This window comes from Pristis pectinata, chromosome 35, assembly GCF_009764475.1.
Source record: "Pristis pectinata isolate sPriPec2 chromosome 35, sPriPec2.1.pri, whole genome shotgun sequence".
NCBI lineage: Eukaryota > Metazoa > Chordata > Chondrichthyes > Rhinopristiformes > Pristidae > Pristis > Pristis pectinata.
In genome coordinates, this window is record NC_067439.1 from 5,037,493 (window position 1) to 5,292,713 (window position 255,221).

General features: G+C 47.4%; 4 protein-coding genes and 1 long non-coding RNA gene across 7 annotated transcripts; 1 reads left to right on the forward strand and 4 right to left on the reverse strand.

Moving 5' to 3' along the window:
• Nucleotides 1-3,965: 3,965 nt before the first annotated feature.
• On the reverse strand, nucleotides 3,966-58,797 carry clasrp (CLK4-associating serine/arginine rich protein). Of its 3 annotated transcripts, XM_052044122.1 has the most exons (21): nucleotides 58,751-58,797; nucleotides 55,748-55,889; nucleotides 55,516-55,613; nucleotides 54,137-54,238; nucleotides 50,734-50,813; nucleotides 49,901-49,985; nucleotides 47,970-48,112; nucleotides 45,298-45,394; nucleotides 44,262-44,340; nucleotides 44,058-44,131; nucleotides 43,048-43,089; nucleotides 41,154-41,372; nucleotides 35,997-36,245; nucleotides 32,507-32,713; nucleotides 31,661-31,700; nucleotides 28,103-28,163; nucleotides 26,694-26,752; nucleotides 21,889-21,935; nucleotides 19,946-20,028; nucleotides 6,736-6,763; nucleotides 3,966-5,929 (listed from the first exon to the last, which is right to left on the reverse strand). In XM_052044122.1, the coding sequence occupies exons 2-21, from the start codon at nucleotides 55,844-55,846 to the stop codon at nucleotides 5,887-5,889; spliced, it is 1,935 nt and encodes a 644-aa protein (XP_051900082.1). In that variant the 5' UTR covers nucleotides 55,847-55,889; nucleotides 58,751-58,797; the 3' UTR covers nucleotides 3,966-5,886. The 3 variants fall into 3 exon arrangements, 2 of the variants coding, with proteins under 2 accessions (XP_051900082.1, XP_051900083.1); XR_007958671.1 differs by lacking the exons at nucleotides 3,966-5,929; nucleotides 6,736-6,763 and having other exon boundaries at nucleotides 19,989-20,028; nucleotides 31,657-31,700; XM_052044123.1 differs by lacking the exons at nucleotides 50,734-50,813; nucleotides 54,137-54,238; nucleotides 55,516-55,613; nucleotides 55,748-55,889; nucleotides 58,751-58,797 and having other exon boundaries at nucleotides 49,785-49,916.
• Nucleotides 47,986-64,624, forward strand: LOC127586318 (uncharacterized). Its single transcript, XR_007958674.1, has 3 exons — nucleotides 47,986-48,075; nucleotides 59,787-59,919; nucleotides 64,330-64,624. It is a non-coding gene; the product is annotated as an uncharacterized LOC127586318 (long non-coding RNA).
• A 1,764-nt stretch (nucleotides 64,625-66,388) lies between these two features.
• LOC127586293 (protein phosphatase 1 regulatory subunit 37-like) lies at nucleotides 66,389-119,590 on the reverse strand. The gene is made up of 13 exons (XM_052044110.1): nucleotides 117,676-119,590; nucleotides 105,400-105,497; nucleotides 99,173-99,218; nucleotides 97,035-97,135; nucleotides 95,488-95,607; nucleotides 93,126-93,276; nucleotides 91,426-91,581; nucleotides 89,712-89,824; nucleotides 86,926-87,067; nucleotides 84,078-84,244; nucleotides 79,930-80,938; nucleotides 75,677-75,769; nucleotides 66,389-73,658 (listed from the first exon to the last, which is right to left on the reverse strand). The coding sequence occupies exons 1-12, from the start codon at nucleotides 119,210-119,212 to the stop codon at nucleotides 75,687-75,689; spliced, it is 3,723 nt and encodes a 1,240-aa protein (XP_051900070.1). The 5' UTR covers nucleotides 119,213-119,590; the 3' UTR covers nucleotides 66,389-73,658; nucleotides 75,677-75,686.
• A 42,727-nt stretch (nucleotides 119,591-162,317) lies between these two features.
• On the reverse strand, nucleotides 162,318-175,588 carry LOC127586307 (bone morphogenetic protein 2-like). Its single transcript, XM_052044150.1, has 3 exons — nucleotides 175,364-175,588; nucleotides 164,987-165,348; nucleotides 162,318-163,129 (listed from the first exon to the last, which is right to left on the reverse strand). Exons 2-3 carry the CDS (start codon nucleotides 165,339-165,341, stop codon nucleotides 162,318-162,320), a joined length of 1,167 nt encoding a protein of 388 aa, XP_051900110.1. The 5' UTR covers nucleotides 165,342-165,348; nucleotides 175,364-175,588.
• A 12,646-nt stretch (nucleotides 175,589-188,234) lies between these two features.
• On the reverse strand, nucleotides 188,235-237,533 carry ppp1r13l (protein phosphatase 1, regulatory subunit 13 like). The gene is made up of 13 exons (XM_052044112.1): nucleotides 237,426-237,533; nucleotides 209,929-210,050; nucleotides 206,534-206,670; nucleotides 203,928-204,972; nucleotides 201,315-201,416; nucleotides 198,689-198,771; nucleotides 197,020-197,383; nucleotides 195,538-195,932; nucleotides 194,430-194,567; nucleotides 193,071-193,204; nucleotides 191,959-192,126; nucleotides 190,403-190,601; nucleotides 188,235-188,940 (listed from the first exon to the last, which is right to left on the reverse strand). The coding sequence occupies exons 2-13, from the start codon at nucleotides 209,990-209,992 to the stop codon at nucleotides 188,911-188,913; spliced, it is 2,859 nt and encodes a 952-aa protein (XP_051900072.1). The 5' UTR covers nucleotides 209,993-210,050; nucleotides 237,426-237,533; the 3' UTR covers nucleotides 188,235-188,910.
• Nucleotides 237,534-255,221: the final 17,688 nt, after the last annotated feature.

Genomic DNA, 255,221 nt, shown 5'->3' on the forward strand with positions numbered 1-255,221 from the left:
CATGGACACCACAGCCAGGAAAGCTCACCAGTGCCTCTACTTCCTCAGAAGGCTAAGGAAATTTGGCATGTCCCCTTTGACCCTCACCAATTTTTAGATGGACCATAGAAAGCATCCTATCCGGATGCATCACAACTTGGTACGGAACTGCTTTGCCCAAGACTGCAAGAAACTGCAGAGAGTTGTGGACACATCCCAGCACATCAGGGAAACCAGCCTCCCCTCCATGGACTCCATGTCTACACTTCTCACTGCCTTGGTAAAGCAGCCAGCATAATCAAAGACCACTCCCACCCTGGCCATTCTGTCTTCTTCTCACCACCCCCCCCCACCCCTCAACCACCAACCCCCTCCCTTCAGATAGAAGATACAAAAGCCTGAAAGTACATATCACCAGGCTATCCTGCTCTTATAAGACTATTAAACGGTTCCCCAGTACGATAAAATGGACTCTTGACCTCACAATCTACCTCGCTATGGCCCTTGCACCTTATTGTCTGCCTGCACTGCACTTTCTCTGTAACTGTAACACTTTATTCCGCATTCTGTATTGTTTTCCCTTGTCCTACCTCAATGCACTGATGTGATGAAATGATCTGTATGGATGGCATGCAACACAAAGTTTTTCACTGTACCTCGGTACACGTGACAACAATAAACCAATTACCAATTAAATTACTAGACTAGCAAACTAGAGATTCAAGTCCAAATCCCACCAAGGGAGGTGTAAACTTAAAATTTCATAAATAATCTAGATCTTGAAAAAAAAGTCCTTAGTGACAATGACCAGAGGGGAAAAAAATCATTTGGTTCACGAATGTTCTTTGGGGTGAGGAAGTTTGCTGCCCTTACCTGATTAGTCGTATATGTGACTCCAGACCCAGCAAATGAAAACCTGCAGATATTGGAAATTTGAACTAAAAAAGGGAAGTGCTGGAAACACTCAGCAGGTCGGGCAGCATCTGTGGAGGGAGAAACAGAGTTAAATGTTTCAAGTCAAAGATCCTTCATCTGAACTGGGAAAGAGTCACCACTGAGAAAGTTAGGCTATTCGGGTAATCACCACCACCCTTCATGGATGTCTGGGCCTCCAGGAATGAATAATAATCAAAATAAATGAGCCTGGTACCTTTTTCCCCCACAATCCAACTCCTCTTTAATCTACAAGAGCAGCTCTGGAAGTTTGTTACAAAACCAGGAAACACTGAGCATCAATGGAGAGAGAAACAGTTAACGTCTCAGGTTGAAGGTCAACTGGGACGGAGAAAACTTGTTGGAATCGTTGCTGAGAAGATGGGAAAGGGGTGGATAGGTCAAAGGGAATATCGGTGATAGGGTGAAACCTGTGTGATTCCAATCTTTATGGAGGTGTCCGGTTAGTAGATTCATGAGGGCAATTGGAGGAAGAGAGATGGCAATGAGACATGTGAAAATGGTCAAATGTGGGTCAGAGCCATTGCTGAAACCAGGAGGATATTGGAAATACCCAGCTGATCAGGCAGTGTCTGTGGAGAGAGAGAAAAACCACATTAATATGGATAACCCTGCAGCAGAACTGTTTGGTTACAGTACAACCAGTGAAAGGGACTTCCCTGAAACTGTTGAATTTGGTGTTGGAACAGTAAAGTCTGCAACATGCTCAGAGAGAAGGCGAGGTGATGTTTCTCAGGTTTACACCGGGCTTCACTGGAGCAGTGCAGGAGGGGACAGACAAGTAGGTCAGGAAGGGAGTGGGATGGCAAATTAAAGTGAGAGGCAGCTTAAGCTTGGGTCACCCAGTAACCTGCTTCATTCTCCAATGTAGAGGACACCCCACTGTGAATCCGAATGCAGTATACCAGGTGGGAAGAAGTGTGAGCGACTGGAAAACAAATAAAACTGCAGGTGCAGAACTCAGGCAGCCAAGCAACGTTTGCGGAGGGAGAAAGCAGTCAATGTTTCATGTGGAAGGCCCTTCGCTAGATCGCTGCTTCACTGGAAACACTGGTGAGGTGCCTGGTTGGTGGCAAGTGACAAAGTGAACAGGCAGTTACTGCGCCTCCTGCTGGGAATGTGCGGTGAGAAGAGGACATTGGTGGAGATGGAAGCGTGGACCAGGGGTTTGTCCGTGGAACAGTGCAATACTGGAAGAGGGTGTCCGGTGGAGGAAACTCACCGGCAGTGGCAGGAACTGTGAAGGGTGATTTGTTCAGTGTGGAGATTGCTGGGGTGGGAACTAAGGACAAGGGGGAATTCTATCCTTGCCCTGGCCGGTAAGAGATGAGAGCAGAGGAACAGGAAGCAAGAGTAGACGTAGTCGACCGTGGTATTGGTATTGGTTTATTATTGTCACTTGTACTGAGGTACAGTGAGAAACTTGTCTTGCATACCGTTTGTACAGGTCGATTCATTACACAGTGCATTGAGGTAGTACAGAGAGCATTGAGGTAGTACAGGGTAAAAACAATAACAGAATACAGAGTAAAGTGTCTACAGGGAAGTGCATTGCAGGTAGACAATAAGGTGCAAGGTCAAACAAGCCCATTTCATCATTCAATAGTCTTATCACCGTGGGGTAGAAGCTGTCCTTGAGCCTGGTGGTACGTGCCCTCAGGCTCCTGTATCTACTGCCTGATGGGAGAGGGGAGAGAATAACCTGAGTGGGTGGGGTCTTTGATTATGCTGGCTGCTTCACCAAGGCAGCGAGAGGTATAGACAGAGTCCATGGAGGGGAGGCTGGTTTCTGCGACGCGCTGGGCTGTGTCCACAACTTTCTGCAGTTCCTTATAGTGCTGGGCAGAGCAGTTGCCGTACCAAGCCGTGGTGCATCCAGATAGGATGCTTTCTATGGTGCATCGGTAAAAGTTGGTGAGTGTCAAAGAGGACGTGCCGAATTTCTTTAGCCTCCTGAGGAAGTAGAGGCACTGATGAGCTTTCTTGGTCGTGACATCTACGTGGTTGGGAAGCCCCAGTTCAGGAAAACGTCAGACAGCACGCTGCTCCCCTCACCCGCTGCACCTTCACCGACCATGCAGACCGATGTTTGGGGAGCAAGGCCAAGGTCGTGTGCCGTTCGAGCCCCACCCTGCAGCTTGGCCAGCAAGCGCAGACACTTCCGCAGATGCGTTGAGGTTCAGCTCCGACTATCCTGAGGCACCCACAGCACGAGACAGTGACTGGGAAAATGCTGGTGTCTCTCCTCCAAGTAACCCCACAATCGGAGTCATACAGCACAGCAACAGGCCCTTCAGCCCATCATGTCCATGCCAACCATCAACTTCCCACTTACTTATCCTATTTTTAAAAGATCCTTCCCACTTTCTCATCGACTCCTTCCCCACCCCCCAAAGATTCCAGCATGCACCCAGAGTGCTGTTGTGGGCAATTAACTCACCAACTTGCGTGCCATTGGGATGTGGGAGGGAACTGGAACACCCGGGGGAAACCCACGCGGTCATAGGGAGAAGGTAAAAACCCCACACATGGACAGCGCTCGAGGTCAGGATTGAACCTGGGTCTCTGGCAACGGATCCGGCAGCCCTGCCACTGTGCTGCCAGGTCAGAGCAGCCCCAATGCCATCTTATGGTGTGAAGAAACTTCCCCACTAACAATATTTTTTGCCTTTGTTTGTAAAATTATGCTTGAAGGGGAAGTGTAGAGGGAGTATCTAAATCATGCCGTCCCTGCCCCAGGTGTGTGTGACAGGACAGTGTGGAGGGGACTCTCCTCAGTACCTTACCTGTGCCGTCCCTGCCCTGGGATTGTGTGACAGGACAGTGTGGAGGGGACTCTCCTCAGTACCTTACCTGTGCCGTCCCTGCCCTGGGATTGTGTGACAGGACAGTGTGGAGGGGACTCTCCTCAGTACCTTACCTGTGCCGTCCCTGCCCTGGGATTGTGTGACAGGGCAGTGTGGAAGCAGATTTATTCTGTATTAAACTTACGGCATCAAACTAGGAATGCTTTTCAGAAATGAGTATAAAAATCAGGAGATAACAAAAACTTTTATTTTTGCTTAAAGTCGATAAATTTACAGAAACTGCCTCAAAAATTACAAACTGTACAAGACAAACTCCATAGAAAGTTTTCATGTTCGCCTCCAAAGAGTGGTCGAGGAGAAATTGGTCTCCCACGAAGGTGATAGGTACAGCGAGAGTAAATGACCACAGAATCGCACGTTCACAAGAGCTCTCCACCCCCCTCCCTGGACTGATTAGTTGCTGAACACAATGCAAACCTACTTGTTAATACACTTCGGCCAACAGAGGAGGACGGGAAATATGGGATCTATGTGGGTGGTGACAACCTTCTGGAGGGGCTGGAGTTTTATCCCAAGGCAGTGTTTGAGAGACCAAGTAAGGTGGCACTGTATGCATGTTCCAGAGAAGATGATGGGCAGGGTTGGCACCTCTTACGCTATTACAGAAGCATGGCATCAAAGATCCCTGCTTGGGATGGCTCTGACTGACAATGACAAACTTCTGCTCACAAATACAAGGCTTGTCTTTGAAAAGAAAACTTTTTTTTAAAATGCAGCTATCGTAGAATTGACAGGCATGACCTTTAAGCAAACCCAAACTGTCCTGAGACTAAACTAGACAGGTGCTTCCTCTGAGAGGGGCCGTCCATCTCTGGTGTTGAGCCAGCCAGTTGGTGTGCATCTTTATTTCCTGTTGCCATGTATGGTTCATGGCGCGTTGTACAGAGGTTTTGTTGTCTAGGTTATTCCGGGAGATGTGAGAGAGCTTTTGATGCTGGACTTGGGTGCTCGGGGGCACAGAGTGGTACATAAAACAGTGGCTGCTGGCACTGAAGGTGGCATACTTAGTGCCAAGCTGAGGCACAATCCACAGGCAGAATTCACTGCTAATTCAAAACGTCCGGTGCATTTCTCTGGATGGACGCAAGTCCCACTCAGATTCCTAGCACTGCCCAGGGAGAGAGGGCTGGATCAGTCCAGGAATTCCCAGGACATCCCCAGACACAGAATATGACTGGCTTTGGGAGGAGGAGCCCAACCCTTCCCAGAGTCCCAGGTGACCAAAGGGATCACCTTGTCTGCAGTCCTTCAACGGGAAAGGAAAACCAAATGTTACTCAGTGTGCCAACCAGTGCTGCCAAAAGCAGGTGCCGGTCACTTTGACTGGTCTGTGGCAAAGCTCAGGAGATGTGCGTTCATTCAAAGGCACAGGACCCAGCAGGCAGGGACATGTTCAACCACACAGCCGCGCACTTCCTTCTGACCATCGACGGTACATGGGGAGCATTGAAAGTGGGCTTCAACAGCAACACACACACACACACAAAGGCACGCGTACACGTGTGCACACACACATACGTATGTGTGCATGCACACACGCACACACACACCCACCACAAAGTGCCAACACTTTGACTGGAGAAGCAGGCCAGGTGGGGGAATAACACAGCACTGAACAGCGATGTTTGCAGGTAGTGACTGCCCAGCAAGGCTTTCTGTCAACACTGTGTTCAGAGATGGGAGGTAACTGCAGATCCTGTCCAGTTCCAGCTCGCACACATCAGGTGGACTCTGCCAACTTGATAAATATGTACACACACACACACCCTGTCACACGCCCAATCTCTCACAATGCTCGCATGTGCACACTCTCTCACACACGTTCACACTCGCACATGCACACACTCGCACACACACTCTCATACACGCACACACTGTCTCACTCCTGCATTCTCTCTCACACACGCATACACTCACACACGCATACACTCTCTGTCACACGCATACACTCTCTGTCACACGCATACACTCTCTGTCACACAAACACACACACAGTTACTACACGTCTGGCTCCTGTTGTTCTGGTAGATGGTGCTAGGTCATCACCTGGTTATGAAGGAACAGTAACTGGGGGCCTCCGTGGCCTCTAATGGCGGTGGTGAGGACTTCTTGAATGTGAGCGAGAACGTCTGGAAGACAAGACAATTCCACGGACTGAGCGCTGAGATCGTTCCCCTCCCCAACCTTCACTACAAAATGTTGAGCCGCTTGTGGGGGGGGGGTGGACTAACTGCAGAGCTCTTTCACTGAGCCAGCATGGGCAGTGTGGGCTGAATGGCCTTTAACATTATAACCAGTGGCCACCTGAAGTCAGGGCAGAGGTTGATGAGTTGGAGCGTGCAGGGGGTGAAAGGGCAGAACAGCGGGTAAGGAAGGGAGAGGGAGGAAGGTAGGGGTAGGATGGGGATAATAGCAGAGTGGGCAGGGCGAAGGGAAGGGGGGAGGTGGGCGAGGGGAGGGGAGGGAGGGGGAAGGGTGTGGGAGCAGTAGGGAGAGGAAGGGCGAGAGGGGAGGGGAGGGCGAGGGGAGGAGATTGGAAGGAAGGAGCAGGTAAGTGAGAGTGAGGGGAAGGGGAGGGAGAGGGCAGGGAGGGAGGGGGAGAGGGGAAGGTAGCAGAGGTTGGGAGAAGATCAAGAGTGTGGAATGTGGGTGGTGAGCGAGGGTTGGGTTGCGGACCAGACCCTGCTCTCTGACACTGACACACGCATGGCAGGGAGCAATGCCAGGATGGGAATGAGGTGTGGGAGCACGTGACGACCCACCCCTCCACCTCCTCCCCCTCGACCCGCGTGCTGGGACCACGTACCCACCCGCCTGGAGCAACACCCTCAGCACAGGCTGAGCGGGAGACCAGGTCACAGAGCACGGAGCCCTCAGACAGAGTGAGTGGACGTGGTCAGGGCTGAGAGACGTGGCCCACACTGGGTTCTCTTACCTCCGCGAGGAGCTGCTGTAATCACGACCTTTAGAGAGTGAAAGGAGAAGAGAGAGTCAGTGACATGGGAGACTGAATCCGCGCACCCTGACTCGTGAACATTCCCCACACACACAGCAGCTGATGCAGGGTTCTGTGAACAAAAGAATCTGAAACCCCCAGAGGAGAGGAACAGGGTCTTTGGAACAGCACGATAACCTTTGGAGCATTTGATGGCTCTGGGCCTGTACTCAATGGAGTTCAGGATGAGAGGGGGAATCTCATCAAAACCTACTGGATACTGAAAGGCCTGGAATAGAATGGACGTGGAGAGGATGTTTCCAACAGTAGGAGAGTCTAGGATCCGAGGGCACAGCCTCAGAATAAAGGGATGTCCCTTTGGATCTGAGATGAGGAGGAATTTCTTCAGCCAGAGGGTGGTGAATCTGTGGAATCCGTTGCCACAGAGGGCTGTGGAGGCCAAGTCATTGGGTGTATTTAAGGCAGAGACTGACAGGTTCTTGAGGGGGTTAAGGGGAAAAGGCAGGAGAATGAGATTGGAAACAAAAAAAATCAGCCACGATAGAATGGCAGAGCAGACTCGATGGGCTGAATGGCCCAAATTCTGCTCTTCTCTTATGGTCTTTCCACTGAACGGAAACTAAAAGATGCAGGAAATCTGAAATAGAACCTAGGACAATCTGGGAACACTCAGCAGGTCAGGCAGTGTCGGTGGAGAAGGAAACACAGTTGACACTCAGCGTCGGTGGCCTGAAACATTGCTGCTTCTCCCTCCACGGACACTGCCTGACCTGCCGAGTGTTCCCAGCAGTTTCTTTTGCGCTCCAGCGTTCCATCATGGGGGGGGGGGGCGGGGGGGAGAGAATGCTGAGCTCACTGACAGAGACACGGAGCTCAGAAGCAGGCCCTTCAGCCCAACAAGTCTACACTGACCACCGAGTACCCATTTTAATTTGGCAACAAGCTATCTGTCAGCAGAACTCAGTGGGTCGAGCAGCATCTGTCGGGTGGGGGGAATGAATTGTCGAGGATTTAGACCCAAGACATCGACAATTCCTTCCTCCTCCCACCCCGCCCCCCCCCCCCCCCCCCCCCCCAGATGCTGCTCGACCCGCTGAGTTCCTCCAGCAGATTGTGCGTAGCTCCAGATTCCAGCGTCTGCGGTCTCCTGCGTCCCCATCTATATTATCCAGCACTCGGTCAGAACCCTGCTATGGCTCGGCGATTCAGCTGTTGGCCCAGATGCTTCTTAAATGTGAGAGTCCCTGCCTCCTCCACTCCCTCAGGCAGTGTTGCAGATTCCAACCAAACCTCCCCATAGTCACCGAGTAGCGAGTGTATAAAGAGGGACAGGCTCGTTGCTAGAACAATGGGAGCAGAAACCACAGAAGCATTTGTAAAGGAATAACATCTGAAACAAGATCTTGGAAGGCCAGGGAGACTGGGTCAGTGGTTATTTGTTGAGGGGAGCCAACACAGAAGCAAAGGATTAAAACGCCTCCTCCTGCAGTGTAAGAAGCCATAACAGAACAAAATGTCCCAATGTGCTTCACAGGAGTCCTATTAAACAAAATTTGACACCCAAGGTTGTTCAAGGGAGATGACCAAAAACTTGGTTGAAGAGGCTGCCTTTGAGAAACGTTAAAAACAGAAAGGCAGAGAGGTTTTTCCCCTAAGGTCGGGTGAAACTAGAACGAGGGGACATAGGTTTAGGGTGAAATATTTGAGGGGGAACTTCTTCACTCAGAGGGTGGTGCAAGTGTAGAACGAGCTGCCAGCGGAAATGGTGGATGCGGGTTCAACTGTAACATTTAAGAGAGGTTTGGATGGGTACATGGATGGGAGGGGTTTGGAGGGATATGGCCTGGGTAGATGGGACTAGGCAGAAGATCAGGTCGGTACGGACTAGATGGGCCGAAGGGCCTGTTTCTGGGCTGTAGACTATTTAGTAAAGGAATTCCAAAGCTTAGGTCCCTCGATGGTTGAAGGCACGGTTGCCAGCGGCAGGGTGATTGAATTCAGGGATACAGCAACTGGAAAACCACTGGCCCATCTTAAAGCTCAGCTTAACTGCTGAGATAATTTTCAGCCAGCAGCTCGAGCTCAACATAGAAACGTGGTGAGCAGATTTGGGGGGGGGGGGGGGGGGGGGGGGCGTGCGCTTCGAAGAGCACAAGGAGACACATGTGCACCAAAAGAGCCAGTGGGTGGGGGCGGGATTCCACCTGTTGAGGCAGAGGGTGATCTGTAACAGGATGGGGGGAAAGGTGTGACACCTCTCTCCGTCACACACCAGTGGTGCAGCCAGGAGCTGTGCCCATGTCCCAGCTCCTGGGTCATCGGCGCAGGTCTGAAGCCAGTCTCAGCTGCTCGGACCCTACCCAAACACATGTTGCAAGTCTTATACCCTCCCCCCATGTCGTCACCAAACAAGGAGATCAAACGTGATACACAGGGATTGGGAGAATGTCTCTTTGGACCTGTTTCACCAGTCAATAGGATCACTGGAACCTCAACTCTGCATCCCTCCTACCCCTGGTAACCCCTCAGCCCTGGATTATCAAGAATCCATATCCCTCTGCCTTAAGAATATTTGCAGCCTCTGCTTTCACCACCCTTTTAAGGGAGAAAATTCCAAACACTTACAATCCTCAGAGGAACAATTTTGCCTGATCTCGTCTTAAATGCTAGAGCCATTATTTTTCAAACGGTGACCCCCATGTTCTATCCCGCTGTTATAAAACTATTAAACGGTTCCCTAGTACGATAAAGTGGACTCTTGACCTCACAATCTACCTCGTTATGGCCTTGCACCTTACTGTCTGCCTGCACTGCACTTTCTCTGTAACACTTTATTCTGCATTGTTCTTGCTTTTCCCTTGTACTACCTCGATGCACTGATGTGATGAAATGATCTGTAAAGTTTTTCACTATACCTCAGTAACCGTGACAATAATGGAACAATTTAGCTCCACTAGCGGAAACATCTTCCCTGCAACCTTGTCAAATCCCCTCAGGATGCTGTGTTCCTGAGAAATCTCATCACTGCTGCAGACTGGTTTACAGCGCCTCAGCCAGGTCGGTTCCAGCATCGCAGTGGGAATTCCTGGCATTTTTGGGATGCAGTGGAGCCTATTTTTTCAGGAGCTCGACAGGATGGCTGGGAGTAATTATGTGGTTCTTAAATGTACACGAGTCATGGTCAAAGCTTATGTCTAATAGAATTGGAATTGGTTTATTATTGTCACATGTACCGAGGTACAGGGAAAAACTTGTTCAATTCATTACACAGTGCATTGAGGTAGTACAAAGTAAACTAACAGAGTGCAGGAATAAAGTGTAACAGCTACAGAGAAAGTGCAGTGCAGGTAAACAGTAAGGTGCAAGGTCATAACGAGGTAGATTGTGAGGTCAAGAGTCCATAGTGGAGAGAACTATTTTATCCTCTGTGAGCCATTTGGGCCCAGCTTGAAGGAAGATGACTATTGGATCCAGTGACTCCCAGCTGAGCAACAGGGGTGAAGTTACTTGGTTTATTATTGTCACATGTACCGAGATACAGTGAAGGACTTTGTTTTGCATGCCGTGCATACATTTGAGTTCACAGTTAGAGCGAGTACTGGGAGGTTCCCAAGGGGGAGATCGGTCATCACGCACGGTTAGTGAAGCCTCACCAACTTGCTGAGGTTGAAAGGTGAACCACGTGCAGAGCTGAGAGACCGGACCACTCACACACCCAACGGCACAGTAGCCCACAGACCAAGTGGTGCAGAAAACGAGGAAGGGCATACATAGGGTGGATGGCCGGAATCTTCTTCCCAGGCTAGAAATGTCTAATACTAGAGGACATAGTAAGGTGAGAGGAGTAAGTATATAAGGCAAGCTGCCATAAATGGTATCAGGTCAAGAGTAGGTTGTAGGGAAAGAAATGCGATTCAGTCAACTTCAACAGCTTCAGACCTGATAGAAATTTATAAAATAGAAGTTTATAGATGGGGTAGAGAGGCATAGGTAGGGTAGACAGTCAGAATCTTTTATCCCCAGGGTAGAAGTGTCAAGTACTAGAGGACGTGCATTTAAGGTGAGGGAGGGAAAATTTAAAGGGAATGCCAGGGGCAAGTTTTTCTTAAAACAGAGAGTGGCAGTTGACTGAAGTGGGCTGCCGGGGAGAGTGGTGGAAGCAGGTACAACCGTGGCTGTTCGAGGTAAAGAAGCCGTTGGATAGACACATGGATATGCAGGGAATGGAGGGATGTGGACCATGTGCAGGCAGAAGGGATTTAGTTTAATACAGCATCGTGTACGGTGCAGATATGTGGGCTGAAGGGCCTGTCTCTGTGCTGCACTGTTCTGTGTTCTAAGTTTTGTTTTACACAGAGTGGCAGGTGCCTGGCACAGGCTGCCAGGGGTGGTGGTGCAAGCAGGTACAACAATGGCGTTTAAGAGGCATTCAGACGGGGATTGGAGGGGTGGAGGGCACTTACAGGCAGATGGGATTAGTTTAAACTGGCACCATGGTTGCCATGGAGATTGTGGGCCAAAGGGCCTGTTCCTGTGCTGCTCTATACAAGTCTGGTAAATGGGGATCGCACAAGGGTCAGCGTGAACAAAACGGGCCTAAAGGCCTGTTTCCACACTGTAGGCAACAAAGTCTTACTCGTGGTGAGTCACTTCTGACTCAGGAAGGCACAGAACCACCATCCCAAATGTTAAAGTAAGACTGTGAACCCAAAAGTTTGGGGGAATTCACACTGGCCACAGCAATATCCTCCGCCAGTGACCACACTTCAGACCATAGCCCACTCATTGTAAAACACAGCGAGGAGGGACAGGGTTGTGAAAGGTCCTATTGCGGTCTGTCCCTTCAGTGTTGGGTGACGCTGTGCAAAGTCTACAAAGGCATTCCACACCAGCTTGTGGCTGTTAATTCCTTTGGACTTGTGCAGTTCTGGTTAGACCAGAATGGTCAGATCCCACTGCTGGGTTGTAACAAGCTGGCACCAGGGGTGTTGTTTTCTGCTTGGGGAGGGAGCAGCAGGAATCGTACAACAGGACGCAAGTCTGGATGTGAAAATACAGTGCTCCCTCTGTACTGGTGCCAGGAGGGGTCAGCCTGGAATGGGAACCGAACTCAGCACTTTCTGACTCAAGAGGCAAGAGCTGCTGTAGTAGGGTATCAAGTCAAGGGTAGATTGCAGGGAGGGAAACCCGATTCGGTCAGCTTCAACAGCTTTGGGGCGGCTCTGGGAGATGTGATGAGATGACACATGATGCCAGCTCTTTATAAACTCTGCAGTGGGTAAGGATTAGTGGTGGGGAAACAGAAAACAGAACCAGCTGGTTCTCCTTCCCCTCCCGCACTCAGTAACGAGCATTTCCTTCTTGTGACAAGCAGAAACCTGAGCGTGGATCAGGAGGTTAACGCAGCGCTGCAGAGACCTCCCCTGACACCACAGGACCGGGTGGGGCACGAATCACCAGCAACGTGCATTTACATAGCAGCCTTTAAGACAGTAAAATATCCCCAGACACTTTGCAGGAGCATCGTTAGATAAACTGATAGTGAGATGCGAAAGGAAATGGGAGGTTGGTGACCCATACCTGACCCACGGGGGGAGGTTATAAGGAGCATCTTGAAGAAGGCGAGGGGGAAAGTTTTGGGAGCAAATTGCAGTCCTCAGCGGCTATACAGTGGAGGGCAATGGGCACTAATGGAGGACTGCTGGAAATTGGGCTGCACGTGCCAGAACGGAGACATTTACAGCAGTGGGAGGCTAATCGGCCCATCATGTCCCTGCCCACCAAAAATGGAGCTGATTAGGTTACTGCCGCTTCTGAGAGTCCATAGTCCTGCAGGTCCCAGCTTGTCCAGGCACATCTTGCACGTGGTGGGCCTTTTACCTTCACCGCAATGAGCGTTCTATATTATGGGTAACTCCCCCCCCCACCAATCTCCCCCTAACCCTTCCACCAAGTAACTTAAGTCTGCTGCTCGACTCACTGAGTTCCTCCAGCAGATTGCTTGTTGCTCCAGATCTGCAGTCTCTTGTGTCTCTAACTTAAGTCTGTACCCACACAGACCTGGAGACAGACAAGACTGCAGATGCTGGAATCTGGAGCAACACACAATCTGCTGGAGGAACTCTGCAGCTCGAGTAGCATCTGTGGGGGGGGGGGGGGGGGGGGGGGGTAAGGAATTGTTGATGTTTTGGGTTGAAACCCTGCATCAGTCCTGCAGATTGTTTGCTGCCCCATTATAGGAAATAAATCCATCCCGCTCACCTCTACAAGTCTCTCAGTTTTACCGATCACAGTTAAATCAGCGGTGCAGCGGGTCGAGCCGCTGCCTCACAGCTCCAGTGACCCAGGTTCAATCCTGACCTCTGGTGATATTTGTGTGGAGTTTGCACCTTCTGCGCGCGTGTGACTGCTCTCACACCTCCCAAAGTCATGCGGGTTGGTAGGTTAATCAGCCGCTGTAAATTGCCCCCAGTGTGTAGGGGAGTGGTGGAATGTGGGGGGGGGGGTGGAGTTAATGGGAATGTGGGGGGAATAGAATGGAATTAGCACAGAAGGGCATTGATCGCTGGTGTGGATTTCATGCCCGTAGGGCCAGTTTCCCCAGTGTCTGACTCTATGACTCAGTTTCTTTGTTCCAAAGAAAACAACCCTGGTCTCCCCAACCCAGCCAAGATCTTCATAAATCTCCTCTGCACCTTCCCCAGTGCTGTCACATCCTTCCTGTAAGTGCGGTGACCAGAACTGTACACAGAACTCCCACTGTGGCCGAACCAGTGTTTTATACAAAAGCAAAAACAACTGGAGATGTAAGAATCTGAAATGAGAGCTGAAGATGCTGGAAGTACCAACCTGAAATGTTACAACACTCTTGCCCTCTTCACAGATGCTGCCTGACCTGCCGTGTCTTTCTAGCACGGAGACACAAAAAGATGGCAGATGCTGGAAATCTGCAGCCACACACAAAGGCACTGGAGGAACTCAGCAGTCAGGCAGCAAGTGTAAAGGGAAACGGACAGTCGGTGGTTCAGGTCGAGACCCTTCATCTGGACTGAGAGAGAAATGGGAGAAGAGGTGGAGGGAAGGGGTGGGGTAAGAGTTGGCAGGTGAGGGAGGTGATAGATGGAAGTGACAGAAGGCTGAAGATGATGGAATCTGATAGGAGAGGAAGGTAGAGCTTGGAATAAAGGGGGCTTTCTGGCATTTTGTGTTCGATTAGCGTTTTATACAGTTTGAGCATAAACTCCCTGCTCCCGCATCCAATGACGATGTGGACAAAATCCAATATCCTGCAGACTTCATCATCTCTATGTTAGAACCTGGAACAGTACAGCACAGGAACAGGCCCTTCGGCCCACAATGTTGTGCTGAACTAAATAAGCTAATTACACCTAATCCGCTCTACCTGCACACGGTCCATATCCCTCCATTCTCTGCAGATTCATGTGCCCATCTGAGAGTCTCTTAAACGCCTCTGTCGTATCTGCCTCCACCACCACCCCTGGCAGCACATTCCAGGCACCCACCGCTCTCTGCGTAAAAGACCTGCCCCACACGTCTCCTTTGAACTTTCCTCCCTCACCTTAAACGCATGCCCTCTAGTATTAGACATTCCGACCCTGGGGAAAAGAAACTGGCTGTCTGCACTATGCCTCTCAATCTTATAAACTTCTGTCAGGTCTCCCCTCAGCCTCCGCTGCTCCAGAGAAAACAACCCAAGTTTGTCCAACCTCTCCTTACAGCTCATACCCTCTAATCCAGGCAGCATCCTGGTAAACCTCTTCTGCACCCTCCACATCCTTCCTGTAATAGGGCGACCAGAATCGAATGCGATACCCCAGGTTTGTGTTCTGCTGCCTTCAGGGATCTGTAGACATGCTTTCCAAGATCCCTCTGCTGCCCTACACTTCCTAGCACCCTGCTATTTATCATGTATTCCCTTGTTTTGTTTTCCCTTCTGGATTAAATTCATTTGCCACCTTTCTCCGTGTGACCTGTCCACTGACACCACAGGCAGCAGCAACATAGGTGACGCTGGTGAGCTGGGTGCAGAATGGTGAGTGGCAGTCTCAGATCAGAGTTGATGCTAAAACTGGACACAGAGTGGAGGACGGAACCCGTTCCTCTCTCTCTCTCTGCCTCCCCAGGACATTCCCAGCTTCTCCAGGGGTCCTAATAAAAGCAGAAACAGCTGGAAAAACAGGTCAGGCGGCATCTGTAGAGAGAGAGGAAGAGTTCGGAGTTCCTATTGCACGTGACCGATAACCGAGGGCCGGCACAGTCAGTGCAGGGACTGCAGCTCCTCGGAATACTGCTGCGTTGGACCTGAGGGGGGAGAGTGGATAGGGTGGGCTTGTTTTCCCTGGAGCAAAGATAGCTGAGATTAGGAAAGGCACAGATAGAGTAGAGAGCCAACATCTTTTTGCCATGGTAGGGGGATCAAAAACAAGAGGGCATAGGTTTAAGCTGAGAGGATGGAGTTTTAAAGGGGATCTGAGGGGTAAGTTTTATTTTTACACAGACAGTGGTTGATATCTGGAACTCGCTGCCAGAGGTGGTGGGGGAATCAGATACATTCACTACATTTATGAGATATTTAAACAAGCACATACATAGGCAAGGCATAGGATACAGTCCTAATGCAGGTGAATGAAACCTACCGAATACTGAAAGGCCTGGAGAGAGTGGATGTGGAGAGGATGTTCCCATCAGTAGGAGAGTCTAGGACCCGAGGGCACAGCCTCAGAATAAAGGGACGTCCCTTTGGAAATGAAGTGAGGAGGAATTTCTTCAGCCAGAGGGTGGTGAATCTGTGGAATTTGTTGCCACAGAGGGCAGTGGAGGCCAAGTCATTGGGTGTATTTAAGGCAGAGATTGACGGGTTCTTGATTGGTAAGAGGAGTTAAGGATTACAGGGAGAAGGCAGGAGAATTATTTTTTAAAAAATCAGCCATGATTGAATGGCAGAGCAGACTCGATGGGCTGAATGGCCTAACTGTGCTCCTAATATCTTATGGTCTAAATGGGATTAGCGTAGATGGGTCAGCATGGACGCGGTGGGCTGAAGGGCCTGTTTCTCTGCTGTACGACTGACTCTATGACCAGATAGGGCAGCGATGCCAAAAGTGCCCCGAGTGCTTGTGCCCAAATGATGGACCCACTTCCAGCTGGTGCTCGGGTCCTGAAGCCAGATGTGGAACCCTACAGCACGGATCAGTGTGCGATTCAGCCAGTCTGCTCTGGTGGCTCTTCCCAAGAACTCTGATAACCACGGTCTCCCTTCCATTTCCACACAAGCCTGCAAAAAACACTTCACATCAAGTGTACACCACCCTCCATTGACTCTGTTCCTCAGTCACCAGCTCCAACCTTCTCCCAGGTAAGTGAATGAACCAGAGTGATTGATCTGACCCAAAGGCAAGTCTTGTACCAAATACTGTACCACCACTGAGCACCCAGACCTGCCCCTGTCCCATCACCAGCTGTTCAAACCTCAAGCCTTTGTACTTGCTACTGCCCAGACTTCCAACACATGCCTGGCTCTCCTCTAATAAATGGAAGACAGAGAAAACTCTACTCCATGCGTCTCATCTTACATCATGTCTTACTTATGCAAGAAGGCAAAGGGGTGACCTGATAGAGACGTACAAAACTATGACATGTAATAGATAGGGTAGGTAGTAAGAAGGTTTTGCCCATGGTGGAGGAGTCTAAAACACAAAGGCAGAGGTTTAAGGTGAGAGGGAGGCTTGGAGGGGATTTCCCACACAGAGAGTGATTGATATCTGGAATGTGCTGCCAGAGGAAGTGATGGAGGCAGATACATTTATAAGACTACATTTAAGAGGCATTTAGACAGGCTCTTGAAAAGCCAAGGCATACAGACCTAATGCAGGCAAATGGGATTGGTTTACATAGGTTTAATGCGTCTGTGCTCTGTGACTCTACTGCTGACCGACATTGGCCCTCAGTTAAGCAATGTCCTTGTAAAATTCTCGCCCTCGTGTTCAAATCCCTCTGTGGTCTCGCCCCTCCCCATCTCTCCAATTCTAAGAAAGGTCCTGACCCAAAACGCTGACCATCTGCTTTTCTCCATGGATGTTGCCTGGCCTGCTGAGGTCCTCCAGCATCCTCGTGTTTTTCATCTAGATTCCAGCATCTGCAGTCCTTTGTTTCTCTGCAACGCTCAGCTTTGAGCTCTAACTCTTCCTGATTTTAATTGCCCCATCACTTGCCAAGAAAGCACACCAGTGCCTCTACTTTCTCAGGAGGCTAAAGAAATTTGGCATGTTCCCGATGACCTTCACCAACTTTCATAGATGCACCTTAGAAAGCATCCTATTCAGATGCATCACGGCCTGGTACGGCAACTGTCCTGTCCAGGACAGCAAGAAACTACGGAGAGTTTTGGATACAGCTCAGCACATCATGGAAATCAGCCTCCCCTCCACGGACCGTGTCTACAATTCTCACTGCCTTGGTAAAGCAGCCAACGTAATCAAAGCCCCCTCCCACCCCCGACATTCTCTCCCCTCACCCCCACCATCACCCCGCTCCCTTCAGGCAGAAGATACAAAAGCCTGAAAGCACATACCACCAGGCTTAAGGACAGCTTCTATCCCGCTGTTATAAGACTATTGAACGTCCCCTTGTACGATAAGATGGACTCTTGACCTCACAATCGACCTTGTTGTGGCCCTTGCACCTTATTGTCTGCCTGCACTGCACTTTCTCCGTAACACTTTATTCTGTTATTGCTTTTCCCGTGCCCTACCTCGATGTACTGATGTGATGAAATGATCTGTATGGATGGCAAGCAAAACACTGTCGGTAAACGTGACAATAATAAACGAATTTACCAATTTCTCTGTAACTTCAGCTGTCAAAGCCCCAAGTTCTGGGATTCTCTCTCTTAACCTCACTGACTCCCAACTTCTCCCTTTAAGCTGTTTGTTAGAATGTCTCTTTGACTGAGCTCTTGGTGGCCTGCCCTTGTATCTCGTGTGGCTTGCTGCCAGTTGTTGTTTATGACACCACTGTGAAGCACCTTGGGACACTACGCTACATTAAAGGTAGAACGTAAACAGGAGATGTTGACTGCCTTTGTGTGTGTTTCAGTCTGCAGCACCAGACCAACAAGCTTGGTACTGAAGCTGCAGGCAAACTGGTTTGAAGCCTATTGAGTGTTGACTTTAAAGGCTCAAGTTTAATTTTATCTGCAACTGGGTGAGAAGCCATTGTTGGAGGGGGCACAATGAAGTCAAGGCACCACCTGGTGGCAAGACTCATTACTGCAGTTCAATAAAGATCAAGAGAACTCCAATCATCTGGCACACTAGGAACTTCGGTGGTGCAGGACTGTCAGATTTTCTGGACTACTGGATGTTATAATAATATCCCAACATACTTTTAATTTACACTAATGTATTAAGCTTTCTGGTGAACCCAATAAGTTCAAAGAGAGCGCAGGAACACCCGAGACCCGGCATTGGCAGAGGGGGAATCCCGGGCTCCGGTGAGTTTCGTTCAGCAGGGGAATCACAGGTCCCGGTGAGTCTCTGTGTTGTGTGGGAAGCCTGGGCCTTGGTGAGTCTTAGGGGAGTGCAGGAAACATTACCCGTGAGTCAGTAGTCCAACCACTGGGATTTCCGAACAGTCGGATGGCGGATCATTGGCGTTTTACTGCAGTCCGCCGTAGAATTACTTAGTACCATTTACAATGTGAAAAGTGACAAATTCACCAACAGCAAACCATCCCACTCACAGCAATGAGTTGTGAAGATCATACTTCCGATGCTGGGTAAGGAATGAATATTCAGCAGAGAGAGCCGCGCTCATCTGCTCCAACAGAATTGGTGTGAGAGCTTTCCAATTTGTTAAATGGCTGTGTCCCCCAAATGACAGTCCCCTTCTTCACTCAAACCTGACAGAACATCGAACAGCACAGCACAGCACAGGAACAGGCCCTTTGGCCCACAAAACCTGACGCCAAATTAAACTAAATCCCTTCTGTCTGCACATGATCCATATCCCTCCATTCCCTGCACATTCACGTTAGATAAACACTATTATCATATCTGCCTCCACCACCACCCCTGGCAGCCCGTTCCAGACACCCCCCACTCTCTCCTCTAACTTTTCCCTCTCAACTTAAATGCATATCCTCCAGTATTTGACATTTCTACCCTGGGAGAAAGATTCTGACTGTCTACCCTATCTATGCCTCTTATAATCTTATAAACTTCCATCAGGTCTCCCCTCAGTCTCCGACACTCTATTAAAAACAACCCAAGTTTGTCCAATCTCTCCATATCTACCCTCTAATCCAGGCAGCATCCTGGTAAACCTCTTCTGTACCCCTGCCAAAGTCTCCATGTCCTTCCTGTAATGAGGCAACCAGAATTGCACACCATACCTGCAAATGCTGCCTTTAAAACATGGACAAAACTGACACAAAAAACTCTGCAGATGCTGGAATCTGGAGCAACACACTCACAGTGCTGGAGGAACTCAGCAGGTCAGGCAGCATCCACGGAGGGAAATAAACAGTCGATGTTTCGGGCCGAGACCCTTCATCAGGACTAGAAAGGAAGAGGGCAGAAGCCAGAATAAGAAGGTGGGGGGAGGGGGAGGAGCACACGCAGACAGGGGAGAGGTGAGTCCAGGTGATAGGTGATAACAGTAGTCAGTGGCATTTTAAGACAGAACTGACCCCAAGCTCTCATTCGCCCATCCTCCCCAAGGGCAGAAGTGAACTATTAAACACAAGGGACTGTCAATGCTGGAATCTGAAGGAAAAAACAAACTACTGGAGGAATTCAGTGGGTTGAACAGGTAGCCTGTGCAAAACTTTGAAGAGCTGTAAGGCTATTACAGCACAGCAGGCCAGCCGGGTGGGTGTTTAAGCTCATGCGTCTCCCTCTGCGCCTCCCCCCCCTGTAGTTCCTCCCATCTTCACTGTGTTATCTGAAGACTTTGCCTCTGACAGTGCTGCACGGCCTCGTCCGGTGTGTTCAGCTCCTAGAGTGAGACTGGACCCAACATTCTGCAGAGGGCAGCTCGTTCACTCACGCCTACCCAGCTCCCCCGGTGTGACGTGCACGGTGGGGCTGATGCTAAATGTCCTGCGGCAGCCAGAGCTGGGACACAACCTCCCGCAACCCTCTGCGCAGACGCCGCGGACGGTACGCACCGTGTCTCGGCGAGGAAGAGCGACTTCTCCTCGGGTACTCCTTCTCCCACTCATCCCGCTCCTTGTCTCTGCGTTCCCTCTCCCTGAGCAAAGGAACAAAGCACAACCTGCGTCACTCTCGCTCCCACCTCACCTGGCAGCTTTTCAGGCCTGTTTCAATTTAAGCTTGGCTACTTCTACTTCATCAACGTGCTCTGCCCTCCTGACCGCTGCCTTTCACTCGGTTATTTGTGAGAACTGGCTACCATCACATTTAGGCATGGAAGCTCTGATTTTAACCCAAGGGTTCAAGTGCGATCCAGTCAGGCACCCATTCCACATCCCGCTCACTTCTACTCTCTCGAATTTGATCGGGAGGGGGGTTACGTGCTGCCCAGAAACTGCAGGACTGGGGTGGTATTAATGGGGATTGTGTGCTGAGTGGCAGGAATCACTGAGTGGCCATCAGGAACAGGATCCTGGTCTGGAATCATCACCCTTCCATATCTGGGAACCCTGGGGCTGGTGTCAGCTTGTCAAAATTCTAGCCCCTGGTCAACAACTTAACCAGAAAGATGCCAATGATCACAATTTACTTCTGATTCACTGGAGAAGCTGCAGAACGTCGATAACCAAAGCACAGGAGACCCAAGAGCAGCAGAGTGTCGAGATATTGATGTGAACTACCCAGAATCTGGGCTGGTTATAACTGGGGCTCATGTGCTGTCATGCAGTCTTAACTGTTGGTAGTAACCACCCAGTGGCCATCGAGAACAAGATACAGTGCTGGGGAAATGTGCATGTATATAGACACACAAAACATTTCAACAAGGGAAATTATTCTTTAAGCTGTGATTGATGATGCTGCAAGCAGACTCTGAGGGAAACATAAAACACTGCAGTGTGAGTGATCAGACTAGTTTTAGCTACACTCTGAGGAACTAATGTGCCATTCATTATGAGCTCTACTGAGGTCAGGAGGCACCCTGTGGGAAGTCAGGAGTTTAAACAATAAGCAGTGCTCTCGTCCTTCCCGCTCTGCTTGAGAGCTGGAAAGTGTACAGACTTCCCCCTGTTCAGTAAACTGGCTTACAGTCACCAGTCACCTGCTATCCTGCACTGAACTTTGCAGTACAAAAAAAACGCACAGGCAGCAAGCCACACAGTAATATGCTCTGGGTCCTGGCCCAGGAAGGTCTAGAGTTAAACCACAGGCATTGCCTGTGGATGTCGATGGGAATAATGTGGCAGAGTTGTAGAAAGGTTAATTTGCTGGGCTAGTATCCAGAAGCCTGGAGGCTCGGGTTTAAATCCCACCAACACAGCTGGGGAATTTGAATCCAAGTAATTAAATAAATCTGGAGTTAAAGACAGGTTCCAGCAAAGCCGTGAAACCACTGGACTGCCATTAAGGATCTGTGGTTCACTTATGCTCACAGAGAGCAAAAGCCACCAGCCTGACCCTGCCTGTGGATCCAGAACCGATGGTCCGAACCGCCCTCTGAAACAGCCCGCACAGCACTCAGTTAAGGAGCAATTAGACAATGCTAATAAACGCTTGCTGGCGATGTCCATGGTGAATGAATGACGAGGGGGTTGGAGCTTGCACCTGGCACCTTTGACGAGTGATCACGGCCTGGGGTTAGACGTGAGGAACGGACGGTCCCCCGGCGGGAGGGTGGGTGGAGGAGCGAGGTTGGGGGGGTGGGGGGTGCGACTTGCTTCATTAATCAACAGGGCCGCTGCAGGTTAGAGAAGTCTCCAAACAGCTCAGAGACATGAGGGCGCATAAATTAATGGCGGTCCCCACTGCCAGGTTTCCAAACCACGCAAACCACCCCCCCCCCCACCCCCCGACCAGGTCACCCGCAGTGAAATCGGCTTTCTGATCAGAGACAGCTTTGCGGCAATTTGCCGGGGCAGAGGGAGACAGATGGTTCACAGAGGGAGGAGAAGAGTATTACTTCAGGCGAATTTTTCGAGCCATTGCTCGCAGCTCGTCTTCTCGTTCCTGAAAGGAAGAAGAGGATCTATTACTGTGTGCTGTCGGTAGGTAACCGAGACCTTCCTCACCCACTTGGCTGTGTGTTCCGGCAGAGGTCCCGTGCTCCCCCTCCCTGCATTACTGTTTTCCCTTGCTCCTTTACCCTGGCGCCAAAGTTGCGGTGTCATCCAGTGGTGTAGCGGGTAGTGCTGCCACTCAGTTTCGATCCTGACCTCGGGCACTGTCTGTGTACAGTCTGCACATTCTCCCTCTGACTGTGTGGGTTCCCTCCCACATCTCAAAGACGTGTGGGTCAGTGGGTTAATTGGCTGCTGTAAATTGCACCCCGCCCCCAAAAGTGAGTGTGGGATTAGGGGGTGGGAGTTATGGGCAACATCCATCATTAAGGACCCCCACCATCCGGGCCGTGCCCTCTTCCCGATGCTGCCATCAGGCAGGGGGTACAGGAGCCTGAAGACCCACACCTCAAGGCTCAACAACAGCTTCTTCCCCACTGTGCTCCCCGTGTCTGCGTGGGTTTCCTCTGGGTGCTCCGGTTTCCTCCCACATTCCAAAGACGTACAGGTTAGGAAGTCGTGGACGTGCTATGTTGGTGCCGGAAGTGTGGCGACACTTGCGGGCTGTCCCCAGAACACTCTACGCAAAAAGATGCATTTCACTGTGTGTTTCAATGTACATGTGACTAATGAATAAATCTTATCTTGAACCAATCTGAGAACCCTTAACACTACCTCGGACTCTATTTCATTTTTCTCTCAACTTGTTCTAGTGTCATTATGTTTGTTTTCATTTATTTTTGTCATGTAAGTTAGGTACAATTTATGTTAATTGTGGTTTATGTTAACGTATTTGTCCTGTCCGTAATGCACTGTGCTGCTGCTGCAAATAGCTAACTTTCATAGCATTTATACCCTGGTTATACGCACGACAATAACCTTGAACTGGGGAGAAGGGGTTACAGGGAAAACCAGTGGGGAATGAGATTGCTCTGTGAGTCAGCTTAGATTCGATGGGTCAAACTGGCTTCCTTCACAGGGCGATATGGAAACTCAGTTGACATCCCTCCCTGGTGACGTGCTTTGTGATGACTTTAACCTTCACAAATAACCTCTGCTTCCTTGCCCTCTCACCTCTGGAGTCCTCCGCAACAGGTTGTGCGCTCACCCCACCGCAGCCTCCCCAACTCCCAGTGTCTTCCCCTCCAGTCGTCACTACACCTGCACCATCACTGGTGCGGTGCTGAGCTGGACCCTTCTCTCTGCCTTCAGGGGCCTCAAGTCTCTCCCAATTTGTTGCATCTGGCTTCTCTTTCTTAACTCCACCTTGTAAAATGCGAGGGTAGGAGGCTGTCCCAATGACCCCAGAGCTGGGATATGGTCTCCCACTCAGTGTCATACAGCATGAGAACAGACCCTCTGGCTTAGAGAGCCCACACCGACCAGTAATCACACATTTACTACACCAATCTCATTTTATTCTCTCACATGCTCATTAACTTCCCCCAGATTCAACTGTGCACCTACACACTGGGGGCAATTTAGAGTGGCCAATTAACCCACCGACCCCGCACGTTGTTGGGATGTGGGAAGAAACCCACGCTGTCACGGGAAGAATGTGCAGACTTCACACAGACAGGATGGAACCCAGGTTACTAAGCTGTGAGGCAGCAGCTCTGTTCTCACCCCCACTGGGCCAAGTGGTCTGGTGCCTGTGTAATTCTCCAAGTGGTACAACGTCAGCCTGGGCTCTTCACAACAACAAAGTACTCTCACGCAGCCTGGCTGAGATCGGAGATACAGCTGCCGACGGCACCACATCTCAGGCAGGACGTATACTAAGGACTGCTGGAGGGCTTGTAACAAGTGTAAAAACTGGAACTAGAAGGGTGTTTCTGGGGGGTGCAGTCAGGTGGTCTGAACTGTGACCAGATGTGGTCCAGAACCCTCAGGGCAATCTCAGTCTGGGACTCTGAAGGAGCTCACTGCTTAGTCCACCCTACTCTCTCCCCACAGTCCTTCCTTCAACTCCCGTCGCCTCCATGCAAGAACTCAGCAAAAGAAAATTCTTATGCCCCTCCTGGCCTCTGCTTATCGACTTCCCTGTCCAGACATTGAAACTCTCCTCAATTTCTTAAATTCTCCATTAAATTTTTTCCTTCACCTTCTCTGGTCTGAGGAGGACTCCAGTTTTATTCTCTGGTATCAACCTGGTGAATCTCCTCTGGACCATCTCCAAGGGACACTTGGTATATAAATAACAGGACTGACAAGCAGATGAAATAATCATGGAGGCTGCTGAGATTCTAGTGCCTAGAGACACTGCAATTATGATGGGTTCAGTCCATGCAGTGAATGCAATCATACTGAGGGTGGTAACTCTATCCAGTTAGTACTTATACCCCTTCTCCAATAAAACATGCCTGGATTAGAGGGCATGTGCTATCAGGAGAGGCTGGACAAACTTGGGCTCTTTACTCTGGAGCAGCGGAGGCTGAGGGGTGATCTGTTGGAAGTGTATAAAATTACGAGGGGCATAGATAGGGTGGACAAGCAGTATCTTTTTCCCATTATTGAGCAATCCAATACCAGAGGGCATGCATTTAAGGTGAGAGGGGGTAGGTTCAGAAGAAACATGAAGGGTAAGTTTTTTTTAACTCAGAGAATGGTGGATACCTGGAATGTGTTGCCTGATAGGGTGGTGGAAGCAAATTCATTGGGGGCTTTTAAGAGGGGCTTGGATGGGCACATGAATGAGAGGAAAATGGAGGGATCTGGGCATTCTGTAGGTAGGATTAGCTATGTCGGCACAACATTGTGGGCCGAAGGACCTGTTCTGTGCTCTACTGTTCTATGTTCTTAATAAATTTAGTTGGAGCTACTTGTAGTACTCATTAGGAATTCCAAGAAGTGTATCTGTACCTTGAGGGATGTGGAAATTAATGGGAATAGGGATTTAACTTAATTTCCCCCCTCCTATCCCAGCCCACAATAGAGGCTCTGTGGTATGCAGCTGTGCATCAATGAGGGAAGATCCCTGGTCTAGACTGAACACTATCCACCTGGGATAATCAAGATACAGTTCCTTAAATACTCGATTCTCAAATAATTAAAAAGTCTAATAGAAAGTTGGCCTCAAGGGGATGGAATACATGAAGGAGTGGACGTTGTGCTCTAGCCTGGATACAGACCTGTGGACTCAGTTTGCTTTGCTCCTCTCTTTTCACCATTCACTCACCGAATGTGGAAGCCACTGGCACCGTCAGTGTTTATTGCTGCATTAACCACATGGTTTGCTCAACCATTAGAGAGGGCAGATCAGATCACTGATGTGCAAATGAAATCACATTCAGGCTGGATGGAAGATGATGATGAGAATGAACCAGTTTGCTTTCCTATTCATAGTTAATATCCCCGAGTCCCGTTTTCCAATTCTAGATTCATTTGAAGTTAAAATCTCCCTGCAATCATGACAGGATTTAAACTCGTGCTTCCTTTCTGTTGTTAGGGATTATTCTGGAGTTATGAAATTACGGATAGCAGGTATTAATTAAAATGAGAATCAGTCTTCAGGAAATAAAACCGGTTCATAATTTAACTTCAGTTGATACGTGAAGGGTATTGAAACCAATCATTGGGCGAGGGACATTCTGATTCTGTCTGATTGAAACTACTCAGGGGGAGACAACAGATGAATGTTCAGGTTAACTGGTGGTCATTGAAAACTCAGGACGAGATCAAAGAAGGCATTAAGTGGCCATCCCCTGTATTAACACATTGTTAAAGATGTATCCCTGCCGCTTAATGCACAGTTCAGGACAGGTCTGTTTTGTCACTTAACATTCTGGCTAGTTGTATATTAGGGAGCCCTCCCTTAACACTGTGACTAAAGAGGTACATTTTGGGTGTCTGGAGTTTGTGCTCAGAAGCTTTCGGACCAGCCACCAGCATTTGAATATTCAAAGAGGTCCTGCTAGTTTGGATCTGCTACCATTGTGAATATGTGATTCTGCAAAGTTACCCGTCTACATTCAAAATGTTAAAGTTAAGTTGGTGATTATAGCCATGGAAACTGCAGTTAACTGTTTATTGGTGTCTTTGTGTTCAAAAAGTACAAAACATTGCATGAGGGGAGGAGAACTAGTTTCTCTCCAGAAGGTCTGCTGTGTTGAATAAAGGCTTTTATATCACCAGCTTCAGGGTCTCTGGTGACTCAGTCAGTCACAACGTTTGGGGGCTTGTCCGGGATTTGAACACGGGACCTAAAGAATGGTTCTCATTTTAATTAATACCTGCTATCCATAATTTCATAACTCCAGTATAATCTCCGACACTGTGACCATTAGTCCGGTAACAGTGATTGTACTTTCACCACACCTCCTACTAGTCTTGGAAAGAGCACATTGCTGATTCATCACAATGATACCAGAACTTAGAAGTTTAAGTGATAAGTGTAGTGTGTACAAATTTGGGTTTAGATTGCTCCGGGATGATCACACGGTGGGTTTTGAAGGGGTTTATTCCATTTGAATCTCCAGTGGGAGATTCTAAATAACATCGGAGACTATTGACAAAATCAGGACACCCTTCCTCTCTTATCACACGAGGGAACAAAGGTTACCTGGAGCCGATAGCTAGATCTGCTCTGATGTAATGGAATTGAGGAACAGGCTCAAGGGGTGGAACTGCTTCCTCCCATTTCTGAACTTCCCTCAGCCACATCAACAAGGGGCGTAGTGGGAATGCCACTGCTGCTCTGGGAGCTTACCTGTCGCTCCTGTTCTTGCTGCAGCTGTTTCTCCTGCGCGGCCTTCTTGTCTGCTTTAACTGTGGCAAAAACAAATAACAGGTCACTTCTACTTCTGTGACAAGTTACTACTTCCAGATACAACAGTTGTAAGTAACGCCACTGCCACCCTGACCTGACTCAGTCCTGCAGAGCTGTAGTCATTTCACTAACACCCACTATGGATAAGAGATGACTTAATCCATTCCAAGTGGATTCCACTGCCCTTTATTGTCTGCCTGCACTGCACTTTCTCTGTAGCTGTTACACTTTTAGTTGCATTGTTATTGTTTTACCTTGTATTACCTCAATGCACTGTGTAATGAACTGACCTGCACGATCGGTTTGCAAGACAAGTTTTTCACTGTACCTCGGTACAAGTGACAATAATGAACCAATTCCAAATCTCTCTTTCGACCTTCTCTTCCACCATGACTGCCCCTGATTCCTGAGGACTTTGTGATCTAGTGGACACACTGCTGATTACTGGAAATGCAGGCCTGAATCATTAGACTACAATTGGTTACCCAGTCCAGGAACAGCGACAGGCAAGACTGCAATATATTCAGCACACCCCAATATGACACCTACAGCAGAACTTCAGGGACAGTTGAGGAACCCCTGCCTTCAGGTGGGTGCCTGGTGACTCCCCTCCCCACCCCACCCAGAAGATGCACATATATCTCAGACACTCGGCATGGACATGACCAGGTTTGGCTGTGATCCTCTCCAGTGACATGCCCTTGGGATTCTGGGTAGGGTTCTGGTCACCCTGCTATAGGAAAGATGTCATTAAACTGGAGAGGGTGCAAAAAAAAGGATTTATGAGGCTGTTACCAGGACTGGAGGGCTTGAGTTATAAGGAGAGGCTGGAGCCTGGGACCTTCTCCCCCTCAAGCATAGGAGGCTGATGGGTGACCTTAGAGGTTTATAAAGTCATGAGGGGCGTAGGTAAGGCGGATAACTGAAGTCTTTTTCCCAGACATAGGTTGAAAGTGAAGGTTAAAGGGATCGGAGGGACAATGTTTTTCCACACAGAGAGTGGTGCATAAATGGAATGAGCTGTCAGAGGAAGTGAGGCGGGTGCAGTTACGGCCATTAAAAGGCATTTGGACAGGTACATGGATAGGAAAGGTTTAGAGGGATATGGGCCAAACACAGGCAAATGGGACTAGCTCAGTTAGGCAACTTGGTCAGCACGGATGAGTTGGGCCAAAGGGCCTGCTTCCGTGCTGTTTAGGTCTATGACTCTAAATGGCTATTTGCCTTCTCTGTTCAAAGTCTAATGAATACCACCCCTTGGTGATATACTGCAGCACCCGTGCAGCTGTACAGAATGCACTGCAATGACACTGCAGGGGAGCTTTGCAACCCAGTACATGGATACTTACATTGCTTATTCAGTGCCTTCTGCATGCGAAGCTTCAGCTTTTCCTGCGGTGTCAGTTTTGGCTGGAAGAGAAACACAGTGACATTTGCATGGGGAAATATTGCATCAGATCAGACAGTATCAAATACTGTAGCATTGGCTCGAGAGGAACAGGATAGAATTGTGCTCATTTTTCATTCTGGAAACTGCAACTGCCTTATTGACAGTCAACCAGTTGGGGTGTGGGATAACAGGAGCACACCACAGACCATTAAAGTCCCGACATTTCAAGTTACATTTACGGGTCACTGTATGCTAGAAGAATGCAAACAAAGGATTTATTACACACACAAAACATTCAGCAATATTTCCATTCCAACAGCAATTTACTGCAATAACATGACATCTGTGCTGTAAATTATAGCTAGAGGGCAGTGCTGATTCACCCCGCAATTGCAACAGGCAGTGTAGAAAACTCCCACTGCATGGAAACAATGTACAGCGGTGATGTAAATACTAGCGACTGCAGCACCAAATCGGGTCCAACCTTCAGTTTAACACCCGGCCCTTCAGGAAGGTTAGAGCGGGACCAATCCCCTAGGAGCACAACCACAAGGGTATGACATATCACAGCCTTGAGCAGCCTATCGTAATCTTGCTGCTGAGCGCAACCAGCTCCCTGGGACGGTCACCTGAACATCAAAACAAAAATTCAATCTGCTTTGCATTCTAACCTCTTGGCAGCAAACTGTCATTGACAGAACTGGCTTTGGACACTGGATTACAGGTGTTACAGGGAGAGCGTTGTGTGCGGTGATGGAGTCAGTGAGCAGGAAACGAAGGCAGGCTCTTGTAAATGGTACTGCTCAAGTACAAAAAACTGACCAAAAGTTAAATTCACCCTTTTGAGACACAACAAAATTTCAGTAGAGATAGGGTTTTCAAGGTCAGATGTCCCTGGGGGTCAGTTTAACATTGTGCATCAAGAATTCCACATGCAGACAGCCTTGTACTTGCAGCTTGCAAAAAAGATTTACGAGGATGTTATTGGGACTGGAGGGCTCGGGTTTAGCAAGCAAAGTGGCAGCTTGCTTAGGTTAGCAAGACTGGAAAGCTGAGCATAAGCCCCGCTCTAGAATGTAAAAGGAAAGGGACTTGTACTTCTATCCTTTAGCTGTTACTGAAGTGCAATCACTGTTGCAATGTAGGACATGCAGCAGCTGATTTGCCAACAGCAAGCTCAACCAAACAACTTTGTGGATAAATATTAGCCCCGGTGGCAAGTGGGAAGTCCCCTGCTTTTCTTCAATATAGTGCCACACAATCTTTTACATCAACCCAAGAGAGCAGACAGGGTCTCATCTGTCACCCCCAGCACCGCAGCGCCTTCTGTTCTGTTCTGGACTTTCAGCCTAGTTGGGTGTTCAGTTCTTTGGAGGGGATCTTGAACTCAAGACCTTGTGACTTCCAGGTGAGAGGGTTGCACATTCAACCATGGCTGAAGCTCCGTCCAGCGCTTGAAATTAAACGCAGAGCCCATCTGCCATATCGGGTGGAGGTTAAACATTTTACAGTACTATTGCTAGAGCCTGTGAACTCTCCTACTCAATATTCATCAATAATCCAAACACTTGTGTCCAAACTGGCTGTCACTTTTAGCTTCATTGGAATAGTGAACATATTTCAAAGTAATTTAGCTTTTTTGCAATCTGAGGTATCGGATGAACAGGTTCTTCCCGCCCCAGAAAGTTTCGATAGGAGGGACTCATGGGCAGCGTGTGGGGGTCACTGAAGGATGCAGGCAGACCGCAGTGCTGCACCTACGATTGAAGGGGATGAAAAAAAAGTACTGATGCTGGGAATCTGTAATAAAACAAAAAAATCCTGAAAACACTCAGCAGGTCAGACGGCATCTATGGAGAGGGAAACACTTTAACATTTCACGTCAGACGAAGAATCTCAGACCTGAAACGTAAACTGCTTTTCTTTGCACAGATGCTGCCTGACCTATTGAGGCAGCTTCCGGCATTTTGTGCTTTTATTCTAATCTCAGGTGGGTTGGGCACTTCATACAGTCAACTGACGTAGCCTCTGGGATTCCAAGGTTATTTAAGCTCTTACTCATTAAGGAACCCAACCCTTATTCAACACTGCAGTCTCAAGCTTTATGCACCATTCTGCTTTTTCCTGCTTTAGCAATGAAGTCTCTAAGAGCATCCTAACCTTCTTCAAAAAAATCTGGGAATGCTTTACTTATTGAAATCATCTCAATACACAATTCTCTCTGAATGGCTTCTTGGGCACACAGTTGACCATTTGCTTAAACCTCGCTCAAGCATCTGTATGTGCGAAAGGCAAACCGTAGGGGCTGAGTGACTGCGGAAGCTGTGCCAGGAGTTGCCCGAGAGTGAGTGTCAATGATTAAGGCGTCAGATGTGGGCGGCGCAGCAGATACTGTTGCTGCTGCACAGCACCAGCGACCTGCGTTCAATCCTGATCTCAGGAGCTGTCCATGCAGAGTCTGCACATTCTCCCTGTGACCACATGGGTTTCCTGCCACATCTTAAAACTGTGCTGAGAAACTAATTGGTTACTGTAAATTGCCCCTAGTGTGGGTGGGTGGCAGGCAGAAGAATTGGACGGAGTTGATGGACACGAGAGAGAGAGAATTGGCCATAGGGAAATAAAGGAAGAATGGGACTGATGGGATAGCTATGAGAATCAGCACAGTCTTAATAGGCAAAATAACCTCCTTTTACGTCACAAGATAATGAGAGAACATGAATCAGGTTTTCCTCCTCTTAATACAGTGGGCACTTGGCAATGTGCAATAACAGCACTGACCACTGACGGAACACAAGGACTTCCTGGTTTATCCAACTCAGGAGATGGTTATATTCATTAAGCCAAATGCTTCATGCTGGGTAAATTTGTTCCCGCAAAATCCTTGCATTGATAACGTGAACACACTTAAAATAAATTGCACCCGGGAATTTTTCGTGTAAGACTGTAATATCTCTACTCTTGCACACATTCAGCTGATAATTACTATATCCTGGATATAAAGGATAGCTCAGATACACTTTATAAACCCTTTCCAAAGAGCCCCCTATTGATAATCACATGCAACTGTGCTGTGACAGTTGACATAGCAAAATGGGAGGCACTGTGTTCCTGCAAAATACAGACAGCAGACAACAGCCAGCAAATGAAAAACCTGTAGCAAATTGAAAACCCGTAACAAGTTATGAAATATATTTGGAGTAACATTATAGAAGTAAAAATAATCACAGGAAAGAGGAAATGTTAGCAGTAACAAGATCTGTCTCTTTCACTTTGAATTTTTGGCAGTTTGGAAACACAAAGGATCTTATTAAAGCAGAACATTTTCGGTGTGTGTTCAAGGTGCTGCCAAACTCATGTGCACTCTGCTGTGTTACCAGTAACACGGCCTCAAGGACAATTTCAGGTTAGAAAGCGACTAAAAGTTGCTGAAAGACTACTTGAGGCTGCATAAGTGTTTCTGTGAGGTTTTCAGAGGGGCTGTGTTTAACGGAGGTGAGATAAAATTCTTACTGACTTTGGCAGCTCCGGATTCTTTACCCACAGGAGTGTCAGACCTGGGAAAGAGAGAGACAGAGGGTCAATTTAACACAACACAGGGAACCGGACACTGAAACCAACAGCTCTGTGCGGCTCCACCTGTAAATGCACCCCTGCTTGTAAGAGGACTGCTCTGACCAAGACCGTAAGAAACTGCAGAGAGTTGTGGACACAGCCCAGCGCATCACGGACACCAGCCTCTCCTCCCTGGTCGCTGTCTTTACCTCTCGCTGTCTTGGTGAAGCAGCCGGCATAATCAAAGACCCCACCCACCCGGGTGATTCTCTCTTCTCTCCTCTTCCATCGGGTAGAAGATACAGGAGCCTGAAGGCACGTACCACCAGACCTAAGGACAGCTTCTACCCCACCGTGATAAGACTATTGAAACTGTTCCCTTATACGATGAGATGGACTCTGACCTCACGGTCTACCTTGTTGTGACCTTGTACCTTATTGCACTGCACTTCCTCTGTAGCTGTGACACTTTACTCTGTACTGTTATTGTTTTTACCTGTACTACCTCAATGCACTCTGTACTAACTCAATGTAACTGCACTGTGTAATGAATTGACCTGTACGATCGGTACGCAAGACACGTTTTTCACTGCACCTCGGTACAAGTGATAATAATAAACCAATACCAATACCTGCAGATTGATATCCCAGTGCAATGCATTAGGACAATTCAAATGTGAGAGCAGAAGAAGGTCTGCTTCATCCCTGTTCCACCCCCTCCACACACACACACACACACACACACACACACACACAGCAACATGCACCAGCACAAAAGGATAGAGGGAGGAAGGGTTTGCTGCCGTACTTTTTCAGTTTTTCGCCCATGGCGGGTGAAGCAGCCACCTTCCCCAGGCTCTCTTTGGCGGGGGACAGAGACTTGCTTTGGCTCTGCGAGCGGCTCAGGCTGTCGCTGCTGCTCCGACTGCTGCTGTTTCTCCGCCGCCGGCTCGAGCTGTAGCCTGCCCTGCCGCTCCTGCGGTAGCGGTCATCCGAGCGCGAGTGACTCCGGGACCTGAGATGGGAAGGAGAGAGGCGTTAACAGCTCCACAAGAGGGGTTCGTGGTGCCTGATGTCAGCGCAAACTACCCTGTAATTCTTTTCTCCCAAATGCAAGCTCGTATTGTATAGATTGTACATTGTAGAATAGATTTTAACGCATCCATTAAGCTAAACTATGCCAGTATTTATGCTCCACATTAACTACCCATCCAACCCTTCTCATCTCACCACAGTGTCATAAATTTATTCCTTGTTTTTTTTTTAGAATCTTGCACCATGGAAACAGGCCATTCGGCCCAACTTGTCCATGCTGGGCAGCCCTCTGTACCAGTCCCATCTCCCAGCACCTGGGCCAGAGTCCTCTCTGCCAAAGTGATTCAAGTGCTCATCTGAACACTTTTCAAAGTGCTGTCAGCAAGTCTGCTTCAACACTCTCTCAGGCAGTGCTTTCCACGTACTTACCACTCTCTGGGTGACAAAGGTCCCCCTCATGTCCCCTCTGAATCTCTTCCCCCTCATCCTAAATCGACGTCCTCTACTTTCTGAGGAAGTTTCCTGCCGTCTATCCTATCTATACCTCCCATCATTTTAGACACCTCAATCATATTCCCCTTTAACCTCCTCTGCCCCAGGGAGAACAGATCGAGCCTCTCCAGTCTCTCCTCATAACTGGACTGCTCCATCCCAATAGCAGTTAGCGTAATGCTTCACAGCACCAGCGACCTGGGTTCAAATCCAGCTACTGTCTGTAAGGAGTTTGTACGTTCTCCCTGTGTCTGTGTGGGTTTCCTCCGGGTGCTCCGGTCTCCTCCCACATTCCAAAGACGTATGGGTTAGGAAGTTGTGGGCATGCTATGTTGGCGCCGGAAGCGTGGCGACACTTGCGGGCTGCCCCCAGAACACTCTACGCAAAAGATGAATTTCACTGTGTGTTTCGATGTACATGTGACTAATAAAGATATCGTATCCTAAGCAACACCCTGGTGAATGGTCTCTGCACCCTCTCCAGCACCATCACATCCTTCCTATGGCGCGGTGACCAGATCTGCACACAGTACTCCAGCTGAGATGTTTAATCCAGTTTCTCCTCAAGTCATTTTATCCATATGCTATGAAGTTCCACATGCCTGAAAATCCAAATGAAACTCACGAGAGATCACAAGCAATGAAGGTTGGAATAGAGGGACCCTGGCTTTGATCTCCCATTCAGGTCATCAGGGAAAGTTTAAAGCGTGGACGGAGGCTGCTTGACCTCTTGAGTCTGTACCATCCTTATGCACGAACAATCCAACTAATCCCAAGCTCCTGCTCTCTCTCCCCACAGCCCTGTAAATTCGTGTCAGGTACTGATCAGCTCCCAGTTGAATCCATGGCCACTGGCAGTGCATACCAGGAGCTGGAGACAAAATGTTCTCTTATGTTCCTTTCGGTTTTTCTGCTGATCATTTTCATTCTAGGTCATGGTCAATTCTAACCCACATCCACATGGATGACTGGAACGGAGGTATAAATGGAAACCGAAAGCAACTCCAGTATATGATTCTGATAATCAGGAACAGACTATGAAACATGGAGGAGGTATGACAGTAATATACACTGTCACCCCAGATACAACCATCTGGCTTCAACATCTGACTGTAGACTTCCTGTTCTTGTCCTACAGTTACACCGGATAGCCTACAAAAGAGACACCATGCTCGGTGCAAAGGTGCTTTCTGCAAATTCAGTGCAGCAGTCTGCTTCAGAAATACATCATTGGTCCTTCATTGCTGCTGGAACTCCCTCCCCAATGACAGGAGGACTCCAGAGGTTCAAGACCACGTCCCACCAGCACTTCCTGGTAACTAATTAAGATTAGGTAGTAAATGCTATCCTTAACAAAAAAGAAAACAAACTGCTGGAGGAACTCAGCGGGTCAGGCAGCATGTGGAGGGAAATGGACAGTTGATGTTTCGGGGTCGAGACTCTTGATGTCAGCTCTCCATAGATGCTGTCTGACCTGCTACGTTCCTCCAGCAGTTTGTTTTTTGCTCAAGATTCCAGCATCTGCAGTCTCCTGTCTCTCCAAATGCTGTCCTTACCACTGACACCCAGATCTCAAACAAATGAATTAAAAAGAAAGATATACTGATGAATATTTTAAATGTAGGATGCCTAATTATGGCCTCTCCTATGAGTGGAAACATCTCAATATTTATTCTATCTAACCTCTTAATGACCTCACATCTCCCTTTCTGTTAAACTTCACTTTAATGTCTCAAACAAAAGCTGACACTTCTGATGGTGCAACCATCGACTCAGGTTCTGCACAGTTCAGTCTATAATGACACTTGTTTTTGTATAGCACCTTTAATGCAGAAAAGCATTCGAGGTACACCACAAGTTAACACAAGTTCCTGCTTACGGCTCAGAAAACAAGGTGATAGTTCCTGGTGAATGTTGGCCTTGAACTAATACATACACCTGAGGTAGCTTGTCTGTTTATCAAGTACCAAGAATTGTTTTAGACATCATCTGTCCTTAATTCTTACATAGAAAAGGATGCTAGTTCTTATACTAAACCCATTGCCTTGATTTAGGTGGTTACAAACTAGCAAGATCATAGTAACCAAACCACAATGTTAACTCTCCATCATCATCATCAGCCACTGCAGTGAAAACCATCTGCCAGCCACTTCTTCCAAAACTTCCCCTCTGAAAAACCCTCAGTCCCACTTCTAGCACGGAGTGCTGCTTGTTTAATCTTCCCCGTCATCGTTCTATCTGCACCCCTGCTGCAGGTCCATCACCACACGGTAGCAGGGCACATCAGGCACGGTAGTGTAGCAGTTAGCATAACGCTTTCCAGTGCCAGCGACCCGGGTTCAAATCCGGCCGCTGTCTGTAAGGAGTTTGTACGTTCTCCCAGTGTCTGCGTGGGTTTCCTCCGGGTGCTCCGGTTTCCTCCCACATTCCAAAGATGTACGGGTTAGGAAGTTGTGGGCGTGCTATGTTGGTGCCGGAAGCGTGGCGACACTTGCGGGCTGCCCCCAGAATACTCTACGCAAAAGATGTATTTCACTGTGTGTTTTGATGTACATGTGACGAATAAAGATATCTTATCCTTTCCTAGCACGACGGTGGGAGCTAACGTACTAAGTCCTGTCAGCAGTTTAGGTAGTTACACAGTCAAAACTAGCAAGGTCATAGCAACCAGACCACAATGTTAACCCTCCATCATCCTGGCCGAGTGCCACTTGTTTAACCTTCCTCAACATCGTTCCACCTGCACCCCTGCTGCAGATCCGTCACCACACCTGGATCTCCTGCCTCGACTACGGGAGCTGACGTAGTGCGTCCTGTCGGCCGAGCGGGACTGCGAGCGGGAGCAGCGGCGGCCATCTCGGGATCCTCCTCTGGTGTAGCGGCCGTACGATCTGGAGTAATGCCTGTTGCGCGAGCGGGACCGGGAGCGGGAGTACCGCCTCGTCCGCCGGTGCCCCTGTGATCGGTGGCTGCGAGAGCCTGAGCGAGATCGTGACGAGGAAGAGGAAGAGGAGCGGCGCCTGTGGAGCAGAGGGAAGCAGAATAAAATATAAATTATATTTCAGTCTGTCGGCATTGAAATCAAATGTGCTGTGACTTTCGTGCTTTGAAACCCACGAAAGCATGATATTACAAACACAAGGAGCTCTGGGGAAACAAGAACACCTAGCCTGGGTTCAAAATTAAACTCAGCTTGGGCCAAGGTGAGTCAGTGACTTTGACCCACTCTGAAACTACTTTAGGTTGACACTACCCCAGTTCTGAGGAACTGCTGCATTCTTGGAAGTGACATTCTTTAGGTCAGGCAAGGTAACATTAAATGGACACACATTCTGCCTCAAGATGGCAAAAGATTCATGGAACTTTTTAGGCATGTGAAGCCTTGTGCCACAGCCAATATTCATCCTTGTACGCCCTCCAAAGGCAGAGCTGATGAATGGTCATTAATTTGAAATGTTAATTATTCGTCTCTCCCTGGATGCTGCCCGAGCTGTGTTTTGCCGACATTTTCTGCTCTTGTACTGCAGATAACTCCCTTGCTCTATTTTGAAATGGTGCCCTGGAGTCTCATGTCCTTGCATGGGGCTCTCAGTTTAACATCACATCTGAAGGTTAACACCTCTGATGGTGCAATCATTGACTGTGTTTCTGCATGGTTCAGTTTACAGTCACGCTTGTCCGCCTCTATGTAGCACCTTTAATGCCTCTAATGTAGAAAAGCATTCAAGGTGCAGCACAAGTCAACACCTAACACAAGTGCCCATTAGCAACTCAGAAAACAAAGCGGTGGTCCCTGGGGAATGTTCTCATTAAATCTAATGAATGCATCCGAGGTGTTTTGTCTTATTATTAAATGCAAAGAAATGTTTCAGTCACCACCGAGTCCTTAAATCTCACAAAAAAATAACTATTGCAAATTTAAGTCCATTTGAACCATTGCCTTGTTTTAGACATTTTTCTTCAAAACTAGCAACATCACAGCAACTACCACACCCAAAGCTACAATGCTAACCGTTCCACACTCATCAATGCTAACCGTTCCACACTCATCAGTGTAAACCACTTCCTAGCCATCTCTCCCAAAACTTCCACTCGAAAATCCCTCATCCCAGCTTTGGCACAGTACCAAACCCACGAGCTGGCACTTGGAATACCCCTTGATGCACTTTGCAGCACAGTCAACCAATCTTTCAATTATGTGACATCATATTTCAGCACAGCTCCAGACAGGCTTTGTATTCGACCCACACCTGCAATTTATTTATGGGATCCAACCATTGCTCACAGCAATGTTACCTGTACATAGCTATCTTGCAATCACTTAGCTCTACCTCTATGAATCCATGCTGCGACTCTGCAGGCAAGGCCAGAGTTGCCGACCTGCTAATAAATTATGCAAGTCCTGGTGCTTGCATTTCCCCCATCCCGATCATTCTCTCTTCTTCCACCTTCCATCAGACAGAAGCTACGAAAGCTTGGAAACATGCATCAACAGGCTCAAGGACAGGTTCTATCCCTCTGTTACCAGGCTCTTGAACGGACCTCTTGTTCGATACAGATGATCATAATCTCTCAATCTACCTCACTGTGGCCCTTGCACTTTATTTGTCTACCTACTTACAACATAATCAAAGACCTCTCCCACCCCAGACATTCCCTCTTCTCCCTCCTTCCATCAGACAGAAGATACTAAAGCCTGAAAGCACGTACCACCAGGCTCAAGGACAGCTTCTATCCCGCTGTTAAGACTATTGAACGGTCCCTTAGCACGATATAATGAACTCTTGACTTCACAATCTACCTCGTTATGGCCTTGTACCTGTCTGTCTGCACTCTACTTTCTCTGTAATTGTAACACCATATTCTGCATTCTGTATTACTTTTCCCTTTGCACTACTCGATGTTTTGGAATGATCTATCTGGATGCATGCAAATCAAACTTTTTCACTGTATCATGGTAAATGTGACAATAATAAACCAATTACCTTCCCCATTCAGTTGACTGCACCACAGAAGGACCTCAGCTCAAGTCTTCAAGCCTCACAATTAACCCAACATCAGAGCTTCCCCTTCCCTCGTGTCCCAGATCACACCCACCTGACACCAAATCCCCAACCACACCTGGGATTGTCCAAATGTCCATTTAACTGGCCTTGAGTATTCCAAAATATTACTCATCCAGAGAACCGTCACCCACATCGGTTCCCCACCTTCTCCAGAACTATCCCTGAGCAGTGACCCTTTGCTCTGTGGAGTCTGGACAAACACCCCCCACCAGCAGCAGCAGAGCTTCAAGCCCTTTGGTTCCTCCCTGTCACCTGCAGATGCCCACCCCATTCCACAAACTCCAGCTTCCTGGCTGGTGCTCGCTGTTAAACCTTTGTGAAGCACCCTTGGGCTGCTTCACTGCACTGAGTGCAGATTCCTAGTCTTGTGCCCCTTGTTCTATTATTGCACCTAATGCAGTTGAAATGGATGCTGGATGTGGATTAAGAGCAAGAAACATCCTAGGAGCAGAAGCGCGGAATACAACAGAGTGTGCTCATTTTACTTTATACCCTTTATTGAAAAAAGCTTCAAATTATTTTTAATAGACGAAAGTCAAATAAAGCAAAATCTCTTAGCTTGCAAGAAAAATGGTTAGGACCCAGGACAGGTCTATTTAACTGCAAAAGCCTGTTCCCTTTTCCACAGATCAGCAGTGCACTACTCTTCTCAACAGATCTCCCTGTGAACTTATGCTTCAAAATGTTGGATGACTCGCCTGATCTTGTTAATTTTGATGTTTACTTTGCACCTTCTGCTATTAGGACACATTGATGTATTGAATAATAAGCCTCAATTCTGTCAATTCTAAGCCCAAAATTCTCAGCTGGGTCACCTGAAACTCTGCTTCCAGAGACAACAAACTCAACCTCCTTACACTTCCCTCAACTTAATTCCTTGAAACACATTTTAGCAATCACACACCGCATCGCCCTGGTTAAGTCACATGGCACACTATCCAATTTAAGTTACATTGTCCCATTTTAATCGTGGTATACATCAGCCTGTTCAAGTCAAACTGTGGGCTGCCCTGTTCAAGTCAAACTGTGGGCTGCCCTGTTCAAGTCAAACTGTGGGCTGCCCTGTTCAAGTCAAACTGTGGGCTGCCCTGTTGGGACAGATCGTGTGCTGCCTTGTTCAAGTCACACTATCCCAACTAAGTTTTCATGTTTTAAGTCACGCTGTAGGATATTAAGTTTAATTTACATTGTATGGTAGAAAGCTATCTTTTCCATTGACCTCTATTCCTGCGTAGTTTACCAAACAATCACAAGCACTGGGCAAAGAAACTAAAACGGTGAAGCAAGGGTTAATTAGACCTCAGGAACCTGAATTTGTCTCAGGACCTCAGGGATTCGTAATTTACTGCAATTCAATCTGCTGGCAACAGTTTATTTTTACAAACAGTCCGTCATGAAAAACTATAACCACCTCTGGAACAGGCTCTGGTTATCAACAGCTGAGTCACCAGCTGGCTCTCTCAGTGACGTGAGTGCTTTTCATGCTCTCAAGCAACACAACTGGGACATCTCCCCTCCCTGCCTCTTCATCAGGTTATTCTCCCTGTCCCTTTCACTGCCATTGCTTCTGCAGCTTTGTACTTGTGAATGCACCTGCTCACCTCTGCCTCTGCACTCAGTAGCTTGCTGCCACCTTAACCCCCACTCACCCACAAGGATTTGGGGCTTACTGCCTTGCCCCTGTCCCTTACTGGCAGAATGAAGCTTCACACTTGGTGATGGTGTGCGAGGTGGCTCTGTCACACACCAAGCAGACCTGTTAACCATGTATTAACTCTGCAAAGAGAAGGAATGATCCACGCCAGTGTAACACATTATGGAAAATACGGATTTAATCCCTGTGTGATCCATTAGCTTTCCTCTGTGTCTGTACATCAGTCACGTTCAAACTTTGCACCTCTCCTGGGTCATATAGGTGCACAGGACAGGCTCAGGTCACCAAAAATTTGAATCCGCATTTCTCTGAGACATAATAAAATGGGTCGGTGTTGGACTAGTGTAAAAATGGGTGCTTGATGGTCAATGTGGACAGTGGGCTGAGGGAGCTGTTTCGTGCTGTGTCATCCTATGATTATACTTCAAACTGTTGGTACCGATGCATGGTGCAATTTAGGACTTGTGTCCCAGCAGTGACATCCAGTCCCACATGATCAACAGAAGGATTACTGCGAATAGGGGATATGTGGGCACAAGGACCACAAAGTGGCTCATGGCTTGCAGATTGGTACCCTAAATGGTTCAAGTTAAAGTCCTGCCAACCAGATGCCTTCAACAACTCCCTTGGACATTACACATCTTCACAGAGTTACACAGCATTGAAACTGGCCCTTCAGCCACGGCACCGACCTTCGAGCACCAATTTACACTGATCCCGTTTTATTTTCCTGTGCTCCCCTTAATCCACACCCAACCCCCCCCCCCCAGATGCTACCATTCACTTGGCAATTTACGGTGGTCAATTAATCTACCAATCTGCACACCCCCGGGACATGGGAGGAAACTGGAGCACTGGGAGAAACCCACGTGGTCACACAGACAGCACCAGAGGTCAGGATTGAACCCAGGTCACTGGAACTGTGCGACTACAACTAGCTGTGCCACTGTGGTAACTCCATTCGTACTGAACTCTTGACTTTCTCTCAATAATCTGGATGCTTTTAAAAGCCATGCTTGCAGTCCAATTCCCCTAATCTTCTCAGCCAATCCCTACACTGCGCGAGGGGTTGGCGTTTCTCATAATTAGGTTAAGCACGAGAGGATTTAATGCAAAAGCTTCCTTCTTTGGAAGTTCTGACCTTTCCCTCTAGAAGCACAAGCAGTGGCTTTGGGAATGGAAAAGGAAAGATTTTGAAAATTACCGACCGGGAGGAGCTGGTATGACCTGTGCCAGAGCTCTGCTGCGGGATGGAGGTCCGGTGCCTGCCTATCGGGGCCTTGGCAGAGGCCACCCCAGTCTGTGCCGTCGATCCACCCTCGTCCTCACTGCCTCCGAAGCTTGTGATGTAGGTGATCTTTTCCTCGTGCGTAGGCGAGTTTGATCGTGACCGCGATCTCGTCCCCGAGCTGGACTCGGATTGTGACCTGGAACATCAGCAAATGTTACTGCACTTTATGCTGCGTGACGCTCATCACATTGGACTGCAACTGCTCAAGCACTGTGGATAGGTCTGCAGACTGGGAAATTAAAAATTACAGCAGACTGATTTCATTCAAAGAGTTAATCTTCCCAACACTAAATATCACAGGCAAGGTAGTGTAGCGGTTAGCGTAACACTATTACAGTGCCAGAGACCCTGGTTCAATTCCGGCCACTGTCTGTAAGGAGTTTGTATATCCTCCCTGTGTCTGCGTGGGTTTCCTCCGGGTGCTCCGGTTTCCTCCCACATTCCAAAGACGTACGGGTTAGGAAGTTGTGGGCATGCTATGTCGGCGCCAGAAGCGTGGCGACACTTGCGGGCTGCCCCCAGAACAAACTGCACAAAAGATGCATTTCACTGTGTGTTTCGATGTACATGTGACTAACAAAGATACCTTACAGTCAGAAATTGCCTGTTCTTCAGCATGAAGTCTGAATAATATTGAGAGATTGGCCGCTACTGTGAAATTGTATTTCAGCACAAAACAGTGCATTCCAGTATGGATTGAATAGGAGAGTCACCGAGTCACACAGTATGGAAAGAGGCAGTTTGGCCCATTGGGTTCATACTGACCATCAAGCACCCATTCGCACTAACCCCATTTTATTCCCTCAACGTTCCCTTTAACTTTCCCCAGATTCCACCACTCGTTTACACACAAGGGACAATTTGGTTCATGGGGAGAAACTGGTTCACCCACAGAGTCACGTGGAGAACGTGCAAACTCCACAGACAGCACCTGAGGTCAGGATTGAACCCACATCACTTGAGCTGTGAGGCAACAGCTCCATTTGCTGCATCACTGTGGTGTAGTGTGGTACAGTGGTTCAAGGGAGGTGGGATTAGTGCAGGAAAGTAGCACTGAGGTAAAAGATCAGCCCTGGTCTTATTGAATGACTTTCCTTCAAAAGACAGAGAAAATGAGCTCTAGATATTTGCTTGTATGAAAAGAATTTAGGGGCTAAAGTGTGTGAATGGAATTGACGCACAGGAACAATTTGATTGAATTGCGGAACAACCTCAAAATCTGAAAGGAAAACTGCTGCCCTCTCTCTAAGAAGCAAGTGGAAAGAAGTGCACTTTTCCCTAATGTAGGCCTTTAAGTTTCCTCAGTGGATCAGTTCCACAATAACAATAAGAAGCCAACCAAATATTACTGTGCAAATGTCAAAACTTCCCTCCAGGTAAAACCCAACTGACTTTGGTGGCCATGCGCTTGGGGTGCAAGGAAGGCATGTCTTAAAGTGTCCTGGAGCTTGAGCTACAACAGGGTTAATCACATCTGGTGCCCAGTAATGAACACCAGACAGTGACCTCTGCTGGATAATGCTTGTGCTTGTTGGCTGAGGACAGGATTAGGCTCGGTCTGAGTGGCTTGCATCATGGCAGTACCAACACAAGGTTAATCCCTAGCCATGGAACCAGACAAGGAACTGGTGCCTTTAGAAGGGAGATGCAAGCCGACACAGTCAACTCTTACTTTTCATTCTCTTCTTGCCACCAATACTCCCAGCCCATTTCTCCACAGTGTTAATTTTAAATCGTTGTAATAAGCAGTACCACACAGAACAGAGTTTGAATGTTTTGATCGGCACATCAGCTCAGTGTAATGAGATTACCTTTTATACGGGTCATACGTTGGGCTGTCTCTCCTTGCGTAACTGAAACAGAAAAGACAGCATATCCAATACTGACTCGGAGACACATCTACAATCTCTGCTCCCTCAAAGTCTCCGCTTAGGTATCAGACCCTGCCAATGGCAAGAGCTCGGGTGCCAGTGTGAAGCGGTAGAGCAGCACCGCATCAGGGAATGGTGAGACACAGCTTCAATCTCTGCTCACCCCCATGTCTTAGGCCCAACAATAGTAACACAGGTCAGAAAGAGCTTCTAGAAATGCAAGATGTGACACGGCAATAGTTGGAAACCCGAGGGTTCAAGATATAGCTCAGAGACTCGACTACAAATCTAGGCTGATGTGCTCACGGTGGAAGAGTTGCATAATCAGAGACGTTAAACTGAGGCCCCTACTCCCCTCTCAGCTGAAAGTAAAAGGTCCCATTGCAACATCACTAAAAACCTGTCAGTTCTCAGCTTGCTGTTTATGGGAACTTGAGATGCACAAATTGGACTGCCATATTCCCTGGAGTACAAAAGTACTTGATTGCCTTGGGGACGTTGAGCTCATCACAGTGGGTGCCATAGTAATTCAAGGTTTTTCTTTAATCTGTCATTGTGCCTATAGAGTTAGAGTCACTAGCTACGTTGTTGGTCTTAGTTGGGATGACACATGGTGACTAAAACTGCCCTCAATAACAACTGACAGGATCTACATTTGTTGGGCAAGGGTAGATGTTTATCAAATGCAACGTTCTCAGTGTCTGAATTGCGTGAAACTCGTCTCGCATAAGAAGGTAGCTACCAGGAGGAAGTAGTAGGGAATGCCCTGGGCACTATTGGTCTTCAGGACAGGATAGAAAACTAGGAAATCTAATAGTGAAGAAAATCAACAGGTGAGCATCACCCTGAAAAGGAGTGGCCATGAGTGGGAAAGTGTTTTAAAACAAAAAATGGGGGAGGGCTAAAGACGAGGAGCTGAAAGTTTGCGGCACTGAGCTGAAACACGGTACCTGGGTGGGCTGATTTTTCTCCCCTTTAAGCGCTTCTCTCTGAATTCTCTCCTCTGGCGACGAGACCTTCGTCCCTGCGAAGAGCACACAGCGTAATAATTAAACCGCTGTTCTCAGCCTGATACTGGCAGCCACAGTGGCGCCTGTTGTGGACAATCCCTCTCACATTAGGTACAACAGAACACAACGAATGGATGTCCCTACCGAGTACATCGCCTTCTCTTCCTCCAAGGCCTTGGCATGCTTTATTGCTTCCACTTCTTCTTTGTCTTTCCGAAGCATCCTTCCAACAGAAACCAGGATTGGTTATACAACCCATCGACAGACCCTCTCCCTACCTACTCCACAATGGAGATCGAGGGGATAAGTAGCTACCAGCGATTCCTTGTTGTGTGCTGGTTATCCAACAGAGTGCCTCAGGAGCTTGACAGCGGGCCACCCATCCAGCCCCTCCAATGCCCAATATCGGTAGAGGTGGGTGAGAAAATACCCCTCTCCAGAAGGCTCTGACTGTGGTAGAACAAGCTACCTTCTTCCAACCGATTAGTTCCCTTCCTCCACAATTACCCAAGTGACCCTACCAGAAAACACGATGGGAGATTGTGGAAGGTTCTATATAAATGTAAGCTCTTTCTTGCCCAAGTCTAAAGGCAAAGTGTACCCTTTACAAGCCCCTCCATCATCTGTCACTGGAGGACCAGCACAGCACATAACGACTGAACCAGAAACCTTTCTCCTCTGACCAACTTGGAACCACACAAGATGAGCAACAAAAGCATCTTAATAAATTCTACAACAAGATGCTGGAGGAACACTGCGGGTCAGGCAGCATCTGTGGAGGGAAATGGGGACAGACGGTGTTTTGGGTCAAAACCTTTCATCTGGACTGAAAGACAGAGAGGAGATAGCCGGTAGAAAAAGGTGAGGGGAAGGCGTGGAGCAAGAGCTGGCAAGCGATAGGTGGAGGAGGGGAGAGTGGCACCAGAGGCTGGGGAGCGATAGGTGGAGGTGACAGATGATGGAATTTGACAGGTAAAGAAGGTGGAGCATGGAACCAAATAAGGGAGGTGGTGAGGGTAGAGGGGGACGGTGGGGGTAGAGGGAACTCAGTGGGGGGAGTGTGTGGGCGATGGGCAGATGAAGCGGGTAGAGGAGGGGAAAGAAACAGGGTGATGGGGGCTGGGGTGGGTGTAGGAGGAACTGGGTAGGTCAGGAGGAGAGGGCAAGGGGCTAGCCTCACCTGACAAAGTCGCCTTCAGACATCCCGTAAGTGGTAGCGAGTTTGTTCAGCTCCAAGGTTTGTTCAGTGTTTAATTCATCAACGTCCACTTCAACATCTTAAGGGTAGGAAGTAAACATTCAGAAACCTTCAAGCACCAATGAATTAAGCTAGCACCAGACAGACGTGTTTATTCCCAGAAAAGTAAAGACCACTGTACATTCGGACACAAATTGAAGTCACTATTCTTCCCATTTCTAAATGAAAATAAAATTCATGTAGTGGGTCCTTTGAAAAAATCAGAAATTGGTCATCTCTGCAATGTATCTGTAAGAAGCTGACTGCAGAGTTGAGGAGGTGGTCCCCCTGAGAAAAGATTGGCCTGTTCTCTCTGGAGTTTAGAAGAATGAGAGGCGGTATCATTGAAAAGGACAAAACTCGGAGAAGAACTGACAGGGCAGATGTTGCACAGATGTTTCCTCAGCTCCAGAGACTAGAACTGAGGGCATACTCTCAGGGCGGGACTGGGCATTTTGGATTGTAATGAGGAGAAATTTCTTCACAGAGAGTCACAACTCTATGGAACTCACCATCCTCCAGCACCAGGCATCGAGCACGTTAGAGCTTTTTGGGCTCTAAATGAATCAATCAACCTGGAAGAAGATTGAACTTGACATACAGAATCATTCGCCTTCCTACTGAACAGCAGAGCAGCTACGTGGAGCCAAATAATTTACCCCTGCTCCTATTTCTTAGATTTAGTTGACGTGATAAATGCACTTAAGGGAGGGAGAAAGAAATGGGAGAGAACATTGACAGTGGTGCTGATATACATCTGTCGAACTGAAGAGTCTCTTTACGCTGTAAATTCTATACAATAAGACTTAAATCATATTTCCAAACAATCCAGGAGACTATTCAGCCCATCGAGTCCATGCTGGCTCACAGGGCAATCCCATTAACATATTCTCCTTGCATCCCATCAATTCCCCCAAGAGTCTACTGCTTACCTACCCACCAGGAGCAATTTACAGCAGTCAATTAACCTAACAACCCACGTTTGGGGATGTGGGACGAAACCGGAGCGCTGGAAGGAAACTTGCGGTGTCACAAGGACACGTCTCCACGAGCTGCGCCATTGTGTCGCCCTAATGATCTGAGGACATCACTGGTCTACACGCGAGCCACGTGACATTTCTGAGAATGGAATTACAGGCCCTCAGATATTTTAGTGCGGATGCAGGAGCTAATCTGGGCTTCAGGCTTCTGCCTCTGCATTCTCAAATCAGGTCGTGAGATTCACAAAGAAACATCATTCTCTCAAACACTAAGTTTAAGAGATATAAAACTTAACACCTATGTCCTTCAGAAACCCACTAGTTCATGCCAGGTCATGTACAGTGAAGCAAGTCCTAATTCTGTTGTTGCTTTCTTCCTGGGTCTTAGTAATTAACTCGAGCAGGCAAATGAGAAACCTCAGCAACGAACCTTGCGCCATGCCGAGCAAATGAGGGCCAAAATCTTCCAGCACTCCCACTTCTTTAGATAAGGACAGCTGTGTGATCTGCCTCCCCTCTTGCTGCCAAACACCCCATTCCCACTCAGATGTGCAGAACAGGCACTTGCATTAGGTCCCTCTAATTACCGAGCTGTTCCCCAGCAGGCAGTCACTGTATTCAGCAGCAATGGAGAGAACGGAGAAAAATGAAAGTCTAAGACAAAGTGAAGGTCATTCAACCTACTGATCCTACCTCTCAGGCAGTTCATGTTACTGAGCTTAACACCCAGCAGTCTAAACCAGAAGCACCTGATAAGTAAATGAAAATATTAGACTGGGTAAAGAATTTGCCTATATCGTTTAATTTAGTCACCTTGAAGTGGATCGTAACACTCTTGCCTAGAACACGGCAGCATAATTCAGGCTGACACTTGAATGGAACAGAGTGCTGTTGGAAACGGCATCTTGATGTGATGACACATTAAACCAAATCCCCTCTGCTGATACGGGTGTGCAAAAACAATCCCATGGCAGTATTTGGTGGTCTCTCTCAAACACCATCAAAAATGAACATTTTTAGTTGGTTCACTTATAAAAGTGCTTGGCTGGCTGTAAAGCACTTTGGGATGTCCCTAAAGGGATGTGAATGGTGCTACTTAAATGCAAGTCTATCTTTCAAATTGCCTGCTGTGTTTCCCTACACAAAAAAAAACTTCAAACGTCCTACCAATGTGACTTACCCTGAAGCAATATTCTTGTCTCAGTTTATCGACATCACATGATGCTTGATAAAACTAAATGGAACATCCACTTCACCTTGAAACCCATTGTAGGTTAATTAGCAACTCAACACTCACGTTTATGGGTACAGATGCTCTGTGAGAATTAAGTGTTTTGAGGTTTTCCATCTCAATGATTAACCAGCCCATTTTTCTTTTGCAAACAACTTGTGTTTCAGATTTCCCAGTTTATTTACCTTGCACTTTATTAACTTTCTCAATCTTAATCTTACTGGAAGCCAAATGCTTAATCCCAGGAAAACACTGGGGTTAGAAACGTGACCTTTTATTACGTATTAACCTGGCCCTGTGAATATTCTCTGCAGTTTCCTCACACCTTTCCTTTCCCTGTAAACATTCAATAGCACCCTCTGCTGTTCTGGAGGGCGAGTTTCCTGATGCGCAGTACAGCTCACCTATGTCTGGGATCTCTTCGTCTGAATCACTCTTCTCATCTGAGTCGTCCTCGTAGTCCTCATCCCTCTCCTCTGCCTTCTCATCTGTAGTTACCGAGCAGTCGTCGTAAGTGTACCCAATCGATGCCTTCTTTTCCGCTAGCCTGTTGGGGACAAGACGGATAAATGGCAAGCAGGTCATTCAGTGGGGAACTTTGCTACGCTGATTGATTTGTCTGTGTAATAACAGGGCAAACAAAAAAGCAAATGATTATTTTACAGGTGATTCTTTGCAGTACAAAGGGCTCTGGGGATCCTAGTGTGGAATGCCGGCTTTTCTTGCTAAGAGTTTGGAGGGAGGTTTTGATGCAACTTCAAAGAGCATGGGTGGGACCACACCTGATATACTGCATACAGTTTTGGTGCCCATTTTTCAGGAGGGATATATTTGCATTGGAGGCAGTACAGGAAAGGTTCATTAGACTGAATTCTGGGATGAAGAAGGTTGTCTTATAAGGAACATTTGATATGCTCACACTGGGCCAATACTCATTGGAAAATGGAAGGATGAGGGCTGATCTTATTGAAACGTGTAAGATTCTGAGAGGGATTGGCGGGGGATGCAGACAGCATGCTTCCCCCAGTGGAGGTATGGTTGCAGAAAAGGTGGCTGCACATTTCAGATGGAAACAAGGAGGAATTTCTTCTTTCAGAGGATTGCAAATCTTTGGCATTCTCTGCGCCAGGAATCTGTGAAGCAGAATCATTGAATATATTCAAGGCCAAAAGGTACATAAAGTAAAAAGGAGTCAAGGAGTATGGGAAGAAAGCAGGAAAGTGACACTGAGGCCAAGATTGGATTAGTCACGCTCTTACTGAATGGTGAAGCAGGCTCAGGGAATGGATGCGCCAACCTGCCCCTTGTTCTCAAGTTCTTAACAGTTACATTTCATTGCTATTCACTGTATACATGATCTGAAGTACAGTTCTAAGTTACCAAAGTGTGGAATTCGCCACCACGTGGAGTATTTTAAACAAAAAACCGAGAAGCATTGAGGGGATTACTTACTAGACAACTACCCAAGGGGGAAAGGGACAGGTGGTGAAGCAGACAGCGAGGTAAAGAGCACAAACACCAGCGTAAAGTAGTCAACCCAACGAACAGACCTGTGCGCTGTGAATTCGATGTAATGTAATCGTACAATGCCTGAGACGAAATAAATACAGGCATGGACATTTTCTTAAAATCTGATCCTTCAAAGCTCTCTTTAGAGAACTCAATGGATGGTTAAAGATTTGCAGATTTTATTTCAGCAGGAAGACATTATTACCCAAATGCTGCGGTTCAACATGAACCATGACGCAGAAGGTATTGCTCTGCTGCATCTCTGTAGGATTTTATGGCTTTAAGCCAACAGGGCAGCTGACCTTGTTACCGAGTCTCTCCCAGCAGGAGTGATATCAGTCTGGTGTCTGAAATGAAAAGCCAGGAGCTCAGAACAAGAGGGACCATCGCATTGGCAAAAAATATTGCCGATGTGAGGTACAGGCACAAATTACTTATCAACGTAGCGGAGTTTTTTCTCCCAATTTTTACACTTCCTCTCCTGAAGACTCAGCCTTACAGGGGCTGTCACTGCTCACAAGGAACGGCCACAAACTATTCATGTGTGGGGGGTGGAGGGGAGGTGGCACTGGGCACTCTGCCAACCCTCATCAGATAACAGGTAGAAACAATGCAAAATCTCCCTTCTCCATCCCACTCCCACCCTTCCTCCCCAATTCACAAGGACAACTGCAGTAGCTCTGGTTGACATCAACTCACTCAGCACAAACCTGGTCCACTTGGCCACTAAGGTACCAGAGAGCCTGGGCAACAACAAAAAAAGACAATGCATAGCTACTTCGTGTTCCATTCTTCTACCCTCCCTCCCCCTGGACTCTGCACATACTTCTTCTTCTCATCTTCATTAGGTTTCTGCATGCCCCCGTACAGCTCGTCGATGTATATCTGGTACAGACACTGCTCCTCGGCAACTGCAACACAAAGGAACAGATGGAATGAGTGCCGGGAAGCTGGCATTCCATACAAAAAATAAATCACAGGGTCCGTAAGTGAAGAGAGGTTGGTGCGCCGGCAGTAAAAAGGGTCAGCGCTCCGCCTCGCTGGGGATGATAAAGATCAGACGGGATCTCATCAAATGGCAGAACAGACTCAAGGAGCGGAATGACCTCTTTGTTGCTCTTTCCAAGTTACTGACACTTGAACTGCAGCAGTACAGCAACCACCAATGCACATCAAGCACAATTCTTTTCCGCTTTTAAAAAGCAGAAAAAGAAAACTTGCTCTCCCAAGGCACCAGCCAGGATTACTGACTTTGTTACTGAGTCTTCCCCAGTATAAGCAACATCAGGCTTGTGTCTGAAATGAAAAGCCAGGAACTCAAAGCAAGAGGGACCATCGCCCTGGCAAAAATGTTGCCGACCTGAGGCATAGGCACAAATTACTTATCAACATAGTGGCAGAATTTTTTTTTCTCCCAAGTTTCACATTTCCTCTCCTGAAGACTCGGCTGATAGCACTACGCAGGACAAAGTGGAGAAAGTGCAGTAAGAAAGATTTACAAAGATGATATAAAAACTAAAGGGTTAACAATGCAGAATGGACCAAGTCTCGTTAGATCAGATGCAAATCAAGTCAGGCATTGAACTATTGCAAAAAAAAATTTATAATTCCGCAATAAACCAGTGGGCTAGATCTCTGAATAAATGCTTCCATACTTACTGCCTGCAAAGTCGTTCTGAACCAGACCTCGATATCGCTCATAATTGCACTTCCTTTCATCGTTGTCGTGTTCTGGAGAGCTGGACACAGGAAAATAAAGGCTGCTCACATGTTCTAAACGCTGTCTTTTAAATAAGGAGACAGGAGAGGCAGATAGAAATTTTGAAAAGTGTTTACATGAGTTTTGAGGTACAGGAACCGACGGGGCTATGGACCAAGAGCTGGAAGGTAGAATTAGACTGGATTGCTTTTCTTCAGCTGGTATGGACACAATGGGCCGAATGTGCCAACAATTTCAACACGTGTGTTTGTTCATCAAACACTTACAATGGTTACATTAATAGAAGCTTTATTTGGGCTTGCAACTCTACAAATAAGCTTGTGCAAATTATTGACTGAGCCGCTGGATTCCATTTGCTTTCACACCTAGAGTTCATGTAAATGTTTACCTTGTTATGTTTGATGAATAATTTCTATTTAAAGATTAAAAACAGGTGCTTCAGATAGTTTCAAGTTTCTCCACCATTTATTCAGATAAAAGCCTCCATTTCTCCAGAAGAATTCTTTAAAATGCTATCTGCTAGCAATTTTAGAAACCACCTGGGATCATTATGCTTCCACCTTCAAACTCTGCATTACTAAGGCTTTCTTTATTTTCTATTACACACATTTAAGTTGTGAACACAGTACTTCTCAATGTGTTTCATATCTTGCAACTCCACAGAAGACAGTCTGCTGTACAAACCTGAACATTACCTATGGACACTGTAACTGAACCTCACTCCACTGAGTAAACAGTTTCTGACAAGGCCCTTTTTAGTGACCAGGATGCTCTTTAAGTGTGAAATAGAATGGGAATATACATAGTGCAAGGTATGTTTACTTATTATTTTGTCTTACAAGTAGCAAGCTTTGAGCTGGAAGATATTTGACAGGCTGAGTGAGACCAAGGCATAGGGAGGGAAGACTAGGGGCATGCACCCTTTGGTACAGTGGAACAGCTAGTAGAGCTGCTGCCTCACAGCTCCAACGACCCGGAATTCCTCCCTGCTCTCTGTGTGGTGTTTGCAAGTTCTCCCTGGGTTTTCCCTGGGTGCTCTGTTTTCTCCCCAGATCCCATCCCTCTGTGGGTCAGTAGGTTAATTGGCCGCTGTAAACTCTGCAAGGTCTGAAGGCGAGTGGTAGAATCTGGGGAGAGATGATGGGAGTGCAGGGAGAATAGGTTACAGAGAAAATTAGTGGGAGACTGGAAGTGTTCTACGAACTGGCATAGATGGGCTGAGATAGTCTTCGCGAACATAGACATATAAATCCCTCGATCCCACACCCTGCCCCTGCTACTCTTGAAGTCAATTCTCTTTGAACCGTTTCATTGCAGTCCAGAAGCCCTCTCGCCCAAGTTACCGATCTTCACTTCAACTATGTGTCAGCAGCCAAGTCAACTGTGTTTCATTGCAAACTGCACCCTTCCAACACTTGATGTTTGTGCGTACTGCCCTCCATTGCTCATTCACACTTTCCAGCTGGAGTCTCAGATAGCGAGTGAAAGTGACGGCATCTGGCTCATTACTTTCCAGCCCTCCACCCTCTGATGCTAATTTCAGCATCCCTTCTGCTCGCTGATAGAAACTAAATCAGCTGAGCTTGATTCACTTTTGGGACCTTTCCAGGCAGCGTGGTTGCAGAATGGGCCACTGCAGAGGGAGGGCGAACATGCGCTAGTCTATATTGGGGGACTGGCAGCGGTAGAGTCAGCAGCTTTAAATTCCTGGGTGTTAACATATCAGATGACCTGTCCTGGGCCCAGCACGTAGATGCAATCACAAGGAAGACACAACAGTGTCTTTACTTTCTTAGGAGGTTAAGGAAATTCAGCTTGTCACCGAACACTCTAACAAACTTCTACAGATGTACTGTTGGAAGTATCCTGACTGGTTGCATCATGGTCTGGTACAGCAATTCAAATGTGCAGGAACGTTAGAAGTTGCAGAGAGTAGTGGACTCTGCCCAATACATCACGGGCACATCCCTCCCCACCATCGGGAGTATCTACAGGAGGCACTGCCTCAGGAAGGCAACATCCATCATCAAAGATCCCCACCATCCAGGCCATGCCATCTTCTCACAGCTACCATCTGGCAGGAGGTACAGAAGCCTGAAGTCCCACACCACCAGGTTCAGGAACAGCTACTTCCCTTCAACCATTCTGTTCTTGAACCAACCGGCACAACCCTAATCACTACAGTTTAGCAACGCTATGACCACTTTGCATAAAATGGACTTTGTTCTTTTTTTGTTCTAATTGTGTTCTTTCTTGTAAATAAAAATGTATAATCTCTGTTTAATGTTTTTCTTGTGAATGCTGCTTATATGATGCTGTGTGCCTGTGATGCTGCTGCAAGTGTTTCATTGCACCTGTGCACATGTACTTGTGCAAAGTTCAATAAACTCGACTGACTCCGAGTGTACTGACTGCACAGTGTAACTGTTCCCTTTATGACGGAATTTTGTGAAACTTCCAGTAATGCACATCAAGTTCAGAAATCGTACAACTTTGTCATGAAGAAGGCGATTCTGCCCATCATGGCTGAAAACAGACTTTAGGTTAATCCTTCCTTGGAGCTCTTGGTCTGTAGCCTTTCAGGTTTTCTGTATTTTCTTACATAACAGAAGGAAGTAGTTTCGGCCCATCTGAGTCAATGCCAATTCCCCCCCTCCCCGAGATTCTATCACCCACCCACACTTGATAGAATTGTGGACAATTAACCTACCAAGCTGCATACCTTTGGGATGTGGGAGGAAACTGGAGCACCTGGGGGAAACCCACGCAGCCGCAGGGAGAACGTGCAAACTCCACACAGGCAGCACTGGAGGTCAGGATTGAACCTGGGTCACCGGAGCTGTGAGGCAGCAGCTCTATTAATCATAAGACAAAGCAGCAGAAGTAGGCCATTCGGCCCATCGAGTCTGCTCCGCTACCTCACAATGAGCTAAACTATTCTCCCATCTAGCCCCAATTCCCAGCCTTTTCCCCATATCCCTTGATACCCTGACTAATTAGATACCTATCAATCTCCTCCTTAAAGGCCCCCAATGATCGGGCCTCCACAGCTGTACGTGGCAACGAATTCCATAAATCCATGACCCTCTGGCTAAAGAAATTTCTCCTCATTTCTGTTCTAAATGGGTACCCTCTAGTCCTGGGTAAACAACTTAGCCAGATTAGGCTTGGTCACCGAGGGTGATATTAAGGTGAAATGCTTTGATCTCTCTGCATAGCCTCAGCTTCCTGCCAATTATAGGAGGCTGCCTACTTCATTCTCAATTCAATAAATGAAGAAGCTACAACCCCCACCCTGCCATCAGCCACCTCCCATTGCCATTGCTTATGGGGGATACTCACAGAGCACTTAGGAAAGGTGGCGTGTACTCTGGAATATAATCCAGATGTGCGCGGACATCGAATCGATCGATCATGTTATTTGTATCGCCCTGCCAAGGCATCCTAGGAAAATAAAGAAAGCAAATATTCAGCGAGACTGGATACCTGAACGGGATTCAGACAGTGCTGTGCACGGATTACACAGACAAGAATCAGTCCCCTCGGATTGCAAAATTCCTTTCAGTACAGTCAGATTGGCAGGAATCTTCAAAATCTTAAGCAAAATGAAAATAACTCTTCTCTTTTGCCCACGTGATTGTGTTATGCCACCTAACTCCAAAACAAACCCCTCTTCCCTTTTCATAAAGACTCCAACTCTCGCAGTTTCCCCATTTGGCAATTTCTCATAGGAGAGTTCTTTAAAAAATGGTCAGCGTGGAGGGTTGGGAGCCAACAGACAGTCCTCCTCCATGTGCTTCTAGGGTTTAGACCCACCAACAATAAAGGAACAGCAATGCACTTGCAAGACGATATGACTTGGTATCTGTAATGGTGATAAGCAAGTTATGGAATTGCTAGAAAAACCCACCTATCACTCTTTACGGAAGGAAATAAACACTTAAGGCAGAGAAGGCTGCCACTCGGTCCATTAAATTCATGCTGGCCATAAAAACCTGTCACCATCTCCAGGTTTGCGATTCCAGTTGCAATGTGTTTGACTCTTAACTGCACCACCCTGGTCATTCTCTCTTCTCCCCTCTTCCGCTGGGCGGGAGATACAAAAGCTCGAGAGCACATACCACCAGACTCAAGGACCGCTTCTATCGCGCTGCTATCAGACTCTGAACACAGATCTCTCATCTGCTAGAAGATGAACTCTTGATCTCCCAATCTATCTTGTCATGGCCCTTGCACTTTATCTGTCTACCTGCACTGCACTTTCTCTGTAACTGTAACACTATATTCTGCATTGTTTATCTTTTTACTATCTCGATGTATTTATGTAAGGCATGATCTGTCTGGATGGCAAAAGCTTTTCACTAAATCTCAGTACATGGGACAATAATACAATTATACACCGAAGAGGATGATCGAGCCACTTAGATACATCAAAAAAGCAGATGGAGCACAGCCTGTGAGCCCTTAATGTGTGACAAAACAATGTCTGAGCTGCACAACATGAAGGACCCAACTCAGAGCTCAAAATCAGAAGGATGCAACTTGTGCACCTTCCGTTCCTTGCTCTGCAGCTCTTCCTATTGTTACACTCAGCAGATTGCTTGTGCCACGCAGAGGGCAACACTGCCGCCAGCAGCACCAAAACACAGTCAGACTCAGACAGAAGACAAGGCGTATCCGGAAAGGGAATAGGTGCGGAACTCAGGCACAAGATCACTTACATATTGAGGGGGCTTTCTGCGGCAAGTGCCACGGCAGAATCCAGGTGGATTTTACACGCCCGGCCATGAACCTGTAGGAACTGCGCTGGATCTTTCTTCTGCAATCCAAAGTACCGTTTACAAGACAAAGTTAACCAAACGCTGAAAAATAATCGATCTGTAGAATATTTTTATTTTAACACATTAACCATAGAAAACCCAAACAGAACAGTGAACATTACAACAAGCTCACAATCTTTTCGTAGTACTCTCTGCGCCGCTCCGCTCGCTTCTTGTAATCCACCATCATCCCGCGCAGTTTGCGCTCATGTTTCCGTGCTTCGTGCCACATCCTGGATCCCTAGTGAGAGGCGAGGTATGCAAAAGCTGCAAGCCTATGAAGAGAGGTTGCGGTTATAGTCCTGCATTGCTACAGCATGCATTACTAGAGCACCTTTAATGTAGTATAACATCCTGATGCTTGGATGGCAGGGACTCGTTGGACTGAAGTGCCTGTTTCCAAGCCATATAACTCTACGCTTCATGTGAGCATTACAAATAAAATCTAACACCTAGGGAGACATCACAGCAGATGACTAGACATCTGGTCACTTTTGGGTGGAATTTTTCCACTTTATGTAAATTATTTAATCTTCATAAGGCTTCATATTCAACGGTCACTCATTTCCTGACTCACCACAGACCTTTCCACCATTTACAAGTCACTAGTTTGGGAAGCAATGGAATAATGGAGGTCAAGAGGAAAATATACAGTACATGGCAGGACCCTTGGGAGCACTGATACATAGAGGGATCCTGGGATGCAAGTCCATAGCTCCCTGAAAGTGGTAAATAAGTAGAAGGTGTATGGCACACTTGTCTTCATCATTTGGGATACTGAGTATAAACATCAGGAAGTCACGTTCCAGCAGTATAAAACTTAGGCCACATGTGCAGTTCTCGTCACCATGTTACAGGAAGGATGTGGAGGCTTTGGAGAAGGTCCAGAAGAGATTCACCAGGGTGCTGCCTGGATTCGAGAGCATTAGCTAAAAGGAGAGGTTGGACAAACTTGGGTTGTTTTCTCTGGAGCATCAGAGGCTGAGGGGAGACCTGACAGAAGTTTATAAAATTATTACAGGCATAGATAGGGTAGATAGTTTGAATCTTTTTCCCCTAAGGTAGAAATGTTAAATACTAGAGGACATAGCTTTAAAGAGCGAGGGAGAAAGTTTAAAGGAGATTTATGGGGCAACTTTTTATTTTACACAGAGAGTGGTGGGTGCCTGGAACATACTGCCAGGGGAAGTGGTGGAAGCAGATACAATGGCAAAGTTTAAGAGGCATTTAGACAGGCACATGAATGGGCAGGGAATCGAGGACATAGACCACGTGCAGACAGATGGGATTAGTTTATATTAGCATCATGATCAACAGAGACATCGTGGGGCCGAAGGGCCTGTTCCTGTGCTGTACTGTTCAATATTCTCTATTAATTTCCATTTGGCAGAATTAATTTAGCAATTTCAAAATGATCCAGTGTGAAGATATCTGCTTGGTTGGCACCCCAACCTTCACTAGCTCACCATAGCTGCAACGTGTACAGTAGTTGCTAAACTTGTGATCTCTGAAAATTGAAAGCTGAAGGAGACCTGGCACATGGGACAGCCACCATCTCCCCACCGAGTCACACATATAAATACATAACCATTCCTTCACTGTGGCTGGGTTAAAATCCTGCAGCTCCCTACCCAACAGCACCCAGGGAGCAACCCCCCTCATGTGGATAGCTGTAGTTCAAGATGCCAACTCATTATCACCTTCTCAAGGGGGCAATTAGGGAATGGGAAATAATTGTCAGCCTCCCTAGAAAGCCCCCCACCACCCCCCCCCCCACCCCCCGTCCCATGAGTGAATCACAGACAACACTGGACTTTTGCAATAGATTTCTATTTTTTCTGTTGCAAGAAGAACAACCCCAGTCTATCTGGAGCTCCTCATCCCCAGTGCCTCCATAAATGTTTTCTGCACCCAAAGCACCGACATCCAGAATTGTACACAGTAGATGACTGTTTTATACATAATACATTTTTTTAAATGATTATGTATTTAGGTGGCTGTAAAACATTCTGAGACTCCCTGAGATGGGAAAAGGTGTTAATGAAATACAAATCTTTCCTCTTTGTCGGCAGGCCTAGTCTTTCAGTCTCCACCCCCAGCCTTGGGTCCCAAACTCCAGCCCTATCTCACACCAGCAGGCCCACTATTCCTCATCATTCCTCTTTGCTTCCCTCCACTAACCCTCGCCTGCCATGTTTTACAGCAATCCCCTTCCACAACCAAAATGTTGCAGACCTCCTGCACGCCGCCCAAGTTCCACAGCTCACCCCTTCATCTTTCTATCATCTATCATTTCCCTGACGTGGCTTTTCCAAACAACCCCATTCCCTAACATCCCCCACTCCCCAGTGACCCCATTCCCCAGCCCTGACCCCACTCCCCGGTCCTGACCCCATCCCCACTCACCAGTGACCCCATTCCCCAGTGACCTCGTCCCAGTGACCCCACACCCCAGTGCCCCGTCCCAATGACCCCACACCCCAGCCCTGACCCCACCCTGACTCACCAGTGACCCTATTCTCTAGTGACCTCATCCCAGTGACCCCACTCCCCAGTGACCCCGTCCCAATGACCCCCTGACCCCCCCCTCCCATTCCCACCCCCCTCGGGCCCACTGACCGATCCCCCACCGACCCCTCTCGTCCGGCTTCATTTTCCCGCCGCTCTGCGTGTAGTTGAGGCGCCCCCACCCGCCCACTGTCCCCACCCCCTGCCCCCGCCCCTCCCCCCCCTCCCCAGCCTCTGCCCCCTCCCCCTTCTTCCTGCCTCCCCCGCCCCTCCCCTGTCCTCCCCGGCCCCTGCCTCCCTCCCCCCGCCCCTCCCCTGTCCTCCCCCCCCCGCCCCTCCCCTGTCCTCCCCGGCCCCTGCCTCCCTCCCCCCGCCCCTCCCCTGTCCTCCCCCCGCCCCTCCCCTGTCCTCCCCGGCCCCTGCCTCCCTCCCCCCGCCCCTCCCCTTCCCCCCTCCCCAGCCTCTGCCCCCTCCCCCTTCTTCCTGCCCCCCCGCCCCTCCCCTGTCCTCCCCGGCCCCTGCCCCCCTCCCCTCCCGTCCCCCCTCCCGACCCCCAGCCCGCTCCCTGCCCCCTCCCCACAGCCCCCTCCCCGCCCCCTCCCCACAGCCCCCTCCCCGCCCCCATTACCTTCAGCGATTCCACCTCGCTCTTCACTCCGCCATCTTAGACTCCCCTTTAGGTTGCGGCCACGAAAACCTTCCCCCAACCATTTCCGCCCCGCTTAAGCCACTTTGCCATCACTTCCGCCCCTCTCCAGCCCGGCAGGGAAAATGTTCCTCCTGCAACTTTCTCTCAAGCATAAGTTCCGTAGAGAAAAAGACCACTCGGAAAGGAAGTTTTACATTCCTATAGCACCTTTCACAGCTCATTCCAAAAACGCTTTGCAATCACTTTTGACGTGTAATTACTATTGTAATTTAGGAATTAAACAACCTACTTGTGCACAGAAAACTCCCATAAAGAAGCTTCTGATCATTTGTTGATTGTGATATTGGTTGAGGGTTGAACATTAACCGTGAACACAGGGGCTCTCCCGCCGCTCTTCACACTAACGTTATGTAATGTCTTCAAAATGCATTCCTATTAAACAAATATATATTGAAAGAAGTAGATGCTGATTTACAAGCAGCTTACTAACTATTTACAAGTTGCGTCTCTGGGCTAAAACAAAATGCTGAAAATAGCAGGTCAGGCAGCATTGTGGAAAGAGCAACTTAATGCTTTAGATATTTGGTCAGAACTTGGGAAAAAATGTTAGTTTTCAGTAGCTGAGGTGAGGTAGGAATAGATAGAACAAGGGGAATATCTCTGACAGGTGAGACCAAATGGGTTAATGCGGGCAGTTACAAGCACATTATGCTTCTTTGCATTGTGGAATTTGCTGTTTATCACAAGGCTGTGGGATATGCGCGGTAGATCAGACTGAATCAGGAAGGCGCGCCAGTGTCTTTACTTTCTTAGAGGGTTAAGGAAGTTTGGCGTGTCACCAAACACTCTAACAAACCCATGAAAACTACCGCATTTTTCCTTTTTTTGTACTACTTATTTATTTTTATAATTTATAGATTTTTATGTCTTGTACTGCACTGTTAGCGCAAAACAACAAATTTTACGTCATATGTCAGCGATGATAAATCTGATTCTGATCTGGAAATTTCTACAGATGTACTATCAAAAGTATCCTGACTGGTTGCATCATGATCTGGTACCGCAATTTGAATGTGCAGGAACGTAAGAAGCTGCAGAGAATTGTGGACTCAGCCCAATATATCACGGGCACATCCCTCCCTGCCACTGTAAGTATCTAACTGAGGCGCTGCCTCAAGAAGACAATGTCTATCATCAAAGATCCCCACCATCCAGGCCATGCCACCTTCTCACAGCTACCATCGGGCAAGAGGTACAGAAGCCTGAAATCCCACACCACCAGATTCAAGAACAGCTACTTCTCTTCAATCATTTGGTTCTTGAACCATCCTGAAGAACCCTAATCACTACTTCAGTAATAGCAACACTATGACCACTCGGCACTAAAATAGACCTTGTTTTTTTGTTCTAATTGTGTTCTTTCTTGTATAATTTATGCTTAATGTACGCTTTTCATGTGAATGTTGTGTCTCTAATGCTATGTGCCTGTGATGCTGCTGCAAGTAAGTTTTTCATTGCACCTGTGCATATGTGTACTCGCACATATGACAATAAACAGGACTTTGACTTTGACTATACAAACAGATTAAGCAAAACTAATCCAAAACGATGAAAGGCAGAAATGGCCTGCTCTGATAGTGACAGAAAGAAAGAGTGAGTGAGTGCAGGCAATCCCCACATTACGGTCGGTCAGGTTACGGAAATTTGCCCTTAGAGAATTCACAAAGCACTATCCAAAAATTTGAGATATGCAATAAAGTTCACATTTGGATTAAATAAATCAACACAATTTATTTTTTTCTCTACTCAATTTTCTAGATGCATGCACAGCTGACATAGCTTCACATTACAGAAAATCATGATACGGCCCGTTTTCCAGGAATGCAACCACTCCCTCATAAAGTGAAAATTCAATATTAAGTCCAGCAGGCGAAAATGTGCCCAGACAGAAGATGAGGTGCTATCCCTCCAACTTGCATTGGGCCTTGTAACAGTGCAGGGGGTCACAGACTGATAGGTCAGAGTGGGGGTGGGATGGTAAATTAAAGTGACAGGCAACCAGAAGCTCACAGTCACTCTTCCAGACTGAACACAGATGCTCCACAAAGCAACCACCCAGTCTCTGAGGAGACCATGTTGTGAGTACAAAATGTGGTACATTATATTGGAAGAATGATTCACTAGAATGATTCCAGGAATGAGAGGGTTAACGTATGAGGAATGTTTGACAGCTCTTGGGCTGTACTCCTTGGAGTTCAGAAGAATGAGGGGGGACCTCATAGAAACATTTCAAATGTCAAAAGCCCTGGACAGAGTAGATGTGGCAAAGTTGTTTCCCATGGTAGGGGAGTCCAGTACAAGAGGGCACGACTTCAGGATTGAAGGGCGCCCATTCAGAACAGAGATGCGGAGAAATTTCTTTAGCCAGAGAGTGGTGAATCTGTGGAATTTGTTGCCACGGGTGGCTGTGGAGGCAAAGTCATTGGGTGTATTTAAGGCAGAGATTGATATGTATCTGAGTAGCCAGGGCATCAAAGGTTATGGTGAGAAGGTAAGGGAGTGGGGCTAAATGGGAGAATGGATCAGCTCATGATAGAATGGCAGAGCAGACTCAATGGGCTGAATGGCCGACTTCTGCTCCTTTGTCTTATGGTTTAAGTGCAGATGAGCTGCTGCTTCACTGGAAAAACCATTAGTGTCCCTGGATGATAGGAAGGGAAGAGGCGAAGGAAAAGGCATTGCATCTCATGTGGCTGCAAGGGAAAGTACCAGAATTTGGGAAGTAGTTGGTGGGGATGGAAGGGTGGATCAGGGGGTCAGTCCCTTCCAAATGCTGAACGGGAATGGGGGGGGGGAATACAATCCTGTGGTGGAATCTTGTTGGACCTGGTGGAGATCCATTGAACGCAGAGGCTGGTGGGGTGTAAGTTGAGGACCAAGGGAACTCTTGTTCTTGGTCTCTCCAGGGGTTGATGAAGCAAGGGCAGAGGTGCGGTCCCTGAGGAAAAACCTGACCTTGTCCACTATGCTAGAAGAAATCCAAGGCTCAGGAACATGGAAGACGTTTCAGAGACACCTGTGGTAAATGGCTCATGCAAGGTGGGTGGGGGGACTTGGGAGAATGGAATGGTCCTTACAGAAGGGTGGGAGGAAGGATAGTCAAGATAGTTGCAGGAATCTGTGGGCAAGTAAAGGATGTTTGAAGCTAGCCTGTCCCCTGAGATGGAGAGGGAAAGAGAGAAGGGAAGAGTCATGTGAAAGAGGGCAGGGTGGTGACATTTTGGAGTTCTATATGACTGCAGGAAAGCAGCAACTACATAATCGTCAATGTCCTGGAAAAAGACTCGGGGAAAGTGGGCAAACAATGTTCCTTATGTCCCAGAGAAAGACAGGTGTAGCTTGGGCACCTGCAAATTCCGACAGCAACAACTTTGATCTGGAGAGCTGAGTCCTGGGCCCGGACCTGAAACGTTAACTGTTCCTCTCTCGACAGCTACTGCCCGACCTGCTGAGTGTTTCCCAGCATCTTGTTTTTATTTCAGATTTCCTGCATGTGTAATTTTTTTTTCATTTCCACGAGTCTCTAGGCTTTTGTTAAAAAACTGAATGCTTGTGAATGTAGTTTGAGAAGCAGGCATGCCACATGACTCTGCTGTCCAATAGGATCAGAATATAAACAGACACATGGATGCAGAGAAAATAGCCCATTCCATGCTTAAAGATGCATCATAAGTGTCATAGAATCTTCTATGTCCAAGCAGGTGGTAAGGACTTTGATTTAAATATATTCACCAAGATGCTGGACTTCGTCAGTCAGGGCATTGAGTATAGGAGTTGGTGTGTTATGTTGCAGTTATACAAGACATTGGTGAGGCCGCACCTGGAGTAATGTGGTCAGTTCTGGTCACCCTGATACAGGAAAGATGTCATTCAGTTGGAAAGAGTGCAAAGGAGATTTATGAAGATGTTGCCGGGAATCAAGGGCCTGGGTTACAGCGAGAGGTTGGGCAGGCTAGGACTTTACTCCTTGGAGCGTGGGAGACTAAGTGGTGTATAAAATCATGAGGGGCATAGGTAGGGTGAGCGTACACAGTCTTTTTCCCAGGGTTGGGGAATCAAAAACTAGACGGCGTAGGTTTAAGGTGAGGGGGAAAGATTTAAAAGGAACCTGAGGGACAAATTCTTCACACAGAGGGTGGTGGGTATATGGAACGAGCTGCCAGAGGAAGTGGGTGAGGCTGGTCCAATAACAACACTTAAAAGACACTTGGACAGGTACATGGATAGGAAAGGTTTAGAAGGATGTGGGCCAAATGCAGGCAAATGGGACTAGCTCAGATGGCATGGACCAGTTGGGCAGAAGGGCCTGTTTCGTGCTGTATGACTCTATGACTGTAAAACCACTGTACTTTGTCGAATTAGATATCATGCTCAAATTACTGCAATGAGGATCAAGCCCTGAATCTTTTGACAAGGCTGCGTGCATTAAGAAAGTTTATCCACCTACAAATGGGTGTAAATGTCTCTGTGCTTTCATTTTCAAAATCTGGGGAAATGCTGACGAGCCTTTGTACTTAACCACCAGCGTACTTGTAGTGAAGGTATTTACACAATACTGCTGATTTGTACGTTCCAAAATTTTGATCCAGTGATGTAGAAGAATGGGGGATGTGTCCAAGTTGCAATGACTCTCAGATTGGTTAGAGCATGGATTGAGGCCATTTGGCCCATCAAGTCCAAACCAGTTCGAGATAGCAGCGATCCAGTTAGTCCCAATCCTTCACCCAACCTCCCCATAATTCCACAAGTTCTTTCCTTCTAAATACAGCTCCTCCCCAGGTTAGGAATACTCAACTTATGGACAGTCCATACACACGAGCGAGTTTTTGGGAGATGGGTGGGGCTGCAGGTATCTCCTGCCATGTGGGAACTCGGATCGTAGCTGTGGTGCAAGGTTGGGATCACAGGACACGCTTTAGCTTCATAGAGCATGAGTGAAACAAAGCAGTCCTTCATTCCACACAGAGCACAGACATTACCGAGAATGGATAATAGTCTTCCTGCAACAACCATCATTGCATCCTGCAGAGAAGTCAGAATGGTTGAGTTAAACGCCCTGGTTTGACAACACGTTGCCCCATGTTTTTAGTTCAGTATATTGCTGGGCAGCCACATTTCGGACTTGCAAACAGTTCGGGTTACGAACAGATCTCAGGAATGGAACCCTGTCGTAACCTGAGGAGAACCTGTACTGATCCACTTCCTCTACCCGACCTGACTCTAACCACACTCTGATTAAAAAGTTTCTCATGTGAATTTTGCTGCTTTTGCCAATCTCCAATTCTTGAACCCTCCACTGATAGAAAACAGAACGGTGCAGAACTTGGAGAGCTCGTGCACACATCTCCACCAACCTGCTGTCCGTGTTCTGTTTGCCAGGGAAGTCTCTTCCAGTCATTACAGCACGTTTTGAAGATAGTTCACTATGAACTACCCGATGGTGCTGATCACATGGATATTGTGTCGCTTAACGTGAAGCATGTTTGTTGCTGTTGCAGCTGCCCCCATCAGACGAAGGTTTTCCGACGCACAGGAACGCAAGAAGCCGCAGAGAGTGGTGGACACAGCCTGGTCCATCACGGGCACAGCCCTCCCCACCATTGAAAGCATCTACACGAGGTGCTGCCTCAAGAAGGAAGCAGCTAACATCAAGGATCCCCACCATCCGGGCCACGCCATCTCGCTGCTACCATTGGGCAGGACATACAGAAGCCTGAAGTCCCACACCACCAGGTTCAGGAACAGCTACTTCCCTTCAACCATCAGGTTCTTGAACTGACCTGCACAACCCTAACCCAACCTCAGCAATGGAGCATCTCTTGCACTACCATGGACTTGTTTCTAATTGTGTTTGAGCACTCATGTCGTTTTGCAGTCTCTTTCTTCACTGTCTTGTATAATTTATATATAATTCATATTCTGTGTTTTCTCTGTACCTACGTGCCTTTGATACTGCTGCAAGTTTTTCATTGTACCTGTACCTCACTGTACTTGTGTACATGATAATAAACGAGTTGAAACTTGAGACTTGAAACAATTTTGGTCTCCCTTTTCCAAGAAAGGATCTGTTTGTCATAAAGGGACTGCAGTGGATTCACTGGACTGGTTACAGGGATGGCAATTTTGCTGTATGAGGAAAGATTGAGTAGATTGTGGCTGATTCTCTGGAGTTTGGAGGAATGAGACGTCTTATCAAAACATGAAATTCTTAAAGGGTTTCTCCTGGATGAGGAGTCTAGAACCAAAGTGCTCAGTCTTAGAATAAGGGTTAGGCTTTAGGGCTGAGATGTGAAATTGCTCCGGACAGCAGTGAAACTTTGAAGTTCTCTGTCCCATGGAAGCTCAGTCTTGTTTATTCAAAACACAGATTAATAGATTTCAGGACATTAAGGGAATCAAGGGACATGGAGATAGTACTGGAAAACGGAGCTGAGGTAGTAGATCAGTTGTGATTTTAATTAATGGCTGAGCAGGCTTGAAGGGCAGAATGATCTACTCCTGTCAGGTATGTTCTTAAAGCCATGATGTTGCTTAACCAGTAGCTGATGCAGGCAGTGGGTGCAGTTTGTATCATCTGCAGGAACTCACCAAGACTCCTTATAGACAATACCTTCCAAACCCATCACCCCTACCAGCTTGAAGGACATGGGCAGCAAAAGCCTGGAAGTCGCCCTCCCAAGCCACACACCATCCTAACTTGGAAATATCTCACTGTTCCTTCAGCGTCGCCGAATCAAAATCCTGGAACTCTCTCCCTAACAGCAGTGTGGGTCTATCCACACCTCATGCATCAGTTGCCGGGCAACCCCTCCCCCCAACCTTCCTCCTCTCAGCTGGACTCACCTATAACCTGCCAGCCCGTGCTCCTCCCCCCACCTTTTTATTCTGGTTTCTGCCCTCTTCCTTTCCAGTCCCGATGAAGGGTCTCGACCCGAAACGTCGACTGTTTATTTCCCTCCATAGATGCTGCCTGACCTGCTGAGTTCCTCCAGCGTTTTGGGTGTGTTGTGGGCAATTAAATGCTGGCTCAGTCTGCACAGCACACACCTTGAATGAATATATATATAAAATATAGTAAAAAGGTGGCAGATGAACAAGATGGTGTGACTTGGAGCAGAGATTTGGATAAGATCAGGCAGAGAGTAGGGTGAGGGAGAATGGACAGGAGAACAATGGAATTGTCAAGTGAGAGGTAAAAAAAGAGCTACTGCTGTGTTAGGCAATGTCACTGAGGTGGGAATGGTGTGTGTGTGTGCGTGCGTGCGTGCGTGCATGTGCACGTGTGTGGTTTGGGGTGGTCGTAGGGAGGGCCCAGATACATGAAAGTCTGGAAAAGGAGCACTGTGCGGATTTGTGCCCCAGACATCTCCGGGAGGGAAGAACATTGCCAGGAAGAGCAAAGATAAGTGGACTGGGATGAGGCACAGAAAGGAACATCCCACAAGTGGAGTCTATTATTACACCGGGACAGACTGAAGATCATCTTCTTGTGTAGTAGCCAAGTTCCCAGCTGGCAATGGACAAAGCAGAAGAACAGCAAAACAACTCAGTATAACTTAAGAAATTTTTTTATTTTAATTATTTAACCAAGATTCTGAATAAATCCAAAGATGCTTAAAAGTCACATAATTGCATTAGGTTCATCTCAGAGCCTAGAGGGGCCCAGTGGAGAGTACATCCACTTGAACAGAATCAACAGATTAAATTAAGTAGTTTGTACAAGTGCAGATACTTGAGGAGGCATCAACATAGACTGATTGTGGGTGAAGATGCATGCTCCATCACCCACAGGTACAAGGACAGAAAGCAACACCGACTCCAGGTGAACCTACACGTTTCCACTGCTACGGATGAAAGGAACAGGACACTTCTGGTAAAGGATACGGAACAGCACAGCAGACTGACAGATTCTAAGAGCTGATATAAAAAAAATAATGCAAGGCAGTAAAATTTCATTGGGAAATAACACCCATTGCATCAGTCAGTCGAGATCAGCAGGGGAATTTGGCAGTGGCTGGTCTGAGTTGCTGTCCTTCAGAGGAAGTGACAATCACAGCTCATGGGCTACTGTGGTGGCCTTAAATGCTGGTACTATGTCTGGGAGGAAGCAAAGGAAACAACATGCAAGTTGGACAAGCAAAGAAACAGAATGCATGTACGTACGTGAGGGAGAGAGAGAGCCACTGCATGAAAGAGCATCACATTTGCACAGTGGGGATGGAGAGAGAGCAACACAGTTTGTCCTGATGAGCTGGAAGCATGGGTAACTGATCATAATTTGGTAAAAACACGACATTATTTTGCAGATAATTTTCACCTAATTAGGCTCTAACACTGCTTGCAGAGAGCTGTCCTCTAGTGTTTGAAGTTAGAATGTAGTGCAAGAATAGTCTCCCTTACCCACATGGTCTGATCCTGCTCCCCTTCACTCTGGTTGTAAACCAAAGTGTGTAAATCTAGAAGAGTACTTCCCAAGTGGATGATAATTTGGAGGGTCATGGCTGCAATAAACTATTTGCAAACTCTTATTTCAAAACCTGCTTTGATATGACATTACCAAGGGAAATGTGGGTTGGTCAATATTCACACAAGACCCAGAGTTCCACGTCAGGAATGGTGCACTGTGCAACCGTGAAAATGACGTCAAATGGCAAATGACCTACTGATGCTGAGAGAAGAAATTGCTGGGGAGAAGGTAACTCGGCACTGGCTCACATTATGAACCAAGTCCCTGTGGCATGCTTGGTCATTCTGTTGCAGTTCATGGAGAAGCTTAGTGTCTACCATTGAAGAGGGGTTCCCATTCCCTCGATATCACAGAAGGGCCAAGAACCATGACGCTAGTGCAAGTAGCATCACCACAACATCGTCACGGACAGGGAATGTCGCTTGGCAGGGCAAGAGATCCACAGTAAGGAGTGCCTTTGACAGCAACTGCAAAGCTCCGTCAGTCAGGCCAGCGACTCCCGAGCGCGTGTGTGATGAGAGTTAGTGCGGTCCTAAACAGGGTGCGGAACGGGAGTGTCCCAGTCGGAACCTGTGAAACAACCCTGTGGCAGTGAGCGTCTGCATAAAAAAGTGGGAGGTGGTGGAGGTGGAAGAAGTACATCAGCCAGAGTGAGGAAGGATTTCAGCCTGCTTCCTTGTGCAGTGTTAGTATTGGTGTCAGCTAGTCCAAGCTCCTGATCCTCAGGTGAGAGAATAACTGGTCCAGGATCAGCAGGAATTTTGTGCCCTTTGTGAGAATTATTTTAAACTGTGAAATCAACGAATCCTACATTTACTTTGGTACTAAACAATAGTTGCAGGCAAATTGCACTTCCAATTCACCAATAATTTCCACAACATTGAAAATCTTCCACCCAAAAGCATTGTTGGAAGTAGGAAATCCCCAACATACAATAGAATACTTACACTGGATCAGGAGTGGAGTATTTTTTTAAGGTCCTGCCAGGGTTAGTATAAGGCAAAAAAAAACCAAAAACAACAGCCAAGGGGTCAGAATTCAGGGATGGAGTCGGTGTTGGCATTTGTCCAGAGTACTGTGCTGGGTCGGTGGAAAGGGGGTGTGGGGGTGGGGACCAAGCAGCTGTGTTCTGAACCCACCAGCAGTACTGTTGCAGCTGATGCACTCCCCAACTGGGAGGACCACCTCAAGCCATCAGTAATTCGTAAAACTATAACAGTCATTTATAAAAGCAGTATCAGAAGTCGCCAACTGCCCGTTGAGCACAATTGCTGGCTTCCCTCATGCCTCTGCACAACCAGCCTCTCCATCTCGCGCTTCAGCAGGGAAACTAGTACTCGTGCTCTCTTTTGTTCTGTTCACAAGTGTAGTGATTTCTGATCATCCAGCCACAGTGCGATTTACAAATCTCATCGTACCACGTCCCACCTCATCCTCACATCCCCTCCCTGTTCACGTCAGTCTCTCTCCTGCAGGAACAAACACCCATCTCACTGATCAGATTCCAAAACCTGTGTCTAACAATTTTGCCTCAGGTTTCTTCCCTCCTCTGATAAAGGCAGTGACTCCTGCTGGCTTTCAGCTATCTCACCAATAGCAACATTTTGGTATATGTAAGGGGAGGCATCCAATCCTGCCCTTACCCAGGACTCAGTACCAGTCCAAGGTCAGGAGGTGTGGCCGATCTATCTGCCCCTCAGAAGGGCACTGAAGTCCACTGTTGACCCAATTTAGTGCAAGTTACTTGGGGGTTGGTTTCCTGATCAAGCATGGTTCAGTGGCAAATAATATTACACCCCCCCCCCCCCCCCCCCCCCAACCTCGCTGAATCTAGGAGAGCCTCGGAATTAGTTCTCGATAGCACCATCGTCTTCTCAAGGGTAATAGAAGGTGGGCCATCATTAACTCTGGCTCCATCAGTGATTTGCCAATGAATAAAAAAAAATCAATATGGATCCAAACACATCCACTAATCTCACGATATAGTCAGAGTGTAAATTAGCTCATCTTTAAACTAACAGCCAGGGGCAACTAAATAGTTTCATAAACATCCACCTTTACACGTAGTGTAACGAACAGCTGCAATTAGAATGCCATTACCCATCTTTGGACAGTTGCAAATAAATGCACCCTTATAGTGAGAAAAATCCCAAGTCCATTGCGCTGACAATGTGTCTGGGATTGAGGCCACCGCGCTAGTTTTAATTGCCTTGACCAGAAATGTAAACCAAAAGCCAAATCTGTTACTGTAGTGTAATATTTCCCAGGTTTTCCCACTGTTGGGCCCATTGTTTCTGCCCATTCTATTTCAGGCATGGTTCCTAAACGCCTTCATAGCTGGAATAACAGCAGGGTCGTAAATGTTTATTCTTGATTGAACCATAGGACCTGGTACCCCAGCAACCCGTTTAACCTGCAAGGGAGGACATTCAATGCTGGCGCCAATTAAAGTGAAAAGCAAGACCCACTGAAATGAAAAAGAATCAGAGGCTGGATCCAGCATCCAATGAGAGTTGTGACGATGCAAACCCACTCCCTCCTTCCCCAACACATGGACAGTCTCAAGTAACATCTTTGGGTCAGACACGCCATTCCTCAGGTGTATGAGAGTTGTCACAACAAACAGAAACTGCAAAAAAAAAAGAAAACCCAACCCACAATTATTACCACAACAAACTCTCAAGAGGAGAAACACATCAGGGAACAAAAAAAATAGAATCAGACTTTAAGCAGCCCATTGACACTAGTTAACACGCATCTCTATACATAATGTTATACTATATTCAGATCCTCTGCATTTCAGGGCTAGAAAGTCACAGCATCAGTTTATACATGTCCTACTGTAACTTGCATGCAGTTATGCTCGATGCACGGCCCTGAAACATTTATTGCACTTTTAAAAAAAGAACCTCTGGAGTCTAGCAATTCGCCTAGCAGGGTTGATGCATCCGGTTTCATTTGGATCAGTCAGATGCAACTCTTAAAGCAACAACCCACCCCTCACGTAACAAGCAGACTTTGTACATAAACTATCAGAAAACGAGGATGTACTTGCATACGTTTAGCTCTCCTCTCTCCACTTCCATCCTCTCGGAGTCCTTCACCACCTCAATTGGTCATAAATGTGGATACCTCAAGTAGGAGATTGGGAGAGGGTTAGTAGACGTGGATCACGTGCCAATTCGTACCGATGACTGCACATCGTGACTTCTGCAGCCTCTTGGAAAGTCAGACTGTGTGGATCTTCCTGCAATTTTGAATTGTCCATCATGTGTTTCAACTTGGTATGTATCCACTTGCAACATCTGGTGATTGCAACAGCATATATTCCTGTTCACTGCGATTCTTTTGCAAGTCTTAGAGGAAATGCCAAGTTCTGGGGTACCTTGGCTGGTGCCTCAGAATGTTTGTTCACCATCCTTTGGCAGTCAAGAGGAACCAATCCTCACAGGAATTTGAAAAGCAACCTTCAGGAGGTGGAGAACACAGTTTGCAAAAGTACATCTGTAGCTGGGGTAAGGAGTCAGTGAACAACGGTCTGTGCCCACCTGAGCTGCAATGGAGATTGAGATGCACACTCAAACAACATACCTACTGCTCAGCACGCTAGGGTTGTCTTGCCTTCTCAAAGCCACAAGCCATCCCAGGAACAAGTGATTCAGGCAGACGCACACACACACCCCTAGATAAACTTTAGACTTGGGTGATAACACACAAAAGGAAAGCCTTAATGAATTAATGTTGAAATGACAGCCTGCACTGAAGCATCAATTGCATGTTCTTTTTCTACAAAAAAACACTCCAGTTTGTGTTCACCTAGAGTTTGCACCTATTATTATTAACCTTTCCTTATTGTCATTTTTATGACTATAAAGCTCTCCTGTGTAAGGAACAGAGTGTAACACAATGAATGTAAACACTACATCTTTACCGAGGTAGAATTGGGAGTAAATGTCCCACTCCTGACCCAGTCTAGTCCCTGTGGCACCTAATAGAGCCTGTCTTTAATTCTTTGCACAATATGCCCACCCCAGACAAGATGACAAATTTCCGCCCAAACCCCTACAGCTTTTCCACATGGAATTTTCTTTCAAAGGTAAATTTATAAAAAAAAATGCTGAAGTTGAAATTGACTCTAAATGCTGGTAAATTAATACTGAGGTAATGTGACACTGCAGCAAACACTGGGTAATATAACCTCGGTTTATATAAAAAAAACTGGTCTTTATTTTCCTCCGCTCAACCCATGCGACAGAGGGAATGAAATATCAAGATCACATATTGCTTTTGTTTCATTACCCTGTACCACAAAGCAATCCATCCAGGAATCAGAGAGGGAAGAGATGGATGTCGTTCTATAGTGTACCCAGAGCTGGAAACATCAAAGCTCACAGATCCTTTCTGATTTCTCTCTCAGTCAAGCTAAAACCAGACTATGCTGCTCATGAGACAGGCCAGTGCAAAGGGACATTGCATAAAAACATTATAATAAGCTTGAAGCCATGTGCTTTATTTCCCTTTTGACACATCAGGGAACAACACAATTTATAGTAAAAAGCAAAAATGTCTGGTGTCTGATATTGAAAGCAAAGAAATATTGGAAGCAAATGATTTGCACCACACTTATAATGACTGCACTATGAAGGAGTCAGTCCAGAGATTTGTTTACAGATGTTGCCTGATCTGCAGTGGTTTTCAGCACATTCTGTTTCTTATTACCAAGCAACAGTGGATTCAAGATAAATTTTCCACATAATTGGAAAGAAAGTGACACAAGGGTTGCATTGTCAGCTTCCAAGCGAAGGACTTGCAGCAGAAAGGGAACTACTCTGCAGTTTAGGCTTTGAGCAATCGGTTCGGTTGACGTAATGTTCAAAATGAACAGTGCTTGGGCCAGGAAAATAGCACAGAGCAAGGGTGATTCCCAAAGAAGATGGCCCATGGAATTGCAGATTAATCCACCACCAGGGTGCAATCTTAAACCTCAAATATCACCATCTGATGAAAAGGACAGAGAAAATAGCTTCTGTGTTAATTTACTTGGTTGCATATGTGGTAATTTACTGAAGTGGCTTTCATCACTTTCAGTCACCTGTTCCCTTAGAGATTCACAAACATAATGCAGAATCCCACATGGATTGACTGACTTTACAAAATGGTTGGAACAATGACCAGAAAGAAACACTTGCATGCATTTGGGACACCACCAAGTAGAGTGCAGTCGCTATTATAATGTAAGAAATGTAGCAGCTAATTTGTACACAATCAGCTCCCACATTCAGTATGACAATGATCCAGTGATCTGCTTTGTAGTGATTATGACTAGTGTCACTGACCAAACTCATTAACATTCAGCTAGTTAAAATAGTATAAATCTCTGGTTGCCTGTGGGTTGCTGAGATCATTAAAAGCCACACGCAGCTAAATGACCTGAAAGGGATTTTTTTTTGAGATCTCTTCCAGCAGGTACAAACCCCAGTGTGACCTCAATCCTACATAAAAAATTAGAGCATTCAAACTGCTAACCTCTCACACAAACTCCACACAGCCACTCCTTAAAACATTAAACCAACATCAATAAAGATCTAGACCAAAATAAATAGCTTGTAATCTAAAAGAAAAACTTTAGGGCTGAGATAGAACAGAAAGTGTACCTGGGCTGAAAATTCCCTTCACTAGTGTTATATTTTCACCCCCACCACCCACAAACACACACAGATAGTGCTAATAAAATCACCAAGAGGATAGTCACAGTGGAGACAACAGTCAGTATTGGGGAGGGGTTGGGGGGTGTGGTGGTGGGGGACTCGTCTCTAGAATACTGGTCCTACCCCTTACTAGTACTAAAATCTCTAGCGAAAACAGTGAAGGAAGGGAAATCTAGTTCACTAGTTATTCCAAGCCCTGTTACAACATATACAATATCACATAGAAAATCAACAGCTCGAGGGGTTGCCTCATTCAGATTCCAGACAGACTCAATGACCACGACCCCCTTCTTGCATTAGGAGAGCTTCATCCCAGTGAGGAGGAACCACCCCATTGGATGGGGTGCACAGCAATCCAACCTTTCCTGGGTGGCACTTCTTTGGTACCCACTCCAACCAAATTAAAACCGGGTCTCAGGAACCCATTCCCTGGAGGAGGGATGGAATGGAGCAGAGTTGCGGGGTGATCAATGACGCAGGTCTATGGTGGGAGTCTAACTCCCCTGCTCCAATACAAGAGGCAGTGAGAGGTCAGAGAGGAAATATTTTTCTTTTGTTGTTGAGGAGGGGGGGTGATGGGGGGGGGGGGGGGTAGAACCAGACAGGCATCTTCAAGGTCAGCTTCAGTACATCCAGCAGGACCCGAAAGACACTAGAAGAACACAAAACAAATATTTGTTAATTCTTTGTTAATAATAGATAAAAGTCAAAAGCTACTAGGGATGAGAAACAATGGGTTAGCAAAAGAAAACTTAAATACTGGGATGTTGGGATAGGATTCAGATTAGTTTATTGCCACAGACACCAGGGTGCAATGAAATTCCTTACTTACATGAAGCTCAGAGAGTACATGGTAATAATAAATACAACAATAGATACAATAGCAGAACGGTACAAAGATTGTAGTGCAATCTGAAGTAGTGCAAAAGGAAATGCTAGAGTGACAATAATGAGAGGTAGAATTAAGAGTCAGAGAATGTGGCAGCATCACCGGGAAGGGGATTGTGAAAGAGGTGATCGGTTTCAGGAGTCTGATAGCAGTGGGGAAGAAGCTGTTCCGGAGTATAATTGTCCAGTATAATTTCTAGTTTCTGTACCTTCTCCCAGAGAAAAGGGAATGTGCAGGGCAGTAGGCATCCTTGATGACACTGTTAGCCTTCCTGAAGCAATGCACAGATGGACTAGCTGGAAGGAAGTGTCAAGCCTATGATGGACTCAAACAAACTTCCACAAATGTACTGTTGAAAGTATCCTGACTGGTTGCATCACGGTCTGGTACGGCAATTCCAATGTGAAGGAACATGAAAAGCTGCAGAGAGTAGTGGACTCTGCCCAATACATCACTGACACATCCCTCCCCACCATCGGAAGTATCCACATGAAGTGCTACCTCGAGGCAGCAACATCTATCAAAGACCCTCACCACCTGGGCTATGCCATCTTCTCGCAGCTACCATTGGGGAGGAGGTACAGAAGCCTGAAGTCCCACACCACCGGGTTCAAGAACAGCTACTTCCCTTCAACCATTTGGTTCTTGAACCAACCAGCAAAACCTAATCACCACTACAGTTCAGCAACACTGTGACCACTCTGATCACTTTGCACTAAAATGGGCTTTGTTTCTTTTTGTTCTAATTGTGTTTTTTTTCTTGTAAAGATTGTGTATAATTTATGTTTATTACAGCGCCAGCGACTCTGGTTCAATTCTGGCCGCTGTCTGCAAGGAGTTTGTACTTTCTCCCCGTGTCCGAGTTTCCTCCGGGTGCTCCAGTTTCCTCCCACATTCCAAAGACGTATGGGTTAGGAAGTTGTGGGCATGCTATGTTGGTGCTGGAAGTGCGGCGACACTTGTGAGCTGCCCCAGAACACTCGATGCACAAAGATGCATTTCACTGTGTGTTTCAATGTACATGTGACTAATAAAGATATTTAATGTTTTTCTTGTGAATGCTGCTTATCTGATGCTACGTGCCTGTGATGCTGCTGCAAGTAAGTTTTTCATTGCACCTGTGCACACACGTACTTGTGCATGTGACAATAAACTCAACGTTGACTGGGCAGTGTTTACCGCTCTTATTACAGGGAAGGCTAAAAGGAAATCTAACAGAGGACTTAAGATAATAAATCACTTTGACAAGTGAACTGAGAAAGACCATTGCCTCATGTTAAAAAGTCAGTGACGAAGCTCCTTGTTTAGAAGATTCTCAGTAAGGAAAGAAGTTGTGTCTGTATGTAAAGGGCTGTAAGAACATTCCTTGCCATACAGAGCAGTTGAGGCAGAGATCTTTGGACCTTGTAAGGAAAGAGTAGATAGTTTTATTTCTTTGTTCATGGAATGTGGACGTCACTGGGAAGCCCAGAATTTGCTGTACATCCCTAATTGCCCTTGAACTGTGACTATGTCAGAAAGCTTGGGCCTAACAGTGCAGAGACAACCACATCAGTGAGGGCCTGGAGTCACACGTTGGTCAGAGCAAGCAAGAGTGACAGGTGTTCTCCAATGGAGAAATTAGCCTACTATTATTGGGAGAAGCTGCTGCAGTTTTTCTCCTCCTCTTTCCTGAGTAAATTGAGTTTGTTTGCTGCAAATCCAGTCACACACCCCATCCTCAACTCACGAGCTGATAGCGCTTTCAATGTCTTTTTATCAGAAATGAAAAATTTCCTTACCGGCTCGATTTCACGATGTTTCACGGCATGTTTCCTGACTTGCTTCCAGCAATAACTCCTCCAATTCCTTTTCGGTTTTAGGAGTTGTAAACTCTTCCAAAAAAAAAAATCAGATCCATTAACAGATAGGGAAAGAACAAGGGCTTCATCTCATCAAAAAAAGGAATGAAGAAGTTACTGCTATTTCTTGTTTTAGAGCATCAGGAAGCTCGCGATGGTTCAGCTAGTAAAGGTACTACATTCTATCCCTGCCCCGTTAACTGTCTTGGATGGTGGCGAGCTCACCAACCTAGCCTCAGCACGCCTGGTGTGGAGTGTCGAAAATCAACTACTGCCATTGATTGATTGAGGAGGGACATTTTTATTGCAGGGTTGGAGGGAACGGTGGGGAGGTGGGAGAATGTTTACAAGGAAGCATGCTGGAGTCTGGATTCCCATAGTACAATACGGCCAGGGACAGGCCACAAGGATCCTCATTATTACTATGCCATTTAATACCAAGCCTGAAAAATGTCAATTTCCCACATCATTTTCCTTGATTCCCTTTACGCTTTGTGTCCAGAAGCCTCGCAATCACATCCTTGAATATAATGAATGAGCATTCACAGTCCTCTGGGTACAGCAGTTCAAAAAAATACAATTCTCTTAGTGAGGAAAAGATTCTCAGTCTTAAATGACCAGCCCATTAGCTGGAGATCATCATTGGTAAATTGATTTACTATTGTCACATGTACCGAGGTACAGTGAAAAATTTTGTTTTGCATGCCATCCATACAGATCAATTCATTACACAGTGCATTGAGGTAGGACAAGGGAAAACAATAAAAGAATACAAAATTAAGTGTTACATTTACAGAGAAAGTGCAGAAAATAAGGTGCAAGGCCATAAATAGGTTGATTGTGAGGTCAAAAGTCCATCTTATCGTACTAGAGGACCGTTCAATATTCTTATACCAGCGGGATAGAAGCTGTCCTTGAGCCTGGTGGTACGTGCTTTCAGGCTTTTGTATCTTCTGCCCTATGGGAGGGGGAAGAGAGAATGTCCGGGGTGGGAAGAGACTTTAATTATGTTGGCTGCTTTACCGAGGCAGCACAGAAAAGACAGCCTCTCAGTATCTCATTACTTTAGAATGAATTTATCACTGATTAGATCAGGGAATCTGAATGATAGTGTTTGGATCTCATGTACTGTACAAAACCTAGCTCACAAAGCCCAAGAAACCCAGGTGTAGCTGTGCTACCATTCTTGCTGTTTGTTCTGCTTGAAGTTTGTCAGTCTGACGGGCTAGAAGAGCCCATCTCCTTATACTATTGCCTCACGGGTGAATGCACCGTGCACTGTCTGATGGAAAATAATGGGGTAACAAGCATTTCGATTTTATTTAGTTGTGAAGATTATATAATTCAGTTCTGTAGAAAGTTCAGAGCTGAAACACTAACATTGTTCTTCTCTTCACTGATGAATATTTCAAGCATTTTCTGTTTTATTCCATATTTCCACCAGCTGCAGTACATTGCTTTATTACACCTTATATAATTCCATATGACCGAGGAACTTCTACACTGTCTGTGCTAACAAAAAGATCCTCCAAGACATTGGCATTTATTGTCTGCAGGACTATACAAAATGACTGAATCCATGCAAGGAACTCCTTCAATAAGTTGTGGCACAGACATTCACGGAATGTTGCACATCGCTTGCACTATACAAAGAGGCATCACATGCTTCTCTTTTCAGTGTCTGGTGGGTAACTGAATGATCCAGCAAAGGTCAAACACATCCAAGTAGAGCAAGAAGTCAGGAGGTTCTCTATCTCCCCTGAGAACCTGTGGCAAAGCATTCAGTCTATTCTTTAAAGTTCATTTTTCTGATTAATTTTAATTGTTTCTGGTGCTTGTACCGAGTAAATATAAATTGTGGAAGTATTAATGCCATTTATGGGAGGAATCATGATCATAGAGAGATGGAGCACAAAAACAGGCCATTTGGTCTCCCAAGTCCATTCTGACCCTTAATGAACCATTAATGCTAATCTTACAATAATTCTATTTTTTTTATTCTCCCTCACATTCTCATCAACTCCCCCAGGATTACACACTGGGAGCAATTTACAGTGTCCCATTAATCCACCAACCCACACGTCTTTAGGATGTGGGAGGAAATCAGAGCACCCAGAGGAAACCCACGTGGTCACAAGGGAGCACCCGAGATCAGGACTGAACCCAGGGCTTTAGCACTGTGAGGCAGCAGCCTACTCGCTGTGCCACCATGCCGCCCTATTTAAGGTGTACCACCAGACTTAAGGACAGCTGCTACCCCACTGTGATAAGACTATTGAATGGTTTCCTTATACAATAAGATGGACTCTGACCTCACGATCTACCTTGTTGTGACCTTGCACCTTATTGCACTGCACTTTCTCTGTAGCTGTGACACTTTACTCTGTACTCTTATTGTTTTTACCTGTACTACCTCAATGCACTCTGTACTAACTCAATGTAACTGCACTGTGTAATGAATTGACCTGTACGATCAGTATGCAAGACAAGTTTTTCACTGTACCTTGGTACAAGTGACAATAATAAACCAATACCAATACCAAAGGAGATTCACCAGGGTAATTCTGGAGACGAGAGGGTTGTCTTATCAAAGGCTGGACAGTTTGGATCTGTATTCCTTGGAGTTTAGAAGAATGAGGGATGACCTTATTCAAACATAAAAGATCCTAAGGATGCTTGAGAGGGTAGATATTGAGATGTTTTCACTAGTGGTAGAGTCACAAGCAAGGAGATGTAGCTACAGAACAAGGGGCTGGTCACTTCAAACTGAGTGCGTAGAAATTTCTTCTCTCAGAGGTTGGTGAATCTCTGGAATTCTCTTCCCCCAAGGGTGGTGGAGGGTGGATCGTTAGATATATTCAAGTGGAGATAGATATGTACACGAAAGATCAAGGAATTGAGGGTTATGGGGAACTGGCACAGTTGAGGCTAGCATAGATCAGCCATGATAATATTGAATGGTGGGTAGAGTTGAGGGGCTGAGTGACCTACTCCTGCTCCTCTTTTCTTGTGCTGTTGAGGGACTATAAGTTACAATGTTAGATTGGAGACACTGGGACTGTTTTCTTTGGAAAAGGCAAAGAGGAGATCTGATAGAAGTCTATAAAATGATGAGAGGCCTGGACAGATTGTATGATGGAAGGTTATTCCCGTTGGTGGAGGGGTGAAGAGCTCGAGATCACAGGTGGAGGGGGAAAGGAATCCCCCTCGACAGAAAGGGAAAAGTGACATGGGGGACGAAGATTTTTATGCAGCTTGTGGCTAGAACCTGGAATGCATTGCTTGTAGATGTGGCAGAGGCAGATTCCATTGTGACCTTCAAGAGTCAGATAAAAGTACGGTGAGGAAAAATCTGTAAGACTATGTTGAAGGCACTGTGGAGGAGAGAGGAAGCCGGGGGCAGGGGGGTGGAGGTGGAGCTGGTGAGTTGCTCTAGCATGGACACTATGGGCCAAATGACCTCCTTCTATGCTGTACCCATTTTATGTTTCTATGAAATTATAGACTGGAGTCCTTTCAATTAAAAGTTGCTAAATTAATGGGACTGGTTACCAAACAGTTAACTTTGTTCAGACTTTTGATAAAACTATGTGTAAGGTCAAATTAAAGGCAGAAGCGGATATGGAGTTCTGTAGTTCCCAGGCAGATAAGGGCAGCACAGTGACGCAACGGATGGAGCCGCTGCCTCACAGCTCCAGCGACTCAGCTTTCACTCCTCACTTCGGCAGCTGCCTGTGTGGAGTTTGCACGTTCACCCATGACCACACAGGTTTCCCCCGGGCGCTCCTGCGTCCTCTCATGGCCGAAAGACGTGCAGGCTGGTAGGTTAATTGGCCGCTGTAAATTGCTCCAAGTGTGTAGGTGAGGGGTGGGATCTGGGGGAAGTTGATGGGAATGTGGGGAGAATTTTTTTTATTAAAAATGCGATTAGCGTTGGATTATTGCAAATTGGTGGTTGATGGTTGGTGTGGACTTTGAGGGCTTAATAGCATGTTTCTGTGCTGTATTTATCTATGAACCTGTGAATTAGAGCATACCATGATACTTGATTTTAATCTTGGGAGGTGGGATAGGGTCCAGGATGAGGGAGAAGAAACAAAATCCAGACACATGCAGACAACCATGCTACTGATAAAACGGAGGAGTATCAACTCCTGCTCTGTCTGAGCTGTCACATCAGAGCATAGCCTTACCTTGCTCGACATTGCAGCTCACTGCTTTGCCATCCCTCCCTGTTGCTAACACCACTGACTCAGGCAGTCTGTGCATGAGATCGGCTTTGAGTCCATTTGGTAAGGTGGTCCCGTGCATCACATGATCACAGTCGTTAGCGCAGACCGTCTCAAAGTCGTGTCCAGTGGTTTCTACTGACTTATCCTGATTCAGCGGGCTCCTGGACTGGAGACTCCCTTCAGAGGCAGGGGCTGGAACAGTCACAGCTGCTGTAGCATCTGGTACTGAGCCAGGAAAAGGCTCCGAGGAGGATTCAGTCTCTTTATCCATGGCCCTGTTCTTTTTGCTTTGCAATGCTTCTTTTACCCACTGCACATCCCGATTGTTGGGGTCCTCTGGTGGGCTTTCCACTCTGGTCACCACAAAGACTTTGTGTCCTCTGCCTGGGCTGGACACGAGTCTCTCATTGTTTCTTGATGGGATCTCCACTGGTGACCTGACAGCAACTGGGCTCTCAGACCCTGCTGATTGTAATTCAGGAGCAGCATGCTGGTTACCAACTGTGGCTGGGCCGATCCCACCATCCACCTCGGAGTCCGTGACTGACTTCTTCCCAGAAGGCATTTCCAAAGCACCTTGGTGTTGAAGGTGTTGTTCAGAGTTAAGTGGCTCAACCACACCAGGCTGTGGCACTGACTCATCTTGTGCAGCCAAATGTGTATTACATTCCACGGAGGGGGGAGTAACTCCTGATTCACCAACACTTTCCAGTACTTCTGTATCCCCAGTCACGATCGGAATACCCTCTTGGGCATCTCCATTTCCCGATCCCTCTTCCCTTGTGCAGGCTTGACTATTTTGGGGCTCCTCTGTCTTATCGCACAAAGTTACAGTGATCTCGGGCATCGAAGCCGACTGACGCATCTTCTGCTCCTTCTCTTCCTTTTCCTTTGCCAGAATGAAATTCCTCTTGCAACCGTTTTGGATCTCAGTGAGGAGGGCCTTCTGAGTTTCGATGAAGCTCTTTACCTGAGGAGAAAAATGCAGCTGTCACTTACAGCACCTCCTGTTGAATTACATTTCAAAATCACTCTGTACTGACAGGTTAAAGGGTGGCTCTCTCAAAGGGAGGCCACATGCACGGACAGATAAAAGAGTCCTGTGTGAGAAATGTTTCAGAGGCTTCAGGTTGAAGTTTATTTTGGAAATCCGGCGGTCACATTTTGTTTAATTGATTCAGTTGGTAAGAATGCAAAGAAGATTTACGAGAATATTGCCAGGTCAAGAGGGTCTGAGTTAAAGGGAGAGGTTGGGCAGACTAGGACTTTATTCCTTAAAATGTAGGAGAAAAGGAACCAAGAACTCGAGGGCATTGGCTTAAGGTGAGAGGGGAAAAGATTTAAAGGGACCCAAGGGGCAACTTCACGCAGAGGGTGCTGCATATATGGAACGAGCTGTCAGAGGATGTGGTCAAGGCAGGTACAGTAACAATATTTAAAGTACATTCGGACAGGTATATGGATAGGAAAGGTTTATAGAGATATGTGGGCAAATGGGACTAGCTTAATGGGCATCTTGGTCAGCATGGACGAGTTGGGCCGAAGGGCCTGTTTCATGGTGTAATTACTCTATAATTATGAAATGAATCAAATAATTTTAATTAAATGGCAAGGAGGCTCTTTAAGCATAATTTACATTACTGTTAAATGGACAGACAGCATGGAAATATATAATTAAACACACTAAATGCACTGTCCAGAACAAGGCGCGTCACTTGAGATGTGGCAATCTAAAGCCCGATAATCCAGCCAAGCCTGACAGGGCCTGACTACATGCATCTGGCTCAGATCAATTATATTCTGATAAAATATTCAGGTTGGGTCAGGTTGGCAAAGCTCATATCCAGGTGTGGATGATCTGTGTTCTCTGTTCTTGGTCATATGCAAAGAATGCACAGAAATAGCAATTCTTTTATACTCCTTTTCTGCAAAAGGTTCTGGGTTGAGTCAGGTATCAGAAATAAATAAGGATCTGGGCTTTTAATTTTATACCTCAGCAGACCCGTGGTGTGGTCTGTGACATGGGATACCATCATCAAACAGGCCACGCTCTGGCAGCAGCGATGATCTCTCACGGAACAGTTACGCCAAATTAGATAGAGTATACTGCCCATAATACAGCCAAAATTCATACCATGTACAAAACAGCTCGATCACTGGAGCAAATATGATTTTACATATTTTGCTTTACAATCTAAGTAGTTTGTATCTGAGAACTCACTTTCAGCAAAGTCCAGCTTCTAAATTTTAATGTGTGATCATTTTTGCAGTATCCTTTCAAGTCAGCTTACACCAATTTTCAACAAGTTCCACCACAACCCCAGTAGTCAGAATCCTTTGCTTCACTAAACAAATACTCTCCTTCAAGGGATGTTGGCTTTGCCAGCTGTGGGAATTTATTTTCCTAATTGTCTTTGAACCAATTAGCATGCAGGCACCTTTCTGAGGAAAGAGGCCACCGTACTGGTGTGTCTGGAGTCACAAGCCAGAGCAGTTAAAGGATGGCAGATTTCTTCCCTCAAAGGACATTAGTGAGCAAATCTGATTGCAACAATCTGATGGCTTCACCGTCACCATTCCTGACACTAACTTTTGATTCCAGATATCTAATGAACTGAATTTATCAGCTATATGAGATTTAAACTCATGTCTTTGGATCACTTGTTCTGGCCAATGAATTACTGGTCCGGCAAGGTAACCACTATGTTTCTATATCCATACCATGGCTGAGCCACACACCAATCACAAAATTTTCACCTCTGCTGTCCTTCCAACCCCCCATCCCCAGCCTGAAAGCAGAAGGGACAGTTTGAAGAATTGCATTAAAGACCCAAGCATTACTTCCAGATTTACACTATGGGGTGTTTTGAAATGTTTCTATGAAACATAGTCCAGATAAGGGGACTAAGCTATCCTGGTCATGATGTTTAGGGATGACGCCAGGAAGCGCAAAGATTAGTGAAAGTCTGGAACTCTCTACCTACACATGGTTGTGTCTGTGGGGAGGTCAACTGAAAATTTTAAAATTTATAGATTTTGTATGACAAGGGCAGGCACGGTAGTGTAGCGGTTAGCGTAACGCTTTACAGTGCCAGCGACCTGGGTTCAAATCTGGCCACTGTCTGTAAGGAGTTTGTACGTTCTCCCCATGTCTGCGTGACTTTCCTCTGGGTGCTCCGGTTTCCTCCCACATTCCAAAGACGTACGAGTTAGGAAGCTGTGGGCACGCTATGTTGCACTCTACACAACACTCTACGTAAAAGGTGCATTTCACTGTGTGTTTCGATGTACATGTGACTAATAAAGAAATCTTATCTTATTGAGGACTATAGAACCAGGGCAGATAAATGGAGCTAAGGTACTGAACAGACGGAGTCAAGGTACTGAACAGCTGTGAGCTAAATGAATGGCAGGGAAGGCTTGAGGCACCAAATGGCTTCTTGCTCCTGATTCACTTTGGTCATAGTGTCCTGTCTCAGCCCTTCACCAAAGTCTCTCAGCTACAAAACGAGTACTGAGCAGACCCTGTCCATTTGTGAATGCACTTCGGGAGGTAACACTCAATCCGCCCAAGTCCTCGTTTGCAGGCCCGCTCTCCTGTAATGCTCACTTGCACCTTCTACTCATGAATAGCTTCCTTATCAACTACAACCCAGCTCCTACTGGGATACCATCAGATATTCAGTCTGCGTTGCCCTATTTAGGATTCCTGCATCTGCACCTTATATATCAAACAGAGAAATCTAGGGAAAAGATAAAAAAAAAGTTACAGTCAAGCATGCAAAAGTGAGAACTGGCAAAGACCAACTGGATTTTCAAGACAGCCCCACTCCAAAGTGGTTCGGAAATCATGACTTCAGCCTTCCTTCCTTCCACCCATCACCATCCTCTCCCCAGCCCACAGCCACATAACCTCCTTGGAACTGAAATAAGTAGGAATGAAGACATGGTGAAGCAGGAAGTGACGGCTCAGTAACACATTTTAAGTTTACATTTTAGATCCCTATAAAATGTAGGAAGAGAAGGCAGAGCAGTAAATTCCAAATCTGAGATTCTGGAAAGGAATGCCAGATTTAAATATTGAGTCTTTCATTTCTGAAAACACTAACCGTTTCTTTCTTGGGTTCCCTGTCCAAGTCAAGCCGCAGCAGTGAATGGTTGACTTTGAGAGCCAGCGAGAGAGCCATAAGCCCACCGGTCTTGATCTCATTCTCACGCAGATCCAGCCGGAGGAGACGGGGGCTGTCAGCAATGAATTCCGCCACAGCCACAGCACCTGGGGAAAAGACCATGCAATTTTTTTGTTTGTTTCCCAGGGTCTGTGCATTAGTGGCAAGGCCTGCATTTATTGCCCATCCTCACTGCCCTTGAAAAAGATGGTGGTAAGTTGTAAAGTCATACAGCATGGAAACAAGGCCCTTCGGCCCAACACTTCACCTTCTTGAACCGCTGCAGTCAGTAGTCCCACAGTTCTGCTCGGTAAGGAGTTCCAAGAATTAGATCCAGTGACAATGAAGGTTAAGAACAGCTGGATCCCAGAAGAGCAAATACTAAACGGAGACTCAGTGGTGAGTTCCACAGGATGGAATTTTACCCGAACAACTAACAGGACAATGACAAAATTATCATTGTGTTGTAAAGGCTCCATCACATGCTGGATAAATTCCATGATATGCAGTTGGCCAATCAAACAAACCAGTGTATTTTCTAGCAATAATGTGCAGTTTAATTCCCCCTCTTCGAATTCTTACAAATATTGGCTGCACAGATGTCAGCCACCTTTACTTAAGTGGGTAGCCTTTCCTTTGTAGGCAAGTCTAGATTTGCCCAGGAAGAGTATCTTAAGGACACCATGGATGAGTCGATTTCACGTTACATAAACTAGTTGAAATCTTTGAGAACCCCATGAATGTTTTTCTTTTACGTTGCAAATGAATGACAATTGACAACGTGCTAACGTTAAGAAATGGGAATAACATGACGTTATTAAAATGTTGAGTTGAAGGTCATACAGCATGGATACAGGCCATTCAGCCCACCATGTCCATACCAACCAGCAGGCACCCATCCATGTTAATCCCATCTCCCAGCACTTGGCCTGTAGCCTTCTATGCCTGGGTAATTCAAGTGCTTGTCTGGACACTTCTTAAATGCTGTCAGCGACTCTGCTTCCACCACTCTCTAGGCAGTGTACTCCACTTCTCACCACTCTTTGGGCAAGAAGGGTGCTCCTCAGATCTCCTCTAAATCTCTTACCCCTTCCCCTAAATCTCTTACCCCTTCCCCTAAATCTACATCCTCCAATTTTATTCACCTCTGGTAAGAGGACAGACTGCAGGAAACATTTCCCATCTATATCCCTCATAATTTTATATTCTTCAATCATGTCTCCTCTTAACCTCCTCTGCCCCAGGGAAAGTAGACTCAGTCTTTCCACATCACAGGAATGCTCCATCCCAGGCAACATCCCGGTGAATCTTCGTTGTATCCTCTCCGGCACTACCACATCCTTCCTATAGCATGGTGACCAAACTCCAGCTGTGGTCTGACCGATGATTTATAAAGTTGGAGCATAACCTCCCTTCCCTTGTATTCCATCCCCCTTTACGTACAACATACTTTATTCATAAAAATAATTAAAGTATATTTTGAAATATAAAATTTAATCCTTGTTATACCCCCTTCCAAAAGGAAAGCAAAATAGGATTAGGAATCTTGACTATCTTTCACCCCCCCCCCCTCAACTCTTAGCCTAGAACTTTCACAGCCAAAGATAATACCCTGAACGATCATCCCATTTCACATCAGCAAGCTTGGCATTCAAACAATGGCCATGTATGCCTTGGCACTCACGTTGAGAATGCAATGTTTTCAGAACACAGGGAAATGGAAGCTGGAATGGGTGCTAAGGACTAAGATCAAGATTGTTACACTGTCTTGCACAATTTCCTTATCCCTCAATTCCTTTGGTGATCAAGAATCTACTGATCTCAGCCTTGAATAGACTCAACGATTGAGAGCACATAGCCCTCTGGTAAATAACATTCCAAAGATTCACAACCTTCTGAGTGGAATCTTTTCTTATCTCAGTCCTCAATGATCAACCCTATATCCTGATTCTCAATTCTCCTGCCTGCCAATTCCTCTTAGAATCTGGAGCAACACACAAGATGCTGGAGGAACTCAGCGGGTCAGGCAGCATCTATGGAGAGTCAACGTTTTGGGTTGAGACCCTTCATCTAGACTGATCCAGATGAAGGGTCTCGACCCAAAATGTTGACTGTTCATTTCCCTCCACAGATGCTGCCTGACCTGCTGAGATCCTCCAGCATCTTGCATGTTGGTCCAGTTTCCAGCATCTGCAGTCTCTCGTGTCTCCTCTCAGAATCGTGCATGGAAATGAGATATCTCCTCATCTTCTGAAGTCCAGCAAGCAGAGGCCAATCTTCAGCTGAAGGAGAAAACTGGCAAGATCTGAACACAAAATAATCACCTCTATAAGACAAAGATATCTTTTGACCTAGATTTTGCATTACATCCATTTTCGCCCCTGAAAATTTCGTCTGTTCCTGAATTACAGAAGCCTAGAGTAACTTACTCGAGCAACCAGTGTAATTTTTTGGCCCCTGACTGAGTGTCATTGGATTCGATGATCCTGGAGAGCATTAGACCTGAGCCCAAGGCTATCCTTACCAGGGCACATTTCATCTGCAATCTCATTCCCCCTTCCGTAATACAGGAGCTCCAGGAGAAACTGGAGATTCCCTTTGAATCTCTCTAACTAAGTTAACCTTGACAACGATTTAAAAAATCTTGAACATTCCTGCACATCAGGCACTGCCTTCAACAACTTGTCCGTCAAATATGATGGAAGTAATCAATGATCTAATTTTCCAGTCATGTGTACAATCAGGATTCAGCAAGACTCACATGTACAGATTGTCCTTTGGCACTTACCTTCACAGGTGAGCTTTGTAGACGCCAATCCTAGCCGCAGAACTGATCGGTTTGCAATCAGTCCATCTTTTAATTTATGCACACCTTCGTTCCCGATGGCATTGTGACCAAGGTTTAACGTCTCCAAACTCAACGTGTAGGGCTGAAGGAAAAAAAGGGGGAGGAATAGGAATCTGTTCAAATCCAACTTAAATCAGCTTGGCAACATTGCAAAGGAAACTTTCCCTGTTGGGAGTCCATTGGAAGTACAGGAAATAAATAGCTTGAAATGCAGTAATTCAATGAAAAGCTTATTGGTATTAGCTTATGTGCTCGGGCTACAGAAATTTCTCAGGAAGGAGGTGGTTAAGGTGATCCACGGAATACAAAATGTTATGAAGGGACTTACAAAGCAGGTCCAGTCAAACTGTTCATCGAATGATTCAAATACCAGGGAAACAGGATAAGAAAGAAATGGGGAATTAGGAATAAATCTTTCCCACCCATAGGGATAAATTACCAGAAAAAGCAATTTAATTTGTCAAAAAACAAATTGATAAGAAGATGATCTGTAAATTAGCAGAAGATTTGTTGGACCCAATTTTCTTTTTTATTTTTTATATTGCTATGCAGAAGCCCTCAGTTATGAAGAGAGTTCACCGTAAAATTTGTACAACTCCACTGGCCAAATTGGACTCTTAAAATATGCAAAAACTTGCAAAAATATGCAAATACAAAAAAAAGATTAGATTCATTTGAACGTACTCAAGAACTTTAGTCAATTGGTCTTAGATTGTCTCACACACAAATGTCGTTCACTCTACACTTCAAGGAGCACAATCATACATCGCTGAGGTTTGCACTTCACAGAGTCAGTGTTTGGATGCCAATGCTGGCTCACTCATCAGTTCTTTCTGTATTTATAACTCCCCATCTTTCTTAAAGGTGCTAATTCAGGATTGCACTTCCAATCACCCTTCTGTAACTTGGCTGCATTGCTGTCCTTCTAATGAGTTCCAGCTGTCAACAGGAGTGAATCATCAATGCTCAGCCATGTGTTCACTGGTCAGCTTGACTGGCTTACATTAGTCCTAAGCAGAGTGAAATCGGGAAAGGACAAGGGATTGGAGCTGGCTAGCTAAATTTTCTTTCCCCGAAGAGCGAGTCCAAGTATGGTGGCCTCCTTTCATGGCATCAGATTCTACAAGGACCTGGAGACTAAATTATGTGATCCAGCTGCTCTCTGGTTGAGATCAGTTAATTTATCAGAGTGAACTGCAGCTTTCCGCTCCTTCCTGAATCGTGGGAGGAGAGTATTGGGGAGCCGTTGCATGTGCTGTTTAATCCATGTGCTGTTTAATCCATGTGCAGTAGATTATTGACAGCAGAGGGCAGCAGTCTGGGGACCCAGGCAAGTTACCACCTGGGCTCTCTTGTGCTTTCACTTACACTAGCATTTTTTAGCTGAGAGGGGCAAGTTAAAAATAAAGCAGAGTTAAAATGAGAAGACCACAAAAAGAAACATACAATGCTTCAAGAATTCACAATGTCTGTTATGGTATTTCCCCTAATAATCAGAGGGTATAGTGTAGTACACCAACCTCTGGCTGCCAACACTGACTTGAACGCTCACCCTTGTTTTTAAATCTCTCTTTAGCCTTGACCGTCCCCATCTCTGTACCCTCCTTCAGCCCATAAACCTCTGAGATGTCCACACTCCTCTAATTCAGCCCCATTTGTCATCCCCAAATTTCATTTGTCCACCATTATCTGTCATTGAGGTCCTAACCTTAGGAACTCCCTTGCTAAACTTTGCCACCTGTCTTTTAAGGTGCTCCTTAACTTTACCTCTTTGACCAAGCTCTCTCCTTAAGTTACTCATGTGGCTCAGTGCCACATTTTTTGTTTAATAACATCTCTGTGCAATAGATGTTTTGATGATGTTATATCAATGAAGTTGTTTTATTCTTGCATGTCACCTGGACTTTTTTTTTATATACATGTGCATTCAAGGGATGTGGACTTCTCAGGCTGAGCCAGCATTTAATTGCCCATCCCTTAAAAGACACTTGGACAAGTAAAATGGATAGGAAAGGTTTAGAGGGATATGGGCCAAACACAGGCAAATTTGACTAGCTTAGATGGGCATCATGGTCAGCAAGGACAAATCGGACAACTCTATGACCTAGTTGCCCTTGAGAAGGTGGTGGTGAGCTGCCTTCTCAAACTGCTGCAGTCTTTGAGGTGTGGGTATACCCACACTGCTGTTAGGGAGGGAGTTCCAGGATCTTGACCCAGCGATGGTGAAGGAACGATGATATATTTCAAAGTCAGGATGGTGTGTGGCTTGGAAGGCAACTTCCAGGTGGTGGTGTTTCCACACTTTTGTTGCCCCTTGTCCTTCTAGGTTGTAGAGGGAGCAGATTTGGAAGGTGCTGTCTAAGGAGTCTTGGTGAGTTGCTGCAGTGCATCCTGTAGATGGTACAAACTGCTGCTACTGTGCGTAGGTGGTGGAGTGAGTGAATGGTTGTGGATGGGGAGCCTATCAAGTGGGCTGTTATGTCCTGTATGGTGCCAAGCTTCTTGAATATTGTTGAAGCTGCACTCACCCAGGCAAAGACAACTCCATTATAAACAACAAAGGTATTTTAAAGGTTCACGTTGATATTAAACAGAGCCAGCAAAGTCTAAGACCACAGGAAGCCAAGGTCGTGGCCATAAAATATCCACATTTATGTATAGTTTCACTCAATGTAAGGACAGATGTCAGTGAAGGGACAAGTACAACACTGACCATTTTCACTCACCAGGGCAGCTGCCATATAGGTCATTCCATTGTGGGTTAGCTGATTGTTCCACAGGACCAAAGTGACCAGACCCTGTCTCTGCTCCTTCAACCCGTCAGATATGTACGCCAAGCCTGTGAATAAAGCACAGTGCAACCTGTCAAATAATCCTGAAATCTACTCACAGCACAGTTTGTTATTCTGTCTGTTCCTGAAGCCACAGTTTGTTTTTGTGGGGGTGCTCTCCAGGCCAATCTTTGGGACCAAGTCCAAATGACCACATACTAGGCACCGGTAATAATTTCAATGATAAGATGCCTATGCAGCCAAACCTAATCTATGTACATGCACTTCGCATCAGAGGTAACAGAGGAACAAAGAAAAGCAGGAGCTGTAGACTCCTGCCTGCCCAGCCCAGAGACACTATGGCCTACATTGGCTTCTGCAGCTCTGACAGAGATCAATGAACTGAGCAGACTGGGAATTGAACCTTTTCCTTGCTAGTGCTACAGTGTGGTAGTGCCTTTAATGAGTAACGGATGAATTAAATTTTACCGTTCTTTTCAAGGAATCAGATCTAGGGGTTCCTTCAACTACACAAGGCAGAGATCGAAAAAGTTTTTGGATGCTGGGAGTCACCATTCCTTCATCACCATTCTGTCTAAACAGAGGAAATTCCTACCCAACAGCTCTGTGGGAGCACCTTTACTATAAGGGTTAGGTTGTGAGTTAGCGGGCAGTGGGAAAATTACTGATTTCATTTATCTCGTTACTGGAGATTCAGTCTCACTGGACCCTGCCACTTTGATCTGGCCCATGCCTTCATTATCCTGGTCCCGCTCCACCTGCCTTTATTGCAATCTGTGCCTTATTCTTTATTCCATATCTTGATAGGGTGGGATAGGGGTCCCAGGTATTGTAGTCGTGTATGTGAGGTGGGAGCGGGGGGGTTAAATTGGGTTTGTGGAGGGTTTTGGCTTGTGGAGGTGTTGGCAAGGGTTGTGGATGTTAGGGTTAGGTAAAGGGTTGGGGGGCGGTGGTGACATTTGGAAATTGTGTTTGTGGAGGGTTTTGGCTTGTGGGGATATTGGCAAGGGTTTGTCGGAGAGTTGGCAAGGGTTAGGGTTAGAGTTAGTTCAGGGCAGCAGCTTGCCACCACCTTCTCAGAGAAAACTAGGGTTAGACAATAAATTCTGGCCTTGTTGGCAGCACTCACATCCTGTAAACATCAAGAGGTCGTGCAGAAAGGTGGAGCCGAGGATAATAACTAGATGGTGAAGTGAGTTCGAAGGGATCAACTACCCCTCCTATTTCACAAGCACAGCAACAATGCAAAGTGCTTTTGCTTTAAGCAGATTGTATTGCAGTGTATTGGTAATTTAAATGTAGTCTAAAGCTGGAGTTAGAGTGAGGAATATCCCCAGATCCTGTCTTAACATTCAACCCAGAAAAAAAACTGGTCATCTTGCAGAGGCCACTTCCCAAGAATTAACTTATACAAGTGCTACAAATGTTCCCATGCTATTCCATGGGGGCCCTTCCATTCAATCCAATAAACAACTGGGAAAAGGACTTTGCCCTACCTTTGGACAGGCAGAGTACCCCCTGTGCAACTATCTTTTGGTACCCCATCGACTACAGCAGAAACCTACATTACAACATTGATTATTTGTGTTATTAAAAGATTCCATGCTGTCCGGAGATTAAAGTGCGACACACGATACATGCTGCATACCCGAGTCTAGAATGTGATTGTTGCGCAGATCCATCAGTTGGATGGTGCAGTTGAACTTCAGCAGGTTCCCCAACTGTGCCGAGTCCTGGAGTCCATTCAGTTTGTTATCCGCCAGAAACAACTCTCGCAGCGTCATGTTCATCTTCAAGGCAGTTGCTGCCAGGAGGAAGAGCAGACACACATGTAAGATGTGGTATTCATACACCAATGGCACTCTGCCCTATGACAGGCTCATGAGGTTTCACTGATTTGCCCAAAATATTCAGACTTAACTTTCCAGGCGCCTGCTTTCTGAGAGCTAGCGGTGACCCAACTTCTGAAGCTGATTTGTACAAATCGTTCACTATGGATCAGTGAAGGGTTAAAATTAACAGTAAAAAGAGCAAGTCAAGAAAAATTAAACTATTTTGGGGACTCCTATCCAGTAACCTATGTAAAAGTCAGCTGAAGACAGCACAAAGAACTCCATAGTGCAAGAGCATGATTTTTAGTTCCTTTAAAGAGTCTCAATACATATTCAACCCGTGAAGCACCTTTCAAATCCAATTACGGACAAAATGACAATGTGCACATCAGCAAGTTCTGACTTACAGCAATGTGATATAAGAAAATAGGAGTAGGCCACTCAGCTGCTCAAGCCTGCCTTCCCGTTCAATACGATCATGGTTGATCTGCCCCAGGCCTAATCTCCTCCTCTGTGCCAGTTCCCCACGGCTCTCTGTTCTCCAACCTTTCAAAAATATACCTACATTCTCTTTAAATACCCCCAATGCTCTAGAAACCTTCAGGGACAGAGAATTCCAGGGGTTCACCTCCCGCCATGAGAAGCTCCTGTGCATCAGTTTTAAATGACTGCCCTCTAATCTTGAATGGCTGTGATCATCTGTTTGTAGTGATGTTGGTTGAGGGGTGAATATTGGCTTAGGGCAGTGGGGAGAACCGGCCTGATCTGCTTTGAAAGAGAATCTGAGGACCTTTTAAGTCTTTCTGAAAGGGAAGACGAGGTCTCAGATTAACAGTGCATTCAGAAGCCAGCACCAACTGAGTGCAGCACTCCTTCAGCACTGTGCTCAAGCTTCTGGAGTGTGTCCAGGCCAATGCGTGGAGAGAAGCCAGGAAGAATCCAGTTTGAATCCTACCTGTGTTTGTTTACTGGCAACAAGGGCAGTGGTCCCAATGGCCATGCCTGGGACTCAGAACATAAATGGCTGCCTGGGAGTCCCATGTCTGACCAGCATCCAGTGACTGGGGCTCCCTATGTAAACCCAAGACAGACAGATGAGGTGCCTCAGCAATATTCAACCACCCTGCCTCAGAGAGACTGCTCACACTTACATTCAGTGGATACCGAAGGATCATTGGATCTACCTCCTGCAAAAAGCCCAGATCATGTTAAACTAAGACTCTATCCACTTGTTTCAGTGTGTAAAGATCCATGACATTTTTGATTTAAAAACCTTCTTCTGTTTCTAACATTTTTCCCCACTTATTAACCAAAAACTGTTCTTTCATCTTGTAACTGTTGGAGGGATCTCTCGTGCACAAAATGGTTGTTGCATTCACTAACTGAGCAGCGCACAGGAGCTTTAACTAATTATTTGCATGTACAGTTTATTCAGCTGTTACACAAGCCACATCTTTCCTCCTTTACAACAGAGCCCCACCTCTGCTACAATGCACGGGCAGATCCTACACCTTACCCAGGAGCATGAGCGGTCGCCCGGATAAGCTGGCGTTTTCCAGATGTAGCACCACCAGGCTGCTGCTGATCCGCAAAGCACGAGCGACAAAAGGTGCAGAGTGATCGAGTAGCGGTGTGTTCCTCGCGTCCAGGTACTGCAGGCAGTTGGTCTGCGACGAGGAAGAGCAGGAGATTAACAAAAAGGAGTTCTTTGACGGCAGGGCAGGCTGGAATGTAGCTATGCAATGCAAAGCTGCTATTGATCAGTCACAAGTAGTTGGTTTCAGGCACCTGCTGATAAATCTAAACTCAAAACTCAAGAGGAACAGACCCATTTTTCCACCCACTTCCAGCATTTTGGGCTACACAATGAGAACCACAGTGGACAATAAACTTAGCAACCAAGGCACGGAGAGAGAATTCAAGGGTTTAAGGTTGAACACTTTTTTCCAAAGAAGATTTCTTATTCACGGAATGAGGCTGTCACTAGCCTGGATTTACTGACCAGCCCAGGTTACCCATGAAATGAGTGGGCAGCACCCTGCCTCAGCAGGTTGTGCTGCTGACTCACACCTCCAGTGACTTGGCTCAATCCTGACCTCTAGTCCTGTCTGTGTGTGGAGTTTGCACGTTCTCCCTGTGACTGCATGGGTTTCCTGGGGATACTCTGGTTTCTTACCACATCCCAAAGGAATGTTGCTTTGAAGGTTAATCGGTTGCTGTAAATCACCCATTGTGTAGGTGTGTGGCAGGAAAATCAGCAATAGTGTTGATGGGCATGTGAGAGAGGATGGGTCACAGGGAAATACGTGGGGAGGTGGGATTGCTCTGAGAGACATCACAGACTCCACGGGCTGAATAGCCTCCTATGTCACAAGAAATATGAGGATTGCTGAGACATTTCAGGTGGCATTCAAGAGGCAGGTACATGGGCAGGGATCACAAATGCACCCATTGTCAACCAGGTTTTGTTTTTACAAGAATCCAGTAATTTCATGTATCTACCTTTTATTCCAGAATTATTTTTAATTACTTAAATCTAAATTCCATAGTTGAGGTGGTGGGAATTGAACTCTCAACTCTAGGTCAACAGTTCTGGCTTCTGATACAGATCCAGTCACCCAACCACAATGCTCCCATACGCTATGCTTGGGTACTCCCACCATCCCAGACACAGTTCTGTTGCCTAACACAAGCGTGAGACATCAATCACCCTTTGTGCCATCTACAGGTAGCATCCTATTTTATACGTTTCTCGATGAATGGCTAATTCTATTCTATATTCTACATTCTGTTTTCTTTTTATCACCTCAATGTACTTATGTATGGCATGATCTGTCTGGATGGCATGCAAAACAACACATTTTCACTGTACCTTGGGTACACATGACAATAATAAACCAATAAAGGGGAAAATTGGTTCACTGAGCTCATGCAGAAACTTGATCAGCCACACAGATCACCTGGTCTTAGTTGGAGACACAAGAGACTGCAGATGCTGGAATCTGAAGTAAAAGACGAACTGCTGAAGGAACTCATCAGGACAGGCAGCACTTGTGGAGGGAAATGGATAGTTGACATTTCAGGTTGAGACCCTTCATCTGGACTGAAAGAGGGGAGGGGAAGATAGCCAGTATAAAGAGACGAGGGGGAGGGGTGGGTGGCGGTGGCGGTGGCAAGCAAAAGGTGGATCCATGCAAGGAGGGTATCTCCTCTCCACTCTTTCAGTCCAGATGAAGGGTCTCAACTCGAAATGTTAATTGTCCATTTCCCTCCACAGATGCTGCCTGATCCATTGAGCTCCACCAGCAGCTCTTTTTTTTGCTCCTGGTCTTAGTTACCAAGTTAGTCGGCACTGGCTGAGCCACTACCTCAACTAATCTCAGCATCGTAAGTTTGGGAGGGAAGGGCTGTGTGGAAATATGAGCCATAGATGGATGCGGACTGGACATGTGATGCCCCCACATTCAAATAACATGTTCATAAGTCATAAATCATGAGGCTAGGCATTGGCCTGTGACCCTAATAGAGAATGTAGTAAAAACAGCGAACGATAGAAATAGTCAGCACATCACCAAGCAGCACCTGCAGAGTAGAGTTAACGTTTCAGTTCTACGGAAGGTTATTTCAGATTTCCAACATTTACAGGTTTTTTTTGCTTTCTGAGAATGCAATAAACCTCCAAGGCCATGGGTGTTCAATCAATTCCTACTTATTGGTCTGGATAAAATCAACATTAGGCATTTTGGTCTTGTGCTCCTTCAGGTGAAGCCACATCTGGGGTCGGGAGCAGGGAGCACTGGGGCCTGCAGGTAAAGGGAAAGGAACCAAGCAAATTAGCAAACAGTCCACAGACCCGAAGAATGAGGAGTTGTCCCTACCTTCCTCATCATGTGAGCTGCAGCCTGCCAGCCTCGCGTCCCGATGTGCTTATTGAAGGAGATATTCAACTGGGTGGCCGACTCATAATATTCTATCATGTCAAACAATGCTGACGCACCCTGAAGAAATGCACAGTAAAAGTTATTTGGAAACTCCAAAATATATAAACAAAAACATTGGTAAAATAAAAGCTGGCAAGGCTATGCTGATGTCGAGATCCTCATTCTGTATTTTAGAATTACACATACATTGTCTTGTGTGCATACATGAGAATAGACACAGGCATATTCCTGTGATTATAGGTAACAAAGTACTGAGGAAGAGTCCCATTAGAAACATTTTTTCTCATACTTCTCTCATTCTCTGTGCTGTTGTTTTTTTTTCCAGTCAGTCCAGTCTAACTCCTGCAGGTTTGCTCACTGGCAGCCTGGAATTGAGATTTAAATTCTCATTTTAAAGTTCTTATTCTTGTTTTCAAATCCTTTCATGGCTCATCCCTCCATGATTCTAATCTCCTCTAGCTCTGTGACCCTTTGAGAAATCTGGGCTTCTGACTTCATTAGCCCCAGTTTTCATTGCTTCACTACTGGCAGCTGTACGTTCAGCTGTCATGAAGCTAAGCTCTAGAATTCGCTCTCTGAACTGGCTCTTTCCTCCTGTAAGACACTGGGAGGCACAGTAGCTCAGCTGGTGGAGACATGGATTCAATCCTGAGCTCGGGTGCCGTCTGCGTGGAGTTTGCACGTTCTCCCACTGACTGCATGGGATTCCCCCGGGTGCTCTGATTTCCTCCCCAATCCGATAGATGTGCAGGTTGGTAGGTTAATTGGCTGCTGTAAATTGCCCCTAGTGTGTAGGTGAGTGGTAGAATCTAGAGGCAGTTGATGAGAAGGTGAAGAGAATAAAAAAAATGGGATTAATGTAGGATTAGTGTAAATGCGTTGGCATGGACTTGGTGAGCCAAAGGGCTTGTTCCCCTGCTGTATCTCTCTGTGACTTCTGTCTCTTCGTCCAAGCTTGTTATCGTCTGCCCTGATATCTGTTTATGTATGACAGTGTTAATTTTGGTTTGATTATTCTTCTGTGGAGGCCATTGGGACATTTAGTTACTTCAATAGTATGATGTAAATGCAAGTTGTTATCGAGACTGTCGTAAGAGTTAGTGGATAGGTTGACAATGAGCTTTTGTGGGCTACTCAGCACATAGGCCAACACTTTCAAGAACCAATAACTCCCACTATGTATCTGTCCAGCTGGAGTCAGAGCACAGAGCACAAGGGAGCTGCAGTATTCATGAAGAGAAGGGCTTTATCCACGTGCCAGCTAACCAAGCAGGAACACATCAAAAAGGACACTAACACAAAGAACAATAATGAGATACATGTTGTTTAAATTGGCATTAATACAAATGTGTACATTGGTTGAAACCTGGCCATAAACCCACAATGTACAGTGGTATTAAAGTATAACACAGCAGGAAAAACAGGAACTAAAAATCCACAATAGCAGGGGTTTATATATTCATGAAAATATTTAAATAGCTCACATCCTCGTCCAGGTTGGTTGCCTCCAAATCCACTAGCTTGAACTGAACCCGTTTGAAAACCTCTTCCAAGGCCTCAGAACCTTTGTAGTCCAGTTTCTCACCTGAAAAGAAGAAACTACTTTTGAATGAACCCAAGGGTTTAAATAAACTGATGGATTCTCTAGCCCTCTGTTTCAATGATAGTCTGGTGAAGCATGACATAATGGACTCAATAAAAAATTCGCTGGCAGACTTCTTTGCTGCCTTTTTGAATCCAACTTTCCGACTTGCTTTCATGGTGATACATTAAGAGAAGATCACAGACCCAAATTGCCCCTTGCAACTTTACTATGGGGCAAATACTTCTTGTCTCGAGTGTGTACAGTGAGTATCAACAGATCATTTGAATGAGCAGCACAGCACACAATGCTGCTGCTGTCACCTGCATTTCTATGTTGCTGCCACTCAATAACAATTAGGCAAGGAGTCCTTGTTAAATATCTCTCTCTGTTAACCCCTGGGCACCAAGGGCAAACTTGTCTTCTCAACAGCTGCCTTCCTGGAAGATCTGCCAATTCCAGGCAGTGCTCCTTTCTATTGATTTTGGCAGTAACATGGCATTCCTTATATGTGGTGTATCATAAACAAACTGCCAGTGTTACACTGAAGATCAAAAGCCTGACAGGACCATAATTACACCACAGTTATGCTAAGCATACCAAACTGAAGTCAAAAGCTCATCTTCCAATACAGTGCCTTTTATTCTCTTGTTAAACATCTTTGTCATATATTCCCACAACCCAGTTTTAAGGCAAACACCTTTACCATAAGGATGCTTTATTGTAGTTTAATCAGTAATGACAACAATTTTTCCAATGTTTGAGACAGCACCCCAAAGTGTGATCTAATTGAAATAGTCCAGAGGTTTCTACCCAATTGCAGTCATTCCTTTTGTTCAATTTTCCATTTCTGATGAAGTGTTATTGACCCGAAATGTTTACATTGTTTCTCTCTCCATTGATGCCGACTGACCTGTTGGGTATATCCAGCATTTTCTGTTTTTAGTCTTAAGATGAATTCCCATCTGTGCTGAGTTTACACTGTGGCTGTGGCTGTAACTCAGCAGGGAGGGAAAAGGTGAAAAGTCAAGGTCCCTGCTCCTGATCTCTATCCAACAAGTCCTCCTAGAAAACTAATCCAGTTTCAGGCGAGGGTAGTATTGGGATCAGTTCGCACAGCTCCTAACACCCAAGACTCATCCACAAATAACAGACAGTTAGTTAAGCTTCCGAAGGTTGCCTGTGTCAAATGCAGTGCACGTTTCTGCCACACAAAACATGCTGTAAGTTTAGATCCCACTCCAAAACACAAATATAGAAGTCGAGCTGACACTCTAACCCAGTACTGAGAGAACGCTGTACTGTCAGTGGTTCTGTCTATCAATGAGATTTTAAATCAGGGCACTGTCTGTTCTCTGAAATGGATACTAAAGATCCTATGGTACTAAGAACTGGGAATTTCTTTCTGGTATCCCAGGCAATGTTCATCCCTCATGACTAAAATTGATTGTTTGGTCATTACTAGATTGCTTTTCCTGGAGGCTTCTGTGCACAAGGCAGCCACCACGTTTTCCATATTATAACACTTTCAAAATACTTCATTGCCCACTGAACCACTTTTGGAATTTAACACACAAGACATTAAATTCCAAAAGTTCGGACTATATTTCTTTTTCTCTCTCAACTTACACTACATATTAAGCATAACAACATTCGTGCAAGTCATGTATAATCTATGTGAATTTAAGTTTTTGTTAACTTATGTTTGTAATGTCCTGTGCTGCTGCTGCAAGAAGCTAATTTTCATGGCATATATACCCTGTGTATGTATGCCAATGACAATAAACTTGAACTTGAGATAGAGATGCAAATCTATGTTCTATTATTCACTGAAAAGGATCCTATTTAACACAACCATCTAAGAGCAGCTTGCAAGCAGTTTCAAAATATTTCTTATCTAGATCTACATCAGAATTTTACTGCAATATCTCAAATCTCCGTGACTTTCAGCTCAGGGACATCTTCCATATTATCAAATGGAAGAATATGATAATGGAAGAGTTTCAGAGTTTGCAATCATTATTTTAGTATCTGCCTTACCTTTTAGATCCAAGCAGTCCAACCTCTGCGACAGGTGCTTAAACTCCTACAAAACAGGAAACATTACTATTATGGGTATGCAAACACAAAACAATATGCATTTATGTAGTGCCTTTGGGGGGTGGGGGGGTGGAAACAAATCCCAAAACCATTCACGGGTTACAGCCAAAGAAAATTTAGCACCAGACACATAAGGTATGACAGGAGTAGAACAAAAGCTTGGTCAGAGGGAGATTTTAAGGAGTGCAGTAAAGGCAGATTGGCAGAGGAGTCCAGGGAGAGGATATTGACCAGGACAGCAGCATTCATTTCAAACTGTTCCTCCTCACTTTGAATAAGTCATTCACCACTCAAAGTCATGCAAACAAAGACAATGGTGGACCCCTGCACCAGACAAAGAAATGCATTGAAAGACTATTTTTGTCCTTTGCTAACATCAAGTCATCTGAAGAGGTCTCACAGTAAATAATGTACTTGTTAGATATAGTCACTGCTGTAATACAGGGAAATGTGACAATCAGTCCACAGCCAAGTTCTGATAACAGTTGCGAAATTTCAGGTTTTGGTGATGTTGTCTGAATAATGACACAGTGCCTTTAAGTCTCGGGGAAAAAGGGCTTCAGTTTAATACCACATTCAAATGATGACAACCATAACAGCGTACTGTCAATTCAGCCTAGATTATCTGCTTGTGTCTCAAGAGTGGGGCTTGACCCTGCAATCTGCTGACTCAGGAGAGTAAGGCACTATTTAACTGATATTAACACCTGGCTCTTTAAGTTTGAAAGATGAAATTGAGGTCAACTAGAATCTAAATGCTATCGAAATTTACCTCAAAACTGATAACATTTTCAAAGCATAGACCGTGTCATAATGTGAAAGTACGTAAAGCTGTAGCTCCTCCTCTTGGGGAGAAGGTAAAGTACTGCCAACAGTGCTGACTGAAAAGCATTCCCTTGTGATTTTGTAGCCATTGTATGGATATACATGATTAGTAAGTAATTTTTCCTCCACTCCATCATTGTCAGTTTCTGGCCAAATTTTATTGTAGTAGCATCAGAGACAGTCCAAAAGAGATTCACCAGGCTCATTCCTAGAATGAGAGAATTGTCCTGTCAAAAGAGGCTAAACATTATAGGAAGGATGTGGAAGCGTTGGAAAGGGTGCCGAGATTTACCAGGATGCTGCCTGGTTTAGAGAGTATGCATTATGAGCAGAGACTAAGGGAGCTAGGGCTTTACTCTTTGGAGAGAACGAGGATGAGGAGACATGATAGAGGTGTACAAAATATTAAGAGGAATAGATAGAGTAGACAGCCAGCGCCTCTTTCCCAGGGCACCAATGCTCAAGGGAAATATCAGAGGAAGGTTTTTTACCCAGGGAGTGGTTGGGGCATGGAATGTGCTGCCTGGGGTGGTGGTGGAGGCAGGTACATTGGTCAAATTCAAGAGATTGCTAGATAAGCATATGGAGGAATTTAAAATAGGGGAATATGTGGGAGGAAAGGGGTTAGATAGTCTTAGGTGAGGTTTAAAGGTTGGTACAACATTGTGGGCCAAAGGGCCTGTATTTTGCTGTACCGTTCTACGATTCTATGATAAACAGGTTAGGTCTGTATTCTTTGGAGTTTTGGACTTTGGGGGACGACCTTATTGAGAGGTGCAAGATCCTGAGGGGACACAACAGGGTAGATGGTGTGATGTTTTGCACTCATGGGAGAGTCTCGAATGGAGGGACAGAGATCCTTCAAATTTCTTTTTGTAGAGGGTGGTGACTCTCTGGAATTCCTACGCCATGGGGTTGTGGCGGCTGGATTAGTGGAATTATTTAAGGTGGAAGTCGACAAATTTTTTGAAAGATGGGGGAATTGAGGACTGGGGGGGGGGGGGGGGGGTGACACAGAAGAAGAGTTGAGCCTGGGGCAGATCAGCCATAGCAGGGCAGGCTTGAGGGGCTGAGTGGCCTACTCCTTTTTACCTTGTGATTCCCCACCCATGTCATGTGGTGTCAGCAGCAACTTGGGAGGCGTCATTCTCATTTCTGGTCATGAGTTCAAGTTCCTCTCTGGCGATATTGAGCTCCTATTACAGCAGACACACCAGTGCCAACACAGAGGGAGTGCTTCATTACTCCTTTGGGATTCCCTTGGCACTGTTTGGAAGAGGTGCAGAGGAATTCTCTCCAATGTCCTGGTCATTTTTTATCCTTCAGTCTCTAAAACAGATTATCTGTTCATTACCACATTGTTATTTGTGGGACCTCAATTTGTGCAAAGTGACTGTGGCATTTCTTATAGTGACTACGAGTCCTTCATTGGCTGTGAGGTGCTTTGTAATGTCCTGGGGTTGTGAAAGTTTGCAGAAATACCTTCCTTTTTTAAAAAAGATAACTGTCTAGGGCTCCCAACACTCTTTCCAGTTGGAACATTAATTTCCTTAGTTCAGGTCAGTGCACTGTATCCAGAGCTCACGATGCAGTCTCCTTTACAATGGGAGCACTGAACCCACACTGGAAGATCCCCTCATTGTCCACCTCTGCTCAAGTATAGCCCGGAGCTTCCAGCTGCCAGCCCTAGTGTACCCTCAAACTCTTACACTGTTGAACCTAAATACTGAGTCCAAAAGGCTACAAGCTGCCTGTCAGAAAGCAGAGTTCCTGTTTCCTGAGTTTTGATCAAACCTCACTGGAATACTGTAAGAATACGAGGGCATAGGTGTTACAATGGCAAGCAGCTAGAAGCTTGGGCATCAAGCGCGAGGATTGAAGAGAGATGTGCCATTAGGAGATCATCCAGTGTGGGTTTATTCCCCTCTCCCCCCCCATATTGGGGAGAATTCAAGACTATAAAAGAAATCCCTACCTAACAAAGGAGCATTCAATGTGATGTGATGGAAAGTCTCTCTGAGAGTCTAAACATTCATGTCAGAGCACAGGAATTTGGCAGATTGGTATCATCGGTGTGCTCAAGTGAGAAGGAGAATGTCACACAATACTGTCATACACCCTACAACAAGGGGAAGGGACACAAATTCCACAGGATAAGGAAGGAAAGAGGAAAGTAAAATATTCTACTCAGCAGCAAGTAGCCACAAGAAGTTTGATGCATTGTGGCTCTCAGAGTTTGTTACCATTCAGAACTTTTAACATGCCTTCCCCCAACTTCAGCTTCTGATTTTTTTTTACAATAATCAGGAAATTACAAAAAAAATACATTCTACCCCCTGTCCATCCCAATATACTGATCTTGGCAGCTTTTGGTGGATTTACATGTGTGGCACAGTGAATAAGGCCCCACAGCTCCAGCAACGTGGATTCAATCCTGACCTCAGGTGCTGTCTGTGCGGAGTTTGCACATTTTCCCTTTTTCTTCTGGGTGTTCTGATTTCTTCCCACATCCCAAAGACAAGAGGGTTAGTAGGTTAATTGGCCAATATAAATTGCCCCTGGCGTGTAGGTGAGTGGTAGAATCTGAAGGGTGTTGATGGGAGAACAAAATGGGATTAGTATAAGTGGCTGCATGATAGTCAGTGTGGACTTGGGGCAAGGGGCTGTTTCTGTGCTGTATGGCTTTCTGCCAGCAGTTGACACAACAGCAGAAGGCATCATGGTCAAGCCTGATTCTGTACTTCTCAGTAGATACATGCACACTTCCCATCACAAAGGGGGAACAGGAACTTTGATGTGTACTGATTCTTTTCTCCCCTTTGCTGACTCAGTGTCTCAAGCTAGCAGGAGAGCCCACATGTTTAGATAGCCAACTCAACCCAGCCAAGGAACCAAATCCGGGATATTGCTCACTAAAAACAGAAAGTGCTGGAGATACTCAGGCAGGTCAGAATAGATGAAAGTATGGATTAAAGGTCACATATTCGACATGTTAACTCTCTCTCTCTCTCTCTCCCTCTTCCCCAGAGTTGCTGTCTGAATAGCTTTAGTATTTTCTGTTTTATTTTCAGATTTCCAGCATCTGTTTTTTTTCGTTTGCTTTTCAATTACTATGAAATTGCTAGTCTGTAGCAGTGCAAGGAGCAATGGAATCACTGATAGGCCATTGAGGTTTCCAGCAGAAAAGTGGGTATGCAAATCATCATGTTTGCAAAATTAATCGAAACTAATCGCAGTACCTTGCTGATTGCTCTTAGATTAGTACATGCCTCTGCTGTAAATGTTTATTCATTGCTTTATAAAAGACTTCACAGTTCCTTTCTCAACCCCTACTCCTTCTGGTGATACCATACTCCATATTTCCTCACAACATAGGAAGCTATTCAGCCCATCGAGTCTGTACCAGCTCACCTTCATTCCCCTACTACTCACCTACACTTAGGGGAATTTACAGCAGCCGATTCACCTACCAACTTGCACATCTCTGGGACATGGAAGGAAACTGGAGCACCCAGGGGAAAGCTGAGTGTCACAGTGAGAACGTGCAAACTCCACACAGACAGCACCCGAGGTCAGGATTGAGCCCAGGTCGCTGATGCTGTGAGGCAGCAGTTGTTAGGTGCACCACTCTACCACCTATGCATTCATGCTCCAGTAACCCTCTGCACTTTTCATTGTGATGAGAAGTTACAGGGCTATTGTCGACGCTGATGCCCCTATCAGGGGTTAACAAGACTGGTAAGATCTATAGATTACGTGAAAAATAGGTACTGGGGCAAAGTTGGCATCTGTTGGGTCCTCATACGGCAAGGGAGAGAGGAAAAAAAGAAAGAGTAAACAAAGAAAGTTTAATCAAGTTGGACACAGCCCTTGGAATTTACATTGTAGACTTTTAACTGGGAGCAAAATACAGTCACGTTGAATGCAGGCCTGACAAGCCCAGTACTTCACTGGAGCTGAGACAAACCCATATTTATAGCTACTGTGTTAATTCAGCACTACAGAAACTTGTGACCATGTGTAAATAGCACTCCAGGCAGTCACACAATAATCAACTATGTGCTCTGTTGACAAGCGATAAGGGAGGGAATTGCACACATATTTATTGCCTGAAGACTTGGAGGGCTATATCCAATCAACTGCTGCACCCAGATATTGGCATGCAGGTGTTTTGGTTGGGTACTGGAATGCTGGCATAATTATTAAAATTGGCTCACTAAATGCACCTATAAGAACACAAGAAATAGAGGAGAAGGCTACTCAGCATCCCCTGCCTCATCAACATTCAATAAGATCATGGCTTTTATCTGTGTCACTTTCCTGTACTAACACCGTGTCTCCTGATTCCCTTGAAATCTAAAAATTCTTGTCAATCTCGAAAACCTTAACAAGATTTTAGAATTTCACTGGTTACTAATAGGAGTCATAAACTAGTGGTGTGGTAGAGGGAGGAGAGTGGTGGGGTTAGCTCTCTGTTCCACATGGAAACGCACTCAACTTGCTTTCCAGCACACTGCTGCAGAAGGACAGGCTTCAAGCTTTATGCACATCCTCCTGTCTTACTACATTGTAATTAATGACAATAAACTTTGATCTAGTCTTCACTTAATGGCCATACAGATCACTTTCCACCATTGATCACTGGATAATGAGCAGCAGAAGAAACAGTGGATGACTTTTGCTTTACCAAAGCGGGGGCCAACTGTTGTTCCTTTAATGTCACCCCCACTGAGTTCAGCTATTGCAGAACCTTCTTGTCCACAAAACTGCCTGTATTGAACACGAGAACACAAGGAGATTATTTAGCATGCCCTGCCATTTAATGAGATTATTGTTGATCTGTGACCGGTCTCCATACACTTTTTCTTTTCCCCTTATCCCTTAATACCTTAGGTTAACAAAAAGCTATTAATCTCAGATTTAAAACTGATAACCAACCCTGCAATAGCAGCTGAAAGAAAGTGCTCCATTTCTATCACCAACTGTGCGTAGCCGTGTTGCCTACCTCATAACCATCACTGAATCAGCTTGCTGCAATTAAGTGACCTTCATCGGACCAGTTCAATAAATTAAGAAGCAAGTGGAAAGAAGATCAGTAAAACTGACCAAAGAAATAAAAGATGCCAATGACCCAAGATAAACCCAGCCAAATCGTGAACTGATGAAATACAGCAAAGGCTTAACGCCCACAAAAGAGTTTGCTGCCTTTAGGTACCATCTTAAATTGATCTTTCTCATCTTCACAAAATTTGATCTAATCCTGATTTTTATGCAATTGCATGTGGCATCTTACTATACCGGCCCCTCCCCCTGCCAGGAGTGCTCTGAATGTTCAGGCTTACTTGGATCTGTTTGAGCAGCTTGTTAATCGGCTTGCAGTTCAGTTTCTGACAGGCCTTCCTGTAGGCAGCAATAATCTCCTCCACAGTCACATTCTGAGCTGTAGGGTAGGAAACAAACAGACGCTCATCAACTCGCTCCACATATAACAGACACCATTTTCATGAATGCTTACAGAGAGTGTGAAATAAGCATTGCTTAAAAGCACAGGAAATGCTGGAACACACTCAGCAGGTCAGGCAGCATCTGTTGAAAGAGAAACAGTTATCTTTCAGGCCTAACAATCGATCTTGAACCAGAAATGTTAGCTGTTTCTCTTTCCACAGATGCTGCGTGACCCAGAGTATTTCCAGCATTTCTGATTTTATTTCAACTTTCCATTTAAAAAAAAATTCATCCTTTGTTTAAAAGCATAATGTCTTCATATCAGACATTGGTGCACAGTACCTAACAATATCTATTGTTTTTCTTTAGAACAACCTTCCTTCTGGGAAAAGCCCTCCACTTCTCTCATCTCACAGAGATTGATGTCTTCTTGGGCAGTGCTTTGGGAGCCCAGCATACTTTGTTACTTCACCTAAGACTTAATATTCCTGCTCCGTTGATGGCACTCTTACCCGAGTCCAAATGTTGTGGGTTCAAGTGCACTCCAGGGATGCAAACATAAATATGCCATCACACAGTTCAATATTGAAGGAGTGCTGAACTGTCAGAGGTGTCACCCTTCAAATGAAATGTTAAGCCCTTTTATGTTTGCTTGCTCTCTCAATCATGAGTAACTCAGAACATCTCATCAGTAATCCATTTGTTTGAGAGAGCAAATTGGCTACTATGTCTAACCAGCCACAGAACTTGGACCTGTTAAGACTTGCGAGCTCTTGTGGGTGACTGAATCTTTGAATGAGACTCAGGGAAATGCACAGAGAACGTCAAATTGGCAGAGCCAGTGACTCAACATGTTGCTTGAAAGAGAGTTTATATGAGCTTTAAACTCAGATCGTAGGAAGGGAGGATGAAAAATGAAACCACTATACTAAAGTGCACTAAATCTAGTGGTGCCATTTTGTGGGAAGGATAACCTTGGTGTAAAGCAACACGATGATCCATTCTGTTGGCAATGGCTGAGATGTGACACACATGACACTTTTAGGAGCCGAACCTTTCTGTTTTGATATGAATGGATATACCGGCAGGCATGGTAGTGTAGCAGTTAGCATAACACTATTACAGCGCCAGCGACCCGGATTCAATTCTGGCCACTGTCTGTAAGGAGTTTGTATGTTCTCCCTGTGTCTGCGTGGGTTTCCTCCGGGTGCTCCGGTTTCCTCCCACATTCTAAAGACGTACGGGTTAGGAAGTTGTGGGCATGCTATATTGGCGCTGGAAGTGTGGCGACACTTGCGGGCTGCCCCCAGAACACTATGTAAAAGATGCATTTCACTGTGTGTTTCGATGTACATGTGACTAATAAAGAAATCTTATCAATAAACTCTGTGAATTCAGCTCCTTTTCTTTGCATCCCATCCTATCTGGCCAGAGTAACTCATGGAGCTTCCAAAAGAGGCTGAATGGTCTGCAATTTTTATTTGGTTGAAATCATTTGTTTCCACTTAGAATCCTCGGTCTAAAGTTTGCAAGAGGTTGAGATTTCATTCAAAAGCTATTAGAACAGGTTCCAAATGGAATTGTGATCAAGTTGAAGTAATTTTCCTTCAATACATGCAAACAAAATGGGTTAAAGAGACACTTCCAATCAGTTTTTCTGAATTGCCAAGATTGTTAGAAGGTTAAACAAAGAAAGATATTTCCCATGTAGCAGGATCCCTTACACAAAACGATAATCAGGGCAGTTATTCTGTAATTAGTTGTTTAAGGACAAAGAACACAGAAAACCCTGATCTTCAGTTCAAGACCATTATTCCTCTGAAACACAAGTGGATGGACAGTTCAAGGTCCTGTTCAACCAGTTAATTCACTTGATACTGCACCAAAAATGTCAGCCAAGAGGGCTGTGTCCTAGAGTATGCCTTGGAAAAAGGAAGACTGATCGATCAGTAAGTTTGCAGATAACACAAAATTAGGAGGGGTTGTTGATAGTGAAGGAGGTTACAGGAGGATCTTGATCAGTTAGGGAAGAGGGCTGAGCAGTGGCAAATGGATTTCAATACAGAAAAGTGTGAGGTGATGCATTTTGGAAAGTCAAACCAGCGTAGAACTTGTACTATGAATGGTAGGGCACTAGGGAGTGTAATGGAACAGAGAGACCTAGGAGTACAAGTGCATAGTTCATTGAAAGCTGCGTCACAGATAAAGAAGGTAGTGAAAACGGCATTTAGCACGCTGGCCTTCATCAGTCAGGGCATTGAGGATAGGAGTTGGGACATTATGCTGCAGGTGTACAAGTTATTGGTGAGGCCGCACTTGGAGTACGGTTTTGGTCACCCTGGTGTAGGAAAGACGTGGTTAAACTGGAAAGAGTGCAGAAAAGATTTACGAGGATGATGCCAGGACTTGAGGGCCTGAGGTACAGGGAGAGGTTGGCCAGGCTAGGTCTTTGTTCCTTGGAGCGTGGGAGAATGAGGGGTGACCTTCTAAAGATTTATAAAATCATGAGGGGCATAGATAAGGTAGATGGTAAGAGTCTTTTCCCCAGGGTAGGGGGGAGTCCAAAACTAGGGGGCATAGATTCAGAGTGAGAGGGGAAAGATTTAAAAGGGACTTGAGAGGCAACTTTTTCCTTGCAGAGGGTGATGAGTATATGGAATGATCTGCCAGAGGATGTGGTTGAAAGGTACAATAGTATCATTTAAGAAGCACTTGAATAGGTACATAACAGGGGCAGGGCTTAGAGTGATATAGGGTGAATGCAAGAAATTGGGACGAGATGGGTGGGCACCATGGTTGGCATGGACTCATTGGGCCGAAGGGCCTGTATCGATGCTGTATTGCTCTATGACTCCCCTCTGTTGATTGAGTAGAAATTTAATGAAAAATTTACAAAAGAAATAATAACCCGTTTGGTGAAATAACTTATCTCAGCAACTCGTATCATACAGAAGAATAATTTTCAAGGACGCAGCACTACCTCTGTTGCAGAAGGCCATTCAGCCCACTGAGACAATTCAAGTTGAAGGTGTTTCTTCCATCCAGGGGATAGTGAGGAGCTCCTCGTCAGCCTCTGGCTGGAAAAAACACCTTCTACTGCTCTCCAATCCTCCTGCATTAAAATCTACTCTTCCTCATTGTTAGATTCTCTGCTAGAGGAAATAAGGCCTTCCTACACTCTCTGTTAAGATCTCTTTGTTTTATACACGTCAATTAAACATAGAATACAGAACTGTACAGCACAGGAACAGGCCCTTCAGCCCACAATGTTGTGCTGAACTAATTAAACTAATAATTAAACGCCCAACTAAACTAGTCCCTTCACAATGTCGATATCCCTCCATTCTCTGAATATTCATGTGCACATCTAAGAGCCTATTGAATGCCTCCAGCTTATTTCCCTCCACTATCACCCCTGGCAGCACATTCCCGGCACCCACCAATTTCTGTAAAAAAAACTTGCCCCTCACATCTCCTTTGAACTTACCCCCTCTCACCTTAAGTGTATGCCCTCTAGTATGAGGCATTTCGACCCTGGGAAAAGATACTGACTGTCTATTCTGTCTACGCCTCTCATAATTTTATAAACTTCTATCAGGTCTCCCCTCAGCCTCCAACACTCCAGAGAAAACATCCCAAGTCTGTCCAACTCTCCTCAAAGTTCATACCCTATAATCTGAGCAGCATCCTGGTAAACCTCTTTTGCACCCTCTCGACAGTCTTCACATCCTCCATGCCATGAGGCAACCAGAACTGAATGCAATACTCCAGATGAGGCCTCACTAGAGTTTTGAAAAACTGCAACACAACTTCCTGACTCTTGAACTCAGTGCCTCGACTAATAAAGGCAAGCATGCCGTACGCCTGCTTTACTACCCTACCAACTTGCGGAGCCACCCCATCAACCTTGGTCAGCCTGCTCTTTTCCAAGCAAAATGACCCCAGCCCAATCAATCTTGGCTCATAAACGAAATTCTCCAACTTCTCGCAAAATATTTTCCTTTGGATACTTCCTCCTTTACTTGGTAAAATTCTTGTGTTCTCTGTTCTGCTACGTCAACCCCTAAAACCCTACGGAGAAGTTCCAGAAAGATTGCAGGTTCAGCGAGTGTAGTCTGTCAATCCTTTCTCTGAATGTGGCTAATAACCTGAGGTTAGTGGACTGAAATTTTCTCTGTCTGTATTGGGTCTGGTTTCAATGACCTCACTGGGGCAATTCAGTTCAAACAGTTTTAACACAAGGCAGAGCTCACAGGTGAGTGAGTGCAACAGTGACACAAGATATCTGTGGAGTGTACATATCCATATCTGTCTGCATATCAGGTATCTGTTCCATCAGTGTTGCACAAGCAGATCCTTTGGAGTTTACAAGAATGAGCAGTGACATTAAAAATTAACTGTGGATGCTGCAAGGCTGTTTCCTCTGGCTGAAGAGTCTAAAAATAGAGCCACGTTCTCAGGATAAAGGGAAGGTCATTAGGACCAAGATGAGGAGACATTTCTTTACAAGGAGGGTTGTGCATCCTTGGTATTCTCTAATCCAGGAGGCTGTGGACGATCAGTCATTGAGTGTTTTCAAGGACATGACCGATAAGTACTTGGACACCAAGCAAAGCCAGAGTTATGAAGATCTGGCATAAAAATTAATACAATTCAGCCACAATCTTATTTAATGACTAAGCAGGTTCAAAGGGTCAAACAGGTTCCTCCTGTTTCTATTTAAGATCTTTCTATGGAACATATTTTCTTTTCAAACTCGTCTCCTTCCTGAAACCCTAGTTAGTTGACATTAAAACTCATTATCTTCTCCTTTAACCCACTCCTTCCCAGAGCCCATCCGGGCTTTTCATCCTCCCAGAATCTGTCAGCTGAACAGTCCTCCCTAATTCATTCAATTTTGCTCAATGCAACGTTGGAGGTGCACTAAAGGGCAAATGATAGGTCTAAGCTTAACATGCTCAATGCTTCTAAAGCAGCAGCATTTGCAAAGACGCTGCTCCTTTGGCCTCTGAATATGCAGTTCCAAGGGGTGGGTTACAAAGAGATGAAATGGAGGAAAGCAAATCAATAAAAGGAAAATATGGCAACATAGCAGTGATGCCATTGAATGAGTAATCCACAGTAATCCTGGATTAATTAAACCTCCATAGAAACTGGGGAGTTAATTAAATAAATCTGGAATAAGAAGGCAGCTGTCGATAATGGTGACAATGAAACCATTGAACAATCATTAAAACGCATCCGGTTTATCAATCTCAATTAGAGGAGGAAATGTATTGTTTATACCCAGGTCTGACCTACAAGTAAGCTCAGATCCATACAGGTCCTCCACAGCTTATGAACACCCGATTTATGTACAGCCCGTACATACGGACGAGCGTTCGGGAGACCGGCGAGATGGATTTGCCAGCTGCTGATCCATGTGGGAACTCAGTTCACGGCTGCATTTCTGACTTGCGAACTGTCCGGATTACCAACAGTTCACAGGAATGGAACCCTGCCATAATGTGGCGAGGACCTGCAGTAATGTGGATGACTCCTAACTCCTCTCTGAAACAACTCAGCAGTCCACTTGGGTGTACCAAATTACTATAATAATTTACTGGCATATTCTTGCTGGTTTGGGATGGATGCGAAATGCTGGCCTTGTTTGCAATGCATAATGTTCTGTGAAAACCTCAGAAAACAAAAAAATAATTGAAGAAAATCCACTTCTTAAATGCAATGCTCAGTTTAGTGGCAAATAATCACACCAGGCATTCTATGCCTGGGACAATTTCCTCGATCAACCGAGGTGGCAAACGTTATTCAGGCACATGGACTACAGTGACCTCTCGAACAAATGAAATCAAGCAGGTTTTCTTGCAGCACACCCATTGACTGGTAGCAGGCACAAATGTCAAATGGATGTCACATGAAGGCAGGATCAGGCTTGGCTGTGGCATCCCCCCACAATCCAAAAGGCCTGAGAAAAGCCACCTAGCTGGGGACACATGGCGAAGCAACCATCCTCAGAGCAGCTCCACCCTCACCAGTCAGCACCTCCAGGGTAAAATGGGAGAGTAGGATTACTCCATTTTAAAAATTTATTTCACAGTTTCCAGTGTACGCAGAGAGCTGTGGACACAGCTCAGCACATCACAGAAACCAAAGTCTCCTTCATGGACTCTGTCTTGAAGAGACCTGCCTTGGTAAAGCAGCCAACATAATCAAAGATCCCATCAACCCTGGACATCCTCTCTTCTCCCCCTCCCAATGGGCAGAAGATACAAAAGCCTGAAAGCACATACCACCAGGCTCAAGGACAGCTTCTATCCCGCTGTTATAAAACTACTGAACAGTCCCCTTGTACGATAAGATGGACTCTTGACCTCACAACCTACCTCGTTATAGCCTTACACCTTATTGTCTGCCTGCACTGCATTTTCTCTGTAACTGTAACACTTTATTCTGCATTCTGTTATTGCTTTCCCTTGTCCTACTTCCATGTACTGATGCGATGAAATGATCTGTACGGATGGCATGCAAAACAAAGTTTTTCACTGTACCTTGGTACATGTGGCAATAATAAACCAACTTACATTAGTATGTACTGTCCTACAGAATCATGGAGTGGCAACAGCACAGAAGGCAGCCATTTGGCCTTTCCAGTGTGCCACACCTCTTTGCTGGACTAGTGTAGCTGATCCCACACTCCCTCTCTATCCCATAATTTTGTGATTTTTTTTCCATTCAAATACTTGATCCAATGTGGTTTGAAATCTACAACTGGATCTACCTCCATCATTATGTCAGGCAATGGGTTCCAGAGGCTAACTCCATTCTGCAAATAAAACAAAACAAATGCTCCTCTCATTGCTTTTGGCACTGTTGTCAATCACGGATGTATTCTTCCTCACTTATCCACCAATGGAAATAGCTTCTATCAAGACTCATATTGTACACCTCCATTACATTTCTCTGCTCTCAAGAGGAAAATTCCAGCTTCTCCAGCCCTTCCCTGCTCCATAAGTCCCTCACCCCAGGAATCATTCGCACCATGAAATTTATTTTTCAATCTCTCCCAGTGAAGTCCACATCAAATCCCCCCACCCCGCAAGCAATCTTGTCTAGGTAGAAAAAATGTTTTGTTTACACCTAGGGCACTTTGGAACTGCTCCATCTATCTCGTGGGCACAATTGTGACATAAAACTAATTTAATGTTAGCTTGTTACTCTGCACCGTGCAGTACCAGCAAGCACTGTCAGTATAATCAAGAATTTGTTTAGTGCTGAAGTGCACGATCAGACTAGAAGTTTGCACATGACTCATACAAAATAGAACAAAGACAGCTGGAAATACTCAACCAGTCAAGTGGCATCTGTGGTGAGAGAAACAGAGTTAATACTTCAGGGTCTGATCTGTTGAGTATTTTCAGTTTTTATTTTAGATTTCCAGCATTTGCATATCCTTTGCTTTACAAGTGTAATATAGTTGGCTACCTGCATACAAGATCGTGAAATGTGCCTTGAGGAGACAACAGGAAAAACGTCGATAAATCTACTGTGTGTTTACAGACTGAGCAGAGTGCACACATTCCCCTTGAGCTTTCCCCTCAAGTCACCAGGCAATGAATCAGTTTATGGAAAGTGAGGAGACCAGCAAAAGACAGACAGACTGGCATTTCTGAAGCATCTTTCATGATGACCCATGAAAGTAGGCACAGTGGAAAATCTGAAGAAGTCCTTTAGAGGCATTGTAATCTGGAAAAGGACGCAGGCAATTTGTGCAGAGCAAGCTCCATCTAACATCAACATGATAATTGCCAGATAATCTATTTTAGGAAACTTTGATTGAGGGATAAATATTACCCAAGGCACAAGGTCGACTCCCCTGCTTTCCATCAAAATAATGTCGTGGATTTTTAAAAAAAAATATCAGCTGGGAAAGCAGATAAAGTCACCAGAAGTCTCATCTGGAGGACCATAAACACTGCAGCACTCCGTCTGCCCTACACCCAAGTGTTGGTCTAAACCTTTGTGCTCAAGTCCCTGGAATAGGTCTTCAAAACACAGTCTTCTGATTGGGAAGCAAATGCATGAGCCACTGAGCCACAGATTGTGAATTTGTTGACTAACATGTTAGGCAACTACGAAATCCGGCATGCTATTGAATCACACAGTTTGGATATCTGGTCTGTGAGGAGTTACCTCATTTCAGTGCGATGCAATCCCATACCTAACCAAACAAGAGTCAGCACTTCAGGGGAGAAACAACATGGTAAAAGTACTTTCACTTGCATTGCTTTGGCTTTTTAACACTGCAGTTAAGGTGCAAAAGCAGTGAAGGTTTACAGCATTATAAAACCAGTCTTTCACTATGATTGGGAAACAGCAGCTTGCCTTCTGATCAAAAGCCATTTCTCTAGAGGGAGAGGAGTTTACTGTGTAAAAAACACAGTAAGCGTGACTCAATGAAATCCACATGCAGCACAAGATTACATTGCAACTGCCGCGGTAACTGGTCTTGTACTGCAAGGTAGGGCTGTTCGTGGCACAGCTGGTGGGGCCGCTGCTTCACAGTGCCAGAGACCTGGGTTCAATCCTGACTTCAGGTGCTGTGTGTGTGCGGAAATTGCACGCTCTCCCTGTGACCATGTGGGTTTCCTCTGGGTGCTCCAGCTTCCTTCCACATCCCAAGGACATGTGGGTAGGGAGGTTAATTGGCCACTGAATTTAGTGTGACCAAGTGAAGGGTAAAATCCGAGGAGGGATTGATGGGAATGTGGGAGGAATAAAAGAAAGGGAATTATGTAGGATTAGTGCAAATGGGTAGTTAATGGTTGGCACAGACTTGATGGGGCAAAGGGCCAGTTTCTGTGCTGTTACACTACATCACTCTACGTACTTCTGCACAAAACACATGGATCAATATACAGCTGCAAGTATAATGACTTCTTAGAAAAATTAAAACATATTTTGTTTAAAGAATCAGCTGGGCAGGACTTGGATAAAGCGAGGATAGAATTGGGCTGGGCCGAGTTAAGTAAACACCTGCAATTGAGTACCCAATTAATATTTACAAGATAAGTATGCGATCATCTAAATCTGAGATGTGTAGGAATCTCTTCTCACAAACAGTGGCATATCTATGGAATTCTCCACCCTGGAGGGTGCAGAGACCAGATGATTGGAGTACTTAAGTAGACACATTTTTGAAGACTGGGGAATTGAAGTGGAACTGGCACAGGAGACAAGGCCTGGGGCAGATCATCTATGATCATATTGAATGACAGGGCAGGCTTGAGGGGCCGAGTGGCCCACTCCTGCTTCCATTTTGTTATGGTCTTCCCTGTCCAGGTGATGCAGCAGAGGGGCTGTTCTTCCACACACTGCCATAAGTACAGCAAGAACAATCGCCATTTTACGAAAGGTCAGGGAGAAATGGAGATGTAGTCCCAAAACATTGGTTCAGGTCTTCCACCTAACTACACTGTTGCCATGGTTGCTGTCACTAAAACACTTAACACTGAAGTGATGTAACAAATTACTGATAACAGCAGAACAAATAGGATGCTCCTGCAGTAAAGGAACTTATAACAAACAGAATTTATATAGCACCTTTAACAGAGCTTAATAAAGCTACTTCACAGGATCAGACAAAATTTAGCACTGTGCCACACCAGGAGAATAAGCTCAGGTGATCCAAAGCTTATTCAATGTAGGTTTTAAGGAGTCTTAAATGGAGAGAGTTAGAGAGAGGTTTAGGGTGGAAATTCTGGAACTTAGGTCCCAGGCACAGCAGCCAATGGAGAGGAAATATTTTTTTAAAAATTGGGATGAACTTGAGGCAGGAATTGGAAGAGTGCAGAGCTCTCAGAGAATGATCAAGCTGGAGTTGGTGACAGATATAGGGAGTGAAAGGATTAAGGAGGGAATTGAAAGAAAGGATGAACAGTTTAAAATTGAGGTGCTGCTATACCAGGGAGTCGATGCAGGTCAGCAAGCAGAGAGAGATGATGAGATGAGATGAGATATCTTCATTAGTCACATGTACATCAAAACACACAGTGAAATGCATCTTTTTGTGTAGTGTACTGGGGGCAACCCGCAAGTGTCGCCACGCTTCTGATGCCAACATAGCATGCCCACAACTTCCTAACCTGTACGTCTTTGGAATGTGGGAGGAAACCGGAGCACCCGGAGGAAACCCACGCAGACATGGGGAGAACATACAAACTCCTTACAGACAGCAGCCGGAATTGAACCCGGGTCACTGGCGCTGTAAAGCGTTACGCTAACTGCTACACTACCGTGGCTGGAAGGGATTTGTTTACAGTTAAGACAAAAGCAAGAGAGATCTTTATTTTATATAAAGAGGGAGGCAAGCCAGGGGATTGTTAGAATAACCAAACCTGGAGGCTTGACCAATGGAGAGAACACAGAGTTAAAAACTTGGCTCAGAGTGAGTCAGAACAATTAGTTGCAAACAGTCTGGTTTACCCTCAAAGACGGAAGAAAAAACTTAACATCATTACACTTTCCAGACAGTGACTTACTGTGCAATTTCTGTTTCTGTCCACTTGGCCATATTTCAATATGTGTGGGCAGATATTAGAAAAGACTTGGATTTAAATTTCACCTTTTGCATCCCTTTCAGGAGACCCCAATGCACTTTACAGGTAATGAAGCCATTCTAAAGTGAAGTTGCTGTTGTAACATAGGCAATGTGGCACATGATCTATGCACAGCAAGCTTCCACAAACAGAAAAGTGATAGTGATCAGATAGTCTGAGCACTGCTCAGCAAGTTTTATGTACCATCCAGGGAAAAAGCACTTCAGAATCATAATTATTATACGTGGCATATGTTGTGAAATGCATTGTTTTGCGGCAGCAGTAGCGCAAGACATAAAAATGACTATAAGTTACAAAAATAAAAAATGCAAAAGAGGAACAATAAAGTAGTGTTCACGGGTTCGTGGACCATTCAGAAATCTGGTGGCGGAGGGGAAGAAGCTGTTCCTGACACATTGATTGTGGGTCTTCAGGCTCTTTGAAACATCCATGCAAGAGGACAGACAGGGCCGCTGTTTAATGCCTTTTGGATTCAGTTCACTGCTCTGGGGCTTGAAGTCAGAACCTTCTAATTCCGAGAAAAGAGCGTGACTATGTCCAACTTAAAGGGTGGATTTGGGCTCAGTTATGATGCTTGCCCTCTTCCTGCCCTTCCACCCACAACACTCACTGTTGTGCCTCACACAGCCAAATAGCTGAACATGCCCAAGGCCCGTGGAACTGCATCCTGCGCCTCTGTGAAGGCAGGTGTTCTGATCTCCTCAAACAACTTTGAGAAGCATTGGCTAGTCACACAAAGTCTTTCACAAACACAACCATCTACCTCCCCATAGGAAAGCCATCTGTGTCCTTATCTATATTAAGTTATGTGTGAGATTGGAAAGGTAGCAGAGGTGATGGCGGTAGAGTCACACTGCTTTGTCCCTCTTGGAATCTCCTGCCTGCACAGTATCTATTCATTTCTCACTGTTGACTTTAAGGATAATTTGTGCTTAAATAGTGACTGCTGAACACATCATGGTGACATTGATTAAACCCAACAGAGCAAGTGTAAACAGAATGTCAATGATAGCTCTCCAGCATCTTTTTTCAAATAAATGACATAAGATGGGAGATAACGAGTATCCAGTACCTCAGTAAAACTGTCTGCTGACTGTGAAATAAAACAAGCAGCGCCACTTTTACCCTAAAGGCATGTTACCCTGGAGCACATTAAGTCTCAACAGCACAGGAGGAGACTATACCTGGTAGCCCTGACAAAATTCACCTGCTATTTGACCATAGTGGACATCGCATACATCCATTCTTGGTCTCACCTGCCACATGGGTACTTAGAAGGCCTTGGGATTATACAAATGAAGTGAACAATAAACAATGTTATAATTTCTGGGATAGCCACATACTTCCCAGCAAGTTTAGTGAGATGGACTGAGAACTCAGGGTGACTGCTTCCTTTGACCTGGGATACTGAGGGCTGTCACTCCATTATGAAGCACAGGATGACCATACACAGCGACTCGCAGGAAAGTGTGTTAACATATTATCCCTGAGGTGAGTAAAGAAGGAAAAGAGCCATCAGAAAAATAAAAGACAGAAATAAAGTATTCCGGGTTTTACCGTGTCTCCAAGGGTCTTTAGGTTCCACTGCACCAGAGACGATTGCCTCATCCGATGGAAAGGTTACTCTCTTCACAGCTTGCTTCCCCCGGCCGTCTGCTGTTGGCAAGAGTGACGTGGGATCATCGGCCTGGTCCGGGCTGGGGGGAATCAAGGCAAGCGGATGGGGTATGTCGTTTCCAAGGGGGGAGAGCATATCCAAAGGTACTCGAGGGGGGGCAGAATGCCCAGGGCAATCGGCGCAGGGTGATGTTGACATCTTGTCAGTGCTTACTGCTGTTTGCAATGACTCTTCATTGCCCAATTCCGCTTCCCCACACTCCTTCTCCTGGAGCTTCACACTGCTCTCCGCTTCCAAAATCAATTTAAAATCATCCTTGACATCCTGCTCTGCAACAGCCTGTCCTGATGTGCTCTTAACCTCCTGCTGCACCACACTCAGTTCCAAGGTTTGGCTGCTTCCCTCCCTGCCACTTTCCCCAGTTCTCGTCAGTTGCATACTCTTCTCAACAGCTTCATTTTCTAAATCCTCTGCCACTGCCTCCATTGAAACACTCTGTGTGAATTTCTCTCTCATGCAAACTTCTGAGGTTTCCTGCCTTCTCCCTTGTTCTTCCAGTGTCACTTCCGTCGTGCATTCCTTCTCCAAATTGTTCATCTCAGGCAGAGCAAGCTCCGGGCTCATTCCCTCCAGTTTCTCGATCGCTGGTCTCTTCCCCATCGATATATCTTCGTCCCCATTCTCCCCCACTTCTTGTGATGCTCCCTCGGGCTCCTGAGTAGGCACTCTGTTTTTTGCCATGCACTCTGATGCTGCCTCAATTCTACCAGTCTCTGTGCTGCTTTCACTTACAGTTGCCAACACAATCCCTCCATCCTGCGCCTGCTCTTTCTTCAGACCTTTCGAGTCCTCTCTTTCTAGCAGGCAATCACCTGTTCCATCTCTTGCATTTTTTCCATTTTGCAAGTGAACAACACCTTGCTCACCTTCTGTAACTTCCGATCGGCTGTTAAGCATCATCCTGGTCTGGATCTCATTTACCTCCACTTCTCCTTGGCATTGGTGGTCTCCACTTCCAGGGCTACACCCTTCGTCCTCTCGTAGAGCATTATAACTCTGACTGTGACACCTACCCTTCTCAACGTTAGCATTATTCCCTCGCTGATGGAACAGCCCCTTCAAATGGCAGTTACTAATCTCCATCCCTTCCTGATCTGCCTCCTCCAGATTGTTATTACTCTGACTGTGATAAATGCCCCCTCCCAAGTTAGTATTATTTTGCTGGTGGGATTGACCCTTGAGAGGACTGTTACTGACCCTCATCTCCTCCTGATCGGCCTCTCCCAGGTTATTATTAACCTGACTGTGGCAATTAGGCACTCTCAGGTTAGCATTGCTCTCTGGCTGATGTAGGGCGGCGATCCTTACCTCTCCTGCAGTACTGAGACACTGAGTGTGACACTTGCCTGCTGCCAGGTTAGCAGGATCCCTCTGCTCGATGGTCCCTCCCGCTTCAGGAGTATCACAGGCCTCCATGCCCCCCTGGGCCCTGGACAAGGGTGTCCTGGACCCTGGGGTTCCCCCAACCGTGCGGCCTCGTACCCCCAAGCCCGGTCCCCCTGACTCCCTCTGAAGATGGGACCCTGTCCCTGGTGTCGCAGCCGGGCCCTGGCTCCCTCTCCCTCAGGGACGGTCCTCCTGCCCGGAGCCTGGGCCTCTCTCCCCCGCTGATGCCCGGCTCCCGCCGCCTTAGGCCCCGCCGCCCAGCCTCGGAGCTTCTGTCACTAGAGCCCGCGCTCCATCGGCATCGACGCCGCTGCCGCCCGGACACTAATCGATTCGATTGTTGTCGGGAGGGGGGAGGCAACCCCCGAACTCTGCCTCTCTCCTCCTGCCCGCACATTCGCCACCACCGCTGAGGGAACTAATTGGAATAAACCTCAATCAAAGGCACTTTAGCCCAGTCCGTGTGGCGGATTTAAATCAGTAGTGAATATAATCAAAGGGATTTCATCGCGCTTTTAATTATTTATCGAACGTCCGTGAAAGCTGTTGACGAATCTGCCGATTGGTTTCTGCAGCTCGGGCTCGGCAACCATTTTGGAAAGGTAGGTAAACACAACCGGCTTGTCCCGGTCAACGCCAAGGGTCGGGGGTTCGATTCCCAGCGCTGCTCCATAACCCAACTCTGGGGGAAAATATACTAGGGTCTATTTAAAACTGTGTTTAATCATTACTTAAAAACTATATCTTTCAACACATACATTTTTGAAAAAATGTTAGGCTACTGTTTATTGATTACAGCTCAGCATTCAACACCATCAATCCCTCAGTGCTGATAACCAAGCTTCAAAATCTGGGCCTCCACTTCCCTCCGCAACTGGGTCCTCAGCTTCCTTATCAGGAGACCACAGTCAATGTGGTTTGGTGATAACAGCTCCTCCTCACTGACAATCAACACAGGTGCACCGCAAGGATGCATGCTTAGCCCCTGCTCTGTTATCTCTACACTCATGACTGTGTGGCTAAGCACAGTTCAAACACTATTAATACCACAAATTCACCAATGACACCACTGTTGTTGGTAGAATCTCAGATGGCAATGAGCTAGATCGGCTGGTTGAGTGGTGTTACAACAACAGCCTCGTACTCAACATCAGCAAGAACAAGGAACGGATTGTGGATTTCAGGAAGGGGAAGTCATGAGAACACACACAAGTCCTCATTGAGGGGTCCACGGTGGAAAGGGTGAGCAGCTTCAAGTTCCTGGGTGTCAACATCTCAGAGGCTCTATTCTGGGCACAGCACATTGACGCAATCATGAACAATGCACGCCAGTGGCTCTACTTTGTTGGGAGTTTGAGGAGATTTGGTACGTCACCAAAGACTCTTACAAATTTCTACAAATGTACGGTGGACAGAATTTCGACTGGTTGCAACGCAATCTGGTATGGAGCCTCCAATGCACAGAATCGCAAGAGGCTGTAAAGGGTTGTAGACTCAGCCAGCTCCATCATGGGCACAACCCTCCCCACCATCGAGGACATCTTAAAGAGGCGGTGCCTCAAGAAGGTGGCATCCATCATTAGGGACCCTCAATATCCGGGACATGCTCTCTTCTTGTTACTACCAAAAGGGAGGAGGTACAGGAGCCTGAAAACCCACACTCAGCGATTCAGAAACTGCTTCTTCCCCTCTGCCATCAGATTTCTCAACTATCCATGAACCCATGAACACTACCTCATGATTCCTTTTTTTTTGCACTAATTATTTATTTTTGTAATTTATAGATTTTTATGTCTTTGCACTGTACTGCTGCCGCAAAACAACAAATTTCACATCTTATAAGAGAGTGATAATAAATCTGATTTTGATTATGTTTAATATAATATTATGATATAGGACATATAATGTAGAATATGGAGTCAGAAGAATATTGAGCCTTTCTACTAAGATGAGATGACTTAAGGCAGAATGCCATAAGTATGACTCAATGATGAACAATAATACTGTCTATGACTAAAAAGTCTTTCCTCACACAGAGCTGGCTATTCAGTAATTATGGTTCACAGAAAGTATCCTTACACATGGGTTCCTTTCTCAAACCCCTGCCAGCCTTAAGGATTCTCCTTTATCCCTATATCAACTCAATCTACCTCATCATGGCCCTTGCACTTCATTTGTCTACCTGTACTGTAGTTTCTCTGTAACTATATTCTGCGTTCTTTTTTTCCCTTTTGTACTACCTCGATGTACTTATGTATGGAATGATCTGTCTGGAATGCATGCAGGCAAAAGCTTTTCAATGCATCTCGGTACATGTGACAATAATAAACCAATTACAAATTGACTCTTTAATCTTTTAATCAAAATCTCCCAAGAAGGAGGTGAAAGGCCTTATGCAGTCTTACCTTCAAAATATGGCTTTTAAGGAGAGCCATAAAGGAAAAGAGAGATGGAGAGATATATACGGATGAAATTGAACATGGAACACAGTACCTAAAAGCCAAGCCCCTACGTGGCATGTCAGTTAAATTACTGGACTAATAATACTGATGCCTGGACAAGTGATTAGTTACACAATTTCCAATTCCACTATAGCAGTTATGGAATTAAAATTCAATTAATTACGAAATCTGGAATAATAAAGCTATTATACATAATAGTGATCACGAGATCTGTGAAAGATCGCTGGGAACGCAAGGGTTAACGACTGGCAATGTAAGGGTTAATTGTATGCTTCTCATTGTCAGTGGGTTCCCAGAGTAAAGAATGATCTCAGGCATGGTGTGATATTAGTTTTGTCTAGTTTTAATGCCAAGTGTAAATGGGAAAGAAGTAGTTTTTTAGACATCTTGTTATGCTAAAAACTTCATGTAACAATTGCCTATGCACGTGTAACTTCCCACCAAGCTTTCCCACGAAAGTGAGTATAAAGATACGCTGTAACTGAGTCTTCTTTGAGTGGGTATCAGTACAGAGCTAGGATACACTGTTTACTCTTTCTCTGTATCCCTCACTCCCGCTAGCGAAAACTAATAAAGCATTAATCGTAAGTTCTTTGGTTCTGCTGTTGTTTGATTCATTGCAGAGCACGGGTCAGCTTCAACAGATCACTGCATTGTTGTTTGGAAATCATAGAACATCAAATAGCACAGCACAGGAACAGGCCCTTCAGCCCACAATGTCTGTGCTGAACGTGATGCCAAATTAAACTGAATCTCTTCTGCCTTCACATGATCCACATCCCTCCATTCCCTGCAAATTCATGTGTCTATCTAACAGCCTCTTAAACGTCTCTGTCGTATCTGCTTCCAGCAATACCCCTGCCAGCCTGTTCCAGGCACCCACCACTCTGTGTGAAAAAACGTACCCCCACATCTCCCTTAAACTTTCCCCCTCTCACCTTAAGTGCACGTCCTCTAGTATTTAACATTTCTATCCTGGGGAAAAAGATTCTGACTGTCTATCTGTGCCTCTCATAATTTTATAAACTTCTATCAGGTCTCCCCTTAAGCCCTGACGCTCCAGAGAAAACGACCCGAGTTTGTCCAACTTCTCCTTGTACCTCATTCCCTCTAATCCAGGCAGCATTGTGGTGAATCTCTTCTGTACCCTCTCTAAAGCCTCCACATCCGTCCTGTAATGGGGCGACCAGAACTGCACGCAATACTCCAAGTTTGAAGTAACTGTTACATGACTTCCTTACCTTTATGCAACACACAAAAGTGCTGGAGCAAGTCAGCAGGTCAGGCAGTATCTATGGAGGGAAATGGACAAAGTTTCGGGCTGAGACCCTTCCTTACTCTTATACTCAACACCCCGACCAATGAAGGTAAGCGTGCCATATACCTTCTTTACCACCCTATCTATTTGCATTGCACTTTCAGTGAGCTATGGACTTGGGCCCCAAGATCCCTTTGTACATTGATGCTGTTAAGGGTCCTGCCAATAACTGTATACTTCCCTTCTGCACTTTGCTCCTAAGTATCTGCTACCTTGGTGTATATGTGACCCCAGACCCACAGCAATAAAGTTGAATGAAAATATTAAGTACCATCCCTCTTTCTTTGCCTTTACATGCATCTTAGTTAACTTTGCCTCTGTGAGGAAGTTTGGGCTGTTTCTCAGTATTAGTCAGGACTGTCAGCTCTGGTTGGTCAGATTCCTGGGACTTTCATCACATGACCTGCTACATCTATTGAAGTCTATCATGGCCTCACAGCTCAGTGACTGGATGTTGTCTGTGTGGAGTTTGCACGTTCTCCCTGTGACCACGTGGGTTTCCCCTGGCTGCTCCATTTTCCTCCCACGTCCCAAAGACGTGTGGGTTGGTAGGTTAGTCGGCCATTGTAAATTGCCCCTTGTGTGCAGGTGAGGGGTAGAATCTCGGGGGAGTTGATGGGAATGTGGGGAGATTAAAATGGGATTAGTGTATATGGATGCTTGATGGTTGGGATGGACTTGGTGGGCTGAAGGGTCTGTTTCCACGCTGGATAACTCTATGACACACTTCCCATGTCCTAACTCTCCCACTCAAAAAACTTACTGGTTCCCCTATGTATTTTCATGGAGTTATTCATCTGGAAGATTTCTCTTTAATTCTTGAGAGTCCAGAGCTGTCCTGGAGAGTTGGCACCCAGTACCACTTAAATTATCTTCTCCGTGTACTGTGTTCACCACTTGGAACCTGACGCCCATTACAGTTGTTTAAGGTAATGCTGCAGCTCCATAAGACTCTGGTTATACCACACTTGGAGTACTGAGTCCAGTTCTGGTCGCCTCATTATAGGAAGGATGTGGAAGCATTGGAAAGGGTGCAGAGGAGATTTACCAGGATGCTGCCTGGTTTGGAGAGTATGGATTATGAAGAAAGACTAGGGGAGCTAGGGCTTTACTCTTTGGAGAGAAGGAGGATGAGAGGAGACATGATAGAGGTGTACAAAATATTAAGAGGAATAGATAGAGTGGACAGCCAGCACCTCTTTCCCAGGGCACCAAAGCTCAATACAAGAGGGCATGGCTTTAAAGTAATGGGTGGGAAGTTCAAGGGAGATATCAAAGGAAGGTTTTTTACCCAGAGTTTGGTTGGGGCATGGAATGCACTGCCTGAGGTGGTGGTGGAGGCAGGTACATTGGTCAAATTCAAGAGATTACTAGATAAGCATATGGAGGAATTTAAAATAGAGGGATATGTGGGAGGGAGGGGTTAGATAGTCTTAGGCTAGGTTTAAAGGTTGGCACAACATTGTGGGCCGAAGGGCCTGTATTGTGCTGTACTGTTCTATGTTCTATGTTAATGAACCATGATAGACTTCATTAGGGCCAGAGCCATTTCCCATTCAGGTAACTCGATGAAAGATCAGAGGGCTGTCTAAAAGACGGTCCAAAAATATGGCACGGAGATGCTGGAATCTGAAATCAAACAGAGAATGTTGGAAATATCCAACAGGTCAGTCAGCATCTGTGGAGAGGGAAACAGACTTGATGTTTCAGTTGATAATCTTTCGTTAGAATCAGGCTAGATCATGCCCATACCTCTGGAGCAGAGGTTACCAGTACTGGTTAGGTGTGTTGTCACATGATCCGTAATCTCCAGCCCGATTCCGATGAAGGATATCCTCCTAAAACATTAATTCTTAACTCTGTTTCTCTCTCCTCAGATGCTGCCTGATCTGCTGTGTTTTTCCAGCATTCTGTTTTATTTCAGATTTCTGGCATCTGCAGTTTTTTATTACTTTTGGATCTTTCTTTTATCTGATGTTTCTCCTGGATTCTTAGCAATGGAGTGGGACGCTGAGGGGGTAATGTGGTGTAGGCAGGTCAAATTATTAATCCTTCGGTTCCCAGAGATTCTGGTATATCCGAGGGTTTAGTGCAGCTCTAAAGCCGGTCTCCTGCTCACCCCTCTCCACAGAATGTGCAGCCAAACTCAGAAAAGTGTTAGATTATAAAGTCGAACTATTAAAGAAAAATGCCATAGATTCATTAGAACTCAGCAGGTCAGGCAGCATCTTTGGAAGGAAATGGACAGTTGACGTTTTGGATTGAGACCCTTCATCTGGACCGGAATTCCCTCCACAGATGCTGCCTGACCTGCTGATTCCTTCCAGCAGTTTGTGTCTTTTTCCAAACTCCAATATCTGCAGTCTCTTGTGTCCCCAGATTCATAACTTGATGTTATGAAAGAGATACTGGGAGACAGGGGGGTGACCTTACAGAGGTGTATAAAATCATGAGGGGCATAGATGAGGTAAATGTACGCAGTCTTTTTCCCTGGGAAATGGAACCAAAAACAAGAGGGCATAGGTTTAAGGTGAGAGGGGAAAGATTTAAAAGGGACTTGAGGGGCAACTTCTTCACGCAGAGGGTGGTAGATATATGCAACGAGCTGCCAGAGGAAGTGGTTGAGGCAGGTACAATAACGACATTTAAAACACATTGGAAAGGTTCAGGGGGATATAGGCCAAATAGGACTAACTTAGATGGCCATCTTGGGCGGCATGGGAAAGTTGGGCCGAAGGGCCTGTTTCCATGCTCTATGATGTTAAATTATGAGGTATTGATTTAAGAGGGGCTCAGATCTCAAGTGGAGCTACAAAATCTGCTTATCGTTTATTAATAAAAGGCTGTTCTACCACAGGTAGCTTGAAGGGGCGCCTCTCTTGGAATTAGAAATGAGTTACAGTGGATGAGATGTTGAGTCCTGAGACAAAGATACTTCAGAGGCTGTAGTTCAGCGAAATGCTTCTAATGTGAGGGCAGCTGATAGTCCATCTACAGGGTTTCATTGATCGCTGGGCAGGCTGCCTACAGGAGAAACAGAAGCGCAACTTCAGAGGGCGTGAAAAGGAAGATAATTCAAATAAAAGGCCTGGATTTAGAATTAATACAGGGGAGTGCACTGAGTCACAGAAGCTGCAAAGCCAAGGAGAAGTGGTGTCCCATCTACATTCCGAACTGGACATCACAGATCCTGTGGCCACTATTTTGAAGAAAGGCAGGTTTATTTTCAATAATAAAAACAAGATGCTGGAAAAGAGTTGGGAAATGTGGTGCAGACATTCCCTTTGTTCTATCTATTGCTGTCCTCACCTTTTCTTATACTAAGGCTGCATCTCTTTCAAAGTTCTGCAAAGTACTTCCCAGCGTTTTCTGTTTTTATTTCAGATTTCCAGCATCTGCAGTTTATTTTAATTTTCATTGAGGTTTATTCCCACATTATTGCATATTTTCCTCTGACATAGAAGACCATTCAGCCCATTGAGTCTGTGCTAGCTCTCAGAGCAATGCTACTGCCCCACTCATTTACCGTAACCTATTCTCTCTCACATCCCGTTCAACTCCCCCCTGACTCAACCATCGTCCCCTACACTGGAGGTAATTTACAGTAACCAAATAAACTACCAACCAATTTCCTCCAATAACCTCTGGTACCTCTCTTTCGCTTCCTCAGTGCAACAACAGTTATCCCAACCAATCAATGTCTCCACAACAGATGATCTGCCCATTATCACGTGAATTTATGTGGGAGCTTGCTGTGCGTCAGATATTCAGCAACCACACTTCGTAAAATACTTTGTAGGCTGTGAAGTGCTCTGAACATTCAAAATAGCAGCAAGGGTTGAACATTCGGCCCCTCAATCCCATTCTAAAGGTCCTTCAGGGTACTGACAGAATGGAAATGAAGAAAATGTTACCTCTTGTGGGGAAAATCCAGAGGCAGTGGTCACTGTTTTAAACAAAAGTTACATATTTATCACAAAGATGAGATTAATTTTATTTTCTCCCAGAGTGTCTTGAATCTTTGGAACTCTCTTCCTCAAAAGGATGGTGGAAACAATGTCTTTGATAATTTTTTAAGGTAGAGGCAGATAGGTTCATGATAGGCAGGGGTTGAAAAGTTACCGCAGGTCAATGGGAAAGCAGAATTAAGGTTACAATCAAATCAGTGGGTGGATGAACCAAGAGGTTGACTCCTGCTACTAATTCATACGTTTGTATAGAATCATGGAATGGTATAGCATGGAAACAGGCCATTCAGCCCAACTCGTCCACATTGACCAGTGGGCACCCATCCATATTAATCCCATTTGCCAGCACTTGGCCCATAGCCTTCTATGCCCAGGCAACTCAAGTGCTTGTCGAGACACTTCTAGACAAGCTTCTATACAGCTTCAAGTTCCTTGGCATCAACATCTCAGAGGATCTATCCTGGGCCCAACACATTGATGCAATCACGAAGAAGGCACGCCAGCAGCTCTACTTCATTAGGAGTTTGAGGAGATTTGGTGTGTCACTAAAGACTCTTGCAAATTTCTACAGATGTACAGTGGAGAGCATTCTGACTGGTTGCATCACAGCCTGGTATAGAGTCTCCAGTGCATAGGAGCGAAAGAGGCTGCAGAGGGTTGTAGACTAAGCCAGCTCCATCATGGACACATCCCTCCCCAACGTCAAGGACATCTTCAAGAGGGAAGGTACGGTAGTGTAGCAGTTAGCGTAATGCTTTACTGCGCCAGCAACCCGGGTTCAATTCCGGCCACTGCCTGTAAGGAGTTTCTGCATTCTCCCCGTGTCTGCGTGGGTTTCCTCCGGGTGCTCCGGTTTCCTCCCACATTCCAAAGATGTACAGGTTAGGAAGTTGTGGGCATGCTATATTGGCGCCGGAAGCGTGGCAACACTTGCGGGCTGCCCCCAGAACACTCTACGCAAAAGATGCATTTCCACTGTGTGTTTCGATGTACATGTGACTAATAAAGATATCTTATCTTTATCTAAGAGGCGGTGCCTCAAGAAGGCAGCATCCATCATTAAGGACCCTCACCACCCGGGACATGCCCTCTTCTCATTACTACCATCGGGGAGGAGGTACAGGAGCCCGAAGACCCACACTCAACAATTCAGGAGCAGCTTCTTCCCCTCCACCATCAGATTTCTGAACGGTCCATGAACCCATGAACACTGCCTCGTTATTCCCCTTTTTGCATTAGTTATTTATTTTGTAACTTACGGTAGTTTTTGTGTCTCGCACTGTACTGCTGCCGCAAAACAACACATTTCACAATATATGCCAGTGACAATAAACCTAATTCTGATTCTGAGCTGCTGTCAGTGACTCTGCTCCCGCCACTCCCTCTGGCAGTGTATTCCAGTACTCACCACTCACTGGGTGAAAAACCTCCTCAGATCCCCTCTAAATCTCTGGAGACACAAGAGACTGCAGATGCTGGAATCTGGAGCAACAAACAATCTGCTGGAGGAACTCAGCAGGTCAAGCAGCATCTGTGGAAAGTGAGGAATTGTTTCGGGTTGAAACCCTGCATCAGGGCCTCTAAATCTCTTCCCCCTTAACCTCAATCTGTGTCCTCTAGTTTTACCTATCTTTGATATGGGGATCGGTTTCCTGCAGTCTACCCCTCATCGTTTTATATACCTCACTTCTGTACCCTCTTAACCTCTGCCTCAGGGAGAACAGACCCAGCCTCTGCTGTCTCTCCTCATAACTGAAACGGTCCATCCCAGGCAACACCCTGGTGAATGTCCTCTGCTCCCACTCCATTGCTGTCACATCTTTCCTACAGTGAACCTGGACAAGCCTGTCACTTTCGGGTCCAGTCTTTTGCACTGCCTTCACCTCTGGTGTGAGGTCCATTGAGAACCTCACAAAACCCAACCAGGGAGCTTCCTGCTCTGCTAGGTCCAATTACTCAATATGAGTTACGGACACCCACTGAACCATTAACTGGACTTGGAAAACTGTGCGTCTCAGAGAGGCTCTGCCTGCGTGATTTTATTCAGTACAGACCGTAGATACTTCCAAACCCCAGTGGAAAGAGAAACTGCAAAATTGGTCAATTGTACCCAGAACAAAATGAGGATGGTTTGTATGGTCGAAAGAAAGGTCAGCCATTTAGGGTAAAGTAAGGAAGAACTTTCTTACTTGGGTCATAAGCTTTGGTATTCTCTCCCCCTCCCCTTCCCAACCCACTGAGGGCTGAGGAGGTTCATTTGGGTGAGATTGAAATCAAGATTGAAATCAATGGACGGGAACAGAAAATGAGAAGAGAGGGGAGATCAGCCATGATCTCATTGGAAGGTAGGGCAGGCTTGAGGGGCAGAATGGCCTCCTCCTGCTCCATTGTCATGTTCTTGGCTACAACCAATAACTTTGACTCTTCTTTTGGATCCTGGGACCATGTTGAACATTGTTCCACTTCTCCACCTCTTTTGCAGCATTGCCATTTGGGGAGGGTCTATCCTTGGCCGGTTGGCTAGTCCTTGTGTACGCACTCATCCTCCGCTGCCTCCGTCACCCTCCAGGCTGATATCCCATCATCCATGGACACCTTCAGCGGCCTCTCGGTTTTGCCCACCTTCCTCTTCAAGCCTTCAACAGAGATAAAGACAGTCACTAGGATCCAGAGGCATGTTAAGACTATAGCTAATCTCGGGGGTGGAAGTTGCTTTGCAAGGTTGGCTTTTGTAGCCCATGTCTGGTTGCCCCAGAGTTGATGGGGGTAAAGCTTCTCATTGAACCTCCACAGCCCATGATGCAAAGCTACTCTCACGGTTCAGAGGAAGCTTTAATAGATGTTGGTGGAGGGATGGCCAGTATTGGTTCATTGGAATGAGGTGTCACTCAAAGGATGGCCTCCTGGAGTCTCCGCTGCCTTATCCTGCTCAGTGGTAAGGAGGGAGGTCATGGTGGGGTTGTACAGGACACCGGTGAGGCCGCATTGTGTTCAGTTTTGTTGCCCTGCTATAGGTAAAATGTTATTAAACTGGAGAGAGGACATAAAAGATTTACAAGGATGTTGCTAGGACTGGAGGGACTGAGTTATAGGGAGAGGTTGGACAGGCTAGGACCTTATTCCTTGGAGTGTAAGAGACTGAGAGGTGGTCTTATAGAGGTGTATAAAATCATGAGGGGCAGAGTTAGGGTGAGTGCACACAGTCTTTTACCCAGGGTTGGGGAATCAAGAACTAGAAGGCATTGGTTTAAGGTGAGAGGAGAGAGATTTAATGGGAACTTGAGGGGCAACGTTTTTACACAAAGGGTGGTATGTATGTGGAATGAGCGGCCAGAGGAAGTGGTTGAGGCAGGTACAATCACAACAAGGCAGTTGGACAGGTACATGGATTAGAAGGTTAAAGGTTTCGAAGGTTATGGGCCAGACATTGGAAAATGGGACTACCTTGGATGGAGCATCTTGGTCGGCATGGACCAGTTGGGCCGAAGGGCCTGTTTCTGTGCTATGGTCCAAGCTGCGGCTTTGGGAGGTGCTGTGATAACCATGGCAAGTAACTGCAGCATATGAGGAGTTTTACTGTACAAGGAGCGTTTGGTGTCTCTGGTCCCGTACTTGATGGAGTTCAGAAGAATGAGGGGAGATCTCATTGAAACCTCCCAGTTACTGAAAGGCCTGGATAGAGTGGATGTGGAGAGGATGTCTCCATTAGTAGGAGAATCTATGATCCGAGGGGACAGCCTCAGAATAAAGGGACGTCCCTTTAGAACTGAGATGCGGAGGAATTTCTTCAGCCAGAGGGTGGTGAATCTGTGGAATTCGTTGCCATAGAGGGCTGTGGAGGCCAAGTCATTGGGTGTATTGAAGGCAGAGATCGATAGGTTCTTGATTGGGAAAGGAGTTAAGGGTCACGGGGAGAAGGTGGGAGAATGGGGTTGAAAAAAAATCAGCCATGATTGAATGGCGGAGCAGACTCAATGGATCGATTGGCCTAATTCTGCGCCTGTATCTTATGGTCGTATGGTCTTACGGTATCTTGTAGATGATGCTCACTGCATCCGAGGGGTGCCATTGGAGGAGAGAATGAGTTAATTAACAAAAGCTGTCTACCTAACAAGTTGCTTCTTTCTGTTTGGCCTCAACCCCACTGTCTCACCAAAACCTTCACTTAATCCAAAACCCTGTTAAAACCTCCAAGACACTTAATCCTATATAATCTACATCCTTCTGATGTAGAACATAGAACAGTAAAGCACAGGAACAGGCCCTTCGCCCATGATGCTGTGCCAAACGAACAAAACTAGTAATTAAATGCCTAATTAAACCAATCCCTTCTGCTTACACAATGTCTACATCCCTCCATTCCCTGCACATCCATGTGTCTATCTGAGAGCCTCTGTAGTCGCTAAGACCCTTCAATGATAGAAATCTGGCATCCTTATCCAATCTTGCCTTTCAGATTTGAGAGTGACACAACACAGAAACAGACAACCAAGAAACTACCCATTTACGCTCATCCCATCTTTATTTTCCCCAATTCCAATCAACAAAGGTTTATAAAATCAAGAGGAGCATAGATAACGTGAAAAGCCAAAGTCTTTTCCCCAGGGTAGAGGGGTAGGGGAATCCAAAACTGGAGGGCATAGGTTTAAAATGAGAGGGGAAAGATTTAAATGGGACCCAAGAGGCAACTTTTTCACACAGAGGATGGTGAGTATACGGAACGAGCTGCCACAGAGGAAGTGGTAGAGGCAGGTACAATAACAAATTTAAATGGCATTTGGACAGGTACATGGATAGGAAAGGTTTATGGAGGGATATGGGCCAAATGCAGGCAAATGGGACTGGCTCAATTAGGCAACATGGTCAGCACGGATGAGTTGGGCCGAAGGGCCTGTTCCTGTGTTATATGACTCTATGACACCCCTCACCTACACACCAGGGGCAAATTACAGCCACCAATTGACCTACCAAACCACATGACTCCAGGATGTGGGAGGAAACTGGAGCACCCAGGGGGAATGCCACGCGTTCACGAGGAGAACGTGCAAACTCCACACAGACAGCACCCGAGGCCAGGACTGAGGTAGATTAGGATAGATCGATAAGGGTAGATAGATTAGGATAGATTGATAGATTAGGATATAGATTAGGATAGACAGATATTAGTCAGATGTACATTGAAACACACAGTGAAATGCGTCTTTTTGCATTACTGAGAATGTGCTGGGGGCAGCCTGCAAGTGTCACCACTCTTCCAACGCCAACATAGCATGCCCACAGCTCGTAACCTGTACGCCCTTGGAATATGGGAGGAAACCGGAGCACCGAGAGGAAACCAGTGCAGACACGGGGAGAATGTACAAACAGCCTTTCGACCAGTTGTGTCACTATGCTGGTCTCAGTGATTCCAGCTCTGCCTGTTGAGTACAGTTCCTCAAAAACATCAGTACCATAAACGCCACCAAATAAGGCTCAAACCACTTCAAAATAATATTTGCATTGAGATTAAGAATTACAAAATATCTGTCACTAAAAGCCTTCCATCCATCACCAGCATCCATCTATACCATCTCTGTACATGATGAGTGTAATTATTCACCAAGACTCTTCAGCAACACTTTCCAACCCTTCCGATCTACTGTTAAGAAGGGCAGGACAAGAGCAGGGAAGCACTGCCTTCTAATGGCTGCCTTGAGAGTTGCACACCATTCTGACTTGGAAGTATGTCGCTGGTTCTTTGTATTAGCTGGGTCTATATCCTAGAACCCCAACAGCACTGCAGAGCTCCTTCACCAGGTGGACTGTTCAAAATGGCAGCTCACCGCCACCTACGCAAGGACAATAAATGCTGGTCTTGCCAACATCCTGAGAACTTTTTAATAAGAACAAAGTGCTTGACAGTGATTACAGGGTTCGGAGAGCACATGAAATAAGACAGGGATGGTTGCAAACAAACTTGGATGGGAATCTTGGGCTGTGAGATGGGAAAAGTAAAGGGGGTGGTGGGAGACAAGATAGAGAGGACAGAGATTAGGGTGGATGCACATAGAGGGCTCATCCAAAAGTGACAAGGATGTAAGAAATTTTCAGTGGCTGTGGAGCCAAGGTCCAGAGTTCAAACTGGAAATCGTTCCCGAAGGTGACAACAGGGGTTAAAGTTCAGCCGTGGGTTCAAGCTGGTCAGCACAGGCCTGGGTGGTCTGGTGCAGCCTGTGAGAGTGGCTGAGGGAAGCGGGAGAAAGGGAGAGGCAGTGGCTGCTGTATGATGCTCCGTCACGTGAATCAACAGGCAATTCAACTGCAGGAGGGACAACGTTTCAACCAAAGTAAATCCCACTGGCATCCACACACAAGTGTTTCCCAAGATGCCATCAGAAATTGGAATCCTGGCTAATTTCCCTCTCAAGCCATCTGTCTGAGTGGAGGTGGGACCTGTTCTTTAAGGCTGAAGATGATGGAGGTGTTCAGGGTGACATAGTAACAGGAGGAGAGGCCTTGAGCCAGTTCCACCATTCAATGGCTGATCTGTGACCCAATATTTTCACTATATCCCTTGATGTTAATCTATCAATCCCTAAATTTAACACAAATACTTTGCCTCTGCATCAACTGCAGTTTGGGAAAGAGAGTTCCAGATTTTCCTCACCCTCTACGTATAGACCTCACTCCTGAATTAATGATGTTCTCGACTTATTCTCTCTTTCTGGTCCATCAGTTGAGCCAGCAGACAATTCCCTGACTAATCAGAGTCAACTCTTTCCATCTGCTCCACCAGTTCCACTTTAGAGGTTGAAATCTTTGGTTAGGTTTCTCCTTGATCCTCTAAATTCCTGGTAATAGATACCAGATTTCTGGAATCCCTCCTTGTGAAATCCTTGGAGTCTGGTTATCATTCTGGTAAACCCATCTGCCCTCTCTATATTCTCCCTAAAGTGTCCTACCCAGAACTGTTTTCAGCATTCCAGCTGTGGTCTAACCGGGATTTTGTACAGCTGTGGCCCAGCTACAAAGGACAGTTTCCATTAACTACCTTAAATATTTTCTGTATCCATGAGTATTAAGCACATGGACTTCTTATTCCCTTTGCATTGCTTAGTTGGCTCATCAAAGATGTCAATGGATTATCCACCACAGAAGTCGTAGAAGGCTTAAGAAAAGACTATTTGGCCACTAGAATGCATGTTTACTCCTTGAAAGTTCTCCAATAAGTTGCGCTCCTGTTAATGAACTGCTTTCTCCCATAACCCTGGAAATTTTTCCCTTCATGCATTTATCTAATTGCCTTTTACTAGTTTGTTTCTTCTGCCTTTCAGGCGGTGTTCTGGATTGCAACGGTTGGTGGGACAGTAGTAGAGCCACTGCCTCACAGTTCCAGAGACCCAGGTTCAATCCTGACCTCCGGCAAGTCTATGTGTGGAGTTTTTACATTCTCCCTGTGACAAGAAGGTTCTCCTCCTGGTGCTCCGGTTCCTCCCACATCCCAAAGATGGACAGGTTGGTAGGTTAATTGGCCACTGTAAATTGCCCCAAGTGGGGTGACGGAGAGCGGGGAGAGCTGATGGGAATGTGGGAGAATTATATAGGATTAATGTAAACAGGTGGTTGATGGTTAGCACAGATGCAGGGGGCCGAAGGGCCTGATTCTGTGCTGTATGACTCTATGAATCAAACTTTGTTCATCTCTGCTCTCTTCGTTCCTTTCACAACCTGGTCCACAACCATGTTGACACTCACCTCTTGTGGTCTCCAAGACATATTTTTTATCCCTGTTCGGTCTATCAATATTACTTAACTCCAGTTTCCGGTTGGGACAATTCATGGGATAAGTTCCTGATTTCCTCTTTTCCAACCTCAGGTGACCAATTGATAAGCCAGTGGCCAACTCATTGGGAGACTTGTAAACGGAGATGACTCCCAACATCTGGCATCCTGGCACACCCTTGAACCCTGTCCACTTCCAGTTGCCTTGTAGCTCCTTTGGAACTCTCCTGTCCTTCCTCTCACAGTGTAACCAGGATACGTCCTTGTCGTGAGGGTTGGTGTGGCTGCCGGGATCAGTGCTCAGCTTCTCAAGGTTTGGAATGTTGATCATGGTTGCCTGGGGAATCTTCCTGATCGTATGCCTAAGTGGGGAAAGAAAACTGCGTCAATGTCGAAAGTCGAGTTTATTGTCACATGCACAAGTACATGGATGCAAAGGTGCAATGAAAAACTTGCAGCAGAATCGCAGGCACATAGCATCATAGAAGCAGCATTAACAAGAAAAACATAAATTAAACATAAATTATACACAATTTTTACAAGAAAGAACACAATTAAATTTTTTAAAAGTCCATTTTAGTGCAAAATGATCATATTGTTGCTAAACTGTAGTGATTAGGGTTGTTTGGGTTGGTTCAAGAACCGAATGGTTGAAGGGAAGTTGCTGTTCCTGAACCTGGTGGTGTGGGACTTCAGGCTTCTGTACCTCCTGCCCGATGGTAGCTGCGAGAAGATGGCATGGCCTGGATGGTGGGGATCTTTGATGATGGATGTTGCCTTCTTGAGGCAGCACCTCCTGTAGATACTACCGATAGCGGGGAGGGATGTGCCCGTGATGTATTGGGCAGAGTCCACTACACTCTGCAGCTTCTTACGTTCCTGCCCATTTGAATTGCCGTACCAGACCGTGATACAACTAGTCAGGATACTTTCAACAGTATCCTACTGAGACAGCAATGACAAGCAAAATACTGTAGATACTGGAAATCCAAAATAAAAATCAGAAAACTCTGGGAATACTTTGCAGGTCAGGCAGCATCTATGAACAGAGGAACAGAGTGAACGTTTCAGGTTGATGATCTTTCATCAGAAGCAGAGAAAGGCTGGAAACAAAGCAAGCCTAAAGGTAGAGGTCATGGGAAGTCTGTAATACAGAGAGAGACCGGTGGTGTTATGTGAATGAGGCTGGTGATTAGCAACAGGAGGAAATAAAATGAACTCTGGACAACAGAAGAGGAGAAAGAGAGAAAAATATAATTTCTAGGGCAGCACAGTGGCACAGCTAATAGCGTCGCTGCCTCACAGCACCAGAGAGCCGAGTTTAATCCTGAACTCAGGTCTTGTCTGTGTGGAGTTTGCACATTCTCCCTGTGACCATGTGAGCTTCCTCTGGGTGCTCCGGTTTCCTCCCACGTCCTAAAGACGTGCGGGTTGGTGGTATTAATTGGCCGCTATAAATGCCCCTAGTGTGTAGGTGAGTAGTAGAATCTGGAGAAATGGGAACATTGGAAGAATAAAAATTGGGATTAATGTAGGATTGGTGTAAATTGGTGGTTGATGGTTGACATGGACTTGATGGGCTGAAGGGCCTGTTTCCGTGCTATATGACTCTACATTCATTTCTGAGCCCATTCTCCTTCTCCAAGGACTTTCCCACATCACCACCTGTCCGTTCCCTTCCCCTCCCCTCACACAGGAACACACTTGGAAAAATAGAGGGCTATGGGTAAGCCTAGTAACTTCTAAAGTAGGGACATGTTCGGCACAGCTTTTTGGGCCGAAGGGCCTGAATTGTGCTGTAGGTTTTCTATGTTTCTATGTTTCTACTTCCAGGTGAAGCACCAATTCACCTGTACCTCTTCCAATGCAGACGATGGGAAACCCCTGCATCACAGCCATTGGGCTGATGGAAACTCCTCCATCACAAATCACTACCCAGAAATTTGAGATACGGGATAAAATTCGCTCTCACGGAATTTGTGAAAAAAAGTAAATAAATAACATAAAATTTATTTTTTCTGACTTCCTTTTCTTGACGCAGGCACAGATGACGCAGCTTTGCGTTATGGAAAATCGCGATAGGGGCTGTTTTCTAGGTACGCAACCCCCTGTAACATGGGAGGTGCCTGTATTGCACTAGGTGCTCACAATACGGTCCTCTCTACATCAAAGACACCAAACACAGATTGGATCACACACACAAAACGCTGGAGGAATTCAGCAGGTCAGGCAGCATCTATGGATGGAAATAAACAGTCAACGTCCTTCATCAGGACAGATTGGGTGACTGCTTCACGGAACACCTCAACTCAGACCACAAAGGTGACCCCGAGCTTCCAGTTGCCTGTCACTTTAATTCTAATCTCACTCCTACTCTGATCTTTGTCTTTGACCTCTAACCTTGCTCCAACGATGCTCTATTTAAGCTCAAGGGACAGCACCTCATCTTCCTCCTGAGCACAATCCTGACACAACATGCTGTGGCCCTCGAAACTCAATATCGAACCCAGCAATTTCAGATAACCAGCCTTTCCTGTTTGTCGAACCCAGCAATTTCAGATAACCAGCCTTCCCTGTTTGTGTCGGAACTAGCCAGTGCTGGTGTCAGGTCATCCACCTGCAATGGTCTCTCAGCTTTTCTCTCCACACAACTGCTGCCTGATCTGCTGAGTATTTCCAGCTCTCTCCTTTGCCTCAGTTGTTGTTCCACCAACCAAGCTCTACATCTCATGGCCCCCACACATTCTTTCACCTTCTCTAATAGCTGGCATGGGAAGTGATTGTTCCCAGGACAGCCTTGGTCTCCACCCCATCATATATGTTCCCTCTGTTCTCTCCGCCCCTCCCCCTCTTTGCAACTTAATGGACGTTTCCAGTTCTGATGAAAGATCATTGACCTGAAATATTGACTCTGTTTCTCTCTCTGCTGATGCTGCCTGACCTGCTGAGTACTTCCAGCGTTTTGTAGATCCATAGAGTTAAGCAGCACAGAAACAGGCCCTTCGGCCCAAATCATCCACAGCGACTAAGATGCCCACTTACGCTAATCCCACTTGCCCACGTTTGGCCCATATCCCTCTAAACCTTTCCTATCCATGTACCTGTCCAAATGTCTTTTAAATGTCGTAATTGTACCTGCCTCTCCCGCTTCCTCTGGCAGCCCGTTCCATGTACTGATCAGCTTCTGTGTGGAAAAGTTGCCCCTCAGGTCCCCTTTAACTCTTGCCCTCTCACCTATGCCCTCAAGTTTTATACTCCCCTACCCCTGGGACAAAGTCGGTGACTTTCTCCTCTCTCAATGTTCCACAAATTTTATGAACCTCTGAAAGTTCAATCTTTAGCCTCCTTCACCTGTTACAGGACCTGCAGTTTCTCCTTCGATAACTGAGCCTGAAAACGAATAAATCCTAAGGATTCGATGATCCACATCCCAGAATTTTGAAAGAAGTCGCTGTGGAGATAGTCAATCCTTTCATTATCATCTTCCAAAATTCTGCAGGTTCTGGAATGGTTCCTGTGGATTGGAGGGTGGTAAATGTGACCCCCTCCCATTTAATAAAGGAAGGGGAGAGAGAGCAGGGAGCTCAGACCTGTTAGCCTGATATCAGTAGTTGGGAAAATGCTGGAATCCTTAATAAAGGAAGTGATACCAAGAGTCAGCAGAGTAAAAAGGAAATCATGTTTGACTAATTTATTGGGGTTCTGTGAGGATGTAACCAATAAAATAGATGAGGGGGAAGCAGTGAATGTGGTGCATTTGGATTTTCTGAAGGCTTTTGATAAGGTTCAATACAGGAGGTTGGTGACCAAGGTTAGACCATGCAGAATCGGAGGTAACACATTGACATGGATTGAGAGTTGGTTCACGGATAGAAAGAATAGGAACAAATGAGTCATTCTCAGGTTGACAGGCTGTGACTAGTGGAGTAACATTAGATCACTGGTGATCGATGCTTGGGAGCCAACTGTTCACACTCTATATTGGTGATTTGGCTGAGGGGACCAAATGTCATATTTCCAAGTTTGCTAATGGTGCACAACTTGTTGGGAATGGGCATAGTGTTGAGAATGCAAAGCATCTTCAAGGGATATAGACAATCTGAGTGACGTGGCAGCAGAGAGAACAATGTGGACAAGTGTGGGGTTGTCACCTTCAGCAGAATGAACAGAAATATCGAGCATCTTCGAAAAGGTGAGTGATTAGGAAACGCCGATGTTCAATGAACCTGAATGTCCTTATACATTGTCTTTGAAAACTGATATGCAGCCGTAGCAGGTAATTAGGGAGGTAGGTGATACGTTGGCCCTTATTGCAAGAGAATTTGATTACAAGAGTAAAGACGTCTTACTCCAATTATATAGGGTCTTGGTGAGACCACTTCTGGAGAACTGAGTACAGCTTTGATCCTATACACTCAGGGATTATCTGTTGATTTACTATCTGTGCATCTGTGTATTCATGACCCAGACCCCATGTTAAATATTTTGAGGCTAAACCAATTGAAAGAACCTCCAACAGAGCAGGAGTGCACACAGATGCACACCCACCGTGCTCCCTTGGCGTGAGCTTCTGCATCCCAGTTCCACATGCGATCTGCCTCAGTGATAATCACACGGTCCTTCAGAGTCTAAATTTAGCAGGATTACACACATTCCTCCCTCGTTCCCATCCCCACCTCCTTCCCTTTATTCCATGGTCCACTGTCCTGTCCTATCAGATTCCATCTTCTTCAGCACTTAGTCACCGCCACCTATCACCTCCCAGCTTCTGACATCGTTCCCGCTCTCCTCCATCTATCACCCCCCTCACCTGGATCTGCCTATCGCCTGCCGGCTCTTGCTCCACCTCTTTATTCCGGCCGTCTCCCCTCTTTCCTTCCAGTCCAGGTGAAGGGTCTCGACCCGAAACATTGACTGTCCATTTCCCTCCACAGATGCTGCCTGACCCGCTGAGTTCCTCCAGCATTTTGTGTGTTGCTGTTGGGTTACTCTATTAAATGATTATGCCTTGTTATGTCATTATTTATTCTATTGTTGTGAACTAATTCCTTTTAAATGTTTCAATGTGTTTAATAATGCTTGAAAGGAATTGGCATTAGTTAACAAAACAATGTAAGGAAATAATGTGAAAAAATGAACATGCACACACATTAAATAGAGGCTGTTCAATTTAGACTGTCCAATTTTTACTGAGACAGAATGCATGTGGAACTTTAGAACAGCACAGTTATGTTTATATGGGGGTGAATTGGGACATAGGCGAGGGTTTTGAAAGTGTCCACATCTTTTGTCATCCACGTCCCTATCCTTAGCAGGTGTCCTTGAGTGCTCTGGCTGCAGTGGGAAGGGGAGATTCATCTGACTGGTTCTGAATATGGCAGACCTGACCTATGGGAAGAGCTGCAGAGACTCAATCGGTGATTGCCTTCCATACAGGATCAATAGATTGGAGGCACAGGAGACTGCAGATGCTGGAATCTGGAGCAACAAGCAATCTGCCGGAAGAACTCAGCGGGTTGAGCAGCATCTGTGGAGGGAAAGGATTTGTCAGCATTTTGAGTTGAAACCTGATGTTTCGATTCAGGTCCTGATGCAGGGTCTTGGCCCGAAATGTTGACAATTCCTTCTTCTCCCCCTCACCCCCCACTGTTCAACCCACTGAGTTCCTCCAACAGATTGTTGGTTGTTTCAGGATCCATGGATTTCTGGATATTAGAGGAATCGAGGGATATGGAGAGAGGGCAGTGAACCCGTGTTGAGGTACAGCCATTGATGAGGGGCTGAATGGCCTACTCTTAAGCGTAACCCTATTACAGCGCCAGTGACCCGGTTTCAATTCCAGCCGCTGTCTGTAAGGAGTTTGTACGTTCTCCCCGTGTCTGCGTGGGTTTCCTCTGGGTGCTCCGGTTTCCTCCCACATTCCAAAGACGTACAGGTTAGGAAGTTGTGGGCGTGCTACGTTGGCACCGGAAACGTGGCGGCACTTGCGGGCTGCCCCCAGAACACTCTACGCAAAAGATGAATTTCACTGTGCGTTTCGATGTACATGTGACGAATAAAGATATCGTATCTTATTCCTTTCTCTCATCACAACTCAGGGAGAGGTCGACGACAACTGAGACCCAACGCACCTTTCAACAGTGGACACCAGATGGCGATCACGAGCAAGAACCAATTCTCACCTCAGGGTCACCGTTAGTGCTTTAACTGCGCCACAGGCAAGGACTGATCCCAGGAATCTCCTGGTCTAGGTCATCAGATGTCTGTGGGTTCAGACATCCAGAATAAAAGGGTATAGCTTTCAGGTTAAAGCCGGTCTGTTCAGAAATGGTGATGACAGGAAGCACTTAAAAACTCTAAAGGGTGGTGTCAATAAGGATCTCTCTCCCAGAAGATCTCTGGAGACTGGGGTGGGAAGAACGAGGTGGAGTTAGTGGTCAGCCATAGTCTAAAATTTTGGACTTCCAGCGTAAGGGGATGTCTGCAAGTGAACACTGCTGACTGGCACATTCCAGGGTGCAGGAGTAAGTGCCGAGGGACGCACTGACGCTCAGTGTAGCTATTGCAGAGGCTCTGCGGGGATGGACCACAGTCTGGGGTCCTGTCACCACTGGACACTGAGGTGCTGGGCCCTGTGGAACAACCTCTCAAACACCTCATGGGTGCATTGTTTAAGGAGAACCACGAGTGGCTTTGGTGCTTTGTGAGCGTATGCATTGGATAGCACAATGAATGCAGGGAAGTTCATGGGCCAGTTGTATCTTGTATAGTTTTTATGAATAAAGTATATATTTGAAATAAATAACTGAATAACAGGGCAGACAAGAGGAGCTAAATGGCCTCTTCCTGTGTAGAAATAGAAGCAGGAGAAGGCCATTCGGCCCCTCAAGACTGCTAAGATAAGGGCCAATCTTGATCCTCATCCATTTCCACCTGATCCTGATGTCCTCTGATTCTCTTGGAATCCAAAGATCTCATGTTTGCAGTTGTACGAGATGTTGGTGAGGCCACACGGAGTATTGTGTTCAGTTCTGGTCGCCCTGCTATAGGAAGGATGTCATTCAGCTGAAAAGAGTGCAGGAAAGATTTAGGAGGATGTTGCCGGGACTTGAGGGACTGGGTTATAGGGAGATGTTGGACAGGCTAGGACTTTGTTCCTTGGAGCGTAGGAGACTGGGGTGTGACCTTACAAAATCATGAGGGGCATAGACAGGGCGAAAACACATAGTCTTTATCCCAGGCTTGGGGAATCAAGAAGCAGAGGCCTGAGGTTTAAGATGAGAGGAGAAAGAATTAATAGGAGCTTGAGGGCAACTTTTTCACACAGAGGGTGGTGGGTACATGGAATGAGCTGCCAGAAGAAGTGGTTGAGGCAGGTACATTAACATTTAAAAGACACTTGAACAGGTACATGGGTAGGAAAGGTTTAGAGGGATGTGGGCCAAATGCAGGCAAATGGGACTAGCTTAGATAGGCATCTTGGTTGGCAGAGACGTGTCGGGCCGAAGGGCCTGTTTCCGTGCTGTATGACTCTATCTTAGCAACTTAACAGCTCAGCTCAAGAATGGAGAATTCCAACCATTTTAAAAAGATCCTTATTGTTAACCCTTTCCTCCTCATTCAGAACTCTCCAGCTCAGCTTAGCATCTGCCCTCTGATTCCAATCAGATTCTTCAGAGTCTTTTATTTGATGCTAAGTATCTGGTCCCAAAAAACAAGAGAAATTGCAGATGCTGAAAATCTGAAATAAAAACAGGGAAGGCTGGAAAGACTCAGCGGGTCAGACAGCTTCTGTGGAGAGAGAAACAAGAGTTAATGTTTCAGGTTGAAAACCCTTTGACAGAACAAGGAAAAGTTCAATAAGTTTCCTCCCGGACTTTACCAAGTTCTGAAGAAAGGTCGTTGACTGGAAATGTTAACTCTGCTTCTCCCTTCACAGATGCTGACTGACCTTTTGGGTACTTCCAGTGCGTTCCGTCTTCATTCCTTCCTCCTGTATTCCAGCCCATTTGCAATGGAGGCCATTTGCTTTCCCTCTTCCTGTGCCTCACTAGATCCTTCTGGACTCTTGACCTTTTCCAGCTTTCCTGCCACATTCCCAACCACCATTCCTAACCCGCTGAGCCTTCAGGGAACAGGCACTCTTACCGGTGACATTGCTGCGGGAGATGGTACTCCTTCCGTGGGCCTTGTGCCTGTACTTGTTCCAGCCACTGGCTGCACATCTCAGCTGGTCTGCCTGACGAGGAGGATGAGAAAAGTGTCACAGAGTTGCTGGACTGTTGTCATATGTGGAAGAACACAGGGAAGCTGGGAGATGCCTCTCCCTGTCACTGGAAAAATAAGAAGAATACAGCGAAGAGATTAACCAACTTATTTCCCTTTTCTCCCCCAGTTCTTATGAAGTGTCTCAGACCTGGAACGTCAACAATTTCTCCCTCCACAGATGCTGCCTGACCCACTGAGTATTCTCAGCACTTTCTGTTTTTATTTCAGATTTCCAGTTTCTGGATTTTTTTTTCATTTTCATTTGGAGTACACTGTGGTGCAGCTGGTAGTGCTGCTGTGCGACAGCTCCAGAGACCCAGGTTCGATCCTGACCTCCGGCACTGTCTGTGTCTGGAGCTTGCACGTTCTCCCTGTGACCGTGTGGGGTTTCTCCCGGGTGCTCCGGTTTCCTCCCACATCCCAAAGACGTGCGGGTCGGTGGGTTAATTGGCCGCTGTAAATTGCCCCTAGTGTGTGGATGAGTGGTGGAATCTTGGGGGAGTTGGTGAGAACGTGGGTAGAATAAAATGGGATCAGTGTAGGATTAGTGCAAATGGGGGTTTGATGGTCAGCACGGACTGAGTGGGCCGAAGGCCCTGTATGACACCAAGAACCTACTGTTTTGTTATGTTGAAGGCACAGAATAGATACAAGTTGTTGCTGTATGTGGATGATTAATTAATTACACAGGCATCAAATGGATAGTTAAGTTCCTCTTCTGCCTCAATGCGTTGCCCTGTTACCCTCACGGTACATCATTTTGTGTTTGATACCCTTTCCAAGGACTTGAGCAGGAAAAACCAGAGTGACCCTCCAGTGCAGTACCGAGGGTTGAGGCTGAGAGACCACGGAGTATTTGATAACCAGGTCAAGAATCTGAAGGTTGGAACGTTGCCGAGCCAGGAGCCCGTGTGGGTCAGAGCACAGGAACCATAGGGTGGACGGGACATGGTGTCAGGGCACAGGGCAGCCAAGGCTTGGTTGGGTTCAAGATTAAGGATGAGGGGGTCTTTGGATTTGGACGAGAATTTCACAGCCAGTCCACTGTAACACTGGGCCGCAGGGATCGGGTATTGCACTAATGTGTTCTATAGAGATCCCAAAGGAAACAGAGTTTCATTGCATTGCATGTTATGCTGTACGTATTTATCTCAGTGGAAATCCCTGCTGAAAATATGGTGTTTTACTCACGGTGCTGCTTATCAAGGGTTATCAAACAGACTACGCTCGCTTTGTTGCCATGCTCCCTGGTTGCTAGGTTTCCAGCCTTGTTGCATGGGTCTGACATCACAACGACTTCCCTGAATGCATCGAGCCCCAATGCCAACTCTGGCCACTCTCTGACTCTGCCAGAGAGTCTCTGGAAAGTTATGGAAGATAATTGTGAGGGATTGTATTTTGGAAAGTCAAATCAAGGTCGGACTTTCACAGGGAACAGCAGGGCCCTGGGGAGCGTTGTAGAGCAGAGGGACCTTGGAGTTCAGGTACATAGTTCCCTGAAAGTGGAGTCACAGGTAGACAGGGTGGTGAAGAAGGCTTTTGGCACGCTGGCCTTCATCGGTCGGGACGTTGAGTATAAAAGTTGGGGGGTCATGGTGCAGTTGTACAGGACGCTGGTGAGGCCACACAGTATTGTGTTCAGTTTTGGTTACCAAAAGATGTTATTAAACAGGAAAGAGCACAGAAGAGATTTACGAGGATGTTGCCAGGACTCAAGTTACTGAGTTATAGGGAGAGGTTGGACAGGCTGGGACTTCATTCCTTGGAACGTAGGAAACTGAGGGGTGACCTTAAAGAGATGTATAAAACCATGAAGGGCATAGAAAAGATGAATGCGCTCAGTCTTTGGAGTTGGGGAATCAAGAACTAGAGGGCATAGGTTTAAGGTGAGAGAGGAAAGATCTAATAGGAATTTGAGTAGCAACTTACTTTACACAGAGGGTAGTATGTGTGTGGAACGAGCTGCCAGAGGAAGTGGTTGAGGCAGGTACAATAAAAGGCAGTTGGACAGGTACATGGATAGGAAAGGTTTAGAAGGTTATGGGCCAAACACTGGCAAATGGGACTAGCTTGGATGGGGTGCTTGGTTGGCATAGACTGGATGGGCTGAAGGGCCTGTTTCTGTGCTGTATGTCTCCATGACACTGCATCAAGACTCTGATGCACTTGGGACATCCCAGAACTCTTCCCAGTCAATGAGATCAAGGAGTGACTGTGGCAGTGTATGAAAGTCTGCTACCAGTTTGCACACAGCAGAAATGACTTCACAACATTGGCCAGGACGGCAGGGGTAACTACCCCGCCCCACTGTGGGGGTCTCTTACACTCCCCTGAGAGAGCAGACTGCCCTGGATTAAGCTCCGCTGACTGTGCAACTTTCCCTCAGCGCTGCGCCAGAGCATCAACTCTGAATTTTGCAAGTCAAGCCTCAGGCCGGGGATTTGAACCCACAACTCAGGGACAAGGGCGCTGCCCTCACCTGCCCAGAAACCAATCCTTTAGTGCATACCAAAGATAATGGGATTGCTGCAGGATCAGTGTAGGTGGGAGTCTGACACCTTGTCCCAGTGAGTTTCCTACTTTAAGTATAGCCAGCCTGATTGAGTCACACAGCACAGAAACAGGCCCTTCGGCCCACCGAGTCTGTGCCAACCATCAGACTCCCACTTGCACTAATCCTGTGCAATCCCATTATGTTCTCCCCACATTCCCATTATCCCGACTACCTCCCCTTTAAGTGAGATTGTGACAGCATCCTCCTCCTTGGAACACACTGGTATAAGTGTTCATCAGGAATGCCAGTCCCAAATCGGCAACCCCCTCCACCTCTTCCAATGTACATACCTTGATGTGACTGGCACAGTGGCCCAGCTAGCAGAGCCACTGCCTCACAGCTCCAGCGACCCGGGTTCGATCCCGAACTCCGGTGCTGTCCGTGTGGAGTTTGCACGTTCTCCCCGTGACCGGGTGGGTGCTCCGGTTTCCTCCCACATCCCAAAGACGTGCGGGTCGGTGGGTTAACTGGCCACTGTAAATTACCCCCTAGTGTGTGGGTGAGGGGTAAAATCTGAGGGGAGTTGGTGGGAGAATGTGGGGAGAATAAAATGGGAATAGTGTAGGATTGGTGTAAGTGGGAGTTTGATGGCCAGCATAGGCTTGATGGGTCGAAGGGCCTGTTTCCCTGCTGTGTGACTCCATTGATCAGGCTGTAGAAACACTGCCTGTGTTTCAAGTGGAAACCTTACTGGGACCAGCCGAGACACGGCCCAGGTTGTTGAGGGTGGTGGCAGTGGAGACTTACCAGGATGCTGTCCGGATTGGAGAGCATGTCTTATGAGGATAGGTTGAGCGAGCTAGGGCTTTTCTCTTTGGAGAGGAGGAGGATGAGAGGGGACTTGGTAGAGGTGTACAAGATGATAAGAGGCATAGATCGAGTGGACAGTCAGAGACTTTTTCCCAGGGCAAAAATGGCTAACACGAGGGGACATAATTTTAAGGTGATTGGAGGAAGGCATAAGGGGGATGTCAGGGGTAAGTTTTTTTTTACACAGAGAGTGGTGGGTGCGTGGAACGCACTGCCGGCAGAGGTTGTGGGGGGCAGATACATTAGGGACATTTAAGAGACTCTTAGATAGACACATGAATGATAGAGAAATGGAGGGCTATGTGGGAGGGAAGGGTTAGATAGATCTTAGAGCAGGACAAAATGTCGGCACAACATCATGGGCCGAAGGGCTTGTACTGTGCTGTTGTGTTCTATGTTCTATGAGATACAAGAGACTGCAAATCCTTGGATCTGGAGCAAAAAAAAATCAAGCTGCTGGAGGAACTCAGTGGGTCAGGCAGCATCTGTGGAGAGAAAGGGATAGGTGATGTTTTGGTCCGTTAAGGTCGAGAGAGGGTAAAAGGACAGTAGGGAGGTTGTAGAACGGCTTGCCATAATCCTTCCCTGATACAGGGGTGGTGCCAGGGAGCTGAAAATGGCAAATGTAATACTTCTGTTCAAAAATTAATGTGTTTGACAACCACAGGCCCATCGCAATAAGCAATCTGCTGGAGGAACTCAGCGGGTTGAGAAGCATCTGCGGGAGGAAAGGAATTGTCGATGTTTCGGGTCGAAATTCTCCTCCAGATTTCGGCATCTTCTCTCAACCACAGACCCATCGGTTTAACACGTGGAATACCTTAGAAGCAACAGTAAGGAACCAAAAGAATTAATAATCGTTTGGAAAGATTTGAAACAACAAAGAAGAGGCAATGCGGACTTGTTAAAGACAAATAGTGTCTGACAAGCCTGTGTAAGAGGCTGGATGGTTTGCTTATGTGCCCTGACAATCCTATAGTTCTGTGATTCAGTAACAAATTTTCATTCCTTAAAGTCTGCCAGGGGTAGATGAAACCTATCAGTTGGTCATCAAGGCTTCTGAACTACAAGGGAACCAACTCTCCACTGTCAAGTCTTTCCATGAAACAGTATGCTGAAACGCTGAGATTTCAGGGTCCCCGGAGGAGTCTGTTTCGGATTGTCTGATGCCTTCCATTCTGCGAGAGATCCATCTTCTTGTCATCATGAGCTTCCAGATCCGCTCCTGAGTGTTGTACAGTCTGTGAGGCATCCATCAATACGTCGTCACTGCTTTACAGAGTTACTCACACAGAGTAACTACTTCACCGGTTTTCAACAAGATCTGGGATAGAGAAGGAGAGGATTAACATGTGTGCAGCTGATACTTGTGGGACCCGACCACAGAAAAAGCAAACTAGATTTGCCAACCGGTGCCATTATTAACCATTAGAGACAGAGTGAGGCTCCCTCTACGCTGTCCATTTACTCCCAGGGCAGGGAGTAGACACAGAGTGAGACTCCCTCCACACTATCCTGAGACACATTCCTAGGCCAGGATCAGTATGAATTAGATAATAAAGTTCACTCTACACTGTCTCTTTACACACTCCAGGGGCACAGGTTAAATACAAAGAAATGTTCCTTCTCCACTGTTCTGTCACACAAAAAAAAGAATTAGATACAGAGTATATGTCCCTCTACACCGTCCTATCACACACTCCCAGGAAGAAACAATGAGGGTTAGATATACAGAGTAAAACTCCCTCCACAAAGTTGTGTCAAACACCACTAATGGGAGGAACAGCACGGGCTGGATATAGAACAGTGAAACTGCTGACGTTTTGTGTGGTGCTGATGGAGAGTTGCTCCAGGATCTCTCTGCATCTTTCTCCAGAGGAACAGGAGAGTCCGTCCCAAAGTTCTGGTGCCAATATTTCAACAAATGATCCGGTTTACAATCACAGCACGGATTACATGAGACACTCCCTACATGACACTGGAGATACTTCATTAGAATCAAAATCAGGTTTATTATCACTGACGTATGTTGTGACCACAAACTCTTTAGTGGTTGGGGGATTATCTGCTTTGGCTGTGATGAGTGCTGCAGTTCAAGGACCAGCTTTGGTCCATGGTCAGTAGCCCACACCTAGAACATAGCATGTAGAACAGTACGGCCCAGGAACAGGCCCTTCGGCCCATGATGTTGTGCTGAACTAATTAAACGTAATTAAACACCTAACTAAACTAATCCCTTCTGCCGACACAATATCCATATCCCTCCATTCTCTGCACATTCAGAGCCTCTTAAACACCTCCATCGTATCTGCCTCCAGTACCAACCCTGGCAGCACATTCCAGGCACCCACCACTTTCTGTGTAAAAAATTGGCCCGCACATCTCCTCGAACTTAACCCCCTCACCTTAAATCCAAGCCCTCCAGTATTGGCCATTTCGACCCTGGGAAAAAGGCTGAGGGTGTAAATTCACCAATGACACCACTGTTGTTGGTAGAATCTCAGATGGCGATGAGGAGGCGTACGGGAGTGAGACAGATCGGCTGGTTGAGTGGTGTCTCGACAACAACCTCGCACTCAATGACAGCAAGACCAAAAAGCTGATTGTGGACTTCAGGAAGGGGAAGTCAGGAGAACACACACCAGTCCTCACTGAGGGGTCAGCGGTGGAAAGGGTGAGCAGCTTCAAGTTCCTGGGTGTCCACTTCTCAGACGATGTATCTTGGCCCCAACACATTGATGCAATCACGAAGAAGGCACACCAGTGGCTCTACTTCATTAGGTGTTTGAGGAGATTTGCTGTCAAGTTTCTCCAGATGTACGCTGGAGAGCATTCTGACTGATTGCATCACCGCCTGGTATGGAGGCTCCAATGCACAGGATCACAAGAGGCTGCAGAGGGTTGTAGACTCAGCCAGCTCCATCACAGACACAACCTTCCCCACCATCGAGGACATCTTCAAGAGGCGGTGCCTCAAGAAGGAGACATCCTTCACCAAGGACCCTCACCATCCAGGACATGGCCTCTTCTCATTCAGGGAGGAGGTACAGGAGCCTGAAGACCCACACTCAATGTTTCAGGAGCAGCTTCTTCCCCTCCGCCATCAGATTTCTGAATGGTCCATGAACCCATGAACACTGCCTCGTTATACCTCTTTTGCACTATTTATTTATCTTTATAACTTTTATGTCTTTATGTCTTGCACTGTACTGCTGCCGCAAAACAACAAATTTCATGACATACGTCGATGATGATAGATCTGATCCTGATACTGATGGTGAACGTCCTTCCCTGCAGGACTTAGTGAACCAGTTAGGTTTTTACAACAATCATGGTTACTGTTACTTAATTCCAGATTTATCTAATTACTTGAGTTTAAATTCCCTAGCTGCTACAGTGGATTCGAACTCACACCTCAAGGCTCAGGAACTAATCCAGGAACTTCATCACTGTGTCACTGATTAGCACAAAGGAAAATTTTTGAGGGTCCCATCCATAGATTATCGACCGCTTGAAAAACCCCCAGCAACTGCTGAAGAAAGTTGGCTTCCAAGAAAGGTTCCCTGAGCAGTGAACGACTTTGCGCGGTTCAGGAATTGCAGACTTGGAGAAAATTTACCATGCTGCAGGAGGCCATTCACCCTGTCGTATGTGTGACAGCCCAGAAAGAGGTCCCTGAATTGTTTCCAGTGTTTGTAGTGCTGTGGGTCACAGCTCGTCAAGTGCATGCCCAGGTTCCTTGTGAACATGGCAAGGGTTTCAATCTTTGGCCAGTGTCAGAACCCCACCACGGTCTGCGGGGGAAATAATTTCCTCATCCGTCCACCGATTCAGCTCCCGATGACTTCAAATCCACGGCCCTCTAGTTTTTGACCCCTCTGTTGAGGAAAATATGTCCTTCATATCAACCCACACACTTAACCACTCTGTCTATCATCCACACACTCAACCTACCTGCATCTCCTCTCCCCAAATGGTCCCATCTGCCCATCATCTCCCTCCTCACCTGGTTCCACCTATCGCCTGTCAGCTCCTGCCTCACGCCCCTCCCTCTTACAACTTTACACCGGCCATCTCCCCTCTACACTCTGCGTCCTGATGCAGAGTCCCAATCCGAAATGTTGACTACCCCTTCCCCCCATCCCCACAGACGCTGCCTGACCCTCCAGCAGTTTGTTTACTGCTCCATCTTATCCCGTCTTTCTACACCCCTCCTAATTCCGCACAGCTCAATCAAGGCTCCCCTCCGCCCCAAAACAAACAACCCCAGCCGATCCAATCTCTCCTCATAGCTACAATTTTCTTGTCCTAGCAACATGCAGGTGCGTTCGATTCCGGAGGTGCAGAATTCCCATCGTCAGGCTTGGCACTGCCAGCAAGGACGCACAGGCTCTGCCTTTGGGCTATGGTTTCACAGGGGTGCTTGTCTTCATTAGTTGAGGCACTGAGTTTAAGAACCTCGTCTGCACCCTTTCCAGTGCAATCACTTCCTTCTTGTAATGTGGCCAGAACCGAACAGGGTTCTGCGATCTGGCTGGTGTTGTGCATAGTCTTAGCATAACCTCCCTGCTCTTATGCTCTATGCCTGAGCTAATCACCTTATTAACATCCTGTGGACATGCTCCCCAAAGTTCCTCTGTTCCCTCACACCACTAGATACCCTGCCATTTGTTGTACATTCCTCTACCAAGTGCATCACCTCACACACCTCTGGATTAAACTTCACCTGCCCATTTTAGCGCCATAGAGATACAGCGCGGAAACAGGCCATTTGGCCCATTGAGTCCATGCTGACCATCAACCACCCATTTGCACTAATCCAACGTTAATCCTATTTTATTCTCCTCACATTCTCATCGACTCCCCCCCAGATTCTACCCCTCACCTACACACCAGGGGCAATTAACCTTCCAACCCACACATCTTGGGATATGGGAGTACACCGGAGCACCTGGAGGAATCTCACGCAGTCACAAGGACAACGTGCAAATTCAACGCAGACAGCATCGGAGGTTGGGATCAAACCCGGGTCTCTGGTGTTGAGAGGCAGTGGCTTTACTCGTTGTGCCACTGTGCCACGCTCTGCCCAGACCCGTCTCTAATCTCCTGAAATCACTTGGCTCTAAGATCATTCTGGACTTTTTGTCTCTGGAGAGAGTTAGAGTCATACAGCCCAGAAAACAGGCCCTTCGGCCCAACTCGTCCATGCCAACCAAGGTGCCTATCTGAGCTAGCCCTGTTGGCCTGCACTTGGCCCAGATCCCTCTTACCTTTCCCATCCATGGACCTGTCCAAATGTCTTTTAAATGTTGTAATTGTCCCCGCCTCTCCCACTTCCGCTGGCAGCTCGTTCCATATACCCAACACCCTCTGTGTGGAAAAGTTGCCCCTCAGGTCCCCTTTAAATCTTTCCCTTCTCACTCTAAACCTGTGCTTTCTAGTTTTAGACTCCCCTACCCTGGGGAAAAGACTGTGATCATTCTTATCTATGCCCCTCATGGTTTTATAAACCTCTATAAAGTCACTCCTCAGCCTCCTACATTACAAGGAAAAGCATCCTCGCCTAGTTTCCCACCCTCCTCCCAACCCCTCAACCTTGAGGCCCAATGACTCCTGCTTCTCCCGCAACTAAAATGTGTTTTTAATCTTGTCCGAAAACCAGATTACAAAAGCATAAATCAATAGCAATAACTTAGGCAGCGTTTCTGTGCTGGGAATCAGCGAACAGGAAGGGGAGTGAGGATTCAGTCAATCCTTTCTGACTGACCGCTGTGATTCTCTCCCTGTGGGCCCGGGTGTAGAAATGTAACTTCACCAGTCACAAATATCCTTGGCAACCTCATATCCGCTACGCCTTCTTCCCCGGGATCTCTCCTTGAGGAAGTACCGCTTGGCTGTGTGAGGCTCCCAGGAGTAGCGGCAAGACCGCAGGGCTAAATCACGAGGCGTGACCACAAGACCACAGGGCATAGGAGCAAAATTAGGCCATTCGGCCCATTGAGTCTGCTCCGCCATTCGATCATGGCTGATATATTTTTCCCTCTCAACCCCATTCTCCTGCCTTCTCCCCGTAACCTTTGATGCCCTTACTAATCAAGAACCTATCAACCTCCGCTGTAATTACACACAATGACTTGGCCTCACAGCCATCTGTGGCAATGAATTCCACAGATTCACCACCCTCTGGCTGAAGAAATTCCTCCTCATCTCTGTTTTAAAGGAAGGTCCTTCTATTCTGAGGCTGTGCCCTCTGGTCCTGGACTCTCCCACTAATGGAAACGTCCTCTCCACGTCCACTCTATCCAGGCCTTTTAATATTCTGTAGGTTTCAATGAGATTCCCCCCTCATCCTTCTAAACGTCACTGAGTACAGGCCCAGTGCCATCAAATGCGCCTCATATGTTAACCCTTTCCTTCCCAGGATCATTCTCATAAACCTTCTCTTGGCCCTCTCCAACACCAGCACATCCTTCCTTAGATATGGGGCCCAAAACTGCTCACAATATTCCAAATGTGGTCTGACCAACACTTTATAAAGCCTCCGCATTACATCCTTGCTTTTATATTCTAGACCTCTTGAAATGAATGCCAACATTGCATTTGCCTTCCTTACTACCGGCTCAACCTGCAAGTTAACCTTTAGGGAATCCTGCACCAGGACTCCCAAGTCCCTTTGCAGCTCCGATTTCTGAATAGTTAGTGTTGCTTCCCTGGAATTTAGATGGTTAAGGGGTGATGAACAAGAGGGTTAATTTATTACAGGATAGTGATAGGGCAGATGGCGGGGGGCTATTTTGGTTGGGTGCAGAGTTATAAAGAGTCATGTTGTAGAGAGATACAGCATGGAAACAGGCCCTTTGGCCCACCGAGTCTGTGCTTACCATCTAGCGCCCATTTTCCAATCCTATCCTAACCCATTTTTTTCTCCCCACATTCCCATCAACACTCCCCAGATTTTACCCCTCACGGGGACGGGTCTGTCACTGTATAAAAATGGGTTACAGTACTGGTGGGGATGGGTCTGTCACTGTATAACACTGGGGTACTGTACTGGTGGGGACGGGTCTGTTGCTGTATAACACCGGGGTACCGTACCGGTGGGGACAGGTTTGTCGCTGTATAATACCGGGGTACAGTATCGGTGGGGACAAGTCTGTCGCTGTATAACACTGTGGTACTGTACTAGTGGGAATGGGTCTGTCACTGTGTAACACTGGGGTACTGTACCAGTGGGGACAGGTCTGTCGCTGTATAACACCGGGGTACAGTACCGGTGGGGACAGGTCTGTCGCTGTATAACACCGGGGTACAGTACTGGTGGGGACGAGTGTCTTGCTGTATAACACCAGGGTATGGTACCAGTGGGGATGGGTCTGTCACTGTGTAACACTGGGGTACAGTACCAGTGGGGACGGGTCTGTCGCTGTATAATACCTGGGTACAGTACCGGTGGGGACGGTCAGTATGGACAGTGGGCCGAAAGGCCTGTTTCTTTGAAGGCAGCTCTTACTTTGGGACTGAATATTTCAGAGATTGCCAGGTTGATCCACCCACCATTTTCCGATTTTGTGATTGCTGGTTAATTGACTCTTCCAGTCTAATCTTTGCTGGTTAGACTAATCCTTTAATTTAGTGATTGCTAATGAACCTTACTCTTCAATTTGCCACTGTGGTTAATCCAATCCTTTGATTTGCCAACCTTCAATTAATCTTAATCTTTGGTTATGTGATCACTGCATAATTTAGTTCTTTAATTGTTGAATTAATCCCATGAATAAGGCCGTTAATGAGAGCCTTCAAATATTCCGATGTTGCAGAAATTACAGATTGTACAATATTGAGTCTCCCCCGCAGCACTTCGGTGCAGGGTATCCAGTACGGAAAACTGCATCTTCTGCTCCCTCACGCACTGAATCTCATTTCCCTGACAGTCGTGGGTCTTAACGAGGATCGCATGAATTCCGTTAGCAGCAGCGATAAGCGTTTGAGCTGCTTGTCATCTCTTGAGAAGAACACGTCTACTGGCGTGTACATATTACCTCTGCAGATAACAAATGAATATTGCTTGTCTGCGATTCTGTGGAACGCACTGCCTGGGGTGGGGGTGAAGGGGGAGGGGGGAGGGAAGGGGGAAGGGAAGGGGAAAGGGGGAAGGGAAGGGAAGCAGGGCCTCTCACATTTAGTGCACAAACACTTGAATCACTGAGGCACGGAAGGCAATGGAAAAAGTGCTGGCAAATGGGAATGATACAGATGGGTCCTTGATGGTCAGTAATGGAATGATGGGAAGAAGGGCCTGTCTCTGTGCTGTGTGCCTCTTTTGACTAATTTTGCCCGTCTTACCTGCAACTTGCTGCATTTTTTTTGCAAGTCAGATTTTTTGTATAATATTTGAATTGTAATTATTAATTAACCCAATCATTTGATTCAGCACTCATTACCCTGTTTAATTTAATCCTCTGCTTTAACTTCTGTTGGTGATTTTAACCTATTGAATTGATATTCAACTGACAGTTAATATAATCACTGGAGATAATCTAATCATCACTTAGTAATTTTTCAGCTATCTCTGATTAATTAATCCGTTGATTTAATGATTGCTAGTTAACTTTAACGTTTGCTAAGTAACTCATGGTGCACCTGTGCCTCTTACAATTCCTCACTTCAATAAACCAGGGGGTGGAAAGGAAGGGATGAGATTTAATTTCGAACTGAAGGGAGTGCGGAGGAAATGCTTTTCCCATTTCCCTCCTTAATGGGACCCCTGTGGAAGTGTTGATGACGGAGACGGGGTCAGGCTCTGCTCACGGTGCTGGGAGTGGCTGAGTGTGGCAGGAGCAACGCCTCACCCCTCACACATCTGTGCAAACACCACTTGCCTGGCCACATCTGGGAGAGCGAGAGTTTATGATGCTGAATCCTGGTGCCGGCCCAAGTGGACTTTAAACTTTCGGCCAGAGACCGCTGCAGTTCTGACTCTACCCTGGGGCTTCCCACTTTCCTTGAGCGCAGAGGCTCAGCCCGGAAGTGTTCCCACACAGACTGAGCTCATCCCGTCAGGCGGAAATCCAAAAGACCTTTTATGGAATGCAGTCAGTCCCAGAGCGAGGGGGCAGCTTGTGAACGGTGCCGGAGGAGGGAGGCAGGCAGTGGGAGGGACTGGCGGAGGCGGAGGGTGGGAGTGATCCGTCAGGGAGGGATTGACAGGATGGGAGTGACGAGGGACAGAGTGACGAGGAAAGTGACAGAGACCCAGGGAGTGAGCGAAGAGAGGGAGGCGGACACCAGGGAGGGAGTGATGAGTGAGTGACAGAAACTCAGGAGTGAGTAATGAGGGAGTAACGACTGACACACGGGGAGAGAAACAGGAGTCATAATCATAAAGCAATACAGCACAGATACAGGCCCTTCGGCCCAACCAGTCCATGCCGACCACAGTGCCCGCCCAGCTAGTTCCAATTTCCTGTGTTCGGCCCATATCCCTCCAAGCCCTGCCCCTCCCTGTACCTATCCAAGTGCTTCTTAAATGACACTGTTGTACCTGCCTCACCCACTCCCTCTGGCAGCTCGTTCCATATACTCACCCCCCTCAGTTTTTTAAAAAAATGTTGCCCCTCAGGTCCCTTTTAAATCTGTCCCCTCTCACCCTAAGCCTATGCTCCGTGGTTTTGGACTCCCCTACCCTGGGGAAAAGACTGTTACAATCCACCTTATCTATGCCGCTCATAGCTTTAAACACAAGGTCACCCCTCATTCTCCCACGGTCCAAGGAATAAAGACCCAGCCTGGCCAACCTCTCCCCATACCTCAGCCCCCCTTGTCCTGGCAACATCTTTGTAAATCCTCTCTGCACTCTTTCCAGTTTAAACACGTCTTTCCTACAACAGGGTGACCAAAACTGAACACAGTACTCCAAGTGCGGCCTCACCAACGACTTGTACAACTGCAAAATGATGAAGGATTAATGAGGGAAGTGATTGTAGAGTCGGCTGGGAGAGAGAGGGCCCAGGAACTGGCTTCTGGCTTGGAAGGGGCCAGTTGTACACAGATGAGCTGGCAGCATGAGCGGGTATTTCAGGAGGTGGGTGCTGCAGGAGACACACACACACACAAATGGATACACAGACATAAAAACACACAGAGAAACACATACGCACAGACAGTCGTGTAAAAACAAATGCACACAAACACAGATGGACACTCACGATTTACCAGTTGAGTGAATGTGGCCTCATCTTCAACAGTTGGGTTTTCAGAGGGGAGAGAGCCCAAGGCTCCTGTTGTACCCAACCTTGGACATGTTGCTACTCAGAGCGACCTCCCTCCGAGGAAGGGTTGAGAAAGTAGGAGCGGCTCTGACTAAACAGACCACCACCAAGCTCAGAGGATGGAGTTAATCTGATAGGTCACTGTCAGTGATTGATCGTAGATAATTAAGGGGGTTATTGAATTAAGTGGTTTAAACTGACGAAGGTAATTGATAGAGAGAGAGAGAAAAAGATAAAGATAAAGAGAGCAAACTGTGGAGCTGGGAGGATTAGGGAGTTTAACCTTAAACTCCGAGCCAAGCCATTTTGACATGCTGTCAGGAAGCAGCTCCTCGTACACGGAGCGCTGGAATTCTGGAACCCTCATCCTCCCTGTGGACCTGGGGCTGGGCTGGGAGGGGGTGGGGCTTCCCACTGGGAAACTTCAAGGCTGAGGGATGGATCTTTGTTGGCCAATTGGGGGAGGGTCACGAAATAATGTTCCAGTGGTGTGTAGGTGGAGTTCAGTTGTAGATCAGTCATAAAGTGGAAGAGACACATACAATTACAACGATTGAAGGACATCTGGACAGGTACATGGATGGGGAAGGTTTAGAGGGATGTGGGTCAAATGCAGGCAAAGAGACTGGGTAACTTGGTCGGCATGGGTGGGTTGGGCTGAAGGGCCTGTTTCTGTGCTGTGTAAGTCTATGATTACTGAGTTTAAACCAATTAAGTGGTTTAAACTGATGAAGGCAATTGATAGACCGACAGAGGGAGAGAGGGAAAGAGAGAGAGAGAGAGAGAGAAACAGAGAGAGGGAAAGAGAGAGAGAGAGAGAGAGAGAGAGAGAGAACAAAGTGTAGACGTGGAGGAGTAGAGAGATTAGGGAGCTTAACCTTAAACCCCGAGGTCCCCTTTGATTCCCCTTTCATTATTTTTGCCTTTCACCAACACCCGGGGGGGGGGGGGGGGGGGGGGTGGAATTTACAGTGGCCGACGTGGGACGAAACCGGAGCACCCAGGGGAAACCCCTGTCGTCACAGGAAGAACGTGCCAACTCCACACAGACAGTGCTGGGGGTCGGAATTAAAGCCGGGTCGCTGGAGCAGTGAGGCAGCTGCACTATCTGCTGCGCCCCCATCAAAATTTAGGGGCCGGCAGTTCAAACCACTCAGTACTGGGAAGGACTAATAAATGCCAGCCCTGCCCGTGACACCCCAGCACAAGGAGGTGTATCTATTTCTAAAAAGAAGCTTGCTTGGGTGTAAGAGTTGACACAACATGTTACTGTGAGCTGAGTGTGCACGGAAATCTGAATCCAGCTGTTTTCTGTGAATTCACTTCAAAAAGACATTTGGTTATAAAACTTTGGGACTTCCTGGAGCTGTAAAAGACACAATAGAAAGTCAAATTCCTTCTCTGTGCTCAGATGCCGATTCTTCATTCCTTTGTGCACTTTCACAGACCCGTGAGTGTGAGTGTCCGTCTACACTTCTCGCTGCCTCAGTAAAGCAGCCAACATAATCAAAGACCCCACCCACCCCGGACATTCTCTCTTCTCCCCCCTCCCATCAGACAGAAGATACAAAAGCCTGTAAGCACGTACCACCAGGCTCAAGGACAGTTTCTATCCCGCTGTTATAAGACTATTGAACGGTCCCCTAGTACCATAAAATGGACTCTTGACCTCATAATCTACCTCGTTATGGCCTTGCACCTTATTGTCTGCCTGCACTGCACTTTCTCTGTAACTGTAACACTTTATTCTGCATTCTGTTATTGTTTTACCCTGTACTACCTCAATGCACTGTGTAATGAATTGATCTGTATGAACGGTGTGCAAGACAAGTTTTTCACCGTACCTCGGTACAAGTGACAACAATAAACCAATTTACAAATTTAAAAGTGAATTGAAGCCAGCACAATAATGCTTTAAACCATCATCTCTATTAAGAAACCTTGCAAAAAACCACATTAAAACATTTTAAATTAATTTCCAAGCATGAGGCACGATAAATATCTTTAACAAACAATTAGTAGCTGCTTCATATAAAAACACACAGTGGACTGAACTGGGATTTAAGATCAGCAGGGTCCAGGCTGCTGTGGCACAGAAGACAGGGTGATAAGGATGCCCATGTCTCACTGGGGTAAGTCTGTCTGTTTGCTGGGTACATTCTGCCCATTCTGCTGTGCCCAGATTGGGGCAAATCCATGGGCATTGCTACCTTGCAAAACGCTCACTCCCCGACCATTATATCCGTTGCCAATAGAAGCAGCCTTGCTGGATGGAAATTTATTTAGTATGAAGATTGATGTTTTTCAAATTCCTCTGTGACTCCCTGGCATAAATCAAACCAATAGTAATGGAGACACAGGAGACTGCAGATACTGGAATCTGGAGTGATATCTGCTGGAGGAACTCAGTGGGTCGAGCAGCATCTGCGGGGGGAAAGGAACTGTCGACATTTTGGGTTGAAACCCTGCATCAGGACCCAGAGTTTTGAGGGCAACTTGCACTGGGGGCAATCTACAGTGGCCAATTAACCCACCGACCCGCACATCTTTGGGATGTGGGAGGAAACCGGAGCACCCGGGAGCGGGAGACCCACAAGGTCACAGGGAGAATGTGCAAACTCCACACCCGGACAGCAGCAGGGGTCAGGATTGAACCAGGGACCCTGGAGCTGTGAGGCAGCAACTCTAACTGCTGCCCCACTGTGCCGCCCCCCACCTTAAAGAGAGCACAAGTAGTAAGTAGATGGGGTCTTGGGGTTCATCAATAGGAGCAAAGGGGGGAAAGGCAGGGACTAATATTGAAGTGGTGTGGAATAGTGGTTAGGTTGATACTAGAGCACTGTGTCCACTTCTGGTCCTCAAGGTTTGGGAAGGACATGAAGGACCTCAAAAGGGTGTGGAGAAGGGTTGCTAGAATGGTCCCAGGAAGGGGGATTTCAGACATGTGGTTAGGCTGAGGAAGCTGGAGATGGAATAATGGTCGAGGGGAGGTCTGTGATAGGACAGGAACACGACTGGATGAGACGGGGAAAACCACAGGAAGCTGGACAACGAGTGCTGTGGGCCAGAGCTTTAAAATACACGGCAAAAGATACAAGGAAGCCGCGAGGAAGTCTCGGGGAGAGAGCAGGGGGGTGGTGAACCTAGAACTCAAGTGCCTGGAGGGGTGATTAGGAATTCTCTGAATGGGAATTGTTGGGGCATTTGAGGGTGACGAGTTTGCAGAGGCTACGGGGGAAGGTGGGCTAGGAAGGAATCGCTCTACTGAGAGACAGCATCGACTTGATGGGAAGAACGACCTTCTTCTACACCATAACAATTCAAAGAACCTAAACCTACCCTCCCAAGCATCTCTCCACTGATCTCAGTCCCGAAAATTTCAATTGATTTTTCCCTCATTGTGGCTGGGGTTCAACCCCTGGGAGCCAACAGCCATGTGGGAGTCCTTCTCATGGCCTGCAGCAGCTCCAAGGCAAGGGACACCCACCTTGAGGGTCACTGGGAGATGGGCATCTAATGCCAACCTGGCCAGTGGAACCCACAGGTTAAAACTTTAGATGTTGTCCACTGTCAGAGAACAAGCCAGACATTAAATGGGTTGGCTGACTCTGGTGGATCACAGGACGTTATATTCTTTGTTCCTCACACTACCTTGGACTGCATTGCATTCAGTTCTGGTCGCCTCATTATAGAAAGGATGTGGAAGCTTTAGAGAGGATGCAGAGGAGATTTACCAGGATGCTGCCTGGATTGGAGAGCATGTCTTATGAGGATAGGTTGAGTGAGCTAGGGCTTTTCTCCTTGGAGAGAAGAAGAATGAGAGGTGACTTGATAGAGGTGTACAAGGTGATAAGAGGCCTCGATGGAGTGGACAGTCAGACACTTTATCCCAGGGTGACAATGGCTAACATGAGGAGGGGGCATAATTTTAAGGTGATTGGAGGAAGGTATAAGGGGGATGTCAGGGGTAAGTTTTTTTTTTACACAGAGAGTTGTGGGTGCATGGAACACACTGCCAGCAGAGGTTGTGGGGGCAGATACATTCAGGACATTTAAGAGATTCTTAATTAAACACACGAATGATAGAAAAATAGGGGGCTATATGGGAGGGAAGGGTTAGATAGATCTTAGAGCAGGATAAAATGTCAGCACAACAGTGTGGGCTGAAGGGCCTGTACTGTGCTGTAGTGTTCTATGTTCTATGTATTCCTCTCCCTCTCTCTCCCAACTTGCGCCAGTGTCATTACATTTATCTTGTCATGTAAGTCATGTATAATTTATGTTAATTTAAGGTTATGTTAACATGTTTGTAATGCACTGTGCTGCAAAAAGCTGACTTTCACGGCATTTATACTCTGGGTGTGTGTGCCCATGACAACAATAAACTTGACCTTGTCCTTGAACAATGGCACAGTCAAACTAACAGGCAGATTGAAAGTGCGAGGGAGCCAGGGCTTATCTCGAAGATACAGAAGGTTACTCAGGGTTCTGCCTCTGGATGACAACTGTTTATGAGCCATCGAACCCAGGCAGCATCAGGGCAAGATGTGATGCCCCAATAGTCGAATAGTCCGCCACCACTTCACCGTCACAGTTAGCGGGTGCTCCAGCAGAGGGTGAGTGGTTTCGTGGAGAAACTGCCCGACGCTTTCCGACACAGGGCGGTGAACTTCAAGCCAGCTTCCAGTGTCCAAGCGCCCGGGGAATTACCTGCAATCCCACAGAGCGACGCGCATGCTGGCAACTTCTGGATGAAGCAACTGGAGAGAAGGATCACCAACCCCAGCCCGACACCCACGGGCAGTACCGAGGGGGCGCCGCCCCATCAGAGGTGCCATCTGCTGGACAAACCGTGAACAGCAGCTCGGCGTTCCCGGCAGTCTGTCGACTCACCAGTGACGAACGAGATCTGGAGATGTCAAATATTTATTCCTTGGTCAACACAACAAAAGTCAGATGATCTTTAGTTGCTGGCTTCCTGCAGTGGCCATAAGTCAGTTTGGGATGTTCTGAGGTGAAGGGTGCTATAGAAATGCAACTCTTCTGTTCACTGGTGTGAGGATGGGGGCCAGTTTTAGTGCAGTACAAGGGCTCAAGGGTTTGCATTGCATCCCCTTCCCCTCCCCTCCAGTCCCCTCCCCTCCCCTGCTCTCCAGTCCCCTCCCCTCCCCTCCACTGACAATAGGAGGTCGATCAAGAGGTCATAGAAATCTCCTCCTTGAATTCAAATCCATCTGAGGACTTGACCCCTCCCTGTCTCTGTAACCCCCTCCAGCCCCTACACCCCTCCCTGTCTCTGTAACCCCCTCCAGCCCCTACACCCCTCCCTGTCTCTGTAATCCTCTCTAGCCCCTACAACCCCCACATCTCTGTAATCCCCTCTGGCCCCTACAACCCCCACATCTCTGTAATCCCCTCTGTCCCCCACAACCCCCCCCCACCTCTGTAATGCCCTCTGGCCCCTACATCCCCCCAATCTCTGTAACGCCCTCCGGCACCTATGCTCTTCCCCTGTCTCTGTAACCCCCTCTAGCCCCCACACCCCTCCGTCCCTCTGTAAGCCCCCCTGACCCCTACACTGTGTAACCCCCTCTAACCCCCAAACCCCTCCCTCCCTCTGTAACCCCCTCCGGCCCCTACACCCCTCCCTGTCTCTGTAACCCCCTCCAGCCCCCACATCTCTCCCTCTCTGTAACCCCCTCCACCCCTCGCTGTCCCCACCACCCTCAACGACACCCACAGCCTTCCACCACCATCTCCTGGTAGTTTTTGAGGACCACTCTCTCCTCCTCGTCCAGGTAGAGCATGGCGATGGGGCTGAGGTCGGTGGGCACGCAGCAGGCCTTGGGCACGTTGGCGTTGACGGCGCTGACCAGGGTCTGCACGATGGCGTGGCTGGAGGAGTTCATGTGGTCGGCCAGCGGGAAGCGGCAGTCGCCCTGGCAGTAGAAGGCGTTGTAGCCCCGGGGAGCGATGATCCACTCGGTCCAGCCCACCCTCTCGAAGTCCACGTAGAGTGGCTTCCTCCGGCACCGGCCCCGTGGGCGTTTGGCCTTCCTCCTGCCCCGGGGTCGCTTGCCCCTGGAGCCCAGAGTTAGACCCTTCCCGTCCCGGCCGTAGGTGACCAGGAGCGGCCTCCTCAGGGGCCAGCTCCCCTCCTCGCCCCTCAGCGACCTGCTCACCCGCAGGGGTGCGGTGGGACCTCCGGCCTCGCCCACCTGGATGAGGAAGCCCACTAGTCCCGCGCCCGTCCTCCTGGAGTCCTCCACCGCTGGTCCAACCTCGAAGGTCTCCCAGCGGGACCGGTTGGCGGGGAGCCGCCGACTCTCCAGCAGCCGGTGGCTCGCTTGCCCGGGCAGGACCTGCCAGAGGTGGTAGTCACCGACCCTTTGGTGGCCGGCGGCGGGCCAGCCGTTGTCTTCACTGTACAGACGCAGCTCAGCCGAGACAATGTGCTCACCCGCAGGAACGGTTGTCAGGTTGAAGACCATCTGATGCAGACCCGATCCCTCCAACAGCAGCACCTCCTCCTGATCCTCTGGAAGCAAAAAAAACAAACTATCAATCCTGTTAAACAAACTCCCCGGCAACTCCCATAGTTCGGCACATTCGGCAGTGGTGCCGGACCAACAGACTTTCTGGACTATTGGATGTTATTAAGACCATAAGATATAGGAGCAGAATTAGGCCATTCGGCCCATCGAGTCTGCTCCGCCATTCGATTACGGCTGATTTATTTCTCCCTCTCAACCCCATTCTCCCTCCTTCTCCCCGTAACCTTTGACGTCCTTACTAATCAAGAACCTACCAACTTCCACTTTAAATATACCCAATGACTTGGCCTCCACAGCCATCTGTGGCAATGAATTCCAGATTCACCACCCTCTGGCTGAAGAAATTCCTCCTCATCTCTGTTCTAAAGGGACGTCCTTTTATTCTGAGGCTGTGCCCTCTGGTCCTGGACTCTCCCACTAATGGAAACATCCTCTCCATGTCCATGCTATCCAGGCCTTTCAATATTCAGTAGGTTTCAATGAGATCCCTCCTTCATCCTTCTAAACTCAGCGAGTACAGGCCCAGAGCCATCAAATGCTCCTCATACATTAACCCTTTCACCCCCGGGATCATTCTCCTCTGGACCCTCTCCAACGCCAGCACATCCTTCCTTAGATATGGGGCCCAAAACTGCTCACAATACTCCAAATGTGGTCTGACCAATGCCTTATAAAGCCTTAGAATTACATCCTTGCTTTTATACTCAAGTCCTCTTGAAATGAATGCTAACATTGCATTTGCCTTCCTTACTACCAACTCAACCTGCAAGTTAACCTTTAGGGAATCCTGCACTAGGACCCCCAAGTCCCTTTGCAGCTCCGATTTCTGAATTCTTTCCCCATTTAGAAAATAGAAATTCCTCCTCATCTCAGTTCTAAAGGGATGTCCTTTTATTCTGAGGCTGTGCCCTCTGGTCCTAGACTCTCCCACTACTGGAAACATCCTCTGCACGTCCACTCTATCCAGGCCTTTCAGTATTAATACCCCGATACATTTTAAATTCTTTTTTTTAAATGTTGCACTGTACCATAATAAATTTCCCAGTAAGTTTTAAAGGGAAACAGGGGTTATTACATTTAAAAGGCAGTTGGACAGGTACATGGATAGGAAAGGTTTAGAGGGATATGGGCCAAATGCAGGCAGATGGGACTATTTCAGATTGACATCTTGGTCGGCATGGATGAGTTGGGCTGAAGGGCCTGTTTCTGTGCCGTATGACTCTATGACTTTATGACTCAAATTAAATAAATGTGCAATTAAAAATCTGGTCTCAGCCAAAACTACTGCACTGTTGTAAACCCCATCTGGTTTAGGGAAGGAAATCTGCCTGCCTTACGCAGTCTGGCCTAGACGTGACTCCTGACCATGGTGGTGACTCTGAACTACCTCCTCAGTTCTGGGGCAACTGGGGACGGGCAATAAATGCTGGCATCATCATAATTATGGCAAGGCCATAACGAGGTAGGTTGTGAGGTCAAGAGTCCATCTTATCGTACTAGGGGACCGTTCAATAGTCTTATAACAGCAGGATGGGAGCTGTCATTGAGCCTGTAGGGTTGATGGGTTAATTGGCCCCTGTAAATTACCCCTAGTGTGTAGGTGGGGAGTGGATGGAAGTGTGAGGAGAATAAAATGGGGTCAGTGTAAATGGTCAGCACAAATTCAATGGGCTGAAGGGCCTGTTCCTGTACCATTCTATGACTTGACAATGTTTGGTTCTCCACAGATGCTGACTGGCCCGCTGAGGATTTCAGTGATTGGTCCGGGAAGCGTAAATATGCCCGATCTCTGTCCAACCAGAGGGGCCAAAGACCCTTCCTCTCTCAGTGTCTGCACTCACCCAAGTGATGGAAGCAGCGGACGGTGTTAGTCCCTGCCGTGTGGCGTTCCAAGGCACTGAAGCTGGAGTCCTTCACCGCGAAGTAGTTGCCAGTGCGGAAGTGGTAGAGGTCCCACATGTGCTGAGGGACGACAGCCTTGCCACTGGGCTCCGGGAGTCTCTCCAATCCGAACCTGCTCAGCAGGGTCCTCCGCAGGGTGTGGACGGCCTCCAGGTCGGGCGAGGAATGGAGGGCGCCAGGCCTCGCGCTCGCCTCCGCCCTTCTCCTCCCTCTCTCCGTGTTCGAGCCGCCCCCTCCGTCCGCCAGAACTTGGGCAAACAGCACGGCCATTGGCAGCAGACTAGCAGGGAGCATGGTGGACCTGCACAGGAAGATTCAACGGTAGAGTTAGTCCACAATGGAAGGCTGCAAACTCTTGAACACTCCGACAGTTCCCAAGCACCAATCCCTACGGCGCAGGCAAGCGGAACAACCCCTCCCACATACAAGGGGAACAAATCGAGTCCTTTTGCCCATGTCATCTCAGCACCTCGATCTGCTCTCTTTTGAACCTCAACCCTCTCCCTTTCCTGCTCATTGAGCCCGTATCTGACAGAATTCATAAGGATTGGGGAGGGGGTTGATCTCATTGAAACCTATTGGATACTGAAATGCCTGGACCCTCACCATCCAGGCTGTGCCTTCTTCTCGATACTGCCATCAGGCAGCAGGTACAGGAGCCTGAAGACCCACACCTCAAGGATCAACAACAGCTTCTTCCCCACTGCCGTCAGGTTCTTGAACCCACCTATTTGGAATATTGTGAGCAATTTTGGGCCCCGTATCGAAGGAAAGACGTGCTGGCCCTGGAGAGGGGCCAGAGGGAGGTTCACAAGGATGATCCCGGGAATGAAAGGGTTAACATGAGGAGCGTTTGATTGCCTCTGGGCCTGTACTCGATGGAGTTCAGATGAGGGGTGACCTCATTGAAACCTACTTGATACTGAAAGGCCTTGATGTGGAGAGGATGTTTCCATTAATAGGAGAGTCTAGGATCTGAGGGCACAGCCTCAGAATAAAGCGACGTCCCTTTAAAACTGAGATGAGGAGGAATTTCTTCAGCCAGAGGGCGGTGAATCTGTGGAATTTGTTGCCACAGAGGGCTGTGGAGGCCAAGTCGTTGGGTGTATTTAGGGCAGAGATTGTTGGGTTCTTGATTGGTGAGGGGGTTAAGATTTATGGGGAGGAGGCGGGAGAATGGGGTTGAAAAAAATCATCCATGGTTGAATGGCGAAGCAGACTCAATGGGCCAAATGGCTTAATTCCACTCCTATAACTTATGGTCTACGGACCTGAAAAACCCTAACACTGTTGCAGATTATATTTTGTTTTATCTCTCTCAACCTGCACTAATGTCATTTTATTTATCTTGCTGTGTAAGTTATGTGTAATTTATGTTAATTTAAGTTCACATTAACTTATGTTTGTCATGCACTGAGCTGCTGCTGCGAGAAGCCGATTTTTATGGCATTTATACCCTGTGTATGTTTGCCTATGACAAGGAACTTGAATTTCAATAAACTTGAACTTGAATACACCGGCAGGCACGGTAGTGTAGCAATTAGCGTAACATTATTACAGCGCCAGTGACCAGGGTTCAATTCCAGCTACTGTCTGTATGGAGTTTGTATGTTCTCCCCGTGTCTGCGTGGGTTTCCTCTGCGTGCTCCGGTTTCCTCCCACATTCCAAAGACGTACGGGTTAGGAAGTTGTGGGCATGCTATGTGGGCGCCGGAAGCGTGGCGACACCTGCGGGCTGCCCCCTGAACGTTCTACACAAAAGATGTATTTCACTATGTGTTTCGATGTACATGTGACTAATAAAAATATCTTATCTCATCATTTCTTCATATGCCTCACAGGTCCAGCGACGAGGATTCGATCCTGACCTCTGCTGCTGTCTGTGTGGAGTTTGCACGTTCTCCCTGTGACTGCGTGGGTTTCCCCCGGGTGCTCCGGTTTCCTCCCACACCCATGGGTTAGTGGGTTGACGTACCAACCAGCTGATCTGGATGGGACTTATACCTACTGGGACCCACAACAGCTCTGCATTTATACAGCGCCATCAGGATGATAAAATGCCCAAGCAGCTATGAGGTGGGAACCAGAGGACCTCCCTGCGCCTCTGACTGTGTGCAGCACTCCCTCTGCACGGTGCTGGGTGTGTCTGCCCAGATTTTTCTTCCCCTTGCAAGGTTCGAACCCACAACCTTCAGACTCAGATGCAAGACTGCTGCCCAGTGTAGGCACTGGAATGTATCGATAGCGGGTGACCCTATACAGGGGTATACGGGGGGGGGGGGGTGACCAGAAACTTGCCCAGGTAGGGGGAGAATTGAAAAGAAGGGGGGGGCTGAGGTAGAAGGTGGAAATTCCCAGGATTGGTGGAGGCCTTGGATGGATGAAGGGCAGGAAGAGCAGGGTCACGGAACACAGGCTCTGACATGGAGCAGAAGAGCGAACAGCCCTGTGGACTGAATAGTTTAAGCTCCTCTCAGGTGCTGGCTGCTGTTTCCCGTCTGATTTTCCACCTCTCCCTCGTTCTCCCCTCCTGCACCAGCCCACCTTGTTCTTCCGTCATTTATATAAATACAATTCCACGCCAGTCAGTCGGAATCTGCAAATTCCGCCGTATAACTCTCTCCCTGCTTCGTAGCACGATCTGTAATCCCAGTTTGGGCTTCCCCAGATATTCCTTCCCACTGTGGAACACCTGCAGAATGCCCTGCGGTGACCTGACTCGCCCATACTTGGGAAATCACCTCCCCCCAGACCCACCACCTCAGGCACCAAAGTCTAGAGGAGGAGGTGCAAGAAACATCACCGGCTGCAAAATGACCGATGTTGCTGGAAGTCTCAAATAAAGACATAAAACGCTGGAAACACTCAGCGGGTCAGGCAGCGCCCGTGGAGAAAGAAACAGAGTTAATCTTTCAGGTCTGGGATGGTAACTGTTTCTCATAGTGTTATAGCAAGGAATAAAGCCCCTCAACCTACCACGTCCACACCGACCATTTCACATTCATTTACTAATCCTACACTAATCCCATTTTATTCTCCCAACATTCCCATCCTCCAGATTCTACCACTCACCTACATATAATTTACACCCAGACAATCGCAAGACATTCGTCAGGCTACTGTTTGTTGATCACAGCTTGCCGTTCAACACCATCATTCCCTCAGTACTAATAAACCGAGCTTCAAAACCTGGGCCTCTGTACCTCCCTCTGCAACTGGATCCTTGACTTCCTTATTGGGAGACCACAGTCAGTGCGGATCGGTAGTAACATCTCCCCCTCGCTGACAATCAACACAGGTGCACCTCAAGGATGCGTGCTTAGCCCACTGCTCTACTCCCTCTACACTCATGACTGTGACTAGGCACAGCTCAGACACCATGAAAAATTCACTAGTGACACCACTGTTGTTGGCAGAATCTCAGATGGCAACGAGGAGGCGTACAGGAGTGAGATAGATCGGCTGGTTGAGTGGAGTCTCGACAACAACCACCTTGCACAATGTCAGCACGACCAAGAAACTGATTGTGGACTTCAGGAAGGGGAAGTTGGGAGGACACACACCAGTCCTCACTGAGGGGTCAGCAGTGGAAAGGGTGAGCAGCTTCAAGTTCCTGGGCGTCAACATCCCGGAGGATCTATCCTGGGCCCAACACATTGATGCAATCACAAAGAAGGCATGCCAGTGGCTCTACTTTGTCAGGATTTTGAGGAGATTTGGTACGTCACCAAAGACTTTTACAAATCTCTATAGATGTATAGTGGAGAGTATTCTGACTGGTTGCATCACCGCCTGGTATGGAGGCTCCAATGCACAGGATCGCAAGAGGCTGCAGAAGGTTGTAGACTCAGCCAGCTCCACCACGGGTACAACACTCCCCACCATCGAGGACATCTTCAAGCGGCGGTGCCTCAAGAAGGCGGCATCCATCATTAAGGACCCTCACCATCTGAGACATGCCCTCTTCACGTTACTACCATCGGGGAGGAGGTACAGGAGCCTGAAGACCCACACTCAACGATTCAGGAACAGCTTCTTCCCCTCCACCATCAGATTTCTGAACAGTCCATGAACCCATGAACACTGCCTCGTTATTCCTTTCGTTTTGCAAATTATTTTTGTAATTTATAGATCTTTATGTCTTGCACTGTGCTGCTGCTGTAAAACAGTACATTTCACATCATATGTCAGTGATAATAAACCTGATTCTGATTCAGTGGCCAATTCACCTTCCAACCTGCATGTCTCTGGGATGTGGGAAGAATCCAGAGCACCCAGAGAAAACCCACACAGTCACAGGGAGAACACAGAACACAGCACAGTACAGCACAGGACAGGCCCTTCGGCCCACGATGTTGCGCCGAACTAATTAAACCAATGACTCCTAATTAATTTAATTCCTCTTCCCCACACATTGACCATATCCCTCCCTTCTCTGCATATTCATGTATTTATCTAAGAGTCTCTCAAATGCTCTGATGCTATCTGCCTCCACCACCCCTGGCAGTGCATTCCAGGCACCCACCACTCTGTGTAAAAAAACTTGCCCCGCATATCTCCTTTGTACTCCCCCCCCCCCCCCCCCCACCTCACCTTAAACACATGCCCTCTAGTACTGGACATTTCAATCCTGGGAAAAAGATTTTGGCTGTCTACTCTAACGATGCCTTGCATAATTTTATAAACTTCTATCAGGTCTCTCCTCAGCCTCTGCCGCTCCAGAGAAAACAGTCCCATCTTGTCCAACCTCTCCTCATAGCGCATGTCCTCCAAACCAGGCAGCACCCTGGTAAACCCCCTCTGTACCCTCTCCACAGCTTCTACATCCTTCCTATAATGAGGCGACCAGAATTGAATGCAACACTCTAAATGTGACCTAACCAGAGTTTTATAAAGCTGTAACACAATTTTCTGGCTCTTGAACTCAAACGTGCAAACTCCACACAGACAGCACCAGAGTTTAGGATTGAACTTGGGTCACTGGAGCTGTGAAGCAAGTTTCTCTTCCCACAGATGCTGCCTGAATGTTTCAAGCATGTTCTGTTTCTATTACCACCACCTGAATATTCTCATCCAAATCACACACTATCCTGGCCGAGAATATATAATCACTGTTCCTTCATTGCGGCTGGGTTAAGCCCTGGAACCCCCTCCCCAGCAACACTGTGGGAGCATCTTCACTGTCAGGACTGCAGTGATTCAAGGAGGCAGCTCATCCCCAAGGGTAGGTAGGAGCGGGAAATCTCTAACTAACTTATTGTGATCAGTTCTGGTCGCCTCATTATAGGAAGGATGTGGAAGCTTTAGAGAGGGTGCAGAGGAGATTTACCAGGATGTTGCCTGGATTGGAGAGCATGTCTTGTGAGGATAGGTTGAGTGAGTTAGGGTTTTTCTCTTTGGAGAGGAGGAGGATGACAGGTGACTTGATGGAGGTGTACAAGATGATAAATGGCATAGGTCGAGTGGACAGTCAGAGACTTCTTCCCAGTGCAACAACGGCTAACACGAGGGGACATAATTTTAAGGTGATTGGAGGAAGGTATAAGGGGGATGTCAGGGGTAAGCTTTTTTACACAGAGAGTGGTGAGTGCATGGAACGCACTGCCTGCAGAGGTTGTGGGGGCAGATACATTAAGGACATTTAAGAGACCCTTAGATAGCCACATGAATGATAGAGGGAGGGAAGGGTTAGATAGATCTTAGAGCAGGGATAAAATGTCGGCATAGCATTGTGGGCCGAAGGGCCTGTACTGTGCTATATTGTTCTATGTTCTATGTTCACAGCATCAGTGAATTCAAGACCATCACTGCGGAATCAAGAGGACTTCTTCCATTACTGGCTTGGTGACGACACAGGCACGATTTTCCCCAATGGAACCAGGGATGGGGGATTCTGGCCACAGAGACAGACTGGAGAAGCTGAGATTTCTGGCAGTGACCAGAGATACACAAATAGAGAAAGAAAAAGCAGAGAGGGTTAAGGATAATGTTTATTAATATGCAGTGAGTTATTGTAATGTGGAACGCACTGTCCGAAAGAACTTTTAGTGGGAATTGGATAAACATTAGATAAGATATCTTTATTAGTCACACGTACATCAAAACACACAGTGAAATGCATCTTTTGCGTAGAGTGTTCTGGGGGCAGCCCACAAATGTCGCCACACTTCTGGCGCCAACATAGCACGCCCACAACTTCCTAACCTGTACATCTTTGGAATGTGGGAAGAAACCGGAGCACCCGGAGGAAAGCCACACGGACATGGGGAGAACGTACAAACTCCTTACAGAGAATTGAACCCGGGTCACTGGCGCTGTAATAGCGTTATGCTATTTGGAAGGAGGGAGACTTGCAGGGTTGTGGACAGAGCCGGAGAGTGGGATCATTTCAATTGCTCCAGAATAGGAGAGTAGTTTGCTGGCCAATTGTATGATGTACAAAGTGAAGCCAATGCTCAGAGAGAGTGTGTGAGTGACTCCTTTGTAACAGAACCAACTTGTCCAACAGACTTGAGGAAAATGCTTGTCATGCATCTTATGTATGCCTCTCTGCACACTGTGCACGTGTGGGTTGCAGACAGCATTTTGGGAGGACTAGCCTAGATGACGATTATAATCTATCTGACAGACGTGGTTAAATTGCCCCTTTGGTACCTGCTGAGAGAAAGTCATAGCTCAATTGATAATGAATAACCTTAATCGGTCTTGCAGACGTGGGTGATATCAATCAAATATTTCCAAGTGAAATGGGAAGGATTGAGAGATTGGAGCTCTGTGCAATATAGCACAGAGAGGCCATTCAGCCTGTTGTGACAGTGACAGCCTTCTGAGGCAGTCTCTCGCCGTCTCTCTCATATCTTCTTCCAGCACAGAAGGTGGCTATTTGACCCATTGAGTCCATACTCTCGGGGCATTCCCATCAATCCCGTTCCCTTACTTGTTTCCCTGTAACCTATTCTCCTTCACATATCCATCAGCTCCCCCCTGATTATCTCGCCACCCACCTACACGTAATTAACCCACAGAGCTGCACGTCCTTGGGAGGTGGCAGGAAACTGGAGCACCCGGGGGAAATCCAAGCGGTCACAGGGGGAACATGCAAACTCCACACAGAAGCATCTGAGGTCAGGATCGAACCTGGGCCATTGGAGTTGTAAGACAACCTGATGCACCACTGTGCTGCCCTGCTACAACATTTTCTCCTCTTCCAAATATTAGTGCAGTCCTTTTAGAAAGCTCCTGTTGAAACTGCTTCGAAAGCACTTTTACATCCAGATTAACTTGGTCCTGATGAAGGGTGTCGACTCGGAAAGTCGACTGTCCATTCCCTCTTCAGATGCTGCCTGACCCGCTGAGTTCCTCCAGCAGTTCGTCTTTTGATCCAGATTAAAGCATCTGCAATCTCTTGTGTCTCCAATTAAACTAATTCTGAACTTCACACTTACCCCCACCCCGAACCCTTTTTTTTATACATAAGATCCACATCCTCTGGTTATAATCCTTTATTCTCCTTGCATCCTAACTACACTGATAACAATCCCTCATTAGCTGAGGGGATTCCAGAACTTGGGATCCAAGCAGCTGAAGGCATGAGTGGTGGGATGATGGGAACTGGTCACACACTGGAAGGCAGAACAATCATCCAATAGACATTCTGACATTAAGGAGTCCCATTCCCAACCTCTTCACCTTCACTGTAATTAAGATCCTGTAACTCTCCCCCACCCTCTCCATCAGTCTGGGGTTGATGTCCCCAAAGCACCTTAAGTTTGTATCATCCGACCAATGGTGCTCTATATACAATGTGCAAACACTACCGAAGTATAGAACCATCAATACTGCGAACTTAGAGACTTAACAACACTACGAATGTAAACAGAGTCGCGCACTGTGTTTTTGCGCTTGCAAATTTTTCTTTTATGAATTCAGTTTGGTGTTGAAGTTTTAAAAAATCTTTCCCGTGGTGTGGGAACGTTCTTATTTCTGGGCAACGGGAGCAGGACCCAGATCACACTGCAATACTTCTGGAAGCAGATATGATAGTGGCGTTTCAGGGGTGCATAGGAGGGAGGGAATGGAGGGATTATGGATCATGTACAGGCAGCCGAGAATTTGGCATCGTGTTCGGTGCAGATGTTGTGGGCCGAAGGGCCTGTTCCTGTGCTGTATGTTCTATGTTCTATCTCCAGATTTGATCTTTTGGGCATTTCTCTTGGGAATGTCAAGCATGAGATGGGATTCTCTGCCATATGACAAGAGGGCAAGATGTGATGCCAGGAGGGGGCACAGTTGGATTCTCATTGGCATCACATCACCTGATGTTACTGAGGACAGGACCTTTGTGGGCATCAGGGGCTCCTGCGAACACCTTCCATTCAGTCCTGCAGCGATAGCACATATTCTTTGATCCACAATGCAGTCCCAACCTTAGTGAAGTAAATTTGAAACTGCCAGGCATTGATATTCACTGACTGCTCCTGATTGCACAGGTCTTGGAACCCATCCATTGTGTGCTTACTTCAGTGAGAACTATTCGGCCACAGGGACCATCACACATGCATGGTGATGCAGCCAGTAGAGTTACTGCCCCATGGTTCTAGCAGCCCAGGTTCAATCCTGACCGCCAGTGCTGTCTGTGTGAAGTTTGCACATTCTCCCTGTGACCGCGTGGGTTTCCTCCGGGTGGTCCAGTTTCCTCTCACATTCCAAAGACACGTGGATCAGTGGGTTAATTGGCCGCTGTAGATTTTCCCCAGTGTGTGAGTGAGTGGTATGAAAACTGGGGAGAGTTGATGGGAATGTGGGGAGAATAGGTTAGAAGGAAAATTAGTGGGAAATGGGAATACCCTGAGAGCTAGCATGGACTCAATAGGCCAAATGGTCTCCTTCTGTGTCATCTATGTGGGGAAATATGTGCTGTTGACACTGGAAGATGCCCCATGGAACTTTCCCTCCCTGGCTGGTGGGGGTAGAGGGACTGGCAAGTGAAGGGTGTTACTTGCCCACTGTAAATCACCACCAGAGGTGAATGGTAGAATCTGGGGAGGGAGATTGACAGGAATAGGTTACAGGGGAAATTAATGGGGCGATGGCATTGCTCTGTGGGCCGGCATAGACTAAAAGGGTCAAATGGACTCCTTCTAGGTCTAAGAAGGTTTGGAACTCTGGTACCTGGCACAGGGTGGGGTGGTGTTCACCCAAGTAGCAGTGACTCAGTGCCAGAGTGGTTCATGAACCAGTTGTGGCTCAGTGGGTAGCATTCCTGCCTCGATATCGGAAGGTTGTAGGTTCGATTCCCACTCTAGATATTTGAGCGCATGACCAAGGCCGTGGTTCAGTGCAGCAGGGAGGGATGGGGAACTCAGAAGGATTTTGGGGGCGTACTTACAATTCGCCAGCACCCTTCACATCTTCCCAAGTGGTTGCATAGTGTTTGGGAGCCTTAGTCAATATGTGCACTGCCCAGACAGGCACTGAGTAAACACCTCCATATCTCTTTACAATATAGAAGGAGGCCATTTGGCCCATCAGGTCTATCTATGCCAACTCACAGAGGAATTCCCACAGACCCAGGACTCAGCAATTTTCCCCATTAACTATCCCCATTAATACCCCCCACATTCTGCCACCTGCTCTGGGGGCCTATTAACCCGCTCCCCTTTACCACCCCCTCCCCTTCACCACCCCCTCCCCTTCACCACCCCCCTCCCCTTCATTCACTGCCCACAGCAGGTACTCCGACGTCGGAAACACGGCAGCTAAAATTTGTGCACAGCAAGATCCCACAAAGCAAGTTTACTGAACAGGGCGTCTCAAGGCGCTGCACGGCCAGTGAGACATTTCTTTTGAAGGGCAGTCACTGTTGCAAGTTGACAGCCCAACGGCGCACGGCAAGATCCCACAAAGGCACAAGATCGTGGAAATCTTGTTTGAGCGACGTTTGCCTGGTGAGCGAGATCCCAGAGTGGGCCCACGACAGTTCTTTGTTGCTGTTGTTGGTTTAAAACTTAAAGAACCCCCCCCCCCCACCACCACACACACACACACACACACTCCGTCGCACGAAGTCCCACGGAGAGGGGCGACTCGCAGATCCGACAATGCTGCACCCTCCCTGCACCGCAGCAGGAGCGAGATTCGAACCCTCCGCAGGGGTCCCGGAGGGAGCTGGGGACAGACTCTCGACCCACAGTTGGTTGGGACTGAGTTAGACCCAACAGGTGACCCAAACCCCCGTTCCCCCCCCCCCCCGACCCCCTGACTCCAAACAAAAGAATTATTTAAAAAAATTAAAAACTTTTTTTTAAACCACTTACCAAGTTCAGCAGGTACTGAGATTCCATGGTTCAATCTCCCTCTGGTGCACTGGCAAGTTCGTTAGATGTCCCTCCTTCCAACTCGTTAACTTATTTGAACCGCATTAACTTTGAGGGCAGATCAAACTTTTGGACATTTTGTTCAAACTCCTCTGTCGCCTCACTAACGTTGTTCCCGTCTGCTGCTCTCTCTCTCCTCTCTGCTCGCTCCTCTCTCCCTCCTCTCTGCTCTCTCCTCTCTCCCTCCTCTCTGCTCACTCCTCTCTCCCTCCTCTCTGCCTGCTGAAAGACGGGACGTCTCTTAAATTCCAGATTTATTTTGACCAGGCGCTGATGTCACGTGTAACGATCCAATATTTCGGAGGGGAGGGTGGGGGGACATTCTTGGAAATAAAACACACACACACACAACGAAAGAGACGTCAAGTTTCCGGACGGGTTTAACGCGAGGACTGAACTAGAGGTTCGGAGGGAGCAGGTGGGGGACCCCAGCGACCACGACCCAACTCAAATCAGAGATGGGAGAGGTTTCAGAGGGGGTCCTGGGTCTCCCCTCCCCTCCACTCCCGCCTTACGTCACTCCCCCTCCCCGTCTCCCCCACTCCCACCCCCTCCCCCACCCCATCCCCATCTCCCCATCTCCACCCCTCCCCCACACCATCATGTCCCACCCCCACCCCCTCCCCATCTCTCCACCCCCCTCAGCCCACCCCCACCCCCTCTGCCCCCCTCCCCGTCTCCATCTCCCTCCCCACCTCCTCCCTCTGCCCATCCCACTCCCCCTCCCCATTCCCATCCCCCACCAACTCCCCGTCTCCATCTCCACCCCCCTCCCCCTCCCCATCTCCATTAGAGGTGCTATACAAATCCAGGCTGCTGGATATGGAGGAAAAAGGCTGACTTGCGTTTCTATAGCACCTTTGAGGATATCCCTAAACTCTTTACAGCCAATGAATTGTTGTAACTATTCACAACAACCAACTTGTGCACAGCAAGCTCTCACTGTCACGTTACAGTGATTAGGATCATCTTTATCGAGGGATATATATTGACCCCAAGACACTAAGGAGAAGAGCCCTTGTTTTTTTTCACACCTACCTGAGAGAGCAGACAGGGTCTTGTTTTAACAGCTCAGTGAGTAGACAGCATCTCTGACTGCGCTGCTCCCTCTCGGTGCTGCACTGAAGCATCCACCGAGAGTTTTGCCATCAAACTCTGAAACAGGTCTCTTTGAACCTAGGACAAGCATGCTACGGTATTGGAATTGGTTTATTATTGTCATTTGTACCGAGGTACAGTGAAAAACTTGTCTTGCATACCGTTCGTACAGGTCAATTCATCACACAGTGCACTTACATTGGGTTAGTACAGAGTGCATTGATGTAGTACAGGTAAAAACAATAACAGTACAAAGTGTCACAGCTGCAGGTAGACAGTAAGGTGCAAGGTCACAACAAGGTAGATTGTGAGGTCAGAGTCCATCTCATCGTATAAGGGTCTTATACACAGTGGGATAGAAGTTGTCCTTAAGCCTGGTAGTGCGTGCCCTCAGGCTCCTGTATCTTCTACCTGATGGAAGAGGGGAGAAGAGAGAATGACCCGTGTGGGTCATTGAGCCACAACTTCATCCACTCATATTACAGAGCAGAACTAACCACTCAAAGACACCCGAATTCATCTCAACCTCACCCCACCTCTCCCTCCTCCCTTCATCTTGACAACTCTGCCTAGAGTTTGTAATGATGAGAAGCTGTGTGGGCTGAGCTGTCTTTCACAGTCATGGAGAGAAACAGTCCATCATCCATCCATTTCCACTAATCCTACACTAATCCCAATTTTTAAAAAAATTCTCCCCATATTCCCATCAACTCCCCCCAGATTCTACCCCTCACCCAGACACTGGGTGCAAATTACACCCACCAACCCGCACGTCCTTGGGATGTGGGGAAGAAACCGGAGCACCCGGGAGAGTGTGAAAACTCCACACGGACAGCACCGGAGGCCAGGATCGAACCGGGGTCTCTGGAGCTGGGAGGTAGCGGCCCTACCCGCTGCGCCACCGCGTCACCCAACATTCTGCTGCCTGGGTTTGCATCTGACCGATTGAGGGACAAGATGACTAACCCAAATTATATCCCAACGAGCAGAGTGGAGAAAGAATGAGCAACAATATTCCGACACAGGAACAGCATTCCCAATAATCTTGCAGCAGTGTTTGGACTTTGCAACGGGACATTCTTTTCTTCCAACCCTTATTGTTTGTGCAAGAGCTTTCAGTTCAGTTGAGAGTAGAGCAAACACAATGCTACCTTTCCTGTCCCGGCTAATTATCACTTCCGCCTTTTCTCTGCCACATTCCAATCGTGTTATGCTCCCTTGCCCCATCAGGTGCCAAAAACAATTCTTTTCCCCCTAAAAAAAATCGGAAAGACGGCAAAGCGGGTGACTCATCTGTTTTTGTCTCTGTCTCTGTCAGGGAGCTACCAATGGGAGGCAGGGAAATATAAATAAATAAGATGGGGACGTAAGCGGTGAAAAGAATGGTCACAAAACGGTAAACAGGCAGGGCACAGGGTCTGGCACAAGTCCACAAACTCCTTCTCCTCGGGGTTTGAACAGTCCAGCTGTCTTCTCTCCAGCTGACAAGTTGTTCCTCTCTGAGTGCCTTACCTTGCCTTCCAGCGGAACAGAGAACCTGGGGGACTCACCTGTGGCAGAATTCACCTTGCAAAGGCACTTACTTCCATTGGTTCTTGCAGAGGGAGCACTTACAGTGCCCGGCACCTTCCCTTCCCCCACCTCCTTGCTTCCCACTGGACATGTATGGACAAGTTCCAACTATAACTTGATATAGCGGCTTTAACCAAGTGAATCACCCCTTGCAAGATGTAGCTGAATTATCAAGCACAGTTGGGCAGCAGAGTGGTGCAGGAGGAGGCACTGGCAAAACCTAGCAGCACTCCCTCTGTCCTGCCTGAAGTGGTGAGATCTGCACTTAATGTTCCAGGATTCAGGGCTCTATATAATTGCAGTAAGATTTCCCTATTCTCAAATCCTTGGGCAATGAAGGCAAACATACCACTTGCCATTCGAATCATTTGCTGCCAGTCATATGGCAGAGAAAATAATGCGTAAGGCAATATTATATCAATTTCAGGGCTGCTGCCTCACAGCTCCAGTGACCCAGATTGAATCCTGGCTACGGGTGCTGTCCGTGTGGAGTTTGCAAGTTCTTCCTTTGCCTGCAAGGGTTTTTCTAGGGTACTCCTGTTTCCTCACACGCCCAAAAGACGTGCAGGTTACTTGGTGAATTGACCACTGTAAATTGTCCCTAGCGGGTACGTAGGTGGATTGTAAAATCTGGAGGGAGTCGACAGAACAAGTTACAGGGAAAGTCTTTGAGGCTTCTCACTGAGCAGAATTGAGTTCATCCAGCTGGTATGTTCAGAGACTTGGGCAAGGACCTACTTTTGTCAAGTGATGGAAGATTGTGGTCTCTTGGTTGGATCCAGAATCATCACAGCCAATGTAACTGCACTATGTAATGAATTGACCTGTATGATCGGTATGCAAGACAAGTTTTTCACTGTACCTGGGTACAAGTGACAATGATAAACCAATACCAATACCGATACCAAAAATGGTGCAAGGAGGGTTACTCCCATGGCAACATGGGTATAGAGCTTGAGAGTATTATCAGCTATAAACTAGATCAATATCTATGGAGAAAAGACATACAAAAGACATTTGGAGAGGCTCATGGATAGGAAAGGCTGAGAGGGATATGGGCCAAATGCAGGCAAGTGGGACTAGCTTAGGAAGACACCTTGGTCAGCACGGATGAGTTGGGCCGAAGGTTTCCCTGCTGTATAACTCTATGCTTATGGGATGTTAGCATTCATAAGTCAAGGGATCAAGTTTAAGAACCGCGAGGTAATGATGCAGCTCTACAAAACTCTGGTTAGACCACACTTGGAGTACTGTGTCCAGTTCTGGTCGCCTCATTATAGGGAGGATGTGGAAGCATTGGAAAGGGTGCAGAGGAGATTTACCAGGATGCTGCCTGGTTTAGAGAGTATGGATTATGAGGAGAGACTAAGGGAGCTAGGGCTTTACTCTTTGGAGAGAAGGAGGATGAGAGGAGACATGATAGAGGTGTACAAAATATTAAGAGGAATAGATAGAGTGGACAGCCAGCGCCTCTTTCCCAGGGCACCAATGCTCAGTACAAGAGGGCATGGCTTCAAAGTACTGGGTGGGAAGTTCAAGGGAGATATCAGAGGAAGGTTTTTTACCCAGAGAGTGGTTGGGGCATGGAATGTGCTGCCTGGGGTGGTGGTGGAGGCAGGTACATTGGTCAAATTCAAGAGATTGCTAGATAAGCATACGGAGGAATTTAAAATAGAGGGCTATGTGGGAGGAAGGGGTTAGATAGTCTTAGGCAAGGTTTAAAGGTCGGCACAACATTGTGGGCCGAAGGGCCTGTATTGTGCTGTACTGTTCTATGTACTATGACCTGCATGTTAACCTCTAGAGACGTGTGCAAGGAGTCCCCTCGAGCACCAACCCCTTTCAGTTTCCCTCTATTCAACAAGTGCTCTGCCCAACTATTTTGTCTTTCAATGTGCAGGACCTCACATTTTTCCAGATTATATTATGTCTGCCGTGCCCTTGCCCATTCGCCTGTCGATATGCTTCTGAAGAGAATGAGAGGGAGAGAGCATTGGAGGGGTAGAGGGGAAATATGAGGGAGGGTTTTGAAAGCAAGTGTTTATAGGAAATGAGGTGCTGTGTAGCCAGGATCCCCTGTGGCTCAGCGGGCATGGGAGGGAGGGGTTTGAATGGGACCCCACGTGAGCTGGGACATAGAGAGCAGAATTTTGGACGGCTTCAGGTTCATGGGGAGCAGTACAAGGGAGAGTGGCTGGGAGGAACTGGGTCTGGAGGTAGTGGAGAGACCACCAAAGGTTTCAGCAGGGAGATAGAGCTGAGATAACAATTATTTTAATTTAAGCTTCTGTTAACTTATGTTTGTCACAGTTATAATGTACTGTGCTGCTGCTGCAAATAGTTCTTCACTAATGCTGTGTATGTATGCCTATGACAAGTAACTTGAACTTGAGGTGGGGACGGAGCTGAGTGATGCTTCAGTAGTTCCTTGGTCCCCATCCCAATTCACGTTGACTTGGGGAAGGAGATGAAGAGGATTTGATTGCACCTGAAACATACTTTCACTCCCCCTCCTGCTCACCCACTGAGCTCAGAACGTGGGAACAGATAGACGAGGAAATGAACAACCCATAGAATCACTGGCGTTTGCAGAACAGAAGGAGGCCATTCAGCCCATTGTGTTCATGTAAGAAACCCACCTTCCAGCGTTGTGCTGTAGGCGGCGTGGTGGCACAGCTGGTAGAGCCGCTGCCTCACAGCGCCAGAGACCCGGGTTCAATCCTGACCTCTGTCTGTGTGGAGTCTGCACCTTCTCCCTGTGACCGTGTGGATTTCCCCCAGGGTGCTCCGGTTTCCTCCCACATTCCCAGGACGTGCAGGTCGGTGGGTTAATTGGCTGCTATAAATCGCCCCTGGCGCGTGGGTGAGGGGTAGAATCTGGGGGGAGTTGACGGGAATGTGGGGAGAATAAAATGGGATCAGTGTAGGATGTGTAAAGTTACTGTAACGGTTAGCGTAACGCTTTACAGCGCCAGCGACCCGGGTTCAATTCCAGCCACTGTCTGTAAGGGGTTTGTACGTTCTCCCCGTGTCTCTGTGGATTTCCTCGGGGTGCTCTGGTTTCCTCCCACATTCCAAAGACGTATGGGTTAGGAAGTTGTGGGTATGCTATGTTGGCGCCGGAAACGTGGCGACACTTGCGGGCTGCCCCCAGAACACTCTACGCAAAAGATGCATTTCACTGTGTGTTTCGATGTACATGTGACTAATAAAGAAATCTGATCTTATCTTAAATGGGTGGTTGATGATCAGCATGGACCAGTTGGGCCGAAGGGCCAGTTTCGACGCCGTATGACTGGTCTGACCGGTCCACTGTCCCTTCACTGTCAGGTCCAACTGCCTGAAGGTGCCGGGAATTTGGTTCAGAGGAGCCGGAGTTAGCAGCAGGAATTGGTTGGAGTCAATATCCAGAAACTGGGAATGTTGCTGACATGTAACTGGGAGTAATGGAGTTTGCCTTTAAGACAAGGAGATAAAGTTGCCACAACTTCTCGGGTCAGTTAGAGGCTAATTGGTCTTGTGTAGCTCCTCAGGTCAATTACACGTCAAAGCAACATCCTGTACGACTCTATGACACTATGACTAAAAGACGAACCCTTGATCCCCCAATCTACCTCATCATGGCCCTTGCACTTTATCTGTCTCCCTGCACTGCACTTTCTCTGTAACTGGAACATTATCTTCTGCATTCTGTTTTCCTTTTTACTACCTCGATGTTCTTATGTCTGGAAAGATTGGTCTGGTTAACATGTAGACAAAAGTTTTTCACTGTATCTCGGTACATGTGACAATAATAAACCAATTGCCTTTCCGAATGAGCTCATCTGTAAATGAAAAACAAACTGAAGATGCTGGAAATCTGAAATAAAATGCTACCAGGCAGCATCTGTGGGAAGAGAAACTGTTTACGTTTTAGGTTTTGGATGTCAGGGAACGAGAGGAAACAAATTCTATACAGGAAAAAAAAATTGCTGGAAACACTCAGCAGGGCAGGCAGCATCCGTGGAGAGAGAAATGGTTTATGTTTCAGGTCTATGACCTTTGGTTTTGACTGTTTCTCTCTCCACAGATGCTGAGTTTATTCAGCAGTTTCTGTTTTTATCTCAGAATTCCAGCATCTGCAGTTCTTTTGATTTTCAAAACCGGCGTTTAGTCCTGGTGAAGTCTGATCAACCTGAAACGTTAACTGTCCCTCTCCCCACAGACACTGCCTGACCTGCTGTGTGTTTCCAGCATTTTCTGTTCGTATTTCAGATTTCCAACTTCTGCAGATAGTTTTTTCATTTACGAGAAAACAAATTGGCTTTCAGTAGGATAGAAGGCCCAATATCCCTCCAATGTAACTGAATGTCAATGCCTAACGTTCCTGGAAGTTACTTTAGGAGGATTTACTCGATTCGAGGTGTCACTGGCAGAGAAGAGGTTAATATTTGCCAGCTGCAGTCCATCCTATAATTGGTGACTGGATTAAATCCAGTTACCGACACACTGAATCTGGTTTCTTCCAGTTGGACTTGACCCAAGGTCACTTGCCAGCAAGGCGTCAGTGATTGAACGGTGGCAGTGAATCTATCCTCGGAGGCTGGCGGTGTATTGGCGCAGAGGACACGAGTTGGGAGACAGCGAGAGGATGAGGCAGCGATGGGGTGGAGGGGAGAATTTTATCTCCCCTTCACCGTGTCACCAGGATGCGGTTTTTAATCTGTAAATGAACAGACGCACACTGCGCTTCCTCTGAAACACTCACTTTCCATCATGTGACCCTTATCTCCAGACGAAACCATCCGTCCCAGCCGGAGGACAGTGTCCGGAGCGGGGCAGCTTCCTCCCTGTGCAGACAGTCCCCTGGTTTGGACAACGGCCAGAGAGTGGTTGCATTGGTCAGTAAATAGAGGCGGGGGGGGGGGGAAGGGCAGTTCACAGGGGTGGGCAACTGGCTGCATGTTGTTGGCTCTGACTTCCATCGTATCGCTGGTTGTGGCTTTAGAGAACTGGGGAATGGAAATGGGGGGCACGAGGAGAGATGGGAAAGGGGGGAGGGAGTGACGGGGAAGAGGAGGGGGGAGGGAGGAGAGGGGGAGGAGAGGGGGAGGAGAGGGGAGGAGAGGGGAGGAGAGGGGAGGAGAGGGGAGGAGAGGGGGAGGAGAGGGGGAGGGGAGGGGGAGGGGAGGGGAGAGGGGGAGAGAGGGGAGAGGGGAGAGGGGGAGGGGGAGAGGGTGCAGGAGAGGGGGATGGGGGAGCGGGAGGGGGGAGGGTGGAGACAGTGGGGTGGGAGAGGAAAAGACAGAATCCACTCTGCTGATGTGGGTGGGTCTGGGGGCAGCTGGTGTGAATCAGTTTTGGTTGTGGGGACACAGGTGGGTATCTGCATCAGGGGCATTGGAAGAGGAGGGTATTGGTCTGGGAGACAGAGGGCGAGGGTGGGTGCTCTGACTCCCTGGGCCACAGAAGGTCCCACATTGGGTGTCAACAGCACCAGCTCCCCATGAATGGGCTTGAGGTTGGGCATCAGCAGTGAGATCCAGGATCTCCTCCAAGGGGCAGTGTTTACCCCAGAGCCACACATCAGCACCCTGCAAACCTAGAGATCCCCACAGACGTGGCTGAGGCAGGACCACTGCTCTGCCCTCCAAGGACCCCCCCACTTCTCAAGTTGCCCCACCTCATCAGAAAGGCTTGGCCACCATTTAGTATCAGGGAGGACCCAGCAAAGGAGATCTCCATTCATCTTGCAGCAACAACCAATCTGCTGGAGGGTTGACCAGTGCTGTGTGTGTGTGTGTGGGGGGGGGGGGGGGGGGGGTCGGAAGGAATTGTCGACGATTTGGGTTGAAACCCTGCAACAATCTACTGCTGCAAATTGCCCCCATGTTCTCCCTGTGACCACGTGGGTTCCCCACCCCCACATGCTCTGGTTTCCTCCCACAACCAAAAGACGTGCAGGTTGGTGGGTTAATTGGCCGCTTTGAATTGCCCCTAGTGTGGGTAAGTGAGGGGTAGAATCTGGGGGACAGTTGCTGGGAATGTGGGGAGAATAGAGAATAAAATGGGATCATGTAGATGGGTACCTTGGGGCTGAAGGACTTTCCTTGCTGTACAACAAACAGTGAGTTGGGCACCATCTGTGGGGGAAAGGAGTCGTTGATGCAGGGCTTTAACCTGAAATGTTGACAATTCCTTCCCCCAACCCCACCCCCAGATGCTGCTCGACCCACCAAGCTCCTCCACCGTGCGTTCCTCCAGGTTCCAGTGTCTGCTGTCTCTCGTGTCTCCATTGGTTCTGTGTCCATTTGACTGGCTCCTTGAAAGACTTTTTCCAATTACAGCCCCTTCCCTGCTCCCTGTCTGGATCCACTTCCCTGGCCTTCTCATCACAACATAAAATCCAATCTCCCACTCCTGCTTCATTCATTGATCACCTACAACCAGGCACTGCAAGCATTGACCCTTGTTAGTAATGGACCTGGATGTGGATATGGGAGGCTCAAAAGTTGCCGATGCGGTGGGAGTCTCAGGCTGCAGAGAGGTATCGATGTGATAGTGAATGGGTTGTAAGATGGCAGATGGAGTTTAATCCTGACAAATGTGGAAGCACAAACGAGGCTCGGACAAACACCTTGAATGGTGGGGTCTTAGGGGGGTACTGAGGAACAGAGGGACCTTGGAGTACAATTCCAGAGATCCTTGAAGGTATGCAGGTAAACATTAGTGAAGGCACTGAATACACGATTAGGGAGATCAGACCTCAGCTGGAGTACTGTGTGCAGTTCTGGACACGTGCCACAGGAGGAATGTGAGAGCGCAGAGAGCAGATTCACCAGGATCGTGCCTGGGATGGAGCCATTCAGTTACGAGGATAGACCCGAGTAGCTGGGTCTGTCCTCCCTGGAGCAGAGGAGGTTAAGAGGGAACATGACTGTGGCAAATACAATTATGTGAGGTATATGTAGGGCAGACTGCAGGAAACTTTTCCTCTGTAAAAGATAACTGGGAATGCAAGGGTTAACAACAGGCAATGTAAGGGTTAATGGTGTGCATCTATTCTTCCCGTGGTGTGATATTGCCTCAACCATGGGGTGATTATAGTTATGACTGTAAAAATGTCCAGGTGCGGGTGAGAAAGAAAGACATATCTCGTTTTGCTAAAGCTTGCTGCAAGCAACTGCCTCAGTGAGTGCAACTTCCCACGAAGGGTCCCACGGAGTGGGTATAAGAGTAGGGACGCTGACCGGTAGATCTCCAAGTGGGATCAGTACAGAGCTCGGGTTACACTGTTTACTCTTTCTCTGTATCCCTCACTCCCGCTAGCGTTAAACCAATAAAGCATCAATTGTACGTTCCTTGGTTCTGCTGATGTCTGATTCATTACAGCACGGGTCGACTTTCACGCCTCTTAGAGGTAGCTAAAGGTGGAGGACAATGATTTAGGGTAAAGGGGGGTAAGGGGGATCTGAGGGCAACGTTCTTCACCCAGAGAGTGGCAAGTAGCTGAAATGCACTGCCTGAGGGAGCGGTTGAAGCCGAGTGACTGAAATTATTTAAGAAATGTCTAGGTGAGCACTTGAATCACCTCAGCACAGAGGGGTCTGGACCAGGTGCTGGAAGACGGTGCCCACTGGTCAGCATGAATGAGTTGGACCGAATGGCCTGTTTCCACACAGTATGATTCCATGAGCAACTCCACCAGCTCTCCTTGCAATTTTTGACGGCTCGATTAAATCTCCCCTTAACCTTCCCTTCTCGGAGCGGCTCACCGTTCGAGGCTCTGGATGGGTGGAGGCAAAAGAGTCCTCCCACATTCCGAAGACGTACGGGTTAGGAAGTTGTGGCCATGCTATGTTGGTGCCGGAAGCGTGGCGACACTGGCGGCTGCCCCCAGAACACTCTACACAAAAGATGCATTTCACTGTGTGTTTCGATGTACATGTGACTAATAAAGAAATCTTATCTAAGAAGCAGCTCCAGTCTCTGGACACCTGCTGGTCTCCAACACTGGCCCAGGAGAGGCCAGCAACACAGCCAAGGCCACAACTCAGGGACGGAAGCTGGGCTCGATCTCCTTGGAGCACAGGAGATTGAAGGGAAAATTTAACCCCAGCAATTAAGTAGCAGGACTGTCGAAAAGACAGAACTTCCTTTTGAAAACACGGTGAGCTGTGTGGTGTGGAGGGGTCTGTGGAAGCAGATCAGGAGCTTTCCGAGGGGAATGGGATACATGCTTTAAGGGGAAATATTTGCAGAGGAGGGAGACTGGGTCCACTGGGAGAGATCTTTCAAACTGCTAGCCCAGGGACTACTTCAAATGTCAGATTGGCCTCAACAGTGGTAACCCACCCCAGGCAAGTGAGAAAGTTCCCGTTGGACCAATTACGAGGAGCAGGGAGATTCCCCCACAGGGTCCTGTCCAACACTCCCAGGGCAGAAACAGCACGGGTTTGAAAAAACACAAAGCAGATCAGGGAGGCCACAGCCAACAGAGCCACTGCCTCATAGCTCCAGCGACCCAGGTTCGATCCCAGCCTCTAGCGCTGTCTTCGTGGAGTTTGCATGTTCTCCCCGTGGCGCGTGGGTTTTTCTCCCACATCCTGAAGACGTGCGGGGACACTGGGTTAGCTGGCTGCTGTAAATTGCCCCCGGTGTGTAGGTGAGGTGTCGAATCTGGGGGGAGCTATGAAAATGTGGGGAGAAGTGGGCTACAGTAGGATTATTGTAAATGCTGAAGGACCCCACCTGTGCTCTCTCTCTCTATTGATACAGAGTAAAGCTCCCTCGAAACTCTGCTATCAAACACTCCCAGGATATGGACAGCATGGGTTAGACACAGAAAAGCTCCCTCTACACAGTCCCATCACACACTCCCAGGGAAGGGATAGGGTGAGACAGAGTGAACCTCCCTCTACACTGTCCCATCATACAGTGCAGGGATATGGGGGGCAAGGAGGGCTCAGGACATCTCAGTAAACTTGCTCCTGGGGCTATCCGTGGGTCCTGGAAGCAGTGTAGCGGAGAATACTGCCCAGGCTGAGTGCCTAGCGATGTTCCGGGGTTACGTCTGTGCCCGGGTAATCGTGGAGAGGGAACATGCGGTGTCCATGGGTACTGTGGAGGCATTCCAGGACCATTGGGCACTGCAGGGGATAAGCACCATCCTTGATAGTGATGGGAATATTTTAATTTAGTTTAGTTCGTGTTTGCAACGGCATTAGTTACTGTTATTGTCTCTGTGCTTGTTGTAGTACTATATGTATTTTGTAATAAAGGTAATTAAAAGTAAGTGCAGGGGTAAGGTTAGACAGAGTGAAGCTCCCTCGACACTGTCCCATCACACACTCCCTGGGCAGGGACAGGGTTAGACAGAGTGAAGCTCCCTCTGTACAGTCCCATCACACAGGGCAGAACTCAGAACAGGGGCAGCATGGATTAGATTTCCCAATGACGTTCAAACAACTGACCCATCTCCAGTGAGAACCTCACCACTGCCCATCCCATTAACTCACTCCCTCTGCCACCTTTGTAATCAGTAACAGGGTACCGTTTAAGGGAGGCAGCATGTGGTATCCGCAGGCACCCTGGTTGATGGGCCCGCGCTTGGTGGGCCCCTCAGGAGATCGCGTGTCTCGTGGACGGTGTGAATGCGATTCTCACCTGAAGTACCGCGGGTGCGTTTTGTGGGTGCTAGTTAGCGTTATTTTGCTGTAGTTCGGATCTGTTTGCGTAGTTTTTTTTCTTTCTGTACCAGTTGTCTCAGTTTTGACACGATGTCCTTCTGCAGTGCTTTTAGCAAATAAATGTTTGTTTTAAAAAAAGGTACCGTTTAAGTGCCAACGGGGAGTTATCCACTTGCCATGGCAACCAGCAGCTGGATCAGGGTCACCTTGGAGACAAGGTCAGTCAAATGGCCTGGCCTCTGGACCCTAGAGGTGAAAGGTCAGTGCCTGACACACCCCTGTGATTCAATCTCACTGTCCAATGGGTGGTGCCCAGGAGGACATTTAGTATAAATGGGCATCAAGTTCGGCACATCGTGGGCCGAATGGCCTGTTCAGCTCTGCACCAGGTGGGGTCCGAGCTGGCTCGCTCTCCCCCCCCTACACATGCGCACGGAAGGCACAGCAAGATCCCACATGACCACTGATAACACTTTAATGACGGTACAAAGACATACAAATATCTAAAAGCATCAACATTCATTGCACGCACGAAATCTGGATCTGGGAGAGATCCTCCGGTCAAATCCAGACCAAATTGTGGGTTCGATTATATCAGCTTATAATGGGCATTTAACTGAAGAGTTCTCCTCCTGTAATAAGGTTGGGGGAGCCGGCAGCTCCTGTGGCCTCCTCCACCAACGGGAATGCTGAGGGAAACAAGTCGGCAGCTCGTCCCCCCTTCCCGGGAAGGTCCCCCTCTCCACTGATGACGGACGGGTTTCCAGACAGTACACTTGAAAGGTGCAGGACGATGCCAGGAGCAGTGGGGTGGGAGTGAATTCACCGCAGGACGAGGCGGGGTGGGGGAAGTCGGAATCTTGGTCCCCCGGGAATGATCCCTCCTCCAAATACTGTCAGGAATAGTAAAGCAGACCTGCATCCAGTTTGGTGGTGGGACGTTCTCCCGATCAGGAATGCTTCGGGAAGAGGACAGCGAGAGGCAATAAACCTCTCAGGTTCAGGTGAGGCGACCCCTGCAGGAGATCCGGGATTCTCGAGGAGATCGAGGACAATTCCAGACCACTCTTCCGGCGTTCTGGCTGATGAGTCACGGACACTGCCCGATGCGGGGGTGGAGGGTAGGGGCTGCTCCATCCGGCTCTTGCCCTACACGGCGGGCTTCACCCTCGGAAACAACTGAGGAAAGAAAAGGTGAGGACTATCAGAGCAGCTGGCAGAAGGGCCACAGCACTACACAGCAAGATCCCACACACTGCAAGCTGTCCTGGCGGAAGTTCTGCTGGCCAGTAACAGTCACTGATGCAGGAATCTGGAGCAACAAACTGCTGGTGCAACTCAGCAGGTCGGGCGGCATCTGTGGAGGGAGATGGACAGTCGACGTTTCGGGTCGAGACCCTTCATCTGGGCTTAAAGATGGAGGGGAGATGGCCGGTATAAAGAGGTGAGGGGGGAGGGGTTGGAGCAAGAGCTGGCAGGTGATCGGTGGATCCAGGTGAGGGCGGTGGGGGGGGGGGGGGGGGGGGGTGCGGTGATAGGCGGATGGACGGTGGAGATAGCGACAGAGGCTGGGAGATGACAAATGGTGGAATCTGATGGGGGGAGGGCAGGTGGGAACAGTGCGGGGATCCCAGTGGGAGGGGGGTGTGTGGTGACGGGCAGACAGAGTGGAGGAGGGGAAGGAAACACTGATGGTGGGTGGGTGCAGGAGGGACTGGGTGGATCAGGAGGAGAGAGAATGTGGGGGGGGGGTGGGGGGAGCAGGCTACTCAAACTTAGGAGAGTTCAGCTGGGGTGAAGCAGCTACAGTCGATCTCCAGCCTGCCACTGAAATCATCCAGTGGGTGAAAGTGCCTTGGAACCGCGCTGAGGATCACTGGCAGGCAAGGTCCTGGGATACATCAGTCCACAATCCCAGCTGCCAATACTCGGAAGCTCCCGGGGGATCCCCACTGGCAGGAAGATGTTGGGATGGCAGACACCTTGTCACACCTAACTCAGCATTGCCCAGCATCCGGCCACGATCTGCTGGAGGAACACTTCCTCTCCAGTCCTGACGAAGGGCCCCGACCCGAAACCTCGACTGTTTATTTCCCTTCACAGATGCTGCCCGACCCACTGAGTTCCTCCAGCACTTTGTGTCTGTTGCTCCAGATTCCAGCATCTGCAGAATCTGGTGTCTCCACTTTGCTGGAGGGACTCAGCGGGTCGAGCAGCATCTGTGGAGGGGCAAGGAATTGTCAACGTTTTGGATGCCAACCCTGCGTCAGTGCTTAACCCACCGAGTTTCAGTTGTTGCATCCCAAGGGAAGTCCTTCAGATACCAGGCACCCATTTTATTCTCCCCACATTCCCATCAATTCCTCCCAGATTCTACCCCTCACCCACACACTGGGGGCGATTTACAATGGCCAATTAACCCACCGACCCCGCACATCGTTGGGACATGGGAGGAAATCGGAGGAAACTGGGGGAAACCCACTCGGTCACACGGAGAAGATGCAAACTCCACACAGACAGTGCCCGAGGTCAGGATCGAACCGGGGACCCTGGAGCTGCGAGGCAGCAGCTCTTCCTGTTGTGCCACGGAGCTCCCCCGTGCGGCCGAGGCTGAGTGGGGTGATGGGGAGGGGGTACTTACCCCGAGGAGGTTGTAGGGGATGTAGCCCTCGCGGCCGTATAGGGAAGCCCACCACCAGTGGCTCTCCTCCTTGTCGCCGCGCTGCAGGATGGTAATCGCCTCGCCTTCCCGGAATGACAGCTCGTCCGAGTTCTCCGCCTCGTAATCCCACAGGGCGTAGAGAACCGCACTGTTCACCATGCCCGCCTGCTGTTCTGCACCTGTGTGGGGGGAGAGGCAACAGGGTGAGGCAGAGGGAAGGATGACATATGCACGGGGGGGGGGGGGGGGGGAAGAGGAGGAGGAGGGCGGGGAAGGAGGAGGAGGGGGGGGAAGGAGGAGGAGGGGAAAGGAGGAGGAGGGGAAAGGAGGAGGAGGGGAAAGGAGGAGGAGGGGAAAGGAGGAGGAGGGGAAAGGAGGAGGAGGGGGAGGGAAGGAGGAGGAGGGGAAAGGAGGAGGAGGGGAAAGGAGGAGGAGGGGGAAGGAGGAGGAGGGGGGGAAGGAGGAGGAGGGGGGGAAGGAGGAGGAGGGGGGATGGAGGAGGAGGGGGGAAGGAGGAGGAGGGGGAAGGAGGAGGAGGGGGGAAGGAGGAGGAGGGGGGAAGGAGGAGGAGGGGGGAAGGAGGAGGAGGGGGGGAAGGAGGAGGAGGGGGGGGAAGGAGGAGGAGGGGGGGAAGGAGGAGGAGGGGGGGGAAGGAGGAGGGGGGGGAATCAGGGGGAGGGGGGGAAGGAGGGGGTGGGGGGGAAGGAGGGGGAGGGGGGGAAGGAGGAGGAGGGGGGGAAGGAGGAGGAGGGGGGAAGGAGGAGGAGGAGGGGAAGGAGGAGGAGGGGGGAAGGAGGAGGAGGGGGGTAGGAGGAGGAGGGGGGGGGAGGAGGAGGAGGGGGGGAAGGAGGAGGAGGGGGGGAAGGAGGAGGCGGGGGGACGGAGGAGGAGGGGGGAAGGAGGAGGAGGGGGGAAGGAGGCGGCGGGGGGGGAAGGAGGAGGAGGTGGGGAAGGAGGAGGAGGGGGGAAGGAGGAGGAGGGGGGAAGGAGGAGGAGGGGGGGACGCAGAGGGGGGGGAAGGAAGGAGAGGGGGGGAAGGAGGAGGGGGGGAAGGAGGAGGGGGGGGAAGGAGGAGGAGGGGGGGAAGGAGGAGGAGGGGGGGAAGGAGGAGGAGGGGGGGAGGAGGAGGAGGGGGGGAAGGAGGAGGAGGGGGGGAAGGAGGAGGAGGGGGGGAAGGAGGAGGAGGGGGGGAAGGAGGAGGAGGGGGGGAAGGAGGAGGAGGGGGGGAAGGAGGAGGGGGGGAAGGAGGAGGGGGGGAAGGAGGAGGGGGGGAAGGAGGAGGAGGGGGGGACGGAGGAGGAGGGGGGGAAGGAGGAGGAGGGGGGGAAAGGAGGGGGGGGTAGAGGAGGGGGAAAGGAGGGGGGTAGAGGAGGGGGAAGGAGGGGGGTAAGGAGGAGGAGGGGGTAAAAGAGGAGGAGGGGGGTAAAAGAGGAGGAGGGGGGTAAAAGTAGGAGGGGGGTTAAAAGGAGGGAGGGGTGGTCGACACGGAGAGATGCCGGTGTGAGGGAGGGGCGGAGGACGAGGGCTGCACTCACCTGAACAGAAATCGGGCGCATTCCTCGTAGCCATCCAGGTAGGGGTCGCATTTCTCCGCCGCCGTCGCCCCGTCGTGAGCGTCATCGAGAAGATGGCGGCTCCTTTCTTCAACCAGCAAGGTGCAGATCGGCAGGTCGTTGCAGGAGGCAGCGCAGTGGAGGGGCGTCCTGGAGGGGCGCAGACACCCGGCAGGTGAATATCTCCACCCCAGCACCATCAAATCTCCCCTTCCCCTCCCTCCTCCTCTGTCTCCCCTCCCTCCTCATCCGTCCCTTGCTCTGATGGGGCTGATGTTTGCCCGGGCAATTGTGCGCACCTTTCACTCATCAAACCGGAACACCGGTTGGCTATTTGACTGTGCGAGGCGTCACAGAGCATTGTCCTGTGCACAGGGTCCCACAGGAATCTGCAGGACCTCCAACCAATTCTTCCCTTCCCACCCCCCCCCCCCACTCCCCCCCCCCCCCCCCCCCCCCCCGACTCTCTAAAGACACCAGCCCCATTCACACTGCGATCTCTGGGCTGCACCACTGTTCTTAACCAGAATTGTACAAGAACTAGGGGACATAGCCTCAAGATTCAGGGAGTAGGTTTAGGACGGAGATGAGGAGGAACTGTTTTTCCCAGACAGCAGTGAATCTGTGGAATTCTCTGCCCAGAGAAGCAGTAGAGGCTGCCTCATTAAATATATTTAAGACACAGTTAGATAGAGTTTTGCACTGTGGGGGAATTAAGGGTTATGGGGAAAGGCAGGTAGGTGGAGCTGAGTCCACGTCCAGATCAAACCATGATCTTATTGAATGGCGGAGCAGGCTCGACGGGCCAGATGGCGACTCCTGCTCCTACTTCTTATGTTCTTCTGAAACTCCATCACTCCACCACTGGCGGTCCGTATCCCACGCTCTGGAATTCCCTCCTTGTTCTCCAAAGTTTTGCTCCCAACCTCTCCTAATCACGTAGCAGTTGTCAAACTTTGTTCAGTAACATTCTTGTGAAACACCTCGAGATGCTTCACCACATCAAAGACGCCATATAAATGGAGGGTTCTGTTCCGGGTGTGTTTACCCTGGGAGTTAATTTGCCCAGCATGGAAGACACTGTGTGAACTAACCATCCGTGACTGTCAGACACATTGACGTTGACTCCAAAGTTGACGAGGAACTCAACGACGTCATAGTGGCCGCCACACACGGCGTTGTGGAGCGCCGTGATGCCTTCGTCGTTTGATTGGCTTGGGTCGTCTATCTGGAAGGAGACGGAGAGAGGTGAGCAGGCCATTGAGTTCAGGGGTCAAAGGTGGATTCCAATCCACCTACCCCAGAGATACGACCATCATGGCCAATATCCAACCTATACCCATTGTAGGATGGAGGGAATTGGACATTCCTTGCCCAGTCCCTCCCCAAACCAGGTCACAAGTCAGATGTGGAAGACATTAGCACTCAGGGAGGCCCCGCAGTGGGAGGAAGGACCTTAACTACACAGCGGGGGAACATTCAGGCCCTTTGCATCTGTTCCACCAGCTGGACCTTTGGATGCTCTCTGCTTTAATTCCATATACAAACCTTGGGCTGTATTTTTTCTTAAACATGTTTTCTCAACAAACAGCACATATACTTTTCAGGTTTGTGACCTGCAAGCTGCCTGAATAGGTGGTAGAGCGATTCAACAGTCGATTACAGAAGGGCATTGGGTAGGTGTTTGGAAGGCATCGAGGACTGCAATGAGAGCAGGAGTGGACCCAATTGGATTGGTCTTCAAGAAAGCCAACACAGTCTCAACTGGCCTTTTCTGCCGAGATTATACGACATTGTGTTTCCTCCTGCAGAGGGTGGACAACAAGAGGTGTGGGTGGTGCGCAGAGGCAGGGAAAGAAGAATGTGTTGATAAACACAACTCTTTCTCTAAGGACCCATCTACGTCGCCCACAAACAATCTCACTTTCGGGAGGGGGGGGGGGGCCCACAGGAGATCAGTAACTCTTATGAAGGAAAGATTTTTTAAATTATTATTTATACAGCTTGGTAAAAGTCCTTCCCGCCCAGTGAGCCCGCGCCACTCATGTTTCCGACTAACCTGTACGTCTTTGGAATGTGGAGGAAACTCATGTAGTCATGCGGAGAACGTACAAACTCCTTACCCCCAGCGGCTGGAATTGAACCCCAATCGCTGGCACTGTTGTAGCGTTATGCTAGAGAGCAGTGGGTCCATGGAACTGCTCAGGCAAAAATGCTTGCACAGGAACAATAGGCCGAGTGGCCTCCTGTGTGCTTCTCGGGACTGGAAGCCTTGCGGCTTCCACACTGGCCCCACCAGGCATTTGAGGGGACGCAGCTACAAAGGGGCTGCAGTTTTTCCTGAACGCCTGCAGGTGTCACCGTGGAGCCATGAGCACCAGATGAGTCCATGGATAGAGATTTTCACGTAAACCAGCATGCTCTTAAATGGCACACGTTAGCTGGGCAATTACCTGATGCACAACTTGCTGCACCACATCCAGCTCCCCCAACAGCGCCGCATCCAGTAAAACCACTAACGGACTCAATCGTGCCTTCATTTTCTTACTTGTCCCAGACCTGCCTTCTTTCTTCAGGATCGAGCGCTTCACCTGGGAAGGACGGAGAGGAGGACATGTGAGCAGATTGAGCCAAGTCTCAGCACACTGCAAACGCCAACACACATGAACGAGTCAGAGAAATCAATCCAGTGTCTGCTCTGGCCCTGGGATGTGTGCAGTGTAAGCAATCACAAGACCAAAGTTTTGATGCACAGAGGGATCTTGGGGTCCAAAGTCCATAGCTCCCTGAAAGTATCTACACAAGTAGGTAGGGTGGTAAAGGTGGTGTATGACATGCTTTCCTTCATTGAGTACAAGAGTCAGGAGGTCATGTTGCAGCTGTATAAAACTTTGGTCAGGCCACACTTGGAGTACTGTGTGCAATTCTGGTCGCCCCGTTACAGGAAGGATGTGGAGGCCTTGGGGAGGGTGCAGAAGAGGTTCATTAGGATGCTGCCTGGATTAGAGGGTATGAGCTATAAGGGGAGGTTGGACAAACTGGGATTGTTTTCTCTGGAGTGTCAGAGCCTGATAAAATTTTATAAAATTACGAGAGGCATAGATAGGGTAGACAGTCAGAACCTTTTTCCCCAAGGTAGAAATGTCAAATACTAGAGGACATGCATTTGTGAGAGGGGGAAAGTTTAAAGGAGATGTGTAGGGCAAGTTTTTATTACACACACAGAGAGCGGTGGGTGCCTGGAACAGGCTGCCAGAGGTAGTGGTGGAAGCAGATACGACAGTGGTGTTTAAGAGGCTGTGAGACAGACACATGGATATGCAGGGTATGGAGGGATATAGATCATGTGCAGGCAGAAGGGATTTAGTTAAATCTCCTGTCCAGGGATTTGGGGGGGTGGGGGAGAAAGGGGGAAGGGGGTGTCTGGGAACAGGGGGGCGGGTCACTTTCGGGTGCCTCTGGGAGCGGGGGTAAGCAGTCAGTCAGTCAGTCACGGGGCGCATGCGGGAGGGGGCGGGTTCCCGGCTACGGCGCCGGAGCAGCGGGCAGTCTCGGACTCACGGGGGAAGCCGTCGGCGACACGGTGACGGTGCTGGCTGGGATCGGCCCGTGCTCCGGGTCGAAGGCGGGCGAGGTCTGCGCCGGGTCCTCGGCTGCCTCCTGGGACCCCTGGCGGAAGAAGCTGGTCAGCTGCTGGTAGCGGCGGGTGTGGTGCTCCAGGGGCAGCCTCTCCTCCGGTGGCTGGTCGATGGACGTCCGCTTCTTCAGGGCCCGCGGGATGGACGCTCGGAGCTTCAGCAGCTCTTCCTTGTCCTGGATGTCCTCCGTGTTGGGCAGCGACACTGGCTGCAGACGGGTGGGGCTGAGGGGTCGGGGAGGGACGCCCTCCACCTCACCCGGTGGGAGGATGCCAGCAATCTCCGGCTCCACCTCGCCAGTCTCCGCCAGGGAACTTGCTGGAACGAGAAAGGACATGTCGGACGGGTCAGGCCAGCCGACACCGGAACCCCTCCCCAAGGCACACGCTCAACTCGCCCCTCCACCTGCCCACCCCCCCAAAGACCATCAGTGCCTCGTTGCCCTCAGTAGCCCAAGGAGACCCCACAGCACGATTTTAAAGACCTGTTGTACAGGCCAATTATTGACCCCCCCCCACCACCAACATCAATCACCAGAGACTGCAGACACTGGAATCTGGAGCATCAAACAATCTGCTGGAGGAACTCGGGGGACGAGCAGCATCTGTGGGGGAAGGAACTGTCCACGGTTCAGGTCGAAACCAAAATGGGCTTTTTTTTTTTGTTCTAACTGTGTTCTAATGGTGTATAATTTATGGTTAATTTAGGTTTTTTTTCTTGTGAATGCTGCTTGGCAGGCACGGTAGTGTAGCGGTTAGCGTAACGCTATTACAACACCAGCGACCTGGGTTCAATTCTGGCCGCTGTCTGTAAGGAGTTTGTACGTTCTCCCCGTGTCTGCATGGGTTTCCTCCGGGTGCTCCGGTTTCCAAGACTAGATATCTTTATTAGTCAGATATGCATCGAAACACACAGTGAAATGCATCTTTAGCGCCTTCCACATCGCAGTCAGACAGCACAGAAACAGGCCCTTTAGCCCATCGAGTCTAAGCTAACCATTGAGCACCCATTTACATTAATCCCGTTTTATTAACCCCAACTCCCCCCTGATTCTGACCCTTATGTACACACTGGGGGCAATTTACAGCAGCCAATTAACCCCCCCAGCCTGTGCGTCTGTGGGACGTGGGAGGGAACCGGAGCACCCGGGAGATGCTCACACAGTCACAGTATGCAAACTCCACACACACAGACAGCGCCGGAGGCCGGGATCGAACCGGGATATTTGGGACCGCAAGGCAGGGGTTCTGCCCGTTGCACCAAATGGCCTCCTCCTATACCGCGAGCTGATACAAAAGAAACGCAGGCAACACTGCACAATGTGCAGTCAGTACCCCCAACACGAAGCGCCCACCATACGCGCCCCAGCCCGTGCTCACAACACACGCGACCTCCTTGAGCTCACCTTCTTGTCCTGGCCGGGGCTGCGGTGGGCTCCACAGGGTGGATGAAGCAGGGGTTCCCAGTTGGGGCTTGTCTCGACCCAGCCCTTGCCCCCGGTTACTCACCATCCCTGGCCGGATGAACACAGACAGGGGCAGAACGTTCCGGCGCTCCTTGATGGCCGAGGTTCGGGGACCTCCCGGGGGAACAGTAGCCCAGCCCACGATGGGACTGGGCAGACTGGGACCACCCCAGGGAGAGCCAGGTCTCCTCTGCCTTGGGAGGGTGGCGTGGACATGCCAGGGGGAAGCGCTGGGAGCCTGGGTGCTCTTGGGGAGGGTCCCGTACAACTGAATGGCATTGGCGCTGGTCCGACCTCTGGTCAGCTGAAGGGGGAGACAGACACCCAACAACGTTAACACCCAGTCTCTCCATAACCTTCCTCTCCCGCTCACCTCCACGCGCCATTCTGCAGAAGTTACAGGCCATTTGGCCCATCTGCTCCATGGCGTCTCTGCTCCAGCCTCCTTTAACCTTAAGTTTGCCTTCTTCTCCTTCCTAAACCTGCCCCCCGCCACACGTTCCCCTCGACCCACTCCCTGTGGGAGTGCGTTCCCCAACCTTTCTGCACAAAGAAATTCCTAAATCCATGACTTATTTGGTATCTGCATCCTTCCGTCCTCTACTTACTTTATTGGTGACAGTCTAAAAGATAGCAGCCACTATTCGTTGTCCCTTTGTGTGTTCTCTAATTTCCCTCATTAAATCATCAACTGGATGACTTCATCAATATTTTAACTCCACAGCAACCTTGGCCTCACCCTTTCACAGACATTTCCTGTGTCCTATCCATTCCTCTGCAACTTATTTTCCTCTCTTTCCCAGTTCTTTGATCCAAAGGTCAACCGCTTCTCTCTCCACAGAGACCTGCCCGGTGATTGAGGCATTTTGCACCTGACCGTCTACCTGCACTGCACTTTCTCTGCAACACTATAGTCTGTATCCTGTTATTTTCCCTTGTGTTACCTGCACTGATGTAATGGAACGATCTATATGGATGGCATACAAAACAAAGCTTTTCACTGTCTCTCGGTACATGTGACAATTATTTACCAATTCAGTTTTTAATTTCAGAATTGCAGCATCTGCAGTTACTTTCAAATATCTGGACTCCTCTTTCAAAAAGCTGGCCTCGTTACGATGGGCTGAACGTCCGAAACAAAGGGTGGACTGAGGTGAAGTTCTCTGCTCACCCGACCTCCTGGTGCACAAACCCTTTCTGCCCCTCAAGCCTGCCCTGCCGTTCAATAAGGTCATGCATGATGGTTGTAACCTCAACTCTGCATCTCATTTATCAAGAATCCATCCACCTCTGCATTAAAAGTATTCAAAGACTCTGCTTTCACTGCTTTCTGAGGAAGAGCATTCCAAAGACTCGATACTGGGAGAACATTTCACCTCTTTTCCATCTTAAATGATGATGTTCTTGTACTTTACTTACACAGTAACGCCGTGTTGTAGAAACATCCTTTGCACTACCACCCTGACAAGACCCCTCAGGATCTTGTATCTCACAATCAGGTCCCCTCTCACTCTCAAACTCCAGCAGGTACAAGTTTAGTCTGACCAACCTTTCCTCAAGAGCTTCTCTCGGTGGGCACCTGTACGTTTGGGTTTCCATGAAGTCCTACCTTGTTTGATGGAACTTCTAAATCGAGGTCTGTCTGTCTCCAGCCTCCTTCTTGCTTCACTGTGTTCCAGTTCGAATCCCACTCTGGCACGAAACACAGATGCAAACACAAATAACGATGAGTCGGAGTACAGGAAGGAGAGAGAGAGCTCAGTGACATGGCATCATGACAACAACCTTTCCCTCAATGTCAGCAAAACAAAAGAGCTGGTCATTGACTTCAGGAAAGGGGGGGCGGTGCAATTGCACCTGTTTATAGCAATGGTGCTGAGGCCGAGAAGGTCGAGAGCTTCAAGTTCCTAGGAGTGAACACACCAATGGCCTGTCCTGGTCCAACCACGAAGACACCACGGCCAACAAAGCTCACCAGCACTTCTACTTCCTCAGGAGGCTAAAGAAATTTGGCATGTCCCCTTTGACACTCATCAACTTTTATCAATGCATCACACCTTGGTATGGCAACTGCTCTGCCCGGGACTGCAAGAAATTGCAGAGCGTTGTGGACGCAGCCCAGCGCATCACAGAAACCAGCCTCCCCTCCATGGACTCTGTCTATACCTCTAGCTGCCTCGGTGAAGCAGCCAGTACAATCAAAGACCCCATCCACCCAGGACATTCTCTCTTCTCCCCTCTCCCATCAGGCAGAAGATACAGAAGCCTGAGGGCTCATACCACCAGGCTCAAGGACAGCTTCTATCCTGCTGTTATAGACTTTTGAATGGTTCCCTTATACGATAAGATGGACTCTTGACCTCATAATCTACCTTGTTATGACCTTGCATCTTATTGTCCACCTGCACTGCGCTTCCTCTGTAGCTGTATTCTGTTACTGTTTTACCCTGTACTACCTCAATGAACTGTGTACTGAATTGATCTTTACCAAGTTTTTCACTGTACCTCAGTACAAGTGACAACACTAAACCAATACCAATTAGATTTGCCCTCTATTAACCTAGGGCTAGGACTCCCTGACGACTGGTCAGAGAGGACAGAGGCGATTGCTTCTAGTCGGACTCTCAAGGATTTTCACCATTTTGGGGGACAAAAGTAGACAGATTCCCAGGACCCTGGCTCTCTGATTTACCAAGCATCTCATATACACTCCGGGTAATGCACAGTGGCAAATTAACCAAATGACCCGCATGTCTTTGGGACTTGGGAGGAAACCGGATCACCCGGTGTAAACCCACGTAGTCGCAGGGAGAATGTGCAAACTCCACACTCAAGACAGCACCGGAGGTCAGGATTGAACCCGGATCTCTGGAGCTGGGAGGCAGCAGTACTACCTGCTGCTACCCACTCTTCAGAGCTAGCCTAAACAGAATGGGAAGAAGAACCGGACTCTCTCCTGTACCACTCTACAATTCTTAACATCATTAAAATGGAACTAAAGGGAAGTGAACCCTTGATCTCCCGATCTACCTCGTCGTGACCCTTGCACTTTAGTTGTCTACTCGCACTGCATTTTCTCTGTAACACTATATACTGCATTCTGTTTTCCTTTTTACTGCCTCAGTGTACTCATGAATGGAATGATCTGTCTGGATGACATAAGATATAGGAGCAGAATCAGGCCATTCGATCATGGCTGATTTATTTTTCCCTCTCAACCCCATTCTCCTGCCTTCTCCCTGTAACCTTTGACGCCCTTACTAATCAAGAACCTGCTTTAAATACACCCAATGACTTGGCCTCCACAGCCGTCTGTGGCAATGAATTCCACAGATTCACCACCCTCTGGCTCAAGAAGTTCCTCATCTCAGTTCTAAAGGGACGTCCCTTTATTCTGAGGCTGTGCTCTTGGATCCTAGACTCTCCCACTACTGGAAACATCCTCTCCAGGTCCACTGTCTCCAGGCCTTTCAATATTCAGTAGGTTTCAATGAGATCCCCCTTCATTCTTCTAAACTCCATCGAGCACAGGCCCAGAGACATCAAACACTCCTCATACATTAACCCTATCATCCTCGGGATCACTCTCGCAAACCTCCTCTGGACCCTCTCCAATGCCAGCACACCCTTCCTTAGATATGGGGCCCAAAACTGCTCACAATACTCCAAATATGATTTGACCAACTCAGCAGTGCACCCTTGCTTTTGTACTCAAGTCCTCTTGAAATGAATGTTAACATTGCATTTGCCTTCCTTACTGCCGACTCAACCTGCAAGTTAACCTTTAGGGAATCCTGCACCAGGACTCCCAAGTCCCTTTGCACCTCTGATTCCTGAATTCTCTCCCTATTTAGAAAATAGTCTACACCTTTATTCCTTCTACCAAAGTGCATGACCGTACACTTCCCTGTGCTGTATTCCATCTACCACTTCTTTGCCCATTCTCCCAACCTGCCCAAGTCCTTCTGCAGACTCCCTGCTTCCTCAACACCACCTGCCCCTCCACCTATCTTTGTATCATCCGCAAACCTGGCCACAAAGCCATCAATTCCATCATCCAGATCATTAACATATAACGCGAAAAGTAGCGGACCCAACACCGACCCCTGAAGAACACCACTCGTCACTGGTAGCCAGCTAAAAAAGGCCCCCTTTATTCCTGTGCAATCAAAAGTTTTTCATTGTATCTCAGAACATGTGACAATAATAAACCAATGAACAGAGGACAAACGTACTGTTTTCATGGCTTGGTGTCTTTGAAGACTTCTTCTCATAAGCAATGTCCAAATCAGCCTCTGCCCACACACTGGCTGGTTTCTTCTGCTTTGAGGTGTCTCCTGTGGGATTTAAACCCAAATTCACTTTTCAACATCAGTGCCTTCACTGCCCGCCTTGGTCTCTGGCATCCCAACCCTCTCTGCCACACTGACTGGATTTACATCAGGACTTTATCAGGGAGACCTTCTCCCAGCTGGAAGCTGGGCACCAGTCACTGTTCCGTGCCTTGTCATGACCTTCATGCTTATCCGCCTGAACTCAACATGTCAGGGGAGGTCCTGACTGGACAAGGCCTCTGTGCAGCCAAGCATGCATGGTGGGACCTCCGTGATAATCCAGCCTGTGGCCACGGTACCGGGGTGGGTGAGTACCCACTGACCACATACAATGGGGTCCATGAGCTACCTCCGTTCCCAGGAACACTGGCATCTGGCTCAAAGTACAAACAAACTTTACATAAACTGAAGGCTTGTATCAAAGCCAATTACACTACACTAATGCAGTGAGTGACCCATGTCCCAAATAAACGGGGACTCTGTTTAGTGAGTGACCCTCATCCCAATTAAGATATCTTTATTGGTCACGTGTATATCGAAACACACAGTGACATACATCTTTTGCATAGAGTGCTCAGGGGGCAGCCCGCAAGTGTCGCCACGCTTCCAACACCAACATAGCATGCCCACAACTTCCTAACCAGCACATCTTTGGAATGTGGGAGGGAATGCAGGAGAATGAGGGGAGATCTTATAGAGGTATACAAAATTATGAGGGATATGGATAGGGTGAATGCATGCAGGATTTTTCCCCTCAGATTGGGTGAAACTAGAACTAGAGGACATAGTTTTAGGGTGAAAGGTGAAATGCATAAGGAGAAATCTGAGGGGAAACTTCTTCACTCAGAGGGTGGTGCGAGTGTGGAACGAGCTGCCAGTGGAGGTGGTAGATGCGGCCTCAATTGTAATATCTAAGAGGGGTTTGGAAAGGTGCATGGATGGGAGGGGTTTAGAGGGATATGGTCCGGGTGCAGGTAGATGGGACTAGGGAGATCAGGTCGGCATGGACTAGATGGGCTGAATGGCCTGTTTCTGAGCTGTAGTATCCTATGAAACCAGAGCACCCAGAGGAAACCCACACAGACATGGGGAGAACATACAAACTCCTTACAGACAGTGGCCGGAATTGAACCCGCGTTGCTGACGTTGTAATAGCATTACGCTAACCGCTACACTGATGACCACATCCTGAATAAACTATAACAGCATACATTTACACATGGAGTGACACAATGTAAATATGTAGACTCTGTACTTACACAGGGAAAAGCCCTTACCCTGAATGAGCAGTGACTCTGCAGTAAGACAGTGAGTGAGTGTTATCCTTTATAAATGGCAAATGCAGAGATGCAGTGAGAAACTAACCTCAGCAATGATTCTGTTTATCCATCTTAGACAATAAGACAAAGGAGTAGAAGTTGGCCATTCGGCCCATCGAGTTTGCTCTGCCATTCTATCATGAGCTGATCCATTCTCCCATTTAGCCCCACTCCCCCGTACTAAGGGTGTGATTGCGCTGGAGAGAGTGCAGAGGAGATTCACCTGGATTGGAGGACTTTAGTCAGGGGGAAATGAACAGGCTGGGCTTGTCTTCCCCGGGGTAAAAGAGGCTAAGATGACCCGATAGAGGTGTATAAGAGAGGGATGGACTGGATCGATAGTCAGAATCTTTCTCCCATGGTGGGGGGAATCAAAAACAAGAGGGTATGGGTTTAAGGTGAGAGGAAGAAGTTTTAAAGAGAGACTGAGGGTTAAGCTTTTGTTTTTACACAGGGAGTGGTTGATATCTGGAACATGCTTTCAGAGGAGGTAGGTTGGAATCAGACACAATCACTACATTTAAGAGGCATTTGGACAGACACCTACATAGGCATGATACAGAAGGATAAGGTGTTAATGCAGGCATAAGTGATTAGCATAGATGGGTAAAAAGGACAGCATGGCCATGGTCAAAAAGGACGAAGGGCCTGTTTCTGTGCTGTACAACTCTATTCAGGTCTTCAGGAGTTGAGTTACAGGGAAAGATTGAACAAGTTAGGACCTTATTCCTTGGAGTTCAGAAGAATGAGGGGAGATTTGAAAAAGGTTTACAAAATTATGAGGGGTATAGACAGAGTAAATGCGAGTAGGCTCCTTCCACCTAGATTAGGAGAGATAAGTACTAGAGGACATGGCTTTAGGGTGAAAGGGGAAAGGTTTAGGGGGAAATTCACTCAGAGAGTGGTGGGAATGTGGAACGAGCTGCCATCTGACATGGTAAATGCAGGCTCACTCTTAAGTTTTAAGAATAAATTGGATAGATACATGGACGGGAGAGGTCTGGAGGGTTATGGACTGGGTGCAGGTCAATGGGACTAGCTGAATAAAGTTTCAGCACAGACTAGAAGGGATGAATGGCTTGTTTTCTGTGCTGTAGTGTTCTATGGTTCAGAGGGAAGCTACAACTTTCTCAGAGTAAACAACTCAGAACCAACGGGGGGAGTGGAGCCAGTACCTCGTTTTAGTGATCTTTACCTGGGTAGGCGTTGAAAGCTCCAAGTTCAGGGGTAAATTCAGGCTTCGGTCTTGGTGTAAGAGAGGCATCCTCTGCGGCCAAGGTCAGCTTGCTACGCTCAGGACCAAAGGAAGCAGTGGCGTACAGCGGAGGAATGTTCTCACGAGGACCGGCGCCACGGAAGAGATCTGGTAAACAGCCGGGACCCGAGAAGGGCAAGGGACTTGGGCTGGAGAGGCTTGGGGACTGAGAGATCATGCGGTCCACAGCACTGCTGCTCAGAGACGGGGACTCACGGAGAGGGGACTGGGTGTGGTACGGGGGGAACTCAGACTTCTCAAATGAAGTCAGGGGGTTAAAGCCACGGGGGGATGGGGCTCGATCTGACTGACGATGTTGGTCTGGTTGGGAATACGGAGTCATGGGTCCCGACATCGGTCGGGGAGAGGGGGCTCGATCTGACTGAGATCGTTGGTTCGGTTGGGAATGTGGTGTCAACGTTCCTGACATCGGTCGGGGAGAGGGGGCTCGATCCAACTGAGAACGATATTCCGGTTGGGAATATGGTATCAGGGGTCCCGACATCAGTCGGGGAGAGGGAGCTCGATCTGACTGAGATCGCTGGTCCGGTTTGGAATATGGTATCAGGGGTCCCGATGTCAGTCGGGGAGAAGGGGCTTGATCTGACTGAGACCGTTGGTCCGGTTGGGAATGTGGTGTCAACGTTCCTGACGTTGATCGGGGAGAGGGGGCTCGACCTGACTGAGAACGATAGTCCGGTTGAGAATATGGTATCAGGGGTCCCGATGTCAGTCGAGGAGAGGGGGCTCGATTCGACTGAGATCGCTGGTCTTTTGGTGGAAAAATCAGTGGGACAAAACCATATGGGGAGGACACGCATTCCGAGGTCAGTGGCGTGTAGGTCTGCGACGGTTGTGTTGAAGTGCTCCGTGTCAGATCCGTGACGGGCCAGGGTCGGTCATCTTTACTCTGAGGCTCCAACTTGTTCGAGATGGAAGTTCCGAAGGGATTTGCCGTGGTCACTGGAACATCTTTCCCATTGGTCTAGAAATTAATTAGAGAACAGGAAGCTTAAACTGAGAGGATCGCGAATGGGAAGCATGAACTTTCTCACTCTCTCCACCATCTCACTGAACCTTTTTCAGAAGCATCTGTTTGTGTTTCCGGTTTGCAAAGTTCCCAAGATTTTACTCCAAAAAAAAACCCAAGCTGCTGGAAGAACTCAGCAGGTCAGACAGCATCCGTGGAGGCAAAGAGGTGGTCGACATTTCAGGTTGAGACCCTGCATCATATTCATAGAGCAATTCAGCATAGAAACAGACCCTTCGGCCCAACCAGTCCATGCTAACCAAGATGCCCATCTAAGCTAGTCCCATTTGCCTGTGTTTGGTCCATACCCTGCTGAACCTTTCCTGTCCATGTATCAGGACTGAGGGCATAAGGGGGAGACAGTCAGTATAAAGGGGTGAGGGGGAGGGGTGAGGCAAGTGATAGGTGGATCCAGGTGAGGGGAGGTTGATGGGCAGATGGAGTCAGGGAGGGGAGGGAGGGGTGGAGATCATGAGAGAGGCTAATCATGGAATCTGACGTGTTGAACCAAATGAAGGAGGGAGAGATGGTTAGCAGATGGGAACAGTGGGGAAGGGGACACTGTTTTTAGTGTGAGGGTGACAGGTAGATGGGAGTGTGGGGGGGGGGGGGTGGGGGGGGGGGGGGCGGACAAAAAATTCCAAGCAAAGGCTCTCGAGTCGAACTGCATGGTCTCTTGCCTTACACCACAAACAAACATGAAATAAGTAAACTTCCGAGCACTTGCGTCAGAGGCAATTACACAGTTTAAGGTGAATCACAGTGAGTGACTCTCAGCCTGAAAAACTATAACACTATGTTATTATTAAGAGCCCCTCTTCACTCAAGGTCAATGGGAACGTTGTCATTTGGCATTGAAACCCACAGATTATATGTTAAACTGAGGATCCTTCAGGTTGGATGTCAAACACCTCACCACATTGAAGAGCAGCAGGCAGTTGGATCATAAGAAATAGGAGCAGAATTAGGCCATTCGGCCCATCGAGTCTACTCCACCATTCGATCACAGCATTCAATCATCTGCCATCAACCCCATTCTGCCCGTAACCCTTAACCCCCTTACCAATCAAGAACCTATCAATCTCTGCCTTAAATACACCCAATGACTTGGCTTCCACAGTCCTCTGTGGCAACGAGTTCCACTATTCACTGCCCTCTGGCTGAAGAAATTCCTCCTCATCTCAGTTTTAAAGGCGGAGCCCTTGGATCCTTGACTCTCCTACTAATGGAAACATCCTCTCCAAATCCACTCTGTCCAAGCCTTTTTGCTCTCCCTGGTGCCCAAGTCAATATTTACCACTTACCCCAATCAACATTACTAAAAACAGATTTGGCCATTGTCAGTTTGTGGGATCTTGCAGTACACAATTTTGCTGCCCCTTTTCCCATATTACAACACTTGACTTCAAAAAATGGCCGCAAGGTGATCTGAGGCCTCCTGAGAGGGATGTGGAAAGCGCTATAAGAATGCAAAGTCAACCTCCTTCTCTCCCCACACATTACGTCCTTAATGTACCTGGACTGGTTGATGGGACATAGAGCTGCCCTGTATGGACCACATTGACTCCAACTCCTGCGACAACTTGTCCAGTTCAAGCGCCGCATCGTTGACCTTCTGCTGCCCGGATTGCAACAGGAGGTTCGTTTGTGACTCTGCGAGAGAGAGAGAGAGAGAGTGTGTGAGAGCCTGCGAGAGAGAGAGAGAGAGAGAGACAAAATCAGAAGCGATGGCTGTGAGCGACTTGAGGGAGAGTGGAAGCCAGGAGCATCAGTGGCGCAGCGGGTAAAGCCGCTGCCTCCCAGCTCCAGTGACCCAGGTTCAATCCCAACCTCAGGTGCTGTCTGTGTGGAGTTTGCACGCTCTCCCTGTGACCGTGTGGGTTTCCTCCTGGGTGCTCCGGTTTCCTCCCAGGTAATTTAGCTGGCCACTATAAATTGCTCCCGGTGTCTCAATTAGTGGGAGGAGCGGATTGGAATGAAGGGAGAGTGAAAGGACGCGATTAGTGCGGGATTAGTACAAGCGGGTGCTTGTTGGTCAGCACGGACTTGTTGGGCCGAAGGGCCTGGTTCTATGTTGTATTACTCTACTGTCACTGAAACAACACACTCAGAAGGTGAACAAAGGCCTGGGAGTCTGAGGAGGGGGTTGAGGGGCAGGGGAGACAACCATTCAGCCCATAATCCTATCCTAGAGTTCAATTTAATCAGAGCTGATCTCACTCATATCTCCATCCACCCTCTTTAGTCCTTTACCTTAAGAAAAATTCCCCTCCGAGGAAACAACTACCAGGACCGCAAGAAACTGCAGAGTTGTGGACAGAGCTCAACACGTCACAGAAACTAGCCTCCCCTCCATGGACTCTGTCTACACTTCTCGCTGCCTCAGTAAAGCAGCCAACATAATCATCCTCTCCCTGCCCAGACATTCTTCACCCCTCTCCCATAGGGCAGAAGATGCAAAAGCCTGAATGCACATACCACCAGGCTCAAGGACAGCTTCTATCACACTATTATAAGACTATTCAATGGTTCCCTAGTCGATAAAATGGACTCTTGACCTCAATCTATCTCGTTATGGCCTTGCACCTTATTGTCTGCCTGCACTGCACTTTCTCTGTGGCTGTGACACTTTATCCTGCAATCTGTTATTGTTTTACCTTGTATACCTCAATGCACTGCTGTAATGAATTGATCTGTACGAACGGTATGCAAGGCAAGTTTTTCACTGTACCTCAGTACAAGTGACAATAATAAACCAATATCTTATCTTGTATCCTTTAAATGGGATCAGTGGAGAATTGACTGTGTGGATCCAGAACTGGCTTGCCCACAGAAGACAAAGGGTGGTGGTTGAAGGGACTTATTCAGGCTGGAGGCCTGTGAGTAGTGGTGTTCTGCAGGGATCTGTACTGGGACCTCTGCTGTTTGTGATGTACATAAATGACCTGGATGAGTATGTTGATGGGTGGGTTAGTAAGTTTGCAGACGATACCAAGATTAATGGAGCTGTGAACAGTGTAGAAGACTGGCGATGGATACAGGGTGATATAGATCAGCTGCAGATGTGGGCAGAGAAATGGCAGATGGAGCTTAACCCGGATAAATGTGAGGTGTTGCACCTTAGTGGGACTAATGTCAAGAGGCAGTACACTCTGAAGGGCAAGACCCTTAACAGTGTTGAAGAGCAGAGAGACCTTGGGGTGCAAATCCATGGCTCACAGCAAGTGGCTACACAGGTAGACAGGGTGGTTCAGAAGGCTTATAGAATGCTTGCTTTCATTATTCAAGGTATTGTGTACAGGAGTCAAGAAGTTATGATGCATCTCTATAGAACTCTGGTTAGGCCGCATTTAGAGTATTGCGTGCAATTCTGGTCACCTCACTACAGGAAGGATGTTGAGGCTTTAGAGAGGGTGCAGAGGAGGTTTACTAGAATGCTGCCTGGATTAGAGGGCATGTACTATCAGGAGATGCTGGACAAACTTGGGCTCTTTTCTCTGGAGCGGCAGAGGGGTGATCTGTTGGAAGTGTATAAAATTATGAGGGGCATAGATAGGGTGGACAAGCAATATCTTTTTCCCATTATTGAGCGATCCAATACCAGAGGCCATGCATTTAGGGTGTGAGGGGGTAGGATCAGAACAGATGTCAGGGGCACGTTTTTTTACTCAGAGAGCGGTGGATGCCTGGAATGTGTTGCCTGATAGGGTGGTGGAGGCAAATTCATTGGGGGCTTTTAAGAGGGGCTTGGATGGGCACATGGATGAGAGGAAAATGGAGGGATATGGGATTTCTGCAGGTAGAAGGGATTAGCTATGTCGGCACAACATTGTGGGCCGAAGGGCCTGTTCTGTGCCGTATTGTTCTATGTTCCATGTTCTAAACAAGGGAAACAAAAGCTCCAACCCCTTTGCGACAAAGGCCAATACGCCATCTGCCTTCCTAACCACTTGCTGCTCCTGTGTGCTAATTTTTTTGTGATTCAGGGATCCCTCTGTACTTCACATGGTTGCCGTCTCCTACCACTTACATAATAACCTGCCCTTTGATGCCTCTTACAAAGTGCAAGACCTCATTAAATTCCTTTTGCCAAGTTTCCACCCACTCACTCAGCCCCCCTCTATTCTGTCGCAGTCACGACATCTGCATTGCAACATGGTGTCTCACCTACTTTGCTGCCAGATTGATACTTGACACTCCAGCCCCATCCTCCAGGTCATTAATATAGATAGTAAATAATTGAGGGCCAAGAAACGATCCTTGGGGCACTCCACTAGTTACATCAAAGGGGAGTTGACCCTTTCTGCCATTAACCTACACCAAGGGGCAGCCAATTAACCTACCAGCCCGTCTTTGGGATGTGGGAGGAAACCGGAGCACCCAGAAGAAACCCACGTAGTTACAGGGAGAACATGCAAACTTCACACAGACAGCACCGGAGGTCGGGATTGAACCTGGATCATTGGAGCTGCGAGGCAATGCCCTACCCTCCGTTGCAATTAAACCACAAAGGCAGGGAGTCCTACAGCACAGGAACAGGCCCTTCTGCCCATCACATCCATGCCAACCATCCCCACCCTCGCCTTCCAAGATATCTTCATGAGTCACATGTACATCGAAACACACAGTGTAATGCAGCTTTTGTGTAGAGTGTTCTGGGGGCAGCCCTTACAGGCAGCAGCGGGAATTGAACCCAGGTCACTGGCACTATAATAGTGTTACGCTAACTGCCACTTCTACAACTTAAAACCAACTTGTTTTCCTCTCTGTCCCAGTTCTGATGAAGGGTCTTCAACCTGAAACATAGAAGCTTTTCTCCCCGTGCAGATGCTGCCCGACCTACTGAGCATCCCCAGCATTGTCTGCATCTGCTCAAGATTTCCAGCGTCAGCGACCTGGTGATGGACTTACCCAACACAGGTGAAAAGATGTTTCCCAAGGACGTTGGGCTAAACTTGAGCTGGTCATCTGCCATCCTTCCAGACGAGTACCGTATGCTGTGGGAACACAGCTGATCCAGTAATATGGTGGTCCTGAAGGACAAACAAGAAAAGACAAATTCACTGCAGGGTTTCAGCAAGGTTGGTCAAGCCAAGACCCACCTAACTCTGCAAAGTCAGAAAAATCTCTAGCAGGTCAGTCAGGAGTAGAGGGAATGCTGCACTGTCAGAGGAGTAGTCTTTCTGATGTTGAACTACGACTGCCCTCCTTACAAACTACCATATCGCTACCTGCAGTGTACAGCACAGCCCTTCAGTCCATCTCATCCATGCTCAATTGGAAGTCGATCTATGCTAATCCCATTTGCTTGCTTTGGATCCCCATCCCTCTAAACCTTTCCCATGAGCGTAATGCTTTACAGCGCCAGCGACCCGGATTCAAAGCCGGCCGCTGTCTGTAAGGAGTTTGTACGTTCTCCCCGTGTTTGCACGGGTTTCCTCCGGGTGCTCCAGTTTCCTCCCACATTCCAAAGATGTACGGGTTAGGAAGTTGTGGGCGTGCTATGTTGGCGCTGGAAGCGTGGCGACACTTGCCGGCTGCCCCCAGAACACTCTACGCAAAAGATGCATTTCACTGTGTGTTTCGATGTACATGTGACTAATAAAGATATCTTATCAAATAACTTTTAACCATTGTAATTGTATCATTCGCTACCACTTCCTCTGGCAGCCCGTTCCACATAACCACCGCCCTCCGTGAAAGATTTACCCCTCAGCTCTTCTTTAAATTTGTCCCCTCTCATCTTAAACCCACACCCTTACTTTTGGACTCCCCCATCCTAAGAAAAAGACTCTGCCTACCTACAAGGTCACCCCTCAGCCTCAGTGAGAACAAACCCAGCCCATCCAATCTCTCCTCATGATTATAACCCTATGTTCCAGGCAACATCCCGGTGAAGTTCTTCTGCATTCTTTCTAATGCTACCAGGTCCTTCCTGCAGTGTGGCGACCAGAAATGCACATAATACTCCAAGTGCAGTCTAACCAGTGTTTTTTTTACAGCTGCAATACAAGGTCCCAGATCTTATAATCAGCTGACAACCTTGCCTCTCCTAGTGACCTGCTCATTGAACATAGAACAGCACAGCGCAGGAACATGCCTTTTGGCCCACAATGTCTGTGCCGAACATGATGCCAAATTAAACAAAATCTCTTCTGCCTGCACATGATCCACATCCCTCCTTTTCCTGCATATTCATGCGTCTAAAAGCCTCTTAGATCTCACTATCATATCTGCTTCTACCACTACCCCTGGCAGCCCATTCCAGGCACCACCACTCTCTGTATAAAAAACTTGCCCCACACATCTCCTTCAAAACTTTGCCCCTCTCACCTTCAATATTTATTCCTCCTCCAACCCCACTTCAGAAAGAAACAGTATTTGGTTGTTTGCACAGTGACAGTTGCTGTGTACAAACTACTTGCTACATTTATGACATTCCAACAGTGACAGCACATCAAAGCAGTGCACAAAATGCCTTGGGATGTTCCGAGCTAGTGAAAGGTCTCCTTTGTTCTGAAACAGGATCTTTGCTCCTAATCTCCCAGCAGCACAAGTTAGGACCACAAACTGAGTCTGAAATTCCTCACATTCTTTAGAAGAAAATAACTATTGAAAAGACCCCAGCATCTATGGTTAATTTACAGCTTTGTGGGGAATGGGAAGCAAAATGATTTCCTTTCCCTCCTCCACAGGAATCCCGATCCACCATTCCGTTCGACTCTCAGCTAAACAATGCTTTCAACGGCTAAACCAGAAAAGAAACCTGAAACTACTTACAACATGAACAGTCTTTGTAAGTGACAACCTAGTGGCTGGAATTGGTTAATAAGGCAAGCACAACGAAAGCTTCAAGCCAAGCCGGCGCTAGACAACCACAGGAGGAATGTCTGTAGAGCTCTCACAGAACGACTGAGGTTGCAACCAGGAGCTGAACTGGGGATACAGTGCATGCGAGGAGATGTATATCCCAATGGTAAAAACACCCACGCCAGTTAAATCAGCCAGAGTATTAGGGTGGAGCAGCCACTCCCACTAACTACGTTGGTGTTCTGCGCTGAAAGGGAACAATCACGTCCCCAGTGAGTGACAAGATTTCAGGTTTATCAGGTTTAGTGGACTCCACTAGTTACCACCATCAATGTGATGCTAAAGAGTAGGTTATGAAGAACAGGGCCTCCAGCATTCCAATGACCCTGTCTATCCCATCCACACACTTGATTGGATGTTCAGAAGCGAGAAAAGCCTTTAACAGACAACCTGCAGGACAGGAGAGAGCCTTGTGATGCTACCACTCAATCACTCCAACCAATACTGTCCTTCACACCAGAGTTTTACACATTCGCTTTAAATCAGTCTTCTCAATAATGAGACAGGTAAGATAAGATCAGATTTCTTTATTAGTCACATGTACATCGAAACACATCTTTTCGCATAGTGATTTGGGGGGCAGCCCGCAAGTGTCGCCACGCTTCCTACGCCAACATAGCATGCCCACAACTTCTTAACCAGTACGTCTTTGGAATGTGGGAGGAAACCTGAGCACCGGGAGGAAACCCATGCAGACACGGGGAGAACGTACAAACTCCTTACAGACAGCGGCCGGATTTGAACCCAGATCGCTGGCGCTGTAAAGCCTTACGCTAACCACTACACTACCTGGATAGGAAAGGTTTAGAGAGATAATGGTCCAAACGTAGGTACATGGGACCAGCTTAGATGGGCATCTTGGTCAGCATGGACTGGTTGGGCTGAAGGGCCTGTTTCCATGCTGTATTGCTCAATGATTCTAAAGACCTCCATCCTCAACTTTACCAGAGAGCACACACGCGCATGTGGACATGCAACGAGGAAATGACCACATTCACTGTGATGCCCTTCCAGTTGAACATCTTGCTTTCATATTGAGAATGGCACTTGGAGCCACAGGAGGTGGCTTCTCTAGAACTGTACAAGAGAAGCAAATCCGAGTCATAGAGAGATACAGCATGGAAACAGGCCCTTCAGCCCAGAGTCCATACCGACCATCAACCACCCACTTACACCAATCCTAGATTGATCCTATTTTTTACTCTCCGCACATTCTCATCAGCTCCCCCCCTTCCCCCCCCCCCCAGATTCTACCACTCACTTACACACTCGGGGTTATTTACAGAGGCCAATCCGCACGTCTTTGAGACGTGAGAGGAAACCAGAAAACCCATGTGGTCACGGGGAGGACGTGCAAACTCCACGCAGACAGCAGCCGAGGTCAGGATTGAACCTGGGTCTCTGGCGCTGCCTGTCAGCAGCTCTACTCGCTGCGGCACCCATCTTCCAATACATCCAACGTCTTTTGCCTGAGTCAGGCTCAGAGGTGCAGAGATCAGCCAAGCAACACCACACCCTCCCACAAAGGGAATTTGGTCAATGCAGTCCCTCCCATCCACCCTCCCTCTAAGGTCTTCCAAGGCCATTCAGATTTGCCGCCGTCAGAAATGGGGTAAAAGAATTTTAAGCTGTTTGTGATTCCAGAAATGATGAGGTCGAATGACAGTGTCACTGCCCCTCAAATCCGGCAACCCAGGTTCGATCCTGCTCTTGGGCGTTATCTATGTGGAGTTTGCAAGTTCTCCTTGGGACAAATCTTGGTCAACTGTGTCCTTCCAGTCTCAATAGATCAAACCCCTTCCATCCCCTGGAATCACAAAAGACCCATTCCTAATCACTCCCACGTCCGATCCTGGTAGGAGAAACCTTCACATGACACAGTAATGCCTTCATATTCACTAAAACCCCAATAACTGGAGCATGAACTTTACTGGTAAGGACCCTCACCATCCGGGACATGCCCTCTTCTACCTTGTCATCCTTTTTTTGGCACTATTTAATTTTGTAATTTATAGCAATTTTTATATACTGCTGCTGCAAAACAACAAATTTCACGTCATCTAAGTCAGTGATAATAAGCTAAATTCTGATTCTTTTATTTTTAGTTTAGTTTAACAAAATTGGACATTGTTGATTACAAAAATAAACTCCATTTTAGAGAGGTGTCGGCTTTCTCCCTTTATATTGCACTAGGTGTGACCAGATCACTTATAACAACACACTAGTTCAGGCTTGCTGTTTCTTCAAGTAAACCTTCATTCCCTTTCCTTCCTGCCTATTAAAGCACAGGAGGCCATTGAGCCCATCGGGCTCATGCTAGCTCTCAGAGGAGCAATCCCATCAATCTCAATCCCATTCCTGTCCCCCTATAACTCATTTACTCCCCCTTGGCTCTTTTGCCAGTTATTTGCACTAAGGGGGAACTTACAGTGGCCAATCCATCTGCCAAAACATGTTTGGGATGTGGGAGGAAACTGGAGGGTCACAAGGAGAACTTGCAAACTCCACATGGACAGCACCCGAGAGCAAGATCGAACCTGGGTTGCAGGACTTGAGGGGCAGCAACACTGTCATACCAACTCATCATTTCTGGAATCACAAACAGCTCAAAATTCTTTTAAGATAAGATACCTTTATTAGTCACATGTACATCGAAACACACAGTGAAATGCAGCTTTTTGCGTAGAGTGTTCTGGGAGCAGCCCGCAAGTGTCGCCACGCTTCTGGTGCCAACATAGCATGCCCACAGCTTCCCAACCCGTATGTCTTTGGAATGTGGGAGGAAACCGGAGCACCCGGAGGAAACCCACGCAGACACGGGGAGAACGTACAAACTCCTTACAGACAGCGGCCGGAATTGAACCGGGGTCGCTGGCGCTGTAATAGCGTTACGCTAACCGCTACACTATACAACTTCTGACTGCTCTTTTACACTTTCAGACCTTTTCCACTGCTTTATGGGAGGGAAGTCATTAAAGCAAAATAAATGAAAATATAAATTTTACTCTGTTAATATTAATTGCCTGCACAGAGTTTTACTGGGGGGAATATTAGAAAAGATTCCCCAATTAAATCTTCAGGAGTGCTTCTCTTTCTAAGAAAAAAATCCAAAGCATATTAAACACTAACACACCCTTCCATTACTTAACATTCCAATAAATCAAATCCACTTATCCTCTCAATAGACTCAACCTACCTCTACTGAATAGAAATGCAAAAGATCAAATACTTGTTTCAACATGGAAACTAAAATGAAAAATGGAATCCAAAGGTGTGGGCTTCTAGTCTTTCGCAATGGAGGTTTATATAGTTTGAGGCGAAACTGACACATTGCCAATAGTTAAACTCATGCCCATTACTACTCTCTCCCTGTGCTCAATTGCACAACCTTTAAGGCATTTTTGGATACATCACCTTTTCTATAAAAGGTTTGCAACAATGTACAGGGTGTTACCTAATGAAAATCAAAAAAAAAATGCAGATGTTGGAAAACTGAAATAGAAACAGGAAATTGCTGGAAACACTCAGCAGGTCAGGCAGCGTCTGTGGAGAGAGCAGCAGTTATTGGTAATTCACTTATTATTGTCACATTTACCGAGACAGTGAAAAGCTTCTGTTTTGATCATTCCATACATTACATAGAGGTAGTAAAAAGAAAACCAAATGCAGAATATAGTGTTACAGTTACAGAGCAAGTGCAGTGCAGGAGAACAAATAAGGTGCGAGGGCCACAATTAGGTAGATTGGGAGATCAAGAGTTCATCTTTCAGTCACCGAGTCACATAAACAGGCCCTTCGGCCCAACTGGTCCATGCTGACTAAGATTCCCAACTGAGCTAGTCCCACATGCCCAGGTTTGGCCCACATCCCACTCAACCCTTTCTATCCCTGTCTAAGTACCTTTCAAATGTTGTTAATGTACCTGCCTCAACCACTTCCTCTGGCAGCTCGTTCCACATACTGACCACTCTCTAGGTGAAAAAGTTACCCTTTAGGTTTTTATTAAATCTCTCCCCTCTCACCTTAAACCTGTGCCCTCTAGGTCCTGATTCCCCAGCCCTGGGTAAAAGACTGTGCACATTCACCCTATTTATGCCTCTAATTTTATACACGTCTAAGATCACCCCTCCTTTTCCTATGCTGCAATGATTGTTCCAACTGAAACCTTAACTGGCAAATGCTCTGCAATTTCTTGCGGTCTCGGACAGAGCAGTTACCGGTTAAGGTTCCAGTTACAGGACCCTATATCTGAACTCAGCGAAGGGTCTGACAAAGGGTCCCAGATCTGAAACCGTTTCTCTTTCCACACAGGCTGCCTGAACTGCCGAGTATAGCATCTAACCCCAGGTTGTCTCAGAATTTATTTTCAATGATCAATATTCCCCTACAAAACAGCTTACCATTTGTGGGTAACTCTTAAAACAAAGCCATAACTGACTCCAGTCTTGGAGCCAACTCAGTGTCCTTGACACCTTTTGATCTCCCTTCTCTCTGTTACATCCAAGGAAAGGAGAGACAAAGAGCCCACTGTAAAGCCCAACAATCCCTGAAATAGAACCTCCTAGGCATTCGGAGAGGCAAAGACCCAGGCTGATCAACACCCAGATTTCCTGATTCATGCAGCTGACAGAGATATTTTCACAAAGCAGTTTATGCAACCAGTATCTCAAGTCTCAAGTAACAACCCTTGTACTGTTAGGGCAAAGCTCTCCACTTGGCAGGATGGGGGCAGATGCAACTCTGTCAAAAGGCTCAATATCACCACGGACTACAGGGATGTGCACACCCACCACCCTCCCTCCAATAATATCATGCCCCTTATCCCCACCCAGAGTCTAATACTTCAAGGGTTCATTGCTGTAATTCACCTTGATTTGGTATCTTTATTAGTCACATGTACATCGAAACACACAGTGGAAATGCATCTTTTGCGTAGAGTGTTCTGGGGGCAGCCCGCAAGTGTCGCCACGCTTTCAGCGCCAACGGAGCACGCCCACAACTTCCTAACCTGTACGTCTTTGGAATGTGGGAGGAAACCGGAGCACCCGGAGGAAACCCACGCAGACACGGGGAGAACATACAAACTCCTTACAGACAGCATCCGGAATTGAACCTGGGTCGCTGGTGCTGTAATAGTGTTACGCTAACTGCTACACTACCGTGCCTACTTCACTTGACTTGAACTTGACTACTTCAACAGCACGTTGCAAAGCTGTGACCTCCATAAAGGCAGTCTCACACCTCCTAACTTATGGGGAGCCTGTTCCTCCTACATCACTGGGTCTAAATCCTGGATCTCCCTCCCAAACAGTACTGTGACAGCATCTTTATCAGAAGGAGTGTAGCAGTTCAAGAAGGCTGCTCACCCCCAACTTCTCAAGGTGTAGTTAGGGATGGGCAATAATCAGAATATATTATGTGAAATTTGTTGTTTTGCAGCAGCAGTACAGTGCAAAGACAAAATTTACCGTAGATCACAAAATAAATAAATACTGTAAAAAAAAAGATTAACGAGGTAGTGTTCATGGTTTCGTGGACTTGAATGCTGGCCTTACCAGTGACATCCACATCCTGACATAAGATAGCAATAGTCAACATACCATTTACCTTTGTAACTTCTCACTGCACTTACAAATTGCCTTTCAGCGGCTCGAGTACATTTGGACATCAACATTATCCAATCCCTCACCAGTTTAAAAAATTCTCCACTTTTTTTTGTTTTGTACAAAATGGATAACTTCACATTTTCCACTTTATATTGCCATATTCTGCCCACTCACTCAGATCATCTATATCCCCTTGACACAACACCAGGCACAAGGACAGCTTCTATCCCGCTGTTATCAGATTCTTGAACGGACCTCATGTACGATAAGATGGACTCTTGACCTCACAGTGTACCTCATCATGGCCCTTGCACCTTATTGTCTGCCTGCTCTGCACTTTCTCTGTAACTGTAACACTATATTCTGCATTGTTATTGCTCTTCCCTTTATACTACCTTGATGTACTGATGTTTTGGAACGATCCGTGCGGATGACATGCAAAACTAAGTTTTTCCACTGTATCTCAGTACATGTGACAATAATAAATCAATTACATCCTCCCTACTCAGTCACAGTCCCAACCAGAGAGACACAAGAGGCTGGAATCTGGAGCAACAAACAATCTGCTGGAGGAACTCAGCAGGTCGAGCAGCGTCTGAGGAGGGAAAGGAACTGGGTTGAAACTTGATGCAGGGTTTTGACCCGAAACGTCCGCAATTCCTTTCCTCTCACAGATGCTGCTCGACCACTGAGTTCCTCCAGCAGGTTGTGTGTTGTTCACAACCCTGACTAGTTTTGTATCATCAGCCAATATGGAAACATGATACGTGGTCCCCTTAAGCCAAATCGTTAACGTGGACTGTGAATAACTGGGACCCAAACACCGATCGTTGCACCCCTCAGGTCACAGCGTGGGAACAATTGCCGCTCTTTGCTTTCTCACCAATAATCAGTTCTCAATCCACGTCAGTTTATCACCACCAATGTTATTGGCCAACAGTCTGCATTGGGGTCTTATGGAAAGCTTTTTGAAAATCCAGATATACCACATCCACTGGTTCCCCTGTATCTGTTCCACCAGTCACAGTGTCAAAGAATCCCAGTAGATTAGTCAAACAATTTCCCTATCCACAAGTCCATGTTATCAGTCCTATTGTTTGTTTCAAAGTCCTCTGTTATCACAAGACAAAGCAGCAGAAGTAGGCTATTCGGCCCATCAAGTCTACTCCACTACCTCTCCATGAGTTAAACTATTCCCATCCAGCCCCAATTCCCAGCCCTTTCCCCATATCCCTTGATACCCTGACTAATTAGATACCTATCAATCTCCTCCTTAAACACCCCCAATGATCAGGCCTCCACAGCTGTACGTGGCAACGAATTCCATAAATCCACCACCCTCTGGCTAAAGAAATTTCTTCTCATTTCTGTTCTAAGTGCGTACCCTCTAATTCTAAGACTGTGCCCTCTAGTCCTGGACTCACCCACCAAGGGAAACAACTTAGCCACATCTACTCCGTCCATCCTTACATCCTTCATTCCAGATTTCAGTATTTTCCCCACTACTAACGCTATGCTAACAGGTCATGTTCTCCTTCCTGTTTTAAATGGGGGGGGGGGGGGTCACATTTGCTACCCTTCAATCCACAGAAACAATTCCAGAACCTAGAGAATTTTAGAAGATGATAACCGTACATCCAATACTCTATACCCAATAATAATTAAAAGCACTCTCTCAATTTCTCACCAGTTTCAGCTACTCAGATCTGGTTATTGACCCAATACATGTTTTGTTGAGTAGCATCTAAACAGTCTGAGTTCAACCTTAAGTCTAGCTGTGTGGAGTTTGCACGTTCTCCATGACCAGATGGGTTCCTCCCACATCCCAAAATCGAGGAACTTGAGGGGCTACTTCCTCAAATGGTATATGGAATGAGCTGCCAGAGGAAGTGGTTGAGGCAAGTACAATAACAACATTTAAAAGACATTTGGAAAGGTAATTGAAATAAAAGGTTTAGAGGGAAATGGGCCAAAGATGGGCAAATGGGACTAGCTTAGATGGGTATCTTGGTTGGCAATGGATGAGTTGGGGTTTCCATGCTGTATTGTGGACACCGTGGCGAGGCAAGGGTTAAGATGGTGTACAGGCAGAGATGGTTTGCAGACAGTCTGCAGTCACCCGTCCTTGAGAGCATACCTCCTCTTTGGAAAGCATAGGAGCTGAGGTCACCAGGCACACCAAGACAAGGATACAAACAAAGGATAGCAAGGCACACACTAACTATTGGACAATCACTTTACTAACTTGAAGGTATTATTGTCCATTAACATGTCGTTTCTATTGGTCATTAACACCCATACTAACGAAACCTGATCGTTATTTTGTGTATGCAAATGAGAGATTCTGAGGTGCCCAAAGATTTTAATTGGTCAATATCTATTTAAAAAAGATCACTCTTTGATGAAACTTCAGAATAGTTCGGTGACAGAGGCCGGACTGGTCTCCTTGTGCATAAGTAAATAAAGTGTGATTCAGAAACGAGTGCAAATTGTCAGAGCCCAGTTAATCGGCAACGACAGTATAACTCTATGATGTGCAGGTTGGTGGGTTAATTGTCCACTGTAAACTGCCCCCAGTGTGTAGGTAAGCAGTAGAAAATGGAGGGAATTGATGGGAATGTGGGGAGAATGGAGGGAATGTGGGTCAATGTAGGATTAGTGCATGTAGGATGTAGGATGGCTGGTTGATGGTCTTTGGGGTGGGTGGGGTGTCCTATTTCCATGTTGGACGACTCAATCTTCCCTGGAACTCTGTGAAGGTGTGCTAATCCGATGATGGGAAAGAGCTACAGCACATCCAAGGATCCTGACCTGCGACGTCCTCCTGCAGGGAGGAGAGGGCCGGGCACATTGTGTGAGAAGGCTGCCTCACCAAGCAGGTTGGGCAGATGCCACAACCTGGAACATGAACAATTACACTACTCCACAGGAGGTGGTCAGGCCACCCAGTTGGCCCCAAAGCTGTTTGACTGGCTGGGCCATTTCAGAGGGCAAGCCACATCATTGCGTCTGATCCGATACCAAGCACAAGAACACAGGACTCCCCCTCCTCAAGCCTGCCCAACCAATCAATATGATCATAGCTGATCTGCGCTGGCCTCAACTCCTCTTCTGTGCCAGTACCCCACAACCCCTGTTTGCTAATCTTTTAAATTGGTATTGGTTTATTATTGTCACTCGTACCGATGTACAGTGAAAAACTTGTCTTGCATACCGATCATACAGGTCAATTCATTACACAGTGCAGTTACATTGAGTTAGTAAAGAGTTTACCCATCTCCGGGTCTTCAGGAGTTGAGTTACAGGGAAAGATTGAGCATGTTACGACTTTGTTCCTTGGAGCGGAAAAGAATGAGCGGAGATATGATAGAGGTTTACAAAATGATGAGGGGCATAGACAGAGTTAATGCGAGTAGGCTCTTTCCACCTAGATTAGGAGAGATAAGTACGAGAGGACATGGCTTTAGGGTGAAAGGGGAAAGGTTTAGGGGGAACATTAGAGGGAACTTCTTCACTCAAAGAGTGGTGGGAGTGTGGAATGGGCTGCCATCTGATGTGGTAAATGCGGGCTCGCTCTTAACTTTTAAGAGTAAATTGGATAGATACATGGATGAGAGAGGTCTGGAGGGGTATGGGCTGGGGGCAGGTAAATGGGACTAGCAGAATAATGTTTTGGCACAGACTAGAAGGGCCAAATGGCCTGTTCTCTGTGCTGTAGTTTTCTATGGTTCTATGGTTCTACGTTAGAAATTTCTAATGATCCGGCCTCCACCACCCTCAAGGGCAGAGAATTCCAGAGATTCACTGCCCTCAGAGAGAGGAAATTCCTACGCAGGTCAGTTTTAAATGATGCAGCATATCTTATAACTATGTCCCCTTAAGGATAAGAACCAAGGGTGGAATATTTCCATTGAAGGAATCAGTGAAACAGATCAGTTTTGTCGACAAGCTGGTAGGTTTTATAGTTGCCATTACTGAGAGTGATCTTTTTAATTCCAAGTTTAGTTATTACGAAGCAATTGCTTCCTCTCCTGCAAACTCAGCAAATTTACCAACACACAACCACACCCACAAACACAGCCTCACCAGCTGTGCCTTTCAAAGGCTGCTTTCTTTACATCCTCAGGATTTTGCACTATTTCCATATCAATTATATAATTCAACAGGTTGTTACCACGGCAACTCCAGCCTCACCCTTTCAGAGATATTCCCTTTGTTTTATCCATTCCTCCGACAACCTGCTTTGCAACTTAATACAAGTTTTGATGAAGGTCTTCAACCCAAAATGTTAACCATTTCTCCCTCCACAGATGCTGCCTGACCCGCTGAGTGTTTTCTGTCTCATAAACAGCAATGCAACGACAATCAAATGATTTAATTGTACATATTTATTTTTTTTTAGCTATTTATCAGTCACATGTACATCGAAACACACAGTGAAATGCGTGTTTTTGCGTTACTGAGAACGTGCTGGGGGCAGCCCGCAAGTGTCGCCACTCTTCCGGCGCCAACATAGCATGCCCACAACTTCCTAACCCATACGTCTTTGGAATGTGAGAGGAAACCAGAGCACCCGGAGGAAACCCACGCAGACACGGGGAGAACATACAAAACTCCTTACAGAGAGTGGCCGGAATTGAACCTGGGTTGGTGACACTGTAATAGCATTACGCTAACCACTACACTACCTTGATGACTGGGGGATAAACATTGGGCCAGGAGTTTAGGCTGAACTCCCTGCTCTTCTTTGAAGAAATGCCCACTGAACTTCTGGCACCACCTGAAGCAGCAAATTTCCAAAAGGTTAGACAAATTGGAGGCAAGGGCATTAGTCTGAATTTTGCACTCATCTCTAAGTAGGGTTTGAACCCACAACCATCAGGTTCACGCAAGAACAAGTGCCACAACTCCTGGCCATAATCAACGTTCTTTCCAGGTTGACAGCTCCTTGCCTTCAACATTCTCAGATTTTGTACTCCATGATATCCTTGGCTAGGATCCCTCATGTGCTGAGCGTCTCTACTCACAAGGGTGGGGTGGGGGGTGGTGTGGTGGGTCAGAATTATGGGGCACAAGGCTCGCCTCATTGTCCAATTAGAATAACTGCAGATGTCAGCACGGAGCCAAAACATCAGGCAAAATAATATGCTTAGATTGAATTCTGTAGCACGTGGGAACTCAGGCAGAGAGCAACGTGATTTCACTTAGCAATCATGTTGTCTTGCAAGTTTAGTTCCACCTCTGATGTACCTTGAGGCACAGAATGCCCCCAGGTTACGGACACTCCGTACATATGAACAAGCTCTCATGATATTAAATATTCTAATTGTTTTTTTTGTTCTAATTGTGTTCTTTCTTGTATAATTTTGTGTAATTCATGTTTATATTTTTCTTGTGAATGTTGTGTCTCTAATGCTATGTGCCTGCAGTTCTGCTGCAAGTAAGTTTTTCATTGCACCTGTGCATTCACATATGGGTGCATGTGACAATAAACTCAACTTGACTTGAAATTCAAAGGTCCAACATATGAAAATAGGTTTGTTCCAACAAACAACAGAACAAGTTTCCTCTCTCCCTCTCCACTTTTAGTAATTGTTCTTTCTTATTGGTCTTATGTGCCTTCAATGCCATTCATTACAATACTCTGTCTATACTTCTCGCTGTCTCGGTAAAGCAGCCAGCATAATCAAAGACCCCGCCCACCCCAGACATTCTCTCTTCTCCCCTCTGCCATCAGGCAGAAGATACAAAATCGTGAAAGCACGTACCACGAGGCTCAAGGACAGCTTCTATCCCACTGTTATAAGGCCATTGAATGGTTCCTGAGTACGATAAGATGGACTGTTGACCTCACAATCTACCTCGTTTTGACCTTGCACTTTATTGTCTTCCTGCACTTTCTCTGCAGCTGTTACACTTTATTCTGCATTCTGTTATTGTTTTACCTTGTACTGCCTCAATGCACTGTGTAATGAATTGACCGGTACGAACAGTATGCAAGACAAGTTTTTCACATGTGACAATAATAAACCAATTCTAATACTGTGGAGGTATAGTTACCATAGAGTGATTTTGTGTGTTTTCCAACTCAGGGACAAAATCGCCAGTACAAGTGGAGCCCTTGTTCATTACCAGGAACAACCTGTATATTTTTGCTTCTGTGGTCTGTGATCTGTGGTCTCACGTCCACAGATTCAAAATGCTTATGGTCCACACCCCACTCAGAGCACTGTTCCCAGATCTGGTACAGATTTGGGAATGTTTTCCCAACAATGAAGCCAACCACCAGGCAGAGGAGCCACAAGAGACTGCAGATGCTGGAATCTGGAGCAACATGCAACCCACTGGAGGAACTCAGTGGGTCAATGAGCATCTAGAATCTAGAACACTACAGCACAGTACAGGCCCTTCGGCCCACGATGTTGTGCTGGCATTTTATCCTACTCTAAGATCTATCTAACCCTTTCCTCCCACATAGGCACATGAATGATAGAAAAATGGAGGGCTATCTAAGAATCTCTTCAATGTCCCTAATGTATCTACCCCCACAACCTCTGCTGGCAGTGCGTTCCACACACCCACCACTCTGTGTAAAAAAAAACTTACCTCTGACATTCCCCCTTATACCTTCCTCCAATCACCTTAAAATTATGCCCCCTCCTCATGTTAGCCATTGTCACCCTGGGATAAAGTCTCTGAGTGTCCACTCCATCGAGGCCTCTTATCATCTTGTGCACCTCTATCAAGTCACCTCTCATCCTCCTCCTCTCCAAAGAGAAAAGCCCTAGCTCACTCAACCTATCTGTGGGAGGAAATGAACAGTTGACGTTTTGGGCCGAGACCCTTCATCTGGACCAGGCAGAGGATCTACGGCTGGTTCTTTCAAGTGCCCGGAGTTTCTAGGAAGGCAAATGAGGCCATTCAGTCCCCCTGGCTATTGCACCATTCAATTTGGTCAGTGGTTTAAAGTCATACAGCAAGGAAACAGGCCTCACAGCCAGCACTGAGCATCACCACACAATTACACTCATCCTACTTGATTCTCTCTGTGTTCCCATCAACTTTCCCCCAGGTCCTACCACTCACTAATACACTGGTGACAACGTACAGTGGCCCTAGAGTGCAAGGGTTGGGACATCATCTTACAACTATTGGGTAGACCACATTTGGAGTACTGTGTGCAGTTCTGGTCACCCAGCTACAGGAAGGATGTCATTAAGCTGGAAAGGGTACAGAAAAGATTCACGAGGATGTTGCCGAGACTGGAGCTTGAGAGTTTCAGTTAGGAGAGACCGGACAGGCTGGGACTGTTTTCCCTGGAGCGAAGGAGGCTGAGGGGTGACCTTATAGAGGTTTATAAAATCACAAGGGGCATCGATAAGGTGGATAATCACAGTCTTTTCCCCCAGGGTGGGGGAGGCTAAAACTAGAGGACATAGATTTAAGGTGAGAGGGGAAAGACTTGAGAGACCCAAGGGGCAACTTTTCCCACACAGTGGGTAGTGGACGAGCTGCCAGAGGAAGTGGTAGAGGCGCGTACAATTACAACATTTAAAAGGCATTTGGGCAGGTGCATGGATAGGAAAGGTTTAGAGGGATATGGGCCAAACGCAGGCAAATGGGACTAGCTCAGGTAGGCATCTAAGTTGGCATGGACGAGTTTGGCTGAAGGATCTGTTCATGTGCTGTATGACTCTATGACTTTACAACTATGGCTGATTAACCCACCAATCCCCACGCCTTTGGGACATCGGAGGAAACCAGAGCACTCATGGGGGAAACCCACATGGCCACAGGGAGAACGTGCAAACTCCACACAGCACTGGAGATCAGGATACAACCTGGGTCTTTTGAGCTGTGAGGAAGCAGCTATTCTAGCTGGTAATCGGTAATTGGTTTATTATTGTCACATGTACCGAGGTACAGTGATAAACTCTGTTTTGCATGCCGTCCATACAGATCATTTCATCACATCAGTACATCGAGGTAGGAGAAGGGAAAACAATAACAGATTGCAGAATACAGAGAAAGTGCAGTGCAGGCAGACAATAAGGTGCAAGTGCCATTACGAGGTAGATTGTGAGGTCAAGAGTCCATCTTATAATACAAGAGGTCCGTTCAAGAGTCTTGTAACAGCGGGATAGAAGCTGCCCTTGAGCCTGGTGGTACGTGCTTTCAGGCTTTTGTATCTTCTGCCCTATGGGAGGGGGAGAAGAGAGAATGACCGGGGTGGGTGGGGTCTTTGATTATGCTGGCTGCTTTACTGTAGTCCATGGAGCGGAGGCTGGTTTCTTTGATGTGCTGAGCTGAGTCCACAACTCTCTGCAGTGTTTTGGTGGTCTTGAGCAGAGCAGTTGCCATACCAACCAGGGTCAATGGAGAGATGTTGAATTTCCTGAGCCTCCTGAGGAAGTAGAGGAAATGGTGGACCCTGAGGAAATAGTAGACCAACTATTTCCATGCATCTGACTTTAGTTCTGTCCCTCTTCCTTGCTAGGGGAGGCATGGAGAAGTACAAATTGAAACAGGGAGACCAAATCTAGGTGGGAGCGGGGTGGGTCATTGCTGTGAATTTCAGAGAATCTTTTCCCAATGAATGATCAGAACCGACAGTACTTGATGCAAATAGCAGTCACCTCAACAGAAGGCAAGCTGATACTTGCCTTTCCACAAAGTTTTTCACTCCAAAGCATCCCACAGAACTTTAGTCACCGAAATAACTTCTTATGTGTAATCACTGTTGGAATGTAAGAAGGTTCTGCAGCTAATTAATTTACATCATGATCCCCAGACAGCAGTCTGATGATCATCAGATAACACTTCCATTTAGGGATGCAGTTTGAGGGATTAGTTACTGGACAAGAAATTGAGGCTAGCCCTGCCCTCAGTATGGACATTGGGATCCTTTACATCAACCCTTGGAAGGGGACAGAGTTCCGTTTAACTTCTCCTGTGAAAGGCAGTGTCACTAGTAGTGCAGCACTCTGCCAACACTGCATTGGGGCTTCAGCCTGGTTTTTGTGGGAATTGAACCCTGCAACACACTTGGATGCAAGACGGTGACTCACTAAAGCTCAGCCAACAACTCTACAGTCTCAAAATAAGGGCAGAGAGAGAAAAGGAAAAAAAATTCACCTAGAGGATGGTGAATCTTTGGAATTGGTATTGGTTTATTATTGTCACTTGTACCGAGGTACAGTGAAAAGCTTGTCTTACAAACCGATCGTACAGGTCAGTTCATTACACAGTGCAGTTACATTGAGTTAGTACAGAGTGCATTGAGGTAGTACAGGTAAAACAATAACAGTACAGAGTAAAGTGTCACAGCTACAGAGAAAGTGCAGTGCAATAAGGTGCAAGGTCACAACAAGGTAGATCGTGAGGTCAGAGTCCATCTCATCACATAAGGGAACGTTCAATAGTCTTATCACAGTGGTGTAGAAACTGTCCTTAAGTCTGGTGGTAGGTGCCTCAGGCTCCTGTATCTTCTACCCAATGGAAGAGGAGAGAAGAGAGAATGACCCGGGTGGGTGGGGTCTTTGATTATGCCGGCTGCTTCACCAAGACAACGAGAGGTAAAGACAAAGAGTCCAAGGAGGGGAGGCTGGTTTCATAAGCCACTTGTCATAAGAGTGGCGTCATAGATCATAAGATTATCAGGTAAAGGGGCAGAATTAGGCCATTCAGCCCGTCAAGTCTGCTTGACCATTCAAACCAGACTGATTTTTTTTCCTCAACCCCATTCTCCTGCCTTCTCCCCATAACTCCCTTACCAGTCAAGAACCTATCAGCCTCTGCCTTAAATACACCCAATGACTTGGCCTCCACAGCCCTCTGTGGCAACGAATTCCACAGATTCACCATCCTCTGGCTGAAGAAATTCCTCATCTCAGTTCTAAAGGGACGTCCCTTTATTCTGAGGGCGCAGCCTCAGATCCTAGACTCTCCCACTGATGGAAACATCCTCTCCACCTCCACTCTATCCAGGCCTTTAAGTTGGATGTTTAGCATGGGCAAAATATGCTGAAGAGCCTGTTCCTTTACTGTATGAATCAATAATAATGAACCATAACTTTCGGTTGAGGGATTAACTCTGATCCATGTCAACGAGGAGAATTTCTCCCCTTTTTCAAATAACTTTGACATTACCTTTCATACAGAAGAATGGGTGGGGCCTCAGTATAATATTTTATTTCCATCAGAGCACATTGCTGGTGATGACCTGTCATTCTGGGTTCTATTCAACCAACTGACCCGGGATGGAAATACTCAACATGTTGACTCAGACATATTAACGCATCATAACTTGACACATCTAGAGTAGTACAATTAAAAACCTGTGCCAACACATCCCACAAAATAATCAAAACTCAAAAATGACACAACTGTTTAAAAAGTGAATGGGTCTGACACAGATAGAGGCACACCTCAGTGAGAAGTGCTAAAACCTGTTGAGTACAGTGTGTGCCAGTGTTTCACCAAGCTCATTGCGTGTTCCATTCTCCCAGCAGTATAATAATTTACCAACTCGACAACATTTCTGCGCCAGACAAATGATTGGGCTTACAACAGATTCTAGGAGGCACAAAGACTGAGTGATGCAACTTGCAATGGTGCCGGCTGAGAGGGGTTAGTGAAGGTTTATTAATCACTTAGCCAGTGATTTACAAGCTTTCACCACCTCCCGCTGAAGGCAATACCTACCTCTTGCATCAGCCCAGCCTCGATCTCTGTTCTACCACCGATTTCCTCTTATCCACTTTCTCTGCAACTTTTCACACCTGATTTCTAACCTTGCCTGGTTCTAATGAAAAATGATCAACCCGAAAATCCAGTTTTCTCACTCCACAGATGCTGCCTGACCTGCTGAGTCTTTCCAGCATTTTCAAATCTTACTTCAATCCATTGATCTGTCTTGACAGACTCTCCACATCCCTTTTAACTTAGAGCAATTCGATTGCACAGGAACACAAGAAGCTGCAGAGTCGTGAACTCAGCCCAATACAGTTCGTCCCCACCACTGAGAGCATCTACATGAGGCGCTGCCTCAAGAAGCAAACATCTGTCATCAAAGATCCACGACTTGGGCCACGCCATCTCCTCGCAGTTACCATCAGGTAGGGGGTAACAGAAGGTGCAAACTCCATGCAGACAATACCAGAGGTCGGGATGGAGTCTTGGTTGTAGTTCTGCACCACTCTGCTTTTATTTGGGTGGGGGGGGGGGGTAAATTTTGTAGGAAAATGGAGATTTCAGACTTCTTTATTCCCCTTCAAGTCATTGGCATTACTTCCCCTGCTGTACCCAATAACTGTTGGTTTGCCTGTGCCTCCACACTTGCCATCAGGAATCCTTTTTTGTTGAAAGAACATCGCAATGGAGTTCATCCTCTCCTTGGTGCACGTCTAGCACACATGCAGCTCCAGCTATGAATCACCCCGCAACAGGCAGCATACAGAGCCCTGGCTTCAATGCACTCTGTACTAACTCAATGTAACTGCACTGTGTAATGAATTGACCTGTACAATCAGTATGCAAGATAAGTTTTTCCCTGTACCTCGGTACAAGTGATAATAATAAACCAATACCAATAACCCACAGACATTGTTCCCAATTCCCACTGAACAAAGACCAGTAAACTTGACATTGACTGTTGTTTGAAACGTGCAGCCTCTGCCCTGTGTGCCACACCGGGGGAGCTATCACACAAATACATTTCTCAGTCTTTCTGAGGGGGAGATTTCCTCCTGTTATTTTTTTTTAACCTCCTCCTGTTTCCCACTCCAGCTAGACTAATGACCGAAAACATCTTATCCTTAACTGGTTACCCTAAACATGTGCCAGTGGAAACAATTTCCCCCGATACACTCTTACCAAAATTTCATGATTGAGCATTCATGATTTCATGAATAAACATCTTAGCTCCCAAAGGAGAATAACCCCAGCTGCTGGTCTCTCCACCCATTCAAAGCCCTTTATCCCTGCACATTTTACTAAATCTGTAAACCTCTCCAAGAGCTTGACATCTTTTCTAATTGCGACACTTAGAACAGAGCACAAAACTTTAGCCAGTTCCTGATCAGTGATTTTTTGTTTTGTTGAGGTTTTATCACCTTGTGTCGCTAGGAATACGCATATTGTGGAAGACTTGGAGCCCCACTTCTCCCACACCCTCACTGGGCAGGTAGAGCTGCTGCCTCACAGCTCTGGTGACCCAAGTTCAATCCTGACCTTGGGCGCTCTGTGTGCCATGTGAAGGTTCCTTCCACTACAGTCGTATGTAGAACTGATTAGGAATAGGTCTTTTGTGATTCAGCAGCTGGAAGGGGTTTGATTTGAGGCTTAAAGGACATGAGAGCAAACAGGAAGGACCGCATTGATAAGTTTTCCTTTCGGGGGGGGGGGGGGGGGTGTCGTGTTGCTTGGCTGATCTCTGTACCTCTGAGCCTGACTCAGAGGGAAGATATATTGGAAGATGGGTGGCACAGTGGTGCAATGAGTAGAGCTGCTGCCAAGCAGCGCCAGAGAGCCGGGTTCAATCCTGACCTCGGCTGCTGTCTGCATGGAGTTTGTGCGTTCACCCCGTGACCGCGTGGGATCCCCCCCCCCCCCCGGATGCTCTAGTTACCTCCCGCATCCCAATGGGCTGCTGTAAATTGCCCCTAGTGTGTAGGTGAGTGGTAGAATTGAATGAGAAATAAGATGAATGAAGGATTAGTGTAAGTGGGTGGGTGATGGTCGGTGCGGACTCAGTGGGTTGAAGAACCGGTTTCCGTGCTGTATCTCTCTCTGACTCAGAATTGCTTCCCTTGTGCACTTCTAGAGTAGCTACCTCCTGTGTCCCCAAGTACATTCTCAATATGAAAGCAAGATGTTCAACTGGAAGGGCATCACAGTGAATGTGGTCATTCCCTCGATGCATGTCCACACGCATGTGCGCGCTCTCTGGTAAAGTCGAGGAAGGAGGTCTTTAGAATCATTGAGCAATACAGCATGGAAACGGGCCCTTTGGCCCAACTGGTCCATGCTGACCAAGATGCCCATCTAAGCTGGTCCCATGGAACATATCTAAGCCTTACATATCCATGTACCCATCTCCTGTATCTCCTGATAATTCTCTGTCAGCATCAAGATATCCAGCTCCAGTTTTGGAACACAAGCGTCTCTATATCATTGCTTTGAAAGGGCCTTATGAAACCCCTCACCTTGGACAATTCTCCTGAGCCTCTCCTGCCACCAGTGATGACGAGGTAAAAGACCAAATTCGAACTGTCAAATGCAGGCACAAAACCGCTTGGAGTGGCAGAAAGCAGTAGACCTATCACAGATTTAGCTGGCACTCTAGTGCAATGACGCCAAGCAGAAACGCAAGAGAGACTGCAAGCGCTGGAAATCTGGAGCAACACACAAAAAATGCTGGAGGAACTGAGCAAGTCAGGCAGCATCTGTGGAGGGAAATGGACAGTCGATGTTTCAGGCCAAGACCCTTCATCAGGAAAGGAAGAGGGCAGAAGCCAGAGTAAAAGGGTGGGAGGGGAGAGGGATAGGAGCACGAGCTGGCAGGTGATAGGTGAATCCAGGTGACGGGGGAAATATAGGTAGGTGAGGGGGTGGGGGAATGATGCGAGAGGCCAGGAGGTGGTAATGGTGGTTCGTACCTGGAATGCACTAGCTTAGAGCCGGGTTGAAGCTGGGTCACTGACAGCCTTTAAAAAGTTGAGCACTTGAATCGCCTAGGCACAGAACGTTATTGACCAAATACTGGACGATGGGATTACCAGTTGAAACAGATGCACCACAGAAAGCGTCCTATCTGGATGCATCACTGTTTGATCTGGCAACTGCTCTGCCCAGGACCGCAAAAAATTGCAGAGAGTTGTGAACTCAGCCCAGACCATCGCGCGAACCAGACCCCCCTCCATGGACTCCGTCTACATTTCCCGCTGCCTCAGGAAAGCAGTCGACATAATCAAGGACCCCTCCTACCCCAGTCATTCTCTCTTCTCCCCTCTCCCGTCAGGCAGAAGATATAAAAGCTTGAGAGCATGCACCACCAGGCTCAAGGACAGCCTCTACCCTGCTGTTATCAGACTCTTGAACAGATCTCTTGTACAGAAAAAGACGATCTCCTAATCTGCTTTGTCTCCCTGCACTGCACTCTCTGTTACTCTCAATATTCTGCATTGTTTTCCTTTATACTCTCTCGATGTACGCATGCATGGAATGATTTGTCGGGATGGCATAGAAACAAAAGCTTTTCACTGCAATTCAGTACATGTGACTAAAATAAACCAATACCAAACTCTCTGATCTGGCAACTCCCATGATTCAGCATGTTTTGGATCTGCAGTACAGACCTGTACAAATTAACTAATCCTAACTAAGATCTAACTTAACATGTAAAATTAACTAAGCTCTATACCAAGCTAATTAACCTACCAGCACAACTTTTGCAATCTCAGCCGTCTTACGGGAACTTTGGGTTACGGACAGTTCTCGGAGCCTTACATAACCTGCGGAGTGTCTATACTTAAAATAGAACAGTTCTCCTGGCCAGAGGGGGATGATCAGGGGCAATTTCTTTCTTTTTCAATCTTTTTATTAGTTTTCAAATTAATACAGAGATCAGGGGCAATTTCTGTGGTCCAAACTTTCTGCAGTCCGGCACCAGTAAGTAAGATACCAAGGGTATTGGACGAGAGAGTTTCAATCTGGTAGACACAGACGAGTTGGGCCAAATGGCCTGTTTCGTTGCTTTATGATTCTGTAAACTGTGTGGCAACAGTCAAAGGCCACGTGCATACAATTAAACAAGAAGAGTTCATGCCCTGAATTTTGTTCCAGCCATTTAAGGAACAGATCTGTTATTTACCTGCATGAACTGGTTTGCCTGCAATTACCTGACAATGCAGACAACTGCTTCAGGCACTGTTATAAGCATCAACTTATTTCACTGAGAGCTTCCAGAAGCTTGGGAAGTTTTTTTTTAAAAAAGAAATTCTGTGGCCATTATATTCTACAATAAAGCTATCATTCCATTCCCAAACCAGACTCAAGGCAAGTCGAAGTGCTGGGTTATGCACATCTTAGGAAGAGGACATTGACCTTGGGGAGGGGATGCAGTGCAGATTTACCAGAGGGGTTAGGGGTTGAAGAGACTCTCACAGCATTTAAGGAGTACCTGGAGAATCCTACAACGACACTGGTGCAAGATTGAGAGAGAAAAAAAATATATACTCCAAGGTAGTGTTTGGGTTTTTCAGGTCAGTTCGAGAACCTGACGGCAGTGGGGAAGAAGCTGTTGTTGAACCTTGAGGTGTGGGGTCTTCAGGCTCCTGTACCTCCTACCTGATGGCAGCATCGAGAAGAGGGCCTGGCCCAGGTGGTGGGGGTCCCTGATGATGGATGTCACCTTCCTGACAGTTTATGTTTGTCCTCATCTTGTAATATACTGTGCTGCTGCTGCAAAAAGCTAATTTTCATGGCATTTTTACCCAAGTATGTATGCCTCCGACAACAATAAACTTGAACATAGAAGTCTACAGACCAAGTTCTGGTAGATGGGATGAGTATAGGTGGTTCCTTGATGGTCACTGTGAACACGATGGGCTGAAGGTTCTGGTTCTGTGCTGTACCACTCTAAAATCCAAACTCCATGGGTTAAAAGAAACTGAACCGCAGTAGCCAGTTGACAAGAGGAGGTCAGTCCCGTGGCAAGTAACTCACCTCCTAACTCCCCAAAGCCTGTCCACCATCTACGAGGCTCAAGTCAGGAGTGTGAGGGAACATTTTCCACTTGCCTGGATGAGCGCAGCTTCAACACTCAAAAAGCTCAACCCCACACAGGACATAGCAGCCCACTTGACAGGCACCATTCACTCACTCCACCACTGACAGACAGCAGCAATGGTTTGTACCATCTACAAGATGCACTGCAGCAACTCACTTAGACTCCAGAGACAGCACTTTCTAAATCCATGACCTCTACCAGCTAGAACAACAAGGGCAGCAAAAGCATCGGAACACTACCATTACCGATTGGAGGTGGCCCTCCAAGCCATACACCATTGGAACACGGAAATATAATTGCTGTTCCTTCACTGTCGCTGGGTCAAAATCTAGAACTCTCTTCCTCACAGCATGCCCACACCTCTAGGACAGCAGCAGTTCAAGAAGGCAGCTCACCACCACCTCAGGGACAACTAGGGATGGGTGTTTAAATGCTGGCTCAGCCTGCGAAGCCCACAACCCTTGAAACAGTTATATACAAGAAAAATTTAAGGTGGTAAGAAATTTACAAATGTTAAGGAGAAATGACAGGGAGTCAGGAAGTTTGGAACTAGGGGACTGAGTTATTTATGCCCTCAAAGAAATTTATTGTCCATTCCTACTTGTCCCTGAACTGGCAGGAAATTATTAGTGAACCACATCACAGGGATTGGAGTCATGTATGGGCCAGAGACGACAAGGACAACAGATTCCATTGTGCTAGTCCTGCTGTGGAACATAAAGCCACCTGGCCCTGTAAACCACGGGAGATTGGATGTTGACCATCTCAATGAGTCCTGCCGACAACTGCGACAAGGAGAGAAGACAAAATTGGGGATGTGGCTGGCCTGTCCCACTCAGCACAACACACAAAGTGAAGACGGAATGAACAGGTCAGGCAGCATCTATGGAGAGAGAAACAATGTTTAAGGTCAGAGAAGACCTGAAACGTTAACCGGTTCTCCCTTCACAGATGCTGCCCAACTGCTGAGTGCTTCAAGCATTTTCTGTTTTTATTTCAGGTCTCCAGGATCAACATTTTTTTTTATTTACTTTCATATAAATGTGCATGACACACCTCAAGGATGCGTGCTTAGCCCACTGCTTGACTCTCTCTACACTCATGACTGTGTGGCTAGGCACAGCTCAAACACCATCTATAAATTTGCCGATGACACCACTGTTGTTGGCAGAATCTCAGATGGCGATGGGGAGGCTTACAGGAGTGAGATAGATCAGCTGGTTGAGTTGGTGTCACAACAACAACCTCGCACTCAATGTCAGCAAGACCAAGGAATTGATTGTGGACTTCAGGAAGGGGAAGTCGGGAGAACACACACCAGTCCTCATCGAGGGGTCAGTGGTGGAAAGGGTGAGCAGCTTCAAGTTCCTGGGCGTCAACATCTCAGAGGATCTATCCTGGGCCCAACACATTGATGCAATCACAAAGAAGGCATGCCAGCGGCTCTACTTCATTAGGAGTATCTACTACAAATCTCCTCAATTTGGGATGTCACCAAAGGCTCTTGCAAACTTCTACAGGTGTACAGTGGAGAGCATTCTGACTGGCTGCATCACCGCCTGGTGTGGAGGCTCCAATGCACACGATCGAAAGAGGCTGCAGAGGGTTGTAGACTCAGCCAGCTCCATCACGGCCACAACCCTCCCCATCATCAAGGACATCTTCAAGAGGCGGTGCCTCAAGAAGGTGGTATCCTTCATTAAGGACCCTCACCACTCAGGACATGCCCTCTTCATGTTACTATCATCGGGGAGAAGGTACAGGAACCTCACTCAATGATTCAGGAACAGCTTATTCCCCTCTGCCATCAGATTTCTGAACGATCCATGAACACTACCTCATTATTCCTCTTTTGCACTATTTATTTATTTTTGTAACAAAGTAACTTTTGTCTTTACATCTCGCACTGTACTGCTGCTGCTGCAAAACAACAAATTTCACGATATATATCAGTGACAATAAACCTGATTCTGATGGCAGGGCAAGTGTTAGACAACATGACAGATAACAAAACATTCTCTTCCAAACTGCCCTGAACTTTTGCTCTGTTCAAAAATGAGAAACATGGAAGCATTTCACAATCACTGAACTCAACTGAATTCTGCGCTAAAATTGTTGTAAGCCTTATAAATATATAAATAAACTTATTTTTGAGGGTCTATGGGGAAGGGACACACTTCAGAGCCTGCAGACAAATGAGTTAAAATGTGTTACGAACTATTTACTTTAAATATGTAAATAGATGATAACTTATGATGCATTAAATTAATGGAATAACAAAAATCTTGACTTGAATGTCCTGTGTTTACATATTTTAGATTTTTTATGAATAAAGTATATTCTGAAATAATTTTAAAAAGCCTCAAACTATAACAACCAACTCTGGGAAGGCGATATGTCCTCCAACACAAGAATGGTTAACACCGAGACAAATTTCTGGGTCTGTGTTTATCCTTCTATAGGTTGTGGGGCAATTAATTGCAAAGGTGCGTTGTCACGTTGGTATATTAATTACACTGCTGAATTATTTACAATATTTTGCTCTTACATTGAGCAATCAGGAAAAATTTTTAAGACTGCATTGCCAGAACTTTATGCGGTTTTACCAAAACCCATCCTGTCGCAATTAAAAAATCACTGCTTGCAAACATGACTTTGTTCTAGTTGACTGTTGCCACACAAGAATGTAATCTGTAACTCACCCAAGAGCGAAATGAGAGAACAGCACTTCCCCAAACTGAAAATGTGCAAAAGATCTTCGCAAGTGTTTTACAGAGAATTACATACTCCTGAAATTTAGCTGTTACTGTAATGCAGGAACCTGTCAGCAGATTTTGACAGAGCAAATGATAATAACCAGATAATCATTTTAGAAATATTGATTGGGGGATGAAAAAATTGCCAGGACTCACTCCCTCATCCCTCTCCAGGACAGTGGGATCTTAATCAAAGTCCTTCAGTAGGCTCTTCAGCCCATTGAGACCATCAAACACCCATTTACACTATTCCTACATTAATCCCCATTGTTATTCTCCACACTTTCCCATCAACTCCTCACAGACCACAGCGGCCAATTAACCCACCGACCCACACGGCTTTGGGATGTGTGAGGGAGCCATCCAGAGTACCCGGAGGAAACCCAGGGAGAATGTTCAAAACTCCACACTGACGGGACCTGGAATCAGGATTGAACCCAGATCACTGACGCTGTGGGGCAACTCACCAGCTGTGCCAATCCACATACAGGATATCAGTTGATGTTTCATGCAACAGACAGCACTTCTGGGTGGGGGGGGAGGAAGGGAGGGGGTGGGGGTGGGGGGGCAGGGAGTGTGGGGGGGAGGGAAGGAGACGGGAGCAGTGGTGCTGGGGGTCTGGATGGGAGGAGACGGGGTGTTGGTGGTGGGGGGACGGGTGGGAAGAGACGGGGGGTGGTGGTGGGGGGACGAGTGGGAAGAGACGGCGGGGTGGGTGGGGGGCAGGTGGGAAGAGACGGCGGGGTGGGTGGGAGGCAGGTGGGAGGAGACGGCGGGGTGGGTGGGGGCAGGTGGGAGGAGACGGCGGGGTGGGTGGGGGCAGGTGGGAGGAGCGGGAGGGAGGAGACGGGGGGAGGGCGGGTGAGCTCGGGAGGGAGGAGACGGCGGGGTGCGGGGGGGGGATGGTAGAGGAGATGGGGCCAGGAGACAGGGGAGGGATGGGAGCCGGGTGGGTGGCGGTGGTTTAATAGCTGTGGGAGGGAGAAGAGGAGGACGCCTGGTGGATGGAGGGGAGTGGAAATAGAGCAAGGACAAGGTCGACGGGCCGAATGCCATCCTTAAATCCCTTGTCTGAAGAGGATGGGGAGAAGGCGCTGGACATGAAGATGGAGGAGAGGGGGAGGGTGAGGTGACCGGGACTGGGGAAGGGGAGAAGCAACGGGATCCGGGCGGGAGGGGAACGATTTCTGGGGAAGGTCGGGGTGAGGGAACGGGGGGGGGTTCGGGGTGAGGGAACGGGGGGGGGTTCGGGGTGAGGGAACGGGGGGGGGGTTCGGGGTGAGGGAACGGGGGGGGGGTTCGGGGTGAGGGAATGGGGGGGGGGTTCGGGGTGAGGGAACGGGGGGGGGGTTCGGGGTGAGGATACAGTCCCATCGTCGCGCTCACCTGTTGGCTCCGACCCTCCGCCGAACAGGCGGCGCCAAGTTCCGCCCGGAAAGAGAAAACTTTTCCAACTTCTCCTCAAACTTTCTCCCGGGGCTGCAGTACCGCGCAGGCGCAGTGGCCGCTAGCGCGTCAAGCCTGCACTGGCGCCCCTCCGCCGCCAGGTGTAGCACCCCCACAGGTGCGCCCCCCCGACTTCAGCCACTGCGCATGCGCCCTCAGCCGAGCCTTCTGGGCTTTGTAGTCAAACCCCCCCCCATGGTCCTGGACTTCAACTCCCGACAGCCATTGCGCCCTCACTCAGGCTGTGTCCACCTGAAGTCTCCCAACTCTGCTTCCTTCTCCACAGATGCTGCCTGACCTGCTGAGTGTTTCCAACATTTTCTGTTTTCAGAGATGACCCTCACTAATTTTTACAGGTGCACCATGAAAAGCATCCTAGCCAGTTGCATCGGGGCTTGGTAAATGGGTTAATTATTGTCACCAGACAGACTGCCGACACTGGAATTCTGGAGCAACACGCAAAATGCCGGAGAGACTCAGCGGGTCAGGCAGCGTCTGTGGAGGGAAGTTTTTTTTTAAACTCCAAAATAAAGGTTATTCATCCTAAAAAAAACAAACGATATACAACAATAAAACAGTGCAAACCTTTATATTCGTGTTGAGATCAATCAATAGTGTTACCTTTTTATATAAAAAACACAGCACCGCTGCCACCTGTGTGGCTCCCTGGGGTGCCACCCCAATCCCGTATTTACAATATTTAAGGGGCTTTCTCGCCTGACCCCTCTCCAGTGGCAGAAGAAGGGGAATGGACAGTCTGCATTGCACTTTCTCTGTAACACTTTATTCTGCATTCTGGTACTGCTTTCCCTTTGTACTATCTCAGTGCACTATTGTAATGAAATGACCTGTATGGACCTGTATGGATGGCGTGCAAAACAAAGTTTTTCACTGTACGTCAGTACATGTGACAATAATAAACCAATTTATCAATTTCCCAATTTACATCCAGCAGCCCATACCCTCAGCCAATAAAGAAAGATTATGCATATATCTGGAAGGACTTAAACATCTCCAGGGTATTTCAACCAATGAAGCAATTTCTTGTAATATTAAAAACATGACAGGCAATTCGTATGGAGGAAACTCCCACAAGAGAAACATCTAACAGACAGCGACCAGATAAGTTGTGTTTTAATGATGTTGATTGAGCTGGCCGGCACACTGGGGAGAAGACCCCTGTCCTAATGAAATACTGGCCATGAGATCTTTGTTACCCAAGAGAGTGGGTGAGACTTAGTGCAAATTAGTCTTAACGTTTTATCCAAAAGACGGCACTTACAGCAGTGCAACAGTCTCTGAACTGCATTGGATACACGTAACACACTGTAAACTCAACCCAAAGGAAAATCACATACCATTGAGTCTGGAGTAAACCTAATAGCCCACATACACATTCTTTTGGTTAAACAACACCCATGAATGATAGTCAGAACTGAATGAGTTCTCACCTTGATAAAACATTATGGCCGGGGCCACGTTGTGCAATCTGTCTATTGCCGTCCCTGAAGCTAGCACATGGTGAGTTACACATGGTTTGCTTACGCATACTCATGTCATAAACTAGGGGCTGATAAGAGAGATAATGTCCATGCCCGCACAATGTCCAGCATTGTGCAACTCTGCAGTGGAATGTATTCCATGCTCCCCGCAGTTCGGAATGTGGAAGCAGATGTGAATATCACAGGATTGAGGGAAGCCATCTGAAGGTTATCAACAGCCTAATCCTTGACAAACATGAAAACACAGTTTGATTCCCTCCTATCTGGTAACCTTTTCTGACAGAGGTTCATGCCTGGAGCTGTGTTTGACAATCTCACTTTAGTTTCTATATTTTTTCTAAGCACAGACATTTAAGTTAATGTTGTTGTGCGTTCCACATGCTTCATCCTGCAGGGTATTCTGATATTCTTGCTGAGTCAATGTGAGAACTCATAGTATCCACTCAATCCTGAATCCCTCACTTCCCTCAGTCTGGCCTTTTTTCTGTAATTACTGGCTTTTGCATCTGCTGACATCGACATTACCTCCACCTCAAAAGCAGGGAAGCAAGGCTAAACCTTTAAACCTCAGAGAGTACTGTGCTTAAAATATGTCGGCTCTGTGGGGAAGGAGCACGGTCTCATCTCCTTCTGCTGTTGCATGTAAAGGGTGGTGAGGCCCCTTAAACATTGAAATAGTGTGCCACCCCACAGGGCCATGAGTTGCAATGGTGCAAAGTGTTTAAAAAAATAGTTAACTCTACTGAATCTATTGACCATGGATGTAAAAAGTTTTGCACTGTTTCTTCTTTTGTGTGTATTGTTTTTATTATGAATAAATTTTACTTCTGAAATTAAAAAAAAGTACAGAGACAGACATCAAGTGCTGCCGGAAGATCATCAGCTCTTTGGTCTGCCCAAAACTCATTGGTCTACCGGCACAGGGAGATGTCCGTGAGGGAATGCTGCTGACTGGCACATTCCAGGCTGCAGGAGGACGTCTGGAGGGAGGCGCTGGGTCAGCCAACGCAAAGGCTGGGTGGGGAACGACCATAGTCTACGGCCCTTCCTCTGCTGCTCATGGGAGGGGTGGAGTCTGGTGGGGAAGCCCCTCAAACAACAGAAGGAGTATCACCCCAGTAGGCTGTATTGTGGAAGGCCGTGGCTGTCACGTGACAGCACTGCCCAGTACCTGGTCGAAAGGCACACCACTGTCAATCAAGGTTTGGCTCCACCCCACCCATCAGTGCACACCTGACCATTGGTACCTTTAAGCACCCTTGTACTTGGCCTCAGGACATTGGCCTGTTTGAACTACCTGGGCTGGACCCCACCCCCAGCTCTCTAGCACTATAAAGAGTGCCACATGTGCTTGGTTCTGTCTCTTTTGATAGCTCCGAGGAATCGTGGAACGACACTGGAGAGACCGCTGGTAAGGTGTGCACTTCAACAGGGTTAGGAGTGTCCTAAGTTAGGATTCCCAGTAGCATAGAGCCATGCCTGCACTGAATCGAGGGGTGGCAGGTATCGTATTGACTGTTCCTTGATTGTATGTATCCAGTCAGTTGTGTGTGCGTATTTTACCCCTGTTGCGATTTTCCCGCGCTTGCTATAAACTGTGCGCATGTGTGTGTGCGTTATTCCCGTTACCATTTTCCCTGGTTTGTCTTTGTAAATAAAATCCTTCCTTTTGCCAGACTGTGTTCAGAGTCCTTTACTTTCGAGATCCTTGGAATCTGTTTCCTTCACTCATAACAGAGGCCACCAGAGTGGCAATGGTGCTATGTAAATAAATGTGCCAACAGTACCTAATGTATGGACCAAATGACTCTGAGTTTTGCACCGTGTCTGTTCTGATATGTTATTATGAATAAAGTCTATTTTTGAACATAAAAAATGTGGGCAGCACACGGTATATTTCAAAACCTTGGAAAAGCTGTGGAAATTTATTGGAATGGAACTGGGGTTGATGCCTTGAGAGGATGGGATTGCTTTCCTTAAAGAAGATTAGGTTGTGGTCAGATTTAATAAAATTAAAATAATGATATATTTTCAGTGTCAATAAAGATAAACTGTTTCCACTGACACAAGGACACGGGTTTAAGATAACCAGCAAACAAGCCAGAGGGATTATCAGGAGGATGTTGATCCAACATCTCATTGTTGATTAAACTGCAAATGCTTCTTCTTCACAGGATGATGCTTCCACACCGGTTCTGTGGGCTCTGAGGTGGCTGATGTGGGGTCCTCAGCTTCTGCCACAGCTGGGGGAGGAAGTCATAGATAAGATATTTATTTATTAGTCACATGCACATCGAAACACACAGTGAAATGCGTCTTTTTGCATTGCTAAGAATGTGCTGGGGGCAGCCCGCAAGTGTCGCCACGCTTCCGGCGCCAACATAGCACGCCCACAACTTCCTAACCCGTACGTCTTTGGAATGTGGGAGGAAACCAGAGCACCCGGAGGAAACCCACGCAGACACGGGGAGAACGTACAAACTCCTTACAGGCAGCAGCGGGAATTGAACCCAGGTCACTCTCACTGTAATAGTGTTACACTAACTGCTACACTACTGTGCCACCATACGGAAACAAGCCCTTCGGCCCACCAAGTCTGTACTGGCCATCAAGCCTCCATCCATGAACCCATGATCACTAGCTCATTATTCCTTGCTTTGCACTATTTATTTATTTTTGTAGTTTATAGTAATTTTATGTCTTTGCACTGTACTGCTGCCGCAAAACAACACATTTCATGTCATAGTGTCAGTGATAATAATCTGATTCTGATTTCTATTCATGTACACTATCCCATTTTGTCTTTTTGCCTCTCCATTGACATTCTCCCACCTTTACTGCCACCTCCTACACTCGGGGCAATTAACTGTGGCCAATTGACCGACTAAGCCTTTGGGATGCGGGAGGCGTTAGGGATTCAGGAATTATGGAATTATGTGAGTATACCAGGCATTAATTCAAAGCAGAACCAGTCTTCAGTTCTTAGCCAACATAATCGAAGACCCCCTGCACCCCGGATATTCTCTCTTCTCCCCCCTCCCATCGGGCAAACAATACAAAAGCCTGAAAGCACGTACCACCAGGCTCAAGGACAGCTTCGATCTGGACTACTGAACAGTCCCCTTGTATGATAAGGTGGACTCCTGACCTCACAAGCTACCTCAATATGACGTTGCACCTTATTGTCTGCCTTCACTGCACTTTCTCTATAACTGTAACACTTTATTCTGCATTCTGTTATTCTTTTACCTTGTACTGCCTCAATGCGCTGATGTAATGAACAGTATGCAAGACACCTCAGTACATGTGACAATAATAAACCAATTTATCCATTTAAATTGCAAGCACTAATCAATTTGAAGTTAAAAGGACAGCTTTGTAAACAAGCAGTACTGCCTACAGAGCACAGGTTAATGATCCTCAGCAGGGGGCTGACTGCTCAGGAGATATGGTTTGTAAACTGACATAACCATGAGGTGTTCTCGCCTAACGCAAGACAATGGAGGTATGTTAATTGGCCTCCAACAAACCGGGCAACTATGGCTAAGTTATTTTGCACTATTGTGACAAGGTTCAAGGAAACTAGCAGACCAGACTGATTTTGTCACCTCGCACATCAAAACATGGTCACAGGCATCAACAGGTCTATCAATAGTTGGGATATTTGTGTACTCAAGAGCACTAATCTTGGGTGTCTGTGTTCTCTGTCCTCAGAAGCTTTTAGACTGTCCTTGTGAATTACTTCATCTCAGCAAAGGTGTTTGAACATTCAGAGGTGTCTCCCACTGAAGATCTGTAACTCAATAGATCGTGCAACTCATCCAGGACATGCCCTCTTCTCGTTACTACCATCGGGGAGGAGGAAGACCCACACTGATCGATTCAGGAACAGCTTAGTTAAGATAAATTAAGATATCTTTATTAGTCACATGTACATCGAAACACAGCATGTTCTGGGGGCAGCCCGCAAGTGTCGCCACGCTTCCGACACCAACATAGCATGCCCACAACTTCCTAACCCCTACGTCTTTGGAATGTGGGAGGAAACTGGAGCACCCGGTGGAAACCCACACAGACACACGGGGAGGACATACAAACACCTTACAGACAGCGGCTGGAATTGAACCCGGGTCGCCGGCGCTGTAATAGCGTTACGTTAACCGTTACATCACCATACTTCTTCCCCTCTGTCATCAGATTTCTGAATGGTCCGTGATGGTCTCGCTATTCCTTTTTCTTGCACAATTTATCTATTTTTGTAATTTATAGTAATTTTATGTCTTTGCACTGTACTGCTACTGCAAACAATAAATTTCAAGCCATATAAGTTGGTGTTAATAAACCCGATTCTGGATTCTGATCCTGGAAGCATTGTCAGATTCACAATATTGATGCAAACGATGTCATGTAACTATTGAAATTTTTATCGAATCACCTGCAGTTACCTTTGTTCTTAAGCGTATAAAAACCTGATGTACTTTGGGTTTGGGAGACTCTACCGAGAGGGTCTCCAGGGGAGTGCCCACTTGTCGTGACGAATAAAGACCATTTATATCACCAGCTTTATTGTCTCTCCGTGACTCAGTTCACTGTCACAACATGGGGAATCCAGATCACCCGGACGAAAACCATGAGGTCAAAGTCAAAGTTGAGTTTATTGTCATCTGCACAAGTCCATGTGTGCACAGGTGCAATGAAAAACTTGCAGCAGCATCACAGGCACAAGGCATCAGATAAGCAGCATTCACAAGAAAAACATAAATTATACACAATTCTTACAAGAAAGAACACAATTAGAACAAAAGAAGTCCATTTTAGTGCAAAGTGATCACAGTGTTGCTAAACTGTAGTGATTAGGGTTGTGCCGGTTGGTGCAAGAACCGAATGGTTGAAGGGAAGTAGCTGTTCCTGAACCTGGTGGTGTGGGACTTCAGGCTTCTGTACCTCCTGCCCGATGGGAGCTGTGAGAAGATGGCATGGCCTGGATGGTGGGGACCTTTGATGATGGATGTTCCCTCCTGTTGATACCACCGATGGTGGGGAGGGGTGTGCCCGTGATGTATTGGGCAGAGTCCACTGCTCTCTGCAGCTTCTTACATTCCTGCGCATTTGAATTGCCGTCCCAGACCATGATGCAACCAGTCAGGATACTTAACAGTATGACTGTAGAAGCTTGTTAGAGTGTTTGGTGACATGCCAAACCTCCTTAACCTCCTGAGAAAGTAAAAACTTTGGCATGAATGTAAAAGTTTTGCACTGTTTCTTCTTTTTTATTATGAATAAAGTTTATTTTTGAAATCTAAAAATAAAAAAAAGCTTGTCATGATGAATAAAAACTATTTATATCACCAGCTTCAGTGTCTCTGTGGTGACTCAGTTCACAGTCACAACAGGAGGAATCTGGAGTACCCAGAGGAATCTCAGAGGTTACAAGTGCTACTTCTCCACCTTGACTGGTCAGGGACTGGGGATCCCATGAATTGAGGAGGATGCTATATTTTATCACAGAGGCTTTAAGAACATCCTTGAATCATTTTCCTCCAAATGGACCCAGCACGTACACACACAGTGGAGACTGGACCCATGCAAGGCTGAATCATTGCTCCAACTCTCAGCGATGACAAAGCCTCGCTGGGCAGCACGGTGGCGCCGCACTCAGACCCGCTGCCTCTCAGGTCCAGTGACCCGGGTTCCATGCTGGCCTCCGGCGCTGTCTGTGTGTGGAATTTGCACGTTCTCCCTGTGACCGCGTGGGTTTCCCCCCCGGGTGCTCCAGTTTCCTCCCACACTCCAATGCCGTGCGGGTTGGTGGGGTAATCGGCCGCTGTATCTTGCCCCTGGTGTGTAGGTGAGAGGCAGAGTCTGGGGGGAGTTGATGGGGATGTGGGGAGAATAAAATGGGATTAGTGCAGGATTAGTGTAAATGCTTGACGTTCAGATTGGAAATGATGGACCGAAGGGCCTTAATCCAAACTGTACCTCTCTATGACTCAACCTTTCTCACTGCACCTCTAAGAACTCTTCGCTAGAGCAGCATTCATCCACAAAATGAATGGGAAACCTATTGAATACTGAAAGGTGTGGATAGAGTGGATGTGGAGACTATGTTTCCATCAGGTGGAGAGTCTAGGATCTCATGACATAGGCCATTCAGCCCATCGAGACCATACTAGAGATTCATCCCATTCCCCCCCAGTTATATCCCTGTAATCCATTCTCTCTGCAAAGAACAGCAGTAGGCCCCTCGAGCCTGCCCCGCCATTATTCTGACAGCCTCAGAATAAAGGCACGTCCCCTAAGAACTGAGATGAGGAGGAATTTCTTCAGCCAGAAGGCGGTGCATCTGTGGAATTCGTTGCCACGGAGGGCCGTGGAGGCCAAGTCATTGGGTGTATTGAAGGCAGAGATTGATAGGTTCTTGATTAGGAAGGGGGTTAGGGGTTACAGGGAGAAGGTTGGAGAATGGGGAGAATGGCGGAGCAGACTTCAACCTCTGCTGTCTCCACTCCAGATCCAAGGTCATTCCGACTTTAGTCTTTCCGCTGCAGTGTGCAATGATGTTTGCGCGTGGGTCCACTCGGAAGCTGAAGTGCGGCTCATCATTGACTCCTTCACTGTAACTAAACATCCACAACACGAAGGTTCTCTATCAATCTGCCCCCACCCCTTGACGTTACAGGGGCTGCCAACCGTACGTAGATCACTTTTCGTCTTTTCGTATCTCGGGAGCCACCTCTCGGTACACGTGGACATCGACGATCAAATTCACTACTGCCTCCAGCACACCGAAACACAAGCTCATGGCATAACGAACCACTTCATACCTTCCTCATGACATAGAAGGTCATTCAGCCCATCGAGACCATACTAGAGATTCATCCCATACCTCCCCCCCCCCCCCCAGTTCTATCCCTGGAACCTATTCTCTCTACAAGGAACAGGAGTAGGCCCCTCGAGCCTGCCCCACCATTATAAATAATCATGGCTGATCTGCCCCAGGCCTCATCTCTTCTTCCTAGCCAGTTCCCCAGTCAAACATTTATCTTTAAATACCCTCAGAGATCTAACCTCCACAATCCTAACGGGGTAGAGAATTATAGAAGCTTCCTGTCCTCTGCAAGAAGACCACCCTTGGTACATCAGCTCCTCCCCAGTCTCCTACCCCCCCCCCCCCACCCCCACCTACACACTAAGGGCCAATTAACCGACCACTCTCACGTCTTTGGGACACAGGAAGGAAACCGGAGCACCCGGGGGAAACCCACGCGGTCACAGGGAGAAACGTGCAAACTCCACACACGCAGGCAGCACCGGAGGTCAGGATCGAACCGGGGTCGCTGGCGTGGTGAGGCATCAGCACTGCCCGCTGCACCGCTCAGGCCGCACTAGAAACACAACCGCCACGTGTTAGAGGGGTGGGAGCAATGGAAGTACCAAGGCCAAAGGTCGATCCCTGGGGAACAGCTCATGTCAGCTCCGCGATCTGTCCTCTGAGTCTGGTGTGTACTCTGGCAAAGGGGCCTCAGTTTAACATCAGATAAAGCACATCCTGCATTCTCTCACCGCATAAATTTCTGTGCCCAAGTCTCTGCAGTGGGTCTTGAACTCATAACCTTCTGAATCAGAGGCAAGCATGCTAGCCACTGAGCCACAGCTGTCAAACCCAACACACAACAGAGTCAAATCAGCTTCCTTCAGGCAAAGTTCTGATCAGCGTCTTGTGGAATGGAGAAAGGTGGGTGTGAGTTTGCTTAGCAACTAATTACACATCACACCAGCCTTCAGGCCTTGTCACACTGTGAAATATTTACAAGGTCAATGATCTAAACACGTAAGCAAGACTTGGAAACACAAGAAACCACTGATACTGGAACCTGGTGCAACACACAAAAAGCTGAAGGAACTCAGCAAGCTGAAGGTCAGGCAGCATCTGTGGAGGGAAATGGACAGTCAACGTTTTGGGTCAAGATCCTTCATCTGTACTGCTCGTCCAGATGAAGAGTCTCGGTCCAAAACATCCACTATGCATTTCCCTCCATAGATGCTGCTCGACCTGCTGAGTTCCTCCAGCTTTTTGTGTGTTGCTGACAGTTCCATTGTCAGATTGAAGAAGTTCTGCAGTTAAAGTCACATCCCAAAGACGGGCAGGGCTCTTGAGAGTTATAAGGTAGCCAGGAAGGAGCTAGGAGAGTAGGATTAGGGAAAACCACAAGGCGTCTTACACGTACATGAGGAACAGGAGGATGACTAGAGTGAGGATAGGATCACTCAGAGATAAAGGGGGAAACGTGTCTGGAGGCGGAGGAGGTAGGGGAGGTCTTTAATGAATACTTTGCTTCACCAGGGAGAGGGACTTTGATGAAGGTGAGGTCAGCGTAGAACAGGCTAATGTGCTGGAGCATGTTGAGGTCAAGGAAGATGTAGTGTTGCTTCTGCAAAACATTAGGATAGATAAGTCCCTGGGGCCGGACAGGATATACCCCAGTTTACTACAGGAGGTGAGGAAAGAGATTGCTGGGGCATTGACGATGATCTTTGCATCCTCCCTGGCCACAGGAATGGTACCAGAGGATTGGAGGATGGCAAATGTTTTTCCATTGTTCAAGAACAGTAATAAGGATAATCCTGGGAATTACAGACCATTGAGTCTTACGTCAATGGTGGGCAAGCTATTGGAGGGGATTCTTAGGGACAGGATTTACGAGCATTTGGAGAAGCATAGTCTTATTAGGGATAGCCAGCATGGCTTTGTAAGGGGCAGGTCATGCCTCACGAGCCTAATTGAGTTTTTAGAGGTGACAAAATAAATTGATCAAGGTAGAGCGGTGGATGTGGTGTAAATGGATTTTAGTAAGGCATTTGACAAGGTTTCCCATGGTAGGCTCATCCAGAAAGTCATGAGGCACAGGATCCATGGACACTTGGCTGTGTGGATTCGGAATTGGCTGCCCACAGAAGACAGAGGGTGGTGGTAGATGGAGCGTACTCTGCCTGGAGGTTGGTGACTAGTGGTGTTCCGTAGGGATCTGTTCTGGGACCCCTACTCTTTGTGATTTTTATAAATGACAAGGATGAGGAAGTGGAGGGATAGGTAAGTCTGCAGATGACACGAAGGTTGGAGGTGTTGTGGATAAGTGTAGAAGGTTGTCGTAGGTTACAACGGGATATAGACAGGATGCAGAGTTGGGCTGAGAAGTGGCAGATGGAGTTCAATCCCCTAAAAGTGTGAAGTGATGCACTTTGGAAGATCAAGGTTGAAGGCAGAGTACAAGGTTAACAACAGGATTCTTAGCAGTGTGGAGGAGCAGAGGGATCTTGGGGTCCTAGTCCATAAATCCCTCAAAGTTGCCCCACAAGTTGATATGGTGGTTAAGAAGGCATATGAGGTGCTGACCTTCATTAGTTAGGGGATTGAGTTCAAGGGCCGCAAGGCAATGTTACAGCTCTATAAAACTCTGGTTAGACCACACTTAGAGAGTATTGTGTTCAGTTCTGGTCGCCTAATTATGGAAAGGATGTGGACGCTTTAGAGAGGGTGCAGAGGAGATTTACCAGGATGCTGCCTGGATTACAGTCTTATAAGGAAAGGTTGAGCGAGCTAGGGCTTTTCTATTTGGATGAGAGGCAACTTGATAGAGATGTATAGGGTGATGAGAGGCATAGACAGAATGGACACCCAGCATCTTTTCCCCAGGGCGGTAATAGCCAAATACCAGAGGACATCCATATAAGGTAAGTGGAGGAGAGTTTAGGGGAGATCTCAGAGGTAGGTTTTTTACACAGGGAGTGGTGGGTGCCTGGAACACACTGTTAGATAGAGGCTGATACAGTCAGGACATTTAAAAGACTCTCAGATAGGCACATGGATGTAAGAAAAATGGAGGGTTATGGGCTGTGTAGGAGGGAAAGGTTAGATTGATTGTGGAGTACGTTTGTATAGTTTGGCACAACGTCGTGGGCCGAAGGGCCAGTACTGTGCTGTACTGTTCTATGTTCATCTGAGAAGCCTGGCTTTATGGTTACATCTTAAACACAGCACCTTTGATGGGACGTTCCTCTGGCACAGAACTGCTACTTCACTTTGGGATGATCAAGTGCAAGTTGGGCAGTGACGACTGCAGGGAAGGACGAGTAAGGTGTAGGAGAGTAATTGTGCACATTCCTTCCCAGAGACAGCTGCTCAGGTGGGGGAACGATTGGGTGAAGTAAGATAAGAGATCTTTATTAGTCACACGTACATCAAAACACACAGTGAAATGCATCTTTTGCGTAGAGTGTTCTGGGGGCAGCCCGCAAGTGTCGCCACGCTTCCAGCGCCAACGTAGCATGCCCACAACTTCCTAACCCGTACGTCTTTGGAATGCGGGAGGAAACTGGAGAACCTGGAGGAAACCCACGCAGACATGGGGAGAACGTACAAACTCCTTACAGAGAGCAGCCGGAATTGAACCCGGGTCGCTGGTGCTGTAACAGCGTTACGCTAACCGCTACTGCTACTGGATCCAAGATCCAACCACAACAGGTTCCAGACCAGATACCAAACAAGTCCATCCTGAAATCTGGAAAAGAGGCGCAACACACAGAGATGCTGCCTCACAGCTACAGTGACTGGGGTTCGATCTTGACGTCCCAAAATGTTTGTGTGGAGTTTGCACGTTCTCCCTGTGACCGTGTGGGTTTCCCCCCGGGTGCTCCGGTTTCCTCCCACATCCCAATGACGTGCGGTTTGGTGGGTTAATTGGCCGCTGTAAATTGCTCCTCATGTGTGGGTGAGGGATAGAATCTGGGGTGAGTTGATGGGAATGTGGGGAGAATACAATGGGATTAATGTAGGATGAGTGTAAATGAGTGCTTGATGGTTGGCATGGATTCAATGGGCCAAAGGGCCTGTTGTAGGACTCTCTGATCAATTGGAGGGCATGAAGTCAAGCAGCACGGAAACAGGCCCTTCGGCCCACTGAGTCCATGCTGACCATAACCAAGCATTTACACTAATTACAGTTTACCCTCCCAACATTGCCATCAACCCCCCCACCCCCCCCCCCCAATTCTACCACTCACCCCTGCACAAGGGACAATTTACAGTGGGTGATTCACCCACCGACCCCGCGTGTCTTTGGGATGTGGGAGGAAACCGGAGCACCCAGGGAGAACGTGCAAACTCCACACACCGATAGCGCCGGAGGTCGGGATCGACCGGGGTCGCTAGCACGGTGAGGCATCAGCACTGCCCGCTGCACTGCTCAGGCCACACAAGAAACACAACCGCCGCATGTCAGAGTGATGGAAGTACCAAGGCCAAAGGTCGATCCCTGGGCAACAGTTTCTGTCAGCTCCTGCCATAGACACTGCAGCGAGAAGAGGGCATGGCCCGGATGGTGGGGATCCTTGATGATAGATGCTGCCTTCTTGAGGCAGCACCTCCTGTAGATGCTGTCAGTGGTGGGGAGGGCTGTGCCCGTGATGGACCGGGCTGTGTTCACTGCTCTCTGCAGCCTCTTGTGTTCCTGTACATTGGAATTGCCGTACCAGGCCATGATGCAACCAGTCAGGATATTTTCAATAGTGCATCTGTAGAAGTTGGTTAGATTATTAGGTGACATGCTGAATCTCCTTATGCAGGCCATGATGCAACCAGTCAGGATATTTTCAACAGTCCATCTGTAGAAGTTGGTTAGATTATTAGGTGACATGCTGAATCTCCTTATGCTTTAAGTAAAAAGAGGCGCTGGTGTGCCACCTTCATGATTGTATCTCATGTGTTGGGCCCAGGACAGGTCATCTGAGATGTTAATGCCCAGGAGTTTGAAGCTGCTAACCCTCTCCACCTCTGATCCACTAATGAGAACTGGCATGAGGTCTCCTGACTTCCCCTTTCTGAAGCCAATGATTAGATCCTTGGTTTCGTTGATGCCGAGAGTGAGGTTACCGTGGCACCTCTCAACCAGGTGTTCCAGCTCACTCCTCTACCTGTGATTCGAGTGGTGTCGTGGCCAAATTTGTAGATGGCCTTGGAGCTCTGCTCAGCCACACTGTCGTGAGTGTGAAGAGTGGAGAGCAGGGGGCTAAGCCCTTTAGTTTTACACAGTGACCAAGAGACATTCATTCTCAATTCCGATCAGAATCTTGTCCATAAAGGTTTATGTATCCAAAGATAGTCTGGTTCAGCGATGTCTTCTGAGTACCAGGTACTAGTCAGAGCACAGGGGAGAAGTCCTCTGTTTTTCTTTACGTTCATCTGGGAAGCCTGGCCTAACTACTACATCTTAAATGCAGCACCTATGACGGTTCATTCCTTTGGCACATGACTGCAGTTTTGCCTTGGATTTCTTGGGATGATTAAGTGAAACTTGGGTAATGCAGTTTGATGGCTGCAAGGAAGATGAGTTAAGAGTAGGGATTCATTGTGCACGGTCCTTCCCAGAGACAGCCGCTCAGCCGGGTTGGACTGGGCAGTCACCGTCGTCATTCGACCTACTGGATCCAAGATCGTTGGAACCTGCAGAGAGCAGTAAACACAGGCCGATCCATCACATGCTCACCACTTCCTTCCACCCAGTCCACCTTCTCGGTGTGTTGCTTCAGGAAGGCTAATAGTATCGCCGAGGGTGCCTGCCCCCCTGGCCATTCCTTCTTCTCGCTTCTATCTTCTGGGAGAAGATACAGGAGCTAGAAAGCCCAGACATCCAGACTTAAGAACAGCTTCTTCCCCACTGCTGTCAGACTCCTGAACCAATCAGCTCTTTCACATCCCCTTCCTGCCGATGCTGCCCTGTTCTTGGACTCTTAATTCTATTTCTCTTGGCTATACCGTTATTGTCACTTTACCATTTCTTTTTGCATTGAAATGTTTTGTGCTTATTGCTGTATCTATTATTACCATGTTTACTGTTTACTCTGTGAGCTTCACGCGAACGAGGAACTTCATAGCATCCTGGTGTACAGAGTCATAGAGTCAAGCAAAATGGAATCAGGTCCTTTGGCCCATCGAGTCCGTGCCGGCCATCGACCACCCATTTACACTAATTCCAGTTTATTCTCCCCCCACCCCCAGATTCTCTCGCCACTCACCTCCTCGCGAGGGGCAATTTACCTCCCCACCTGCAAGTCTTTGGGATGTGGGAAGAAACCGAAAGGTAGGGGAGGGAACCACGTGGTCACAGGGAGAACGTGCAAACTTCACCGAGACTGTGCCTGTGGGTCAGGATTGGACCAGTGACCCTGGAGCTGTGAGGCAGCGGTGCCAACTTCTGTGTCAACTGTGTCTTACCTCAGAGGCTTGTGAAAGGTTGCCCGAGAAAACTGGGCACGTTGCTTCACTGACTACCTCTCTCGGTTATTCCAGGATTATCACTGTAGCATTTCTTTTTGCACCATTCTGCTGTTTTGTGCTTGTTCTTGTACTTATAACCATGTACACTGATTACTCTGTAAGCTTCATGTGAGCTAGGAATTTCATTGCACCCTGGTGTATATGACAATAGACTACACGGCAGACAAGGAGCTAGATTTTTAGACTAGAGGATTAAGCAGAAAAGGGTTTGAAACAATTATTGCATCTTCCATGTTCTTACAGAGTTCAAGAGGCTGTCTCCCACTCCTTTTTGTTTTAAGAGTCCTCAGCAAATAAAGGAGGGGTGGGAGACGTTAATGTTTTGGGAATGAAAGTTCAATCACAGCTTGACACTTTTGATCACTGTTCCTTTGTACAACAATGCAAGGATTGTAGTTTGAGGCAAGTAGTTGCCACTCCTTCATTGTAAGTGGCTGAAAATCCTGGAACTCCCTGTCCAACACTGTTCACACTGCAGCTGTGCAGGGAGGGGGCACGTCACGTTTCACACAAGGTGAATTAGGGATGAGCAATAAATGCTGATGTGACCAGTGACACCTAATGCGTGGCATGAATAAAAAAAAGACTCTTGCTTGCAATGGGGTTCGCAGAAGGTGAAGAGGAGTGTCCCAACAAGAGACAAATGCATTTAGAAGACTCGGTGTGTTCAAGTGCTTTCCAGCCATGATGCAATTTTTGACATGAAGGAAATGCCTTCAGCCAGTTGCTGGGCAGATAGTGATGCAGCTGGTAGAGCCGCTCATAGCTTGAGTGACCCTGGTTCAATCCTGACCTCTGGCGCTGTCTGTGCGGAGTTTGCACATTCTCCCTGCATGGGTTTGCCCCCAAGCTGCTCCAGTTCCCTCCCACAACTGTTAATTAGCCACTGTAAATTGCTCTTCGTGTGTAGGTGAGTGGTGGGGTTTCTTGTCATAGAGTCATACAGCATGGAAACAGGCCCTTCGGCCCAACTAGTCCATACTGACCAATATTCCCATCTAAGTTAGTCCCATTTGCCCGATATCTCTCTAAACCTTTCCTATCCACGTACCTTTTAATTGTTGATGTACCTGCCCAACCACTTCCCCTGGTAGCTTGCTCCAGACATGGACCACCCTCTGGGTGAAAAAGTTGCCCCTCAGGTTCCTATTAAATCTGTCCCCTCTCACCTTAAACCCATGGATGCCCTCCAGTTCTTGATTCCCCAACCCTGGGGAAAAAGCCTGTGTGCATTCACCCTATCTATGCTCTATACACCTCCACAAGATCACCTCCCAGTCTCCTACACTTTTACGGAAGAAGTCCCAACCTACTCAACCTCTCCCTATAACTCAGCCCTCAACATCCTCGTAGATCTCCTCCGCACTCCCTCCAGCTCAACGGCATCTTTCTCATGGCAGGGCGACCGAAACTGAACATCTGGGGGCAGTTTACGGAAATGAGAGTAAAGTAGGATTAGTGCAAATGAGCATTTGATGGTCAACGCACTCAGTGCCCTTTGATTAGTGGCTCATTCCCGCCCTGGTCCAGTATATTCTGTTCCCCCTTCTTTTCTGCTGTTCCAGTACAGCTGTGAGAAGATATCTCCAAGTCGACAGGAAGGCAGTGCAGAGAAACAAAGGGAGCAGGGGTCCACAAGGACTGTACAAAGGTTAAGACAACCTCGGAGATATTTTCTTTCATGAACCGATGCACATAATACAAGGGCAGGGAGAACTGTATACAGCACCAGTGAGACCACAAGCTCAGGTACTGTGTACAGTTCTGGTCACCGCACAGAATACAAGGTTAATTGGCAGGACTCTTAGCAGTGTGGAGGAACAGAGGGATCTTGGGGTCCATGTCCCCAAGGGGTTGCCGCGCAGGTCGATAGGGTTGTTAAGAAGGCGTATGGTGCGTTGGCCTTCATCAGTCGGGGTATTGAGTTCAAGAGCTGTGAGGTGATGTTGCAGATCTACAGAACTCGGGTTAGACCACACTTGGAGTACTGTGTTCAATTCTGGTTGCCTCATTATAGAAAGGATGTGGAAGCTTTAGAGAGGGTGCAGAGGAGATTTACCAGGATGCTGCCTAGATTGGAGAGCATGACTCATGAGGATAGGTTGAGTGAGCTAGGGCTTTTCTCTTTGGAGAGGAGGAGGATGAGAGGTGACTTGATAGAGGTGTACAAGACGATAAGACGCATAGATCGAGTGGACAGTCAGAGACTTTTTCCCCAGGGTGACAATGGCTAACACGAGGGGACATAACTTTAAGGTATAAGGGGAATGTCAGGGGTAAGTTCTTTACACAGAGAGTGGTGGGTGTGTGGAACGCACTGCCTGCAGAGGTTTTGGGGGCAGGAACATTAAGAGACTCTTAGACACATAAATGATTGGGAAATGGGAGGGAAGGGTTAGATAGATGTGGGAGGGAAGAGTTAGATAGATCTTAGAGCAGGATAAAACGTTGGCACAACCGTGGGGCAAAGGGCTTGTACTGTGGTGTAATGTTCTATGTTCTATTACTGGAAAGAGATGGTGAAGGTGCAGAGCAGAAGGATGATGCCAGGACTAGAAAAGTTCAGCTAAGGAAAGATTAAATAAAGTTTTTTTTGGGGGAATATGGAAGGCTGAACAGACACTTAATTGAGGGTCAACTATAAGAAACCTGGATAAATGGGAAACCAAAGATTTAAACTATTGGTGGAAGGAATTCGAGGGGTGATGCAGTAAAACTACTTCACCCAGAGGGCGGAAGGAGTCTGGGACTCACTGTCCAAAAGGGGTGGGAGAGACAGAGGCTCTCATCACACTGAGAGCATTTGGATCTGCACGTGAAGTGCTGTGAGCCGCAGGGCCAGGGACCCAGTGCGGGGGGATGGGTTTAAGCTGGGCAGCTCCTGACTGGCAGCGACACAAT

Bases quoted from the DNA above. Each gene is read 5' to 3' on its own strand.
- clasrp (XM_052044122.1), bottom strand. From the start codon at position 55,846: ATGTGGCACGAAGCACGGAAACATGAGCGCAAACTGCGCGGGATGATG. The intron at 55,614-55,747 runs GTGAGCTTGTTG...TTTGGATTGCAG, and splicing joins GAGAGTACTACGAAAAGATT to AAGAAAGATCCAGCGCAGTT. The intron at 49,986-50,733 runs GTAAGTATGGAA...TTTGTGTTGCAG, and splicing joins TCAGAACGACTTTGCAGGCA to TTGCCGAGGAGCAGTGTCTG.
- LOC127586293 (XM_052044110.1), bottom strand. From the start codon at position 119,212: ATGGAGGCCTGTGATACTCCTGAAGCGGGAGGGACCATCGAGCAGAGG. The intron at 97,136-99,172 runs GTAAGGCAGATA...TCTTCTTTTCAG, and splicing joins GGACTGCTTGGATCTAAAAG to GTGAGAAACTGGACTACAAA. The intron at 93,277-95,487 runs GTAGGGACAACT...TCCTCGTCGCAG, and splicing joins CAGCTCACATGATGAGGAAG to ACCAACTGCCTGCAGTACCT.
- LOC127586307 (XM_052044150.1), bottom strand. From the start codon at position 165,341: ATGCTCCCTGCTAGTCTGCTGCCAATGGCCGTGCTGTTTGCCCAAGTT. The intron at 163,130-164,986 runs GTGAGTGCAGAC...TTTTGCTTCCAG, and splicing joins CCGCTGCTTCCATCACTTGG to AGGATCAGGAGGAGGTGCTG.
- ppp1r13l (XM_052044112.1), bottom strand. From the start codon at position 209,992: ATGGCAGATGACCAGCTCAAGTTTAGCCCAACGTCCTTGGGAAACATC. The intron at 194,568-195,537 runs GTGAGTCCGAGA...CGTCCTTCCCAG, and splicing joins TGTCGCCGACGGCTTCCCCC to GTGAAGCGCTCGATCCTGAA. The intron at 188,941-190,402 runs GTAAGTACCCCC...TTCTTTCCTCAG, and splicing joins TCCCCTACAACCTCCTCGGG to TTGTTTCCGAGGGTGAAGCC.